This window comes from Xyrauchen texanus, chromosome 27 (assembly GCF_025860055.1).
Source record: "Xyrauchen texanus isolate HMW12.3.18 chromosome 27, RBS_HiC_50CHRs, whole genome shotgun sequence".
Taxonomy (NCBI): domain Eukaryota; kingdom Metazoa; phylum Chordata; class Actinopteri; order Cypriniformes; family Catostomidae; genus Xyrauchen; species Xyrauchen texanus.
In genome coordinates, this window is record NC_068302.1 from 37,114,167 (window position 1) to 37,402,524 (window position 288,358).

At 37.3% G+C, this 288,358-nt stretch overlaps 7 protein-coding genes across 36 annotated transcripts; 1 reads left to right on the forward strand and 6 right to left on the reverse strand.

Moving 5' to 3' along the window:
- Window positions 1-28,432: 28,432 nt before the first annotated feature.
- Window positions 28,433-54,321, reverse strand: LOC127621265 (ATP-binding cassette sub-family D member 1-like). 2 transcript variants are annotated; one of them, XM_052094784.1, is made up of 11 exons: window positions 52,323-54,321; window positions 50,216-50,396; window positions 49,002-49,144; window positions 48,051-48,222; window positions 46,186-46,280; window positions 42,147-42,292; window positions 36,588-36,733; window positions 35,726-35,810; window positions 34,713-34,838; window positions 33,995-34,290; window positions 28,433-30,765 (listed from the first exon to the last, which is right to left on the reverse strand). In XM_052094784.1, the coding sequence occupies exons 1-10, from the start codon at window positions 53,244-53,246 to the stop codon at window positions 34,029-34,031; spliced, it is 2,280 nt and encodes a 759-aa protein (XP_051950744.1). In that variant the 5' UTR covers window positions 53,247-54,321; the 3' UTR covers window positions 28,433-30,765; window positions 33,995-34,028. The 2 variants fall into 2 exon arrangements, with proteins under 2 accessions (XP_051950744.1, XP_051950743.1); XM_052094783.1 differs by having other exon boundaries at window positions 28,433-30,768.
- A 3,768-nt stretch (window positions 54,322-58,089) lies between these two features.
- On the reverse strand, window positions 58,090-135,523 carry LOC127621466 (coiled-coil domain-containing protein 120-like). Of its 23 annotated transcripts, XM_052095066.1 has the most exons (19): window positions 135,484-135,523; window positions 80,376-80,518; window positions 80,185-80,266; window positions 78,645-78,775; window positions 77,897-78,013; window positions 77,678-77,801; window positions 73,766-73,822; window positions 70,991-71,123; window positions 70,511-70,612; window positions 66,698-67,419; window positions 65,388-65,736; window positions 63,621-65,001; window positions 62,648-62,881; window positions 62,338-62,610; window positions 62,065-62,298; window positions 61,563-61,991; window positions 61,446-61,523; window positions 61,212-61,367; window positions 58,090-61,134 (listed from the first exon to the last, which is right to left on the reverse strand). In XM_052095066.1, exons 3-12 carry the CDS (start codon window positions 80,216-80,218, stop codon window positions 64,896-64,898), a joined length of 1,875 nt encoding a protein of 624 aa, XP_051951026.1. In that variant the 5' UTR covers window positions 80,219-80,266; window positions 80,376-80,518; window positions 135,484-135,523; the 3' UTR covers window positions 58,090-61,134; window positions 61,212-61,367; window positions 61,446-61,523; window positions 61,563-61,991; window positions 62,065-62,298; window positions 62,338-62,610; window positions 62,648-62,881; window positions 63,621-64,895. The 23 variants fall into 23 exon arrangements, with proteins under 23 accessions (XP_051951026.1, XP_051951048.1, XP_051951042.1 ...); XM_052095088.1 differs by having other exon boundaries at window positions 61,212-61,640; window positions 61,875-61,913; window positions 62,065-62,103; window positions 62,455-62,610; XM_052095082.1 differs by having other exon boundaries at window positions 61,212-61,718; window positions 62,104-62,142; window positions 62,182-62,220; window positions 62,416-62,610.
- Window positions 135,524-138,804: 3,281 nt separating this feature from the next.
- On the reverse strand, window positions 138,805-161,629 carry LOC127621463 (uncharacterized). 4 transcript variants are annotated; one of them, XM_052095062.1, is made up of 15 exons: window positions 161,579-161,629; window positions 156,170-156,918; window positions 155,504-155,591; window positions 151,063-151,577; window positions 150,891-150,961; window positions 150,745-150,785; window positions 147,472-147,528; window positions 147,251-147,292; window positions 147,032-147,082; window positions 145,292-145,477; window positions 144,850-145,149; window positions 144,441-144,497; window positions 144,204-144,302; window positions 142,892-143,068; window positions 138,805-140,990 (listed from the first exon to the last, which is right to left on the reverse strand). In XM_052095062.1, exons 2-15 carry the CDS (start codon window positions 156,661-156,663, stop codon window positions 140,535-140,537), a joined length of 2,634 nt encoding a protein of 877 aa, XP_051951022.1. In that variant the 5' UTR covers window positions 156,664-156,918; window positions 161,579-161,629; the 3' UTR covers window positions 138,805-140,534. The 4 variants fall into 4 exon arrangements, with proteins under 4 accessions (XP_051951022.1, XP_051951021.1, XP_051951024.1 ...); XM_052095061.1 differs by having other exon boundaries at window positions 144,423-144,497; XM_052095064.1 differs by lacking the exon at window positions 147,472-147,528 and having other exon boundaries at window positions 144,423-144,497; window positions 150,745-150,782.
- A 1,394-nt stretch (window positions 161,630-163,023) lies between these two features.
- On the reverse strand, window positions 163,024-177,133 carry cxxc1a (CXXC finger protein 1a). Of its 2 annotated transcripts, XM_052095092.1 has the most exons (15): window positions 176,964-177,133; window positions 171,520-171,632; window positions 171,303-171,403; window positions 171,093-171,220; window positions 170,758-170,913; window positions 169,512-169,661; window positions 167,790-167,897; window positions 167,379-167,566; window positions 167,081-167,288; window positions 166,797-166,904; window positions 166,613-166,662; window positions 164,179-164,275; window positions 163,936-164,088; window positions 163,502-163,649; window positions 163,024-163,400 (listed from the first exon to the last, which is right to left on the reverse strand). In XM_052095092.1, the coding sequence occupies exons 1-14, from the start codon at window positions 176,964-176,966 to the stop codon at window positions 163,503-163,505; spliced, it is 1,710 nt and encodes a 569-aa protein (XP_051951052.1). In that variant the 5' UTR covers window positions 176,967-177,133; the 3' UTR covers window positions 163,024-163,400; window position 163,502. The 2 variants fall into 2 exon arrangements, with proteins under 2 accessions (XP_051951052.1, XP_051951053.1); XM_052095093.1 differs by lacking the exon at window positions 170,758-170,913.
- Window positions 177,134-178,116: 983 nt separating this feature from the next.
- On the forward strand, window positions 178,117-187,431 carry LOC127621470 (myoD family inhibitor-like). Of its 2 annotated transcripts, none has more exons than XM_052095094.1 (5): window positions 178,117-178,233; window positions 180,155-180,314; window positions 180,854-180,994; window positions 181,864-182,115; window positions 185,037-187,431. In XM_052095094.1, exons 2-5 carry the CDS (start codon window positions 180,176-180,178, stop codon window positions 185,294-185,296), a joined length of 792 nt encoding a protein of 263 aa, XP_051951054.1. In that variant the 5' UTR covers window positions 178,117-178,233; window positions 180,155-180,175; the 3' UTR covers window positions 185,297-187,431. The 2 variants fall into 2 exon arrangements, with proteins under 2 accessions (XP_051951054.1, XP_051951055.1); XM_052095095.1 differs by having other exon boundaries at window positions 180,857-180,994.
- A 12,190-nt stretch (window positions 187,432-199,621) lies between these two features.
- On the reverse strand, window positions 199,622-229,067 carry LOC127621468 (transcription factor E3-like). Of its 2 annotated transcripts, XM_052095090.1 has the most exons (11): window positions 228,636-229,067; window positions 220,380-220,493; window positions 214,796-215,024; window positions 214,361-214,585; window positions 212,684-212,779; window positions 209,401-209,518; window positions 207,996-208,112; window positions 206,485-206,541; window positions 206,212-206,287; window positions 204,937-205,084; window positions 199,622-203,354 (listed from the first exon to the last, which is right to left on the reverse strand). In XM_052095090.1, the coding sequence occupies exons 1-11, from the start codon at window positions 228,776-228,778 to the stop codon at window positions 202,932-202,934; spliced, it is 1,746 nt and encodes a 581-aa protein (XP_051951050.1). In that variant the 5' UTR covers window positions 228,779-229,067; the 3' UTR covers window positions 199,622-202,931. The 2 variants fall into 2 exon arrangements, with proteins under 2 accessions (XP_051951050.1, XP_051951051.1); XM_052095091.1 differs by lacking the exon at window positions 207,996-208,112.
- A 7,374-nt stretch (window positions 229,068-236,441) lies between these two features.
- On the reverse strand, window positions 236,442-276,307 carry fgd1 (FYVE, RhoGEF and PH domain containing 1). Its single transcript, XM_052095060.1, has 17 exons — window positions 276,083-276,307; window positions 261,996-262,154; window positions 259,273-259,459; window positions 254,930-255,608; window positions 253,312-253,550; window positions 252,187-252,343; window positions 247,246-247,384; window positions 246,971-247,029; window positions 245,650-245,796; window positions 243,820-243,912; window positions 243,651-243,730; window positions 243,415-243,445; window positions 243,190-243,291; window positions 241,572-241,700; window positions 241,339-241,497; window positions 237,705-237,851; window positions 236,442-237,149 (listed from the first exon to the last, which is right to left on the reverse strand). The coding sequence occupies exons 1-17, from the start codon at window positions 276,138-276,140 to the stop codon at window positions 236,880-236,882; spliced, it is 2,835 nt and encodes a 944-aa protein (XP_051951020.1). The 5' UTR covers window positions 276,141-276,307; the 3' UTR covers window positions 236,442-236,879.
- Between the last annotated feature and the right edge of the window lie 12,051 nt (window positions 276,308-288,358).

The window sequence follows — 288,358 nt, forward strand, 5'->3', positions numbered from 1 at the left end:
TGATAATGCATTGCTCACATAAATAGCTTCACAAGAGTTGGAAAGTAGCACATAATTTATAAGGGCAACTTTTTGAAGCTTGACAGACATGGTCACTGTCCTTTCATGGAAAAGAGTTGTGTCTTCTTCAAAAATTCTCCCTTAGTGTTTCACAAGTAAAATAGTAGAATACGAGTTTGGAACGACATCAATGTGAGTGAACAATAACAGGATGTTTTGGGTGCATTAATCCTTTAAGAGCTTTAGTGTATTAGAAATCTAAAAATAAATATAGAGAAATACAAAAATATTTTTAGAGAAAGACAACAGGATGAGAACAGTTTTGTCCAGACATGCATCTTTACAGTAGCTAAACAAAAAAGATGCATCAGCGAGTTTTGAACCTTGTGGTTTGCCTGGTGATGACATACGACAATAGCATTTCAACAATCACACCTCTACACTTTGCAGAACACCCACATTTAAAAGCAATGTTTCACACGCTTCATCACACAGGAGTAGCACAAGTGCTAAACAGTATAGCCTTTTTACGATATAACTTTAAACATTATACTGTATATTTCTCAGAGGATCCATCATCTCAACCAAACAGCCATGTAAGCCAAGTAGATTCAAAATGCATTAATTTATGTAAGAAGTAAAATACAGTAAATATCTAGTTCTCAATATAATCGAGGCATGTTTTCCACACTGTTTCTCACTAAATGAACATGAGGAAGAATATTTATATAAATTTAATCATGCACCAATAAAATAATATATAAGTAATAGCAATAATTACTTATATATAGCCTATTTCAGTGGTTCTTTTTTGTTATTACCAATTTTATTGATTCATATAATATATTGTAACAGGGCGGAGGGCGGGTCCGTGTCGTGATGCTACACATCCAGCCCCTAATCAGGGTAATCAAGCCTCAGAGAGTGATAAAGGCCAACTGGAGACTGCAGTGGGACAGAGAGAGATTTACGGGAAGCTGTCCGACACCTTTGTGTGTTTGTCTTTTTGTTTCAGTGCAAAGGTATTAATGGAAAGGAGGAGGAGAGAACCGGCTAGACAATATAAATAATATTTTAATGAAGAAAGTATCACGACCCTCCCCCATCCTCCGCCCTGTCACACATATATATAAAAAAAAGAAATATTTGGAATCACATTATATAATTTACAACCCTTCCACCTGAACATTATACACATTTTATATATATATATATATATATTTCTAAATATATTGGTTGGACCCTCAACCAGAATTCTTGTATCTTAACACACACCAAAAAACATGGGCTGTGTCCCCATCTTCTGGCATTGCCAGCAGGTGGTGTGTCTTTAAGACCCAGCCTTTACAATCTAGGGGGTCCAATAGAATCTATGTAAAATCTTAAATTGCATAAGGTGCACCCTTGCATGTCTCCCTCCACTGCCCCTCCCCGAGAGCCTTCTTAAAAGGCTAAATAGCTGCCCCATTTCTTAATAAACAAATCTATGCTGCCTAGCCTTCTATATGACAACTCTTCAAATGCTGCCACCCTGCCCATCTCCCCCTATCACTCACGAAACGAGGGCGCTCCAGTCGACTTCCATCCTCTACGGATAACCTGTCTGCCAATCATAACACCAGCCAGGATCCAATTCTTCATGTACTTATACCCTACATCAATGACCGCCCCATCACCTAAAACACAAAGTCTGGGGTAAAATGACATTTGAGTGCCCAATACATCACCCATAAAACTCTGGTCCCTCAACCAGAATTCTTGTATCAAGAATTCCAAAAAACATGGTCTGTGTCCCATCTTCTGATGGTGGTGTGTCTTTAAGACCCAGCCTTTACAATCTAGAGGGGGTCCAATAGAATCTATGTAAAATCTTAAATTGCATAAGGTGCACACTTGCATTTCTAGACGTAGACTTGATGTTTTATAGAATCCACACTCCCTCCTCCAATACCAACTTTAGATCTTTCTCCCATAATCTCTAGAGCGAAGTTGAAGGTCCGTCCCCAGACTCTGGATTAGCAGGGAATAATACACCAATGCTTCATGACCTTTTCCAAACACAGCAATCACCTCTCCTAAAGTATCTGCTGCTTTAGGGGGGGTGTAAACTACAGAGCAGTTTGAGCAGCTGTAAATACCAAAGATCTGGGAATCCCAAAATGTTGAACCAAATTTTCAAAAGATCTCAACACTCCTCTCTCATATAAGTCACCGAGAGTAGTAACCCTCCTCACAATCCACTCTGACTAGCAGAAAGGGGATTTATTACTACATCATTTTGGATTCTGCCATATGCTTGAGGCAACATTTAAATAAAATGTCTGAATTAAACACTCTTGATACTTTTGTCCATACCAAGATGATTGACAGGTGAAGGGTGGTTCTTCACTACTGCTGAGACGCACGCATACAGGAAGGCAATGCGTTTACACCTCAGATGTGATCACATGCATTTTTAACCACATTCTTGTGGGGTTTTTGTAATCCGATCACAACATGTTTTAGACCCCGTTTAGACCTGTATTTAGATGAAGAAAAGGGTGAAAAAGAAAGAAACAGAATGCAATTATGCCACTCTGTGCCACTGCATGCCAGGCAGTGCCCAAAGAGTCTCTCTAACAATCGAGGGCATCCAAAATTCACTCCACATTCCTTCTCGCTCTCTCTCCATTTGAATTTTCCATCATCCCCTCTCTCCGACAGAATAGTCCAGCCATGGAAAGCTGCTTAAATGTGCAAACCGCATGCCTATTATAATATCAAAGCGGGACTTGATAAAGATGACAGTGTGTATGTTAACGGAAGCGCCGTGACCTCCCTGCGTGTTGGACGGCTCTCGTCATGGTATGAATGGGCGCTACTGTGGCTGGACATGACCGATGACCTCTTTCTGCTGCAGAGTTTCCTTTATACATGACGAGCCAAATATCTAGCCCTCTCACTCCACTCTGAGTGGAATAATAAGTCATCGCTGGATTTCTGAGGACGTTTACTCTCAGTTTGTATTTCCTATTCAGAAGCCCCTGAGGCTACAGCAGAGGAGAAATATGTTTCTCTGCACCTCACATACAATATTAGCAGTTGGGATATGTTAATTGACTGTGAATTGAAAATATGTATAATTGCTGTTTTGTAACAAATTTGAACAGTGGAAGAAAAACAGCAGTAAATAGGACTAAAAATGACTAAATTTGTCCACTGTATGAAGCCTGAAACACAATAAACAATAGAAGCTAGATTAGGACACCTATGATTTAATGTGATGTAAAGTAGCGATGCACCAATGTATCGGCTAATTGGGCTAACAGAAGATAAAAGCAATTTTCTTCACTTATGATAATCAGCCGATTGTTTAAAAACAGCCGAAGTTTAAGGCTGATTATGTCTTATCATTAAAAAGAGGGCAGAAAAACACAGCGGACAATTAGCCTACCACTAGTGCTGTGTGGTGGGAAAAATTCATCTTGTGTGGAATTACTTTGAATTGGTGGACAATCACAGAAAAGTTGCAATTTGTAAGCTTTGCTCTGCTAGACTTTCACAAGGTGAAACTACCGTTAAAACTTTTAACAAAACTCATCTTAAAGCTCGACACAGCAAGGAATATGACGAGTTTTTAAAAGCTTAAGCGGAGGCTGCTTATCAAGCTTCATCATCATTCATCAATTCAGTTAATAAGTTAAGAACATATCAAGATCAAGAATTTTACCAATGTAATGTGCACATATCAAAAGGCTATTCAGAATTCAGTTAATGTGAGTTAAGATTGTTAATGTGAGATAATAATGTGCTTTTAATTTTTATTGTTTTGTTTATAACAGAGACTTGTTACTCTGAAACGTAGAAGACACGTAGAGACACAGAGAATAAAGAACACCACAAATCACAACCACAAAACTCACGCTTTTTTACTATCGATCTCCAATTTCACTTTTACTTTTACATTTTTCTTCTTCCGTTTTTGGCTATTCACATTTTCGTGCATATCGCCACCTACCAGTAGTGAAAAAAGGACTTATTTTATAGATCTGTTTCTCCCACACACCTATCATATCACTTCAGAATACATGGATTTAACCACTGGAGTTGTATGGATTACGTTTATGCTGCCTTTATGTGCTTTATGGAGCTTCAAAATGTTGGTACCTATTCACTTGCATTGTGAGCTGAAATATTCTTCAAAAATCTTCATTTGTGTTACCTCTGGTTATTTACAATTTTGGCGAACTATCCCTTTAGATTTGGTTAACGTTTCCAAATTGACCCTTCGCTAAGCCTCGCCTTCAAAGTATTTCTGACCAATCCTATCTTAGCAAATGTTGCCAGTCGCCATTTCTCTGGTAAGTGCTTGCTTTTTTGCAACAAGCCTCTAAGGGAATCATGTTTGTTTGAGTAGTTTTATGACTAATTTTATAGAAATAATCCAAACAATGTAAAAAAATAAATAAATGTTGCTTGCTGGGTCACTTTTAATAGTCAAAGCCGTTTTTATTTGTATAGCACCTTTCACAACACACATCGTTTCAAAGCAGCTTTGAAGAAGATCACTAAATAAGATTGTGAATTGTGTTTAAAAATAAGTAATGAAATAATAATTGTATTTATAACACCAGTGAGCAAGCCGAAGATGACTGTGGCAAGGAACACAAAACTCCATAAGATGTTGGTTAATGGAGAAAAATAACCTTGGGAGAAACCAGACTCACTGTGGGGGCCAGTTCCCCTCTGGCTAACATCATGAATATAATGCCAATAATACTTATGTATAGTGCAAGTCATGGTTTAAAATTATTAAACTAATTGTTAAGGGCCAGTGTTTAAACACTGTAAGATTAATGACTAATGTCTTTGAAATCCATCCTGGATAAAGCTAATAGCTAAACAAGGTACCTAGAGAGGCTAGGGAGGACTTTTTCTTTCTTTTATGAAATTCTCATGTAGAGCATGTTATGGATAAAACTGCATAGGCCCTTATTCCCAAATGAACATGTTTAACATCAGCAAGGACACTTACATTTGCTCCACGGTAAATAAAAGCTAATAACGTAATGTTAATTAATTCATGTATTGATTCAGGTCTTAGTGATGGTGATAGTAAATAAAGAGTTCACAGTATCATAGTGATGTGTTATGAGACGTTACAAGCAGTTCTGTTCACTACACTAATGTTATCAGGTGTAATCGCCATCAAATGACACTTTTCTCTTTTCAAGCCGCTCCAAAAAATGTCCAGTTCATTGCGATCTCCCATTCATTCCTATGGGAAGTTCTGCAAAGCTTGACAGAGCGAGGAATGGTAACTTAAGGGGGTGGAGCTTAGTGAAGGGTCAATTTTAGCTGGCATCTAGTGGTTTCAAATGTTATGACAACAACCACAGCAGATTGAAAATGTCAAAAGAGCAAAAAAAATGGTCACAGATTATCCTTAATTCACCCTATTCAGGGTTAGTGGTTTAAATCCCTAACCCCAAGTAAGAGCAATTGTAATAGTGATGCTTGCCTTAGCACGCCATTAGTGAATTTCATGTTGGTTATTTGTGTTTCTCTTTATCCAAAAGAGCCTTCACTTGAGCTCAACTGTGTCAGATGTAGCCCTGGAGGACAGACCCAAACAAACTCTTATGTTATTATCTTGCTAGAGTTATGGTCAGGGAGGGAAAGACGATGGCGGACATTTGAAAAAAGGATTCCCAAACCTTGTATTGTTCACTAGGACCCTCAGTACAGCAGCCAAACGCCCGAGGCAAGACAGTGAAAGAACTGGCAATTGAGAGAGTGAGAGAAGGGGGGTGCATCATGGACAGCTCACCTCAACCCTATCAACGTGGCAAAACAGGTTTGACAACAAAGGCAAACAACATAGCAGCAGAACAAGAGAACATATATTTGATCCCTGAAAAACTCTCAATTACTTGAAAACGGATGTTATTGCACCACCATGCCCCCCCCAATAAAATCTTCTTTTATTACCACTACATACAGTATGCCATGAGACCCTGGCAGCTTTGTCATAAATCTAAAGATATTAAATAACAGAAAGCACATCGCAACACAATCATATCAAAACAGCAAAATGGAAGCAAATGACAATTTTTTGGCTTTACTCAGGAAGAATAAGCAATCACTCATCTCAACATGAGGTGATCAAGATAGAGGGAAAGAGACATTCATTTACACATAGCTACTTCTAGACGACATCCGTCCCCATTTACATGCAATAGAGGTACGTTTTGGTTCTACAGTACTTCTCAATTTTCAACTCAATCTGCAAAGAATTAGCATGCTAGCAAGTTATCATCCCATAGAATATCAAAATAGCCAAAGTACCTCTGCTGGTTTAAAGGAATATTCTGTGTTAAAGGAATATTACTTTACGACAAATGAAAATTCTGTAATCATTTACTCCAAACCCATAAGACTTTCTTCCGTGGAACACTAAAGATGTTAAGAATGTTCATGTTGTTCTTTTCCAAACAATGAAAGAATACTATGACCTAGGGCTGTCAAAGGGCTCCGAAACACCATAAAAGTATGGTAAAAGAAGTCTATAAAACTTGTGCGGTATATTCCAAGATTTCTGAAGCAGCATGATAGCTTATGCGAGTGGAATAGACCAACATTTTAGACGTTATTTGCAGAAAATCATCCAAAAGTTACATATGCACACATTCAAACGTGCTGAGTCAAGAGATGTCATGCCAGGTTGAACGTCGTTGACAAAAGACATTGGTTCGTGTGTGACTCATAACCGATTGTGATGCGTCCGTTTGCTGTAGTGCAAATGAGATTTGTGTTGTGCATTCTTAATAATAGTGCATTTTTGTGCTCTCGAACATGGATATTTTTACATTATTGTTTTTATGTGCATAAATAAAGGCACATTTCCTGTTGACATTATTTTACTTCCCAACTTTGTTTGTTGCACAACTAAAAACAGCTTCATACCATGTGACCAACATTTGGTTTTCGACTGTGGAAAACAAGTCAAATTTATGGATGGAGCCACATTGAGAGCCCCATATCTGTGATTTTACCATGTAGGGTCATAAATATGAGGACACCAAAAGAAGAGTTTGTTCTGAACCAGAATCTAAAAATATCTTTAATACTTCATGAGTTACAATGTTAACAGTTAGCAGTTCAACTTTGGAAAAACACCATTGGCATATAATGCAACAAAGGGTGCTGAAGTCAGCTGATTTTAGAAACAGACCTATCTATGTTTGTGTAAAAATAATGATGCTGCTACCTTTCTAGGGTTATTTTCTTGTCCTGTGGATTTGCTCCAAAATCATAGGCCAACATTTTCATTTTGACCCCCAATAATGGATCACTCCATGATACTTCATATTTTGGCTTTCATCTTCATTTACATCGATTTTTCAACAGTTTAAAAACGATCAAACACTATAGTTTTTAGTTAAGAGTTCTCTCAAACCCTTACAGTGTGATAGTTGCATATTTTCAACATTTATTTACTTATGCTTCCATTGCAAGTGCAGTTTTTACAACCTGAATAACAAGATTAAATTGTGGTAGTAAACCGCATACCACAAATGCTGTCCATACATAGCACTGAAGTTGTAATTAACCCAGAATATTCCAGTAAGATTTCAGTGACACTATATCTTGGATTCTTACACTTAAGAAAAATCAATAATACAAAAGGATGCACCAGATACTGTGACGGGTTTAACGGCTCGGCGAGTCGTATGTATGTGCGTGAAACAGATGCTGCTGTGCTCAGACAGCTGTGGAGTAAAGGCACCAATTACAGTGGAAACGTTGCCTCTCACACACACTATTACACACTCTATAATCTACCCTGCAAATCTCACTCCCACACAGTGTCAAAGGGGAGCAAGAGAACGAGAAACGGAGAGAAAAACAGGCTGGGAGAGAGACACACAAGGGTTAGAGACATGCCGAGAGCAAATGAGAGAATGATGGATGGATTGAAGAGGGCTGAAGGACAGGAGAATGAGGACAAACATATGGGCTGTGTCCGAAACCTGAAAAATGTTGCCCTTGCAGGCATTATACTGAGGTTGAAAGTCAACAAGGCACATCCGATTCTAATATGTATCATTCTGTCTGCAAAGGTGACTTCATCGGTTACATTTTTTAAGGAAGAATTGATGTCTGCACAAAACACACAATCAATCATATTTTCACTTTTGTGTAATTTGGCAAAATTATAGCTTGAATTGTAATGACGCCCAATAAAAATATACTGCTCACAAGTAATATTTACCTTGAATCACATGTCTCATATTTCATCTAAAAAATGCACTTCACTAAGAATTATGTCGACCTTTTTAACAAGTACACTTAATATTGAAAAACCATTATAAAGGGCAAAATTGTTTGGTGTGGTGGAAATTATGCCACAACTGCACACAAGGTACTTTTTAAGGTATAAAGCCGTCACTGGGGTGGTAACCTTGTTCCCAGAGGAACAAAACATATAAATGCAACTTTTATAGGTACACAATAGGTCCTTGGGGTACAATTATCAACACAAAAGGAATTATACATTTTAACTAGAGGTACAAGAAAGGTCCCCTCAAGGGTACCACAACAGTGATGGACCTTGCACCCTAAACGTTACAATTGTTTCTGAGTAATAATTTTTACACAATAAATATTGAAATTGTCTATGTTTATTTCACTCTTTGCTTAGATTATTGTAGTTTTAAGCATGTAATAAATCATATTTTTATAATGGATTTTCATAGTTTAATATTGAAAATCTGAGTCTTATAAAACAGAAAAGGCTAAAACAGTAAAAATATGTACTGAGGGGGAGCATGGGTATTTCAGCGAGTATTGACGCTGACTACCACACCCCTGGAGTCGCGAGTTCAAATCCAGGATGTGCTGAGTGACTCCAGCCAGGTCTCCTAAGCAACCAAATTGACCCGGTTGCTAGGGAGGGTAGAGTCACATGCGGTAACCTCCTCGTGGTCGCGATTAGTAGTTCTCGCTCTCAATGGGGCACGTGGTAATTTGTGCGTGGATCGCGGTGGGTAGCATGAGCCTCCACATGCTGGGAGTCTTCATGGTGTCATGCACAACGAGCCACGTGATAAGATGCACGGATTGACGGTCTCAGAAGCGGAGGCAACTGAGACTTGTTCTCCACCACCCAGATTGATGTGAGTAACCGCACCACCACGAGGACCTAGTAAGTAGTGGGAATTGGGAATTCCAAATTGGTGAGAGAAGGGGATAATAAATGTACATATGACATTATTGTGCCTTGGAAATCTGTCTGAAACCAGTTCCTTTAAAAGGTGTTAATGCAATAGTTGAAAACTGAATAGATGAAAATTCTGTCATAATTTACTCATCTTCATGTTTCTTCCATGGAACACAATAGGAGTATTTAGGCTGAAAAAAAAAAGTATTTAGACTTTTATTTCCATACAATGAAAATGAATTATGACGAGACTGAAAATATGCCTAACATCTCTTTTTGTGTTCAGCAGACGAAAGACATTCGGGTTTGGAATAACATAAGGGTGAGTAAATGATGACAGAATTTTCATTTTTGGGTGAACTATCACTTTAAGTCTTTGACTGACTGACTAAGACAACTACCTATGGTTTCAGACACTTATGCAAACAGACAAACAGGAAGGTAAGCACAGCAAACAGGAAGTAGAGAAAGAAATGAAAGAGAAAAGTAGAAAGTAGCCAACAACTTTTGAGAGAGCGACAGAAAGGAAGAGGGTGTTAACGGAGATAGTAGCATGTGGAAAGGTCAATTCTGGCTTAAATAACCACATTTGTCTAAGCGTCCCCCTTGGCAGAAATCACTGTCATTTAAGTGCTACATGAGATGATGTTCAGGATGTGTGCACAGAGGACTGGAAAGTGAGAGAGAATGGGCTCCATATCCTCCCAAAACCAGCCGGGAAAACCGTTTGCTGTAAACAGACCCCAACAAGGATCCACTCACAAACTAGCTTCAATGAGCACTCATTCGCCAACAAGCCGCAGGCATGCCTCCTCATTATTAGCTAGAAGATTAAATCAACGGAGAAAGACTAGAACTCTCCAGGGAGAAAAGAGAGAGAGAGAGCGCGAGCACTGTCGTGGGTGCTAATTTTACATTCTAAATGACTGTCTACATGCTAACTGTTTTTAGCTCTGTTCCAAAACCTAGTGAGCTGCCTACTTAGACAGTATTTTATGCATTTCATGCATAATTATGTTTCTAAGGCCAGAAACTTACTTTATGTAAAAACGCGTATGCAAATTCAAGAGCTTGGCCAATGCGCAGCCTGGCAGAAAATACAAAATGTGTGTTCTTGCGTTACTGTGGTGGTAACAAAACCTCAGTACTCAAGTGGTCGATACAGTTACCTTTAAAGGTCTTTGCCATTAAATTGGATGTTATTATTCAGGTAAGTAGCAATATACTGTTATTGTATTTAGTGACTTTGACTAACTTGTTCAACAATATTCTTGTCAAACTGTTGCTCCACCATGACAGAAGTTGACATGAAAGAAAAAAAAAACTCAAATCTGAAGCAGACAGTTCAAACTAATGCCCACTTTAGTGCCACTTGTGGCAACATTAAGACTGCAACACGTAATTAGGGGTAGAAGTCTGCACGGGCCTTAAAATGAAACCCGACCTGTACCAGAGACCGTGTAGCCCGACTCTTCTGGCCCAAACGATAACATCAGATTTTAAGCCTGAACTAGACCCGAACCGTAATTTCCTCTCCTGGCAAGTACTGTTGCAATAGGCTATATTTGATGAAAGCATATAGGCAACATTCGTTACAGTACTGAAACAGTAAACATACACAGTTTTAACAAGGCACAGCAGCCCCTTAGTACGCTAGAGAAGAAGGGAAAAAAGCATTGCTTTACCGTTTATTTGCTGAAACTTCACTTGGTGCAGAACAAGCTGGAATAAAATGAAACAATGCAATAGTCCCCTCTATGCAGCCTGAACTTGTTTAGAATGTTGAATCTTTGTGACAACTGCACTGAAAACAATATAGACGCAGCGCAATTTAACCACTGGAGTCGTATGGATTCTTTTTATGTTTCCTTTATGTGCTTTTTAGAGCTACAAAAGGCCTGATCACCATTTACTTGGATTGTATGGACCTACAGAGCTTAAATATTCTTCTAAAAATCTTTATTTGTGTTCTGCAGAAGAAAGAAAGTCATACACATCTGGGATGGCATGAGGGTGAGTATATTATGAAAATGAGGGGTGACTATCCCTTAAACCCTTCAAAGTAAGTCAAAACAAAAGGTTTTGAAAAAGTAGATTTACATATCACAAGTGTATCACAAAAAAATTAAAAATAAAATTTTAGTGCCCAAATGCAAATTTGCAGCCTGATGCCTACATGGTTTCTTACAAGTTTCGCTGAAGTTCCAAGGTGCAATGTCCACTATGTGGCGCTAAAATTTTTAAACCTTAAACCTAAAACAAACCGTTACGGCTATAAAAAGTAAATGTGAGATGAAAAATGTAATTGCTGAAGCAACCACATTATTTTGTGGCGCTTCTATGACATTTTTGGCTCACATGACGACTCGCATGCTCTTCAGGACCCGTACCAGGACACCTTTACAACGCAAGTGCAACACTCTATCAGTTTAGCTACTGCGCAATTTGATCATGCGCAAACAAGCTTGTAAATAGTTGGTTATGTAATGCAAATGTTAAAATGTACTGTGTTTCAAGTGAATGCACTATAGTTAATGTGTTCAGATGTCATAAGACAGCATTGTGTGGGGAACACAGTGAAAAGTAAGTATTTATGAACTGATAATCTGCCGTGTGATTTGTGTGAAAGTGAATAAAAGTCTAGCTCTACTGTTCATTTCACCAGGAAACAGCTGCGATACATACAACAACCCACGTAAAAATGATTTTGCAAAATGTAGGTATAGTAACATCATTCCATCAACATCAAGAGACCAGGTTGCAATATGCAGTTACGAATTAAGTTATGTAGAACATTTAAAATCAGTCATTTAAGAGGTTTAATTTCAGTCAGGATGCTGCCTTACAACATAGCTGCCTATGCAGGCGTAATAGGTGTCCCTAATATTCTGATTATTGGTTGACCATTATGGGTTTTTCAATAGTTGATCCTTAAATTATTACATTTGGTCCCCCAATCAAAGGTAAATGGTTAATCTATGTTTGCAGGCTATAGATGGCAAACTAGCTCACTGGGTTCTGAAACAGAGCTGTTAAGTTGTTAAAGAGGATCACTTGAACATTTTGGATGGAAAAACAAAAGACAAATTGGCTTTGCAACCTCATGTTTGGTGGTTAAAAAGCCAAATTTCATGTTGCATCTCAGAGACAAACAGACTCAAGTGACCACATGCACTGAACATTAGCATGGGGAAAAATTGGGGCTAGACAATTGCAGGAAACTAACTCGGAGGCCTGGAGAGGAAGAGACCAGCAGAAAACAACAGACATACAAAGAGAGAGAGACAGTATGACGAAGAACAGAGTTTTGCGTGGCACACACACCCAGCCGAAGACCTTTCCCGAATTACACAGTTGTTTCATTGTAAAGTGCTTATATGGCCGGCGTAACCCAAACAAACACAAACACTTCAAAACAGCAGCAAAATCTGTTCGCCAGAGTCAGTGTTCATAAACAGTGGCTAAATGAGTGAGGGAGATTATGGGCGTGAGGAATCAAATGCATCTCAGTGTGTTAAAAACAGCTCAGGGATGAGACGGCCTTGCCGTTATGGGAGATGGAGCTTTGTTAAACAATCAGGGTGGAAAAGGCCTGCCTCGCCATCAGATAATAAAGTGGGCTGGAAAGAGCAAGAAAAAGCAAGAAAGTATGGAGAACAAGCCAAGGAGAGAGTGATTAAGAGAGAGAGAGAGCGAGAGAGTGAGTGCAAACAATCATAACATTACATGTTGAGTGTTAATATAAGTGTGAAATCTCAAGCGGCTTGATCTTATTGAGTCGTCACCCAGAGGACTCTTTTATTGCTCAGAGGTTACTGTTTTACAGCTTGAGAGACTTAATTGAGTTCTGTTATGCTTCACTTCAAGTCAACATGAAACCGTATTCTGCACCCATTTTCATTTCACAATGTGATGCATTTCCAAATGTCACACCAAAACCGGACAATGAAGGGGGAAAAAAAAACCCGCAAGTTTGATTTAATTTTTTTTCATTGGAAGCGAATTGGTATTGGTCATATTTACGTTTTTATTGTAAGAGTAAGCTGTACTATTTAGTCAGTGTGCTTCTGACCTCCTAAGACGATAGGGAGGGAATTTCTTTTCAGAAATAGTTTTGCATGCCCTCATAATAGTTTCATTCCCTTGTAATACATTTAGCATTCTTTCGCAATACCTTTATCCATCCCGAATGGAAATTGACCAGGGTTTTACTACATTAACCATAGTTGAACTATGGTGTTTGTAGTAAAACTATGGTAACCACAAAATGTGCCATACCCTTCACCACAATAGTAAAATTAACCATGTTTTTGTTTTGTTTTTGTTTGACAGAATGATTATAATTTGTATTGCCATAGTTTTGGTTTTCCTATATTTTTAGTAAAAACATTGGTAAATTTGTGTCAAAACTATTTTAGAAAATTAATTCTCTCCCTGTCCGACTAAGGGGCTCCGTAATAAATGCATTATGTGTACTGAAAAATGTAAGTAATACAGTACTACTCATTTTACCGGATGCAAACAGGGGACTTCCCCCGGATTTTTGCCAACGTCCGCTTAGGGCTGCATATGGTTAATTTAGTAATTTTCGACGTTCCCAGGGCATTTTGGACATTCGCTACATGTCCCATTTTCATCCAGGCAAAACTTTCCGAAAACCATGTTCATTGGAAGTTTGCAAACATCCTTGTTTCATCCCATTAACAGCTCATCGTCTTTGGTCCCTCAACTAACATTTTCACAACATTTAGTGATCTTGCATTGCAAGAATGCTTTTAAAGGGATGGTTCACCTAAACATTTTAATTCTCTCATCATTTACCCTCATGCCATTCCAGATGTGTGGGACTTTCTTCAGCTCCACACAATGTGAATGGTGACCAGACCTTTCAAGCTCCAAAAGTCACATAAAGGCAGCATGTATGTAATCTATAAGACTCCAGAAGTTGAATCTATGTCTTTAGAAGTGATATAATAGTGTGGGTGAGAAACAGATCAATGTATTAATCCTTTTTACTTGAAATCTCCACTTTCACATTCTAAAATTGAAAGTGGAGATTTAAAGTAAAAAAGGATTGAAATATAGATCTGTTTCTTAACCAAAATGATGAGTCATATTGATTACTTTTATGGGATTTTTGGAGCTTGAAATGTCTGGTCACATTCACATGCATCGTATGAACCTACAGAGCTGAAATATTCTTCTAAAAATCTTTGTTTGTGTTCTGCGGAAGAAAGAAACTCACACATCTTGGATGGTATGAAGGTGAGTAAATGATGAGAGAATTTTCATTTTGAAGCGAATTAACCCTTTAATTATAGGGATGCATTTTACAGATAAGGGTGTATTTACTTTACCTCCAAACATTTGCAAAACGTATCTGTCCATATCCATGTGTTGCCTTCTCTGGTCAGACCTACTGACACCTTGTTACTTTTTCAACAACTTTGATTTACCACAAACAACAAAACAGCATTTTAATATCTCAGGCTTTTAAAAGATGTGGTCAGTTTAATGTGTGCCACAATATGCCCACAGAGTACACATAGTTTTATTCTGCAACACTGCAATGGAAACAGATGCCATTGTTAAGCTGTTTATTTTAAGTGTCAGTGTCAATATTACAAATGCCCATATGTCTCAGTGTTGACAAGCCTGAGGTTCTTTTTAAAGTACAATGAAAAGGGCAAAGCTTAAAGTCTTGCAAACATCACCCTGAACATCCTTTTAACGTTTAAAGAACTGTACACGAAGACATTCAGGGGACGTTCTAAAAACCTTTTTTTGTTAGCTGGGTATGAGGCGAAAGGCTTGCATGACTAAACAACAGTTCTCGTAATTCTCTGTGACAGCACGAGACAAATCAACTACACATAAAGCATAATTTCCCCCGAATGCTCTTCATGTTGTTGCACTGGCACTAAAAAAAGCTTCTGTTTATCTGAGTGTGAAAAAGAGAGAAAGAAATATGATATTACCCAACATGTCTATTTTATTCTAACCAAAATCACTTGAACACACTCCATATCGTAATTATGACTTCCAAACTCATAAGTAGGAAGTACCCAGGAGGACTCGAAGGCAGCAATAGCTCATGACCGGAAACCGAGAAACTAGCTAACCACTTATGGAGAAAAATGCACTGCATGATTGTGTCTCAATGTTTTCAATGAGTCAATGAGTGTAAACAAAGAGCCACAGTCGATAATGTGATGCTACAGCAGGACTGGAGAGCGTTTTAGAGGGGTTTAAGTTTGAAGAGCTATTTTCATGTGAAGAGCACAGCCTGCTACATTTCAAAAGCACACACACACAGAGAGAGAGAGAGAGCGAGAGAGAGCCAGCATAAGCAACCACCTACTCAAGCTTCAGCTGTAACCACACCACGCTCCTAAATCATCCAGTCGCGCTTTCATTGCAGCTATTTTGGCGACAGTTGGGAAACACTGCCTAGCGCTGGAACCCAACGGGGGGCTAAGTACCTCGTGTTCGCCTATATGTGCTCTAGATTATTCCTCGCTAAACCCTCAAACTGTGTGGTATCTCAAATCCTCAGATGGAAGAGGGATTTGGGAAACAGAATCCACTGGCCAGTACAAACGTTTCTTATATCAAAGGAATATTCCAAGTTCAATACAAGTTAAGTTCAATCGACAGCATCTGTGGCATAATGTTGATTGCCACAAAAAAATATTTTTGGACTTGTCCCTCACTTATATATATAACTTTTCACAGACAAGGTTTATAAGTGATTTTATTACACTAAAATCATTGTAAAAAGTGTAATGTTTACATGCTGTGGCTATACTTTAGAGACAGTGTATATTTTAATGTTTATGGTATGGCCCCATTCACTTCCATTGTAAGTGCATTACTGTGCTTTTTTTTTAATAAACGAGGGACAAGTCGAAATACTTTTTTGGGTAATCAACATTATGCCACAAATGCTATCATAAAGCATATCATGTAGTGAACTCGGAATATTCCTTTAAGTAAAAAAAAAAATAAATGCACGGGATATCAAAAAAGTCATACATTTTTAATGACACCTTGAGCACAGGCAGTTGGGAGAGAAACTGCAGTTGGCGTGATCCAAGAGCTTTATTTTACGCACATACACAAGTACACACACACACACCATCACCACACTTTACAAGATCTATGTCTGAGCCGGGAGCTTCCTAATCTGTCTGCACCCAGCGAGGAGGCCCAGTCTTCTGCCTCAATCTCCCATGAGCTGCTGCTACTGCTGCGAGGGGAAAATCCTGCTGCCCCCACCCCACCTTTAATGCACCTCTAACCACAGAGCCGCCCGACACACACGCTGTGCTTTGATCACTTCTAATACATGCCACAGTTGATCCGTGAAGATACCAAATGACCCATTATGACATCACAAAACTGGTTGCAAAGCAAACAAAGATCCAAGGCTGGCCTGAAGTGATCTTATCAGGGAGCGGTCTGTAAATATGATTCACGTTGTTATTCATCTGAAATTCATGAGCCGTCTAGTGCCGACTAATCCATAGGGGCGTTTTTGTTTGTTGTCTGGACAATGACACTGAGAGAATTCCCATTACATGAATAAATACATTTAAAGGGATAGTTGTTCCAAAAATGAAAATTCTGTACGTGATGTTTTTTATTACCCCAAGGAACACAAAAGGAGTTATTTGGCAAAATGTCCAGGCTGCTCTTTTTTTATACAACAGAAGTGAATGGTGACTGACCATTAGAGGTTGACAAATAGTGGATTTTGACGATACAATAACTAAGGTGGCAGAATAGTTCGAAAACCAACGAATCAGCCGATAGTTTGTAAAATTGATTTATAGAATGACTTGCTACAATGGGTAGAGTGACATAGATGTGACAATTTTCCTTTTCATGTTATGAGTGTCCAACATTAATTATCCCAGTTGCAGTTTATTGTGCAACCAAAATCTCAATAATAACCAGAAAAAAATTAAGATTTGACACATGTGGGCCTTTTAACTTTAAAGAAGACCAAAATTAATCTGGGACTCTTATTTTGAAATGACAGAGACTTGGCTCCATCACAATATTCTATTTTTAAGTTTTTAACAAATTAATCTTTTTATAGCCTATATATTCACCAGATGAAGGATTTTATATATATATATATATATATATATATATATATATATATATATATATATATATATATATATATATATACACACACATACATACACACACACACACATTGGCAGCCAAAAGTTTGGAATAATGTGCAGACTTTGCTTTATGGAAAGATATTGGTACTTTAATTCACCATAAGTAGATATTGGTACTTTAATTTCAATTCAATTGGCATTCAATTGATCACAATGTATTGTCAGGATATTAATGACGTGAAAAATTACTATTACAATTTTTGTTTTAATTCAGAACTTCTTAAACTACTTTAAAGTGTTCTTATCAAAAAATCCTCCATGTGCAGCAATGACAGCTTAGCAGATCCTTGACATTCTAGCTGTCATTTTGTCCAGATACTCAGGTGACATTTCATCTCTTTTTTTTTTTGTTGGCAATTTCACGCATATTGTATTGTATATATATATATATATATATATACACATACACTCACCTAAAGGATTATTAGGAACACCATACTAATACTGTGTTTGACCCCCTTTCGCCTTCAGAACTGCCTTAATTCTACGTGGCATTGATTCAACAAGGTGCTGAAAGCATTCTTTAGAAATGTTGGCCCATATTGATAGGATAGCATCTTGCAGTTGATGGAGATTTGTGGGATGCACATCCAGGGCATGAAGCTCCCGTTCCACCACATCCCAAAGATGCTCTATTGGGTTGAGATCTGGTGACTGTGGGGGCCATTTTAGTTCAGTGAACTCATTGTCATGTTCCAGAAACCAATTTGAAATGATTCGAGCTTTGTGACATGGTGCATTATCCTGCTGGAAGTAGCCATCAGAGGATGGGTACATGGTGGCCATAAAGGGATGGACATGGTCAGAAACAATTCTCAGGTAGGCCGTGGCATTTAAACGATGCCCAATTGGCACTAAGGGGCCTAAAGTGTGCCAAGAAAACATCCCCCACACCATTACACCACCACCACCAGCCTGCACAGTGGTAACAAGGCATGATGGATCCATGTTCTCATTCTGTTTACGCCAAATTCTGACTCTACCATCTGAATGTCTCAACAGAAATCGAGACTCATCAGACCAGGCAACATTTTTCCAGTCTTCAGCTGTCCAATTTTGGTGAGCTCTTGCAAATTGTAGCCTCTTTTTCCTATTTGTAGTGGAGATGAGTGGTACCCGGTAGGGTCTTCTGCTGTTGTAGCCCATCCGCCTCAAGGTTGTGCATGTTGTGGCTTCACAAATGCTTTGCTGCATACCTCGGTTGTAACGAGTGATTATTTCAGGCAAAGTTGCTCTTCTATCAGCTTGAATCAGTCGGTCCATTCTCCTCTGACCTCTAGCATCAACAAGGCATTTTCACCCACAGGACTGCCGCATACTGGATGTTTTTCCCTTTTCACACCATTCTTTGTAAACCCTAGAAATGGTTGTGTGTGAAAATCCCAGTAACTGAGCAGATTGTGAAATACTCAGACCGACGCGTCTGGCACCAACAACCATGCCATGCTCAAAATTGCTTAAATCACCTTTCTTTCCCATTCTGACATTCAGTTTGGAGTTCAGGAGATTGTCTTGACCAGGACCACACCCCTAAATGCATTGAAGCATCTGCCATGTGATTGGTTGATTAGATAATTGCATTAATGAGAAATTGAACAGGTGTTCCTAATAATCCTTTAGGTGAGTGTATGTATATATATATATATATATATATATATATATATATATATATATATATATATATATATACACACACACACACACACACTGATCAGCCACAACATTAAAACCACCTGCCTAATATTGTGTAGGTCCCCCTTGTGCCACCAAAACAGTGCCAACTCGCATCTCAGATTAGCATTCTGAGATGCAAATGTACAGAGCGGTTATCTGAGTTACCGTAGACTTTGTCAGTTCTAACCATTCTGGCCATTCTCTGTTGACCTCTCTCATCAACAAGGTGTTTCCATCCACAGAACTGACACTCACTGGATGTTTCTTGTTTTTGGCACCATTCAGAGTAAATTCTAGAGACTGTTGTGTGTGACAATCACAGAAGATCAGCAGTTACAGAAATACTCAAACCAGCCCGTCTGGCACCAACAATCATGCCACGCTCTAAATCACTGAGATCACAATCTTTCCCCATTCTGATGGTTGGTGTGAACATTAACTGAAGCTTCTGACCCATATCTGCATGATTTTATGCACTACTGCCACACGATTGGCTGGTTAGATAATCACATGTATGATTGATACTGCATATTCAAACAAGTTGATTATCTGATGCAAGCTTTAAAGGTTATTGCCTTACAAATCATGTGCTGTTGTAAAAAGGTTTATATGTCATAAGATAGCATTGTGAGAGGAAAAGGGCGAAAAGTAAGTGTTTATGAACTGATAATCTGCCGTTTTACTCGTGATTTGTGTAAAAGTGAATGAAAGTCAATGTGGTTTTAGCACCTCTATTGTTTATTTCACTAGGAAAGTGCAGCGATATGTACAAGCTACGTAAAAATAATTTTGAAAAACATTGTGTATAGTAACATGATTCTGAGACAGTTTGTTTTTGAGCAACATGCAGGTGAGAAAATTATGACAATAATTGACAATGACAATCATTTTCATTATTGGGTGAACTGTCATTTGAATTCACAATGCTCTAACTGATGAAAACTTCAAAACAAACTCCTTCAATGCCCAATACTGGAATGAAAAGGAGTTTAAATTCCCATCTAAATTCTGGAAGAAGCTTTTTGCTATTGTGCGCACACACACAGTTATCAGTAGCGCTAATCTCCCAACAGATAAAAAAACCCCAAACAAAACAAAACAGATCACATATTCTTGCATGTTTCCAGGGATAAGACACTAAATAGCGAGGGTAAGATAATCTTGATCTGGAGCAGGTGTATGCACACAAATGTGGTAAAATCTGCCTTCCCCTCCCTCCCTTTTGCCCTTAGGCCGCTTGCTGAGTCTCTCCCCTGCGTTTTCTCTTGCGTTTGTTGCACGGGTCCCCCTCCCCCTCTGCTGGTTGTCATTCTTGTCCTCTCCTAACGTACCCCACACACACACACACACACACACACACACACACACATTTGCATACATAAACACTGACAACACAGACCCCAGTTTGACTGGACAGACCTGTATGCCCACTTCCAGTACTTATTTTCATGGTTTATAATCGCAAAGATATTTTACATACTTGTGTGGATGTGTATTCTCTACAAACGGACCCAAACACCACAATAGTAACCATCAACCGTTAAAACCAGCTAGCAACACAAAATCAAAACCATGTCATTTAAAGGCTCTCAAGAAAACTGACACACTGGAAAACTTTATCCAGTACTTTAAGGACTAGTTCACCCAAAAATGAAAATTGTGTCACTATTTACTCACCCTTATGTTGTACCAAACCAGCATGACTTTATTTCTTCCGTGGAACACAAAAAGAGTAAAGCCACAGTCACCATTCACTTTCATTGTAAGGAAAACGATGCAATGACACTGAATGGTGACTTACGCTAGCATTCTGTCTAGTATCTCCTTTTGTGTTCCAACAAAGAAAACAGGTTTGGAACGACATGAAGAGGGGTAAATGATAACAGAAATGCCAATTATGAGTGAATTAACCCTTTAGAAACAGATTAGCAACACAAAAACTTAAAATTGACTCATCGGAAAATAGACTATATCTAATAGACACCCCATATCAAAAGGGTGCTCCTTAATTTAATTTCACGGAGTCAATTTATGTGCTCTGTGGAGCAACTGTGATCCTCGGGATAACCCTGAATCCATACATGACTGATTAACAATGCACTAACAGATGTCTCCTTTGTGCAACATGTGTATGTATATGTGTTTGAGTGGGGGTTGGTAGGTAGGCTATTGTATGTATATGTGTGTGTGTGTGTGTGTGTGTGTGTGTCTCATCCTTTTGAAAGGAAATCCCATTATAATCCAGATTGAGTACGGAGGGCAGTCAATGTCAAAGTCGTAACCTCTTCAGCATCTTTAAGCACTTTGAATGAAAGTAAAATCAGTGGATGGAGACCTGAAGATGGGTTTCTTCCCGGCTAACCAAGATTAACTACACTGCACTGCTTAACACTGGCTTAATCAGATGTAGTTTAAATATATCACACTCTGTATGAGAGTAATTCATTTAGCCTATCATAATCACCAATTTTGTATGTAAATCGTCGCACTGATTTGCCCATAATTAGCTAAATTAAATTTCAAGTCTATTCTTTCTCTGGCGTATCTTGTTACGACTTTCTAGATCAATAAATTTGGTTAGGGCGTACCATAGATACACAACACTCAACCAAAATGCAAGTTTATCTTTTCTGTGCTTACAGTACGAGAATCTGACATGCAACTTTTAGGGAAGTTGGCATGACATAATATAATACTTCTAAAACTATTTTAAACCGCATTTCCCTAGTTTCTTTTTATATATATATATAGTTATGTATAATGCAGGCATCTTTGTACCTCAATACCTCATATTCAGACTAGACTTAAAGATGATTAAAAAAAATTTATAACCTAAGATATACTTTAATATAGACCTATGATTTACACATATTTCCCATATATGCATTTACATTTTTAAACTAAAATCTTGTTGTTCATAAAGCAAGTCCACGGACACGTTTTGCATTAACTAGCCATATGCGTACAAGTAAGAACTCAATCAAATATTCAAGATAGAGCAAATGTGTTAAGAGATGCACGCTGTACTGGCCAAACATCGTACTGGCCAATAAAAGCACTATTGGACACTGGCCAATTGTTTAAAAACAGATGATGGTCAGGATCGATTCATTCAGAATGTGCTTTTTGTTTCAGTGACTGAACTGAGACTAGTAACTCTGAAACATGGAAGGCATGCACAAAGAATAAAGTTATAATTAAAATTAATTATATAATTGTTAATTAATTATCAGTGATTTGAAACGCTGATCAGCTGTCCTTTTCTGCATATCGCGGCAACATTTTGTGGTCCGTTCTGCATAATGTGGCGGCTCATTTTTGCTTATCGCGGCCCATTCGGCACGTTCTCGGAAGCACCACTGGCCCGCTCGGTTCTCCCGCTGGCCAGTCCACCCATGATCGGCCCCAAAGTGCGTCGGCCCACTGGGAAAATGCCCGGTATGCCAGATTGCCAGTCCTGGTTTAGAACGAGTACACAAACAACATTATATATGATGATTTACTCAAAGAGCAATTACTTCTTGGCATTTAGCATGTTAATGTAAGCTATTGCTAGCTAAAAGTTAGCAAACCTTATAACATAAATCTGTAATGTGAACAAAAATATGATGTTAAACTGAAGAAATAAATCATGTTAGGGACACATATAAAATCACTTTGAGACTGTGTAGCTGGATCACTTAAAATAACTTTATTTCATTATGTTGAAATTCTGAGAACACATTATGTTTCTTGGCAAAGAATTAATGAGGTAGAGGAAAAAATATGTTGATGCAACTTAATTGATTCATGTGGAACTGAAGTACATGATTAAATCATGTACAGTACATTGAAATGAGCATCACTAACATTCATTTAAGAATCAACCATTGAAAAACCAGTATCGGTCTGTCTCTAATCTGAATATTAAGGGGACAATATTGCCAATTTAATTCTTACTGGTTACTGTCCTGCATGCAAGAATAACAAACGTTCTGGTGATTGTTTATAATCTTTCCTGCAAAATGTGGGAATTTTCTATTTCTTTGGTATTGATTAAAGGACAAGTAATACCACAAGCAACCAGCGTAATCCATCAGTGCGGACACGTGGGAGTTTCTAGCTGCAGGATGGGGCACACAAAAGGATTGGGATGCTTATGTAACACCACATATGGACCTGAGCTATGATCGAATGAGCATGGAATAAAAAAAAGATTGCATGTAATCAAATCTCCCCTGCGTAATGCAGGAGAATTACACTTTAGATGTGTTTATAAAACAGCTTTTGGAGATTAAAATGAATTTTTATGTCACTGCACCAATGCAGAGCAAGTTTTACTGGGAAAAGCAAATTCAGAGTATTCAAACGAAACATTTTAAAGGGGTCATGACATGGTTTTTTTTATTGTATTATTATGTTCCCTTAGGTGCAATTATAGTATTAATATTTTTTTTTTTTAAGAAAAACTTTTAAAATCTAGTGATTTATGACCTTTTCCCACCCTGTTTCTCATCCTCTGATTCAAACAGTCTGTTTTGGGGGCGTTTTCCATTTAAGACTTCAGTGTTAACGCCCACTGTTATGATTGGCTAACGTCAGTGCCTATGTATCAATTATTGACGCCCCCAGCCAGAACAATATGCAAGTAAACTAAGTAAAAACACTGTGATTATTCATAATGAATGAAACTGCGCTTTAAAAAGTAGTTTAAAGTTTAAAATAGATTACTTACGTCGTCGTTGTTCCCAGAATAGTCGGCACGGACTTATCTTTGAGCAACAGTTTTCTGGCAAAGCCAGCATCATATTGAGATTTGTTCTCAAAACAGTCATCCTTAAAATGTACAGAACAAACGCTTAAGTTAACACTGCCGTGACTGGGACGTCCGCAAAAAATAAACTGCATCCATTTTTCCCTGACGTCTGGATCTTTCGGCAGCTTATTCAGAGGTTTTGTTTGACCACAGCCAGGAACAGCACATCTGTGTGGCATCGTAATTTTCCTGTGCACAAGTAGTCTCTGTCAGAGCTCGCTGTCCATCGACTGAACACTTGTGAGGCGCACGGCGATACGAAATGAGCGTAGTTGTCTTGCGCTTAAATCGTAGTTATCTTGTGCTGGAGGCGGTCATATGCAAACGCTGTTACGTCACTTCTAACCGACACGTCACTTCTAACCATGAATCCAGAACGAGCTGTATTTTGAGCTTGATTAAATAAATGATTCGTTTAGAATGGGGAGGACGTCTTAAAATATTAAACTTGCAGGACGTTTTAATGATACAAAGACCTCTTATATACCAAAAGATCAAGGCAAATTTGGTTTCTCATGTCATGACCCCTTTAATGCTTTAAAAGCAGCGATTCTCTACTGGTGGGTTACAGTCCAAAAACGGGTCACAGGATTGTTCTGAACCAATGCTAAGTGCAAATAATAAAATCCAACTAACCATATAATTGTGCAAATATATGATTACACGATAAATAGGCTTATCAACTTTTAAAAAGGAAGGAGAAAACACTTCCCATTTCTTTTGTTCAAAAGAAAATCAAATCAAACTCTCTGATATTTTGGCGCAAATTCATTTGCCACTTGGTAATATGGTTAAATGTATGACATTTTTGTTTACTTTTTGTGCAATAATCAATTTTGGTACTATGTTGAGTGGCCACTTGATGTCCAATGTAAAAATGTGGGTTCTGAAGCAAAACTAGTTCAAAAACCTGGTCTAAATGCTTGGAATAGTTCAGCGGTCTCGGGAAACACCTTCTCAGTCTGGAACGAAAGGAGTGTTTTCAGAAAAAATATCCAGTATATTTAGAGCATAGGACCTGATGGCCTCATTACTCAGTCTTGCAGTACTAAGCACGTGAGAGAGCGGCAGAGGGACATAGATTAGAGATTATTAACACAAAATGGTCTAATCACTTCAGCAGAAAATCCCCTGAACAACAAGCAGAGGAACATAGGAAATGGGAGAGAGAGAATGAGAGAATGTGAGGAATTAATCACAGAGAGAGAAAACAGCAATATGCAGCTACTCTTCCAGTTATAAGGACAAAAACAAGGAAATCTGATTCTCAGATCATGAGTTACATTCTGCTGACAACACTACTTTTGGAAAACATTAACAAAAAGAAAGAATAAAAGAAAAAAACAAGCAGCAAGGAAGATATTAAGAGAACGAGAGACTAATTTTGGTAGAGCAAAACAGCAATTATTCTGTTGTTGTTACCCCTCCCGTTAGAATCCATATAAATTTGACAGTTTTCATCGGCAGTCATGTGTAGATGCATAATGTGAGGGAAAAGAAAATATGCAAAAGAGAGAGAAAGAAAGCGAACAAAAGAGTTTCTGGCATTGATGAACACTTCCAGTGTTTATGCACACTGATAGAGTGTGAAGGACCGACCATGGTGTTGATTTGGTGAAAATGAGCCAAAATGCTTGCAGACATCACTGCATGATACAGCAGCACATCTGCTCTGTGATCATTACACTGATATTAAGCCTGGGTAAACCAATTTTGAGTCTGCTTCACAAAGACACTATCATAAATGTATTTAACCCAAGTTGAAGAATAAACCCTCACAGATCAGAGGCAACTACTAACTAACAAGTCATTTGAGACAGTACACTTATTACAAGGTTTAGTCCCCCACATAGTATGCGCACTTTGTCTCCCTTACAAAAGAAAGTACTGTGTCGGTACTGGTACTGTACATTGATGGAATCATTTTATATGTGTTAATACCATGGTACTATGATATACACTATGATATTTGTACAAAACCCTAAATGCAAGTAAGAACTACATTTTGGCGCAGAACAGATTCTGCACCGTTTGTCCCATGTGATCTGTAGGTCCATACAATGAAAGTGAACTTTGAAGCACCAAAAAGCACTTGAAGGTACCATAGAAGTAATCCATATGACTCCAGTGGTTTAATACATGTCTTCAGAAGCAAATTATAGGTGAGGGTGAGAAACAGATCAATATTTAAGTCCTTTTTTTACAATAAATGTCACCAGCCCTACTAAGCACACTACTCTTCTAGGAGTTCTTCTTCTTTTGTTTTTGGCGATTTGCATTCATCCTGCATATCGCCACCTACTGGGCAGGGAGAACAATTTATAATAAAAAATGACATCAATATTGCTCTGTTTCTCCCATACACCTATCATAATACTTTGGAAGATATGGATTTAACCACTGGAGTTGTATTACTTTTATGCTGCCTTTGTTTGCGGTTTGGAGCTTCAAAGCTCTGGTTACTATTCACTTGCATAGAATGGACCAACAGAGCTGAGATTTTCTTTTAAAAATCTTTGTGTTCAGCAGAAGAAAGAAAGTCATACCCATCTTGGATGGCATGAAGGTGAGTAAATAATGAGAGAATTTTCATTTTTGGGTGAACTAGCCCTTTAAGTTTTGTCTAGCTTGTAGCTTGTAAGGCCACAGCTTCAAAGTAGCTTTCCCAACACTGCTTAGCAACCACCCAGAACACCCTAGCAACAATTTTGCTACAGTCTCACCTTATAGCAGCGATTTTGAGAGAAAAAAAAAAAAAAAAAAAGAGCTTGATAGTGTTGTTTCTATTTATGAACAGAGTTCACACCAGTGTGACTTTTGCATGCACTCCTCATTCTGACAAATCCATTTGCTTTATTCTCCCTGGACTAAATGACTCACTCCATGAAGGGAATTAACTTTCTTCTAACTTGAGAAACAGGCATCTGCTGCAAACAAGACAACAGGTGGAGAAAGTTATAAACAGTTGACATACCCAGAACTCACGTCTGGCTGAACTTTATTCTGAGGTTAAAAAAAAAAAAAAAAAAAAAAACAAGACCTCAGTGTGGCTTTGATGCTGACTAATTACTTCCGAGAGAAATAACATTTTATCACGAATGAATGGACCAGAGCTTGATAAAACACTTCAAGCCACCGGGCGTGTAAGAATTCAAACTATTCCCAAAGCAAAAGCATCAGAGTTGATCAAGCATGGCATAGGCTATTCAATAGAGCTCTTCATCTGAGAGGTTTTGTATAGGATGAATAAGTATCTTGTTAGTTGACAAAAAGCAAGGACTTTTGTAGACGCTTAAATTAGAGTTCTTTCAAGTTGTTCACCATTTTAAATAATATTTAGCTGTTCTTGAGTGAAAAAGTACATTTTTAAAATGCAAATATTCACGAATTCTCTCAGATTATAAACAGCATGCATAATTATAGATGAACTACAGTATAATGTTTTAGATATAGAAATATTCCCCATTGAATACAGCTAACATGTAAACTACCCATCAGCAGATTTAAAGAGAAATGTGTATTTAGCTGTCCAATCACAATCCATACAGTGAGCAAGCAACTCCAAATGCATGCAATGTTTATATCTGTCCAAACTACATCCTAAATGACTAGTCTGGTGTGTTTCCTTTTCTATAGCTGGTCAGTTTGCAATAGAAATGAATGCGCTGCATCGTGAAGCCATTTAATTGTGAACTTGCTGAAGAACGTAACAACTGTAACAAATGTAACATTTTCTCAAGGTATCGTTGTGACGTCACACAAACGTATGTATCTTACCTTTCGCGGCGTTCCTTCGAGCTACCTGCTTAGAAATTATTCAACACAATCTGTCGGTTAATGTGTGTAAAACATGGAAAAGTCTGGTCCGCTCGCAGTTCCTCCAACGACTCTGATGTGTGTGCTATTATTATCGAAGCCTCTGAACTTTGCGGTGAACCGACAGGACGCGAGACATTCAACGCAACACGTGGATGACAGACATACGCACTGACACATGAAAAGCGCTCTGAAACTGGAATCTGAGTCTATTCTCACATGCTTGAAGCTGAAGGCAGGGAGCGGTGCTGTAACAGTATTTACAGAGCAGCAGCGACACCCTTCGGTCAGGTCAGAGATCACTCACTCTCACAGGGACATTAGTGTGGTAATGAGTGTACAGGTTTGGTTATACGTGTGAGGGACACATTTTTGAAAATGTCCTAACTATTATGGTGGAGAACACCATCTACCTATCTCTGTACACTATCCATCCATCCTTTTGTCTGTGTCATCCATCTATCCATCCATATTTCTGTCTCTGTACACTATCTGTCCGTCCTTTTGTCTGTCCGTCATCTATCGATCCGTCCATCTCTGTACACTATCAGTCAATCTTTCTGTACACCATCCATCTTTCTGTATACCATCTCTATCTGTCCATCCGTCCATCTTTTCAAAAATCAATTTGGCACAAGAGTGCATTTGACAAAATTATAAATGTCAACATGCCCTGAACGAATTTCCAAACTATATGATTTCTTTATTACATATTTAAAAGGCAGCAAATGAATGTAGAGATGTATTCAAGAGGAAATGTTTTATTAAATTGCAAGTATACAGATTTTGAAAATGTTTTCGGCAATGTGCAAAGACCTCATTTTGAGTCAATTACATTGCAACCACTTGTATCATACTTAAAGAAAACAATACATTTGTGTGAGAAAAGTAATATGTTAGATTGAAGTGTCTTACACTAATCAATGCAATGAAAAGATTATACATTTGTGGTTCAAGATACAAAATTCTGTGCATTACTTGTGCAAAATATCACAAAATATTATATATTATTGTACAGATATTATAAAATTCAATGCCATACAAATATTGGACATTTTTTATTTGAAAGTTAAATTCTTTTAAAGCAGTCAATTATCATCAAACATTTTTCAAGAGATTAACCTCTAACTCAGGATTTCAAATCTTCTAAGACAACTTGTCTCTTGTTGTGTGCCAAGGACACTTTAAAGAAATGTCTCGGCTGGCCTAATATTTAGGTTTACTATAGTGGTAATCCCCCTAAAACAAACAAATACCTAAATGTTTCACACTGCATAACCTTGCTAAATCAGAACAGATTTAAATTATGATGTCATTGTGGGCGCTCCTTCAATGTGCTCTGACAGAATCTACCCTCAGGCTTTTTGTAGAAAATTAGGACATAATTTTAATTATTAGAAAAACATCTCTAATTGTCATAATTAGAAATTGGAGTTCAACTGATGTCTATCTTTTAAAGAGTCCATATTCTGCTCATTTACAGGTTCAGAATTTAATTTTGGGGGTCTACTGGAAGAGGATTACATGCTTTAAATGTAAAAAAATAAAAAATAAAAATAATTCCCATTCTGTACATTGCTGCAGCACCTCTTTTCACCCTCTATCTGAAACGCTTCGTTTTTGCTTGTCTCTTTAAAACCCCCCTTTCCAAAAAGCCCAGTCTGCCGTATCTGTGGTGATTGGTCAACCGCTTTGAGCTTGTGGCAGAAATGTAACGCTCACCATAAACGAGTTTCACCTTAAAGCAGCCCTTAGGCGGGCATTATGCAAACGCATTACATAGTGACATAGCCAAGTTATGGAAGTAATCGCTGGACTGCAAACCAGATGTTTCAAGCAGTTCAGCAGCAGAGTTTTCTGTGGGAGAAATTAACTACCTTTGGTATGGATTTTCTGCTTTGTAACTTTGCAGACATTTTATATGCACAAACAGCTAAATTACACACTAACGGGAAGGTAAAACTCCCAAAAAGCTAAATAGGGCCACTTTAAAAGTAAAACAAGAGAAACTGAATTTTACTGGAAATGTTTCATTGCAAGGTGCTTCAATGATCATTTACAATATCACACACACAAAAAACACAATTAAAAAAAAAAATATATATATATTGGTGACCATATTTACATGCACATGTCCATATTTTGGTAAAGCTTTCATTCCAAATGACTTTGACTTGCTTCAAATCTATTGGAAACATATTCCAAATAAACTAAAACAGGCATGTTCTTTCCTTTCCATAACTTGTGTCTAAATACAGTTAAATTCATTTTTAGTAATTCTGCACAGTCATCTGATTAATTCTCACTTATGTCCTTGACAATAGCATACAAGAATGCAAATACAAAATGTAGGTCAATCTGTATACTGATTTATGGTCATTTCTGTTATTGTATATAAAATAAATAAAAACTGTCCCATCCTTGCTCCAAAGAGTTGTTTAGGGAGCTTGAATTCTCTCAACTGCCTGTCTTGCAGCAATCATAACTTTAATTTTGACATGCAGAGATACAAGTTAATATTCTGATACAGTGGATATTCTGAATAAGGCGTTTACGTGACACAGAATTCCAATAAATACAGGCACTTTACAGCAGTCTTATTCACACTTCTATTAAACAGAATATTGACGAATAGGAACACTAATATTAATAATCAGGTTGGCAATTGGCTTAACACATTTCCACGATACAAACATTTGAAAATTATAAAATTCTAATATTCATGTGCATGCAAACATGGTCATTGTCCAAATTATCATTTAGTAAAAGGTGGCACGAATTTAATCCACAACATTCATGGTGACTCCTTAAAAGTTTAAAAATACCATCACTGAACAGCAAAATATGACAAAACAGCAGAGCCCAAAAATGACTCTCACCCTTTCCGTAAAGACACACAAACGCTTACATACACACACAAACGTATTGCCTGGGTTGTGCAGATTTCCAGAGAATTCTTCAGAGAACGGCGATAACCAGCGAGTGTAACAGCTTTCATAGGTGCTTTCATCATCATCCGCACCTGGTCGAGTTGGCAGCTGTCTCATCCCCCCCCTTCAAAACACACCCTGTCTGGAGTACTACTATCAAACACACACAAAACAAACACAATTGCATTATCTTTGTACAGCTAACAAAAGCTCTAGAAGAGTTCACTGCTGTGCATTTTCTGTTTCGAAACGCGTTATAAACTCAACATTTGTGTGCAGAAACAGTCAGACTACAGCGGAGTGATAAATATATACATCTGATAATCATGATATATAGTGCAGCCGGAAAGTATTCACATTTTGTTATGGTACAGCCTTATTCCAAAATGGATTAAATTAATTATTTTCCTCAATTCTACAAACAACATGTACATAAGTATTCACTGCCTTTGCCATGACACTCAATTGAGCTCAGGTGCATCCCGTTTCCACTGATCATCCTTGATGTTTCTACAACTTGATTGGAGTCCACCTGTAGTAAATTCAGTTGATTGGACATGATTTGGAAAGGCACACACCTGTCTATATAAGGTCCCACAGTTACCAGTGCATGTCAGAGCACAAACCAAACCAAGCCATGAAGTCCAAGGAATTGTCTGTAGACCTCCGAGACAGGATTGTATTGAGGCACAGATCTGGGGAAGGGTATTGAAAAATTTCTGCAGCATTGAAGGTCCCAATGAGCACAGTGACATCCATCATCCGTAAATGGAAATTTGAAACCACCTTCTCTTCCAAGAGCTGGCTGCCCTGCCAAACTGAGCGATCGAGGGAGAGGGGCCTTGGTCAGGGTGGTGACGAAGAACCCGATGGTCACTCTGACAGAGCTCCAGTGTTTCCTTGTGGAGAGAGGAGAAACTTCCAGAAGAACAACCATCTCTGCAGCACTCCACCAATCAGGCCTGTATGGTAGAGTGGCCAGACAGAAGCCACTCCTCAGAAAAAGACACATGACAGCCCGCCTGGAGTTTGCCAAAAGGCACCTGAAGGACTCTGACCATGAGAAACAATTCTCTGGTCTGATGAAACAAAGTTTGAACTCTTTGGCCTGATTGGCAAGTGTCATGTCTGGAGGAAACAAGGCACCACTCATCACCTGGCCAATACCATCCCTACAGTGAAGCATGGTGGTGGCAGCATCATGCTGTGGGGATGTTTTTCAGCGGCAGGAACTGGGGGACTAGTCAGGATCGAGGGAAAGATGAATGCAGCAATGTACAGAGACATCCTTGATGAAAACCTGCTCCAGAGCGCTCTGGACCTCAGACTGGGGCAAAGGTTCATCTTCCAACAGGACAACTACCCTAAGCATCACCGCCAAAATAACAAAGGAGTGGCTACGGGACAACTCTGTGAATGTCCTTGAGTGGCCCAGCCAGAGCACAGACTTGAACATCTCTGGGAGATCTGAAAATGGCTGTGCACCGACGTTCCCCATCCAACCTGATGTGTGCCAAGCTTCTAGCATCATACACAAAAAGACTTGAGGCTGTAATTGGTGCCAAAGGTGTTTCAACAAAGTATTATTTTTTTTTAATACATTTGCAAAGATTTCAAACAAACTTTCACGTCATTATGGGGTATTGTTTGTAGAATTGAGAAATAATGAATGATCCATTTTGGAATAAGGCTGTAACATAACAAAATGTGGAAAAAGTGAAGCGCTGTGAATACTTTCCAGATGCACTGTATATGTGATTTAATAGTTGCCTTTTTCAGCCATCAAGTTTCCTGTATGACAGCAGTAAAACAAGTTTACAAAAAGGTTCAGAGAAGCTATTATAACAAGTTCAAAAGCAACTTTGAACGGATTTGCTGAAATTAAATCTAACTTGGCATATTACCGTTGAAGTGAATTGATTCAACAACTCATAACTATTCTTGTGGGTTATCGCTCTAGTCTTCTGCATGGCATTTGTCATGGATTTAAATGCTTTAGTAAAAATGTAGCTAATTATTACTTTGAATCATTTATTTATATTCACAAATACATAGCAAATAAATTAAGTTTCATTTTTCCTTCTGGTCACTTAGGGATAACAGTGGGGAAAACATATCTTTTTATTATTTTACTTTAATAAATTCAATACATGCACACTAGGGATGATGATATTTTGAATATTCATCATATACAGTAAGTGCAATGGTTTTGCTTTTGATGCAAAATTAAGTCATGTTGCAAATATTTCTATGCAGTTAATGAACTTTAATCAGCCATCCAGTTTCTGCAATCGTCATAAGAGCATCAACTCTTTTAATAGTCCCTTACCTCTATGTAAACTTAACCCTTTAAGCTCTGAAGGTGTTTTTAAAGATTTCCTGTTTCAGTGGCATGCCCTAAGTTTAAAGACTTCTAACTATAAAATAATACCAAACAATTGACCCTCTTGAGGTTTTTTTTGTAAAAGAAAACTTTTCACATGTACTTATGATATAGATGATAAACGGAGACTCTCAGCCCAAGAGACTCTTGAGCCAAAACATTCTTATTATTCTGATTTTGCATTTAATATCTCGGTGTAATTAATGTTGTTCCCAATCATGCCACCTGTAACAGAGTAAAATGTTGTGTTGATAGAAAGCAATCAAAAGCTATTGCATTACAAAAATTATTTATTCAAGTGTCTCCCCACAAAAAGAAAAAAAAAAAAAATGTTTAGTGTTGGTCATAATGCCTACATGCATTGTAAAATACAGCCTTTAAGCTTTAAAACACCTATTTTGTTGGTCAAGACTGTACAGTAGTTATTAATGTTTATCCCCGGCAGCCCATCCAAGCTTAAAGGGTTAAGTATAAAAAAAAAAACGTTGTTAAGTTTTATTTACATCCGTGAATCAGTTCAAAACAACGTTCACAGAAGTTTCCACATGGCGTTTTTAATGTGTTAAAATGCTTTAGTGTGAATATACAATATATAAGTAAATATTACCGTTTGTGACGTTATATTTGTGAATATAAATGAAAATAATTCAGCATCATTCTTCTTTGTTGTCACCTGGTATAACGGTCTGGAAAACATGCCTTTTTATTATATTTTTTTAAACTAGTTACTTTAACTTTTTATATTAAGCAATTTCCATCTAGTAGGCAACAATCAATGAGCGTTTAGTTGAAATTATGGTTCCTCGGACTAAATATAATATAATAAATTACGCAATTTCAGAGCAAATACTGTATATCTAATATCTATCTATCTATCTGACAGTCTTTCCATCTATCCATCCATCTATATAGAAAATCGTCAATAGGCTGTAAATTATAGAGAGTTATTTCTCATTTTATAGCTATAAATCGCCCAGCCCTTACACACAAACACACCTGGCCTTGAACACATCTGTAATCTGTCTCCAAATCAGTCCAGAAGATTTTTGTCTTTTCCAGCAGACATCACATTTCTCTCCTTCTCCTGGCCCTCCCCTGGGTTCGGCAGGCTGCTGTCCTCCCCCAGAATGTGGCACAGCTCTGCCAGGCGCTGTTGCATCTTTGGAATTCCTGAGAGCTGGGTCTCGAGTCGGAGCTTCTCATCTTGCAGGGAGAGCCGTGTGGAGGCGTCCAGCTTCTCAAAGTGCCAGCCACCCTCGCCGTCAAACTGCAGCAAGTGGGAGTGGTACTTCCTGTGAGCAGAGGAAGTTCAGTTCAAGATGTGCCATTTTCTTTCAAGTAACGCAGATGCATGAAACTGCTGGACTAATCTACCATGCAGTGTGTATGTTAATATAATGTAAACATGGGTGGTCATATGTTATTGTGCTCATGGTGACGTCATGAGTATTTCTGAACGACCCATTGTTGCAGCTTCGTTTTAATACATTTTATGCAGGGACACAATTGCATGGAAACATTTACATTTTTCAAATACGAGTTGTAAGAGTATTAAATGTTCAGAGCAAGAAGAGCAGTTTTCTATGATATAGGCAGGACTCATTGCTCTTTATTTTAGAAAGACAGCTTGGTTCCTGAGGAAACAAATATGCTTTGTTTTTTCCTGTTAGCAATAAAGGAGATGCTCTTCATTTACATATGATTGAAAACCTACCAGAGAGACGGACGATGTGTAATAGAGAGAAGCGCAATCCCAGCATCCTTCGCTGCTTCAAAGATTTTGCCCTCCACATCAATACTCACAGCACTAGTGCACTCATCCAGCAGGGCGTATTTAGGTCTATTAGAGATAAACCAGAGATTTATCAGCTGTAACAATTTTTGTTGGGGACTCTTTAAACAGACAAAAGTAGTTCGCAATAGTATAGTTTTATTATTCTTGTTTTTTTCTACCTCATTAATAAAAGACAGGAGTGGCACTACCATAATCTTGCCCAAAGCAGCTGCTCACTTCAAATGCAAAATATAAGTTGTCAAGATTCCAGCAACATGCACCGAATCCACAAGACATAGTTAAATGCTAATAACTTAAAGCCATTGAAGTGATAAATATTCAATTACTTGAAGGAAACCATGAGCAGTTTTTTCTTTCTATTAAGTATCTTGAAATAATTATTTTATTTCAGGGAATAAAGTCACAAGAAAATTGGATTCATTCCAACAATTGTCAAGTTTACTGAAAGTTTGTTACTGGGAAAATAGGGCAATATCCTTGATTCTGGAATAATAACCATAACTATTCAAATGTTAACCCACTGTCATTTTTAACTCTGGTCTGAGTAAATCTGGTTTAATTTTGCACATTTTAGAGTTAATTATTCACATTGCAAACCTTTGGAAACTTTAGAAAAAGTGGTGCTAACACTTATAAAAATTACAAGTTATAAATTGCATAACCCAGGTTTAAAAGTTGCCTTAACCCCGGGTTAAATAGATCTTAACACAGGGTTAACTGTAGAGTATAAGCCTATAAGAAGATCTATAGTATTAACATAATATAGAGTATGTCCCTGTACAAGTGTACGCATCATAGAAACTGTTGAATACATCTGGATTGGATGGGAAACAGAATTGTTTACAAATGACATTTCACAAGTAAAAGGACTTTGTATATTATCCAATCGGGATGTATAAAGTGTTGAAATGTGAATGCTATCTGTGACGTACTTGTGGTAAAACATCCTGGCCATTCCCATCCTCTGCTTTTCTCCTCCAGACAACACGTCCTTCCAATCACTCAATGCATCCCATCCTGACAATAAATTACAAACCAAATGCTCTTTTCCAACAATTATCAATCCAATTAATAATAAAGTTGTGCTAGGCTCACAAGGAATCTGAACCCACAAATGTCTGCAGAATTCGAACACTGCCAATCACAAAATGTTTTTCACATTATGTCAAAATTGAGTTATGCCTAAAATGGTGTACCTTAGACCAGTGATTCTTATCCAGGAGGCCAGTGCCCACTAGGGGGCCTCTGCAAACTTATTAGGGAGCCGCAACTCACGAAAGACTTAAAATGATTTAAAATAAGATAACCTAAAATAATCCAACTTATTTAAAATACTACAACATCTAAAATCAAGATGTAGGCCTACAACATTGACTCTAAAATACACCAGTGAGAGATCGTTGACAATTCTTTTTAACTACAGCAGAGGTGTGTGTGACCTTTGAATATTTTCTGACAATTGGGGCCTAAAACTAGATGTTAGACTATGATCTGTCCTGTGACAGACAAGTTTGACTAAACTATGCTCAGATTTGTAGATAAGTGTGTAGAAATTGTAGTAACTACAAAATCAGCTACCAATAAGTAAACATTTCTCTGTTTCAGTGTTGCTGTAGATACGGCGTTTTGCTTTGGTAGGGCAGTTATTAGTCCGTTTCATTTAACACCTTTGACCATTTTCAAAAAATCCATTCGGCACGTTTATCATTTTCCACAGAATTCTGTGTTTCCAAGTGGGACAGTTATGCATTTAGACGGCATACAATCTGAACCCATTGCTGTGATGTCACTCACCTCCCTCTCTCTCCAGGATGTAGCAGAGGTTCACAGTTTTAAGGATGTCCTCCAGTTGCTGGTCAGTGACATTTTTCTCCTGTATGTCTTGAACAGAGTGAGGATAGATCACCTGATCTCGCAGTGTTCCTACCGACATGTATGGCCTGCATGGTCACCACCAATGGGGAAAAAGAAAATATCCTGAATTTTAATAATTTTTCCACAAGAGAGTTCAAAGAACTTCTTGAATCCGTAGTGTTCTTATGGATAAAATTTTAGCGGACACTTATCAAAAGCGACTAACAAAATTAGGAAGGATAGGACAGTAGCAAGAAAATTGCTGCATTACAAAGTTTCAGTTGCATCAAAAAAGTACTAAGCTGGATTAGTTTGCCAAAGACACATCACTGCTGGATAAAGTCTCGGTTCCGTACGTAACCTCAGTTCCCTGAGATGAAGGGAATGAGACATTGCATGCTAACGCATATGGGGAGAGTCCATCCACACGATCTAGTTGAAACCGCTCTACAATAACTCCAATATTGTAATATTGGCTATGGCGTTTCAACCCTGCCTTTTTAGGTGCGAAGCTGTCTGCTATAAAAGCAGGTGCACAAACACCATTCCTCAGAATTTTCTGACTGAGGGACAAGGAGCGCATCGCTCACACCTCAGAAGAACTCAGTCTTGTAGTGCGTCCAGTGTTTGCAATGTCTCATTCCCCTAGTCTCAGGGAACTAAGGTTACGTACATAACAGATGTTCCCTTACGACTCAGTACACTTGGCATTGCATGCTTACCCATATGGGGAACAGAATCCAATCACGTCGCACCACATGACAAAACCTTCCAGAGAGGAAACATGACGCCGCAGTCCTGCGAGACGGCGACCAAAATGAGTATGCCGCAATTGAGTGACCCTCATGTTGGCCAGGAGGGGAGCACTCAGTTCCCACTATACGACTATTGTTCATACATTTATTCTAACCCCTTCACAAACCCAGTCGGGAAGGGTTTTTTTATATTGAAAGTGCTTGTAACTTTATGGTAAATTACAACGGCCTGAATTTAAGCAGTTGTGTAAAATGATGGGAGATCCCATACTTAAGGGAGGGGCACGAGTATATGTTTGGCAAACTAAATAGCAAGCGCTCTAAACAGCGAGGACTTGGAGAGCGTTACGTCTAGGTGTGCTTTAAAACCATTTGGGCAAATCTTAATCCTGCGGCTCGTAAGCCAGGGCAACTGCATCAACGATCCAGTGAGAGTCTTTGCTTGGAGATGGACATTCCTTTCATGAGTCCTCCATAGAACAAAAAGAGCCAATCAGACGGGCTAAACGGGCAGGTGTGCACAACGTATGCCTGTAGCGCCTGCCAAGGGCATAAGAAATGTAAGGATTGTACCTCATCCAAATTAAATGGAGGGAAGCTAGAAGTTGAACCACCCGCGCTCTGAAGGGGCCAAACACCAGACATGAACTGTCAACTGACCAGTTTTACTGAGGCCAAAGCCAGCAGTAGTGCGGTCTTAATGGAAAGCATGCACAAATCAACAGAGTCCAAAGGCTCGAACGGGGGTACTGCGAGCACATTTAGGACCAAAGATAGGTTCAAGTCGGGACTGTAGCCAGCCGAGGTGGATTTAATCATCTTGCTCCTCTAAGAAACTTTGATTAAATCACGTTTGCCTATAATGGCAATGGCTTCAGGTGCGTGATATGCAGATATAGTCACCACATAAACTATGAGCGTTGGAGTAAGTCCTGTGTCTAGTTGCTCGAAGAAATATAAGAATTTCATGTATGGGACAGTTAACTGGGACTTTGCATTAAAATGGAATGTGTTCACCGATTGGCGTCTTTCACATGGCACAGGAGGCATCATCGTGGATGGTGCTCTGAATTGTAAAATGGAGTTCATGACTGAATGTGTCAGTTCTGGTGCATTTAGCATGCTCCGATCAAAGGCCACATGTGTAGGTGTCGCAGTGTTTGAGAGAGAGAACATCTTTCTTCAGCGGTATCTCCCATGGAGGCCCGTCCAGTATTTCTACTATCTCCAGAAACCAGGACTGATTGGGCCATTTTGGCGCAATTAACAGAACTGCTTCCATGTCCACTCTGACTTCACGGATGCGGCGCAACGGGGGAAGCGCATACTTGTTTCGCCGGCCATACATAGGCCAGCGCGACATATATGCCACTACTGTTGTGTTGCCAGACGAATCAGAATGTGGCGATTCATAATATCGAATTAAAAGCTCGCAAAGCTAGAAAGACTGCCAGTAGCTCTTGGCGGTTGTCATGCCACAACTGTTTCGAAACCTGTTTCCAGGTGTCGAAAGTTGGGCATCCATTACACACCGTGCCCCAACCTGTGTTGCATGTATTTGTGGTCAGCACTTTCTGAAACTTGACCCAGCATAACACCCTGTTGGTAGAAGGCTGGAGCCGTTCATGGTGCTAGAGCAGCCAGACATTGGCGAGTTACAGCAATGCACATGAAATGACTTCAGTGGTAATGTTTTTTTCAGTTTGAACTGAAACAGACACCAAAAGTTTGGTCTGTATGCTGACATTACATTAGACCAGATTTTCCATATGGCAAAGCAGCAAGATTGTGTGTGCACTCAGTAGTGCTTCTGATTGGCTAGTAATAACCAAATTCCTGAGGAATTTCAAAACGCACACCATTAATTTTCAAATGGGAAGAGCACTGCATCGATGCAGTTCTTGGAAAACTTGGAGCACCACCATCATGTGCAGTGCTGAACCAGTTTGGCCTGCCGCAGAGTATGCTCTTCCAGCCAATGCAGATGTTAGTCGACGCGGCTTAGAAAGATGAACAGGCTGTGAGTTCCATGCCCTGCTACTCGCTGGGCATGACCATTTTCTTCCCCATGGTCCATATTAGGGAGGATGTAATTGATCTGTGTGCCAGGATTTTGAAAGTTTGTTATAAACTTCAGAGAAGAATGGGGTAGATCTACGGTATGCAGACGCTTAACTGTGTCCGGACAGAATTAATCACAGCGAGACTGTGTAGGTTCCTTTTGAGGATAACACTCAATATAGAGCTCTTCGGCTACCCTAGAATGGACGCGAAGCAACTCCTTGTCAGTGGGGCGTACACGCTCCTAGCACTCGCTGGGAGGAGAGGCAGTAGCATCATCTACAGACCACTTGCCTGATGCAGTGAGAGACAAGATATCATCATCATCATCATCCCCAGCGTCAGAACCACCGAACAAGATAAGGCTGTGTGCTCCTGCAGAGGGCTGGAGCTTGTCACACATATAATGTATCGGCATAGACTCATTGCATGGAGATTGGGGGCTCGTGGTGAGTGCATGTGCCGGCACAAGGTCTTCCTCAAATTCATCCTGCTCGTCCTCGTGGCCCTGCCTTTGCTCATGTGACCCCTCGGGTATCGAAGAGGCAGGTAGGAGGGCGTGGGAGGCTGAATCTTCCCTCAGAACAAGGGCAACTTGAGAGCGCATAGTCTTGACTCGTGCCCTCACAGTGAGGGCAGTCGGTCTCCACGAGAGTGGCTACGTGGCCCAGACCGAGAATGCAGTTCTGCTGCTTATCTGACAGCAGGATGTGCCCCTCACACAAGGAACAATTACAGAACGATCTTTAAAAAGATGCGAACACGTAAGGGACTCATTTACACACACACACACACACACACACACACGGTGGAGTGATGTTTGCCGGAAGTCTTCTCGTTGCTGTGAAGATTCCGCCCGCTGTCTCGTGTAGTCAATGGAGAAACAGTATAGGGCTTCTAGACAAGAGATTAATCACTATCTTGAAGAAAATTCAGAGGAATGGTGTTTGTACACCTGCTTTTTATAGCAGACAGCTTTGCACCTAAAAAGGCAGGGCTCAAACACTATAGCCAATATTAGAATATTGACTAGGTCGTGTGGAAGGACACTCTCCCATATGCATTAGCACACACTATCAAGTGCACGGAGTCGTAAGGGAACTCCACATTTCTCACAGTGTATGCCATTTTAGCCTCACTGCATGATCGGTCTCCATCCTGTGCTTACGCATGTATTTGTGTAATAACTTGCATGAAACTAAAGCCAAAACTGCTGAAATAAGTGTTAAAAAAATTTAGTCTGCTCAAGATTATCATGCATGAAGCACATTCTATAAAATGAAGTTCAAAGCTGGGTTGGCCCTTATTCAGAACGGTTTCATTTATGTTTTTAAATACTGGAATCAAATTATTTTCAAGACATTTCAACCGTTAACGATACTGCTGCCGATAGCTTTTTGAGTGGAATCTGGAATCCATAAATTATTTTTGATAATCACTTCCATTTCAAATTCTTACTCAATTCTTTCTTTTAACAGTCTTGTTCATTGAACTGCAAGTGGGCCAAATGACAAGCAACTGCTGGTTTTAAATTATGTTGGACACGTCCCATCGTGTGATCATGCACAGGAAGTGATGGCATTGTACTCCTGTTGGGTTGTAATGAAGCAGACATGCAAACAGTCACAAGAGCACCATATGTGCTGACTGCTTTTGGATTGTGCCATCCCATTTAATCTGCAATTTCATCAGTGCTAATTAACCTGGCACGGTGTGGGAAATGGAAATAAACACTTGCGTGCACACCCACGTCTCTGCCTTCTAATTATTCTTAATTCTAAAACAAAATCCAGCAGACTGTGTCTCAGTATTGGGCCCCGAACAGTCACAAAGAAGCTTCTGCCTTCCACGCCAATTTCTATTTGCATAATACATACTAAATGGTATTTGCATAACCTTTACTAAATAGTATGGAATAGTATTGGAAATGGCTGAGCAATATATTGGTTTTACTCTATCTGGGATTGTATTCATTTTGGACCTTTTTTGCCCATCACAGTAAGTAAAGACTAAGATTTTATTTTTTAAACTTTCAATAAATTGGTTATCTGCCCTTTTCTACCAGCTTAATTATCAGTATCTGCAAAATCCACTATGGTCAACCTCTACTATTAAATAATCAAGATTAAGATTAGTTTGTCCCAAATCATGCTGTAAAAGTCAGTTGTAAAAAAATGGTGAGGAATGCAAGGCAGAGACTGCTACAACAGTTTTTAAATGTATAAACCTGAATGTTAAGTAATAAAAGGATTTTAAGGTTACAAATGTAGCTATGTTTACCTTTACATGCCAATACAAGCAGTACACAACAGAGTTCTGTGGTTTGAAGATGCAATTTTATCACATTTTTGTTTTCAATACTGCAATGGTGTCTAAATAGAATTTAGATTGTAATTGAATGGTTCTGGTTCAGATTCCGATGCTACTTAACGAATAACAGTGAAGGAAAGTGGTTTTTTTTTATTTTGTTCGATCGATAGAAGAATGTAGTCGTTCAAGAATCAATAATGGAACCGAAAGTAACAATAATTCAGATCTGGTATTTTTAAAAAAATAAGCGTTCTTATTGGATTTACTCAAGGAGTGGTTCTCGGTTTCCAACCCATTAAGTACATACTTTAACATGACAGTACTTTTAACGCATACAGCAGACACAGCATGCAGTCAATGTGTGGAGCAGTACCGTTGAGGTATATAAAACATGTGCTCAGGTGAAGGCTTGTAGAGAACTCCGCTGTAGACAGGCCACAGACCGCTCAGGATTCTGAACAGAGAGCTTTTTCCACAACCGTTTGGTCCTGTGATGAGCAGATGCATTCCTTCATCAACCTGCGAACAACAAACCCCCCCCACATATGCATGTTTACAAGAGACACATATCATACACACATCACACCATGTTCTTAAGTGTAAATGATGAGGATGGAGGCTTTCCTTTTTTTTTTTTTTCCTCTTACACCTTTCTTTTATTTTTGTCTCCAGACAAGTAACTTTATTCATACAAGTGAATGATCAATTTTCTTGCCTGAAGGACAAGCACATGACAAAGCTTAATATCGAGCACCGTTATTGGTATGGTGTTGAAATTGAGAAGTGACATTTCACTGGATTTGATACCAGAAACTGAAATGTTGGTATTGTGACCACTCTACATGCCTGTTAATATAGGCCAGGATTAACATGCAATGCTCAATTTTATACAATATATAACAAGGGGTCCCTGATAAATCTCTCCATCCACCAAGGAGTCCTTGGCCTGAAAAATGATCAGAGACCCCAGCCATCACACATCCAGACAGCAAGAGAGTGAGAGATACGAGAGACAAACCACAGGAAATGGCTAAATGTGTTTATAAATTCAGCAAAACCACAGGGTTAAAAGGAGCCTCTGATGGGAAAGGCTTGATGCTTTTCAAAGTCCTCTCTGTACAGCACAACATACAGAGAACAGATCGCTCCCTCTCTGTACCCTATCATTATCTTAAAGCCATTCACCAGACACACAAACACATCAGTGCTGCATCCTGCAATAGCGTCAATTACTATTAAAAGACCTTCAGCACAACAGCAAACCAATGTGAATCATCTCAACTCACGTCATGTGGAAGGGGTGATGTTAATGATAATTGTAAGTATAGACACAGGCTGGCTGTTTGATATTAGCTTGTTTTGATGCTTGTCTGGCAGCTATGTTGGAAGTTTTTCCAAAAATGAAAATGCTGTCATTTACTCACTCTCATGTCATACTAAGACCAAATTACTTTTTTCTGTGGTACACAAAAGGGGACAGGTGCTGTCGAGCTCCAAAAATGACTAAAAAGCTCTATAAAAGTAGGAGTGCTTTATTACAATGTGTCATCTGAAGCCATTACAATAGCTTTTTGTGAGGAACAGACTGGAATTTAAGTCTTCGGGCTCCATTTTCATGACCACGAGTCTAATGTGAGTGCTAATCACAATGACCATGCTCCACGTTTAATCCAATTTCCGTAAGAGCAGAATTCCGTGGCAGCGTAAAGCCCAAGTGAGCGTTAGTCTGCACTATCTGTGGGTGTATGCACCCAAACTGTTGGTTTATTTTATGTTAATGAAGTGCCGCAAAGTGCTATTTACCATTTTCCTGATACAGTAAATAGGTTTGAGAACCACATCTAATCTTGGTGCAAAGTCTCAAATCTAGGGATGTCCCGAAATGTATTTGAGTGCGAGTACAGATACAGTCTTTGACACTCGCCGATACCCATTTGTTTATTTCTGAACTCCATAATCAACACATTATTTCAGTTTTAGCATCAAAATGTTACAATAAATTAATTAAAACATCAAATGAAAATCCAAAAATTCAGGGCTTAAATACAGAGCCTCACAGCACAATCCAAAATACAGCATTGGTAAAGTGCTGCATAACAATGTATTAGTAGCTGAATATTACATATTACAATAGTGATATTTCTGTCATACTTTTCTCATTTAAATTAAGCTTTTATTTTGACTGAGGTTTTATTTTAGTGGTTCTGTATGACGGCAGCTTTTCAGTCTGAAAAAGCCAGGTGCTACTTGACTCAATTACATAGCAGACTTTTGCAGTTTGATAATCACTTTATGCATGTACTCTGTATGTGCCACATGCTACAAAGTATTTGCACTCCATTCGCTGTCATCTGCTACAAACAGAGCGCTCTATGCTCTTGACGGTGTTTTCCCAGTATGAGCCAAGGGGGAGCTTTAAAAGATACGTGCGGAACAGCCGGCGTTGACAACACTGCCTTGACATATTAATTAGTGCTCTGCTCACATTTGAAGCGCACTGCACATGCAAAGTAAACTTCTCTTATTAAATTGCAGCTTTTGCTGTTAAAATCGACTCACTAAGACATAACGTGATTAGAATTTGTGCGCCGATTGTTTACGTAATGACATTCGTACGTCAAATGGTATTAGTTTTTGGTATCGGAGCATTTTTATGAGCACATTAATGTGGTATCAGATTTCATTAAATGGAAAAGAATGATGCAAAAATTCAGCCCATCATCTCATTTTGTGTTCCACACAAGAAATCTAATTTTATAGTAACCCTTTAACAGAAATTTTATCCATGACCTGGTCTTCCTTGCTTTCTTCCTGTTTGCGAGAGGTGGCCTGCTTCTGGCTGTGCTGCTGGGTTTAGGGAACTCTGAGGGCATTTCGGGTAATATGCATTGTGTCATGAGCACACCACATGACTGCGGCATCAAGGCTATGAAAGGGTATTAGCACCATACCGCCCCTGCAAATCGAGACGCTGTCTTGGAAACTTTAAGAGCACACCAACACACGACTGGAATATAATCAGCACATTGTCTGGGATAGACCAGTGGGAGGGGTCACAACGGTACTCATGACATATTTCTAAGAATTTAGCAAGAAACATGAATTAATCATAAGGGAGCAAACCCTCAAACAAGACTCAGGACATGTGCCCTAAAGATGTCCAGTACATATGCATCCATATTGCGAAGTCACTAGTGCATTTCAGACTTGTTTTGTGAGCTTATATTCATCTAAAAATCAAAGTGAGTGTCATTTATTTTTATTAATATAAAAAAAAATACATCAGTATTTTTATCCTTCGAGTTTTAATTTGTTTAATAATTGTCTATTAAGTCTCATGAGCTTTGAAAGAGCAATCTATATCAGTAGTATGCATCAGCTCAGCAGGTAAATATTAAAAATGTGCATAATAATCAGCAATTGTAAGGACAGATCAAAGGTAAATCTGTGGTACTGTCGACTTATTTTGCTGCACTTGTCTTGCTAGCTTTAGAGTTTGTTTCAAGTCGTGCCAACATGCAGGGAGTAGTACAGAGTGATTGGCTTGATTTCTAAACAGTACAAAACAAATCAGTACATTCCAAAAACAAGCAAATTATAGCAATAATACTGTCTAACAGGTAATGCAAGCAATAGACTCAAGAGAGAGGGAGCTAAATACATCCCATTATCCCATGTCCTTTTTTGTTGACAAAGTTTGTGCGCCCAATACCACTTAGTGGTATTTTTTGCTTGGTATTAGGACTAGTACTATTAAAATATTTGGCCAAGCCTTTCTGTAATATTGGTAAATCCCACTTTTGTTATGGTTTATGCAGTTAAAATGTGTCAGTGTACTCCATTTAGGATATATCATGTTTATACTTTGTTGGGTCCAAGTAGTTTGACAATATAATGTAAATAAATGTTTATGGATTTTAATATGTTGGATTTTTTTGTTTACTTTCATACTTGATGTCCAATGTCAAATCTGGGTTCTAAAGCAAAACCAGTTGAGAACCACTGCTTTAAAAGGTGGTAATATCTTTACCAAACCATATTTTAAACCATCAATGGTCAGACACAAAAGCACAAAGCAAAACCTGATATATTTTACTCTTTGTATTATCAGTGTAGTACTCGTAGAACTGGGCCAAAGAAATCGGAACAGACAAGAGAAACTCATTGACAGATTCATATGAATCATGCAAACAACAGCCTGTTGCATCAGACCATTGACTCGTTTACTCTACATGAGTACAAAATATCGCACCATATGGTTACAAATAATTTAATATACCATCCCGATTGCTGAAAAGTGGAGAACAGTTTTAGTAGTTTGGAACAACTATGCAAAAGCACGCAACAGCCATTTAGCAGTTTTACTCTGGGTAAAAGTAGATCATGAATTATAATTACTCTGGATCTTTTACCTGGATGTTTAGACAGGAAACCACCACGTCACCAGTAGGGGTTATAATGGGCAGATTCTCACATTTGATGCCCTGTTCCACATCAATCACTTGACCTAAACGCACACAAAAACAAAAAACATTTATTCAAATGTAATAGGCTTTATGTTTAGGATTTTAGGAATAGGATACAGACAAACTATATCAATACTGAGCAGTATGTATTGTATACTGCATGGTTTATAAAAAATTTAAAAAAGTATGCAAAACAGTATACATGATAAAGGTTTTAAATGTTAGTACAGTGCTGTGAAAAAGTATTTGCCCAATTCAGTTTTTGTGTGCATCTCATACTAAATGGTTTCATAAATAAGAGTAAACACAAAATACAGTTTTTAAACGATAAATGTTATTTATTGAAGCAAAAAAGATATCCAATACCAACTGGGTCTGTGTGAAAAACTATTTTCCCCCTTAGTTATTAAATCCCCAAATCTATGAAACTGCATTCATAATGGGGTTCAGCTGGACTAGACACCCCAGACCTGATTACTGCCAGCCTCGTTCACTCAAATCATCACCTAAATAGAATGTTTTCTGCAGCATGAAGCTGGTCTCATCCTGTAGCACACTATGCCAAGGTTGAAAGAATTTCTAGAAATGAGGAAAAATACATCAGTCTGGAAAGGTTTACAAAGCTATTTCAAAGGATCTGGGACTCCAAAGAACCACAGTGAGATCAAAGCTTTTGGGAGAATGTTCTGTGAACTGATGAGTCAAAAGTGGAACTGTTTGTAAGACAGGAGTCCCATTACATCTGGAGTAAATCCAACACAGAATTCCACAAAAAGAACATAATGCCTACAGTCAAGAATGGTGGTGGTTGTAGTGTAATGTGTGGGGATGCTTGGCTGCTTCAGGGCCAGGCCATTTTTAATTGATAATTGAAGGAAGCATGAAGTCTGCTCTCTACCAGAAACTCTTAAAGGAGATCATCCGGTCATCAGTCCGTGAGTTGAAGCTCAAGCGCAACTGGATTATGCAGCAAGACAATGATCCAAAGCATAGGAGTAAGTCCACCTCTAAATGGCAAAAGAAGAAACATTTTGTGGTTTGAGTGACCAAGTCAAAGTCCCGACTTGAACCCAATTGAGATGCTGTGGCAGGACCTTAAACGGGCAGTTCATGCTTGAAAACCCTCCAATGTGGCTGAACTTAAGCAGTTCAGGAAAGAGTGGGCCAAAATTCCACCACAGCATTGTGAAAGACTGCTCTCCAGTTATTGGAAATATTTGGTTGCAGTTGTTGCTGCTACTAAAGGTGGCAGAACCAGCTATTAAGTTTAAAGGGGCAGTTAGTTTTTCACGTGGGTAATATAGGTCTTGGATAACTTTTATTACTTCAATAATATATCTTTTATATATATATATATATATATATATATATATATATATTTGACAAAAGTATGTTGTGTTGCCTTAGTTTTAGATTTTCAAATGAGATCTAACAAAACAATTTCGTATAAAAAAATAAAAAAAAAGAAATCAGGAAGGGGGCACATACATTTTGACACCACTGTGCTGTCACAAGACCTCACTATGTTTCCATATCAAGTCATCATGTTCTCATTTTGGAAATAAGGGTTATTTGGCATTTTTATCACATTTTTTTATTTAATTCTTAATTCTTAGCAGTCCAATCAAATAATGAGACAAGGAGACGATGTTTATATATGCAATAGTATATGCATACAAACATACTATATTTGTATGGTAATCTGTCATTCTGAACATACCTATAGTGCTGTCTCCATGGGACTACATTATAAATATACTGTACATAGCTTCCCTTTGAAGATATGAAAAAGGGGACTCAAACTATCGCACCTCTGATCTGGAGCGGTCCTTCCACTCTCATGCCATGTTGCACCTCCTGAGCCGCCCCAGTCACCTCCGGATTCACCCCAATAGCGGAGCGGCGGTACACCCCGACACGCACATCCTCAAACACCTCGAACATCTCGTAGACACGGGCCGTATATCCAGCCAGTTCTGTGACCTGCAGAGGGATTCAAGTTGAGATAAGTGATTTTAAGAAGTGATAGCCAAACGGTTATTAACAGTTACTTTCATGCAGCACAACCAGTAAAACGGTGAAACTTTTCAGATAAAGCTACAAATTTATTCACATAGCTTGAAATAAATGGCAGGGCATGATTTATCTAAAGCTGAATCCACAATGTCTGCAATGTTGTTTATTTTTCTAAATTTTCTTGACAAATGTTAGATGGATTTAGCCCTTCAGAACATTGTGATTGACTTAAAGAGTCTGCTTTCAAAGAGTTTGAGAGAGTCTCCTAATGACATATGGGTAGCATCTATAAATGGATTTGAGATTTAGCTGGTTAAGGTAGCCCCTGCTGGTAGATGCCGTAACTACACCATTCTGGTGGCAAAAAAAAAAAAAAAAGCATATTTTAAAAGCATATTGCAAGCAACATATAAATTGCAAATATTTCAGTATATTGTATTAGATGTTTTACCAATGGCTGATTTATTTGGCGGGATAAAGGGGAATGCTAACGGATAGCTCTCTCCAGGTCTTAAAGATGTAACTGGCATAAACAAAACTATTCTGCAATTTATCAACTCCATAAGTTGACAAATTGATGATTTGACTATTTCGACAACTGGTAATATTCACATGTGACCTTCACAAATATGCTGTAAAAACTGAGGCGAAGGCAGTTTGTGAGAAAGTAACTTTTCAAAAGTCAGAAGGTAAAAAAGGTACAAATTGACCCTTTTTTGAACATGTGGTGTGAGAAAGCATCTCACCTCTTTGTAGGAGCTCATGATTCTCTCCACTGCATCAGCTCCAGCGTTCAGAAGGTTTCGGGCCGTGGTGAAGGCCTGTGTGCGTTCACTCACCAAGTCCTCCTCTTTCATCACCAAGGCTGCTTGCTTCACATCCTCTGAATCTTGATTGGACGTCACAACAACAAGTGTGAAAAATCATGCAAGTAGGGCTGCACGATTATAGCAAAAATCATAATTGTCGATTATTTCTCTTGATATTGAAATCACGTTTAAAATATTAAATTACCATGACATCACAATGCAAGCAACCGTGTGGTTCTTCAGAGTAGCAGATTACAATGGTGGATATGAGCTACGCTCCAGTTTCTTTTAAGCATCTTTAAGCATTTTATTATTATATTGTATATTGTAATAATGTTTGTTAAGGTAAGGCAAATAAAATAATATTTTATATGGATATCTATGGTATAGAATAAATGTAATTATTTTGTGACGTCACAGTAATTTAATATTTTAAAATCAACATAAATAATCGCGATATCAAGGGTGATAATCGACAATTCTGATATTTGCAATAATCGTGCAGGCCTAATACCCAGCCTTATCAACAACAAAAATCTTCAGCCAATAACTAACAATTCTTTTGATATTTCATATAAATGTTAATAATTTCATAAAATAATTGGGTAAAAATGGCCACAATTTTTAAAAGAGGTTGTTTACTTATAGATGTCTTAAGGCTGAAACATACAAGCAAAGCCATGGGAAGCAGGGGTGCTGAGGAACCACTGTCAGCTTTTGGTGAATTGAGCTGAACATCAATCAACTGTCTAAAATGGAAAATTAATAACAGTCCCTAAAACGATTAACACCACCATGACTTCTTAAAAGATCATGCTAATACTTTATACTCTTTAAATGCTATTATTTCAGGAGCACATGTTTTCACAAGGGTTTTCAAATGTTAGGAAATATATTTTATGATCAGTAATCCAAATCTGTTCTTAGAAATATTTAAATAAATGTATTTAAGCGGTTTTATAGCGTTATAGGGTATTATAGTGCAAATTTTATTTTAGATGTCCAGATCAAAATATGAGGTCCAGCAGGAGTATGTATGAGGTCCATGTATCAACAGGAGTACTAGAATGTTTTGGACTTTACAGAACCAAACAGCCTGGAGCCACAGACAGAGCAAAAAGAACTACAGATAATCATCATTAAATCCATACCATATTTAGAGTATCCGGTGGCAGTGATGATGGGCACAGCAACCATGACTAGGCCTGATGCGCTCCAGAGATATTTCATCAGGAACTGCTCCAGCATGACATACCACAACCTCTTGAACAGGATCAGGTTAATTTGCTCGGACAGCGAGCTGTAGCTCCGTTGCAGCTGCAGCATCTCGATCTGCGCAGGGCACACACGCAGGCACGCACACATGCACGGAGACACGCATACACGCAGATACACAGGCAACCAGACAGCATCAAGGTGAGGAATACACAAGTGTACTTGCACACCGATTTGTTTCCGATAAAATTCCAGCAGGCTGTTCTTGGCCAATTAATTCATAATGACTTCCTTTCATTCATATTATTTGTAATAAGTTATTCACATTTTTTAAAAGTGACAGAGCACTTTAAAATCATACTGCATGTTAAGAGCTGCTAAATGCAGTGGGTGCGAACATATGCTTTGGTCAAAGAGACCACACAGACTCTTTGTTCAAACACGTCACATGACCTTAGCACTGTGAACATTTTCTCTGACCATATGACTGCACAGTTCAGGAACATGTTTTTAGGGGGGGCAATTGTTTTAATCACGGTCACACGTGCATATGGCACAATGAACCCACGTGCTTTGCTTGTCTTGTAATTCAAACATACATTTTTGATTTGGTCAATACATGTTTTTACTTACAGGAAAGACTGGGGACAGTAGTAACAAGGGCTACATAATTTCTCAACTAAAAGATGAGTCAAAAGTACACATAAAAATGTTTGTTTTTGTTTTATCAGCGGTTTGTATGTTAGTTCAAACACCTGCCTTAAATAGAATAAATACCAATATCATATCTTTTGAACAGCTGTTGGGTAAACTTGTGAACACAACTAAACCACAATGGGATCAAGGGTCAACTATATAATATTAATTTCAATTTAAACTGAAAGGATGATCTGTGACTTTTCTCAGGAAAAGGGTATATTTTAGGGGCTGGAAAAAAATATATATTTTAAACAACGTTTTAAACAAACTAAATCGATTCTTATTGATCTTTAACTCAATGCGCAGCCCTCCACTACAATGAGAGTGAATCACTCGCATTTGCAAACCACTTACGTGACTAAACATGACTAAAATGCATATTGACAACTGTCTGGTAAATGTTTCGATTTCAGTTTTCAATGATTGTGTAGTATAGTGATGGAGTATTCAGCAGTTTTATTTACTGCATATTGGGAGTAAAAGTTGTTCTGTGTGTGTCCAAAGACGAGATCCACGTGATCCATTTGTCATTGTATAATGTCTCTTTTGATACTTTTGATACATTTCTGTGCTCTACTGTCAGCTGTTGATCAAAACCAACAAAAAAGAAATATGTAATTCTAATCACGTGTAGGACAGATGAGATAGTCGTTCGAGTCGATCTCGTTAACATGAATTAATATAAAGATGCCGTTTACAGAAATGCCGGATATCCTTAAAGAGACAGTACTGGTTTTTAACATGTGTCCAACAAATCAATGTAAAAACCTTTAAATAGTACAAATTATGCAATTAAACAATAAAAATTAAACAAAATATAATATTATACAATTTATGCAAAATAATAACATATTTATTGATTGAATGCATGGATTTGTTCATTTTTAAAAAGCCCAAAATGTGACCAAAATAATGAACAACATAATATAATTGGTAAAATGTATATTTTCAAAATGTACCTAGTTAGAAGATCCCCTGTATAATTAACAGCATTAGCTGAGAAAGTTTCTTTCAGATGTAAGAAAATAAACACCTATATTAAATATAAAAGTTATTTGATGTTAAACACCTATATGTTATAGACATCTACATTTATGCATAAATATAAAATGTCACAGGTGCTACATATTTTAAATGAGCTGTCTAGTTATTTTTTTCCTAGGCAATAACATTGGGAATCAATTGTTTTAACAGATTTTCTAATAGATGGCGAAGACTTTAAGCTACTGTATGTGTATACAGAGAAATTAACTTTCAAAAATAACCCCACCTTTGTCTACTGACTGGAGTGAAAACGGTGATAACTAGCCCCAGCTTCCCCAATTTAAGAGACCATTCGCTTACCTTATGTCCCCCATAGAAGGCGATCTCTTCTGAATTGGCGATAATACGTGAATGCATGTATCTCAGGTCCCCTTTCCTCCTGGCCTCCTCAGCCACCAGTTTACCAAAGCGTGGTGAGAATGCTCTCAGTACCTTGGCAGTAAGTGCCACCACGATGCCAGCTATTATGGAGGGCCATGTAGTGTCGGCACCTTTGGACTCAGCAGCTTTTATGAGCGTGTAACAGGTGACCACCACGTCGAGAATTGGTTTGGTTAGGTTTGAGTACAGATGAGCCACAGAGCCAGCAAACATGACCATATCTTCTGTCAAGGACTGGTCAGGGTTTGACAACCTACCATCCATGTTGCTGACACGATAGTACGTCTGGTCACTGAAATATAGCATGTAGGCATGGGTGACCAGCCTGGTGCGGAAGGCAAGGGAGAGCTGACCTTCCAGGTAACGGATGACACTGTTCACAAACGTGGCTGGAATGGCAATGAGCAGCCACTTAGTTAACTCCACCACAAACGCCATGGGGTCTTTCTTCACAATGGTTTTCACAATTTTCCCATCCAAGTTGGCCACGTAAATGGACAGAAAGGTGCGTGAAATGAGGGCGAGGGAGTGGAAGCCAAGAAGGCAGATTTCTTTGCAGAGAAAACGAGGAAAGAGGATTTTCAAGAGATGGCTCAATCTCTCCAAGAATTCACGGTTCACAGCTGGAGAGTTTTTCTTTTTTCTGCTCTCTGCAACATCTTGGGATTCTCCTTTGGAGTTATTCGGGTCAGTGTCATTAACCGGTTTACTATTCCTTCCTTTAAGCCTGCCATATACATAAGGGTAAAGTTTCTTCACCCCGTATAGAGTGACAAGGAGGAGAACAGTCTTTCTCGCAAGGGGTTTCTTGAGCTGGGAGGGCAATTTTGAGTACACAGACATTTTGATTGCAGCTTATTGATACTGATAAAAGTTATTGGAAAGTAGATATCTCTAATGTACGCAGCTATATTAACACGTATTCATGTTAACTCATTGAAAAGGCCTTTAAACAGTTTCAATTACAATTTATGCAAACTGACCATGTCAAACAAAACTTTTATCGTGTTGGTCAATTCATAGAGACAGCAGAGTAATCTCCTGAGTAATCCCACACAGGTCTTCTCTAGTGTTTCAGTAGAGGTCTCAACAATGTCCCAAACTGTTCTCAGATTTGCAAAGATAACAAAAGTATGCTATGAATAGTCAGAACTCAATATAAATCGTTCCTCAAATTCTTCCAAGAACAAATGATCTGAGATATGCAATCCACATTAATTTTACAGCTTTACACTATTTCCATAGGTCAATAATGGTCCGATACATTTTTGTTCCTGCTCAGGTATTTTAAGAGAAACATCTGAGAGAAAGTTAACACTGAAATGACATAACTGAGAAGTCCTTTATGTCTCCCGAGCAATGACAGACAGAGCAACCTCTGAGCAAACCCTTTAGATGATTCAAATTAAAGGCAAAGAGCAAGATGACGTTAATATTTTGTGCGTAAACTAACGTAAAACACGCTATGGTAAACAATTACGCAAACGTTCGTCCCTGACAGAAGAGGTAGTTCAAAATAACAGCTAGCAAATGTCAAGCTAATAAACTCACTTAAGTAAACAAACAAACTGTGCGACCCAAAAACTCAGTACAAGTAGCTATAAACACTATTTACACCTTTACATATCCACTATAGTGAATTAAACAGCATGTAAAGATCAAATAAGTGTCGTTTGAGCTGAGCTAGCGCTGTTGGCTAACATGGACTTCAGTTCAACTTCCTCGGTCTGAACTTTTGCTCAGTTCCTCTGATCTACAGATCAAGACAGATGTGAAGCATGACAGACCCCCATCATGATGAGCACATGCAGTCTTTATCACTTATCCCCCACAAACGGTCCAAATGCAGAATGAAAGCCGCCGGTGTATTTGATTGAGTCCATGCGGGAATCGCTGTCAGCTGCACCGGGTTTTACTGTTCAGAAACTGCGCCGATAGGTGGAGTGAACAGCACGCTCTCTTATTCATGTACACATTTTAAAAAGTGACACCTGTTGTCATAATCACCTGGGGCGTGTTTACGATTTCTGAGGCTCCAAGCAACCGACCAACCCGGGACCCATTTCGAAAATGTTACTACATAAAATTGATTTGAAATAATAATGTTAAATTCATCCCATCAGCCGTTGTAGCCAATTACATAAAAAAATAAAAAAATTCAATACAATTCTAGTTCAAGATATTTTATGCATTTTTTACAGTGAAAAAAAAAGAGCCATATTTACCAACATATATGTTTACAAAACACCTTTTTTATGAACAGGGTGTGCAACACCTACTACTAAACTCACTAACATTTTGGAATTCAGTTGTTATTTATTATTATTATTATAATAACCAAACAATTATTAATTGTTGTCCAGTTTTTCAGAATGATACAGTATTATTATTATTATTATTACTTTGATGATTTGTTGTATAAAATATTCATATATTTCTGTCTTGTTTACTTTCAACTGGATCTTATTTTCTGACGCTGCAGTGAATTGTTCACCATGTTGCACAAGGCTGTATTTTATGTAAGCATTGTAGGCAACATTCATAACAGTAAACAGCCCCAGTAAACATACAAGGCACAGCAGCACCCCCAGCACATAGCAGAAGGGGGGTTTGCAAATACATAAATTGTATTTGACCCCTTTTAGTGTCTAAAAATGTGCCGGTCCTGCGTGAGATACTAAAGAAACAGCGAGACGCGATGCAGCAGACAATGACGTTCGTCCAGCGCGTGCTTACATAGAAAAACAATGGAAAATCAGAGCAAACGCACGCAAAAATTCGGAAGTCCGGTATATTTTTTCATAAATTACGACGTCCGGGGCCCCACGCAATTGCGTGATTTGCGTAGTGGTTAAAACCGCTACTGATAATCGCGGGCATCTTTCCAGAGCGTTCGATAACAAACTTTTATTTATGCTCTTTCTTTCGTTTGTTTGTCGATCTATCTCTGTGTGTGTGTGTGTGTGTGTATCTCTGTCAGTTGTCTCTATCTGTATGGAGGCCCAAACCTGCATAAATAATAAATAAATAAATGTAATAATAAAAATAAATAAATAAAGGAACAAATGTCTTGATAAAACAAATATAATTAGTTTTTAATTAAATTTATTCCTGAATTTATTATTGTATGACTTTATTATTTTCTATATTTATTTTTAACTTTATTTTTATTCTTTTTAACTTTTAATTATTTATTCATTTATTTTGCATATTTTTTTTATTTATGTGTTAATTAATTTTTTATATTTATTTATTCCAACATATATTTATTTCCATATTTAAATATTCCCATATACATTTATTTATTTATACATGTATTTATTTTTACTTTTCTGTGTGCAACATGGAAATGAGGGAGACGGTCCTTGCATAGCTCCAGTGCATCATTGGATGAGAGCTCAATAGTACTTATAGGAAGCAGATGGACGTCCCACCTTAGCACCCCCTGACTAGCACAGATTTAGAATATGCAGGGAACGTTTTGCAGAGAGTTTAACAATCCAGGATGTGCTTCGACATTCATACCAGCCTACAGCTCTCCTAAAACATCAATAAGCACCTCTACTCTAAATGAAACATAGTCATTTGATGCGTTGTTATCGACTTTATTCGCAAGTTGCGCAACTCTCTAGATATATGTGAAGCATCAGCTATAGTTTTTTTTTTATTTTTATTTTTTTATTGCAGAACTTATATATACATACATAAACGATTGGGGAAATGAAGCATGGTTGTATCTTTTACAATGAACAATCATAACAACAGAAATCAATATTATGGATTTGCGGACATCAAAATATGTAAGTTATATACACAGAAAAAATAGAGAAAAGGATAAGGTTAAATCATATCATTTATGAAACTTGCTCATTTTGTGGATTTGTTGAAGAAACAGCTCCCCATTTATTTTGTGATTGTAGTATAACCAATAAATACTGGATTGACTTAAGCTCTTATGTTTTTAGCCCCACAAATAGCTATAGTTTACGCGATATGGCTATGACCTGACGTCACTTCAAAACAAGTCGAGAGTAATCGAGCACACGCTTCAATCTACAATAAGCCAATGGTAAGCAGGACCCGCCCACATAATTATCATACAAGAGACAGAAATGGATGAATAAATACACAAATAAATAAATGTGGGAATATTTAAATATAGAAATAAATACATGTGGGAATAAATAAATAAATATATAAAATAAATGAATGCATAAAAAATAATAATAAAAAAAATAACAAATGAAAGAATAAAAAAAGTTTTAAAGAATAAAAATAAAAAGAGAAAATAATAAATAAAAAGAGAAAATAATAAAGGAAAAAAGTAATACAAAAATAAATTCAGGAATAACTTTCATTAAAAACTAATTATATTTGTTTTATCAAGACATTTATTCCTTTATTTATTTTCTTGTTATTACATTTATTTATGTATTTATTATATTTGCACGTTTTGTCCTCCATATATCTGTCTGTCTATCTATTATTGTGTTTATCTCTGTCTGTTGTCTCTCTATCTGTCTGTCTATCTATTATTGTGTTTATCTCTGTCTGTTGTCTCTCTATCTGTCTGTCTATCTATTGTGTTTATCTCTGTCTGTTGTCTCTCTCTATCTGTCTGTCTGTCTATTATTGTGTTTATCTCTGTCTGTTGTCTCTCTATCTGTCTGTCTGTCTATTATTGTGTTTATCTCTGTCTGTTGTCTCTCTCTATCTGTCTGTCTGTCTGTCATTATTGTGTTTATCTCTGTCTGTTGTCTCTCTATCTGTCTGTCTGTCTATTATTGTGTTTATCTCTGTCTGTTGTCTCTCTATCTGTCTGTCTGTCTATTATTGTGTTTATCTCTGTCTGTTGTCTCTCTATCTGTCTGTCTGTCTATTATTGTGTTTATCTCTGTCTGTTGTCTCTCTATCTGTCTGTCTGTCTATTATTGTGTTTATCTCTGTCTGTTGTCTCTCTATCTGTCTGTCTGTCTATTATTGTGTTTATCTCTGTCTGTTGTCTCTCTATCTGTCTGTCTGTCTATTATTGTGTTTATCTCTGTCTGTTGTCCTCTCTATCTGTCTGTCTGTCTATTATTGTGTTTATCTCTGTCTGTTGTCTCTCTATCTGTCTGTCTGTCTATTATTGTGTTTATCTCTGTCTGTTGTCTCTCTATCTGTCTGTCTGTCTATTATTGTGTCTCATCTGTCTATTGTGTTTATCTCTGTCTGTTGTCTCTCTATCTGTCTGTCTGTCTATTATTGTGTTTATCTCTGTCTGTTGTCTCTCTATCTGTCTGTCTATCTATTATTGTGTTTATCTCTGTCTGTTGTCTCTCTATCTGTCTGTCTGTCTATTATTGTGTTTATCTCTGTCTGTTGTCTCTCTATCTGTCTGTCTATCTATTATTGTGTTTATCTCTGTCTGTTGTCTCTCTATCTGTCTATCTATATATCTATCTATCCATCCTCTCTATCTAGCTGTCTCTCTCTCATTCATATATCTATATGTATATGTCTATCTATCTATTTATTGCTTCTTTATCTGTCTGTTTCTCTCTATCTAGCTGTCTGTCTGCCTACCTGTCTATCCATATACATAATGTAGGCTGTTTGAATGACACAAAATACTGTATTTGAACAAAAACACTATTAAAAACAAACTTAAATCACGCTTCCATTTCATTTAATTTGATTTCTTTATTTCAATGAATATATAAAATGTTGAAAACAAAAGGGAAAAACAAATTTGATACAATTTGGAAAAGGTTCTTTCAAAAATAATAAAACATAGTAGCAGGAAAACAGCAGTTAAAGAACAAGGAAGTTAAACAATTTTTAACAGAGCTTAGATAAGGAACTTTTAAATGAAACCTGGGAAATACAATCTCCAAAAGTATCCAAAGCATGGAGGGAACATATTTAAACAGTCATAGCATTTGGTACCATGATGTAGAATCAAAATAGATATTACAAACTTTATTAGTTTTAATTGCCTTCAGTGTTATAATTTTAAATCATCAATTATTATCAAGTTATTTATCTTTAATCAAAAATAAATGTATTTTATACTTCCTATCATATCCATCATTTATTAGATCATTTTCTGAGTTTGTTATCAATGTAAATAATCATATTTCACATATTATCTTCAAAAATGACAATGTTTTGACAAAGATGACTTAAAATTTCTAAACATTCATAAACCTTCTCACAGGTCAGTTGTGTTAAAAACTATCAGTGACACTCCCATGCATTAGTGGTGTTGATTTTAAAATGGACAGACCTCAATCAAAGCAGCTTTCAGTGTAGTCCTGAGACAAGCATCATTTTGGTGACAAAGTTAGAGCTCTATGCCCAACATCTGAGAAAGTTTAGATTGCTTCGGTCAGTTCAACTGTCAGCGCAGTATTACAGTATATTCATGGTGAAGGCATCTGACATGTAGAAGCTTTTCAAAACATACACCAAGTTGCCTACAATGCAGTACATGATTCAATGACAATATAACAATATGAAATTATTGGACAACATTAGGTGATTCTTAGAAGGAATAAAGTAGAATTAACAGATACCCGCATGCACTGGTATAGCAAGGCTTTTACAAAAGATAGCACTAACATTTTAAAAAACAAATGACTTTTTGTAGAGTGGATTAGCCAGCAATCCAAACCCTTGGTTGTCTATTTTGTTGTGTTTAAAGGAGCAGTGTTTGCAGAAATGTAATTTATTATTATTATTATTTATTCACCCGTATGTTGTTCCAAACCCATTTTACTTAATTTCTTCCATGGACAACAGGAGATGTGAACGTTAGTCTTAGTTACCTTTCACTTGCATCTTTTCTTCCATTCTATGAAAGTGAATGGTGACTGAGGCTGCCGAACATGTCCTTTAGTGTTCCTCAGAAGAGAAAAAGTCACAAGCATTTGAAAAAACATGAGGGCGAGTAAACAATAATAGAATTTTCATTTTCAAATGCACTGTGCCTTTAAAACTATCAAACTATGCTTGTTTGGTTAGAACTTGATGCAGGAGCCTAATTCTATATTTAAACTGGCTGTGATAAAAGCACATTGTGATAAATCACTATTTTTCAATGTCTTCACTGGCGTTTGCATTTGCTAGGCACGATGGTCAAAGGTTGGCATCCTGGCATTGGTAAGCTACGACACATTCTGAGTATCTTATATATATTATATTAGATTCTAAATGGGGCTGCAGGAAAACTGCTAGTCTTGGCAAAGTCCCAATTCGGCTAATTAGTCCTTTTCATTTCATTCAATCTAATTACAGAGCAATACAGTAAATATTGACATCTGCAGTCAATCCGATAAGGAAAACAATGCACAGTTGCAATTAAGACTGTAAAAACAATAAGCTGGTTATTCTTGTGACAAGCACAGCACCTGGGCAGGCCGTTTTGCATACATCTGCAGTGGGTATTGCTGTTGATTTGTAAGGATCCAGAACCCATAGAAAACAGATGACGGGGCTCCTCCTAGTGGTTGTTGTTATACATAATACCTAAAATAAGTCTAAAGTCATTTATAATTTAAGCTATATATTCTTTGTCAATGTGTAAAGTAATACTGGCATATACAGTAACAGCCTGAGGATAAAGAAAATCCTAAATATGAGATTACGCCGTTTGAGCCGCACAGCGACCTTTGTGCCATTCATCTTAATCAACCTGAATAATCACATTTAAGCTTTTCCACATCATTCAAATTTAGTAATAAAATACTTACTGGATTAAGTCATTAACTCTATAACAGTCCATCAAAGTTCAACATTTAGCTTGGTTTTCTTTTTAAACTACAACTCTGTATTTCAGAAACAATTTATCTCTTTTGTCATAAGAGTAATTTTGAATGTAATTTGCATAGAAATTATTACTATTATTTTTAAAAGCATCCTGATTTTTTCAAAGGGTCTTAGAGGGACAGTGCACCACATAACATTTAATATGACTTGTGTTCTTCCATGGAACACAAAAGGAGATGGTAGGCCAGAGATGATTTACTGTAGCCTAAGACGAAGGCAGTTTTTTTGTTTTAGTCATAGTTTTAGTCTTTTGACGAAAATGTTCTTTAAAAGTAGTCAATATTTCATCATTTCATATTCATTCATTTTAGTCAGTTTTACACTCAATATAATGTCATGTAATTTTTGTCAATGAACATAGTTGATGATAATGTGCAAAATGACAAAAATGTACAAGACCAAATTTTTATCAAATATTCAAGCATTTAGAAAAAACAAATCTTAATTTAAATGTGCATCAAACATATAAAAGATAGGCTGCATATAAAACACTGTACAATTGCCTTTGTTGTGAAAACATGAGCTCCTGAAATAATAGCATATAATGAGTACACTGAAATATTAGATACTCTTTAGAAGTTAGCCTAACTCTGAAGACTGATAATGCATATTATGACTAGGCGTGAAATTTAGTTCAAGTTCACCTGTTCATTCACTTCATTTTCTGTAATGTAAGTATGTTGTGGATATAGATATTAATCTCATGTATAAATAGTATGTGTTTGAGTGAGGTAATTAACCAATTTTAAAGCTGTTTATTTTGCTGGTGTTCAGGGGCGGACTGGCCATCGGGAGGACCGGGACTTTTCCTGATGTGCCGGTGTTGTATTGAAGTCTGTTCCCCTATGTTTCCCCTTAGGTCAGTGTTCCCTATAGCGCCGTTAAACATTAAACATAGCGGGTAACAGACTTCAACACTAACCTAAGGGGAAACATAGGGGAACAGACTTCGACCCTAACATAAGAGGAAACATAGGAGGAACAAACTTTGATCCTAACCTAAGGGGAAACATAGGGGGAACAGACTTCGACCCTAACATAAGAGGAAACATAGGAGGAACAGACTTTGACCCTAACCTAAGGGGAAACATAGGAGGAACAGACTTTGACCCTAACATAAGGGGAAACATAGGGGGAACAGACTTCGACCCTAACCTAAGGGGAAACATAGGGGGAACAGACTTTGACCCTAACATAAGGGGAAACATAGGGGGAACAGACTTTGACCCTAACCTAAGGGGAAACATAGGAGGAACAGACTTCGACCCTAACCTAAGGGGAAACATAGGAGGAACAGACTTCGACCCTAACCTAAGGGGAAACATAGGAGGAACAGACTTTGACCCTAACCTAAGGGGAAACATAGGGGGAACAGACTTTGACCCTAACCTAAGGGGGAACATAGGGGGAACAAACTTTGACCCTAACCTAAGGGGAAACATAGGGGGAACAGACTTCGACCCTAACATAAGAGGAAACATAGGAGGAACAAACTTTGATCCTAACCTAAGGGGAAACATAGGGGGAACAGACTTCGACCCTAACATAAGAGGAAACATAGGAGGAACAGACTTTGACCCTAACCTAAGGGGAAACATAGGAGGAACAGACTTTGACCCTAACATAAGGGGAAACATAGGGGGAACAGACTTTGACCCTAACCTAAGGGGAAACATAGGAGGAACAGACTTCGACCCTAACCTAAGGGGAAACATAGGGGGAACAGACTTTGACCCTAACATAAGGGGAAACATAGGGGGAACAGACTTTGACCCTAACCTAAGGGGAAACATAGGAGGAACAGACTTGACCTAACCTAAGGAAACATAGGAGGAACAGACTTGACCCTAACCTAAGGGGAAACATAGGAGGAACAGACTTCGACCCTAACCTAAGGGGAAACATAGGGGGAACAGACTTTGACCCTAACCTAAGGGGGAACATAGGGGGAACAAACTTTGACCCTAACCTAAGGGGAAACATAGGAGGAACAGACTTCGACCCTAACCTAAGGGGAAACATAGGAGGAACAGACTTCGACCCTAACCTAAGGGGAAACATAGGAGGAACAGACTTCGACCCTAACCTAAGGGAAAACATAGGGGGAACAGACTTTGACCCTAACCTAAGGGGAAACATAGGAGGAACAGACTTCGACCCTAACCTAAGGGGAAACATAGGAGGAACAGACTTCAACCCTAACCTAAGGGGAAACATAGGGGGAACAGACTTTGACCCTAACCTAAGGGGAAACATAGGAGGAACAGACTTCGACCCTAACCTAAGGGGAAACATAGGAGGAACAGACTTCGACCCTAACCTAAGGGGAAACATAGGGGGAACAGACTTTGACCCTAACCTAAGGGGAAACATAGGAGGAACAGACTTCGACCCTAACCTAAGGGAAACATAGGGGAACAGACTTTGACCCTAACCTAAGGGGAAACATAGGAGGAACAGACTTCGACCCTAACCTAAGGGGAAACATAGGAGGAACAGACTTCGACCCTAACCTAAGGGGAAACATAGTGGGAACAGACTTTGACCCTAACATAAGGGGAAACATAGGGGGAACAAACTTTGACCCTAACATAAGGGGAAACATAGGAGGAATAAACTTTGACCCTAACATAAGGGGAAACATAGGGGGAATAAACTTTGACCCTAACCTAAGGGGAAACATGGGGGAACAAACTTTGACCCTAACATAAGGGGAAACATAGGGGGAACAAACTTTGACCCTAACATAACGGGAAACATAGGAGGAATAAACTTTGACCCTAACCTAAGGGGAAACATAGGAGGAACAGACTTCGACCCTAACCTAAGGGGAAACATAGGAGGAACAGACTTCGAACCTAACCTAAGGGGAAACATAGGGGGAACAGACTTCAACCCTAACCTAAGGGGAAACATAGGGGAACAGACTTCGACCCTAACCTAAGGGGAAACATAGGAGGAACAGACTTCGAACCTAACCTAAGGGGAAACATAGGGGGAACAGACTTCAACCCTAACCTAAGGGGAAACATAGGAGGAACAGACTTTGACCCTAACATAAGGGGAAACATAGGAGGAATAAACTTTGACCCTAACATAAGGGGAAACATAGGGGGAACAAACTTTGACCCTAACATAAGGGGAAACATAGGAGGAATAAACTTTGACCCTAACATAAGGGGAAACATAGGGGGAACAAACTTTGACCCTAACATAAGGGGAAACATAGGGGGAATAAACTTTGACCCTAACCTAAGGGGAATAATAGGAGGAACAGACTTCGACCCTAACCTAAGGGGAAACATAGGAGGAACAGACTTCGAACCTAACCTAAGGGGAAACATAGGGGGAACAGACTTCAACCCTAACCTAAGGGGAAACATAGGAGGAATAAACTTTGACCCTAACCTCTAAGATGAATAGAGCTGTTTAGACGTGATGTCAATTGTAGGTGAACCCGGAAGTCTAATTCGTCAAGGGTTCCTTCGTGATTTTCCAATGGGTTATTATAATGGGGTTTTTGGACTTATGTGTAAAATAAGGCAAAACATTGGCAAACATTATTTGACGATATGATATGTTTCCAACATATATAACACACCTCAAACATGAATTTTGAAGCCACCATGTGTATTTTAAAAAATGTATATAATTCAATACAGCTTCAAAATTCACGTTTGATGTTTGAGTGTTTCATTTATGTTGTAGAACAAAACGTCCATATATCATCATGTAATGTTTAACACAGACCTTATTTGTCCCATAGGAAAATCCAGAGGGAACCCATGGCAAATACTCTTCTGGGTTTCTGGACTACAAGCTGAACAGCTCTATATGGGGGATGTAGAAAAGGAAGTCCCGCCTTCCAGGTGAAAGAGCCAAACACATTTTAGATACAGACCTGTCAGTTAACTCAAAAACACAAACATTAGCTGGACCTATCTGAAATTACTATTATTATTTTATTATTACTATACAGATATGACTTCTGATTTGATAATAATCTTCAACTGTTTTTAAGATTTTTGGTCTTTCTTCATTCAAGTAGATATGACAGCGTCAGTCACCATTCATTTTCATTGCATCATTTTACAATAGACCCTAACATCTTTTGTGTTCCATAGAAGAAATAATGTCATATGGGTTTGGAATGACATGAGGGTGAGTAAATGATTACTTTTTTGAGGGGTGAACTATCCCTTTAAGTGTCTAATGTTTCTTTTGGAAGGTCTTTCTGACCACAAATGGAAAAAACATGAGCTCTTTGTATATATTTTTTGTGACAAATTAAAGGAAATAGAGCCTTAGAATACAGCAGACCATGAAAATAACTCTTACTAATGGGAAAATTCTGCCATAATGTGTGTGGTTTTTTTTTCTGGCAAATCTCTGCCATAGCTTGCGTGTACTTTTATTGATAAGAAAGGTAATTTACTGAATTATATAAAATGTTAGTGTGCCAACAGGAATCCAGAGATGGACTAGACTTCATGCCGAAAAAGCATCTTGACCACAAGTGTCTCAATTCTTAGCATAAGAATGCTGGAGTGTATTCTGTCTAAATTATTTCATTGTGACTGTTGAATTTATGTGAAAGGAATCATGGAATTCAGTCTGTCATTTGCTTTAGTCTCTTTGTGTTTGCATGAGATGTACGCAAGAGTGAGTTTGTTTGTTTGCATGTCAGACCAGCGTGCCTGGTGTGGGTCTGTCATTACTGGTCTCTTTAATTGTCATATCCTGCATTTTAGACGAAAAGTTGTCATGGTACGAAGAGAGCTCCACCGACCTATTTGGAACATAAAAAAGAAAATGGGTCAAAATCAATATATCTTATACACAAACCAATTAATAAGGTCAGTAACTGTTTTTCCATTCATTTTGGGATACTGCATAAAAAAGCTGGATGAAAACGCCAAGATGCGAAGGAAATCTACAAAAAGTGCATAAAAAACGTAGACGCTCGCTTGAGGTGAATAGCAAAGCATCTCAAATGTTGCTCTGGAGCTAAAGTATGTCCAAAAATGTAAAAATGTGTCTATTTCAAGGTTTAAATTTGATTTAAAATACTAAATTTACAGTTTTGGAAATCACGGTTTTCCATGACAACAAGGACATCTTATATACAGCGATATATTTATTACCTGTTACAAATGTATATTCTAATTCAATTACCTTCCGTGTAGAGGATGACCATGAAGCATGGCCGACTGGGGCAGCTGTGGATAGGGTGTGTCTCCTTGAAAGGACTGTGGCTGGTGTTTGAGGGGCGGGTGTGGGTGCGAGTTGTGCAGAGAGGACGTTGTACGCCTGCGTTGAGTCTGTGTCCCCTCTTTGCACTTCGCTCCATTGACCGTCTGCCCCACTGCGTTGCGCAGATACCAGTCTCTCAACCCCTCAAGCGCTAGGGCCTTGTGCAGGCTGCGTGTGGGGTCATCAGGGGTCGTGGGGGCGGATGACTCGAAGGGATAGTGGGGCGGTCTATGGGGGTTGTCTGTCGGCTGGTAATGCACTGCATTATTGGCTGTAGAAAAAAGAAAACAGACAACAAAACAACGAATTATTCAACTAGACAACACAATCTCTAATTTCTCTCACACACATCTCTATCCTGACCTATTTCATGAGATTTCTGGAGTTTAAAGGCATAGTTCACCCCAAAAAGAAAATTCTCTCATAATCACCCTCACTCCATCCCAGATGTGTGTGTCTTTCTTTCTTTTGCTGAACACAACCGAAAATGTTAGTATATTTAAGCTCTGTAGATCCATACAATTCAACTGAATGGTAACCAGAACTTTGAAACTCCAAAAAGCACATAAAGGCAGCATAAAAGTACAACATTAAATTCCATTGGTTAAATCTAGATCTTTAGGAGCAATATGATAAGTGTGGGTGAGAAACTTTAAAAGCCGAAAAGTTATGTTTCACTATAAATCTTTACTTTCACTTTCACTTCCACCTTTTGTTTTTAAGATTTGCATTCTTTGTGCATATTTCATAGTATAAAATGTCTTAAATATTGATCCGTTTCTCACCCACACCTATCATATCACTTCTGAAGACATTAAAGATTTAACCCTGGAGTCATATGGATTACGTTTATGCTGCTTTTATATGCTCCTGTACCTTTAAAAATGTGGTCACCATTCACTTGCATAGTATGGACCTTTGTACAGCCCTGAAATACACTGTCTGTCATACACATCTGGGATGGCATTAGGTTGAGTATTCAATTAAATTATTGTTATTTTATCTCTTTAAACTACTCCCCTATTCTACACTTCTAAACTCTATATTAATATATTATTATATTAATTTTTAAGTCTGTCGATTTAATGCTTTGTTTCAATGTGATTAATTCTATAAGAATGTTTTTTTTAATTAAATACACAGTTAATCTTGATCTATGTTCAGGGGGACCATACTTAAATTCTGTAATAAGGAATTGATTACTTTTATTTGTAATTGAAATGTAACTGTACCATTGGACGTGTTGTTCTCCGTATATGCAGAGAGTACGATAGACTCTTGCTGGTGCTGTTGTGTGGGCACAAACGGGCCACAGGACTTTGTGCGAGTCACTTTGACCCTCCGTGGCTCTCCAGGTTTGCCTCTCAGCATCAGGGGGCTGTATGCCGGAGGTCCAGTGCCCAGGATAAGCTGCTGTGAATGTGGAAATCCATTCTTGTAGGGTGGGGGCGGAGCATTGGAACACTCGGTCCACGGACACGTTTTTGCACCGTTCTGGACATGCAGTCTTTGTTGTTGCTGCACCTGCATCTTCTGTTGCTTTCCCCAGACATAATCCATGAGAATCTCACTGTAACCGACACCTCCATTGGTGCCTCGACCTACCACACCCGAGCGAACGCGACTCAGTTCGGTGTGGCCGTTTACTTGGCGGTCAGGGCTGCTCCACTGAGCCTGTTTTAAAGTCGTGTCCATTATTGCTTCCGAGCTTTTGTATGGTCCGTTGCGTACGGGCATACCTGATCTTTGAATTCCCTCCTCCGCTATGGTGGCGTTACGGTCGAGTAGAGTCTCAGAACTGTTGCTGCGTCGTGTATGAGAGCTGTGAGGGCCACCTCCCTGCTCGTAGGACCCTGAGGATGAACCCTCCTGAGACTGTAAAGATACCAGATGTGGTGCCTCGGGATTGTCTGACCACAGCTTCACAGCAGCAGTGCCGCCTGATGATTCTGACCTACACAAATAATACAAATTACAAATTAATAAATGCCAAAAAATAGGGCTGGTTGGGTCAGAAATTAACAGTTATTATGGGCCAATTTTTGCACCCTGGATCAGATTTTTAGGGGCATTTTTACTTTAATGATGGCGTTTAAAAAGTGTGTCATAATTTTATACTTGAATTTAATAAAGATATTAATATAAATTCCAAATTAATTCAGAAAGGCTGTTACCAAAACATTTAAATCTCATATTTTGTGATTATATGTATTAGGAAAATATATCAGATGTTTCAAATAAAGAGGAGAAAATTCATTTAAGGTCATTTTGTGCCCCAAAACTTTAAATATTAGGGGCATTTTTGTCGCTTTCAGGTGGCATTTATGCAACAAACCCCCAATAATTTATGACCCCTACACTATTTCATATCTATGTTTTCCACTAAATGAACACAAGAGATATGTTTGTCATATTTATCATTGAATTGGACAGTTCGAAATTGAAAAAAGAAGCACTTTTAAAATATCTTAATATAGCCAAAAATATGTATCATTATTTTATTTTACAACATTTCATTTGTACCTCAATATTGATGTATACCACTCTAAAGTGGCTAAAAATATTATTATTATTTTTTTCACTCAAAGAAACCATCATTTCAACCAAACAGCAATTGTTGCCAAATAGGCTATATTAACTATAAACATAAGGACTTAAATTTAGTAAAAATCTACACCTGTCTTTCACCTAATGAACACAAGAAAGAAAGCTGATTTTTTTATACTTATGTACTGTTTATATACAGTACCAGGGTCAAAAATTAAGGGGGATTTGGGGGCAAAAATGTGACGGAAAGTGACAAAAATGCCCTCATAATTTATAATGTTGGGGAAAAATAATGGTTTTTTTATTTGTTACATCTGATTTAGGTCCTAATATTCTATTCCAGACCTAGTTATGCATTTTTTTTCCCTCTTGTTAATGTTAATGAGCTGGTTAAATTTAAGCATTTAACCAAAAAGGATGACTCACACTATATTTTTATATAATTATAAAACACTGCCCTAATGAAAGTACTGTAAAAAATGCCCCTCAGAATCAAATGCAAGGGGGGAAATATTGCCCCATCATTGTAAAGTTAATTTCTGACACTGATATCTACCAATATAACAATGCACAGTAATGAACAACAACATTTAGTGGATTTTTTTTTTTTTTACGAAAACATTTTACGACACAAAATGTCAAACAGGGATTTTTATTGGTGAGCAATTAAATGACTGAATCAGTGTTTTGAAATGATTCATTGAATTGAACCGTTCAAAACTGACTGACAGAAATCCACCAGACTACCCAAGTATATCAAATATGATGTTTAAACAAAGAAGCACATTAAAATGTCTGTCTTAACGCTCTCATACTCACAAGTTACAAAAGTATCCCAAAGACACAGATGTAAGAAAACTTCAATTAACAAATTAAACAAAAAATGACCAATGATAGATCACAGCGACATTCACTATGTTACTTAATTGTATATGAGTTGTAGCCATATTTGTACAAGTTGTTTTATGAAGTATTAGTGTCTTAACAACTTTATGCTTATGTCCACCGTTGAAAGTGCCTACAATAGGCACGCGAGTGTCAGAACTGGACTATAGAGAAGTGGAAGAATGACGCCTGGTCCGATGAGTTCTGTTTTCTTTTACATCACGTGGACGGCCGTGCATGTGTGCACCGTTTACCTGGGGAAGTGATTGCACGAGGACACACTGTGGTAGGACGACAAGCCGGTGGAGGGAGTGCGATGCTCTGGGCAATGTTCTGCTGGAAATCCCTGGGTCTGGCCTTTCATGTGGACGTCAATTTGACACGTGCCACCTACCTAAACATTGTTGCAGACCAGGTACACCCCTTCATGGCAATGGCATTCCCATTTAGCAGGATAATGCGCCCTGCCACACTGCACACATTGTTTGGGAATGGTTTGAGGAATATGATGCTGGACCAACATGTCCAATCCATGGTGATTCCACCTCGCAACTTACAAGAACACAGGACACCTTCAGGGGTCTTGCAGAGTCCATGCCTCGGCGAGTCGGCGCTGTTTTGGCGGCAAGCGAGGACCAACAGCATATAAGGCAGGTGGTCATAATGTTCTGGCTCATCGGTGTATGTTTTGTTGCATTGTATTCACATTTAGCGTACCTGCATTTAATTATATCTGTAGTTACACTGTTAACCTTAGCCCTTACCCGAAACCCTAACCCTTTCTGTACCTCAAACTCAGTGGCAGCAAATGTGAATCCTATGAGAATTTTGCAGAACAACAAATAGTTACACAATAAATACATTGTATTGAATGTAATTTAATGTTAGTACGTAGTAGTTAAAGACACCTAATATACAGTGGGACCGTATTTGATATGTGCCTTTGATTATGAGGCATTTTTAAGATGATGTTGTCATGTGATTTCTTAACTGGTGCTCATTGGTTAATATGGGTGTGCTTATATGAAGAGTCTGATAAAGAGCTTGTAGCTCAAAATGTCACATTTCTGTCTCTTGGTGAGCTTATTAAAGTGATTTGGGAGCAACAGAGTGCTGACTTTTGTGTGTTTTGATAGCTTAATTTTATTCTGCCAACAAAATCGTTATGAATATATCATAAATATTCAATATATACTGCCCAGCCCTAAACAACTTTATAAAAGCATTATTAGAGTGACAACAAAGGGAAAAACCCTGTTTAAGTGAACCTCTCCTTTAAGGAATCAAACACAGTTCATAAGTCTCTATGCTGTTTGCCATGTCTCTGTGGCACAACAGTTTACTCTGTACGTGTAATTGGATTGAGTAGAGAATAATGGGTGTTTAGGCTCAACATCCAAGCGCATCCATTACTTCATTATGTTATTGCAAATAAGTAATTTAATCAAAATGTTTGCGCCATTATCAATTCAGGGCTTTTTAACTGTAATATAAACCGTTAGCTAAGTGTCTCTTTGGCTCTGATAACAATGAACAGTGCCCGAGTCAGCATGCGAGCTGATTTGAGTGGTATTTCATAGTGTGCTTGTTTGCGCATGCATGTGTTTAAAAACCTGATGTGGAGTCCTGTTATTCCATTCCGGGACAGGAGTGGAGTTGCCGGTACACTTCTACCTTCCAAATTGGACACACTCCTTGTAAGAGTGTGATTCGGGCTGAGAGAGAAATAAAAGTGTAGTTAAGTCTTCTTGTTGTGAATCAAGCACAACTTCAACAAACACTCTCACTGTTGTGTCGGTATTTTGCATAATATAATTTATTAAAACACATAGTTTGGTTCTGGGTGCTGATTGGTTAACGTTCACAATATAGCACAGTCTCTCATACCTGCTTAAATATCATTGAGTAGCAAAGCGCCTCTATTCTTGAATCGGCTTTTAAATACAAACCACATCATCTTCTTTTCCATCTAAATGACTTAACTGTAGCCCAGCTAATGAATGCTGATTCATCTTTGGATCTAAAAATGGTGAAAAAAACAGCTGTTTCCACTTTCACACGCTGAGCATGAGAGGAAATTCTGCTGCGTGTACCTGGCTGAGCTGGTCACAGAGTTGCGGCGCGTTTTAATCTCGTAGTAGATCTCCACGGGGGAGAGTTTGCGAGAAAACCTGTTGTCTGGACTCCCCAAGACCAGCCGGGGCGACAGACTGTCAGAGGCTTCTTCTTCTGAGAGAGAGAGAGAGAGAGAGAGAGAGAGAGAGAGAGAGACAGAGAGTGTCGATTAAACATCTTGTAGCACTTGTTAACACAGACTTTTAGAGGAAATTGAAAACTGTGCATGATAAAGACAAATGACATTTTCCTGAGTTACTTAGAGAACATTTGCTGAAAAAGAGATCTGCAGGTGCTGTGCGAAGTTTATTGGCTAAAACGGGATCTATTGAACAACCAATTCCAAGTTATCAAAAATACTAAGAACAATTCCAATTGCTGAGAAAGCTAAAAAAAAAAAACTGTTTAATGTGTCCTTGATCATTTCTCAGTAACAATAAGGTTGTATTATTAATTATATATGTACATGAATCAATGCAATAGTTAATGAACTAATAGTGAACAATGCTTTTATGGCAGATTCATGTTTAAGGGATAGTTCACGCAAAAATGAAAATTCTGTCATTATTTACTCACCCTCATGCCATCCCAGATGTGTATGACTTTATTTATTCTGCTGAACACAAAGGAAGATTTTTAGAAGAATATCTCAGTTATGTAGGTCCATACAATACAAGTTAATGGTTTTCAGGCTTTTGAAGCTCCAAAAAGCACATAAAGGCAGCAAAAAGATAATCTATAGGACTCCAGTGGTTTAATCCATGTCTTCTGAAGCGATCCAGTTGATTTTGGATGAGAACAGAGCAAAATATATCTCCTTTTTCACTGTACATTTTGCCATTTCAGTCTCTAGGCACCATCATGACTTCAAGCTCGATTACACTTCCTAGCGCTCTACACATACGCAGAATTATAGGTGGCGGTATAGGAAGTGTAATCGAGCTTGAAACCATCATCGAAAAGGAGACTGAAGAAGTCAAGATTTATAGTGAAAAGAAGTTATATTTCGGTCTGTTTTCACCCAAAACTGATTGGATCACTTAAATGGAATAAAACACTGGAGTCTTTTGTGTTCCCTTCATGTCCTTTTGGAGCTTTCAAATTTTGTTCACCATTCAATTGCATTGTATGAACCTAAAAACCTGAGATATTCTTCTAAAAATCATTGTTTGTGTTCTGCAAAAGAAATAAAGTCATACACATCTAGGATGGCATGACGGTGAGTAAATGATGAGATAACTTTCATTTTGGGGTGAAATAACCCTTTAATATCTACATATACCAATACATTTTTTTTTACATTAAAAGTTGCATGTTATTATCAAGGTTGGGATGGTTACTTTTGAAATGTATTCCACTACAGATTACAGATTACATGTTGTAAAATGTCATTTGTAACATATTCCGTTAGAATTCTCAAAGTCAGTAAAGTATTCTAAATACTTTGGATTACTTCTTCAGCACTGGTAGATTTTTTCACTTGTTTTGACTATAAAAACTCTGTCAGTACAGAAATCAAAATACACATGTTAAAAATACATTATCTGAAAAACCTAAATATCTTATGCAGTGTTGTTTCTAAAACAAGATTAATCAAATGGACTCGGGACTCCTATCCTGAGGTCACCAGAACCGGCTGGATCCAGCTCCATTCCTGCTTGGTGTTGGACTCCACTGCTACGCGTCACTGTGTGATGATGACTAAATGCAGCCGGTGCCAGCCAAACATCACTTCATTCTATTATGATGGACTTCAGAGGATGAACTGATGCCAACTCCAACCATAAGACATGGGATACTTCATATGCCATTGTCTGAACCTTGGACCCCACCAAACCTCACCGAAATTACCGTCCAGGTTGAACTGTGATGCACCTCACTGACCTCTGCCTGCATCACCTCGGTCTATTATTGGACTACACTCTTGAAATGGAATACATTGACTATCAATGAATTGCCAACAAATCCCTTCATCAGTCAACTAACAAAGGACAATTGCATCTATGTGAACTTCTGCAGTTAATCCAGGATGAACATCAAAGACATTAGTCATTAATCTCACAGTTCATACAAAATCTTTGTTTAAACACTGACCCTTAACACTTACTTAGTTTAATAATTTTAAACCATGACTTGCACTATACATAAGTAATATTTGTTAGCCAGAGGAGAACTGGGCCCCACAGTGAGTCTGGTTTCTCCCAAGGTTATTTTTCTCCATTAACCAACATCTTATGTACGATATATATTTATCAGAAATGTTTGCATTGGTTCCAATATTATACCTTCCCCTGTGCTGCAACTATAAGTGCGAAGCATCATCAGCGTGGGAGACCTGGGTTCAGATCCCGAGTAAAAACGAATATATTATTTAAATTTTCTTTATTTGTTTTTCATCATTTTGATCACATTTTAGCTTTCAGAAAACCTTATATTCCATCAATAAATATGATATATTGCATATAATTTGTTTTGTATTTTATATTATATGGTATGCAAAACAGTCATGCCAATGAAATTAAAAACTGAGAGAAATAGAATGTGAGGGAGCACGAGAGAGCAAGAGTGCCACAGGGAGAGGATTAGTTTAGTGAGTGTTAATAATGGGACTCTTGACTCTTTGATATGAAGACAGTAATGACCCCCGCTGGGACCCTCTGTCCACTAAACTCAGCCGATCATTGTAACAATGCTTCTTATCTCAGTGTCTCGCATTCATTATCGTGCTGATGACTCACTGATCCGTAACTTACCAGTGTCCTGGTTGGTTGAATCTGATGTGGAGCTGTTCTCTGACTTGACCGTATTATCTGTGGATATAAACAGTTGTGTGTTATGTAACTGAACCGATACACACACTACAGGAAGTTCATTCACAGAAACACAATGCTGTTGATGCTGTTGTTTATGTCTGCAGTTGCATTTTTGTTGAAATACTATATAGCTGTATATCTGAATAATAATAATAATATTATATATATATATATATATACACTCACCTAAAGGATTATTAGGAACACCTGTTCAATTTCTCATTAATGCAATTATCTAATCAACCAATCACATGGCAGTTGCTTCAATGCATTTAGGGGTGTGGTCCTGGTCAAGACAATCTCCTGAACTCCAAACTGAATGTCAGAATGGGAAAGAAAGGTGATTTAAGCAATTGTGAGCGTGGCATGGTTGTTGGTGCCAGACGGGCCGGTCTGAGTATTTCACAATCTGCTCAGTTACTGGGATTTTCACACACAACCATTTCTAGGGTTTACAAAGAATGGTGTGAAAAGGAAAAACATCCAGTATACGGCAGTCCTGTGGGCGAAAATGCCTTGTTGATGCTAGAGGTCAGAGGAGAATGGGCCGACTGATTCAAGCTGATAGAAGAGCAACTTTGACTGAAATAACCACTCGTTACAACCGAGGTATGCAGCAAAGCATTTGTGAAGCCACAACACGCACAACCTTGAGGCGGATGGGCTACAACAGCAGAAGACCCCACCGGGTACTACTCATCTCCACTACAAATAGGAAAAAGAGGCTACAATTTACAAGAGCTCACCAAAATTGGACAGTTGAAGACTGGAAAAATGTTGCCTGGTCTGATGAGTCTCAATTTCTGTTGAGACATTCAGATGGTAGAGTCAGAATTTGGCGTAAACAGAATGAGAACATGGATCCATCATGCCTTGTTACCACTGTGCAGGCTGGTGGTGGTGGTGTAATGGTGTGGGGGATGTTTTCTTGGCACACTTTAGGCCCCTTAGTGCCAATTGGGCATCGTTTAAATGCCACGGCCTACCTGAGCATTGTTTCTGACCATGTCCATCCCTTTATGGCCACCATGTACCCATCCTCTGATGGCTACTTCCAGCAGGATAATGCACTATGTCACAATGCTCGAATCATTTCAAATTGGTTTCTTGAACATGACAATGAGTTCACTGAACTAAAATGGCCCCCACAGTCACCAGATCTCAACCCAATAGAGCATCTTTGGGATGTGGTGGAACGGGAGCTTCGTGCCCTGGATGTGCATCCCACAAATCTCCATCAACTGCAAGATGCTATCCTATCAATATGGGCCAACATTTCTAAAGAATGCTTTCAGCACCTTGTTGAATCAGTGCCACGTAGAATTAAGGCAGTTCTGAAGGAGAAAGGGGGTCAAACACAGTATTAGTATGGTGTTCCTAATAATCCTTTAGGTGAGTGTATATACACACACACACACACACACACACATACATATTATATTCAGATTTACTCAATTCAGCTTGTTTTGGTGAGAGAAGAAAATCAGGACCTAATAAATGCATCTTTCGCTGTCTGGCAAGGCGATGCAAGACGACTTAAACTGTAATGTGTTTAAAAAAAAATGGATCCACTTTTCTCCTAATTTGGAATGCCCAATTCCCACTACTTAGTAGGTCCTCGTGGTGGCGCAGTTACTCAACTCAATCCGAGTGGCGGAGGACAAGTCTCAGTTGCCTCTGCTTCTGAGACCGTCAATCTGTGCATCTTATCACATGGCTCATTGTGCATGACACCGCTGAGACTCACAACATGTGGAGGCTCATGCTACCCTCCGCGATCCACGCACAATTTACCATGCACCCCATTGAGTGTGAGAACCCCTAATCGTGGCCACGAGGAGGTTACCCCATGTGACTCTACCCTCCCTAGCAACCGGGCCAATTTGGTGGCTTAGGAGACCTAGCTGGAGTCACTCAGCACACCCTGGATTCCAACTCGCGACTCCAGTGGTGGTAGTCAGCGTCAATACTCGCTGACCTACCCGTAATGTGTTGTTTAATGTTATGTTGCTTTGCTGAAGTGCCGCCTATAGCCACTAGAGGCATTGATGGATACTATATCATGTATCAGAGGTCAAAATCTGCAGTTTCAAGAGCATTTTGAATGGTTTCCCCCTTATCATACAGTAAGTGCTACTTTTATGGTCACAGCCACGTTTGTAACGTCGGCTTTCCACATTAATGTGAAAATGACAATGAATAAAAATTCAATAATAGATTTTCTCTGGACTGCCAAACCCTCTACGTTCTGTAGATATCATTATTTTGGGATTGTGCATTTAAATTCAACGTTTTGACCAAGTGTGTGGTCGCACTACTTTTTCTCTGTCTGAATAGGTGGAGCTGTAGATCTAATAACCCTTAGATATAATTAACCGTTATTTTTTGTTCTTCAAAAATCTATGACAGCTGTAAATAATCAATTCTGGTAAGTGACCATGGTATAAACGGGATGATCCACGGCTAGGTGTGCTCAAACAAAGTCTGTAGTCATATTCTTGGATTTTCTTTTAAAAAACAATAAAAGTCTATGATATGTATTCATTTAGATTAGCTACATAGACGTGTGTGTGCTTATTTTCTGAGCCAGAATCATCACTTTCTTAATGACGGAAGGAAACGTGCCAGTTTCTCAACACTTCCTGTCGCACAACACGTATTTCACGTGTCTCATCTAAGATGACTGTTTTTGCGAATGTATGTTGAATAACTTTCTCAAAACACACAAACACATTCAATTGTTCCCACGATTGAAAGCTAGCTCCCCAACCTGCGTGAGACTAAACCAGGACTGTGTCCTGTCTCTCACACTTCACTGCCAGTTCTGATCCTGTCATTTAGTAAAGACTAATTCACGTTAATATAATGCTGTCTGATCACTAATATCTTACAGTTGTTATCAGTCCATCATTGTTACCTACATGATCTCTGTAATGCAAGATAAAAGAGAGTAATCTTACTTCAGTTTTATCTGGTCTAACCTTGCACAGCACAACCTCTGTTAGCTCAGCATCGTTCAGTCTGACCTTTATCCATTCAGCTCAGCCTAATCTATAATTGTTAGGTCAGTTTGATCTTTGTTAGCACAGCTAGATCCCCTCACTTAGACCATGCATACAGTGGCCCCATAAGGTATTTGGGCACTTGAGCCACACCAACAAATGGATGAAATATCATTGCAGTAAACAACATATAATACAAAGTAGCATCTGCAGTGCAAACAAATGGTATTAGAGCCTTTTCTCGGAAATAACTTGACTTTTGGAGCCATTTTTGCTATAACTTTTAAACAAATGGTGTTGCATTTACATTTACATTACATTTATGCATTTGGCAGATGCTTTTATCCAAAGCGACTTACAGTGCACTTATTACAGGGACAATCCCCCCGGAGCAACCTGGAGTTAAGTGTCTTGCTCAAGGACACAATGGTGGTGACTGTGGGGATCGAACCAGTGACCTTCTGATTACCAGTGATGTGCTTTAGCCCACTACGCCACCACCCCTCCATTTCCCACAGATGTCCTACAAGAGTAACCAAGTGTATTTCAGCTCATTATGGACATACATTTTGCCTTAATTTTGAACAATTTATCCATTGTTTTAACGTTTAGAACTTCTTTTTTTGTGAAAGGTTATGCATTGGTTGTCTTGACAATAGATGCCATTTGGTATGACATTTTTAAGTGTAACTTAAGTATTCAAATAGACTTTGGGCCACTCTATGTACACATTTTAAACAAAAATGATGCCGGAAAAAAATGTGTGGCTATATTACTTGTCAACTACCTAAATACAAATGATGGGCATGAAATGGTTTGTTGGTCAATCTCTGTAGTTTTTAAAACCCACCTGTGTGGCATCCTCTATGAACTGTTCGTTTGCCATGTGGAGGATGCTGTTCTGAATCCACATGCCTGCGGAGGGCGCCACTGAACAGAGTTTTCTTTGTCTTGCGCTGAGAGGAGTCCTCTTCCTGAGCCAGTAAAAACATTGTGCAACACAGAATATTTATCTCTAACGTATCCAATACCCAATTAATGTCCTTTGCATCATCTCATATCCACACACCTCATTTTTCGTGTTATATTTGGAACCACTGCGGGACAAACCAACAATCCGGCGCACGAGAGGGGGCTTCTCTCCGGTTTCAAGGGGATATTCGTGAGGAACTTCTCCAGTCAGTTCCTGTCAAAGTATTGAAATCAAACATTAACAAGCATATTTTACAGCAGGCATATCATTTTTTGACACTATTCTTGCAGAATATTATAAATTAATTTAAAATGTATTATATCTATGTATAATATGCAGTTTATTTTATAAAATTAAAATGACTTGATATATGTTTTTGCCACAGTACCCATGAGTTTCTATCTGCCATAGAACACAAAAGGAAATGTCAGGGAGCATGACAGTCCGAGTCACCATTCACTTTCATTGTATGGAAAAAAAGATGCTATAAAAGTGAATGGTGACTGAGACTAACATACTGCCTTTTGTGTTGCATGACACAAAAGACAGTCATACAGGTTTGGAACAACATGAGGTTGAGTAAATAAGGACAGAATTTTCATTTTGGGGGAACTATCCTGAAAATGGCTCACGTGTTGTACAAAACTCCAGACAACAATTGAAAATAAATTTAAAAGGATGTCAAATGCAGAGCGATGATGCAGCCTGTTAAGATGCAAGTATGTGCAAAGATTATCTGGGCATGTGGCGGCATCTCTGCAAAGTCACATGATCTGGCAGCTCACCACATTGCTATTCGCCAATGAGAACAGACTGTGTGTGTGTGTGTGTGTGTGACACTGACCGCCTCCTGTAGACACACTTGTCTGAGTTCTGCTAATCGTGTGTTGAGCAGTGACTGCAGACTCCTGCGTCTATCCTGCAGCTGAACCATCCGCTCAGCACGCTGCTTACTGTCCAAACCAGCCTGCAGATCTGTAGACACACACACACATCATGTTTTATATCATAGCGGAGACCTCCCTTTGACTTCTATTGTTCTTAAAATGTACACTTCAGAGGATTTCTCGTTGAATTGTTCATTAGAAATGAACAAAATATTATTATTGAGCAAGTAAATAAAAGTTATATTAAGCAGTGCCGAAGCATAACTGATGTTTAAAATAAAACAATGTCACAAGAGAGCCCAGAATTTTGTAATGTACCTTTAAATCAGGGTTCCCACAGTCATGGAAAACCTATATACAATATCATGCAGTTTTAAAATGATGATTTCCAAGCCTGGAAAAGTCATAGAATTAATCAAATATATGAAAAAAGATTTCATTGGCTGAAAAAAGTTCTTTGTGGGTGTAATCTCACAAGGGGTCGCTTACATAAGACACATTTTTTTTTTTTTATTAATGCATAACGGATTAGAATAAAACGTGTAAAACAAGATGTGTTTTTAACACTTTACACAATATCTCAGAGATGCTGAAATTAACAGTAGCTGGGTTTCCATGCATGTATCTTTATGCAAATTTTGGGATATTGCATATCAATGCTATATGAAAACATGAAGATGCAAATAAAATCTTCAAAATGCAAATAAAAAAACTAGGGCTGTCGATTGAATGCATTAATTCAGTGTGATTAATTTTACAAAAAGTAACGCGTTAAACAATTTTACACAATTAATCGCAATGCCCCCAGACCGTAATAAGGAAGATTCCTGAGAAATGCAAGCTTGTAGTACCACCTGTTTACTCCAGAGGGCAGTAAGTGGTATTTCAGCTTTATGAGCAATGCACAGTTTACACAGTGAAGAAAACACTTCAGTAGGCAGAACAACACAAACATACGTTACGTTAAAACACTCGAAGGAGCGCAAATGCGGTCTAAGGGATCTCAAGATGTGTTTAAAGATTGAGTATTAAACTATATTTAACTTGACTCAGTGACGTAAACATTTTATGTTTATTTTGTGTATTCTGATAGTCCGGACTCAAATAAAAGAGCCACAGTGGTTCAACTTCCATTTTAATTTCTATTTCTATTACATGAGATGGAAATGCTGCTTTAATAGCAAATTGCTTTTGCGATATTCATATTTAACACATCAATTAAATTCGTAACCTGGATGGAATTGTGTGAACGGCCCCTTACCCTAAAATTTTCAGACACCTTTTATTATTTTTATTTAAAATAAGTGTATCATTTCGGTTTTCAAATATGTTTCTTAAAAACTCCCTCGTCTCCCATTGGTCCTTCAAACAGATAGTCCCATTCCAAACTCACTCACTTGATTAATAACTTATGGGTATATGTAGTTAAATTCTCATTTGTAAAAAGACATGTGCTTATCAACACTCAAAACCCACAACCATATAGGAGGTGCTCACCAGGGCCTGTTATCAGGTGACTTTTGACCTCCATGTCATATGTCTTGCGTGTCACCTCGCCACCTCTTGATTGTAAGTTTACCTACAGAGATAGAAAGAAAATAAACAAAACGTGACACTGACTAATCTAATCCACAGAAGATGCAGAGAATCAGCTAATGTAAAAAGTTCAGCTACAGTATGTCACTCACCTTCTTACCTTCTTGTAACAGTCATGTGTGGCCACGAAGTCAATTTTCTGCTGAGTGCAGCTTGGCAGCGCTGCAATACTGCAACTGGCCTGAGGGGGAGCCACTGTGCTGCTGCAGCTCAATGCTTTACAAACTCAATGCCCCTGAAACATAAAACAAACCATGAGGGCCATGACAGACAAATGTGCTTTGAAGATATTATTTCTCAGCGATGTTTCATCCATACTTTCATTATTTCACCTACAAGTCGTTAGGATAAATAAAAATAGACACAAATGAGACAATTGTTGACATACAGTAAGAGTAAAAAAATAAATAAAAATGTGGATGGCATAGCTCAGATCACAATTTGATGAGAAATTTTTGAGTTCATATTGAAATCTCTTGAGGCTTGATCGCATACGCTGGCATCTTGGCAAATCTGAGCACAGTTTGAGACTCTACAGGAGACACATGTATCGCAAGCACTTTTGACATTTAGTCACATGCTGGATATTAATTATTGATATCTAAAATACAATTTTAAATAGTGAAAATGCTAATTGTTGATATCAGTAAAGCAAATACATAGCACAAGTGAAATATGGGGGACCAAATGTGACAAAATTATATTTCTAAGTACACTTTTTCATTTTTTCTTTGCAAATATATTTATGTATATTTAATATATTGTCAAATTCAGTCCTCAACAGTAAAAACGTTAATTATAATTATAAAAAAAGCATTACTCTCTGAATTACCCTTTCTTGATTTCAAAAAATTGAATTTCAACAAGTAAAAACTATTATATAACTGCATTTTCAGTAGTTGTAATAATCACAATTATTCCTAGTCAAAACAGAGTTACAGATACAATAATGTTTCTTACATGCTGACATTCCAATTTTAAATATCAGCCATGTACTTTCTAACATAAATACTCATTCAAATATTCATTCCTGGTGAAACTAGTGAAAATGCAATTTTTTTTGATGTTTGTAAATGTATTGCAACATTTTAGATTTGGTATTTCAGATATCTGGAAATGGATTTAATATATCAATAAACTGAAGAGTAATTAAAGACATCTTCAAAGGCTTTTATTACTTATTTATTATTACTACTAATAATCATCTTACAGATATGTGAAATTACCATTGTCAGAAGTGAAAACCAAATTACATTTACAAAAATTGGCAGTTACTAGACATAATTCAAGTGTTGATATCAGGAAAATGCTTTGCACTAGTAACAATGTAACTATTGATTTAACAAAATTATAAATTTCACTAGAAATGAATACATTGAAATTTCAACTAGTTAGAAATAAATTATGGATATCTGTAATTGAGTTTTGAATGACAGATCATTTTGAAATTCAATTAGTGAAAATGTATTTACAGACGAGTTGAAATTCCATTTTTGATATCAAGAAAGGGCATTTCCATGAGTAATTATAACATTTTTAGATCAAGAATCAACACTTTTACTAGTGCAAACCTAACTGGTATAAAGAAGGAGCATTTTAACTAGTGAAAACTGAATTATAGATATCTATAGACCCAGTTCATATCCTGCCCATGATTAAATGGCGAAAGGGCTTGCAATACACATGTGGGTTTACTGTAGTTTTTTTCTCAGGAATTTTTTATTTTATTTATTTATTTTTTTTTAATCAAGAAACAATTGAGTTTTTAAAGAGATCTCATTGTGATTTTTCTTTCTTCTAGGATAGGTCAACTGTGTCATGGAGGATAACAAAATAGTAAAGCATTTTTAGGTGCACAAAGTTGAAGATATAAGATGTTATTATGGCTTTAAAGAGTAAGATGTTCAGACAGAGTGGCGATACGAAAATATGCATGACTAGCTTGCGTGGCTCATCAATTTGAGATTTCAGGGTCTCTCGTGTAACGCAATTATTTTCACTTTTCCAAGACCTTTGGTTGACCCAAGTCTGATTCGCATCTGATAGTTTAAAGTGCACTTCCCCCAATCATATTCACATGGCTTGGCCAATGGGAACTCTGGACAGGAAGTGGCTCATGAAGCAGGAAGTGAGTGTGGGAAACAGAAATGGGAGGCTCAGACTGACATACAACAACAATACAGAGAGAAACCCTCACACAAAAAAACTCTCTCAGGGCACGAGTCATTTCCTAGGACCAGCCATAAACAAGGAGCCGCATACAATGAGGAGAAAGGTCAAAAACCTCACAATTGCGTGTTTGAAAATGGCACCTAACGCCATTTCCTGCCACCAACGAAACAAACACCAAAACCACAAGAATTACAAATGTTTCCAGCTTCCAATGTAGTTATTTATGCTCAGAAAGTGGTGGCCCAACAAGTACTTATTATCTCTGCTGCGTGAGATGGATCGAGAGCAGCTCTGTCATTGAGATTGCGTGAATGATAGGTGTCTTACAAAAATGTACAAAAATAAAGAAAGATCAACAGTCCACCTTATAGTTCAATCTTTTATGGGACTAACTTAAAGGAATAGTTCACCCAAAAATGTCAGCCATCACTAACTCATCCTCATGTTTTTTTTGTCTGTGGAACACGAAAGAAGAATTTTAGAAGAATCTTAAGGCAGCTCTTGCCATTCAACAACAGTTCATAGTGATCACATCAATCAAGCTGCAAAAATAACAAAATTGTGTACTTTAAACTCATATGACTTTTGTGCTATATGTCAAGTCTTCTGAAGCCATATGATAGCTCAGTGTGAAGAACTAACCATAAATGTAAAACTTTATTCACTAATAATCTTGCCTTCCCCCGAAGCAAATCTAGCCAGCGTCCAGAATTTACAAATGAAAAAAATATTTTTTGGCATCAATGATGAAACATAACGGACCTTTTTTTTATATAGTTACAGATGTGGGCTATATACAAGCTTGAGGAGGTGAAGATTATTGGCTCTATTTTCGTGACAGAGCTTGGGTGTTTGCGCTATCGGTGGGTGTATGAGTGCAAACTGTGGGCTTAAATGTATATTAAGAAATGGCGCAAAAGCCAATTTTCCTGAGAAATAGATAATTGCGGCAATTCAGAGTATACACTACACGATTTTAAGCCCGATTTTTGCTCGCCGACAGTTTTGTGGAGATCACCGACAAAAGCATGAAATCGTAGACAAATCGGAGCTCGCTCCTGTGAGCGATGATCGCAATGTATGAACTATCAAAGACGCAATTTGAGAGAATCACCGACGCGTCGCCGATGTCAGAGAGATATCTAGAATGTTAAATATCTGGACCCGTCTGCGATTCCAAATCGTGCAATGTGAAATATGTTTTGACTGAATACAACTGCAGCGTTGACCTACAGCCAATGAGAGAGCAAGAAACGGGGCATGGGAAGTTTCAGTGGGAGGAGTCCTGATGTACCTGCAACAGAACATCAACTAGCATGTCTGCGATATCAAGAAAGTCTCATTGGACCGAAGAAATGGAGGAAAAATTTGTGGAACATTGGCATAAGCACCAGTGCATATTTGATGTTTTATCTGAACACACGACAACATAGTGTATTAAATCCACTACGTCATCAAAACTTTCAGAACACTGGACTGCCATGCATCTCCTGCCCAATTCAGCTCACCCTGTGTATGAGTGTGTGTATGTGAGGGAGATACAAGTTATATCGCCCTCTTGTGGTCTCCCAATGCTTTTATGCCAGACTGACAGACAGAGCCAATTGAGTGATTTGGAAAGCACGCAAATTGGGCTTCTAATTTAAATGTCGGCACATTTTTATATATCGATGCCTCAAAAATATATTGATAAAATAACGTGTAGATAAATAAATCGATATATCGATATTTTATGACATACCAACTTATTAGTCATTAATGGGGGAATAAACTTTATGATTCTTAATATAGGCTTTATTTTCTTGAAGTTCAGGTAAAATTTATTTTTTCTTCACGAGACTACTCTTACACCATTTCACAGCATTCACTGCAGATATCACCTAATTCTACAAATGTTTTGATCAAAACCTTTCTTAATATTTTTTCTTTCTATGTTGTCTGTAAAGTTATTTTTCATAACAGCAGAACATTATATGCTGATCTCATGCTTATACTGAACAGTTCAATGAATTTGGAGTATGTTTTTCTTTTTTTCATTATGATTTTGCAAGCCTGCATTAATTTGAAAATATAAATATACACCAGAAAAGCTCTGCATTGTGTGTGTGTTTGAGATTTACCAAATGTCAGGAGGTTTGCCAGCATTCCTCACTCTCATGTCAGAGCCTGCATTATCACTCCTGTTCAGATGTTCATGTAGAATCTGTCAATTTTTGTCTGAATTAATTCCTTAACCATCTCTCTTATTTACTCTTCAAGTGTTGCTTAATACGTGAAACTTAAAGGGACCATATGCACACTTTTGTAGCACACTTTTGATTTTTTCTCTGATGTCCAGTTATAATGTAAGGTTTCTTTTTACATGACCATTTCCAGGCTGTTTTTGCTACTGTACCTTTAAGACTTCTATATGTAAATGATCTCTGTTATGATTAGCATAACTCCTAGTCTTTAATGATAATGAGCATTTTGAACATTCTCTACATTATACACTCATTGAGCACTTTATTAGGAACACCTGTACTCCTACTTATTCATGCAATCATCTAATCAGCCAATTGTGTGGCAGCAGTTGAATACATACAGATACAGGACAGGAGCTTCGGTTAATGTTCACATCGACTATCAGAATTGGGAAAAAAATAGATCTCAGTGATTTCAACTTTGGCATGATTTGGTTGTAGCCAGACGGGCTGGTTTGAGTATTTCTGTAACTGCTGATCTCCTGGGATTTTCACGCACAACAGAGTCTAGTGCATGGGTCAGCAACCTTTTTGACATGGAGTGTCATTTTTTTTTATTTTCCAGGTCAATGGATGTGCCGACAAGTGTGCTTGCACGCACTACATGAGTTTGTTGGGTATACTGCAGTCTTGTCACATTTTAACTTTTTGTTTAGCCTCCCATTCAGCTCATTAAACATGGTGCGTGATCATATGGAAGGATTACATCAAGATGCAGTATAGAATCTCATATGAATAAAATCGTCTACTCCTCTCTTGCTGTTGCTGGCGTGCCAGTGATTACCCCTCCGCATGCCAGTGTTGGCACGTGTGCCTTAGGTTGCCGACCCCTGGTCTAGAGTTTAGTCAGAATGGTGCCAAAAACAAAATGCATCCAGTGAGTGGCAGTTCTGTGGACGTAAACGTCTTGTTAATGAGAGAGGTCAATAGAGAATGGCCAGACTGGTTCGAGCTGACAGAAAGTCTACAGTAACTCAGATAACCACTCTGTAGAATTGTGATGAGCAGAATAGCATCTCAGAATGCACAACACGTAGAACCTTGAGGCGGATGGGCTACAACAGCGGAAGACCATGTTGGCACGAAGACCTTAGTGTTCCTAATAAAGTGCTCAGCGAGTGTTTATCAACTGCTTTCATTTTAAAAGAGTAAGGAAATGCTGTTTGGCAAGATTAAAACCCTGGCTTTGTCATTCTGCATATTCTTACGTCAATCTTTCTCCTTTCCTCCTCCTGTTTACAGTTCCTCAGCGAAATTCTCTTGCCTGATGCTTGCAAGCATTTTAGTCTTGATATTTCACATAACATCAACAATTTCATATTGAGACAGAGCTGCATTTTTTCCCCTCATGACTACAGAATGGCCTCCTCTGGGGAGCACAATTTCTACTAAATCAATGAAGAGATGGTATCAGCAGATTTTTTTTGCTCCTTGGACTCGGTGTGACCTCTCATCCCGGCGGGATCTGACAGACGTGTGCTCCGCCATTCTGTGTCTCCGGTAATTAATCCTTCACTAATGAGGAAGTGTGGACACAGTGTATCCACATCACCGCTATGACACAGGCCGGATTCAAACCATGAGCCAAAAGCTCATATATTTGTAAGGACAGATTGCGTCATCTTTGACTGGCTACTTCATTTCGATTATTTTACACTATAAAGGTCACTGAAATGACAGCTATACTCAATTATTACAGGATAATGGATAATAGGATAATCATAACTAATAGCATGAACTTATATATTGTAAATACAAAATTAAACTAGTTTGATAACATAAAAAACCTAACTTAGCATTGTTGCCAACAATGCTAGGGTGTTTACTAGGGCTTTGCTATGCTGCTAAAGCATTATGAGTGGTTTTTAGCATGTTGAGAGGGTGTTTTGTGGTAAGGTTGGGTAAAAATATAAATTGCCTGATGCATCGCAATCTTCATGTAAACAATCGCTGATTCTTAAATCCCAAGATCAAGCTTTTACTCTACGTGCAACCCTTTACTACAAGGAAATCAAATCGCATTTGCAACCAAATTTCGCACTGTGACTAAAATGTATATATTTTTAACTGGATGGAAAATGTTTACATTTCACTCACCAGTAAATGTGTACTATAGTGGGGGAGTTTTCAGCAGCAAGATCCCTTCACTACGTGTTGAGAGTAAAAGTTTGGTTTGACTCATTAAGTGTAATGTGGGTCCAAAGAGGAGATCCACGTGACCCATTTGTCATTGAACAATGTCTCTTTTAATACCCTTTATTTTCTCTACAGTCAGTTGTTGATCAAAACTACAAATTAAACATCTATTCATCTTTTTCTATCCCCCTTTTCACCCCAATTTGACATTGTGCTCATATGCACTCAAATTCCTCGTGGTGGCGCAGTGACTTGCCTCGATTTAGGTGGTGGAGGTCAAATCTCAGTTGACCACGCATCTTATCACGAGGCTTGCGGAGCGTGTTACAGCGGAGACTTGGCGCATGTCTAGTCACTGCGACTTCCACGCACAACTCGCCATGTGCCCCATCGACAGCGAGAACCACCTTATAGCAACCACATGACCCTATCCACCCTAGCAATAGGGCCAGTTGGTTGCTTTGGAAGCCTGGCTGGAGTCACTCAGCACACCCTGGATTTGAACTTGCGATTCCAGGTGTAGTAGTCAGCGTCTTTGCTTGCTGAGCTACCTAGGCCCCCCAAAAAGGGATATTATAACTGAAATATACCCAATTTAATCGATATTAAATCTAATAAAATGCTTGTGAATCGGAATAAAATCAGGAAATCTGTATAAATACCCAGCCGTATTTTGTAGAGATGCTCCGATCAGGGTTTTTACAGCCAATACCGATTTTCTTGTCATCTGATTGGCAGACCCCGATCACTAAACTTTTATCAGGAGCTCTGTCATGCTCACAGTCACTGATAACTGAAATTTCCTGCTAGCATAGTTGTTCCCTAGATTTTGCTGGGAAAAATACTGTAGGTTGGTTAATTGATAATCAAATGATCAAATGATGAGTAAAATATTTCAAACTGAATAAAGACCATTTCACAGCATGCTCCAGTTTCCCATTTCCATGTCTCATGTGAAACGCCATATACTTTACACAAGCTTTTCATATCCGCCATACTTCTGACACTGCTTTGTTCCGAACTGCTTAATCAAGACTGTTGTCTTACAACATTCTGCCTGTTTTCCCCACACACCAGTGATAAAATGATGGTGATGCTGAAGTCTTAAAGTAGCCATCGGTGATCAGATTTTGCGATCAGCCAAATAGTGAGATTACCAATCAGAGTCATGGGAAGTAAATAGTGCCCGATCGATTGGAGCATCTCTAGTGTTTTAGGAGGTTGCCACTGCATTGCACAGTTTTTACTTAGTTTTGAGGTGGTTAATTACAGTACTGGCCCAAGTCAACAATTCAGTAAAAAACCACCTTGCAAAAACGAACATCACCCAACAACCCTCTTACAACACCCTGGCAATCACCCACAACACCATAAAAACCATATACTGTAGTAACTCACTATAAACCACCCACAGCACCCTAGCATCATTGTGGCCAGTTTTGTAAGGGCAAGCAGCACCACTTAGATTTTACTCAGTTGAAATAATCTACACTCACTGAGCACTTTATTAGGAACACTATGGTCCTAAAAAGTGCCCGTCATGGTCTTCTGCTGTTGTAGCCCAGCCACATCAAGGTTCGACCCGTTGTGTATTCTGAGATGCTATTCTGTTCACTACAATTGAACAGAGTGGTTATCTGAGTTACCGTAGACTTTGTCAGATTCTCCTCTCTCATCAGAAAGGCATTTCTGTCTGCAGAACTCCCACTCGCTGGATGTTTTTTGTTTTGGGCACCATTCTGAGTTTCCCTCACAGTCCAAAAAGACATGCAGGTTAAGTTAATCGGAGACCCTAAATTGCCCATAGGTGTGAATATGTATGTCTGTGTGTGTTGTCCTGTGATGCACTGGGCACCTGTCCAGGGTGTTTCCCTGCCTTCGGCCTGAGACAGCTGGGATAGGCTCCAGCCCTACCCATGACCCTACATTGGACAAGAGGCTTTAGAAGATTAATGTAAGGATGGACTGCAGGATGTCATTCTGTCTTACATCTCCTTTTGTGTTCCACAGAAGAAAGAAAGTAAAACATGTTTGGAATTACATGAAGGAGATTAAATGATTCAGAATTTTCATTTGTAGATGAACAATCCCTTTATAACAAGTTCAAATACACAAAGCAATGAGAACAAAATAGAATGGGGCAGAAATGGAAGTCTATGTTTACAACACATTCCTAGAGATTTTGAGGTTTCCACTACAACCAAAATGCCAAAACACCACTAAAATAACCAAAACAACCATTCCTCTTTTGAGAAAGACAATGTAAATCTGGTAAACCAAGTATGCTATTTAATGGTAGAGAATCAAGTAACTGCATAATGGATAACTTTTAAACCAAAGAGGATGTAATTCAAACAACAGGATTCTTTAAGCTTAAGCCTGTCATTTCTGCATCGCTGGCATCAGCAAATGGAATTGCAAAAATCATAATTGTTTTCAAAACAATTTTCCAAAACATTCCCACTGTCTGACAGACGCTCCTGCCTCAAACTTAAACTACTGGTTGGGACAATGTTGCCATGTCAGGCTGATTGGGGTGCTCAAACAAACATTAGTGTTTTGATTGAGGCTCTATGGCACTATGTTTACAATTTTCAGGGATTCAACCTCTTGATGGTTTGTCTCTGCATTTTGAGCAGGGATAGGAAGTATTTTAACATCAATAAAATTACATACTTTACATTTAAACAGGATGGAACCAATGAAATTCCAGTCTTTTTTCCATTGATGTACAGATTTAAACTGCACAACTTCAGAACAATGGAATCAAAAGCATAATGTGCCTCCTTCAAAATCTGCTTTCCTTTGGTTTTACTTCTGAGGACATGTGGTGTGTACACAGTAAATTGCTAGACACATTAGCTTGACTGCATGTTTCTATGTTTAACGAGCAGCAAGTCTCTTCGAAACTAGTTTCAAAGTACTAGCGACTACATTTCATCTCGAGAGACTGGGAGTGTCCACCACAATGAAGATGAAAAAGAACCATGAAAAGAAAGCAAAGTACCTTCCAAATCCCATGAGGTCTGCAGTCATTTATCTCTGCTTTACAGATAAATCAGGTCTTGGCCTTTATGTGCCAGTCAGGTTATGTCAATTAACCTTTCAGTCATACTGAACTTTTGGCACAGCTGATGAAGGAAACACAGGCCGATGAACGTTTTACTCTACACCACGCATCATGAGGTTACAACAGCTGATTTGCTTTTAAGGGATTCAGATGTTGCTCTTTCATCACACACAAGACCTAATGGAGTTCTCAGCTGGTTAATTGTTCATTTAAGTACCAATCTAGTCTCAAGTGATTCCGCTAATACATGTTAGGAGGAGAAATGAAAACAGACTGTAAATGAGTCAATGTTCGACCATGGAAGAATTTGATGAGTTCATATAGGACTTTTGACTTTGCTATATGGGCAAATCTGAGCACAGGTTGAGACAATTATTTTCTCTTACACAAGTTTGCTTCTCAAGTAAATGTATCTTGTTTTAAGGATGAATAGATAGTTTACAGTAAAGCAAGACAAAAAATACTAAGAAAATGATGTTGTTGTGCTGAAACTGTAAAGGAGACGTGAGATTACTGAGATCTCCGGAGACTGATCTGAGAAGCAGGAGACTTATAAGTCTCTATTTGCTCGACATTTAATGTTGTTACTGTCCAGGAAACACAAGTTCCAGACTGATCTCATAGAGCAGTGGGTTGACTTTTCTATAGCTAAAATCGCATGGTGTATGGGCACATATGAGCTCCATTTTCCAGGTGAAATGTCCACAGAGGTGCACCAAAAGAGAGTTGTGAAGCATGTTGCTTTTCAGCTCTTCAGGCTGTAGGAAAACAGTGAAGAGAAATGCACATTTTATAAATCGTACCCCCAACCCAAACCCCAAACCTAACCCTATCCATTAGTTGAGTACAAATGTAATGTTAAGGGGAAAATGCTTAACTTCTTAATTGCTCTCGTCCGATTATGTAAACGCAATTACCTGGAACTCCCACACTGCTGACGCAATTCGCTTCCGGGCATGTAAACACACTAGAGCAGATGCAAAAATGTCTAATGGGAGATGGAGGTCGTCAGTGAATCGGCATAATGTGGCCGTTCCTAGTATACTGGAACACTTTGAAACAACATGTTGACTTCCTGTGTGATCATGTTGCAAGTTCACACCTTGATGCTCTCTGCTATTCCTCGCAGTAACCCAAAGATCTGCTTTGCCTCCACCCTTGAATGTCTCGGCTCAGCAGTCTGGGTGGAGAACACAGTTCCTCTGACTGGCAGCAACAACAGCTCCAGCTGAGAGGAGTCAGAGCAGCTACAGACAGCAGATGGCCCCAACATATCACCCAGCTCCCACCATTTCATCATCTCCACCCAAACCAAATGCATGCATCACATTCACTCTTAACAGACTAGGAATAAGATGCTAAAAAGGCCGGAGGGTACTGTAGAGTTACAGAAGGTGACAAGTTACTTCGAGAACCTGAGCCCAGCGTTTGTTGGGCCAATTCTGCTGATCCAGAGCCATGTGCATCTGGGCACTGTAATATTCCCTTTGGATGCAGATATCATAATGCAGTTTATACTTTTGCATTAAAAGTGGACAAAAATGGCTGCCATTTATGCCTGAGGTTATATTCATATTCATCCTTTTAGTCAAATGTTTCAGTGAACTGCAAATTTGCCACAAATAATTTTAGTACGGTGTCGTTGATACACAACGCTATACACAGTCTAACAAATGCAACAAAATGTAGGTGTCATGAGATGCGTTTTTTTAAAGTTGACTTTTAAGTTGACAGTGTCGTAAAAACACTGCTCTCATGGCATGAGGCACTGAAAAAGCAGTAAGACAGTGAGGTTCATAACTATAAGATATCAACTACGTTTACATTGAAAAACAATTATAAAATGCCGTGTAGACAGACTAATAATACGTCTCTTGTGTGATCGGCCCGCAAGATAGGATATATATGTGGCAAATCCATCTACCAAGTGTGTTTTCCTCTTGGAAGATGTAACTTTTGGAGAGTTTCCTAATCTGCAATAAGTTGCTAAAATGTTGAATGTTAGAATATACAGAATGCCATTTAGTAGATCTTTTTACTAGAGGTCGATCGATATATCGGTTTTGCCTATTAATCTGCACTGATAACAGATCATGGAATTTAACACATCATCAACATAAAGCTATGTATACAGTACACGTCATTATTTAAAGTAATTAATTTGTTGACTAGATGCTGCATTAGTAGAGAACAGTAATATGTTTGCCAACAAGGCTGAGAAGACGCTAACATTAAAGCTAAAACGGTTAGAACGATGTGACAAAAATACATGCAAGTCTTAATCAAATGTTTAAATGTCACGATTGTTACCATCTATTACCATCTATTTGCATTAGATTATATCCAGCTGGTCACATTTATGCATTCGTTAGCCAGATAAGTTGCATATTTAAAGCTAGTGACGTGAGAAAGCAAATTCTACATGCAGTCCAGAGAAACGTATATATTTATACTGTGTATAAATGAACTATTCCTGTCTTTCTACCGTATTAATAACACTAAATACAGACTCAATTCAGTACCCATGAGCTGTCTTGTCAGCAGCTGCTTTCCAGCTCTCATGTGGCCTTTGTATACTCATGCAAGAAGAGAGCTTGCAGTACGTGATTGCGACTGTGTGTCTGCAGTAAGTAACAAATATTTAGATATATAACCCTGAAAACAAGGAGTAATAAATACAGATGTATTTAAAAAATTTGCCAGGACATTTGCGTGTTAGCAAAACTCTTAATTAAGACATGATGCAATAAACATAGCAAACATTAGGTGATCTAGATATAATTTTTCATCTCAAAGTGCCAATTTTGCTTGTTTACAACCTGCTTTCTTGTAAATTAACTTAAGCACCCGACGAATCAATGAATACAGTATACAGTCGTGCAGAATGTGTCAAGCTACGGAAAGTTGAGCGGGACAAAATAGTGGGGGTTTTTTTTATCGCGTTTTAGAGCATTGAGACTGTTAAAAGCATGCAATTTCTAATCTTCGAGCATATCTGAGGTAAAAGTTAGTGAGACTTTTTTAGTTTACTATATAAATGACATTTATAAAGATGTATTCAGGTTTTTATTATAAAGTGTTTTATATTCTGATATTTCATCAAAGGATGGCCCATATCCACAGAGGTCTGTGCTAAGCCACGAATGTCCACTGACCCTAGTACTGCCCCAGCCGGTTGGGTATTTCGTTGTCCGGAAAAATATATCACGTGTGTGAATACATTTGTTTTGTTCCATCCTTTATAATAGATATATATATATATATATCTATTATATCTCCAATTACATCAGCAACCCCCATGCTAAGGGATCTGTGAATATTCTTGCTTTAGTGAGTTTTGCATTAAAACTGTAATTCATTTATAAGTGATCAAAAAAATTATATATACAAGTAACCAACTTTCCATTTACCATCAGACAAGAATCTGTCTAATCATGCAGGTGGAAAATTACTTACACAAATGAAGACAAAAACAATTGTAAATGTAAAAAATTATAATTAAAATTATGATAATAAAAATCAATGAAAACTAAATCATGGTTCGAGGTGTTTTTGTATTATTTTATGCTTTAATCGCAGAGTTGTGTTCACAATGAACTGCACTGTGGAAATAAAGCGAACTGAACTCAAAAGCACCTCCTGAGCTGAGATGTCTGAGGTCTTCTGCAGCACTCATACATGATACTTTTCTTGCAAAAATATTTACATTTCAGAAGACAGAAACAAAGAAAGAGTGAGAACCTTTAACATGAAGACTGCATGCCTCCGTACAAACTTACATGCGCACAGACGGCTTTGTTGTCATCTGTTCTTAATAATATAATAGCATAATATAATAATATAAAGCATAAAATTATCATAATATGTTATCAGAGATTTAGGAAAAATGCTAAGTTGAAATACGGACTTCTCCGAAAACAATGCTACATCCAGAATATTCAACTTTTAAATGTCCGTTACAGGCCAGAATTTTTGTTTGTGTTTTGGCCCGTGTGATCACACCCACTGGCCATTTCCCAATAGTATTTCGACACCCTGTGTTGCCAAATTAGTAACAAGTTAACGGGCAAATACAGCATGCTGCAACCATGGAAGCAAGCAATACATCTAGCTAACATTAGCAGAGTCCACATGAGCCGGTTTATAATTTGCAAACAATAAAAACATTGCAAATATATACATTAGCTGATCGCTTGCCATTGTCAGTTTGCTTGTTCCTGTTGCGTGTCCTCAATCATGGCAACCCATGTGATCTTCATAGTCACCTTCAGGAGGATTTCTAAGATGTTGGATTTAGGAGCTACTTTTAGCATTAAAATGATTCATGAATTACCCTTAGATGAACATTTTAGGAGTCCTAAAATTAGGAGTGACCCGCCCCTATTTTTTAAGAATTGCTCCTAAATTTCTGTGTTAGAAGCTATTTTTAGCCTTATGATTTTTTGTGAATACGAGCCCAGAACAACAAAATATTCTACATCCGTTTACTTTCCAGATTATTATCCACCAGAGCAAGGAGTGTATTGTTTCAACATGCTTGTAAAGAAAACAACCACAAATGCACCATGTTAAAAACACCCCCGACTGATTTCACTGTGTACATAATCGCAAGCCTTTTGTTCACCCTACGGGCGATATGTGGCTCGTTTATCTCACATCCAAAAACCTTTCTTTACATGAAAGTCTTTTAAGTCAGGTACCGGTACATCTGGACAACATCTGCAGCTACAAAGGGCTGAGAGTGTGCAACATGAAACTACCGCGGCACGTTATAGCGATACCACAACACTGGAGACATCTTCAACAACAACAGCCCTGCAGTCTGATCCACATCGATTCAGAGCCAAGCATCATATTAAATAAACATTCAATATAACAACACAAGGATGATGGCCTTCAAAGAGTCGATTTAGGCAATTGTGGTAAATTGTTGTGAGCATTCATCTGCTGTGGTACTCAAAGACCACACAGGGATTCACAAATCGTTCTGAAACATCAATAGACTAATTCAGGTTTTCATAACAGTGGTTCAGAATGCAGAAGCTGCTTGAAATCAGATGGTGTGTGTATGGGCAAGATTTTTGTATGGTGTTCTGATGCCTGAAGAAAATGTATGACTTTCTTTTAGGCCTTTGAAGTCACTTCTGAACATCTAAGCGATTAATCAAAGTAGGTAGAAACAATATAGCAACAAGTAGCTTTAAAAGGAAACATAACATCACTGTAAAAGTGTTTCAAAAAATTAAATAAAACATATCTGAAGAAAACGTGTGATGCTAGATCGTGCTAAACTCGCCGCCCGCCACATGCTAGGGTGATATGGTTGCTTGCGGTGCTGTTGATTTGCGGTTGCTAAGGTGTTCAGTGGTTGCTAGGAAGTTACTTACTGGACCATGTCGCTATGATATGATAGTCCCTAAATATGGCTTAAGTCCTTCCTTCAAAGTAGGTCTATGGCATTTTTTATTCAACATGATCAAATGGGAAATCAACTTGTTGGTTCCGAAACTTCATGTGCTCTGAAATTAGCAGTGCAATAACTTATTTTCAAGACGTGTATTTTTGTCTTGTTTTCCATCAAAAATATTGAAACATTCTTAAAACGTGATTTATTTACTTGACAAGCAACTGGCATATTTTATAACTGGCGATTTTAAGTCTTGTTTTGAGATAAATCTAATCAAATTTAGTGAGATTTATGCTTAAAACAAGAAAAATATATTTGCCAAAGGGGAAGAAAAATCTACTTAATTCAAAAGAAAAACATTTTTTTTTTTTTTTTTTGTTTTGTTTTTTGCTTACTCCATTGGCATTTTTCTTTTTCGTTTTAAAGTTTCTAAAGTTCACAAACTTTTGTCTTAATCTTATCTTAAAACAAGACTTAATATCTTATCCCATTTTGCTTGCCAAGTAAATAAATCACGTTTTAAGATTGTTGAAATACTTTTGCAGGAAAACAAGACAAAAATACTTGTCTTGAAAATAGTTAATTTTCCAGTGAAACCCATTCAGCTGATTTACTACAAGCGCAATTCTCACAAATTTTTGCATCCATTAAAATTTGAATATATTTCCCTCTAGCACGTTACACAAGCAACCTCGAAGACACCGATTCTAGTCCTGTGAAAACCAGGAAGTAACATAGGTTGCATTTTTGCTCTAAAATTTAATTTTTACTCCACTGATGATTAGATTTAGAGTTGGGGTTTGGGTTAGAGGGTACAGTTAATAAAATATGGATTTTTGTTAACTGTATTATATAATTTGTAATGACAAAATCAACTAGCAACTCTGTGGACAAATTGACACATAAGTGCACATAATTTCAACAACACTTCCAGCTTTGGCCACTAGGGCAGTGATTCAAATTACGGTAGACACAGACCAATTTCAGCAACAACACAACATTACAATTGTACAGAGTGGTTATCTGAGTTACCGTAGTCTTTCTGTCAGCTTGAACCAGTCTGGCCATTCTCTGTTGACCTCTCTCATCAACAGGGTGTTTCCATCTACAGAACTGCCCCTCACTGGAACTCTAGAGACTCCCAGGAGATCAGCAGTTACAGAAATACTCAAACCAGCCCGTCTGGCACCAACATACATGCCATGGTCAGAATCACTGAGATCGCATTTTTTCCCTATTCTTATGGTTGATGTGAACATTTACTGAAGCTACTGACCCAAATCTGCATGATTTTATGCATTGCACTGCTGCCGCACAATTGGCTGATTAGATAATCACATGAATAAGTAGGTGTACAGGTGTTCCTTATATAGTGTTTAGTGAGTGTTTATTGAAAGCTTTAAAGAATATGACAGAGACATTTGAGAAGACTAGAATGTATCCAGAAGTGAATGAAAGGCATTGAACACACGGGATAATTAGGAGCCAGGCGTTAACCTCATAGAGACGCACACAAGCTTTAAAGAGAGTGAGCTCATTTAAACAGCACCAAGCAGCTGAAATCATACGGATGCAAATTTCAATCTGATTTAAATATTTAAAGCCAGCGGGAAGGATTTTGTATGTTTGTGTTTGTAGAAAAAAACAGCATACTCTGCAAACTGTGTCACAGAGGACCACATACAGAATAGACAGTGCTAAAAGCGAGTTGATTGTTCTTCCATACAGATGAGGTTTTTAAAAGTTAATGCTTTAAGTTTTTAATTTATATAAGCAACTACCCTAAATCTTAAACCTAAACCTAACAGATAGTTTCATAAAAAGTAAATGTGAAGAGGAAAAACTCAAAAGCAACCACTTTTTTTTAAAATATATTTTTTGGTCGACTTGTGTGCTCTTCGTGACTCACGGCCGTTTCACACATACTCCGTTTGCAGTGCGTATGCGGTGCGTATTTTTTTCCGTTCCCATGTTAACAGGTTAGAGCTTTTACACTGCACGCGGATGCAGTCCCTCGATCCGTTCCAGTTGCGGTGCGTATACAGCAGTGCAGCGATCGTTTACGGACCGAGTCTATTTTTGCTGTGCTGCACCGCAGTGAATTAAAGTGACAGCGCATTGTTCACATTAAAATAGACATATATTGTCAAGAAACTGTAATAATTTCATCATATACGCATAATTTCAGTTAATGTGTTCTACAGTTACTAAATTACAGGGTCAAGAAAAACAAAAAAGTATGATTATAGTCCCAAAAGTTGCAATATGGCATCATATATGATTCGATGGACGCACGATACGATGCGTTTGCTTGTGATTTGCCTTGTGATGTCTGCTCCCACCAGAGAAAGAACATTATCCATCTGTTCGGCACTCATCCGAAAGTACTTTAGGTGCCGGTCACTGTAAAGTCGAAGTTCTGAGACAAGCACCAAACTGTCTCCTGCCTCGTTTGACTGAGTGAACCCAAATGCATCTCGTTCTTCTCCTTCTTAGCAAAAGATGTAGCGCGATAGTTTTTCTTCTGTCAACAACTCGAACTACATGTAAAACAAAGAATCACAATGATTAAAATTTATTTTCATACTGTTTCAATGTCTTAAACAATGTCAAAGTTAACGTTTGGATTTAAAATCAAAATTATTAATACATTTTTGATTTTGTGGCACACAGAAACTGCGGATCAGTAGCGCACTGCAAACGCAGCATATGTGAAAGCACTATAGCACGTGCTGCTCCTGTACCGCATACTCACCGCATACGCAACGCATACGCACCGCAAACGGAGTATGTGTGAAACGGGCGTCATACGGCGATCCTTAGCTGTGCAAGTGCAAAGCTCTTTCAGTTGAGCTACCGTTCAATGTGATCATGGTGGAACAAGCTTGTAAAACGAGTTTTATGTAATGCAAACTTTAAGTCATACACTATAGTAAAAGTGTTTAGATTACATTGGATAGCATCGTGTGAGGAACAGGGTGGAAATTAAGTGTTTTTTTAATTTATAATCATCCGTTTTATTCGTGGTTTGTGTGGAAGTCAATAAAATTAATTGTTGTTGTAGCGCCTCTAGTGTTCATTTCACCAGGAAACTGCCACGTCATTTGAACTGTTATTATTTCATGGTTATATAACATCGAAAACATTTTCTGTTGAATATTATGCCAAAAATAACTATATTGTGATACAATATGTACTGAAACTGTGACATAAAATTACTCATACTGTGACTAATGATTTTAGTCATATCGCTCATCCTGATTCACACTAATTTTCTTCACAATAAGCTTGCAATCCTCTTTATTTGGGCGTGAAAACATTCTGACTGTGAATCATAGAGCCGGTTGGTTAATTTTGCACATTGTGATCTTTCTGGGTTGAGCTGGACTACGGCCATCAGCACTTTTGTTAAGCGCCGTACATACAGTACGCTACTCCACCCACCAAACACAAAACTACAGAGAAATTATTAATTAATTGAGATGTTGAATAGGTGCAAAGGTGGAAACGGCCCTGTCCAACAGTGCTGCTATACTGCAGTATATGATTGAACAGTCAACAATGTGGTAAATTACAGTAATCTAAAGAGGAAGTATATGCTGGGCCAGACGATGACCTCACGATTATAAGGACGGTCTGACAAGCAAATGTTTTGGTCAAAATTCAGAAAATGTGATTTTTGTGTTTTATCTGCATCCCAATCATGCATAAGACATCATTATATTTTACAATTTTGTCACACACTCAAAAAAATTATTTTCAAAGCTTGTACAATTTACTTAATATGAATTAAAAGCAACACAGTTCTAGAACATTTTGTCACTACATGATTTCATTGCGTTCTATCCAATTACATTTGTGAAATGGAAGCTTACTACCCATTTGAGTAGTGACTACGTGAATAACTTTTTTTGTGGCGTTGAAGTAGCATTGATGAAACTGGGCAGGGGATTTCAATTTCCCAGCACTTTGTATGGGACACAAGAGGGAGAGTAGACGTTAAAATTAAATGTTATTTTATGCATTTTTGTACAAGATGAATATAAAGGGGGATACTTGTTAGTGTTTAAAGTTTTGTTATGTTGGAATTTTAGAGGTTACCATTATGGAGAAGAGTGAAGCTTGAGCTAACAAAGAGGACATGTAGATATTGCACGATAAATGAAATGCTCGCTTCGTTGAGCAAATGCTGTGCTAACCAAAGCATAGATACTCAACTACACTCTGTAGTTCTTCCAACCAGAAGCCTGTATTTAGCATGCTAACATTCACTTTCACTAGTTATCACATAAATTAATAATAGAGATTTATTTGTGTTACATTCCGGTCATGGCATGTTTGTCTGCTGCTGCTCTCTGGCTTCTTTTTGTAAAAATCCATAATTTGGAATGCCCAATTCCCACTACTTAGTAGGTCCTCGTGGTGGTGTGGTTACTCACCTCAAATCCGGGTGGCGGAGGACAAGTCTCAGTTGCCTCTGCTTCTGAGACCGTCAATCTGCGCATCTTATCACGTGGCTCATTGTGCATGACACCGCAGAGACTCCCAGCATGTGGAGGCTCATGCTATTCTCCACAATCCACGCACAAATTACAACGCACCCCATTGAGAGCGAGAACCACTAATCGCGACCAGGAGGAGGTTACCCCATGTGACTCTACCCTCTCTAGCAACCGGGACAATTTGGTTGCTTAGGAGACCTGGCTGGAGTCACTCAGCACACCTTGGATTCGTACTCGCAACTCCAGGGGTGGTAGTCAGCGTAAATACTCTACAGTGTAAATGAGCTACCCAGGCCCCCACTCTGGCTTCTTTTGATGTTTTAAGATGCTTTTGTTTAGTGGCCTTTTGAAGGGGCAAACTCAAGTTTTATGCCTCTCTATTTTATGGATAATTTTATGGACTATTGACTTTTTTTAGTTTGTTTGGAATCTATTCTACAACTTCACCAGACCAACTCAAGCCCTTCTCTCTTCACTTTTATCCGCATGTCATCCTCTCGATTGTCTGGATTACCTCAAAGTAAAGAAACACTGCTGTACTCACCGATGGTCTTCGCAGGGACTGTTACATCCAGTCTTGAATGGGCTGCTTGATTGCTTGTCCATTAGTCCATGTTCAGTGGGGCTGGAGCATGTGGACTTTGAATTCGGGTTGTTTGGTGGATCATTGAGGATGTTCTGCTTTCTGTTGCCCATTTTGGCCTGCTGGAGTTTTGCTGTTGCTTCTACCCAGTCTCAGTGTGGAGCTCTCTGGGGTTATCTTTTTGGGGTTATTTTTCATCCGACATGGTTTTATACTATTCATCCCTGGATTTACAGCATTTTAATTAATTGGCCCGCATGTCAGCTGGAGTTTACAACTATTACACTGCTCTTGGAATTGCGCATCACCACCGATATGTCCATCGAGGGTCATGCCAACATCCCTGCAGATTGCCGGCTGATTCCCCAGAAACCACCACATACCAGCCATCTGGTCTTCACGCCGTCGCCCTCCAACTTGGACAAGTGATGTAAGCGAGGTGTCAATTTCGATAATCTCACCTTGCTGAAACACTTCTTTTATTTCACAGAAAAACGCAGATGTTGCCACTATTAAGATGGTCCTTATAAATGCACAAAAAATCTCTAGACTTTTTATTCATCACCGAGACCGGGCTGAATCCTGGTGAACAAATGACACTGGGGGATCTAACACCACCAGGCTACGACTTATTAAATTCTCCACGGACTTCATGGCGAGGAGGTGGGGTGGCCACTGTTTTTAGAAAATCTTTTAAATGCAGAACGCTACCTATGGAGATGTATTCCAGTTTTGAGGTCCAATTATTAAAGACTGACATCTTGGGAACTGCTTTCTGTGCACTTGTGTACAGATCTCCCAGATTTAATAGGGACTTCATCCAATAATTTTTGCCGTTCTTTCTGGACTGGTGTCTCGTGAGGATAGACTCCTGATTCTTGTGGATATTGATATTCAGGTATACTTCTAGTGAATTAATTTCTTTACCTCATGGAGTCTTTAAATTTTGTACGACACGTCACTGGTCCTACTCACAATATGGGTCATACACAGGAATGGGAAGTAACGGAATACATGTAACGGGAATACGTATTTAAAATACAAAATATTATTTAATTCAATTTAAATCATTGGTATTTAGAATAATTACATTCAAAAAGTATTTTGATTACTTTAGCATTTTGTTGTCATTTGTTTCATTTAATATTTAGTCTTTTCAGATGGAAAACATTTATACATATAAATGATGTGATTCAAAGTGCATTTGAACAGCGGTGAAACACTTTCTTATGATGTGCTACATTCATACAGAGAAGTGAGTTTGAAGTAAGTTTGGAGCAGAAATAGAAATAAACCTTGTGTAAATTGTCAGCTTTACGCTAAGCTAAAATGCTATTTCTAGCCATTTTACATGCACATGTTACCAGACACGATCATATTTTTTTTAAACAGGAAAATTCACATTGGATCATCATTTTTTCCTAGTAAGTCCTTTCATACTAGGGCAAAAATCATATTCTTGATAATATTTTTTTTTATTGTTTTCCTGTAAAAATATCTAAAAATCCTTAAAACAAGATCAATTTGATTGAACTTTTTTTTTTTAGAAATAACACTTCCCCATCCAGCTCCCTGACTCACTTCCAACCAGTTACGTCAGCACAGTTAGCTGACTTCTAAGATGAAGTGTTCCAGTAGCAAGCTGGATATTCTTTCTAAGTGCCTTCTTAAAGACGTTTTCTTAACTATGTTAACTATGTATGTGTTAACTAAGTTCTAGTGTGACAGCTATAATTAACAGCTTTTTAGCACGTGGAGTTGTTCCAAGTAGTTTTAAACATGCAATTCAACATCCTTTGTTAAAAAAAAGCCTTTTTGGGTCCAGCAATACACAACAATTATAGACCAATCTCCAAACCGCCCTTTATTTCCAAGATTTTGGAAAGTTATTTAATCTCAGCTCTACTCCTATCTAAAAACATTTAACATTTTAGACACATTTCAGTCTGGCTTCAGACACTTCCACAACACCAAATCTGCATTGCTGATGATAACCAATGATATTCAGGTTCACCTGTTGCCTAGTTTTATTAGACCTCAGTGTCACGTTTGACACTATCGCTCATAATATTCTTCTCAGTCGTCTTGAGTGTATGGTTGGCATCCAATATATAGTCCTCCAGTGGTTTGTCTCCTATCTAAAAGATAGGACGTTTTCTGTCAATTTTGTTTAAATTCGTTTTCATGAGGTGTCTCTCAAGGGTCGGTTTTAGGACCCTTACTATTTTCCCTGTATATGCTTCCTCTGAGCTCAATTTTTCAGAAGAACAGCATATCTTATCACTGTTATGCTGATGATTCTCAATGTTATTTCCCAGTAAGCGTAGACAAGTAGTGTTCATTTGAGAACACCCTAAATTGCTTCAAAGATTTGAAACATTGGCTGGCACACAATTGTTTACAATTAAATGAAAGCAATCCGAAGTTCTGATTTTTGTTTCCTCCATATCCTCATTTATTGGCCTGGTTGCCCAGCTAGGTCCTCTGTCGTCGAATGTACAAGATCATGTAACGAGTCTTGGGGTGATTTTAGACTCCTCATTTCAATAAGCAGATCAGAGATATTGTCATGGTTAGCTTTTTCCACCTGAGATCTATCGTTAAGTAAAATGCGGCAGCTAGGCTTTCAACAGGGTCAAGACAGAGGGATCACATATCCCCTGTTTTAGCTTGAAATTCAGGGCCGATTTTAAAATTGTTTGAAGAAAATTCAAGCAGTGCTTGGCAATACAAAAGTTGCAGCCATGACACTAGAGTGTTCTGAGTGTTTTTTAGAAGGTCACTATGTGGTTGCTAGAGCGTTCTGGCAGGTTACATACTGGCCTAGGTCAAGAAAGCCCCCAAGTCTCTATGATATTCTTTACACAACATATGGCTTAGATGCATCCTGTAATGCATGTTCGTAAAACAATTTTGCCAGTTGTTTTGACTTCCAAGTTAAAATCAATAAAGTCAGATCACCTAAACAGAAAATGTGCATTATCATTGGACAAATCAACAAAATGGGTAAGCTTATGGACCAATTCCAATAATCTAAGCAATGCAAAATATCAATAAAATCATAAACAAACATCATCACATATACAGCCATATAACAACAGCAAAAGAACTCAATAACTGGACAAAACCACCTCCTTTGGGCTTTCTTTGTGCGACTAATTTGGGCGGAACCATTTATGATGGAACCTTAAAACCATGAGAGCATGTCATTAAATCCATCAGTCGATTCAGTAGTGGACATGGTTGCTGGATTCAGGCCCATATGTGATGTCACTTATGTTTGTCACATTTGGTGGCGACCATGTGAACAGCTGATTATGATAGGTATGGAGCCTGAATCCAACACTGTTGTTGTGGCATTCTGACATATACTCATAAACCCCAGCTGAGGTGGGGATCACACAGCTGTTTTTGGAACACATGGTATCTTGACACATGTGCTGATGGGCTCAGAAAACATGGGGCAAAACTCAATATCAACAATATTAAGTTTAACTAGATTTTCACATTTTCCAACGTAGTCTAATAACAGCTCATAAAAATACTTATGAGATGGCTCTATTTATTCCCATAGAGACCAACCAATCAACAAAACAGAGTTTTAGATCAATACAATACAGCTAGTCTCTGGCCCAGCACTTTATTTTAACAGAAACATCTGTGAACAAATTTGGTCACTCATTCCATATGTATTTACTTATGCAACACTAATGACTGATGTATGTTCCAAACACTATTTTTGTCTTTCTTCTGTGGTACACAAAAGTTATTATCCTATTAAAATAAAAGTTAGGTTTAAGTTTGGTTTTGGGTTTAAACTTAGGAAAAATCATAATAACATCATCATGAGACAGAGTTTAATTTTTGAAGGTGTGTACATTCAGACACCGCTCACACCGCTGGAGGAGGCGTGTAGAGGAGCATTTAAATATGAGAAATCAAAAGTCTACATGTAAAACCTTAACCATTGTTACATTAAAATGTGTTATCAATGACTTCATGCCTTATTCTATGAGTAGAATTTGCATAAGATCAGTAAATAAGTTGTTTTAACCACTTGATGATGATTTAAAGTAATATATATGCAGCAGATAATGTGTAATTTGTCTTGTTTACATTTTTAATTCATGACCCTAATGCGCTAACACACTATACGTGACCATAAAATGCGTCGGTTACATTCTCTTATTATATTTTACGATGACACCGAATATATAATATATGAATGATGATAAGAGAGGCATATACAAATGGCTTTCGACTGTTGATGGCACATGAGTGAAGCAGCATAACAAACAAAATAGTGATTGGGCACTTTTGTATACTATTTAAACGACATGTTCCATGTTCTTGGAAAATGTCTCTACGCGAGTGATCGTACAGTTGTAGGTAAATTTGCACCAGCTTGCTAATAACTCGGTAATAACTCTGAGTGGTGGTGGCGTAGTGGGCTAAAGCACATAACTGTTAATCAGAACTGTTCAGAAGGTTGCTGGTTCGATCCCCATGGCCGCCACCATTGTGTCCTAGAGCAAGGCACTTAACACCAGGTTGCTCTGGGGGGATTGTCCCTGTAATAAGTGCACTGTAAGTCGCTTTGGATAAAAGCGTCTGCCAAATGCATAAATGTAAATGTAATAAGCCTGAAAAACATAACAAAATTAGCTGTCAACCCAAAGCAGGTGGAGCTTCATGTCACACCTACAGATGATGTGGACCAATGGTAGTAAGAAGGTGATTAGCAGCTGGTACAAAGTTCTTCTGAAAGTTCATGCTAGCAAGCTTTAACAAACCACTGAAAATAACTCAAAAACACCTTAATTTTGCCAGACTTTTTTTAAAATGCTTCACGCCCATTCAATGTTTGATTTCGGATGAAGCATGCCGGGACCTTTAGTCTCTATTCTAGTCTTTAGTTATGGCTCACGTACCTCCTTCAATGAAAATGGCATGACCAATCGCTTAGAAAGGTAATAGCACACCTCTTCTTAACAAGCCGAATGATTAGAGGTACTGTATCATTCATGTCTGTGGCACAAATGGTACAAGACGAGTTACGTGTCGAAGTTAGAGGGTTTGTTCCTACTGCAAAACAGAAGACAAAGATCCTCAAGGTGAATAACACCAACAACGACCCAGTCCAGTTGGACGGAGAGGCGTTAGAAGAAGTAAAGGCCTTCACCTACCTGGGCAGTGTCATCGACAATCAGGGCGGAACAGACGCTGACGTCAAGGCACGAATATGTAAAGCAAGAGCAGCCTTCCTACAGCTGAGGAACATCTGGAGCTCAAAGGAACTGGGCCTAAGGACAAAGGTCAGGCTGTTCAACACCAATGTCAAGGCGGTCCTTCTCTATGGTGCAGAGACACAGAGGACAACAGTGGCGACAATGAAGAAAGCTCAGACCTTCAACAACTCCTGTCTGCGAAGAATCCTCCAGATCCGCTGGCCAAACACCATCAGCAACCAGGACCTTTGGCAGAGAACCAATCAGCTTCCTGCAGAAGATGAGATCCTGAAACGATGCTGGAGATGGATTGGCCACACGCTCCGCAAGCCAGCTTCCAACATCACCAGGCAAGCGCTCACCTGGAATCCCCAAGGCAAAAGGAAGGCCAAGAAATACGTGGCGCCGAGATCTGGCAGCTGATACCAAAGAACTTGGATACACCTGGAGCCAACTGGAGAGAAAAGCCCAAGACAGGGATGCCTGGAGAGTTGGCGGCCTATGCCCCAGGAGGGGTAGCAGGCATAAGTAAGTAAGTAAGTAAGTCCTACTGCAAGTATGATCAACAGTAATAATGATGCTTGCTATTGGAGGCGTCACTAACAAATAAATAAACACAAAGTTTATCTGATGTGGCATGGTGTATTTAATCCAATGTTGACAGCATCGGATATTTTCTTAATCAGTTTTTAGGTTATGGGGTCAGATAAATCTTCTTGAGCTCATACTACATCACTGATTCAGTTGAACAACATTTGCCTAAAGTGAGGAAGTCAACAGGAAGTTTAATAGAACATAACCTTGTTCCTCTATATCATTACTTTCTCTGTTCATTAACCTGATTGATTATGATGACTTAAGGCATTGGATCAGGTTTATATATATATATATATATATATATATATATATATATATATATATATATATATATAAATATAAACAGGGTATTCCTTGACTCTAGAGGTTATAAGTTTGTTTGAGTGCATGCATGCATGTGTGTGTGTGTGTGTGTGTGTGTGTGTGTGTGTGTGTGTGTGTGTGTGTGTGTGTGTGTGTGTGTGTGTGTAGCGTGTATTTATCACATTGTGGGGACCAAATGTCCCCATAAGGATAGTAAAACCCAAAATTTTTGACCTTGTGGGGACATTTTGTCGGTCCCCATGAGGAAAACAGCTTATAAATCATACTAAATTATGTTTTTTTGAAAATGTAAAAATGCAGAAAGTTTTCTGTGAGGGTTAGGTTTAGGGGTAGGGTTAGGTTTAGGGGATAGAATATAAAGTTTGTACAGTATAAAAACCATTATGTCTATGGAAAGTCCCCATAAAACATGGAAACACAACGTGTGTGTGTGTGTGTGTGTGTGTGTGTGTGTGTGGGGAGTCAGGCTTGGAGGAGTGTGCCATAAATGGGGGCTGGTTTCTAGGTAGCTCTTTAAACACTTAATCTCCCTCGAAGGAACAATAAACTTGTCCAAGTGACCATCCAGGCAAACATACAGTGAATTCAAACTTCTAAGGTGGATTTTTTTGCGTGTGCCAAGAGTGATCCCTCATAGACAATTCTTAAGAAGTACATTTATTTCATAGAGCTTTGAACATCCTAAAGTAAAGCATAAACTGAGGGTAAAGTAATACTGTTTAACATAACCGACTAGTCTGTTGGAAGTCCTTTGTGACTTGATCTATAACAACCAAACTGTGCCATAATAGAACAAGACAATGCACTAACTATAACCCAACATGGAAGAAAACAATACGTGATTGTGATGTCATGTCAATGTTGCTCAATGTAAATGTCAATTTTCTTGCAAAATCAGCTTTTTGATAAGCATGTCACTTGATCAATATTCACAAAAGGCTGACAGTCTAATGTTTAACAGACTACTCATTCTTTTCCATAATAAACAGGAAAGGAAGTCCACCAGTTCACCAAAGTCAGGCTAACCAAACAGAGGCTTTCAGCATCAGAATCATCACTTTGAAAGCAAATGCTCACGTATTATGACTCAAAAATGGTCAATGTCCCATAAGGTCTTGTTGGTACTGGCTTGTATGTCCAACAGTTACGAAATACATTGAGTCTCCTCGCCATAACCTGTTAATGACCGGCCACCTGATAAATTAAATACTAAAACTGTCATCATATCCTGGATTTTGGGAAGTCTAGCATCCTAAAGAAGGAGGATTCTGCACAGATGTATCCGGACTGGAGCTAATGCCCGTGCAAACACTGTCATTAAACAGTACCTTAAAAACATACTAACCACTCTCTATGCTATAAAATGCAAGCACAGTGAGATTTGAGTGAGGAAAGCAGCTTTAATAAGTTCTGATGCACAATACAGTATAAGCGTTCCCTGGTCCCCTAACAAAAAGTACTTTGGTGGTACCATGTACAGTGATTTATCATTTTACATTTACATATAAGCAACTTGTGGAACATACCAACAAGAAAAGTCAGCAAGGCTTCCCTCAGTAGCTACATTATGTTACTGAATGATTACTATAATCATGTAACATGGTATTTACCTGTTACTCCAAAAATACCATTGTACTACTATGATAAATAATAAAAAACAAATTAAAAAAAAACTTTTTGTTAGGGTCATTCATCAGAGAGTATTCTAAGCAAGACATAAAATAACCTAATTGAGGTGAAATTAAATTCTTACCTGTAAAATAAAATGCTTAGTCCTATTGTCCTGTAGGACTTTAAATGGAAGTCACTCCTTGCGGTGTAGAACACATCAGTCTGGTAGTTCTCCTTATCAGAGCAGGTAAAGCAGGCAACAGCTTTGCTTAATTTCTTAGTGCAACACACACACAAAAAGTTGCTGACAATAATGAAATCATCGCAGTGACGAAATTAAATCGGAAAAAGTATTGCGTTTTGTACGATAAGCATGCGATGCCCTGTTGAGCCATTCAAAGTGAATTCACATCGCTGGTTTGCGCTCTAAAGCGGAACGAACCATATTCACACACAGGGGTGGAACGCATACGAATCCTACTATGCTGAAGGCCAGGTTCATGAATATTAATTAAGTAACGTGACCTTCGTCCGGTACACCTAAGTGATTGGCTGAAAGGCGTGCGTATGTAAATTGACGCTTGTCAGCGGACGAATCAGCGAATCTTACCGCTGAAAAGGCTGGGGTCATAAATAATTAATTAGATTACGTATTGGTACGCTCCAAGAATATTTATGAGGTAACAAAAAAAAAAACCTTCGCCGTAGTAAAAGTCGTAAGCAACTTTAGAGAGTTTATCTTGTTTGTTTTCACAGGTAAATGCATCATCAATTCTCATCCCTGGCTGAAGGTAGTATTAGTGTTGAGCATGCATTAAACATTTTTAGTGTTAACATTGCTGCAATTTAGGTATTAAAAATAAATAAATAAATAAAAACAGATAAATAAATAAAATTAAAAACACTGCAGTGATTTTGGATATTTGTAATAGTTTTTTTCATACTATGTTTGTATTACTCGAATGTAGCCTAGTTATGCTTATCACATACTTTTTGTCAACCAGTCATCACTAGCTCTTGAGATTTCAAAGATATTTAAAGGAAGGTAAGCAGCAGCCTCTTGATAATGTTTTGGCTACCTTCAGTTTCCCTGAGGGACAGAGCGGTGCCTTCATTTGCAAACCAATTGGGTTGAAACAGAGGATTTCTATTCACATGTAAAGGATGGCTCATATACCGATGCAATAAACAAATACTATCCAATCATGTTTTTTATGCATTCAAGAGAAAAGTAACATGATATTGTGCATTTATTTAATGTTATGACTTCAATATGCATTCACCATATGCACTGACCTTATTACATATTTGTAAAAACAGCCAAAACTCAGCACAGATCTGCTGTTAATGTTCCTTAATGATAATTAAGTAATGATAAGTAAGTGACAAATGGACATAATTGCAACATTAAAGAACCAATAGGCCGACTATAAGTTTGAATATGTATGGAAGCGCATGCTTTTAACACAATATAGTGCTTCGTGGCAATAGCAACCCCAAGGTCATGGGTTTAACTCCAATGGGAAGTCACTTTGGATAAAAGCGTCTGCTAAATGCATACATGTAAAGGCTTACTTGAGAAGAGAAGACCTTCATAGCAGATTCAATAGAGATTTTCTGCCTTTAATCAATTATTTAAATGGTTTGATCTTGTCCAGCTACTTTATTAAACTTGACTCAGTATGACCGTGTAATTAGATGTGATGTCAAGCAAGATTATAGATGACGTTGTTTCTAATGGTCACCATGGTTAGCGAGTGGAGATTTACCGTGGCGCTGCTGTACAGGAGTGCCAAGTCATCTGGGATTTACATCAGAGCACAGAACTGTGGTTTAATTTCAGCATGAGGATTTCAATGGAGGGAAGTTCAGCTGGGGATGAGAACAAAGTGCATCTCCTGCCCTTCCTGTAATTCTCTGCAGACGGTTCTCACACAGAGTCTCGGTGACGGAGAGAGAGAGTCAGAGGAACCCTGCTGGGACACGACCCCTCTGCTTCTTCATCAATCACTCGACAGGACAGATCAACAGTCCTCCTAATGAGACTGACAATACAGCACCAGTGTCTGCAGTGTTATGGTTCCTGGTTTGTGCTTATCCAATTAAGCATTACTGAAAAGCTCAAATCAGCATGACAGTTTACAGTCTGAATTCTGAAACTAATGTAGTATAGTAAACACTTCTTGGCACAATATGGAAAATAATTATCTTTTTATCAAGATCCATTCGTCATTGTAGGGTTCTTAAGTTGGCTATATGGTTCTTTGGAGATTTAAAAAGCTCTCGATCGGCATTGTTCATTCTAGGATTCTAGGTACAGTAAAGCCCTCCTGAGTTCTTTAAAGAATCACTATATACAGTGGGGGGCAAAAGTCCGAGACCACATTGAAATTCTGGATTTTTTCTTTCATATAAACTAAAAGTTTAAGGTGTTTAAAAATGTATAACAATGGTAAGTTATGACATGCAATGAAAACATTTTACAAGTGTAAATATAAGCAAATATGTGACATATTCCATTTTAAAAAATCTGATTTCTTGCTTTCACTGAAGCCCACAAGACAGGGTTTCTGCAGGTTTTATGAAGCTAAATTTAAGACTATTTAAGACCAACAAAAGAAAATGTAAGGAATCAATTGAAGGGACAATACGTCAATAGGTTCTCTAAATGTAGACGTCTAGGGACCACATGATGAGTCATATTTATAGCAACAATTCAATGTTTAAAAAGACAACATTTAATAGATCTTTATTACTTTTTAACCCATTGTTCAAAAAGTCTCTTAAGGCTTGAAAACTTCTGTTCCCAACCACCAGAATGTGGAAATAACTTTTACCTTCTGATCAGTCCCATTGTTTCAGCTATATTCCTCTTATGACACAGTTGTGTCACTTACTGACAGATGAAGCAGCACATACCAGCACCTATACTGGTCAATGAATATTTAATGATCTAATGTAAGCCGTGTGGTGCAGAAATTAGGCCTAGTCTTTGCTTTAAAATAACCTAAACAGGGTGACCAGATTTTCAGTGTCTCAAAATGGGTGGGACACTTGCATTATGTTTTTATTTAGTACTGTCCTGAAGAAGCTATTTGACGTAACAGATCCTCACACATATTCACAAGGCAAAATCAGAAGTTTACATTCCCTTGGTTTTTAATATGTTGTATTGCTATTTCGATTATCAATGACTGTTTGTGTAATAATTGTTCAAGTGTCTCTGCTTTGGTAAATGGTCAGCACTTATATAGCGCTTTTTTCTAACCTCAGAGGTTACCAAAGCGCTTTACACTGTGTCCCAATCACCCATTCACACACACACTCATACACCAATGGTGGCAGAGCTGCCATGCAAGGCACTGGGGTTCAGTGTCATGCCCAAGGACACTTCAGCATGTGGAGTCGTGTGGGCCGGGAATCCAACCCTACGATTAGCAGCCGACCTGCTCTACCACCTGAGCCATGCCACCCGCTTTGTCCTGAGCAGTGAAGCCATCCACATTTCTTAATGTTCTTAACGCTGCTTTCCTCACTCAAATCTCACTGTGCTTGCAAACTACTGTACATTCTTTGGTTTCCCAGCACCTTCTGCACATTTGAGTTCTTCAGTGGCTCTATGATGAGATCCGGCTTTCCACACTTATGACAATTAGGGACTCATACACAACTATAACAAAAGGTGCAAACTTTCACTGATGCTCAAGAAGGCAACACAAGAAGAACCAATGGGTGCAAACTTTTGAACAGGATGATTTGTGTAAATAAGAGTACATTTTGTGTTATGTAGCTATTGAAGGGCTTTAATACATACAATTATAATCTTTGATCTCTTATAGGCTATTTGTATACATTCTGAAAGGGTGGAAACTTATAAAAACAAAAGGGGTATGCAAAGTTCTCACTTAACTGTATTGGCAGATTTAGTTTTTTCACATTATAACCACATTTTAGATTTTTCTTTAATTTACAAATTCCATATGATGTCATATTGCATGTGTAATTATGAAATGACGTCATGTCAGATACACATTTTAACACAAAATTCACAACATTGTAACCTAAAATTCAACTCCTACATCTCAACATATATATCAAGCTAGATGGAGCTATAGGAAGTGTAATTGAGCTTGAAATCATGATCGTCACTACAGACAACAATGGCAAGATATATAGGTCTTAAAAAGGTCTTAAATATTTATCTGATTCTCACCCACACTTATTAAATCACTTAAGAAGATATGGATTACCTGGGTAGCTCAGCGAGTATTGACGCTGACTACCACCCCTGGAGTCGCGAGTTTGAATCCAGGATATGCTGAGTGACTCCTGCCAGGTCTCTTAAGTAACCAAATTGGCCCGGTTGCTAGGGAGGGTAGAGTCACATGGGGTAAACACCTCATGGTCACTATAATGTGTGGTTCTCGCTCTCTGTGGGGTGCGTGGTGAGATATGCGTGGATGCCGCAGAGAATAGTGTGGCCATCCACACGCGCTACGTCTCCACGGTTACACATTCAACAAGCCACGTGATAAAATGCACGGATTGACGGTCACTGAGATTCGTCCTCCGCCACCCGGATTGAGTCACTACACCACCACAAGGACTTAGAGCGCATTGGAAATTGGGCATTCCAGATTGGGGAGAAAAGTGGATAAAATCAAAAAAGAAAATAGAATAAACTACTGGAGTCTTATGGATTACTTTTATGGTGCCTTTAAATGCTTTTTGTAGCTCTGGTCACCATTTACTTGCATTGTATGGACTTACAGAGGTGAGATATTCTTCTAAATATCTTTTGTTTGAGTCCTGCAGAAGAAATAAAGTCATACACATCTGAGATAGCATGAAAGTGAGTAAATGATGAGAGAATTTTCCATTTTGAACCATCCCTTCAAGTACGGAGTCTCGTACCTTTGTCTGTTTGTGTGATTTTCAAATAATTATTTAGCTTAAAATCAAAGTTTGTGATGTTGTGATGCACTTGGTTGTTTTGAGTCATGGATTAGAACTCTTTTATGAAGTGCTTAATGAAATCACTTTGGAAAAAATGAATGGCTAAATACTATTGGAACCAAGACGTTTACTGTGCGCTCTATTGTAATACACCAATAGAAGTAAATACTCGAAACTTCACAGGGCTAATATAATAGTAGACTTACTGTTCCTAACATATCCTAACATATCTTGACAAATGGGACATAAGATCATTTAAATGTCCAGAACATCACAAGCAAAGAGAGCATACAACAAAGGAGGAGATGAGGTTCATTTAAAGAGGTTCAGACGATCTGGCACAGTCAGAATGAGCTATGGTGATGATTACTGCAGCCAAAGGGAGATGTTTGCCATCTGTTTAACAAATCGTGGCATACATGTTCACCACCCCCTCCCTGTTCTCACAGGTGTTTGCCATTAAACAAGGCCGCAAAGGCTGCCCAAAGGGAGTGACCCTAAACCAAACACTTGTGCATACAGAACCCCACAACTTTCAGCAGATCACTGGTCAAAGAATGATATCAACTCTAAACATGTGAAAACCACAGATTTGCTACTTAGTGCCCAGTCAGCAACGAAAAGGATAAAGGCTAAGAGAGATTTCCACTGGTACTGTGTTGGCATGGGATGAAACAAGCAATGTTCCCAAGCCTATGGGTGTTGCAGGCACAACTGCTTATTATAAAATCAAAATCCCAAACGGTAATGATGTGTAAAGGACTAATTATTCATACAGTGGTATACCACATTTTAAGAACAGCCTATATATATAGATGTGTGTATTCATACTGCATTTTTAGTGTATTTAAACATACACACCCACACCCCTTTGATGTCAGAGTTTCATAAGAATGCAAGAGATTTATGGAGTCCAAGACAAAAGCTCCAAAGCAGCCAAGCGTTGTAGGAGGGGGATCTCGAAGTAACAGCTGATTCTGACATATTTAATGCTGCTCTTTTAGCTTCACGCCAGTTGGCTCAGTCCTCTCTCCTTCTTTCTCTCTTTAAAACCTCTCCAGGAGTAATACGGTGAAAAAAGCTCTCAGATCCAAACTCTAAATGCTCCTCTACACTAATCCATAGCTTCAAACTCGCAGGGGGGGAGAGTGGTGGCCCCAGATATGTGGTCACAGCTCAGCAGTTGTGTCCCTTATTACTGTTGAAGGAATGTTCTGGGTTCAATACAAGTTAAGCTCAATCGACAGCATTTGTGGCATAATATTGATTACCACAAAAATGTATTTTGACTCTACCCAAAAATCTTGGTTCCAGTGAGCACTTATATGGAAGTGAATAATGGCCAATTTTTGAGCAACAAAATACTCACCGTTTCAAAAGTAACGCCACAAGACATAAAGGACATGCATGTAAAAATGTGATAAAATCAGTTACTAGCCATTTCTCTGTAAAGTTATAGCCAATTTTACAACTCTGTTACCATGACGATGTAATGTCAAGAAACCCTAATACGCAGTGTTGTAGTACTCGAGACCGAACTCAGTCTCGTGAGCAATTTGTCTCTGTCTTGACTCAGACTCGAACAAGTGTGGACTTGTTGAATGAATGAAATATAGTAGTGAAATTTAGGAAATTGTTAATTGATTGAATGTAAATGTTTATATTCACTTCCTGCATAAAAATAGTCAAAATCACAGCGATACGTAATGCAGTGGTCAAAGACATCCGTTTAGTTTGTTTACATAGAAAAACAACTGAAAAACAGCATGGATGATGCAATAACGGGTTTGGTGTGAACAGCCCCTTATTAACAAAACATGGAAAAGTTTTTCAAAGTTACCTTTCAAAAAAGCAGTATTTTGTTGACTGTAAGAATAGTAAATATCCACTTTATCCAACGTTTTGCTTGTTTTCAGTTTTCTAAAATATCCCGATGCCGAGTGAGAAGCTGTAAATATTCAGTGAGATAGCGTCTGAACGAACTGGATTGAATAGCCAATCGATTCAGACCTTTTTGCTAAGCTGTTTGGCCAATTCGCTGAAAACAACTGACCCAATAGAATGATTTATTTATGAATCGGGCATCACTAGTTCTGATTTTACACATCAGACTGAAATTCGGGACAAACGTCAAGATTCCTGATATTGTCAGTGAAAAATGTTTGTCAGATAAGACGAAGCTTTCACTGTATATTTATTTGAAAAGGGACTCGACTGGACTCAGGGTTAAGTCCGAGTCCACACTTGTTCAAGTCTGAGTCAAGACAGAGTCAAATTGCTCACAAGTCCATATCAAGACCAAGACCATGAAAATATAGTCTTGGACTCGGACTCGAGACCGGATTCGAGTACAACACATTTACTTCCAGTGCAAGTGCTTTACTGAAACACAGATTTGTGCTTTTTTAAAGAAAAGGATGGACAAGTCAAAATCATTTTTTGTGATTATCAATATTATGCAACAAATGCTGTCGATTGAGCTTAACTTGTATTGAACCCGGAATATTCCTTTAAGAGTACAGTGATCTACTTAACCCGGAATATTCCTTTAAGAGTATGGTGATCTACTTAACCCGGAATATTCCTTTAAGAGTACGGTGATCTACTTAACCCGGAATATTCCTTTAAGAGTATGGTGATCTACTTAACCCGGAATATTCCTTTAAGAGTACGGTGATCTACTTAACCCGGAATATTCCTTTAAGAGTACGGTGATCTACTTAACCCGGAATATTCCTTTAAGAGTACGGTGATCTACTTAACCCGGAATATTCCTTTAAGAGTACGGTGATCTACTTAACCCGGAATATTCCTTTAAGAGTACGGTGATCTACTTAACCCGGAATATTCCTTTAAGAGTACGGTGATTTACTTAACCCGGAATATTCCTTTAAGAGTACAGTGATCTACTTAAAGGGTAACTAAACACCTGCTCAGAGTCTGACTCCACCCACTAGAAATATTTGAAAATGCAGGAAAAGTGGGCAGACCCCGGCGGGGATAGAGGGAACGAACCGAGTGCGGGGCTGAGCGGGGGGGGGAACACCTGAGACTCGTAGTGACGGATTAATTGACAGCTGCTGTCAGACTCTATGTTATTATTATTCCTCACACGGTCGCAAGACGACATGTACATGAATCTGGCGTGGTGAGCTGGAACCTGCTTACGTCAGCTGTCACCGCTTACGTCACGAAGTACTGCAACAGCCAATAGGAAAATTCAACTGCAGTAGCCACCGTTCAACCTGAAGAGGGCAGCACTCAGATGTTTTTACACCATATATTGTAGAATTAAAACACTTTATACACAAATGTCAAAAAAATTACTTGAATCAATGACCAGTACTACTAAAGCCCCATGCTTACAGATCATTAACTAAAAAAAGTTGGTTTAGGGTTTAGTTACCCTTTAACCCGGAATATACCTTTAAGAGTACAGTGATCTACTTAACCCGGAATATTCCTTTAAGAGTACAGTGATCTACTTAACCCGGAATATTCCTTTAAGAGTACGGTGATCTACTTAACCCGGAATATTCCTTTAAGAGTACGGTGATCTACTTAACCCGGAATATTCCTTTAAGAGTACAGTGATCTACTTAACCCGGAATATTCCTTTAAGAGTACGGTGATCTACTTAACCCGGAATATTCCTTTAAGAGTACGGTGATCTACTTAACAGGTTCTCTGCCTCTTTAAACATTGTAAAAGTGAATGACCCCCAACATTTTTAAAGGTGAAGTTGTAAAAATAATTTCTTCTGTGTCCGTTTGTGCAGAAAATCTAAACCACTTGTAGGTTGATTTTTCCTCAAAAGTGCAAACACTCAGTACGTTTATATGCACAGTTCAAATCCAGCTACAGCGGGTTCATCTGTCCATCCAAGTCTTCATGATACAATGAGTAATCTAATATTTAAAGTAAGGACGCCTGCTGAGAAATTGTTAAAAATTGTTAAACACATCTGTCTTTCGAAGCATGTGCACAACACCAAGTCCAATTGTGGAACTGTTAATTTCATTCTCCACAAGTGAAAGTGTCTAATTATAGAGGAATACTGCAATAAAGCGAGCAATATTCGGCTGGTCATGTGATCTTAACATGGCGGCGCTCATGAATGTGCACCCAGAATGATATGTAGAAAAAAAAAATCAAAGACTAGACTACTTCTTTCTAAGGGTGGGTATTAATACAGACTTACCGTTTCAATTTGATTAAATTATGAATCATTTTACGTGTTGATTTATATGGGTTTATTTCAGATATAATGTCCATTTTGCTTCAATATGAAAGAAATTCTCTCTCTAATTCTGTTAATTATTTTTCATCTTATTGGTCACATTTTATGTTTTAAAAATGTATAAATCCATGTATTCAATCAAAAAACATGGCATCTTGACACTGCATATATTATGCATATTCTAAAAAAAAGGTACTGTTTCTTTAAGAATAGCAGCAGTTCAGTTCAGATTGTATCTGTGTTTGGTTGAGCGCACATTAGTGGACCCGAATGACTTCTTCATAGCATCTGTGCTATGCGTGAATAGAATGAAATGTTTTTATTTATTATTATTTTTATCAACAACTTATTGTAAAGAACAAGTGAAGTCCCTTTTATTTGTATAGCTCTTTAAACAACACATCATTTCAAAGCAGCTTTACCGAAAATTCTGAAACCTTATTGTAAAGTGTTGCCTCAAGAATTACTGAGTGTACCTTTAAAATGTTGCATTGGATTCTGAACAGTGAAATCCTGCAAATACTGTATGTTAAATACACTTCATCAATGCACAAGTCAAGCTATAAATCAAGACAGCTTGTGTCTCACAGTTCTGTGCAATTCTGTGTAAGTTGAAAGGTCAACAGCTCAGTTGAGTTTTAGGGTTGTGCTGTTGAAGATGAACATGCCCTCTCAACAGAATGTCACTCCACACAGGATGACAGACAAGCGTACGGTCATGTGAACATCCCTGGGCAAAGCTTCCTCTACTTCCTCTTAGAGTCGTAAACTGCCTTTCACGACACAACAATATCATGCACTACATCTACTAAGTCCAAAAAGCATAAAAGATGGTGAAAAAAGGGGGCAAAACTACGTTGCAGGGCTGTTCTGATAGGATGGTGAACAGCAGGAAATTACACATAAAAACTGATGCAAATTATGTGACATTTTTGCAAAAATAATATTATGGATCCTTACACGTATCATGCCAGTTCGGAGGTCAATTGTCGAATGTGTGGCACTAAAAGTGAGTTACTGTAAATGTTCTCCCAAACAGATGAGGTTTATGGTTATCTTATATCGAGTTAACATAACCTACCTCTCTATCCTAAACCTTAAACCTGACCGAAAGTGACATCAAAGAAAATGTGAGATGAAAAACGCAATTGCTGAAGCAACAATGTAATTTTGTGATGATTCTATGATACTTTCAGCTCACGTGTCGACTCATGCGCTCTTCAGGACTCGTACCCCGATCCTTTGTATCACTAGTGCAATGCTCTATCAGTTTACTGAGCAATTTGATTGCACTTAAACAAGCTTGTAAATGTAGTAAGTAGAGCTGTCAGAATTAACGCGTGAACACATGCGATTAATTAAAAATGTTTAAAGCGTAACATTATCTTAATCGCGATTAATACATTTACCGTTTATTCAGCATAAACACTGGTGTGAATGCAGAAATGTTGTTATGTTTCTGTCTGGATTCATTACATTGACGAACAAGCCGCAAACAGACACACAACAACGCTTTCCTGTCAGTGATAAAATGATGGAGAAAGGACGTCTAATGTTTTTTGATGTACAAAACAATCCCAGATGGCAAGTATTTTTCAACATATGTAAGTCTATGTGGCAGCGGGTGTGGTCGAGTCTTTGCCCGGAGAGACAGAAAGTGGTAAGTGTCCATACACCTGAGCCAGATTATGATTAACACCTGTTTCTAGTTGCAGTGAGCTTGGGGAGAGTGGTATAAAAGGACCACGCCAATGACAAGAAGGGGAGAGAGAGCCAGAGATCTAGAGTCCCGCTGAGCTATTGAGTAATTGTGAAGCTGTAAGCTCAGAAGAGTTGAGAATTAAAACGCATTACCTGAGACTGAAGGAACCCGGTTCCCTGTCTCCTCCTTCCCTTCCTGTGTGAAGTTTTGTTACAATTGTTAGTCACATTTTAATTACCACAGTGCTTTTCACGTGGAGTTCAAAGTGACGCTTGACGCTGGCGTTGCCATCCTGACGTGAATCATGAACGCGACTTGACAATTGCTGTAGAAAAGTGGATAGCCACAGTCTACCGGCAGATTAATATTGTGGAGGAGAGTTTAAGTGATTTAATGCCCATTGCGATGAAACGCAACCTATGTGAGGACTAGTTCTTTCAATTAGTTAACCTCCCAATTAGACTTTGGGAAATGTTTCATGTTACTTGGATTTGTGCTATTTGGCAGCAGCCATATCACCCTGCAGTTCTTGCCTGATTGCCCATTAAAGCTAAGCAGGGTTGAGCCTGGCCAGTACTTGGATGGGAAACCTCCTGGGGAAAACCAAGGTTGCTGCTGGAAGTGGTATTAGGGAGGATAGCAGGGGGTGCTCACCCTACGGTCTGTGTGGGTCCTAATGCCCCAGTATAGTGACGGGGACACTATACTGTAAAAAAAGGCACCGTCCTTCGGATGAGATGTTAAACCGAGGTCCTGACTCTCTGTGGTCATTAAAAATCCCGGGTGTAACCCTGGTGTCCTGGCCAAATTCCCCCCATTGGCCCCTATCTATCATGGCCTTGTATTAATCTCCATCCCTGAATTGGCTACATCACTCTACCATCTCCTCTCCACCAATAGCTGGTGTGTGGTGGGCGTTCTGGTGCACTATGGCTGCTGTTGCATCATCCAGGTGGATGCTGCACACTGGTGGTGGTTGAGGAGATTCCCCCAATGCATTTGACAGGAAAATGTATATGATCTGTCAAATTTTAGCATGTATATAATCTGCGATGAAGCGTGATTAATTACAGTCATTATGCAATTAATCGCGATTAAAGATGTAATCGACTGCAGTTAGTAATGTAGACTACTGTAAATGTTATCTATTGCCTTACAAGTGATGCGCTATCGTAGAAGTGTTTAAATGTCATCATATAACATCGTGTAAGAAAAGAGCAAATCAGAGTTTATGAACCGATTATCTGCTGTTTTACTTGTGATTTGTGTGAATGTGAAATCATTCTTTTAGCACTTCTAGTTTTCAGTTAAGAAGAAATCTGCCGCATTACGAGTTACGGAAACATAATTTTTCTCAAATATAGATATAGTAATGTGATTCGATGTGACCAGTTTGGAAAAACAATGCTAAATGCAAAAAATAAAACGTTCATCCTATGTTGTGCTAATATTTTTGCATATTGTTGGGCCTATGCATTTCAATTACTTGGTCATCACATGATGTCCAATGCAAAATCTGGGTCATGAGGCAAAACCAGATTGGAACCACTGCTATAGATAATTCCCGTAAATCCTGTTTTAACACAATAGAATCTTTAGACTTCAAACTGCTCGAATCAATCAATTTCCTATGACTAAAGCCTCTCTTGGCCACAGAATATATTTCATCTAAGTGTTGTGATTATTATTTCATGCCATGTCCCACTGCCCTGGACGAATTCCACACTCTGACTCTCGGTAGTTGCGAGCACGATCCTTTCAGGAGTCGGTGTAGACTTGTGAGCAGAGCTTCAAACAGCATGCATTCCCCGATTCCCTTTGCTTTGATTCCAAGCGGGAGGGGTGCGAGTTGCCAAGCAGAAAAATCCAAACAGCGTGTACTCTTCTCACCCCCCAACCCATCACCACCCGCTGCGGCAGCGCCAACTTATCCAGCTCACATATCTAGACTACATAACACATGCACAGTTGGAGCATCATCATCACACAGGGTCTGTTCTAAAACAAAGTGAGATGCCTCACTGCCTTCAGCCTATATTGGCAGCAACCTTCTAAGGCAGCTCTGCTGGTGGAGCATGGTGCTAGCAACACCAATATCATGGGTTTGATTCCCAGGGAACACAAAAACTGATAAATTGTTTACCTCAAATGCACTCTAAATGGCTTTGGATAAAAGCATCTGCCAAATGCAGAATTGTAAATGTAAGACAATGTCCACACTAATCTGTTTAAGTTTCGTTTCCCAATGTATGCATTTTCGAAAGTGTCCATTTTCGGTGGAGGAAAAACGGTGTTTTAGTGTGGAAAAATTATTGCTTTTCAAACGAAAACGTATTAGTGTGGACGTGGCATATAAGGCAGCATCCTAACCAAAATTCATTAGCGACTGCTTTGGAACGTTCTAAATACACCGAGACAAGTGGTAACCTGCAATTGTTACCTTAAATGAATATTCCAGGTTCAATACAAGTTAAGCTCAATCAACATCATTTGTGGCATAGTGTTAATTACTACAAAATTAATTTAGAGTCATAAAAAGAGAAGAAGCTATAATCAGGGTTACATTGAGGCATTGGAAGTGAATGGGTCCAATATTTGGAGGGTTTAAAAGCCAAAATGTCAAGCTTCTAATTTGATAAAAGCACTTACATGAATTATTCTGTTCTATTTGAGCTGATAATTTGTTTAAATCACCATGTCTGCAGGATTACAGGGTTTACGGTGTTATGTTGTCATGGCAACAAAGTTATCAAATTGGATATAACTACACAGAAAACGTTAGAAAGCAATTTCATCACTAAAATCATGTTAACATGCATATTATTTATGTCTTGAGACTATACTTATGAAACAGTGAGTATTTTAATGTTAACAGATTGGCCCCATTCACTTCCATTGTAAGTGCCTCACTGTAACCCAGAGTTTTGCTTTTTTTTTTTTAAAGAAAAGTCGAAAACTTGACTATCAATAGATTTCAATACAGATGACAAAAGAGGAAACACGCAACACTCTAATGAGCATAAAAACACACAGCACACACAATTCAATTTTGGGGTTAAAAAGAGTCTGTTTTCTATTATTTTAACCTATTTTTATGGATACTTGAATGTATAACAATTATAATTAAAATATCTATTGCTTCTGCCATCTTGAATTTCTGTTTTCACAGAGTCATCACTACAGAACATTATGGGATTACCCTCTATGTAAAGAACATACTCGGTGCTGCTTTAGAATTTGGCCTAAAGGCAGTATAATTAAGATACCTAACTTTTGATACAACCTCTGTGTTGGGATGACTTAAAATGCTGACTCAGTAAGGAGCTCACTAGGTTTTGGAACAGTGCTATAGTATGTCTAATTTTTGCAATGACTTGAATATGAATTCATATAAATGCTTATTGAGGTGCTGAGGACATCTGGTCTTCATGATTCATCAGTGGACTATTAGTAGAAGACAGAGATGTCATATAAGCTGTCATATATTTCACAAGGACAGAGGGTATTGATGAGATGCAATGGCCAAACTCTGCTTTAATCTAAACTTGCTTGTGTTTGCTGATTCATGCAATTCATGGGGGAAGTAGGGGCTAAGATAACCTCTGAAAACATATCTAAACACAGTGTTCTTTTAACTTGTCGAGACCTGTAGATCAGTTCACAGTCAAAACTTCAGAAGAGCTCTCTAGGCCTCAGCATGGGAAATGTAGGCTAATATGGCTCCATATTAACACTTATTTTTTAAACAAGATTGCCATCTTTTACTGCACTAGCCTTTTTGTGAACTCAATTCAACAATGCACAGGTCATCTGTGACACCTCATTCTGCCTCATGGTTTACGCCACTATAGGAAGTCCAAAACACAAGGTAGGACAGATTCTAATGAAGAGGTGTAAAGAATGTTTTAAACTGTGATGGATCGGAATATCAATCTACCAAAAATGTACAGGGACAGTACACAATCTATGTCTTGAAATACAAACAGAGCATGAAATACTAAAGTCAGGATGATGGCTCAAGGTAGATCACAGAAAGATGAGGGCAAGAGGAAACTGGGCTAGGTTGTCACAGGGGCTATATCTCAGTTACTCTTTGATTTACAAATGTGTTTGTTCAAAACCCACTTAAATTAGGGTATTTTTTTTGTGAAAACTATCCTCAAAAAAAAAATTCCAATATCATATTTTTGTTACAGCTGTTAGATGAACAAGTAAATAAAACCACACTGGCATACATTAAGGCAAAATGCAATGATATAATGAATGCAGATTCTACTGGAGAGGTTGAATTTATTTCTCAGAATAAGGGTATTTTTCACAAATATCAGGTCAGGGCAGGTTGTCTTATTTTTATTGTGTAAGTTATCCTAGAATACTTTGTCAGTTCGATCCAGTCTGGCCATTCTCTGTTGACCTCTCTCATCAACAAGGCGTTCATGTCAACAGAACTGCCACTCAGGTTGGCACAATTTTGGCAGCACGAGGGGGACCAACACAATATTAAGCAGGTGGTTTTAATGTTGTGGCTGAACAGTGTATATATACATACACACACCCAAAAATGAAAATTCTCTCATCATTTACTCGCCCTTATGCCATCCCAAATGTGTTTGACTTTCTTCTGCTGAGCACATCCATTCAATGCATGACAACAGGGTCCAAAATTCTAGAGCTACAAAAAAAGCACATAAAGGCAGCATAATTGTAATCCATAAGACTTAATTTCAAGCTTGATTATACTTCCTAGTGCCATCTTGTGCTCTGGGCATGTGTCAAGCACTAGGAAGTGTAATTGAGCTTGAAATCATGATTGTGCCTAGAGACTGCAATGGCAAGATGTACAGTGAAAAAGTTATATTTTGGTCTGTTCTCACCCAAAACCAACAGAAGACATTGAGTAAAACACAGGAGTCATATGGATTACTTTTATGCTGCGTTTATGTGCTTTTTTGAGCTTCAAAGTTCTGGCCACCATTAACTTGCATTGAATGGACTAACAGAGCTGAAATATTCTTCTAAATATCTTTGTTTTGTGTTTAGCAGAAGAAAGAAAGTCATTCACACTTGGGATGGCATGAGGGTGAGTAAATGATGAAAGAATTTTCATTTTTGGGTGAACTATTCCTTTAAGTAGGTTTTCATGTACAACAAGTTTTTGAAGTACAAGTGTGCCCTCTATTTCAAAAAGATGCATTACAACAACCTGACTGCAGCACTTTAGAGGTGTGAACAATCTTGAAATGAGCACATGCTCAAAGAGGAGTTTTAAAAATAGATCACCACCTGTCTTCACTATAACTTTAATTCATGCAGCAACTATGAATCCTTGCAACATGAGAAAGGAGAAATTCATATATTTTACACTGACATGCCGTTATTAAATACTTAAATACATGAATATGTTATTATAATGAAAGGAAACTGACGTTGATTCTAGTGCAAAGAAAATCCTGTTTACATGCAAACACTCGTATCTACCAGCATAGATAACAGAAAAGACAAGCTCAAAACACCATTGCTATGAGAAACAACATTAAGTGCCAGTTTGGTTTCAAGATAAAGTCGTACTCCAGACACAAAAATATTCATGTTTGAACATCTGCAAAACAAGGATGCAAGGACGGTACTGTGTAAGTCACAGCATGTGATCGCAAACATAACTACATCTCTGTTTGTATTCTGAGGCCTAGAAAAACTTCCTGCACTTTGCTCAGTTTTGTTTTATGGTTTGCATTTTCTGTGGGGTTTTATAACAGCGCTCTTTACTTTTTTGCCCAGCAGTCCATCCTTGACACTACTGCAATGCTTTTGCAAGGTTTTTTGCCCTGCTACAGTCACACCCTCTTCGTCCTGCTCCTTCACTGGTTAACTGCGAAGGCTCCTCTACGAGAGAACCAACGGCGAGTTAGGAAACATCTTTAAAATGTGCATGCAGGAGTAGGTTTCAATGCCTCGTAGGCAGTCTCTCTCTCGTTGTCTGAGACTCTAGGTGTTGGCTTTATAGTATGACCTACATTTTCTGCTCGAGTGTAACTCAAAGATCCATCACAGTTCGATGAGTCCACTGCACCACAACACTCACCGAGCTAAACTGCACAATGAGCACAACACACTGAGCAGAGAGAGAGGATGGAAGACAGTCAGCAGGCAAAAGCCAACCGCTGCATGGCAACAACGCAAAAAATCCCTTGCTATAAATAGTGGCATATCACAGGCTGGCAGCTCTGACTGCGCAGCCAATAACCTTTCACCCCTGAGGTGCTGGCAAGGGGAAGGCGTATCTGGGCCGTCACCGTCGTGTTTGGGTGACTGACTCTCATCCAGATGTCTGCACACTGAACTGATGGGGTCAAATTCACGTACACCATGGCAACGAGTGCCTGGGCGGGCACAACGGCACAAAAATGCCAACCTTGCAAACCTAACTTACCCTCTATCTTTTGAGGGAGTGTGTTCAAACAATAAAGCAGCGTATAAGGATGTCCGTTAACAAAGTTTGTCACTTTTTAGAGTTCAGACAGGTCCCTTTAAATTCCCCTGAGCAGTCACAGACTTTGGTCACACTTTACGCCTGCTGCCTTCCAAACTGTCTCCTCGATTTTGCCACACTCAGCTGATTTCTTTGAACAGCATTCTTCTTGCAATCCCATGAGACTTTCAGGAAAGCTGTAGGAATTGGTTTGTGTCCAACACGGACATCAGTCAAAGGGTTCCTCTACAAGAGTCCTTTGAGTACAAAATACATGAATTAAAAAGACCATATTTCCAGCACATTGCATGCAAACGTGCACTCATTATTACTCATTATTACATTAAAGGATATTCCGGGTTCAATACAAGTTAAGCTCAATTTGTGGCATAAAGTTCAGACCCCCCCCATAACCCATACAGACCCATTAAGTGGCAAGCTTTTAAAGACCAACTCTGTCCTTCCAGGAGTTCATCCTCCAGAGGACGTGGGAAAAGCCTGTGAAAGCCACTAATCTTCTAAAGTCTATACCACACACATACATGAACTGATCTCCCTAAAACAGACAACAAAGCCTGCATCAGAGTCACAATCATATTTACCTGTAGTATTTTCACCAGATCATCGACTCCAACTCAGTTTGTTATAGCAGATTTTAAAGAGCAAATACCCTGCCCACAAATCTCGATGTAAACATTGTTCATTACTGTCCTAAAATCTAGAACACAATAAGACTCATATTGAACGGATCATTATTTCCCAAGGGTAAATGTTATTGCTCAGAGGTTGCTCTTTCATTGCTCAAGAGCTCACAGTTATGTTTTAAGTATCAACTTCATCACAGATGTTTCTCCTAAAATTCCTTATAAAATAAAATAGACATAAATTAGTCAAATGTTGACATACAGAGTACAGACCTATAATTAAGATGGAAAATACAGCAGCTAATTGAAAATGTTTGAGTTCATACTGCAAAATATGAGCAAAACTGAGCACAATCTGAGACATTGTTGAGACATCCTCTTAAACTCTAGTTTGAAATTACTGGGGTATTTTTCTTAGGAGAAAAAAAAAAGTTTCCATATGCTAATAGATGGGATATTAAAGGCTACAAAGAAAGCAATGTCCCCACTTACCAGCTAACAAGACTGAATATATATCTAAAGAATTCAAGGAAGGCGATTTAACGCCGAGTACAAAAATTACCTCATTAAAAATGTATCCCTGGCAGCATTGATATTTATGTATGTTACTGTAGTCTTCAAGAGGACCATATGTCTGTGTGAATCCGTTTCACTTTAAGAGGTGTCAAGTGTATCAGACTGGTTTAAAAGATTAAGATGAGATAAGTCAATACAGTGATTGTTTGCCAACACAGATTCACAGATGTTTAATCCGTTGACAGGGTTTTAGCTACTGTAAATATGAGAAACTTTAGCCAAAGTAGATGGTATGTTTAAAACGGCATCCTAAGGGACATACAGTTTGTTCAACATATTATACTGTCTTAAAGTCCCAATGAAAGCTAAATTAGAGTGGCTTTTGTCCATGTCAATTAGCTTTGAGGCTATCTACATGCTAGCGTATTCTAAAAATGTACTATTACAATTTTATCAGATGTATTTAACATAACAATCTTTCTCTTCTGGAAAAATTGAACAAAAAATGTAAGAATCTTGCATTTGGTCCCAAACTCACTCCATTGGTAGACCCAATGATGCTAGGATGCTAATGGTGCTAACAGAGAAATGTTTTGAAAGCACCACAGAGCCACAGTCATCATCCTAAAGATTGCTTGTCTTTGCATTTTAATCTAGGTAAGGAGATAAAGTGTTTTTGCAAACTTTATGTTGGTTTGAAAAAGCCTTGTCTGAAAGTTTTTTCTTTTAAAAAGCTTGAGGTTTGATAGATAGATAGATAGATAGATAGATAGATAGATAGATAGATAGATAGATAGATAGATAGATAGATAGATAGATAGATAGATAGATAGATAGATAGATAGATAGAGTTTTTCTGGCATGTTTTAGCATGGTGCTAACATGTTTCTAGCATGTTTTAACACTTAACTAGGTATTGTTAACATGTTTTAGAATGTTGTAAGCATGTTTTAGCACATAACTAGGTGTTTCTAGCATGTTTTATCACTTAGCATTTAGCTAGGCATTGCTAATATTTTTTAGCTCTTAGCTAGGCGTTGTTTGCATGTTTTAGCACTTAACTAGGTGATGTTAACATGTTTTAACATGTTTCTACATATGTTTATAGCATATTTCAGCAATTTGTTAGGTGTTGTCAGCATGTTTACGCACTTAGATAGGCATTACTAATATTTTTAGCTCTTAACTAGGCTCTGTTAATATGTGTAAGCATGTTGTTAGCATGTTATAGCACTTAGCTATGCATTGTTAGCATGTTTTAACCTGTTGCTAGCATGTTTTACAATATTGCTAGCATATTTTAACACTTTGTTAGATGTTGTTAACATGTTTTAACACTTAGCTTAGCATTGCTAATATGTTTTTAGTTCTTAGCTAGGCATTGTTAGCATGTTTTAACACTTAGCTAGGTGTTGCTAGCATGTGTTAACATGTTTTAGCACTTTGCTAGGTGTTGCTAGCATGTGTTATAATGTTGTTAGCATGTTTTATCACTTAGCTAGTTGTTTCTAGCATGTTTTATCACTTAGCTAGGTATTGTTAGCATGTAGATGGGTGTTGCTAGTATGTATTGCTAGTATGTCTATGATGTATTTTGTGCATGTAACTTGAAAGCATTAGCAGTAATGCAATTTTTGAATGTCTGACAATGGGAAATTGGGCCTGTTCGGAAGTCCGCTACGGGAATACCGTAATTCTGATCCATTAGAAAAGTCATAACAAGCCAAGTCTGAAGAGGTATAAAGTCTGTGCCAAGTTTGGTGGATGTAGCTTGAAAGCTCTAGGAGGAGATACAGTCAGAAATTTTGAGTGTAAAAAGAATAATAATAAGCTTTCTAAAGCCAACATAATAATGACACACATTCCCTTACAAAAATCAAGAGTTTTGGCAAATTTGCCACTCATTATTTTCACATGCAAATGAGCTTTGCGGCAAACTTTTCTTTGTCACCAAAGGTTTGCTGCAGGTTTAATAACTACCAGTGAAGATTTGTAAACTTCAGACAAACCTTTGCATCGAATCGCAAGATCATTTGCATGTGAAAATAATGAGTGAGAAATTTGTGGCAAGATTGCAGCAATTGTGTCAGAACAGAATTTTTGTAAGTGTCATCTTAAAAAAATAGAATGAAAGAATCCTGCACTGCCATGACAAGAACTGCTGTAGGAATTATAAGTAGCAAAGCAGATATCATCCATCTCTGACTGATAATCTCCTTTACGTACATGGTTACGTGGATCAGCATGACCTGTTTTCATACTGTCCAAATCCCTAGAGCTGTTTCAGATTACCATTCCCCCTCTCTCTCCCACTCTCATCCAAATGAAAGACCAAAGGTGTATTTATTGGTCTTTGGAAAGTATGGCAAATATTTATGTGATTCTCTCCATAACCGTCATGGGGCTTAGGTGTTCATTTCTTTTTAGATTTTCATAAGCCTTCATATTTCAATAACACAAGAAGAACAGTGCAGTCAGATCAGAATACGTTCAGCAAAAATTCCAGCGATCCTTCTGCTACGGGACTGCGCTCTCATGCAGTCTAACCCTCCAGGTTACAAGCATCCTTCTGACGTGAGAGCAGAACGATTACAAACTCATTAAACCCAGCCGAGAGCGAGAGACGCAGATTGAGTGTTGACCCAGTTTTGCCACTGACACCCTGGCACAAAGCAACAACACTGACAGCACACTAACATTGAGGCTCCATCGCACGCCCTTATCTCGCCAACACCTCTTCAGTAGGCACCACTGGGTAAATGTTACCGATCCCTCATGGCTTTGTCCGTAGGAAATAAAAAGCACGAATAAGAACCCTTTAACATCTCAATCTTTTCTCCTAGATAGCAGTGAGATTACATGGAGCCTTCTGCAGAAATCTTCTGCTTCTCAGATATTTCTCCTGAGAAACAGAGCCCAGTAATCGGACATGTGTCTCCTCTAGTTTTTAAAAGAGATCTTAACAATGTCACAAACTGTGCTCAGATTTGTTGCATTTTAGCTATAAAATTAAATTTTTATTCACTAATGGTTAGATTTAGGGTTTGTGTAAGGGAGTATGATTAGTGAAATATGCATTTCGTTTGAGTGTATTGCATCATTTACAACTAAAAATACAACTCTCTTTTGGCACCACCTTGTGGTCAGTTCACCCTGAAACTGGTCAACTGCACTCCCAGCTTCGACCACTGGGGACAGGGATTTGAATTTCGGTAAACACAATCCGATTTCATCTGAAGAATGTCTTGTCCCAGAATTCACATTCAGCAAGATTACAAAGTCAGCAATCGAAAGTCAGAGATCTCATTATGAACTGAAACATTTCACAGCAAATTCTTCCAACACTACATTATCTGAGCTATGCTATGCTATGCTATCCACGTTTATTTTATAGCTCTATACTCTTTTATGTAAACATTGACTTTTTTATTTCTCCAAAGACATTTTGGTTCAAAGTTGGTTCTTCAATGGAACAAAAATGAGAACTCCATTACATCTGCTGAGCTATGAAGAAGCAATGACTGAGCAGGACTTTTCCTACTGGAACTCAAGCTGTAGAGTTTGTTAAAAGTCCTTGTTCATGACCTTGTTGTACAACCCCCAAGGATTTCAAAAGCCATACGGCACAGTTTCTAAGTGCTAAGCTACGCACCTTCGCTCCAGGAAAACTAAACAGCCTCTTTATTATGCACAAAGCAACCCACATTCTTTCCTACAGCACATCCTGGCCCGTGTGTCGAAAAGGATGAGATGGGGATAGAAACGATTTTGATTTAGACTCGGTTTAAAATACACCCTAAGCCTCCTGTGGCATGGGCAACTCTACCCTGAATGTCTAATTAGTCAATCTTAGGCTAAAGACACACACTCCTTTTCTTTTGCAGATAATGTTTCTCTTATCTTCTTTTAGTAATGTTTGTTAAAGGAATAGTTCACCCAAAAGTGAAAATTATCTCAAAATGTTCTCACCCTCATGCAATCCCAGATGTGTATGACTTTCTTTCTTCTGCTGAAGACAAATGAAGACTTTTGAAAAATATCTTAGCTCTGATGATCCTCACAATGCAAGTGAATGGGTACCAAAATGCTGTAGCTCCTACAGCACATAAAGGCAGCATAAAAGTAAGCATAAGACTCTTTTTAATCTGGGAACACAAGGTTTAATCTGTTTTCAGAAGCGATATGATAGGTGTGGGTGAAAAACAGATAAACATTTGTTTTTGTTTTTGTTTTTTTTGTACAGCCAATCTCCACTTTCACATTCTTCTTCTTTTATTTTTGCCGATTTGCATTATTTGTGCATATCGCCATCAACAGGGCAGAAAGGATCATTTATAGTAAAAAGGACTTCATTTATCATATTGCTTCTGAAGATATGGATTTAAGCACTGGAGTATGGATTAGTTTTATGCTGCCTTTATGTGCTTTTTGGAGCTTCAAAAAGTTGGTATACATTCACTTGTATTGTGAGGATTTCCAGAGCTTAAATATTCTTCTAAAATCTTTGTTTGTGTTCAGCAAAAGAAAAACAATTTGTATATCTGGGATGGCATGAGGGTGAGTAAATGATGAGAGAATTAAAAATTTGGGTGAACTTTCTCTTTAAGACAAGCATCACTGTTGCTCTTAATATAAACAAACCTCTTAACCTAAGTATTAAACGTGAGCAATTTTTTTACATTGGGATATTATTTTAATTTGTTTGATTTTCATACAAATGGAGATGTTAGGCAGAGTGACAACCAAAATTTCCCACTGCCTTTCATTGTATGGAAAAAAGACATAATGAAAGTAAATGGTGACTGAGACTAACATGCTGCCTAATATCCCCTGTTCCAAAGATGAAAGAAAGTCATATGGGACAACAATAGGAGGGTGGGTAAATGAGGACAGGATTAAAATTTTGGGGCGAACTTTCCCTTAAAAGGCCGTTTTTATATGAGCCGGTTACTATATAAAAACATATACTGAACAATTCATCCTAATAACCACACTTTAAACCACATTGCAGCTAAAAACGAACCTCAAGACCTCTGCCAGTCCTCGCCCATGTATTTGGCCCACATATTCCATTTGCCAACCGCACAAATCCACACACACACCCTTTCATAAAGCCAGGCAGAGGCAGATTAAGAGCTCTCTTTTATAATATAGGTTAGCAAAATTATATTGAGGGAGACCTTTTCACCCCATACAGCAGCACAACCCAGTTTGCACATCTAGAACTGCTCTCTTTCAGCATAATCCTGTGATTACACTTATGATCTGTTAAGAGGATAATGGGCAAAGATTTTGGCTCCTTCTTCTAAACTCCCCAAGGAGTGAGTCATAATGTATTAGACATTAAGTGATATTTTTGTATTACCATGACTGTGTTAAAAAGGGACTTCAAATATTCATTATACTGTAAGTGAAAGAAAGCAGGTTTTGGTCTCAGTAATGTTAGGATTTGGAGTGTATTAATGTAATTATTACTACTCAAATGTTTCATTCGGATGAGGTTCGCACATGCCTTGTGCTTGCACAGTGTGTCATGCTAGGGTGTGCATGCGTTCAACTGTAGTTCCAGCTTCGACCACTGGGGCGGTTTGGATAATTGGAAAGCAGAGACTCATGTCGCCATGCCTATATCCGCCTCTGGCCCTCGCAATAGTTTTGCGTTCCATGCAAATACGTTTTGCATTCCCTCTCAATAGTTTTGCGTTCCCTAACAATAGTTTTGCGTACCCTTGCAATAGTTTTGCGTTGCCTCGTGTGGCAGATCTCACTGCCTTCCCTATCAAGGAGGAAGCAGGAATCGGTCTGTTGACTTTTCAGCCCAAAGCAGATTGCACATGTTAAGCAAGCTGTGTGCATCTCTCTCTCGCTCTCTTGTGGCATCCACGGCTCCTCTTTATCTCTCTCCTGCTGACTGTGTAACTCAGCACCAGGCGTCCACCCTGATGGCCCGGCCACACCCTCCTCCTCGTCACACCTCACAATAAGTTTTGCGTTCCCTAATAATAGTTTGTGTTCCCTCACAATAGGTTTTGTGTTCCCTCGCAAAACGTTTTGCGTTCGCCGCAATAGTTTGCATTCCCTCACAATAACTTTCATGTTCCCTCGCAATAAGTTTTGTGTTCCTTCGCAATAAGTTTTGTGTTCCTTCGCAATAGTTTGTGTTCCCTCACAATAACTTTTACGTTCCCTCGCAATACGTTTTGTGTTCCTTTGCAATAGTTTGTGTTCCCACGCAATAATTTGTTCCCACGCAATAAGTTTTGTGTTCCTTCGCAATAGTTTGTCCCCACGCAATAAGTTTTGTGTTCCCTCGCAATAGTTTGTTCCCACGCAATAAGTTTTGTGTTCCCTCGCAATAGTTTGTTCCCACGCAATAAGTTTTGTGTTCCCTCGCAATAGTTTGTTCCCACGCAATAAGTTTTGTGTTCCCTCGCAATAGTTTGTGTTCCCACGCAATAAGTTTTGTGTTCCTTCGCAATAGTTTGTGTTCCCACGCAATACGTTTTGTGTTCCTTCGCAATAGTTTGTTCCCACGCAATAAGTTTTGTGTTCCCTCGCAATAGTTTGTTCCCACGCAATAAGTTTTGTGTTCCCTCGCAATAGTTTGTTCCCACGCAATAAGTTTTGTGTTCCCTCGCAATAGTTTGTTCCCACACAATAAGTTTTGTGTTCCCTCGCAATAGTTTGTTCCCACGCAATAAGTTTTGTGTTCCTCATAATAGTTTGTTCCCACGCAATAAGTTTTGTGTTCCCTCGCAATAGTTTGTTCCCACACAATAAGTTTTGTGTTCCCTCGCAATAGTTTGTTCCCAAGCAATAAGTTTTGTGTTCCTTCGCAATAGTTTGTGTTCCCACGCAATAAGTTTTGTGTTCCCTCGCAATAGTTTGTGTTCCCACGCAATAAGTTTTGTGTTCCCTCGCAATAGTTTGTGTTCCCACGCAATAAGTTTTGTGTTCCCTCGCAATAGTTTGTTCCCACGCAATAAGTTTTGTGTTCCCTCGCAATAGTTTGTTCCCACGCAATAAGTTTTGTGTTCCCTCGCAATAGTTTGTGTTCCCACGCAATAAGTTTTGTGTTCCCTCGCAATAGTTTGTGTTCCCACGCAATAAGTTTTGTGTTCCCTCGCAATAGTTTGTTCCCACGCAATAAGTTTTGTGTTCCCTCGCAATAGTTTGTTCCCACGCAATAAGTTTTGTGTTCCTTCGCAATAGTTTGTTCCCACGCAATAAGTTTTGTGTTCCTTCGCAATAGTTTGTTCCCACGCAATAAGTTTTGTGTTCCCTCGCAATAGTTTGTTCCCACGCAATAAGTTTTGTGTTCCCTCGCAATAGTTTGTTCCCACGCAATAAGTTTTGTGTTCCCTCGCAATAGTTTGTGTCCCACGCAATAAGTTTTGTGTTCCCTCGCAATAGTTTGTTCCCACGCAATAAGTTTTGTGTTCCTTCGCAATAGTTTGTTCCCACGCAATAAGTTTTGTGTTCCTTCGCAATAGTTTGTGTTCCCACGCAATAGTTTTGCATGCCCTCGTAAATACATTTACCGTAGTTTTAATACAGTAACCATATTTTAACCATGATATAATTATGAACCATTTCATAATAGAGAAAATTAAAACTATGGTAATAAAAAACATAATTTTGTGGTTATTATGGTTGACCCTCCTTTTAATTTGAGTACACATTTTGCTTCCTTTCAGCTGTGCAGGAAAACAACAGACCAATCGCAGTTTGGAATACCAATAAATGCATTAAGAATACCAGTGGCAATTCGGTATGCAACTACTGATGCTAGCGATTTCTGGTGGTTACATTTTGAATAAACATTCTAATAATGTAAGTCAATGGGAGATTTTCATCTTAATGTCTTTTTAAAAGCATAAAGTAAAAAACATAAAATAAAAAACAGAAAGAGATTCCTCAACTAGACTGAAATTATCTACAAAACAAAGTCAAGCTAAATTAATTGCAGAAGTTAAATACTTGAGTTAGGGTTTTAAAGCAAACCAGCCAGAATGAGTGAGTAATATAAATACAATGCTGTCATGCAAAGTGATATAATAAACATGAATTGTGAGAAGAGTGACTGTCTGAATCATGAACACGCCCAAGACTCCAAACAAAAATGTCACAGAAGCAACAGAGCATTCCCATGTCCAAAGTGTCCTTGCATCAACTGTCACAATTATTACAAACAATTACGATTAATTAACACAACAAATGAACACATTGAAATAGGTGTGACGTGCAAATGTGACCCCATATTCTGTACCTGATCCTGAGCTTGAATCTGGGGGAGGACACTTACATCTCCAAACACTGTGCCAACCTCACTGAGATCTTTAGTAAGATCTAACAGCTTCATTTAAGAGAAATGAATCAACCATGTAGACTTCAAAAGTAATTATTTTGTATTTAAAATGGAAAGGCCACAAATTGAGGAACTGACAATTTTAGGACAAATGGAGGGAAAGCAATTTGTCGTTAACAAATTGACAACTCAACAGCAACAAAACGCAGTTATGCAAACCAGATAACAATGCGTACAAAAAAAATCATGTTTCAAACATTATTACATATAAGAGAAACATGTCTGAATAACACATTGGCTATGAATTCAAACCATGCACAGCATGCAAACACAGCGCACCTCTTTAGTCTCTCAAATGCACATTATTGACAACAGAATCACAACATTTGCACCTTTAAAATCGGATCAGTGCGGCTTTTTTAGATGAACTACCTTACACCAGAATCACAACAAATGCATTAGTATTCCCCGATTTTAAGTCAAGACAAATACCTCTGAGGATGCTGTACTCTCTGAAATCCACGTGCGTCTCACTGCATCATCTCACGAGCATTTTTTGTCCCTCATTGAGCTGCATGACCGAGTTCTGCTCATTGATACAAAAGCATCGCCTCTTCTTCAACACACATCTCTTGTGTTTACACTGTAGCCTACACAGCATGCTGTAAAGCCTGCCCGGCTGTATATGTTATCCTGCCTTGATCTACACACACGAACCAAACCGATCACATTTCATCCACGTTTGGTGTCTATAGTCTGCGTTAACCCTTTAAGTGCAGCAGCACTGAGCACAAATAATGCAATTCTTTATGATATGGAAATAAATAAATATAGCATAATTGCCAAGATATTGCTTTGCAAATATGTACACTCTTTTTGTAGCTAGTCATATAAAATGTAATTCAAAACACAACAATGAGGCTAACATAAATATGTCTCATCATCTGGAAAAAATACATACATTTTTTGTATATTTTTTTTTACAATTATTTTTCCTACCAAGGAGGTTTAACATGATATTAAACAATAATATTTTATTGTTGTTAGTAGTTACAAAAACAGTGTGTGTGTGTGTGTGTGTGTATATATATATATATATATTTATTTATTTATATATATTTTTTTAACTAGCCAAACAAGACAATGTATATCAAATCAATCAAAACACTAAAATGTTGCTACCATAAATATACCTTAACATCTGACAATGAAAAAAGTCTTGTTTTTATTTGCTTTGGTGCTATTTCAATTTTTAAATATTTCTATTTAGTCCTAATATTAGACCACCTGCCTAATATTATGTAGGTCCCCTCATGCCGCCAAAACAGCACCAACCCGCATCTCGTAACAGCATTCAGAGATGATATTCTTGTCACCACAATTGTAGAGAGCGGTTATCTGAGTTACTGTAGACTTTGTCATTGAACTAGTCTGGCCATTCTCTGTTGAACTCTCTCATCAACAAAGCATTTCCGTCCACAGAACTGCCGCTCACTGGATGTTTTTGTCACCATTTGGAGTAAATTCTAGAGACTGTTGTGTGTGAAATCCCAGGAGATCAGCAGTTACAGAAATACTCAAACCGTGGCATGATTGTTGGTGCCAGACGGGCTGGTTTGAGTATTTCTGTAACTGCTGATCTCCTGGGATTGTCACACACAACAGTCTCTAGAATTGACTCTGAATGGTGACAAAAACAAAATATCCAGTGAGCGGCAGTTCCGTGTACAGAAACATCTTGTTGATGAGAGAGGTCAACAGAGAATGGCCAGACAGGTTTAAACTGACAAAGTCTATGGTAACTCAGATAACCGCTCTGTACAACTGTGATGACAAGAATATCATCTCTGAATGCTGTTTGGTGCTGTTTTGGTGGCACGAGGGGGACTATATATATAGGTTCATATATCAGGTTCATATATATATATATATATATATATATATATATATATATATATATATATATATAAATATGTATTTATTGTTCCTATGAATGCTTTCTTTGATGCTTTGGAAGTATTGTATGTCACCTTTAACTTGCTCACTAGGGTTTCTAGGGCACAATCTTTGAAAAGCTTATGTAGTGTGAATGCAGGTTACTTTAAGATCATTTGTAATTGTTTGTCATTTGTTAAATAAGATGGAAATGGCCACATAAGTGTCCTACCACTATAGTTTTGGATGAACTTCGGGATGTTTTATTTTAGAAATGGAAGACTAAAATGACGAATGATTAACCGTAACTATCCCAAATTACCCGTATTCCCCTTACAGGTTTAAAAGCACTTTACACTATACTAGACAACTTTGGTCTGATATAAATCACTGTCCCTTATCTGGTATCTCAGGGGTTAAAAAAGCTGCAGTAATCTTTAAAGCTTTGTTGGAGATTATGAATCAGTGGGCAAATCACTGCTTCCCATTCAAACCATTCCTTGATGTTAAAAGAGCGGGATTGATTTGTTAATGGTTTCAATCCACAATACAGAACTGCCATTGAGATAATAATATATAAAATAACATAAAATCAGTAAGAACATAATGGTTACAACTGTACCATACATTAGAGGTTTAATATTATATTTTCAAAACATATATTATATTTTAATGAAAGAACAGGGATTTAACATAAGATTTAAGGTTTGGCTGGCTGGGAAAATGTTTTCTCTCCATGTATTATTACACTTATCTTTATCTGAAGAGAACTAGGTGCCAGATCTATTAAACAATATGAGCTAAAAAACAGTGATACTGAAGAAGACATGAATATCAATGTAAAACTGTTTCACTGAATGCAAAATACAGATATCAGACGGAAGCACATTCAGGGTGCTTTTCCGGAACTTCAGTATGGAAACAAAGCAGCTCATTCAGAATCAATGTTCCTTTGCTCCACTACTCAGGCGCAACACCATGAATGAATCTCTCTCTCTTCACCGTCTGTTAAACACATGGGAACTGAATGCAGGTGTCTCCAGGAGCCATTGCAAATGTTTTAAAACCACAAATTCTCAAAATTTCAACCTAAGTACTTCCAGCAAAGCAACTCATCCAGAGAATGTACTCTACTCTAAAGTAGTCATTAATATGCATCCATTCTTGAGCAAGACTGCTGCAAACGATTGTTCATGCAATCTAATAATTAGGAGAAGAAGGCCCCCTTTTGGATATTATAGAACTGCACCACTCAAGTTCAAGGAATGTGCCAGGTTCAACACAAGTTAGCTCAATAGACAGGATTTATGCCATAAAGTTGACTTATTTTTTTTTTTTACTTGTCCCTTGTTTATTACAGTTACAGTAAGGCACTTACAATGGAAGTGAATGGGGCCAGTAAATAAACATTAAAATACAGTTTCAATAGTATACATATTAGATGTAAACATTATGTGTTAACATGATTTTAGTGTGACAAAATCAGGGATTTACTAGATTTACCATGCTCAAAGTCAAGACAACAAAATTGTAATATTGGCTATAACTTCACACAGATAAAGTCTTGACTAAAGTCATGCTAACACATAATATTTGCAACTTGTTGAAACAGTGAGTATTGTTTATGGACTGGCCCCATTCACTTCTATTGTAAGTGCTTTACTGTAACTTACCGTAACGGCAAGTTATTTTATTTTTGTGGTAATCAACATTATGCCACAATTATACAGAATTTCCTTTAAAAACTAATAGCTTAGAGAATAGAGAAGCATTTGCAACATAGGCCAATAATATACACATAGAGAAGTCACTTTAGATGAAGAAAAGACCAAACTGTTTAAGTATATAAGAAACTTTTTTTAATGTTAACCACCCTTCATAAAAATATTACTTTACAGTATGTTCTAAAAATGGAACTTGGTGGTTAAACAGACCAAAATACCAAGATTTACATTACAGAAATGCTTTGAGAAACACCTCTAGCTTACATCCCTTATTTATAAATATTTTCAGACAAATATGTATTTTACAATTCATTTTTTTATACATCTTTCAGGGTAGGTTGAAAATTAGAATTCTGCTTCAAATCATTTCCAAATAAAACCATTCAAAAAATAAAAGAACTAAAAGAAATGTTGCCCTACACAAAAACATTCAGAAAATAACTGTAAATGCTGATTTCACTCCATTTTTAGGGAAAATGCATTAAGGAAATCATCGTAATAAACTACTTTTACTGGGTGTCCTTTAGCTGGATGTCTACCATAGGCTGGGATCTATACAGACAACAGCAAAACATACTGCAGTTTGCAGTGAGCAATTAGTACTTTATCATGCGTAACACAATTCAGTCACATGAAAGCAGGTTTGTGATTAACATCAGGCCAAAAAAAGACCAGAGTGCCTATTCTGTTCCTTAAAAAACGTCTTACGATGGAGAGGAATATTAATGTTCATATATGCACCCTACTAGAAACAGACATAAAGACATACATAATGGCGTAAAACATAAAGAGTTAGCGACAAAAAGCAGACAAAATTCCAGACAAAATCACTAGAGGTTGAAAGGTTTTGGTTTAAAATGTTTATCTTGGAACAGTCTATGCAATTTTAGGGTTGAATCGATGTACAACCCCAAATTAACTATGAGAAAGCCAGTGTCATCATTATTAAACAGTACAGAATAGCATTTTCACTACACTACATAAACACGTTCGACAACTGAACAGTTGCACTGAAGTGATAAATAAGGACACCTCAGAGGTGTTAAGGTTAATGTTGGTCCATTTAATCAAGAGGTAGTTAAATAAAAACAGAATGACTCCATGTCCTGTCCTCACATTTGGACTAACAGAAAGAATGTATTTCAGCGTAGTTTCCAAGTTTTTTTATTTTTAGCCGTCATTGACTTCCAATTGCCACATTTCCAAAAATAAAAAGGAAGCACCATTTTGGACGTTGCCTCGAGGTTGACGTGAGATTGTTAGAAGCTAGCGGTACTCTTGTCCATTTTCGCCACGTCAGTGATGTTCGATTGCCACTTTTCCAAAAATAAAATTAAATAAAAACGCAGAAGCACCATTTTGGATGTTGATTCAACACGAGACTGTTTGCAGGTGCTGCCCTTCTGCATAACAGGTTAAAGATTTGAAAATAAGCTTAAAAAGTGGTGGGAAATTCTTTCAAACTACTTCAAAGATTGTTTCAGAACTGTACAGTAAATAATTGTAGCATTCGCATCTGACCTTGAATAAATACAAGCTTTTTGAATTTTCACAACTAGTTGAAGAGTTCACATCTGACACACTACATGCCCAAAATATGTGGACACCCCCTTGTAACGAGACTGGGTATTCATTTATTTATTTATTTCTGTGCAGAAAAATTTGAATGCTACGAAAGCATTACTGCTTTTTTAACTCTCGTCAAACTGTTGCAACAAAGTTGGAAGCACCAGAGTTATTGATTGTCACTGTATGGTGTATCATATAGATTTGTTTTCACTAGAACATCCAAACATGATAATTAGAAGGAGGTGTCCACATAATTTTGGCCATACAGTGTATAACATCATCTATGTATCCCACTCAGTGGTCATTAGTGCGGTCTTATGTGGACAGCTCACATTTCTCACACTGATCCTCATCCTTAGGAATGAGCAAATCACACAGAGCTGATCGGACACACATCCTGGGCTCCCAGGGTGACCTCAACTCCAAGTTCTGGTAGCCCTGACACACGCTCAGTGCTTCCAAGTCCAACAACAGCGACACCACCTGGTCGACCGTGGTAAGGCAGGTGAAGTGACGCATGTAGATGGAGTGCATGAGCAGGAGAGGCTGGTTCTGAACACTGATCTGGTAGAAAAAGCTCTTATCGATCTGGACCACCGTGTCAGCCATGGTGGAGAGCTTGGAACACTGCAAGAGCTGGAGAACGGGGCCTTTGGCCATGACGCCCACCCAGTGCGCAGGGAGCACGGTCTGGCGAAGGGCAGTGAGAAGCTCCAAAAGGCCTGGATCTTGGTCAGAGTTGCTCTCTGCCAGACTGAAGATCTGAGTTATCTACAAAGCAAGCATGAAATGTTCCATTAGGTTGGCTGGTCACTGTGGAAAACTCAGAGAGCAGTGATATCATGCACAAGGCAACGTAATCATCCCATCTTGAGGGTTTCCAAATTTGGATTCCAAGTGGGCTCCTGTTATGCCTAAACCAGGAACTAAAGATCTCCATGTTTATTACAGATGTGGCATTACAGAAGGTTGAAGAATAATAATTTCGGTGATAATATTAACATACTTTATCAGTTTAAATTCAAAATTACTTATTTAAAAAAATAATTATTTAATTTATTGATTTAATTGTAATGTATTACATTACAAATTACTTTTTAAAAAGCCTATTAAAATATATTATAGAAGTGGCTGCTTATCCATCCATCCATCTTCAACCGCTTAGAGGCTGCTTATGATAAACCCAATGAAATAAACAATACTTACAGTATCTGCGAATTATAACATTACGTAGTTGAGCAGAGAAATTAAGAGCGAGTATCTCACCTGATGTTACAGTGGCCAATCTTACCAGTTTCCATGCTTTGGCTCTCCTTATGTCATAACTCTTTTTTTTTAATCCTTAAAATGTATTTACAGGTTCATAAGTTTTCATTTTTAAATGCCAAATACACTCACCTAAAGGATTATTAGGAACACCATACTAATACTGTGTTTGACCCCCTTTCGCCTTCAGAACTGCCTTAATTCTACGTGGCATTGATTCAACAAGGTGCTGAAAGCATTCTTTAGAAATGTTGGCCCATATTGATAGGATAGCATCTTGCAGTTGATGGAGATTTGTGGGATGCACATCCAGGGCACGAAGCTCCCGTTCCACCACATCCCAAAGATGCTCTATTGGGTTGAGATCTGGTGACTGTGGGGGCCATTTTAGTACAGTGAAGTCATTGTCATGTTCAAGAAACCAATTTGAAATGATTCGAGCTTTGTGACATAGTGCATTATCCTGCTGGAAGTAGCCATCAGAGGATGGGTACATGGTGGCCATAAAGGGATGGACATGGTCAGAAACAATGCTCAGGTAGGCCGTGGCATTTAAGCGATGCCCAATTGGCACTAAGGGGCCTAAAGTGTGCCAAGAAAACATCCCCCACACCATTACACCACCACCACCAGCCTGCACAGTGGTAACAAGGCATGATGGATCCATGTTCTCATTCTGTTTATGCCAAATTCTGACTCTACCATCTGAATGTCTCAACAGAAATCGAGACTCATCAGACCAGGCAACATTTTTCCAGTCTTCAACTGTCCAATTTTGGTGAGCTCTTGCAAATTGTAGCCTCTTTTTCCTATTTGTAGTGGAGATGAGTGGTACCCGGTGGGGTCTTCTGCTGTTGTAGCCCATCCGCCTCAAGGTTGTGCGTGTTGTGGCTTCACAAATGCTTTGCTGCATACCTCGGTTGTAACGAGTGGTTATTTCAGGCAAAGTTGCTCTTCTATCAGCTTGAATCAGTCGGCCCATTCTCCTCTGACCTCTAGCATCAACAAGGCATTTTCGCCCACAGGACTGCCGCATACTGGATGTTTTTCCCTTTTCACACCATTCTTTGTAAACCCTAGAAATGGTTGTGTGTGAAAATCCCAGTAACTGAGCAGATTGTGAAATACTCAGACCGGCCCGTCTGGCACCAACAACCATGCCACGCTCAAAATTGCTTAAATCACCTTTCTTTCCCATTCTGACATTCAGTTTGGAGTTCAGAAGATTGTCTTGACCAGGACCACAACCCTAAATGCATTGAACCAACTGCCATGTGATTGGTTGATTAGATAATTGCATTAATGAGAAATTGAACAGGTGTTCCTAATAATCCTTTAGGTGAGTGTATTTTATGAGGTCTCACTGTATACTGTATATCAATACCAAAGAAAACAGTGTGACTCACCACCGGTGTGGACTCTTCCTGCAGGGGTTCTGTCACGTGCTGTGCTGTGTTCTGTGGTTCATCTATATATTGTGACAGTGGAGACCCCACTCTAACCATCTCAATCTGCAGAAAGCCATTCTGATTGACATCTTCACCCAATGTCCCTGGCAGGCCAGGCATGGTGTAGTATAGGTTCTATAAAATACAAAATAAATACAAAAACAAAATTACACACTATGCAAAACTGCAGACCAGCTCAAAATAATTCAGTACTACATCTCAGATGTGTGCATCAGATTTTCTAAGTTGTTTATTATATACTTTATTTTTATCCACTAATTAAAAAAAAAAAATCAGTCTGCAATACAGATGAAAAATTTCCCTTTAATAATCTCAGTATTTTTCAGTGTTAACATATAACTTATGCATCTCCCATAAGGTTTTTGTGCACGTCTGCTATGTTTTCCATTGTTTTCCTAAATAAACACATGCACATAAGGATTTTCACAGCCGATACAGATCACGATCTTCTTGTCACCTGATTGGCCGGTACCGATCCTGACCATTTCACCTTTTATCAACATCTCTGTCATAACTGGCTATATGTAAGCTTTATGCACACTGTCACTATTAATAAAATGTTCCTCTCCCCATTAATATCACTTTGCCTGGTTTTTGCAAAAAAAAAAAAAGATAAAAAAGGCATATTAAAAATGCTTTTTTAAATAAGAATTAAAAACATATATAGGCTAACAAAATATTCTATGTATTAGAATAATATTATTATAATTAATTTTTTTTTTTAAATGAAGCTTAGTGTCAATCTGAAGACAAACTGATAACCCAAAGGTGCAATTAAACTTAATGTGACATTTTTTCAGAAATATGTCACAATACAGTAATAAAGTCGGTCATAACTTCAGTTTCATGGCGACTTTATTTGCCGAATTTCCGGTGAAGTACTAAACTACCCGCAATCCTTAAGCAAGATCCACCAATGAAATAAGTCACAACAAGCAGTTTCGTAGTAAGTGTTTGCAAGTAATGTGAACGTATATCCTACCAACATAATGTAAATTAATATGGGATTTTGTATCGTTAGAATATCAGAAAAAATCCAGACAGATTCAATCCTTTATGCTTTTTTGGAAGAATTAAGTAACTCAAAAGTACCCTGTCTGGTTTTGTCTTTTTGCCTCCAGTACAATGTTGTAAGTTATGTCATAGCTGATTGGTTTGGCTTAAGGCTTAGATTGAGGATTTAAAAAAATGTCTATGGAGAAAAACACCACTGAAAAAGTGGGCGGACACTGTTGCGGTGTCTACTCACCTGAGGTGGTTGGATGACACTGAATCCGTTGGAATTTTCAGTGCCATTGGCCACTACAATTTTCATAGTCTCATTCTGAACCAATGGGAAAGCATCAGACTGGAAACAGCAAATAAACAGAGATGAAGTTCACTGGGAGGAAGCTACAGGTGATACAGAAGTCAATCTAATGATGCATTATAACACATTTGAAAATTCATATTGCTCCAGAAAGCTTACCTGAGCATTGAGAATTACCTGAGAAATGTCATTAGATGTCACCGTCAACCTCTCATTTCTCAAAGTAATGGGAGCCTATATTAAAAAATAATGACATTTAAATTCACTATAGTTTTGTTTAAACAGGTTCATAAAAAAATCTAAAATTATAATAACAAAATTTAATAAATCATCCATTTCTCAAACTGTGCATAATATATATATATATATATATATATATATATATATATATATATATATTTAATAAATAATCTATTTGTCTGTTGATCAATCTATATATGTGTATCATCTTTTTGCCTTCACTAGGTAATTTAAAACATCCCGTGGTATGAAAGATGTCATAAAAGCAACATGTATAACAACTTTAGAGAAAGAAAAAAAAAATGCTGTTGACGTCAACTTTTTGCCGAAAACACAAAATAGTAACCTCCTCGTTGTCTGGTTCATCATCATCAACATCGTCAATCACGGCTTCAACAAACGTATCCTCTTCCTTAAAACTGTAATTCCATTTCCTTCTTCCTCTAGATCTTGAGCCATTCTTCTTCAAACGCTTGAACTCCACGTTGACATCTTCCTTATCAGTGATGACATCATCATCATCATCATCATCATTATCATCATCATAATCATTATCCCAGGGGTGACGTGAGTTTTTCCGTTTTTTAGATAGTCTCCCAGGCTTCTTGTACTTTCTTCTTCGTGGAAATGACGGACTCCGCTCAACCTACGTGATTGGAAATTAGGAAAGAGCATTACATTCAAACAGGAAATATCCTGCCAATATCAGTTTCAAGATGTATTTTGCAGGATATTTCCTGTTTGAATGTAAACCTCACTCTTAAGTGATGTCACTAGATTATACGTACACGTGAGCTTCGATATTGAAGCTTTGACTGAAACTGGCACTGACGCAAGCGACATTTCTGTCGTTTCTTGTTGTTGCCACCAAACTTGGGCTTGTCCTTGCAAAAGTCACACTCGCCACAGTCGTTGTCTCTGAGACACGCAACACACTGTTGGCACATTCTGCGATTCCTTTTTTTATTTCCACCCTAAAAGACACAGTAGACAAAGAGAGATGACTGTATAAGAAAGTCTTTTTGTTTGTTCCATTAATAAAGGACTTATGTCAGATTGAAGTATGTGGCAGGGCGGAGGGCGGGGCCGGGTCGTGATCCTACACACCCGGTCCCGTATTAGGCTAATCAAGCCTCTGAGGTATAAAGGTTGACTGCAGAGGATCGTGCGGGAGAGAGAGATCATTAACGGACATGTCAATCATGTGTGTGTTTATGTTGTCTTTTAAGTTTATCATTAAAACTATTATTTATATCGTCAAGCCGGTTCTCCGATATGCCGCAGCTTGTTCCTCGGCCCCTCCTCCACCCTCTATCGGACGATAGCCGCGCCTCTCCGGGTGGATCAGAGGCAGTCCTCCAGCCACTGGCGGACGGAACACCCCGCCGTGTTCTCGGGGAACAGAAGGGGTCTACCCCGCCCCTGGCAGCGGTTCTCTCGCTCCAGGCGGTCGGCAGTCAACCTTTACACCTCAGAGGCTTGATTAGCCTAATACAGTTAGGATCACGACCCGGCCCCGCCCTCTAGCCTGCCACATTGTAATATTTGAAAAAGGTGTTGTGGGAGTAATTCCCTGCCACTGGAATCACCGAATCAGAACTGAAAACATAAAAATGACTTTTTTCAAAAGGGTCTCCTTTTGTATCAGGTTCAATACAAGTCAAGCTCAATTGACAACATTTGTGAAAAAATACTGATACCAAATAATTTCAACTCGTCCCTCCTTTTCTCAAAAACAGTGAGGCACTTACATTGGAAGTGAATGCGGCCAATCCATAAACATTATAATTCTCACCATTTCAAAAGTATAGCCACAAGACTTACAATATGTGTTAACATGATTTTAGTGTGATAAAAATCACTTACTAGCCTTTTCTGTGTATAGTTACAGCAAATTGTACAACTTCGTTGCCATGACGAAGTAATGTCAACAAACCATAAAATTACTGTAAAAATTTACAGTTACATTTAAACAAATTTAGTGCTCCGATAATACACAAGTTTTAACATAAGAATTAATGTAAGTGCTTTTATACAATTATAAGCTTCACATTTCTGGCTTTAACCCCTCCAAAAATTGCTCCATTCACTTCCATTGTAAGTGCCTCACTGTAACCTCCATTTTTGCTTTTATTTTTATTTTCTTAAGAAAACAATGGTCGGGTCAAAATAATTTTTTGTGGTAATCAACATTATGCCAATAATGCTGTCGATTGATCTTAACTGGTATTGAACCAGAAATATTCCTTTAAGGGTTTGAAACAGCATGAGGGTGAGTAAATGATGACAGAATTTGCATTTTTGGGTGAACTGTCTTTTTAAAGGAAAATGTCAAGTAATTGCTTTAACCCAGACTATTACTTTTAGAATTGAATGCAGATGTTCAATATCTATATCATGCACAATCATTAGCAGAGTCTCTAAAAACTATAAAATACTCACTAGTGTTCGGTGCTACCATTAAGCATGATTTTACTATTGCCTTTAATAATGATCTATTAGATAGAGAATGGATGTGACTCACTCACCCCACATTCATCATCATCGTCGTCATCATCATCACCATCAGGGACAAAATCCTAAATAAACACATAGAACTGCCTGGGTCAGTAGTGTATTCACAGCACATGTATACAAACGTTATTTAATATCGGAAGAACAGCACACTTCAACATTAAATTGAACATTTTAATTTAAAAACTATTAGTATTTTGTTTTACCAAACTATATGAAACATAAACACTTACCTTTTTTAAAACTTTCTTTGGGACGTATCTGGGATATGATTTCTGCAGGAACAGGGTGACATTTTGATGTGGGTCTAAGTGTAAATTTAAGTTTAGCTACTGTTGCATTATTCAATGGTCTTTGGCAATGCTTTTGCGTATGCTATAGTTCTTGTTTCAGCCCATGCATGTCATGAATGACTAGATACTTCTGCGTCTACACGATATTATATGATTATTACCAGTATTTGTTTTTTTGATGGTTTTGTTTTCCCAACCGCCCACTGATCTTGCCCCACCTTCAAAACAAACAACATAAAAGAATAATACAAAACTCATAAAGCAAAATCAAAATAAGATAAACAGAAGTTTTACACTCAATGAAATCAGAAGGGAAAGAAAATTAATATTCAAGAACAGAAAAGAATCAAGACAGGAATACTTCTAGAGAAATTAAAAGATAATCTGTAAGCAAACATATCGCATTCAAGCTGCACAAGCTGTTATTTTAGACATTAAGACCCAAAAGTATCGCCAAAGTTCTACACCTAACTAACATGAACAGACACAGCGACACTGTAGCCATTCCAGAGCAGTGCAAATATCTACAAAAACAATTACAGAATAGTGCAGCACTGATTCTTGAGAAATGGGACCAAACAAGCCCCAAATCTGACTTGCCATTATGGTCAACTGACTGCCTGCTTGCCATTAGGTTTGAAAATAGCAACATATCCAGTTTGAAGTCAATCAAGAGATATATTATTTACTCTTTATTTTATTACAATTATAAAATTACCATTTGACATCATCACTGTGGGTGGTGGACAGGTCAGTGGCATGATCACTCACCACCCTTAAAGCTAGAGGTCGACCGACAGTGGATTTTGCCAATATGATAACTTAGGTGGTGGAAAAGGCTGATAGCAGAATAATCGGCGATAGCTTTTAAAATCAATTCATAGAATGTTAAAACATTTTCTTACTCAGCACAAAGAGGTCAGAGTCCAAAATGTATAAAATCCCAGATGTAGCTTATTTTTTTAACCAAAGTCCCAATAGTCCCAAAAAAAGAAGACTGGGTGCATAAAACTAAACAAACCTGAAACACACCAGGGACACTTATTTTATTAGTATTATTCACAAATTGCATTTTTCTTTGCATGCCCTCGCTTCAATTAAAAAAAACGTAATTTTCAGAGGATCATGGAAAAACTATTGGCAGCTATCGGCATAGATTTTTTGGAAATAAACAATCGTTCCATAGAGCAACTATCGGCACTGATTAATCGGTAAAACGGATATATCGGTCTACCTCTACTTAAAACCACCTGTCCTCATAGCATAAATCAATAATTCATATAGAATCATATAAATAAGAAAAACAGTTTATCAAAGATGAATGCTAGATTTGTCAACATTTATGATAAATATATTTGCAATAATTTTTTGCATCTGACAGAATTGACTAAGTGACAAAAAAAAGAAAAAGAGATTGCACCAAAAACCTCTACATACCTTTAAAGGTTTAACAGAATAATCTAAATAAGGTTGTCCGAGATGCTGAAAATGAATTAAAAAAAATACAAATATAGTGTAAAACACGCGCCAAGTTTATGTTGGTTTCATATATTTTCGAAAAACATTTAGCATTTAATTTTTTTTTACTAAATTAATTAATTTAAAAAGTGGTCTAACCATCAAGTAAAATGCATTCAAATACTTTCCTTGCTCCTTGAATATAAATGTATTTAAAAAAAGAAATACAAAAATATTTCTTACAAAAATCATAGTTTTGAGACACGAATATCAAGATGTTTTCTTAGGCTACGTCCACATTAATCCGGATACATTTGAAAACTGCGTTTTCGAAACGCTTTCCATCCACACTGCCGTTTTTTAGCATTTTCCAAAAGTTGCCCGTCTTACACTTAAATCTCATAACTGCACATGAGAAAAATCACCGTTCCATGTATGGGCTGAAACGCAACTGTCTTTGTGTTTCGTCACCGGACAGCAATTCAGAGTAAACTTTGCGTCGCCTATGCATTGTGAAGTTTGTACATAGTAACATTTATTTTTAATACTGCTCTTAAAGTGAATAACTGGCACAATAACAACACTACAATGTGGGCCACCGCTGTTTTGGGTTGAATGGATCACATGACTGTGACACATGACAACAAATACGTCATTGTTTTCATCTCGGTCTTCCCTGTCCACACTACAACGTGTTTTCAAATGTATTCACTTGGGAGAGCATTTTCGAAAAGCTTCGTTTTTAGGCCACATGCACACTAAAATGTTTTAGTTTAAAAATGCATCTTTTTCTCTAATTTTTGGCCTTCCGTCCACACTGAGACTGCGTTTTTTGACCAAAAAAACCTAAGCTTTTCAAAAACATCCTCCCAAGTGGACACATTTTAAAACGTCGTCATTGCGTTGTAGTGTGGACCATAGACGTCTACAGTATATGTAGATACCTTATTAGCAGCTGTTTCTAATGACCGCAATATGTTGGCATGTTCACCATATTGGATAGGCCAAGAGCTATGAATATATAAATGGCAAACATACTGAAAATTAGCTCCCAGTAAGTCAATTAATTACACAATGAACTGTTTCCAGACAAAATAAATGTATGCAACGGTCTGAGGCTTATTCTCCATATACTTGCATTCAAACAGCTCTCCGTTGACCATTCCAAGATGGCGCCGCAGTTGACATATCCGAACCAGCCGAATGAGGCATCTATGTATGTATGTATATCTATGGTGTTGGACGGGAAGACGTAGATATCTGAAAACAACGACATATTTTTTGTTGTGTGACACAGTCATGTGATCCATTCAACCCCCAAAAATCAAGATGGCGACCCATGTTGTTGCGCCATTATTGTGCCAGTTATTCACTTTGAGAGTGATGTTAAAGATAAATGTTACTTTGCACAACCGTAACAATGCATTCCTTCAAAGGCGACGTGAAGTTTACTCGGAATTGCTGTCGGGCAACAAAACATGAGGACAGTTGCGTTTTAGCCCGTATATGGAACATGGAATGTTTTGCATGTGCAGAAAGGGGATTTAAGTGTTTTCATACCTTTTGTGTGGACGAGCAACTTTGGGAAAACGCTTGATAACAGCAGTGAGGACTGAGAGCATTTTGAAAAGAAAACGCTGTGTTCAAATGTATCCTGATTAATGTTGATGTAGTCTTATGGTTACTCCATTTGACATCAACAAAATGTGCCTTAAAAAATATAAAATCAAGTCCCAGAGAAATATTAAATTGACTTTGAACACAGACATAGAAAACATCTTCATCTTCGTAGAGGTGTATTCAAGTAATTGTTTTGTGTGAATTGTGTTTTTAATGTATTTTATGAACTTTCATACAAAGAAATGAGGGTCAAGTCTGTTTTCTCCCAGTGCTCAAGAATCAGTGAGAGAAGGCAAGAAAAGGCAGTCTGACAGGTCATGGATACAATCATAGAAACATTGTCTATTAATACATACCTTCCTAAATACTATGCTTGGAGGAGACTGCTTCTTCTCTGCTGCAAAAATGAGAATTCTGACAAAGTTAGACTAGACTATACAAGGAGATGACATTAATTGGAAATATTGAACAGCATATTTGCTGAAAAGTAAAATTCACATACGTGTGCATCCAGGGCACAACATGTCTCCAGCTTTCTTAGCAAGAAATGGGCAGCCACAGTTAAAGCAGTCACTGAAGAAAGACAAACAACTTACTTTGCAAAGGTTCAGTGTGAAGCAGTCCATTTGAGAAAACGAGTATTTGAAATTGAGATAGATAAATATGGTATTCACCTGATCAGAGGAATGATTTCCTCCTTTACTGGCTTTCTTCCATTGTGTGCGGCCTCTGGAATATTTGGCGAGTCTATTGGTATGGTCTGATCTGAGAGTGTGTCCTGAGGTTTTTTAAGGCTAATGGGTTCCATAGACGGGTAAAGCCAGAGTCGAAGAGGTGGCTCGGTGCTGTCGTTCCCAGGTTTGTTAGAAGAGTTTGTTTTCTGTTGGGAAATGTTGGCTGCTTTCACAACAGGAGAGTGACAGGGATTTTGTGTCCCAGCAACACCTGGGTTAAGCTGGCAGACCCTTGTGAGGCGTGGAGAGCTGCGAAATTCTGTGTTGGCTGTCCGTGAGATGGTGCTGCCCTCTGCAGGTGAGTTGGGTGTGACTTGGGGTCCCTTGGGTGTGGACGTCTGGCTTTGCGAGGTGCTCTGGGGTGTTTTGGGTGAGACTTCAGGCGTTTGGGTCAGATGTGGGCGAGGAGTGGTAATTTTTGATGACCGGCTTGAGCGTGAGGGGGTCCCAAAACCCTGTTCATGCCAAGAACCCACAGAGAAAAAAGGAGTTTAGATTAAAAATGCATGTTACTAGGGATGCACAGATGTATCGGCCAATCATCGATATCAGCCGATAATAGCAATTATCTTCGCTATTAGACATCGGCCGATTGCTTGAAAACAGACGATGAACAGGGCTGATTATTTCCTGTCAATCAAAAGGGGGAGGAAAAACGTGTTGGACAATTGGGCTACAACTCGTGTTGTGTGTGGAAGAAAATGTCTCTTGTGTGGAATTACTTTGAATTGGTTGGCAACGCATCTTATCACGTGGCTTGCTGTGCATGACACCGCTGAGACTCACAGCATCTGGAGGCTCATGCTATTCTCCGCAATCAACGTGCATCTTACCATGTGCCCAATTGAGAGCGAGAACCACTGATCGCAACCGTGAGGAGGTTATCCCTTTTGTCTCTACCCTCCCAAGCAACCGGGCCAATTTGGTCGCTTAGGAGACCTGGCTGGAGTCACTCAGCATGCCCTGGATTCGAACTCGCGACTCCAGGGGTGCTTGACAGCGTCAATACTCGCTGAGCTACTCAGCCCCCTAACTGTGTGGAATCTTAACTATTTCTTATTATATCATACATGTTTCAAAATCACACAGAGGGGTATTTACTAGTATGCAATCAACAGCGAGAGAAGCAGCCTATTTTAGTTATATTAAGTTTTTCGCACCTGTATTCCAATCTTCATCTTGATGTTATCCTTCCTCATGTCACGCAGCGTGTTTTCATCAGCTGAATGGGAGCCTAAACACTATTAAAGTGTGACTGCATGTGCAAGCCATTTGCGCATCACAAACAGATCAACCATTTAGCCCTTTTTGATGAATCGCACCTACAACTTTATTTCCAGGTTTAATTTATATTTTGAATAGACTCACCACGATGTGGGTTAATATTTTCTCTTTTGATCAATTAATGAAATTTTGAGTGTGACCATGGTTGAAGGAGGGTGTACTTGTATGCTGGGTTGGACATTTCAAGGACTAAAAGTGATTTTTCCTTATTAAATGGCGTGTTGTTCTGAAGCCGACTCGTGCAATTGAGATGTGCGAATGGCTCGCACACGCTGCACGAGTCTGTTGGGTATACTGCAGTCTCGTCACATTTTAACTTTTTGTTTAGCCTCCCATTCAGCTCATGAAAACACATTGTGTGATCATGAATATTTGTCGACTAATATGCGGTTCTCATTGGCCAATGACGATATCCAGATAGCAGGGTGACTCATAAGGTAAAGGTAAACAGCGGTGAAAAAAGCAGCTTTGTATTAAAATGTCGGACTTGTAAGTATAAATGTAAGCTAATAGACCTGCTGCTGTCTTGTACGACTTTATAATAACCAAACAATAACAAGAAAACACTCACTGTTCTTGACTGGGTAACTTTAATGTATTATAATCCTACAGTGAAGACCAGTAGAAGTTTTATGTTGCATTTCATTCTGAAGGTTTTCTTAAATGCTTCATATCTTACTGCTGTTAAAAACGTTTAAAGCTGTTAAAAAAGCAATGAATTTTCTTAATTTGAATATTTAATCTATTTCTATTCATTGCTGTTTTTTATTGTTATTATCAACGGTTTTACTAGTCTTGAATAATTACTCAAGAACTTGAAACCATTCTTCCATAATGAACTAATTATTAGTTTCACAACAGACTACAGAAATGTTGGTACTGTTATAATGTATAGCCTTTATTTTACATGGTAGATCTTGCTGCAATAACATGATGAAAAAGTAGATCTGATTCATAGAAGTGTGAACACCCCTGCTGTAAATGATGGTGATGGAGACAATTCATTTGACTACCACACGTAACATAAAAACTATATGACAACATCCTCCTCCTCTACCCAGAGCAGTTTACATAAAAAAAAATGTTTTTAAAGTTCAATAAATGCATGATGCTTCCAAAGTCAATGAGTAATTGTGTTAAATAATCGTGATCTCAATATTGACCAAAATAATCGTGAATATGATTTTTGCCATAATCGAGCAGCCCTACAATGAAGTTGTCATTTTTTCACACTAAAATCATATTAACACACATATTGTTTATGTCTTGTCATGTATTTTCATGTTTACTGATCGGCCCCATTCACCTCCACTCTAAGTGCCTCACAGTTACCTCAATATTTGCTTTCTTCTTTTTAAAGAAAAGGAGGGACAATTTGAAATGATGTTTTGTGGTAATCAACATTATGCCACAAATGCGATCGACTGAGCTTAACTGGTATTGGACCTGGAATATTCCTTTAATGTGGTTTAAGTATGTTTATGTAAGTTCATAATATGTTCTTGTTTATAACTGAGACCAGTTCATTTGAAACATGGAAAACATGTGGAGACACAGAGGAAAAGTATTATTGAAATTTCATTTGAAGTTGTTTAACTAACAGAGTTGTTCAGATTGTTTTCCACAAACCCAGAAGAGAGTTTGCCATGGGTCACCTTAAGGATCTTCCAATGGTTTTTATAATGGGGATTTTAAACTTAGAAGTAAAATTAGGTCTGTGGTAAACATTACTTGACAATTTGTGGACATTTGTTCTACAACATAAATTACTTTAAAGCTGTCGTGTGTTTTAAAGAAAAAAAAAAGTATTTAATTCAATAGAGCTTAAAAATTCACATTTTCTGTTGAAAGAAACATCCATGTAACATCAAATATTTTTTACCACAGAACTTATTTTCCTCTTTAAGTTGAAAAACCCCATTATAAATAACATAGGAAAATCCAGAGGGAAGCTGTGGCAAATTAAACTTCCGGGTTCACCTGCAAATTGACATCACGGCTGAACAGCTCTCTTATCAATGACAGGAAGCATAAAAAAGCAGAACCAACAAACTATTGGTATTGGCAGATATTTTACTAAATAATCAGATATCTGTATTGGTACACAAATTTTGTATTAGTGCATCCCTAAATATTACAATAGCATAACTTTCAATTTATATGTTTATGTAAATCAAAAGCACATTCTAGCAGTGCTGTTCAGCACTATTTTACTTTGAGTTTCATTCAGTATCAATTTTAAAAACTATCGGTTGATTAATTGGTTATCGGCATGTACTGCCCAACTTAGTAAAATCCACTATCGGACGACCTCTAATTCCAATCCCTAGATTGTGTTTTTTACAGGGTTTGTGTCTCTCCTTCAATTTTAATTTCCAGTCAAAAACTGTAGTCTGATTGCTTAGAAAATTAACAGCACACCTTTCCTCAACAAACTGAAAGATATCTCAAACTCATATGAGGTATCATTCATGCCTTAGCAAGCACCACTAATTAAAGGGATAGTTCACCCAAACATTTTAATTCTCTCATCATTACTTACACTCATGCCATCACAGATGTGTATGACTTTCTTCTGCATCAATCCCAAGCCTGATATTTAAGTCAGTTTTACTATCAATCTCCACTTTCACTTTCACTTTCTTCTTCTTTTGTTTTTTGCAATTCGCATTCTTAATGCATATCGCCACCAACTGGGCAGGGAGGAGAGTTTATAGTAAAAAAGGACTTAAATATTGATCTGTGTCTCACCCACACCCATCATATCACTTCTGAAGACATGGATTTAACCAAAGGAGTCGTATGGATTATTTTTATTCTGCCTTTATGTGCTTTTTGTAGTATCAAATTTATGGTGCCCATTCACTTGCATTGTATGGACCGACAGAGCTGAAATATTCGTCTAAATATCTTTGTGCTCTGCAGAACGAAGAAAGTCATACACATCTGGGATGGCATGATTGTGATAAATGATGAGAAAACTCAAGAGCATTTTAAAGTTTAAAAAAAAAGAGAAATGCCAATAATTTATCTTTTTTCAAATCTACACAATGTTATTCTAACAATGCAAACAGAACACAGAAAAAGCTCGACATACCTTAGTTTTCATAAGGCCTTCCATTAGCAATCTTTTTCTGATATTTTTGGCACGAGGAGGTCTACCCCTGCGTCGTTTTACCTTTGGACTGCGAGCACATGAGAGAGATTAGCTTGATTTTCTTTAGCAGCTGTGATGTGAATATTTCAGCAGTTCCTAAAGCTCCAACATACTGACATTGAGACTGAATGTGATTTGTGCATTAAATTTATGTGATTTGGATCTATCATTAAAATTAAATATCAACTAAATTCATATAAGACAAAAACAAAACAAAGACATACAGTGGGGTCCAAAAATTTGAGAACGCTAATGACAATATTTCTATTTCACGTTTCTACTTTAATACAAATGTTTTAATCACAAATTATATACATTTATAAGGTCAGTTTTACTTTAAAACAGCACAAACTCAATCTGGGAAATTTGTGCAAAACCTGATTATCCCAGCAAGATTTCACAATGGTCTAAGAGAGCATTTCATGGGCTTCAATAGAAACAAATTTGCTTACCATTAGTAACCCAGAAGTAATGCAGAATCTTAAATATTTACTCTTCAGTTTACATCTTAAAATTTCATTCAAAAGTTCATTTCTAGGTTTAAATGTAGTTTCAAACGTGTGGACCCCACTGTATACCAAACAAAAATGAGGAAAAAGCACATACATGTCATTGGTCTTCTCCAACTCAACACCTTCATCAACATCATCCTCCTCCATTGGCTTCAACCAATCAGGAGGTAACTCAACAGTCACCTTGCTAGACAAGTCGTTATCCAATGTGTGTTCCACATGTGCAGTTACAGCGTTATCCAATGTGTGTTCCACATGTGCAGTTACAGCGTTATCCAATGTGTGTTCCACATGTGCAGTTACAGCGTTATCCAATGTGTGTTCCACATGTGCAGTTACAGCGTTGTTCGATGTGTGTTCCACATGTGCAGTTACAGCGTTGTTCGATGTGTGTTCCACATGTGCAGTTACAGCGTTATTCGATGTGTGTTCCACATGTGCAGTTACAGCGTTGTTCAATGTGTGTTCCACATTGGAAGGAACAACGTCTGCTCCAATCGGGAGCATATCATTTAAGATCACTGACACAATCTCCACTGGTTCCGTCTCATCATGTTCAGCCGATGTCCTGCTCAGCTCATCCGTCATGTTGAATCGGTACTTGTAGCCTTGAGGCGTCTATATTACTATCAGAATTGTGAGACCAATGATTTGAGTCATCCAAGGAACCGTCAGGCTATGGAATTAGTGGCTCACATTTTTTTAAATATAAGACAACTACTATATTTAGTCCATAAAAATAGGAGGCATTCTTTTCATCTAAACTTTTTCTGGATTGCTTGAAAGGTCAAAGTTCCAACATCTCATCCATGTCTTTATTGGTTATAGAACACTATAATTTACCTGTAAAGAGAATCCAGATATTAGTTATTAAATTAAACACTTAATTACAAAAAACCCATATCAATAGACCACTACTATTATTATTGGGGGGTCATGTCCCTCTCAATGTCTAGGTGGTTACAGACCTGCTTAAATATATTTTGCTAATTATTACGGCATGACCTATTTTTATATTCCTGCCAATACAGTAAATTTATCTGCTTATTTTTTTCTCCCAATTTGGAATGTCCAATTCCCAAGTCCTCATGGTTGCGTAGTGACTCGCCTCAATCCGGGTGGAGGAGGATGAATCTCAGTTGCCTCCGAACCTGAGACTGTCAACCCGCGCATCTTATCACGTGGCTTGTTGAGCACGATACCACAGAGACATAGTGCATGTGGAGGCCCACGCCATCCACCATAGCAATCTACGCATAACTCACCATGCGCCCCACAGAGAGCGAATCACAGTATAGCGATCATGAGGAGGTTGCCGCATGTGACTCTACCCTTCCTAGCAACTGGGCCAATTTGGTTGCTTAAGAGACCTGGCTGGAGTCACTCAGCATGCCCCTGGATTCTAAATCACGAACTCCAGGGGTGGTAGCCAGCGTGAGCTACCCAGGCCCCCATTTTCTGCTTTTTTAATTTCCAAGGACATATACACTGGCGGCCAAAGGTTTGGAATAATGTATAGATTTTGCTCTTATGGAAAGAAATTGGTACTTATATTCAGCAAAGAGGCATTCAACTGAAAAATGTACTATTACAATTTGAAAAAAATAATAATAATAATTAAACTACTTCAAAGAGTTCTCATTAAAATAATCCTTCACTTGCAGCAATGACAGTTTTGCAGATCCTTGGCATTCTAGCTGTCAGTTGTCCAAATACTCAGGTGACATTTCACCCCACACTTCCTGTAGCACTTGCCATAGATGTGGCTGTCTTGTTGGGCACTTCTCACGCACCTTACAGTCTAGCTGATCCCACAAAAGCTCAATGGGGTTAAGATCCATAACACTCTTTTCCAATTATCTGTTGTCCAATGTCTGTGTTTCTTTGCCCACTCTAACTTTTTCCTTTTGTTTTTCTGTTTCAAAAGTGTCTTTTTCTTTGCAGTTCTTCTCATAAGGTGGCACCTCTGAATCTTCTCTTTACTGTTGTACATGAAACTGGTGTTGAGCAGGTAGAATTCAATGAAGCTGTCAGCTGAGGACATGTGAGGTGTCTATTTCTCAATCTAGAGACTCTGATGTACTTATCCTCTTGTTTAGTTGTACATCTGGTCTTCCACATCTCTTTCGGTCCTTGTTATAGCCGGTTATCCTTAGTCTTTGAAGAGTGCAGTGTACACCTTTGGATGAAATCTTCAGTTTTTTGGCAAGTTCAAGCATTGTATAGCCTTCATTCCTCAAAACAATGATTGACTGATGAGTTTCTAGAGAATGCTGTTTCTTTTTTGCAATTTTTGACCTAATATTGACCTTAAGACATGCCAGTCTATTGCAACTCAAAAACAAACACTAAGACAATGTTAAGCTTCATTTAATGAACCAAATAGCTTTCAACTGTGTTTGATATAATGGCAAGTGATTTTCTAGTTCCATATTATCAATTTAGCATGATTACTCAAGATTTAAGGTGTTGGAGTGATGGCTGCTGGAATTGGGGCCTGTCTAGATTTGATCAAAAATGACTTTTTTCAAGTAGTGATGGTGCTGTTTTTTACATCAGTAATGTCCTGACTATACTTTGTGATCAGATGAATGCCACTTTGGTGAATTAAAGTACCAATTTCATTCCGAAACAGCAAAATATATACAATATTCCAAACGTTTGTCCGCTAATGTATTGAATTTCAATACACATAAATACTGACTCTGACTGCAAACAAATTACACAAACATATACATGAATGATCCAAGAAGCCCAGCAAAATGCCAGGGAGAAACATTAGATATTGTATTACAATCTGTATGCCAACTTACATTTTAATAAAATATTTCAGCAAAAGTGTTTGCCAATGCAACGTATCGAAAGCAAATAGAATCCTTGTATTACACTGTGCCGCTGGAATGACGCGAGCAAGAGGAAACACGATAGACTAGCGTGAAGGGGAGTATTTATAGAACGGGGCAGAAACGAGTGGTTGCCATGGTGATGAAATTGCAGCGAGCCCAGCAGTGACAGCAGGGAGGTTAATACAAATAGGCTGAGATTCGATACCTGCAATGCAGCGCAATTACTATGGCAATGAACTAAGCTACATTGCAGTAAATCATAGCTAGCAGACAACGTAAACAAGTGTTAAAATTTGTGCCCTTCTGAAACCCTAATTATATGTAATTGTAATTAATCAGCCACAATGTAATGTTAAATAAACAGGTTGACCAAGGTAATAAGCATCTTTACAGATTCCCAATAATGAAAATAACACAAACTTGCTAACAACAAAAAAGATGTAATCAACATCTAAATTGATAATTAAACTTGACTGTGGTCAAGGACCATATATGGACTGAGCAAGATTTACTTTAAGCTAAAAAGGTTTAAATTGGCCGATTGAGTGGGTGGATTACTTGTAGAGGTCCTTAAGGAACTAACTCAATCGAATCAGATTGTTTGTTTGTTTTTTCTTAACGTGCCAGCTTCTTTGGCCATTTTCATGCCGAAAACCAGGTTAAAAAGTAGGAAAAAAAACGAAAAACATTTTAAATGAGTCTGTTAAAACCTCTTCAGGGGTGTCAATGGAATAAACTAAACTCTGTAACTATTTTATTATTAAAAGTAAAATTACTGTAAGATGATGTTTGGTGGATTGATTGGTTACGAGTTACATTAAATTAACTATACATAAAATCCCAAATAGCCATCTTTATATAACCAGACAGTGGTTAAACAATGATATTTATATAATCTCATATATAAACAATAAGACGTAGATAGAAAAGATAAAGAATCTAAACATCAATCTACTTCTTATTGTCAATATATGAGATCTTAGAAAAAATTTAAATTTTTCGTCATATTCGTAGATATGATCCATTCAGATCATATCTACATTTACATTTAGCTGAAGCGTTTACCCAAAGTGACTTACAAATAGGAACATAAAAAATAGCTAGCCAAAAAAAACTACAATCGGGCGTTCCCACAATTCCCTGCATGACCCATCATATTTTATGAGAATAGTTATGTTTCTTCTTATTTTTAATATCAGGTATGTACATTGGGGTGTTCTGTTTTATATCCGAAGTAGTTTAATTAATGTTTACTGCATTTATTTATTTCACATGTGTTACCATGATGGTGTTTAGTGTTTGTGTGTTTGTCTGTTCATTGTCTCTTCATGTTTATTGGTCATTGCTCCAGGAATAGCCACTATTGATTAACTTCATGTCATCTTGTGCTCTTCTGTCATTTTTATGGTGATTAACAATACATTTTAAAGTAAAAAACATATTTTTACAGTTTCCGAAGGTTAAATTTTTACTGTAAATTTAAGTTGTTTTTTTATCAGTGCCAGCGTTGGTCATGTAAATTACAACAGATTTAAACTGTACAATGTACAGGTTATTCTGTAAAGTATTTTACTGAATTTTTTTTCATAATTATTCTGACAACCACAGCTGATAGTTTTTATTTTTTTTTATAAAAACAAAAGGATTTATTTTTTATTTATTTTTACAGTTCAGTACATTCTCTGTGGATATAGTCACAACATGTACAGTTTGCGTTGCTATACAAATATAGTGCAGTAAAACCATCAAGAATGTAACTATTTTACTATTTTTCAACGAAAATGTATTCCCACCATACACGTTCAAATGTGAAGATATCAATATTGTGCATATTTAGGTGCCTTGCAAAATATCTATATTTTATGTTATTTATTATGTCACTTTTGTATTATATTGATAACAAGGAAAATTTGATGGATGTTACACCTGACAAGCATACAGTAAAGCTTATTTTTTAATTAATTGACACCATAATTGCAAGTTGATGTGCTCGTGCTCGTGCCCCTAATTCAGTTCGTACAGAAAGCGCGTGAAAACTAACTAAACACTGAACCGACTCGACTGTTTTAGTTCAAATAAACAAACTTAACTTCAAGCATTGAAACCTTGTTATGCGGTTTGTAACGTTGTCTAATTCCTAACATATATACCTTGTGATAACGTGATAAATGTAACCCGCGAGCTCAATAAAATCGAGTTTCGCTAGCCTCCATTTCAGACATCGCTGAACTGGAATGTTGTCCCGACAAAACCGCAAAAAAACAGCGGACACAACGTAACATTTAAAGACGTAGGCACCAAACGTCGCGCGCATAGACAGTATATTTCCTTTCCACTGCCCCTTGTCATTTGTGGTGGATAAGTTTATATTTGCACGGTTCTACAACGTCCATTTCGCAGTGCTGAACGAGCTCACACAGCCCCCCGTCACTGTTGACCCTCCCCTTCTACACTCCCCACTGCTGCTTACAGCGATGCAGTCTCGAAACAGACTTTCCGTACGCTTTCGGCTGCACGGAACCACGTCGATCTTTCGATTCTTTTACTAGAGCGAAATCTCGCAATTATTGCATTATCGGCGTTACATAAACATGTGTTTTTGAAATGCAAAAAAATTAAAATGGTATCGTATACTTGCATTATTGTGACATTCTTACCTCATCGCGTCTCGCGCGGTCGATCGTGCCGTTCGCCTAGTTTCAGCGATCTTCTGGGCATGCGCAGAAACGAGCATCGTGGGAAGTGGATTCCGACTGAGTTCGCGAACAATTGCATTTAGCGATAGAACAGTCCTTTACATTTACATGTATTCTTTTGAATGGATGAGTCGGCATATGTACCGTGCCACTGCCATACAATCACCTTTAAATGTATAAACATTGGCTGAAAACGACAATAAACAACGTCTATGTACATATAAGGTCCCTTGATTCTGGCTGGTCTCTTTAAAAATCGTCTCAGAATAAATAAAATAAAATATGATAGATACATATTTTAACATATATAGACTAACATCAATGTAATGTATATAACAGTTCCTATATAGCCCACAAAACAACGACGTGCTGTAGCCCTTTTGTTTACATAACTGTGTCGGCCTCTCTGTACCGAGTACGTTGGATTACCGTATGTATTTAAAATCCATTCTGTAATATTTGTGTTGTGTTTATATATAACGTATATCTACATACATTTACATTAACTTAGAATCTAAATCCAAGAAGGACGTTATTTTGAGAGGAGCGTGCCTTCATAACTGTAAAATATTATTTTTTTTTTATGTTCAAATATTTAGCATATCCCATCTTAATATGCAGAGACAAGTGTAAATAAGCTATTTGTAAGTTAATTTCACCAAATATATAACCGTGGCGCTATCAAACGTTCATGTTTGTATGACCAATTGTATGTGATTGGGGCGGGACTACGTGTTTGAACAGCCAATGGAAGACGAGGATAGTTTTAAGGTATCTGTTTGAAAACGAGTCACAGAACAGTGATTATTTTCGTAATATGGTGACACAGGTGTTGCATAATTGCACACTCCAACCATGTGGTTTTGAACTCAGCTTTCATTTTAAAATAAGATAAAATATCGGGGTCAATGTTCATGAATATATATATATTAATTACAACATATAATAAAATGGGTAAAATATAGAAAAGGCACATTTTAAATTGTAAAAAATAATCTTGCTAATGAGCCCTTCCGTTATTTTCTCACACGAAAACAAAAGACTGAAAAGTTAGAAGAAAACATAATTTGAGATACTACGTTATGTTTTTTCTCTTTAGTTATCGGCAACCTTATTAATTATTTCGTTATTATTAATCTGTTAGTTATCCCTCTTATTATTTTCATAAATGTTTATTTCAATTCTAGCGTGAATTGCTTCACCTTAGAAAATCACGCCATTCATCGCGCTGCTGCTATCATGTGCGCGATTGACAGAGAAAATCTTGGATTTTTTAATATTTCATGGACTTGTGAATATTATTAAATTATAAAAAGTATTGGTTTGTCATATGTTAACACATTTCCATTGTTGCAATAAGGTTCACAATCTTATTTTGATAGAAAAGCAATTTTTTTATCAACACAGTAAACCGCTGGAGAGCGCTCAATTACAATTCCTTTGTGTCCTGAAGAGGCACCAGAAATGAGCTCGTCATACAATAACAGACATTTCACAAAGCACTCAATAATATTTTTTAATCTTGCTTCGGTTTCATAGTTTACCTTTTTAATGAACTAGACAAACACATCGTTATGAGATTATATTAAAAATCTAAAAAAATTTAAGCACAGCAATTTAATGTTGTTACAGCACCATTCAAAGAGTGGAGGTAAGGGTCAAAGGATTGCAATACACAAACATAATGAGAGTAGCACATGTTTTATGCTTTCATTAAACAAACAACTGCTAGGATATATCTTCACAAAACTGATGGGACTTCAGCAGAAATCAACTGCTCACTCTGTAAAAAAAAAGAAAGATAAGTCAGGAGGGTTGCTTCACGGTTGAAAATCTTATGTGTGTACAAATTAAATAAAGTAGATGAAAGGGAAAGAAAATAACCTTATCTGTCCTTGCTGGTCCTCAGGTCTGTGGTAATCGGGTCATGTTGAATTGTCTGGTGCAGCATGAGGGCCATGAGACCTGCGCGATTTGTCATGGCGGTTCTTACATTGCGCTCCTGCTCAAACAATTCATCCAACTTGTACCACTGGAGGAGGAGATGAGATTATGAGAATATAGATTAACTGAAAGATTAAAATGAATGATAATGTCATCTTGAGAGATAAGATAGTGTTGTAGATAAATAGCAGCCATTCAGAAGTGTCGAAAGCAAAAGCTTCATAATCACTTTAACTTTTGAATTGCATGACAACAGTTTTCTTTGTTTCGACGTTAACGTTAAGTAAGGTTGATTACTTTTTCAATACCATTTGGTGACGCAAGTGGTGACTAAATTGCACACTTAACCTATTTTAGGTAACTAATGCACTGACCACTCTGACTCGTTCAAGGTCCACTTCAGCCCTTCGGAGTTTCTCCCAGCAGTAATGCTTGTTACATTTGCGTTTGGACACCCTACAGTACTCTCCGGTAGGCTCAAATACATCACGGACCAGTGGACATCCACACACCTCATCTGCAGGGACCTACACACACCACATTTACCATATATCAATAATATTCTTTAAATGACTTTTAATATCTACGCAAACAAGGTGTTAATGTATGAAATTAACCTTTGGGTCTCTGGAGTGCTCTGGACACAGAACCTGCAGCCTCTTACAGTAGGTTTTGCTTTGTGGATTGTAAACATCGCAGAAGAGTCGTGTAGCACTACAAAAAAGAAGACCAGAAATAATATGACACTTAAAGATTTTGCTCGGACACATTACTTGCTCTTCTCAAAATGCATTGCATGTCCTGAGCAATATGTAAAGAGAATGTTTTCTCTATTAACATTTTCTACTGATTCAAATAGTTGATAAAGAAAAACAAAACAAATATACACTGAATCAACATTTAACTCCCTCCATTACCCCTCCACAATCACCAACCCCACCCTGACCCCCAACGAACATCACCATGGTCACACATAAGTACACACACAAACAAAAAATTAATAAGAAAAAAGAATATAAGAATCATACACATCAAAACCTATGCCTCTCCACAGCCCCTCCCCCAGAGTGCCCCAAAAAACTCAAAATAACGGCCCCATTTCCCAACAAATGACTCCCAGATCCCCATTATTATCCCAAGAATCAGAATGAGCTTTATTGCCAAGCATGCTTACACATACAAGGAATATGTCTTGATGACAGGAGCTTCCAGTGCACAACAATACAAAAACAATAACAAGACATAGATCATAATAATAAAAAATAATGTTATTATTATACACATACGTACATACACACACACACACCCACACACATACATGCATACATACATTCACACATACATAGTGCAAATCTAATACAAATCTGTAAACTGTTATGTACAGTGCAAAATACAAATCTGTTATGTACAGTGCAATTTAAAAAAAATAATTCCCCCAGAGGAATGAAATGGCTGTTGAATGAATGAAGAGGTTGGATGTGTTGGATAAATATAAAAAAGACTGAACTGTGTATTGCACATAGTTATTGCTCAATGGGGCAGTTTTAACTGTTCATGAGATGGATAGCCTGAGGGAAAAAAACTGTTCAAAATGACACCTCCACGAAAGCAGCCACCATCCCCACCTCCGCACAACACTCCCAAAATGAGGGCGCTCCAGCTGACTTCTATCCCTATAAAACAATCTGTCTTCCTGTCATCACACTGGACAGAACCCACATTTTTTATGTGTTTATCCCCTATTTTGATAAATGCCCGAAAGAGAATGTGAAGTCAACATGAAATCAAAGTAAGGTTGTATTAGTTAAAGGAATATTCCGGGTTAAATACAAGTTATGCTCGATCGGCAGCATTTGGGGCATAATGTACAGTGAGGCACTTACAATGGAAGTGAATGGGGCAATTTTTGGAGGGGTTAAAGCCAGAAATGTGAAGCTAAATTTTTTATAAAAGCACTAACATTAATTCTTCAGTTAAAACACATGCATTAGTTCAGCTTTGAAGTTCTTTAAATTGTAATTTTTACAGTAATTTTAGGGTTTGTTGACATTACATCGTAACGCCAATGAAGTTGTAAAATTGGCTATATCTTTACACAGATAAGGTTAATAAGTGATGCTATCACACTAAAATCATGTTTACACAAATATTGTTTGTCTTGTGGCTATACTTTTGAAACCGGGAGTATTTTAATGTTTACAGATTGGCCAAATTCACCTACACTGTAAGTGCCTCACTGTAACCTCCATTTTTGCTTTTTTTAAAGAAAAGGAGAAACGAGTCTAACTTATTTTTTGTGGTAATTAACTTGCATTTTTCCTTTAACATTAGTTAACATAAATGAACTATGAACAATAATTTACAGCATTTTTAACTCTTTGTTAATGTTAATTTCAACATAAACAAATATGTTTTTTTAATTAACTTGTAGAAATTAACATTAGTTTATGCATTATGAACTAACATGAGCAATTGTATATTCACAAATTAACATAAACCAAGATTGATAAATGTTTAAAAAAAAATATTATCCAAAGTTAGTTTATGATACTTAATGCATTCACTAATGTTAACAAATACAACCTTATTGTGAAGTATTCCACTTTCTTAATAAACATTCCTGGCCTTATTCTGCATGTTTTTTGGTGTACGTTATTCCAAAGGAGAAAAAAAAAACTCTCTTGGCAATCTTTATCTAAATGTAATAACTTCCTCATCATTTGAAACTGTTTTACTTCTCAGATAAAAAATCATGTCCCAACCTTGAACCATTTTCATCTCATTAAACATCCTGTTTTGCTCGTAAATACATCATATTACAGAACCAAAATGGGTTGCGTATGCCATTCCATGTTGACTTAGGACCCAACTTTGAAACATACAAACCTAATTTTAAAAATATCTCAGTTTGTTGGACAGTTGAGTAATACAGTTAAAAAAATTACACGAATGAGAATCATAACTAAAAAACAATGGGAACCATAAAAGAGGAGAGGGGGGGTAAATGTGCTTAAACCATTGATATCAATCAAAACAATTATGTTAACTTACCCCTCTATGCGTGTGGGATACATGGAGCCAAATGATGTCTGACTCTCATACTGGTTAAATGAAAACAAGACATCATTACAAAATACATTAACACTGCAGTTGTTACACATTATAGTGTTTAGCATAACAACTGATGTTTAAAGCATCACAACTCATAGAACTGATCAGCTCCAATTCAACACACCTTGGCGTAGCACCTTTCCATGTGACGGAGTGCTACCTTGGGGTTAACCGGGTGACTGCAGGACACACAGAAGATTTGGAGATCTGTGTCGTCGTCTCCCTCATTCACCTTTGGGCAATGGAAAAGCAGTGTTCATCACAGTGTAATAGCTCTGCAGTACAAATGTCACCCTTGACATTTTCTAATTAATCATGAACAACTATCTATCTGACTGTCTGATAATACAATGCTGCTTTGCCTCTAAAATCTGCATAATGCTGAAACACAAGCACTGGACTCTTTACCTCTTCATCATGCTGCACAACCTGTTGTTTGGCTTTAGCGATGATGCCCTCCAGCTCATGGAATCGTTTCTCCATTTCAGTGAGTCGCATTCGAGCCGACTGCTGCTCACGGCGAATGCGCTCTAGAAGTTTCTTACCCTGTTCCTCGGCGATACATGGGCTCTGCTGCCACTGCTGAATACGCTGGGGCAGGATCTCATAGAGTCGACTGACAAGACAAAGAGACAGTCCTAATCAGCTGTGTAATCAAAAACAGCTTTATAACGTGGTCTCTTTAAAACTGTCAGGTGAGCTTTACTTGGCTGCGAGCTTCATGCCGCAGTCATCAGAGCAGTATTTGGAGTTGGCACGTGCAGCTTCAACACATCCAGGTCCGAGGCACTGTCTGGCTCCTCCACTGTCTCGAACCTCTGCCCTCTCGCTGTGTCTCACCTTGTCCCGGTGCTTCTGTTTTGGCTTGTGCTTCCGAGGCTTATTCTCTTCTTTCTAATAAATACAAATAGGATAAATGTTCAGCTCAATGAATAACCTTGATCCAAAAACAGCTATGAAAATATTTCATAGCATCCCTTACTTTAAAGGGTGATTAAAGTAATGGGTGATGACAATGTCCTGGTCCAATTTTACTTTAAAATCAGAAGAACCAAGAAATTAGATTTTACATAAGAAATTTTCCTGACAGCTATTGTAAGAAGCACCCTTTTCTTACCATTTTTTCAGATCGCTTCTCTCTTCTTTTCACATGCTTGACCTTGACAGCTCTCTTTCTAATAGTTGAATCACCGTATGAACCATCGTCGTCATCACTGTTCCAACCCTAGTGAACAACACACCGAAAACAGACTCAGAGGCCACATTTAAGTAATAGCTCCATTACTAAAATGGTCGCAGAGAAAACAGACTTGCTTTACAAAACTTACAGTGGTAAGAAAAAGTATGTGAACCCTTTAAAATAAGCTGGTTTTTCTGCATTAAACGGTCATAAAATGCGATCTCGGGCTCTATTTTTGTGAGTGCGTAAAGTGCAGCGCAATGTCTTATCCAATTTTCGAGAGCGCTAATTCTAAAGACAATTTTGTGCTAGCACAAGGCGCAACTGGGTGTAGGAGGGAGTGTTTACGCTACTGTGGGTGTAGGTGCGCAAACTGTGTGTGTATTGTATGTAAATTAAGCGGCACAAAGCACAATTTGCTATTTTCCTCAGAATTAGGTCGTTGCGTTTAGATGTTTCAATACAACCTCTTAACTCAGCGCAAAGTCCAAATTCAGTTCTTGCATTTGCAGTTTGGAGATTCCACCAGCAGGTGGTTATAAAGTTCATGTCCAAATTCTGAAAGTTCAGGACATCAAATTATGTCCCTTTCAATTACTGTTGAAGCCGTTTGTTGAAACAAAATATTATGACATTTGTGTTAAACTTTCACGAGGTCATGGTTTATTTTTTTCAATTATTAATATTATTTTTATTATGTTTATATGTATTACTATTCTTGTATATTTACAATTGTATTTATGATTTAATTTTCACTAGTAATTTTCCACCAGTTGTCATAGAGTGATTTTTAAATCACTGCAAAAGGGGCCGATGGAAGTTGAAGAGGGTGAAATGTTTGGATTAAAAAAAAACATTTTTTTGACGACTTCATTATTTTTATTATGTTTTTGTTTCATTTGAAGTGTAATTTGAATTTAGAAATATTTTTGGTTTAATTTTTTCAGTTAATCAGTTCCAATGATTCCTTCAAGTCTTTATCTGTCACTCTATAGTTTTTTTTTTTAACTCATTGATCATTCTGTGGTGTGTCCTTTGAGTCATCTTGGCTGGACAGCCACTTCTAGGGAGAGTAGCCTCAGTAATAAATCATCTCCATTTATAGACAATTTGTCTAACTGTGCACAGATGAATATCTGAGCTCTTCTAGATAACTTTATAACCCTTTCCAGCTTTATGCAAAGCAACAATTCTTGACCGTAGGCCTTCTGAAATCTCTTTTTTGCAAGTCACGGCCCACGTCAGTAGATGCTTCTTGTGAATAGCAAACTCAAAATGTTTGAGTGCTTTTTATAAGTCAAAGTAGCTCTAACCCACACCTCCAATCTCGTTTCACTAATTGGATGCCAGGTTTGCTAACTCCTGACTCTAATTTGCATTTTGACGTCATTAGCCTAGAGGTTCACTAATTTTTCCACAGCATGAGTGTGAATGTGTAATGAGATGTGTTCAATAAAGACATGAAAGATTATAATTGTTTGTATGATGTTAGCTTAAGCACATTTTTGTTTGTCTATACTTGTGATTTTGATGAAGTTGAGATCACATTTTATGACAAATTATTGCTGAAAACCAGCTAATTCCAAAAGGTTTACATACGTTTCTTGCCACTGTATGTAGTGCTTAAGTGTGATGTCAGTATGAGTTTTAGGCTGGTACCGTGCTGTGGTCTCCATACTGCCCGGCGCAGTACTGCTGATACAACTCCATCTCATTATCACTGTAATCTTCAGACAGCAGGCCATCTTGAAAGTGGTGGTCGCTGCCTTTAGACATGGAGTATTCCTCATCCTTCACTCGCAACATTTTCTGCAAACATAAATCGTGTGGCAAAAGATAGTGGTAACTGAAAATTTGGAGGTTTGAACCCCACAAAAACCATGAATTATAACCAGTGTGTCCTTGAGCCAAGCACTTGTCCTCGGGTTACTCCAGGGGCACTGTTCAAATAAGTGCATGGTCTCTTTGGATACAAGAGTCTGGAAAATGACAACTTACTAACAACCAACATAAAAGGCATAAAAGCATAAGGACCGATTTCAGGACAAAACACACAAACACATCATATCATACACACCAGACATCCTATTTCACCTTGAAATATGTCTTATATGATGAAAAAGATGAAATAATGGCCAAAGTGAGTGAGATGTTTTAGAGGTTGACCGATAGTGGATTTTGCCGATACAGATATCAAAGGCGGTGAAAATGGCCGATAACCGAATAAAGGCCAACAGTTTTAAAACTGATTTACTGAACTTAAAAAAAAATCTTAGTCTTTCCTTAGGGTGATGGGCACAGACACAGAGGCTAAAAGAGTCCCAAATAAATAAAATCCCCAGATGCAGTTTATTATTCAACCAAAATCCCAAATAAAATGAACCAAAATAAAGATTTGTAGCATTACGAGGGACTATGAATAAGGCCGAAATACACTTACATATTTTAGAACTCTTATTTTGAAATGATGGACACATGGCTCCATCAAGTGCTCGAAATTCAAGTATTTACCAAATTAAGATTTTTATATCCTACATAATCACCAGATTAAGGATTTTGTATATGAGACATGATGTATGTGCTGACGAGGCACGTATCCATATAGTCCCATTTTTGTTTTAATACCCTCGCTTCAATTGAGAACACTTAATATAGATATTTCCAGTCAGTGATTGTTTTTATTTCACATCTAGAGGCCGCTGTTATACTGTAGAACCAAGTTGTTATAACTGTAACCCTACAGCGCCGGCCACAGAGGAACATGGAATAATATATATCTTTTAAACTATCGGCATACATTTTTGCCGATAACCGATTGTTCTAAAAAGCAACTCTAGGCACTGATTAATCAGTAAAAAAGATTTATCGGTCTACCTCAAGTCTGTTTTATGAAAGTGAAACTCACCCTCGCCCGCACTTCACACTGCCTCAGTCGACACTTCTGTCTGATCTTATTCGGGCCGCCGAACTTCTTCATGTCTTTACAGAAGTCACACTGTCCACAGTCTTCTGTGCGCATACAGGCTTCGCATTCTCCACACATGCGAGCGGAACGCTTGATCTGTGGCCAAAACCCAAATTCCCCACAGTCAGAAACAGCGTCCGCAGACCGTTTTGCTTCTGTTATGTGACGTATTTCCGAGTGAAACAGGTAAAAAAAGACTGTAAACAGGGTCGATTTTGATTTCGTGTTGACTAAAACTAATAAGAGCACAGTTTTTAGAAATCTCAATTTCTCACCCGTGCCCCGCGCCGTCCATCCATCTTGAAATCCGGCGTGTCAGGCTCTTTTTCTGTTCTGTCCGGCTCCATCTCTTTTCCACGACTCTTCTTGGGACGATATTTAATCTCTAAGGATCCATCTTTACCTAGATCACAAAACATACTGTACATATGAAAATGTATTTATTTGGAGAAAGAAAAAGTCATAAAAATATAACATTTCCTTACTTCGACACTTTTCACAGTACCATACGCGGATGGTTTTGGCAGTCTTCTCGGATATATTAATACAGTCTCCGTGAAACCACTCACTGCAACTGTCACAACCACTGGGTACACAGTGAAAATAAAAAGAATACATACAATTATTAATTCAGTTTATACATGGCAAAAGCATCTGCAACAATAAGTGTTGTGTGTTTCTCCAAAGAGAAACACATCTTACATCATGAAGCAGTTGATGTCCGGTTTGCGACAAAGACAATACACAGGTGCATTTCTCTGGTCCAGACACATCTCTGGTCTGCGACGTCGCTCAAAGTCTGATGCCTCGCTGTCCTGTGACATGAGAGAGGAACAAAAAAAAAAAGGATTTTCTTAATTAAACTGTAATTATTGATGTAATTACTGCAACATTTGATGTACAGCACACTCCCCATGTTCTATACTACCAAATAGAGATAGACTAAAATATTGGTTATACAGATTAATTGATGCTGATATTTGCTAATTGGATCTTTTGGTTATCGGCAAAAATCTATGTTTTTTTTATTATTTCCTCCATGTTCCTGTGTGCCCGGCACTGGAGGAGTCTAAAGTTTTTACACCTTGGTTCTACAGTACAAGTTCTACAGTGGCCTCTAGAGTTTAAACATAAACAATCACGGACACCTCATTGGGATTCGCTGTATATTAATCAATCATCATTGACAACATTAATCCATATTTTTATCCTCACTTCAATACATATTTTGTTATTTTGATTAGAAAATCAAGTGCTCCAATTTGAAGCGAGGGCATGCTTTTCTATCTGAGCCAGCTAAACAGCTTCTGTCCAAGCTTTTGTCATATCTAGACCGGACTACTGCAATGCTCTTCTGGCAGGACTTACTGAATGTACAGTTAAACCTCTGAAATTAATCCAGGACGAGGCGGTGCATTTGGTTTTCAATGAGCCCAGAAGAGAGCATGTCACGCACTTGCTGCCATTGGTTGCTCCCGAGCAGCTGATTCTCTAACTACATTCAAGAAACATCTAAAGACACACCTCTTTCGAGAGCACTTGACCCAATCATACTAAAGTCTTCTTTCTTCATAAAATAATCCATTCCATCAATCCAATTCTTCCACCACTCTCTCTGAGAAATATGAAACTTTGTATTGCAACACTTCTCGTTATTGCACCCTTATGATTAATCGCTTTTCCTGTATTTCTCATTTGCAAGTTGCTTTGGATAAAAGCATCTGTAGGCTTCCCACGATTATTAAATAACCGGCTAATCGATGTAATTTGCTCTAAACGCGGTTATCTCAATATATTGTGCACTTCAAATTCAGATCACATTTGGATGCCCAAATAAGGGAATTTTAAGCTACTATATAAATGCCATCAACGACGCATTTGTGTGTCATTTAGATAAACTCTGAGTGTAACTGAGGCGCACCACAGATGTCAACCAGAGCAGCTCTTGTCCAGAAGAGCGCGTTAAGCACTTCTCAGGTGTTCTGATACGTGCACTGTCAGCAGAGGCACACGCCAAACTTTCGTGAAAATATAAACAAACAAATATAAACTTTGATAGTGAATGCAAAGTGCTCCGGTTTCACTTTAAACTATCATGCAATGGAAAACATTCCTGGTCATAATGGGTTCATATACGCAGTGTTAATGACACAGAGGAGGAGACGTACGCTTTCCCTATTTCTGGGGAATGATAAAATGGTGAAAGAATATCTCATGAGAAATAAGGGCTCGGTGGGTTTAATCAAACAGCATTTTAAGAAAGCATGAAAGTGAAAACAATTATGACAGAAATATTTTACTATTGCATAATATAATATAAATACAATAAAAATACACTGGCGACCAAAAGTTTGGAATAATGTACAGATTTTGCTCTTATGGAAAGATATTGGTACTCAGCAAAGTGGCATACAATTGAAAAATGTACTATTACAAAAAAAATTTTTAATTCAGAACTTCTTAAACTGATTCAAAGAGTTCTCATCAAAATGTCCTCCAAGTGCAGCAATGACAGCTTTACAGATCCTTGACATTCTAGCTGTCAGTTTGTCCAAATACTCGCTTCCTGTGGCACTTGCCATAGATGTCGGTCTTGTTGGGCACTTCTCACGCACCTTACAGTCTAGCTGATCCCACAAAAGCTCAATGGGGTTAAGATCCATAACACTCTTTTCCAATTATCTGTTGTCCAATGTCTGTATTTCTTTGCCCACTCAAACTTTTACTTTTTCCTATTTCAAAAGTGTCTTTTCTTTGCAATTCTTCCCATAAGTCCTGCACCCCTGAGTCTTCTCTTTACTGTTGTACATGAAACTGGTGTTGAGCAGGTAGAATTCAATGAAGCTGTCAGCGGAGGACATGTGAGGCGTCTATTTCTCAATCTAGAGACTCTGATGTACTTATCCTCTTGTTTAGTTGTACATCTGGACTTCCACATCTCTTTCTGTCCTTATTAGAGCCAGTTGTCCTTTGTTTTTGAAGACTATAGTGCACACCTTTGTATGAAATATACAATTTTTTTAGGTTTCAAGCATTGTATAGCCTTCATTCCTCAAAGCAATGATTGACTGATGAGTTTCTAGAGAAAGCAGTTTCTTTTTTGCTATTTTTGACCTGATATTGACCTTAAGACATGCCAGTCTATTGCATACTGTGTCAACTCAAAATCAAACACAAAGACAATGTTAAGCTTCATTTAATGAACCAAATAGCTTTCAGCAGTGTTTGATATAATGGCAAGTGATTTTCTAGTTACAAATTATAAATTTAGCATGATTACTCAAGGATAAGGTGTTGGAGTGACGGCTGCTGGAAATAGGGCCTGTCTAGATTTGATCAAAAAAATACTTCTTTCAAATAGTGATGGTGCTGTTTTCTCAGACATTTGGCTCATTGGTCGCTTCCACCTGAGAGAGCCCCTCCCTGGTTTTGTATTGGACAGGAAGTTCTTGCCCCTATTTAGCCATTGCAAAGCCTTTCTATCAAACTAATCGGAGATGATAAGTTACATCCCGTTATCTCACATTTGCACGCGGTATGGACAAAAGTGTCCAGAGTATTTAATTCAGGCATTTATTTAAATGTTGCCTCAAGCATATGGCAGAATCCAAAATTATGTATTAGTAAGTCCCCTTTCTGCTTGTCAGAGTGCATTGTGAGAGGGGTTACTACACTTGGTGACATATATGAGAGTGAAGTGTTGAGATCTTTAGACAATTTGGTTCAACATTTTGGGATTCACAGATCTCAGTTCTATAGGTATTTACAGCTGTGCCACTTGCTCTGTATTGTTTTTGGAAGTAGCGTACACCCCTTAAAGCAGCAGATACTCTGGGAGAGGCAATCACTGCTTTTGGAAAAGGTCATGAGGCATCAGTGTATTATTCCCTGCTAATTCAGAGTCTTGGAGTCAGAGCTTTAACTTCTATCAAGAGATTATGGGAGAAAGATGTAAACTTGCTATTGGAGGAGGGAGTGTGGGCTAAGATTAAAAAAAAAAAGCATCAAGTCAAAGTGACAAATTTCACTTTGTCCCAGACTCTGTATTTTGGGAGATGGGGAGGTCATAAATTTGGGGGATAAACACATAACAAATTGGGTTCTGACCAGTATCATGATTGGCAGTAAAATTATTTTAAGCGGATGGAAGTCAGATGGAGCGCCCTATTTTCCGGAGTGGTGTGCAGAGATGGGGAGGGTGGCTGCTTTCGAGGAGGGGTCAAGCAGAAGGCTGGGGGTTCAGAATTAGTTTGATAGGAAATGGGGCAACTACTTCGTGTTTTTGGGGGACTCTCGGGAAGGGAGTAGTTTAGTTTTACTTTTTTAGTTATACATGATTATTATATTTTAGTTTTATTTTTATTGTGTGTATTCCTATTTGTGACCACAGGGGTGTTCGTTGGGGGAGGGGTAATAGTGGGGGTTGAATGTTAAATGTGATTTAATGTATATATGTTGTGTTTTTTTCTTAGTGATATGTCTATGAATCAATAAAAATGTTAATTGCAAAAACAAAAAGGTTCCATTTGTTAACGATAGTTAACTACATCAGTTAACAAGAACTAACAATGAACACTAGTTTTAAATAGTTTATTAATCTTGGTTAATGTTAATTACAACATACAGTGTATTAATACATTTTCATACATTAAAATAAAAACATTAGTTCATGCACTATGAACTAACATTGAACAATTGCATTTTATTTATAGTAACTAACATTATCGAAGATTTAGAAAAGCTGTAAAATATTGTTCATTGTTAGTTCATGACAGCTAATGCATTATCTAATGTTAATGAACCTTATTGTAAAGTGTGACCAAAAATTGTCATCATTACTCGCCTTTATATTTCTGTGCCCATCATATTAAGAAAAGACGAAGATTTTTTTTTAAATCATTCAATACATTTTAAATACTATATGCCAATTAATCTGTTAACAGCCTTTTCGCTACCTTAGCTATCAGTGTTGGAAAAATCCACCGGTTTTGCTCTACTTACAAAATTACAAAATATTCCTTTATACTACATATTTAAGGTTGACCAATAGTGATAACTAAGTTAGTGGAAACGGATGATAATTTATTAATAGGCCAATAGTTTTTAAAATCGATTTATAGAAGAATAAATACAAATAAATACATATTTGTCTTTCCTTACTTTTATGGGCACAGACACAAAGGCTACAAGAGTACAAAATGAATAAAATCCCTGATGCTGTTTATTGTGCAACCAAAATAACTGGAAAATATGAAGATTTGGTGCATAACGTGGGACTTCCTATAAAACAAAAAGCCTGAAATACACATACTTATTATTTTGAAATGAAGTATTTACCAAATCAAGCTTTTTATAGCCTATATATTTACCAGAGTGTGAGTGTGTGTGTGTGTGTGTGTGTGTGTGTAAATTATCAACTACTATTGTAACTGTTTTTTTTCCATTAACTGATAGTTCCAAAGATACTAACGGCACTGATTATTCAGTAAAATCAATATATCGGTTGACCTCTACTACATATAGAGTGCATGCACAGTAAAATGTGCTGAAAAATACAACATTTTATATACTGTATACTACACTTACCTTATGGTGCACAGACCTCACCATTCTTTACATTTGAACTACATGTTATGGATGTATCAAGCATCTTTCTCTTTTCTTTTTGCCCTATTTATTCTGTGTTTGCATGCTGCATTGCAGGTACAGTGACATTCAACAAATTCAATTTGAATAAAATGATTAAAAAAAAGTAATTTATCTTCCACACTGGATTATAATATAGAAGACCTATTGTAAGATACCTTGGCCATATAGGTGAAATAGAATATTTACAGTATAAAATAACATATGACATATATGTTATGGTGCAAGGGTTTCATGATACTCGGAGTGCCATTAACATTTCACACAATAACGATCAAAAAAGTACCATGACAATATGTGTTTGAACATATACCTTGGAAGAATCACTGTATTCTTTGAAGTAACTAGTAAATACGTTGTTGTTACATGGCATAATCATTCATGACCATGGATGCATCAAATTATCGTTGTATAACCATCTAAACTATAACTGCACCACTGTACCGCAGAGCCATTTTGTGAGGCTGAAAACGCCAGAACTGTAAAAATGTTTCACCTACCATTACTGGTTTACCCAATCAAACTCCAAACGGAAGGTATATCACGACAGTCATTCAAAACATATAAAGCACAATCAACTCATCAGATGTTATAATATATGTGCTGTTATGACTACAGTATTTCACTCCTTTTGTTTACCCATCGGAACACTGAGCAACATTTACTTCCGCTTTCATCCCTACAATTCTTCTAATACGGGTTATTTACAAATTATTGAGTGCTGCCACCTACTGGACACGTGTGGAGGTGACGCGCGCACCCAGAACTTCGTCAAACATCAGAAAAGCTGAAAGTCCAATGAAGAGAAAAGATCTGATGTGATTTGAGGGTTGAAAAGATAAAACGGATTTTCAATACGAGTCAGAAGTGAGGAGATAAATTGAAGAGATTTAGGTGACTGCCAGTGTTGGGTGTAATTGGATTACAAAGTAATTAGTTACTGTAATTTAATTACTTTTAGGCACAAAAGTAGTGTAGCACTTTACTTTTAAAATTATTGTAATCAGATTACAGTTACTGACTTTCGTGAAAGTAATTACTTTTAAGTACGTTATTTGGGTTACAAATATTAAAAAAAAAACATTAGTATTAAGTGTAATCAGGGTTGCGAGGGTTACTTTACACTACAGATTACAGAATACATAATTTAAAATGTAATTTGTAACATATTCCGATAGATTACTCAAGGTCAGTAATGTAATCTAAATACTTTGGATTACTTCTTCAGCACTGGTAGATTTTTTTCAGTTGTTTTGACTATAAAAACTCACAACATATACATGTTAAAAATACATTCTCTGAAAAACCTAAATATCTTATGCAGTGTTGTTTCTAAAACAAGATCAATCTAATTAATCATGTTTTAAGGATTTTTAGATATTTTTACAGGAAAACAATACAAAAATTATTATCAAAAGGCAAGTTTGTCTTTATGTAATGCATACAAACATACTGCAATGCATAAATACATATACATGTCATATACACAGTGGCAATTAAAATGTATTTAAACAGCTATAATAGACTACAGAATAGGCTAAAATAATAAAAAATAAAGGCATGTATATAATAGGTAAGCAAAGCAAACAAATTATAGCTTTATTAAATCTGTCAGTCTGTTGATTCCCTGCAGTCAGGGCAGGAAGAGATCAGAGCAGATGCAGCTCGCGCTCACAGAGGAACGTCAGACGCACACGAGCGCAACAGTTCATTCTGGATCAAAGCGAAATTAAACTCCCTCGGTCTAAGACTGGATTTATTCGAGTTAAGGTAAGACTTCAAATTAACCTGCTGTCATCAGTCTCTAGACATTTTGAGTGATTTCTTTTGAGTCAATCGCTAAATAGTTAAAACAGAAAAGGACTGTCACGCTCTCTGAAAGTTCCCGTCAGTTTACCTACAAGTGCAAGTGTGCAATTTATAGCTTGTGGTGACAATATTTTACATATTTTTTTTTTTGTGCAATTTTAATTGAATTAAGACAGTTATTGGCATTCTCACAAAACCTATTAATAAGTGCAAGTGTGCAATTTATAGCTTCTATTGTGGTGACACTATTTTACATATTTTTGTGCCATTTTAATTGAATTAAACCAGTTATTGGCATTCTCACAAAACCCATTACTTAGGCAAGTAACCATCAATATGTCCTTAAAGCAACATCTCGAGTTCAATTCAAGTTAAGCTCAATCGACAGCATGTGTGGCATAATATTAATTACCACAAAAATTAATTTTGACTCGTTTCTCCTTTTCTTTAAAAAAAAGCAAAAATCGAGGCAGTGAGGCACTTACAATGGAAGTAAATGGGGCCAATTTCTTTAACGTTAAAATACTCACTTTTTCAAAATTATAATCACATAACATAAACAATATGCGTGCAAACGTTATTTTAGTGTGATAAAATATAAACCATTTCTCTGTAAAGTTATATCCAATTTTACAACTTCGTTACCATGACGATGTAATGTCAACAAACCCTAAAACGACTGTAAAAATGACGATTTTAACAACTTTACTGCTTAAATAATACACAATTTTTAACAGAATAATTAATGTAAGTGCTTTTATACAATTAAAAGCGTCACATGTCTGTGTTTAAACCCTCCAAAAATTGGCCCCATTCACTTCCATTGTAAGTGTCTCACTGTAACCTCATTTTTGCTACTTTTTTTTTTATAAAAAAGGAGGAATGAGTCCAAATAATTGCTGTTGATTTAGCTTAACTTGTATTGAACCCGGAATATTCCTTTAACAAACATAATTGTATGGTTTACATCAATAGAAGCTGCACTTCGGCTACGCACATTCACATGCACAAGGAAAATTACATGGATTGAACAGGATACAACTTCACCAAAGGGAACACTAATCACCCTAACGGTGACTTTGCACAAAACAACTAATCACAACATCAATAATACTAAATAGAGCTAAAATCTCTATGAATACTTAATAGCAATTGATTAAATGACCCCAAAAAGTTCATTTTGACTAAACAGACATGCTTAAATTATTCAAACGCAAGGGATTCTGGGTATTCCCCACAAGCGCTTGATCGTTTGAGTTAGTAGTACATAAAATCCTAATTCTCAAAATTATTCTTTAACTTTATTTATAACTTTTAAGTTCACCTACACATTAATGCAAATTAAGTAAAGCTAAGAATGTTAGAAGCTATTTATTTTCATTTGTGATGGCTGTTGAGCCAATTATTCGTTTTTATTTTTCTTCAATGTAGGTACTGTATTATAAAAATAGAAAAACCTTTAAAGATAGATACAAATGTTGCAGATTAAGTGTCAGGTAATGGTGACCAACCTAGACTAGATATAAAGACTTATTATTATTATTATTATTACTATTATGTCTCCTGAACATTAGTTCAGGCCTTATGATATTTCAGATATATCTCTCTGACTTAACAGGATGTTCTGATTAATCACCTTCCTATCTGATTAGTCACTTTCCCAAATCAGTACAATTTAGTTCAGAGCTGCTCTTCTCAACTATAAATGCAGTAATAAATGAAACAGATGTTTTTCTTCCAGTTAAAGTCAAACTTTGATATGTTTACTGGAATAAAGATTTTGACACACACAATAGTGGCAGTATTGTGGTCATTGGTTATATATCCTTTCATGTGATGTAACAGTTCTAAACATTTGCTTTGATGTTTTCTGTCTTCTCAGAGTTAGTGTCAGGCGTCTCAAATGGAGACAGAAGCCGTGGATGTCCAACAGCAGGACGCAGGGCAGGACAGTGTCCCGGACATGGTCAAAACCCAGGAGAATCATGTCCATGTGCACACAACACAACCACAGGCCACTGGCAAACCCAAAGAAGTCACAGGTGAGGTAGATGTTTATGTCACAAATCACTTTATTTAAAAATGTGTAAGTGTAATAATCTTCACACAACATGTTTAATGGTCTGCACTTATATAGCACCTTTTTAAACTTAGTGGTTACCAAAGCACTTTACACTGTGTCCCATTCACACCATTCACACACACACTCACACTCATACACGAATGAGAGCTGCCATGCAAGGTGCTAGCCTGCCATTGGGAGCAACTTGGGGTTCAGTGTCTTGCCCAAGGACACTTCGGCATGTGGAGTCATTTGGTCCAGGAATTGAACCACCAACCCTGCGTTTAGTGGCCGACCCGCTCTACCACCTGAGACACAGCTGCCCGATTAAGCTTAATATAAACTGATAAAACAGTGTTTCAAATTAGATTTGCATTATAATTGCATTTATATAGCTACATTTTGATAATGAAAAGTGAAAACAGGTTCATTCATAAGGGCAGAAATAGTAACAACAACCTAATGTCGCACTAATAAGATTATGTTTATTGTTTTGTTTTCTTGTTTCTCATATCTCAGCAGAGATTGTGTGCACTGACAGTAACCCGGATCATAGCGGAAACAGCGAATCTTTGACAGACGCGGTCATAACCAGTGATGACGCTCTACTGCTACCTGACCATATAGCTACACTTTCACACAAAATAGAGAAAAGCAATGGTATTTACATTTTTTATTGCGGGGGTAGACCTCTCTATAATAATTTAATTTGCACAGAAATATACCATATAATTTACACTTGGATCACACATATTTGTATGAATATATTGTATGAATTATAATATATTAAAATGTGAATTTTAATAAATAGTGTACTGGTTATTCTTCAAATAAGATGAATAATGATAATTTTTTAAGATTTATGCATTTCAATTTCATAACAAAAGTCCATCAAATTACATTTACATTTACACATTTGGCAGACGCTTTTATCCAAAGCGACTTACAGAGCACTTATTACAGGGACAACCCCCCCGGAGCAACCTGGAGTTAAGTGCTGGTGGTGGCTGTGGGGTTCGAACCAGCAACCTTCTGATTAACAGCTCAGCTTTTTGTTAAAAAATTACTCAATTAAATGTGATGGAATTTTGTTATGAAATTGAAATGCGTAAATCTTTAAAAAAAAAAAAAAAAAAAAGGGTAAAATGTTTTTTATATTTTTTTTATTGTAGATGCCCTATAGTATCTTATAGGATGTTTTTAATGCATAAATAGGTTATAATAGCTTAAATGTTGTTTTTTTCCTTAGATCAAAAAAATATCTAAGAAGAGGTTTATTAGGTGTCATTTCCAAATGGTTATTAATTGAGAATATTAATCAATAAATGATTATTATTATTATGATTATTTCTAAATTTCAAGTTAATTGCCTACTAGCTAAATTGTGTTAGCAAGCCTTATCCAACTTTTTCCAAAAACTGAAAAATGTCATTACCACCAAACATCATTAACGAGCCCTTGCAAAGATCTTAATACCAGGAGAAGAACTTATATATCATAATATTTTTATGAATATTTATTTATTTCAGAGAAGTCAAGTCTTCCTAATGGATCTCCTTCAGGCATCATCACCAATGACTCTGCTGTCATCTGTACACCTCCTACTACTTCATCAGGAGGAAAGGCACCTCATGCTAAAACACCACAGAAATGCAACGGTCATCCAAAGTGTAACAGTCACAGACACCCTCACAAGGAACGTCCGACCTCGACCTTGACCTCCAAGAGCCAGCAGAGCTTCAAAGGCGATGCTTCACAGATACAGCGTGTGGCTGGAGACGGTAAGAAAGGCTTCTGCATGGTTAAGACACATATATAGCACAAACATAAATAAACAGTTTAGTCCACTATCAACCATTCTGTGTCAATATTTGTAAGTATTTTTAGATTAAACAGGGCACATTTGAAACAGACCTCCACCCACAAGGCTATTCGTAAATATAAGGCCTGGTCTTATCTTCAGTGACACTAGAACAGGCCTGTGGATTTATCTGCATGTGTTTAATAGTCCTTACATGTCAGTGTTTGATCATTCTTTCTGCTATGTCACACATCTCTGTTTCATGACTCACACCAGCTGATAAATATTCCTCAACATAAGCTATTAGTGACTTTAAATACTTAGACACATATTTTGATAATAACATGAGTTGGAATTTATATAATTTGTACATATAATATAATAAATTCTGGTTGCATCACTCGTTTTGGTGTCATTGCACTACATCACACTATCTAACTCAGGGGTGCCCAATACGTCGATCGAGATCTACCAGTCGATCGCAAAGGCAATGCTGGCAGATCGCACAAAATTTAATGTATTTCGTTAAATTTTAATACAAGTAAATATACTTTTTTTTCCTCCATATTTTAGTTTCTGTCTGACTTGGCACTTGACGAGTACATTTTGACCAGGCGAGATTTTTGTTTATTCAGTTGCCATGACAACTAGGTTCGCGCCTTACAAGGGCTTCTGAGAACAGAGCGCGAAATTGCGATGCTAGCAGTTTTTGAGGCTAGCTACCAGCAGCTAATGCCCGGATTATACAAAACTTTCTGATTCAATTCAGTGCAAGTCATCAGAATAAGGTAAATGCCCTGGCTATTTTTTTATATTGTGCTGTATGTGTTTTGGGTTTAGAGTTAAAATTGTATGATATCAACATTGAACATTATTATATATTTTGTTAATTAATTAGAAGATGAATTCCATGTAGGCATAAATGCAGTAGTCCCAACAAGCATTTTTTTTTTTTTTTTTAAACAAAACTGTTTTTTTAGTTGGTAGATCGTATTGAGTTGGTCATTTAAAAGTAGATCATCACGTAAAAAAGTGTGTGCACCCATGATCTAACTAATAAAATAACAGTAGCCCATTACAATCTCTTTCAAAACATGTTTAGTGCCAACCCTGTTAAATTACTTGGGTTTGAATGTTACAGGGTTGAAGGTCAGTGCAAAAATTGTTAATATTGACCTCAATTAGAAAAAAAAATACAATGCACCACACCACATTATTATTATTATTATTATTATGAGTTTCCCCCCATAACAGAGTTGAACCATTGAACTTGAATAGGCCGATATGAGGGTAATCATGATGGAATACTGATAAACACTGAAAGAAACAAAAAACTAAATGATTATGTCACTGCTTTAAAGGGATAGTTCACCAAAAAATTAAAATTCTCTCATCATTTACTCACCCTCGTGCCATCCCAGATGTATATGACTTTCTTTATAATGTGAACTCAAACGAAGATTTTTAGATGAATATCTCCGCTCTGTAGGTTCATACAATGCAAGTAAACAGGATCCAAAACTTTGAAGCACCAAAGAGCACATAATGCATCATTAAAGTAATCCATATGACTCCAGTGATTAAATCCATATGTTCAGAAGAGATATGATAGGTGTGCATGAGAAAAATATTAATATTTATGTCCTTTTTTACTATAAATTCTCCTCCCTGCACAGTAGGTGGCGATATGCATGAAGAATGCAAATCGCCAAAAACAAAATAAGGGCTTTTTGAAAGTGGAGATTTATAGTATAAAAAGGACTTATTATTGATCAGTTTCGCACCTACAGTACTGTGCAAAAGTGTTAGTCACTTAAGATGTTTCACAAAAACATTTGTCTTAAGATGGTTATTTATATCATCAGCTTTAGTGTGTCAGTAGGAAATATACATTTTAGACTCCCAAACATTCCTTTTGCCAATAGAAAAGATTAGAATAGAAGAACAGGGAGCCCTGCAACAGATAGCATGGCCCCCACAAAGCCCCCCACTGAACATTGAGTCAGTCTGGGATTACATAAAGAGACAGAAGCAATTGAGACAACCTAAATAGATTGAAGAATGGTGGTGAATTCTCCAAGAAGCTTGGAACATCCTATCTGCCATCAACCAAGAAACACTGTGTCCAGGTGTACCTAGGAGAATTGGGGCTGTTTTGAAAGCAAAGGTGGCCACACTAAATATTGATTTAGCTTTTTTACCTTTACTGGACTTTGTATGACATTAATTGATAATAGACAATGATTAAACCACTGGAGTCATATGGATTACTTTTATGCTGCCTTTATGTGCTTTTTGAGCCTTAAAGTTTGACTACCCTGTTGACTTGTGATCTATGGACCAACAAAGCTGAAACGTTCTACTAAAAATCTTCTTTTGTGTTCAGCATAAGCAAGAAAGTCACACATCTGGGATGGCATGAGGGTTAATAATGAGAAAATGCTCATTTTTTGGTGAACTATCCCTTTAAATATGATGTCAAAAAGACATGTCAGAATGAAAGGAAATATCAAAGCATAACAGGGTTGAACAAAAAAATCTCAAAACTACATAAACAGTGAAATAATATTTTAATTTTAGTAAAAGCAAAATTTAGATAGGTCTGACTGGAGTCAAACAAATATTCTAACTCATTAAAATGCAGTTGTGATGAATGTGCACATGAAAATTGTTTGATATTATATATAACAAATAAAATGAATGATTTATTTTACTTTCCACATTAAACAGTGTTAATGATTAAATAATGTTTCGTATACATATTTCAGTAGTATCTCATGAGTAGGTCAGATGTTTGTCCTGTACTGCTAAATAGCTCTGCACAGAATGTGATAAACATGTTGCTAGTACTTGCTCTTGAATGCTGTCATAGATACTTTGTGTCTTTCTCTCTCTTTGCAGACTGCTGTGTGCACTGTATACTAGCCTGCTTGTTCTGTGAGGTGTTGTCTTTGTGTTCAGTCATGGCTCAGTGTTTGGCCTGTGGTCTGGAGTGTGACGCTCTCTGCTGCTGTGGTGAAGCAGCCACCGGAGGACTGGCGTGCTGTGCTGAGAACACCTGCTCTGTCCTGCTGGACTGTGGACTACTGGAGGACTGCTGTCAGTCTTCAGACTGTCTGGAGATCTGTTTGGAATGCTGCTCTATCTGTTTCCCTGCATAGAACTAAAGCAGCCAATTGGAGTCTCAACAGAACGATATAGAGCGCAGCAGTCTGGTTTCGGAAGCAAAAATCTCATTCATGCTTTCCATAGGGAAACTGATTATAAATTATAATAAAAAAAACATAAAAGGCTGACTGAACTCCAAGGTTGTTTATCAATGGTATATGCCTCTGTTAAAGCCATCAATCCGTTATTTCAGCTTTTTGGTTATTTCAAATTATGTTTAAAATTGGAATTACTGGTAAAAACCTACACTATCCATAATCCTGAGGGGGGATATCCACCAATCACAGAATCGTGACAAACAAACCATGGCAAAGGAGACCAGTCTACTATTGATCAAACAAACAGAAAGTCCCCCCCACTCATGCCACCCGTTGATGTGTCAGTCTAGATGGGGCATACAAAACATACAGAGAAATTTTTATAACACCACAGAGACAGAGTGCTTAACTTTTGAGAAAATTAACCTACAAATGGCATACTTTCCATTGTCTCTGCATTTTAAGGTACAATAGAAGGAAGTATTTACCTTTATGCATTTGGCAGACGCTTTTATCCAAAGCGACTTACAGTGCACTTATTACAGGGACAATCCCCCCGAAGCAACCTGGAGTTAAGGACACAATGGTGGTGGCTGTGGGGATCAAACCAGCGACCTTCTGATTAACAGTTATGTGCTTTAGCCCACTATGCAACACCCACCTCGTTTCTTTTATGACAATCCTATTTAAAAAATGAATGGGAAAAAATACTTCCGGAACCAAGGCGGCTGAAAAAGTGGGCGGGCACTGCTGTGCTCTATTGAGTGCACAAAAGACTTTATAAAACATACAGAAAAGTATTCTGCAATGCATTTTGTATTTATTTAGTATAAATGCTTAGAGCAAAGTTTGTTCTATATGAGGCTTCGCAATGAATCAAACAGGGACTAATTCTGACAAGGACTTAAAGGTGCACTAAGTTTTTTTGGCTGGTTGATTTGACAGAGGTTGACAGTGGCTGGTTAGCATGGGCAGACTTCACTACACCATTATGTAGACAAACACCCTCTTTCTCCATTGACGGCCATTTAATAGTAGCGGTGTATTCTGACATATTTATTTTAATTTTGTGTGTGCAAAAATTCCATTGTATTATATTGGGAAAGTGTAAGACAAAAAAGGGTAACCAAGACATGACGGTCACCATAAGAGGGCACCACCCTTTATGTAGAATATGTCAGCTTTTAATTTCTTTATGGTGTAACTCTACATTTGTGCACCTTTAAGGAGCTTGTTTAAACGTTTTCTTCCAATAATTTTAAAGGAATATTCCAGGTTCAATGCAAGTTAAGCTCAATCAACAGCATTTGTTGCATAATGTTGATTACCACAGTAATGTTTTATACTCGTCCCTTGTTTATTTAAAAATTGCAGTTATAGTAGGGCACTTACAATGGAAGTGAATGGGGCCAATAAACATTCAAATTTTGGCTCTTTTATATATATATGATGAGATGAAAATATTTTTTGTGGTTATCAATATTGTGCCACAAATGCTGTCAATTGAGCTTAACTTGTATTGAACACAGAGCATTCATTTAAAGGTGTGGCAGTGATGCTTGCTGCCACTCTTGCTAGTTGTTTAAAGCATATATGTGACTCACATATGAGTATGCACATTACAATGCATGCAGTCAATGTGCACACTAGAAATGCCCTTTTACTGTATTAATAATCTTGATCCACTGTGATATTTTTATACTGCTTAGAATAAATCAAGAGATTCTTTTGTGTTTTGTTGAAATATTGGTTTGTTTTAGGAATGAGTTCCTGTAACACTATAACATCATAACAGTTGTGTTTGATTTGTGGTAGCTACAGGTTTTAGTTTTGCAATATTCTGTTAATCTGACCGTTTATTCAGAACACACAAATATATTTGTTCCCTTTCCATTCTCAGCACTCTTATCGAAAGTGCATTCATCAGGAAGCCTGGACCGATGTAAAAATAACCAGGATGACTACAAAGCACTCGCATATTTCTCTGGGCATGTTGAATTTCACAGCCGTTCTCCAGATGGCTCTGCCCATGGCCTGGCCCAGTGATTAGATAGTGGCCACTGCTCTAGAGAGAGCGCTGATGTTGAATCTGGCAGAGGGACAGAGATCAGCGTGTCCAGCAAAAGCAGCTGAACCTCTGTTGAGGTGACCTCCCTCCCTCCTGCTGTGGGTTAAGACATATACATTAGTTTAAAACAACTGCATGTCTGCCCGGCATCACTCGTGTATTTATTCCTTATACAGTATGTAAATATTGACAAAAACAACATTTTTGATCATTTGTTTGTGAACAATTAAACGTTTTGTTAAACCACAATTTTAGATATAGGATTTAATTTTTAATGTTTACCTTCTAATGTCCTATATATATTGTACAGAATTCTGCATACTGTACAGTGTTATTGTGTGACTGCTAATATATCCCAACTTCTATCTACAGTATCTAAATAAATCTTTAAGATATTAAATAAGATAGATAGATTATAGATAGATAGATAGACAGACATACAGATAGATAGATAGATAGATAGACAGACATACAGATAGATAGATAGATTGGTAGATTATACATAGATAGATAGATAGATCAGTAGATGATAGATAGATAGATAGATAGATAGATAGATAGATAGATAGATAGAAAGACTGTCAGATAGATAGATAGATAGATAGATAGACAGACATACAGATAGATAGATAGATTGGTAGATTATACATAGATAGATAGATAGATCAGTAGATGATAGATAGATAGATAGATAGATAGATAGATAGAAAGACTGTCACATAGATAGATAGATCAGTAGATTATAGAGAGATAGATAGATAGTTAGTTAGAAAGACTGTCAGATAGATAGATAGATAGAAAGACTGAGATAGATAGATAGATAGATAGATAGATAGATAGAAAGACTGTCAGATAGATAGATAGATAGATAGACAGACATACAGATAGATAGATAGATTGGTAGATTATACATAGATAGATAGATAGATCAGTAGATGATAGATAGATAGATAGATAGATAGATAGATAGATAGATAGATAGATAGATAGATAGAAAGACTGTCACATAGATAGATAGATCAGTAGATTATAGAGAGATAGATAGATAGTTAGTTAGAAAGACTGTCAGATAGATAGATAGTTAGAAAGACTGTAACATAGATAGTTAGAAAGACTCAGATAGATAGATAGTTAGAAAGACTGTCAGATAGATAGATAGAAAGACTGTCAGATAGATAGATAGATAGAAAGACTGAGATAGATAGATAGATAGTTAGAAAGACTGTCAGATAGATAGATAGTTAGAAAGACTGTCAGATAGATAGATAGTTAGAAAGACTGTCAGATAGATAGTTAGAAAGACTGTCAGATAGATAGATAGTTAGAAAGACTGTCAGATAGATAGATAGTTAGAAAGACTGTCAGATAGATAGATAGTTAGAAAGACTGAGATAGATAGATAGTTAGAAAGACTGTCAGATAGATAGATAGTTAGAAAGACTGTCAGATAGATAGATAGTTAGAAAGACTGTCAGATAGATAGATAGTTAGAAAGACTGTCAGATAGATAGATAGTTAGAAAGACTGTCAGATAGATAGATAGTTAGAAAGACTGTCAGATAGATAGATAGTTAGAAAGACTGTCAGATAGATAGATAGTTAGAAAGACTGTCAGATAGATAGATAGTTAGAAAGACTGAGATAGATAGATAGTTAGAAAGACTGTCAGATAGATAGTTAGTTAGAAAGACTGTCAGATAGATAGATAGTTAGAAAGACTGTCAGATAGATAGATAGTTAGAAAGACTGTCAGATAGATAGATAGTTAGAAAGACTGAGATAGATAGATAGTTAGAAAGACTGTCAGATAGATAGATAGTTAGAAAGACTGTCAGATAGATAGATAGTTAGAAAGACTGTCAGATAGATAGATAGATAGAAAGACTGTCACATAGATAGATAGATCAGTAGATTATAGAGAGATAGATAGATAGTTAGTTAGAAAGACTGTCAGATAGATAGATAGATAGAAAGACTGAGATAGATAGATAGATAGTTAGAAAGACTGTAACATAGATAGTTAGAAAGACTCAGATAGATAGATAGTTAGAAAGACTGTCAGATAGATAGATAGAAAGACTGTCAGATAGATAGATAGATAGATAGAAAGACTGTCAGATAGATAGATAGATAGATAGATAGATAGATAGATAGATAGATAGATAGATAGATAGATAGATAGATAGATAGATAGATAGAAAGACTGTCACATAGATAGATAGATCAGTAGATTATAGATAGATAGATAGATAGATAGATAGATAGATAGATAGATAGATAGATAGATAGATAGATAGATAGATAGATAGATAGATAGAAAGACTGTCACATAGATAGATAGATCAGTAGATTATAGAGAGATAGATAGATAGTTAGTTAGAAAGACTGTCAGATAGATAGATAGTTAGAAAGACTGTCAGATAGATAGATAGTTAGAAAGATTTTCAGATAGATAGATAGATAGAAAGACTGAGATAGATAGATAGTTAGAAAGACTGTCAGATAGATAGATAGTTAGAAAGACTGTCAGATAGATAGATAGATAGAAAGACTGTCAGATAGATAGATAGATAGAAAGACTGTCAGATAGATAGATAGATAGAAAGACTGTCACATAGATAGATAGATCAGTAGATTATAGAGAGATAGATAGATAGTTAGTTAGAAAGACTGTCAGATAGATAGATAGATAGAAAGACTGAGATAGATAGATAGATAGTTAGAAAGACTGTAACATAGATAGTTAGAAAGACTCAGATAGATAGATAGAAAGACTGTCAGATAGATAGATAGATAGAAAGACTGAGATAGATAGATAGATAGATAGATAGATAGATAGATAGATAGATAGATAGATAGATAGATAGATAGATAGATAGATAGATAGATAGATAGAAAGACTGTCACATAGATAGATAGATCAGTAGATTATAGATAGATAGATAGATAGATAGATAGATAGATAGATAGATAGATAGATAGATAGATAGATAGATAGATAGAAAGACTCACATAGATAGATAGATCAGTAGATTATAGAGAGATAGATAGATAGTTAGTTAGAAAGACTGTCAGATAGATAGATAGATAGAAAGACTGTCAGATAGATAGATAGAAAGACTGTCAGATAGATAGATAGATAGATAGAAAGACTGTCAGATAGATAGATAGTTAGTTAGAAAGACTGTCACATAGATAGATAGATAGATAGAAAGACTGTTAGATAGATAGATAGATAGATAGATAGATGGATGGATGGATGGATGGATGTGTATTATTTGTGTATTTGAGCTATACGGATTACAGGGTTTAGGGCTTTAAAGGGCTAGTTCTCCCAAAAATGTTAATTCTCTCATTATTTACTCACTCTCATGCTATCCCAGATTTGCATGACTTTCTTGCTTCTGCAGAACACAAACAATGATTTTCCCATACTATGCAAGTGAATGGGTACCAATAGTTTGAAGCTCTAAAAAAATAAAGGCAGCATAAGTGTAATGCACCCAACTCCAGTGGTTAAATCCATATGTTCAGAAAACATATGATAGGTGTGGGTGAGAAAAAGATCAATATTTAAGTCCTTTTTTACTATAAATTCTCCTCCCTGACCAATAGGTGGCGATATGCACAAAGAATGTGAATTAACAAAATAACATTTGAAGAATTTGAAAGTTAAAGTAGATATTGATAGTAAATAAGTACTTATATATTGTTCTGTTCCTCACCCACACCTATTACATCACTTCTGGATATATGGATTAAAACACTGGAGTCACATAGATTACTTTTATATTGTTTTTATGTGCTTTTTGAGCTTACAAATGTTGGTAGCCATTCACTTGCATTGTATGAACATACAGCACTGAAATATTGTTCTAAAATCTTAATTTATGTTCAGAAGATAGAAAGTCATATACATTTGGGATGTCATGAGGGTGAGTAAATAATGAGAAAATGTTCATTTCGGGGTGAACTGTTCCTTTACGTTATCATGACAACGAAGTTGTAAAATGTATATAACTTTACATATAAAAGGTTAGTAAGTGATTTTATCACGCTAAAATCATGTTGACATGCAGCTTGTTACTGTATTTTTGAAACATTGAGTATTTTAACATTAATGAATTGCCCCCGTTTACTTCCATTGTTAGTGTCTCACTGTAACCAAGATTCAATCTTTTTATTCTTTTTTTTTTTAATAAATGAGGAACGAGTCAAAATCTATTTGTGTGGTAATCAACATTTTGCCACAAATGATGTCAATTGAGCTAAACTTGAATTGAACCCAGAATATTCATTTAAGTTTATAAATCGCATACCATAAATGACTAATTTGCAACTTTACTTAATTTGCAGAGTAAATAAACTCATTATGAACTGTATAACCACCAATCACTAAGGTCTTTTTTAACCTTATAAAGACGGTCGTAAGACTGATTAAATGTGGAGATGAGTGTTACCTCTTGGACTGTTAGCTGCCGGGGGGCAGGAAGGCTGTGTTTATTGTACAGATGTGCCAAGTGGCGTCAACAGGAAGTAAAGGAAGTGACTGAAATGACAGCGCTGGGGCGACACAGCCCTCATCCATGCCTGGTTCTGACCCAACACTCCTGCCCACTGTGTTTCAAAGAGATGCCGGCACACTGAGTCTGCAGGGACAGGAAGCAGCTTTCCATCATCATGCCAATACAAAACACAAAACACAGTTTTACTACATTGAAGCTGAAAAGCTCGCCCAAGTCAGTAGGATAGTGGTTCTGTTCTATCCTTATCTTTGATTTCTGTTATACTGGTGCCTGAAATTAAACTGCACTGAAGTTTATATTAATGGTACATTTTTTAATTGAACATGCTTTAAATTTAGAGACTTACAAATGAAGAATGTTACAATCTGAATAGCAGTAACATTAAATAAATATTCCAGGTTTTATACAAGTTTAGCCCAATCAGCAGCATTTGTGGCATAATGTGGCATAACACAACATTATGCCACAAATGTTGTCGATTATTGATCATTTAAAGGAATATTCTGCAATTCAAAGTTTCAATGCTGGCCAGAATAGTTGGAGCTAATACAGAGTAATTGTTGGGAGAACAAAAGAGAAAAGGACAATAATACAAATTAGAATTATTATTATTTGTTATCTTTCACTCTCAGAAAAGAATAATCGTTTAAATCTAGTTTAAAGTACATACAAACAATATTGTACGGAGAATGTTTTCTCCGAACATGTTAGCTGTGTTCCAACAACGAACTATATACTATCTGCCACCATTGGTGTATGAGTGTGTGTGTGAATGGGTGATTGGGAAACAGTGTAAAGCGCTTTGGTAATCTCTAAGGTTAAAAAAAGCGCTATATAAGTCCAGACCATTTACCATTTACCATTTATTGAATCAGCAAAGTAGTGTTTGAATTTTTTGTGTAGTATCATCTCAAATGGCACACTAATATTTTTGATTTTATCCCATTTTATCCCAATTTGGAATGCCCAATTTCCAAATTTTCGTGGTGGTGCGGTTACTCACTTCAATCCGGGTGGCGGAGGACAAGTCTCAGTTGCCTCCGCTTCTGAGACAGTCAATCCACGCATCTTATCATGGCTCTCTGTGCACGACACTGCTGAGACTCACAGCGTGTGGAGACTCATGCTATTCTCCACAATCCATACACAACTTACCACATGCCCCATTGAGAGCGAGAACCACTAATCACAACCATGAGAAGGATACCCCAAGTGACTCTACCCTCCCTAGCAACCGGGCCAATTTGGTTGCTTAGGAGACCTGGCTGGAGTCACTCAGCATGCCTTGGATTCAAACTTGCGACTCCAGGGGTGGTAGCCAGCATCAATACTCGCTGAGCTACCCAGCACTAATGTTGTTTTTTAATTACATGGAAACATTCGCCATTTAACAGCTGACAGAAGTGACGTTTTAAACGTGTCACATGGTGTGTTGTGAAGTTGCAGGCTTTAGCGTGTTAGCCAAACTCAGTTCAACGCTTATATCTCAAATCATGTACATATTCACACTGCGTGGAGTGTGTAAGGGTGTACTTAAATATGTAAGTGTGCTGTCTTCACTGACGTTTTGCTAATGGCCACATTCACCATTAATAAGTGCAATGGAGTGGTGATGGTGTAGTGGTCTAAAGCACATAACTGGTAATCAGAAGGTCGCTGGTTCGATCCCCACAGTCACCACTATTGTGTTCTTGAGCAAGGCACTTAACTCCAGGTTGCTCCGGGGGGATTGTCCCTGTAATAAGTGCACTGTAAGTCGCTTTGGATAAAAGCATCTGCCAAATGCATAACTGTAAACGTACTTGTAGTACACTATTTTTGGTTTTGTTGCATTTTCAGTGTAAACATACTTCTCACACCACTTACTCCACAAAATGGCATAGGATAGTACAAGTGTGTGATTTGGGATGCGCCATGAGAACGTTTAATGAATACCGCTAATGTCATAAGGATGTTCCATAAAGTTTTTTTTTAACTTTGTTTGTTCCTAACAGACTGACTTTGTACATCGTGGTGTCTTTACCTCATGGGCCTGTTAGTGTTAGTTAGATGAGTCACCACAATCATCCTTTTGTTCATGCAAGGATTTGGAGAAGAAAGAGTGCTGCTGATGTCATGAAAACTTGCTACCATAAAGCACAATAAACTCTGCAGATTCTTCAAGGCCCAGGAGCACAAATACACATTACACAACTTCCTTTATTTGGCCTTTTAAGATGGAAAGCCACACCATCACACCATCAGTTTGATATTCCTGTTCTTTACTGTGTTAATGGAGTTTCTCAGACATCTTAGTGTACAGACAAACCAAATAAGCAACAAAATTGTATTATAAGTTAACATGAAAATGTTCAATTTTAAAATAGTTTATTTTAGTAGAACTGCAGTCTATCTCGGATTTTTAAATATCCAGACACAGCATGTCTAGTTGGATTGGAGTGGTGGTGGCGTAGTGGACTAAAGCACATAAATGGTAATCAGAAGGTTGCTGGTTTGATCCCCACAGCCACCACCATTGTGTCCTTGAGCAAGGCACTTAACTCCAGGTTGCTCCGGGGGGATTGTCCCTGTAATAAGTGCACTGTAAATCACTTTGGATAAAAGCATCTGCCAAATGCATCAATGTAATGTAAATGTCTAGTTATTAAATTAACATTTTAATACAAACGATATGTATTTATTATTTATTCATTTTGATTGTTATCATTTATTCATTTCACACTTAAATGCATGGGTTTTTCAGCAAACATTATTTCATACTAGGGTTTTTAAAGAAAAATGCAACAAATACAGAACAGGATTCTTTACTTCCACACTGAAATTTAAAGGTGCACTCAGTAACTTTTTTCTTTGTGTCATCTTGGACTTACACTGACACCTAGTGGCTTGGATGCAGCATCATTTAAAATCAATAGTTTTCAGTTTCAGATGACATTGTAAAAATGTAGAATTCACAGTCAGACATGATTCATTTAATCAAGGAGTGAAAGTGTCAAATAACAGCACGGTTACTGAGATTAAGCGAGTAGTATTCGGCTGGTCATGCGATTCTAACATGGCAGCCCCCATATGTGGACCCTCTCCATGTAGATTAAAACAGCTTTTATAAGGTTATGATATGACTGGAGTCTTCATTTTAATAAGAGTGCTCATGATTTCCTGCATATATTGCAAAATTACAATTCATGTCTTTAGGAATTAAAACATTTTTAATGAGAAAATAATTACTGAGTGCATCTTTAATGAGACGCATCTGGCTGTCAAACACATATTAAACATGACACATATGTTAGACTTATTTAGTCTAAATACAACATACATTATTTCGGTAGTAGACTCAAATGATAATAGTAATATACTGTTCATGTGTTACGCTTGCTATAGTTTACTTCCATGTTGTTTCTTCATCAAATAGCAAAGTCAAATGTACATCAAGTCAATCACTGAAACATCAGCGCCACCTTAAAAAAGAAATAGCATGAATATTATGTATGTGTACACTCATATGCAAAAATGATTGTTGTAGTTCCATTGTCAGAGAAAATCAATGCAATAAAGTATTTATTTATAGGAATATAGTACTCATTTGTCTTATAATAAACAAAGAAATATATATCATGCGATAGTAAACTTATATAGATATGAAATAAAATTAAAAAAAGACACTATTACATATATTGGGTCTTTAATGACCCTATATACTTTCGGTTATAAAACATATATTTTTTGCTATTTTTATTTAATTATTTTGTTACACTATTCAGAATAGAAAGGTTGAGGAATGCTAAAGAGGTGTGTGCATATTTTCCAAAAATGGAAGAGGTACAGGGGGAGGAATGAGGTCCTGGGTCACTAAAGACCAGATGTAAATATCAAAGGGTTCATATATATAGTTGTACATTTTTAATACATTTTATTACAGTTATGAAATCAATAATAACTCAGCTATGTGAACAAAACCATTTGCTTTGTTTGAAATAAATGTTGTTTGTATGTTGTCTCACCAAAAACATTTTCTCGGGACCCATGCATTTTAGCGATAGCCCTAAATACAATATAATTAATAAACAGCTTGGCCTTGATTTTGACACGGACCATTACTTTCATTATGATTTATGCTTCTATTATGCTATCCAGGGAATCTGATAAATTTTCACACTTGGAAAATGATTTTGGCGTGCCTCATAGTGCTAAATCTAATAAAAACAGCCCCATTGGCGTCTCATCTCAAAGCCAAAAGGAGGGCACTTCCCGTCCGAGTGCTTAATACCCTCTCTGTGATAAAACGACACTGCCTCTCCCTGATGAAGGATCAACTGAACTATTAAAACACACATTGTAGTCTACCCATGCGGACACTCTGCAGACGTGTGCTTCTGACCAGGCAGGTCTGTCTGTGTTACACTAACATTGGTCTGTTGGTGGTTATGAGGATGTGTCCAAAACTAACACTGTTAATATGGGGAAGTGAGATTTCAGAAGATAGACAACACATTTTATAGCAGGGAGGTGCACAGCTAAAATAACAATAATATGGTGTTTTATACTGATATCAGGCTAATGCCAGCACTTAAGTCATTTTATTGGAAATTAAATTTGGATTGATCTCACAGTATGGTTTTCTTGATTGTTCTCCCTTTGAAGTGCCCTCTGAAGATGGGTTAGTTGTTCATTTTTAAACTGAGGAAATGAAGTAGCTTTGAAAACAACTGAAACACACCGAATTGAGATGTTTCTGCCCTCTGTTGGATGTTTGCTGGAGCAACAATTTCAATAAGGAACTGCAAGCTGTTTTTTGCACACTAAAGTCCGAAACACACGCAAACGCAGACGCGCGCATGGCCAACGCGTGGTATATAATTAAATATATATTATATATGCGATAAAGTATATTATGATTAATATATAGAAATATATATAATATATGTAATTATTCCCATAATCCTATTTATGTTATTCCATAGTTTTTGATGAATTTACTATTATTCTAAAATGTGAAGGAAAAAAAAATTATAATAAAGAATGCGTGTGTTTCAAAACTTTTTTTTACTAATTCATGTTATTAAGGTTAATTTCACTCATTTCATTTGTTTTTTTATTGCTTGAATGAAAATACAATGAAGCCACAGTATACATAAAACTTAATACATTCCGTCAAAGCTAAATAGCAGCACAAAAAAAATAAAAAATAAATAAAATATGCAATACGTTTACACAATTTAAGGGCTTTTTTATTATGCATACATTTTAAGGATTTGAGGAACACCTTCTGGAAATGTATGAGGATGGGAGGATTCTTTAAATATCTAGATTTATGTATAAAGTAATTGGCCAAAACCACAATATTATTAACTAAAAATTCAACATCACCATTGAGAAAATAACCCCATATTTTGTGTTTCAAACCCGATATTGTTCATTTCGTGCTCTGTTGTGTTGCTCTGGCGGATACAAACCTTGGACCACAAGGGGGCGAAATAATTTTTAAGGCATGACCACGAAACCGGATGTGGTGGAGTCAACATGTTGACAGTGAGGAGTGTGCTTTTGTATTTGCTAAAAAGACGACTGAAAAATATTTTTGTACAAGCTTTTTTTTATTTTAATTTTATTTTTTGTATAAGCCAACTCTGCTCCGCCATGACCGTTGTTGATTGAAAAATCCGCTGTAGCGCCCCCTTGTGGCAACGCTGAGAATACAGGTCTTACGTTATGTTGCGTTAGAACGCAACGACGAGTGGAATCGAGCTTGCGTAGCAAGATGCGTCTGCGTTCGTGTGCTTACGTAGAGTAGGTTTGGGCCTTTAGTCTAAGAAACAACATCATCTTGCATTACTGCAATAGAAATAAGATTCAGAGTTGCGAACACAGACCTGAACACTCGGTGCACAAAACAGGTAATCATTTGATTATGAACAGGTAATTTTGAGTAGAAAATAAACTTCAGACAGCACAAAATAACAAAAGTTATCAAATGTGTCCAAAATCAAACAATAAAAACAGTGTAAATAAGCTTGCAAACAGTGAAGCCATGCAAGCTCATTCATGATTCAAGCCTAGTGCATGCTGGGAACACCAGCTTTGAAAAGTTAAATGTACTTATTTACCAGTGAATTTGACATACTATACACAAATATATCAAGGCTTTCTACTTTAGGATTGATAACTTATAATACATTGTAAAGATAAACAATCATAACTAAAGTGTACGTATAAACTAAAGCATACATTTGTACATGTTTGGATGTAGAATTTACTTAATAGTTTCAAGTTCACTCTTAAACTACACTTGAAAAAAATCTGAATACCAAAATAATGTGATTGAATTGTGCACATTGGTTCCACACAATGAAAATGAGTTTCTTTGGGATGAAATTTAATTATAGGCTCTACTCAAATTCTTTGTGTAGCAAAAACCTAAATTAATTGAGTTACCCTAACTTTAACTTGATCTGTTGTAATAACTCTATTGAACCTTGCAGCTTGTTAATACACTGAAAAAAGATAATGCAGCTCTATTGAAGATACTAAACCAGAACACTTGAGCTCAACTTAATACATTTGTTTGACATGAGAACAATTATATTGCGTTAAGTCCAAGAGATTTTCAACACAGTCATCAAAAATGATGTCACATTGAAATGTTTAAATGGATTCAGACTTTTAACGGATGGTGTTCACTCAACATTATTTTTACTGCTTGGTCAATTGACTTATTTAAAATAAGCTAATACAACACAATTCTTTGGTATTTGGTCTCAACTTGATTTTTATTGTGTACAAACCATCTATATTCACATAATCCAATTGTGTTGGGACTGTGTGAATAATGTTGCATCAATTTATTGCAGTTGATTTCTAGTTCCCAGCATGCTTGGCATGGGACTGATTATTTTAGAGACTTGTTTGTGTTTAATGTTCTGTTTTGTTGGGATTTAGAGGAGTTTCTGTCATGTTGATTTTTTTTTTTAGGTAACCATTGTGTAGAAGAGTGAGCTAATGGATCATCATTGGGTGGCACTGTCGCCTCACAGCTGGTCCTGGGTTCTAGTCCCGGCTCACCCAGGGACCTTTTTGTGTGGAGTTTGCACGTTCTCTCCGTGTTTGTGTGGATTTCCTCCGGATACATGCAGGTTATGTGAATTGGAGATTCACTAAATCGCCCCGTATGTGGGAGTGAGAGTAAATAATGTAGAAAAGATGAAGTACTTTCTACATTGAATAAATTTAAATTTTAAATCATCTGATTATTCTTAGTTTTTGACGTCAACACGTAAACAGGCATGTTTTTGCACTTTGTATAAGTGGTAAAGGTGTTCACATACGGAGTGAAATCTGCATAATGGGCAATATAGTGGCCCCAGAAAGTATTTAGACACTATTTGCCACACTTAAATTGTCTGAATTTCAATGCACAAATAATGAAACCACAACCAAAGTGGCATCTGCCAACAAATTATGGTAGAGACAGTTTTGAAATGACCTTGAACCAGGTGCTCTGAAGGTAATTTTTTGGGGGGAGGTATTAAGTAAATTCCCCTAAAGTTAACACAGGTGTCCTAACTGAGTAATCACAAGTGTAGTTTGTTACATTAAAGGTACAGTTCACCCAAAATCCAAAAATTCAGTCATCATTTACCCTCATGTTGTTCCAAACAGGAGTGGTGGCTCAAGAAACCCGCACAAAAAAAAAAAATGACTTAAAAATACAGATGTTTTACAACTTTATTTATACTTTCACCTAAAAGTAAAAAAGAAAACCAAACCAAATATTGAAGAGTACAAAAAGAATTCTGCATAACTATTGCTTGTTTCAAAGTTGTTAGGAAAATACAGGAATATATCGGAATAGAGAACAACATACAGCAAAACACATTCCCTTTGCTCAAGTCTGACTGGACATCTACAGGATATTCTCAAGTACATGTTCATGAGATGAATGTAAACATTGCCTAATTCTTCTCTATTGTTTTGGAGTACAGCTATACAGTGTTAAAAGTGTTTTGTTATTATTTTTCAGACGATGCTTTAGACATAACACTGACCACATAAACTAATGGCAAGTTTTAGGACATTTGAACAGGCAGAAACTGCAAAACAACATCCAAAACACACGAGAAAGGCTCGGATCCTGTTGCTGGGTGTCCAACAAAGAGGCTACAAAGTAATCATTTAGCTGGAAAGAGAGCCAAGAGAACGAAGCGATTTCCTGCGCTTTGGGACTGAATGTAGGGACATGCAATTCTGCATTATAACACCGTAAAGCTAAATGTGACAACACCGGGATCACACAAACACAAGCACAAGGGACTGGCATTGCATAGACCGAAACGTAATGAAATGTATTTGTTTTCTCTCATTTTAATAAGCTTGTATGGCTTGATATTTACACGTTCAATGATTATTCTAAAAGGCATTTTCTAAATATTGTTAACTACAAACGCATTTCCCCCTCTTTGCCAGCAAGGTACTAAAACTATCTATCATGGTGAATATTAATATCTTTGAAAACATATTTGATAATATATTGATCCACAGTAATGGCACTGTACATGTAAAAGACTAAAATAAAAATATCTTCTGTATGTTTGTTAGTTGTTGTGCTACATTGGCACGTCATTATTCAATATATTATTATTATTATTATTATATACATGTTTACCATTACACATCACCATATGGTATAGATTAAGTTGCATTGTAGCATAACTAGAGCAGTGTAAGGGATGTTTTCCATGTTGTTTTTACTACATACACATACGATAAACATAATTTGTCTTTTCTCAACTGGGTAAAGATTCATAATGCCAAAATATGATAATATATATATTTATCCGTTTCCAGCATTGTTATACTTTCCCATAAGTATACTAAAATCACATCTCATTCTACAGTTGAAAAAAATGAAGCGATTTCTTCTCGGATTTCCCTTCAATGTGGCTTTTGGCTCAAAAAACTGGTCTATAAAACAGGATATGACAATAAATGTATGACAACCATCGTTCAGGCAAAGCCAACCAGTTGGGTAAACAATATAGAATAGTCTTTGTTGGAATAAATCATCCAGCTGTCAGAACGTCGTCAGGAATGAAATACATAATTCGTGCAGTAATGCACATTAAAATAACAGTACAACGATTCAAATAATATTGTTCCTCTCAGGCAGAGAACAGGAACATTTTTGTGAGATCACATGTTCTTTTGAATGTCAATGCAAATGCAAATGTTATCAGATCACGAAAAACTTTGGTACTTCACCATGAAACTTCTTGCATATACAATCTAACTTCAGCACAAAACTATAATAAGTGATTAAACCAGAGAAATATGGAATTGTTGGGATTTCAATTTGATCAAATCAAAACTAATTCAAATCAAAATGTTGGCCTAAGAGGTATGTGGCCAAGATGCAGTGCAGCTCAATGGTACCTGTTTGGAATAGCTAAACACCTATTTAATACATTTTGAAATGTCTAGGTTTTAAATGTGCCAGCTCAGAGAAATTCGAGAAGGATATAGCTGCAGGCAGAGCTTCAAAAAGGGGTGGGTGCTCCAAACCACCATCAAAGATATAGGGAGCACCAAACCTAATTTTCCCTAAAAGCGATTGAAAGTGATGTACTCTTTTGGAGTTAGTGCAACCTCCTTTTGAGGTAACCCTTCCCCTTGTGGAGTAACACCGGCCTATTTTGAAGATCCCCAGCCTGCAGCTATACCCATCTGGGAAATTCTGGCGGCCCAGTTATTAGTATTTATTCATGCTGTTCACCTTTACATCTTTCAGAGCCTTAACATGTTTTCTCTATTTGAAACTGTTTTGACTCCATAATCAACAGCAGCTCCATAAAAGAGCAGAACATAGCAGGAAGTGAAGGTTGAACAGGATGTTCTTTATCTGTCTGTAAGGACATAAAGCGCATTTAAAAACAGGTTTACTACCGCCATGATTGAATGTGCGGATATGCGAGCACGTAGATACACATTCTCACACACATTAAAAAACTAAAAACACTACTGTCCCTTTCATATTTCATGAGCTACCTCAATATTGATGTCAAGTTCAAAATTCTGAGACCACAACTGAAAATGCCCCTATTATGCATTTTTCTCATTAAAATGTTTCTTTAAATGTATTATGTTATCAGCATAACAATCGGAGTCAAAGGTTTAATTTAAACATACATGAATTTCTGAATTTATTTGTATTTGGCATGTCTGCCTTTTGCTTAAATGACAGCATGCACTCAAGCTGGCATGAAAAGCGGATAATCGTGTCATCCAGAATGATTTAAGAAAGTTCAATCTTGTGTGCTTCAATTTAAGACACGAAGAGGTCTGACGTTTTGTACAAAGTAGTTCAAATGGTCAATGTCACAAATTTGCTTATATTTCATTAGTGGCCTAGAAATCGTAAATACCTTAAATATTTCTTCATTTTATATTTAACATTTCTTTGTTATTTATCAATATAATTTTTTTTACAGGTTTAAATGATTCAAAATTTTGAATGTGGTTACAACCTTTTGGACCCACTGTTTATGGCATATGAAGGTGAGGATTGAATCTAAAATAATGTTTTTGTCCCAACACATCTGATAAATCCAGGTGGCTTTTTGTCCACAAGTTCTTATCATAGTGCTTGCTAATTTTCATTCAACTGCATAATATAAACAAAATAGATGTTTAGCACTGAATCTACTCTACGTACATATATTTTCTGCTGTATTCATCAGAGGTCCAGATGATAAACAATGCTTTAAATATCAGCACCAGCTTCCCAATTCTTTGTGTCCTCTCTTGTATGGAACTTACCACTGTTTACAAGACTTACAGTACAGTACAATGATTAATAAATGACCTTGGGATTACACTTCCCTCTACTGGCCGTCAATGGAGCGCGCAAGCAGGAATGTCGAAGTTGGGTTGCAGAGCAGCTGTACCAACCTAAACGATAGTCCTTGTCGACCACGCCAAGCTATTGTCCGACATCAGGGTGTCACAAATCTTCCTCCATGCTAAAGCTGCTTCTCCGACTGCTTGTTTTGGAAGCTCCAGGGGACACAGAGGAGAGCAGGGGATCGGCACCACCGTCGTCCATCAGGATGTCCCCCAACCCTATATCTGCCATCAGGGCAGGGTTAAATATGGAGGAAGCAGGGTCATCTAACTCTCCAAAGGTGAGAGTCCCGAGGTCCAGTGGGCTGGTTACTGCCCCGCCCACTGAGGAGGTGGAAGAAGGCGGAGACAAGAAGGAAGAGGGTGTGGTCTGGTTGAGCCCCGCCCCGTTGAGCAATAAAAGGGTTTTAGAGAGGGCGTCATTGCTGGGGTGGGAATCCAGAGGTAATATCTGCTGCTGGGAGAATGTGGAGTCAGAATTCTGGGATGAGATGCCATGGACACGAGCCTGCATTTCCAGCTCCTGTAGATCCAACAGAGAGAACCATTCAAATTGTAGGATTTGAATACAAATATCCCAAACTCTTAGTCAGAAATTCTGATCGTTTGAGCAGCATTGAAAATTGTTGTATAATAGCTGATATATATGCACATCTGTTAGCAATCAATTTAATTCTATATATAAACTGTTAGTTAATAACTGATTTGACCGAATAAATACTGGACCTAGAGGCGCAGTGGAACTGTAATCATTCCTGAACTATTCATCATAAAAAAAAAATATACAAAAAAAGCAGGTTGATACTAACACCAATCAATTAATCAAAAAGTGAGGGAAACTGGATTGTTTTATTGAAGCAGAGGACAGAAAGGGGCAAGTAGTTTGCATAGGTGAAATCGGTGCTTTATTTTTCTTTTCTTGCATTGATTGGGCCTCTTTCATGAAACGTTTATAAATATACGAGTACATTCGTAGTCATTTGCACATAATATGGACCTTCCCGAAAACCTTCCACCAGACTCTCAAATGCTTGGTTCTTCCCAGATTTGTTAGTAAAACGTGAGTATGTTAGTGAATTGCAAACATTGGTAAAATAGGGAGCGAGTGCATGTTCATTCACAATTATCATGACCTACACCCATGAAAATGCCTGATGATGCTCTTTTGTGAATCAAACATTTTAAAATGTTTTTTTTTTACACTTTGTTTTTATGTGAAACATTTTTTTCAATTCAGGCAGGGATGAGGGTGTCCACCCCCATTAACCTTCTCTGGTTCTGTTGAGCACATCGCCAGCATGATTTGTGAATTTTCTCAGGTAAATCGTGATGGGAACTGGAAGACATTTTGAATTCAAATTATGAATCCTAAATTATAGAGCTCCTAATAAAAAATAAATAAATACATTTTTAAAAAAAATGTCAAAACGGTCATGTTAGAGGGCATTCATTTTTTGGGAGAAAAATCAAGCACTTCAGATGGAAAAACGATAAGCAGAATTGGGAAAAAATATATACTATGAAAAAATAAATGCAAGCAGCAAATGAACATTTCTAAATAAGTATAGGCTATGGTTTAAAAGAAATTTTTTTTTTTTACTAATTCATGTTATTTTTTAAGGTTAATTTCACTCATTTAATTTTTTAATTATTTAATTTCCCCACTATCAAACTGTAGTCATGGCAGTTTAACTGAAAGGACACAACACGCTCGGATGTCTTACACATGATTTACACATGGTCGGGAGCAGGTGTACGTTTTTGTCGTACCAAATAACATTTTGAAAACACGAAAACTTTAATAAATCCGAGAATTTGCATCAGAACGTATTTATGAATGATTAAACAAAAATGTATTCTGCTCGTGTTTCATGAATGAGACCCATTGTGTGGGAAAATATCTACGGATTTCTGTGGAATGGATTTGATTACGATAAAATGTGAGCTAAGAATACCACACTTTTATTCAAATCTAAAAACAATAGAAGATATAAAAAAAAAAAAATAAGCACTGAAGGAGCATTTTACTTGTAACTTGGTAGACAGGTGTTTGAATTCTACAGACGCATCTTCTGGTCAACGCTTTAGCGAGAGCTGAAACATACCTGAATGCGCAAGAGCAGACTGCGGTTGGCATGTTCGAGCTTCTTCTGTCTCATCTCCATCTCTTTGGATCTCTGCTGTTCCTTCTGTAGCTTCTGGATGTAGTCGACTGACGCCTTCAGGATGGTCCCCTTGTTCCAGCGCACCTCCCTGTTGATAGAACACAGAGCAGCTATTGTTAAAAATACTGAGCACATCACAGCAGCTTAATGCAAAAATATTATTGGAAATGCATTACATTGTGTACTGCATATAGTGATAGACCAATATATCACCAAGTATATTTGGATATTTTAAGATTACTGACATGTAACTTCACCATTTCCAAATAACAGAAGTACTTCAGAAAATGTTTGAGTACACTTTCATTTAATTTCAGTAATTTTCTTCTGTGTAATTGAATGTACATCTCATTTGCTTCTTTTAAAGTATTATATTTGAAATATATCGCCATTATTTAGTAAATTAGCCAATTTGTTCAGATATCGTCATAAGCATTGGCTATTGCAAAATAATTTCAGTCAAGCACTGTTAAAACACATTGATATAGATTTCTATTATGTATATACAGTATTGTTGTGACATTGCGGAGGGCGGGGCCGGGTTGTGATTCTACACACCTGGTCATTTATCAGACTAATCAAGCCTCCGAGAGGGATAAAGGCCGACTGCGGACAGTAGTGTGAGAGAGAGTACATTTACGGGCAGCTGACCGTTGTGTGTTTATGTCTATTTGGTTCAGTTTACCATTAAACTATTATTTATATTGTCAAGCCGGTTCTCGCTATTACTTTTTATTACTTCATTACATAAAAGGCATAAAACACTCATAAAAGCACATGAACTGAACTAAATCACTGTTAAAATTATTTAAAAACAAACAGAAAAATTTAAAATTTACAAAAAGTTTGTATTCATTAACATTAGGGGAATAGTTAACGTGTAACTAATAAGGAACAATAATTGTACCACATTTATTAATCTTAACAAATGTTAATTACTACATATACTAATACAATTTGAAATGAAATTTTCTTAATTAAAAAGTTAATATTAATGTATTATGAACTAACATCAACAAACAATGTTATTTTGATTGTTCAGTGTTAGTTCATGATACCTGATGCATTTACTAATGTTAACGAATAGAGCCTTACAGTAAAATGTTACCAAAGAAACATATTTAATACAAATAAACAAAAATCAATGCATTTACCACTGGTAACAATCACTGTTCAACACAATAGAGAAGTGAGAGTGATAGCAGAGATACTGACGGGTCAGAGGATTTTGGAATAAGCCCTCCCAGTTCCTTAATGCGGTCATTAATGTTGAACCGTCGTCTTCTCTCAACTGCACAAAACACACACCCACACACACACTCTGAATGGATTGGGAAAAACTAGGCAAGCAAGATTAACAGTAATTCACTTCCTTAAATTCCACAGACATCTGAGGACGTACATTATCAGACAGACTTCATGCTCATTTAGAGATCACACAGACTCAAAAATATTGTAGGTTACAATGGCAACAAATTAAAAACTTACTGAGGTTGTGGTTGTCTTTTTTCTGCCTCTCCTTCATAATAGCTTTTGCCTCAGCATCTACAAAAAACAACAATTATTTGTATTTAATTTTAACATGTTTAATGCAACTTTAATAAGACTAGCAATCTTCGATCTAAAACTATTTAAAAGAGCATTTTATAATCTTTATACATGAATCTTTGATGCCATCATATTAATTGAGAAACTACATATATTTGTACTTTTAAAAATTAATCTGGCACACTGCTGGATCATGCAAAACTATACAGTAAAAGGGAATATTTAATTAAAACATTTTGAAAAACAAAAGCAATAGTGACTAATTACAGGAGCTAAGATAAGCACTTTCCCTTTTACATTCATATACATTTGAAACTAAAATCTTGGTGTTGATAAACAAGTCCATTGACACGTTAGGGGCCGTTCAGACTGAACACATTCTTGCGCTAAACAAGCTAGACTCAGCGCTACGAATAGAACAGAATACAGACGAGATGTGCTTTTAAAGTACTTTTTAACTAGAGATGGCATCTAAAAAACATTGTGCTTACAGTATGTGCAAGGCACTGAGGAAAAAAAAAAGAGCAAGATGTGGCGGAATGGTTAAAGATATTTGTCTAGCGCACGTTTACACAGAAAAACAACTAAAAACAGCACAGTCAGATGCAAAAACTGTGTTAGGTGTGAACGGCACTAATGCAACCCATTTATCCTCATTCCATTCCAAGTGACGGCCTGTAAAAACGTTTATCATTTAATGTGACATTCTATACTTTTTAAATCAAGCCAAAAATTTCTACATTATGATTTCTACACTAATCACTTAGTCACTACTTCTGCAAAAACATAAATATGCACCATTGGCTTAAAGCTTGGATAAAATGGTGAATCACATGCAGCGATGATTTTATCTGAACTGGGAACTGCTGTGAAACTAGGAAATGGCAAATGTGGTGTCTAACTGCTCAGGGTTGGGCTGTAATGGACTACATGTAACTGCGTTCCGTATTTAGAATATAGAAATGAAGTTACCTAGTTACGTTTTCAAGCATCTGTATTCAGAACACAGATCCATTCTAACATTTTGTTACAATACTTTTAGAATACTTCTCTCATAATGCCCACAAAATAAGGCAGATGTGAAAGAAAAAAAGATCCTCTCGCTCTTTCTTGCCCGCTTGTGCAGTGTTGCACAGGTAAGGCCTTAAAAACAAATTTGGCTAATTTGAAATCACAATCGTGGGTTAAAACTACAGAATTACGGTTTAAGTTTTTGGGATTCTTAAAAATGGACAGTAGATAATAGATAATAAAAACACAACATCTTTTACATGTATAATGATTCTGATATTGAATATCTGGCAACCGCACTGGCACACCATTGTCTTAACAATCAGCTCACTGTAAGCTGTGCACGAGTATAAATACAGCCTACAAAATGTGTTTTAACAAAAACAACATTCAAGCGCATGATACATTGTTTTCCGCGATAGTAATTGCTGTGTAAATACATTTACGCTGCTGCTGCAGATGCGGCTTCTGTGCCGAGCTTTGCAGTGTAAAGACGGACGGCTCTCGATAAGCATTTGGTGAGTCACGTCCACATCGGAAACTTGCAGAATGAAGATCTGTTGAGAAATAGCAGTTATACACAACAATAACATAAATAGGTAAAATATGGAAGAAAGTACTGCAAGATTAAAAGAGGGAAAAGGACTTGAAGTAGATCAGAGGTGTTCCAAATGACGACAGAAAAACCTTATTTAAATAGCTACTGTAAAATTAGTGGATTATAGATGTAGAAAAAGTCGATTTTTTTTGGTGAAGTAAACATAGCAGAAAAGATTAAGTACTTTCTATATTGAATAAATTAGTTTAAGCATGAACTTGAATATATTAAGTAAATTCTACATTTGTACATTTGAGTTCAAACATGTAAAAAAGAATGATCTAGTAAGTTTACAAGTAAATATTACTTATAGTTTATTATTTTTACAATGCATCATCATGTATGTATATAAAGTAGAAAACCTTGTCATAATTATTTGCTAATTTTGAGTAAATTTCACAGGTAAATTAAGTAAATTCTACTCAACCTTTCAAAGTTGGTGTTCCCAGCATACAACAGGCTTGAATAATTAATGAGCTTGCATTGTTTCATGGTTTGAAAGTTGATTTACACAGTTTTTATTGTTGATTTTGTGGTTGCGTTTGGTCTGAAGTTAATTATGATTAAAAAATAAATATCTGTTGATTGTCACCACCAACATGTTTTGTTATGGTCTCGGAAATAAATGTGTGTAATTTGCATTTCTTACCTAATTTTGTGTCATAATGTATTAATCAGTACAATCAAATAATGGGTTAAAAATAAAAAAAAAATAATAATATCCTGAATATTCACAAACAACCCAGCTTAGTAGCTACAATGTCACAGCTATAGGGGCTTTTGGGTCTTGGAGGTACAGGCAGCATTTTTGTACATGCTGAAAGTGGACGAGATACTGTAGTTGACCACAAACTGCCTTATGTTTGCCTTCTGCCTTCTACTGAGAAAAACCTTAGTGTCCAACTCCATATGAAATTTAAAGAAACTAGCTATTCAGGTTCACTTGGATCTTAATAGTGGAGATGTACCGGTAATATTCAGACACGTAAATCTTCCAGTTGTGCCTTGCCTTTATAATATATACTCAAAGTATTCTGAATATGTAACTTTTTTGTGTGATGTATCGGAATACATTACTGACTACATTTAAGAGGGAGTATTTAGTATTCAGCCCAACCCTGTAACTGCTGATGTACTCAGACCGACTCGACTGAACAGTGAAGTACCAGAGAAATGAGGAAGAGGAAGCCTAGAGATAGATAGAGAGATGGAAGGACACAGATAGTCGTGTCTGAGAGTTCTTGTACCGGTCAGCTCTCTCTTGACGTTGTGCAGGTCTGCAGGGCAGGAGTTGCTGACCGTGATGGTGGGTGTTGTCATCCCCGGACTGCTGTACACATCCAGGAGGTTCCCTGAGACTGGTAGCTGCAGAAAACCAATTACAATGCATTAAACCGGGCCCCACCCAGTGCATTATCTGCTGAGAGAACCCCTCCCCCCCCATCACCACATGGTGTACCGTACGGATAACCTTTATACGACTTAGATAACCACAAACACAAACTAACCTGCATATCTGAAGGGCAACATATTTAACGGTTCTCAAGTGCACGTTTAATTGAAAGTGAAACAAACTACTCAAAAGACAAGGACAAATTTATGGAGAACGTGTGCAAAACTAAACAGATAAGAAAGGAATTTGTAAAAATACTTCAATCTGTTAATATGTACTGAAACCTCGGAGCACAGCTAACCACACATTTCTGTTCATTTTTATGTAAGTAGTTGAATGTGACACTTTAAGCAAGATTTTAAAAAAATAAAATAATAATATATATATATTTACACAGAAATGTGTTCTGTTCACATTTCACGAAGAAGTCTAACTGAACCAGTAGATGCATTGAGAGCACTGAAAACAAATGTATAAACTACTTACCTTAACATCAGTCATTTTTGGAATTCGGTCCTAGTTATGCAACTATCCATAAACATTTTTGATGTTTAAAACATGGAGGTTTACCAGAAACGCAGAAGTATTTGTTTCATTAATCTTGATAAACAGAGCAAGCCTGAAAGGTGACTTTTGATTTGCAAAGCCGAAGTGACAACAGTACAAAAATCAGTAATATATAAATCCCACTTACGTTCTGCAGGCCTGACTCTTTAAAGATGGCCTTAAATAAATCTCACCATCCATAAGACAATTTAAAACTTCACATAAAATGATTTAACCATTATTTAACCAACACAAACTTGCCAGTATTGGCAATGGAGCCAAGAGTAAAAATGTGTCAAATTTACCTCAATCTTGTCTTTTTTCTTTTCATTCTCTGGCAGTAAAACCAGAATCCTCATGTTCTTCACACACCCGTGAAGTGCTTCCTCTTTCTATGTAACTCTCCGTAAAAAGGGACGTTTAGAAATGGGGAAATATATTTTAGAGTACAAAAAAAAACCTTGCCACAGAATTCGATCAGCTTGTGCACACACGTTGAATGGCCAGAGTTTCTCTGTGTGTGTGGCAACTCCTCTGCGGCATGCCGACTCCACCCATTGTGAGCCATGTGTCAGAAGTTTTTATTTGCTCCCAGCGCAAAACTGTATTCCAGTGGTTCGAGTACACATTAAAATCAAATGGCCTGAACACAAACACTACACTGACTATTAATTGCATAAGCCTTCACAAAAAACTAACCTTTAATCAGAACTGGTTGCACAACCTACATGACTCAACTGAAAATTACTGATTTGAAAACCGAAATTGTATTTTTAAACCAATGGGTTAATATCGACATGTCAAAGCATGATTTGCTACAACCGGTGTTTTGCAATGACAGATTTTTTGCAAAAAACAGGTTGCATCTTGGAATTCTAATTTATTTCCCTGTAATTTACAAAGAAGTGGCAGTTTCATAATTGGACAAGGAGCGGTTTAAGAAAAAAACAACAACAATAAAACACTATTTATGTTCTGCTCCCAAAAGATCATAATGTCACTACAGGCCACACATTACATTGATTTTTACCAAAGACTAAACCCTCTAAACCATGGTAAAATTACTGTATTACACATGCTTGATTGGTTTATTTTCTTTTTAAATTACAGCAACAGCAGAATGTTCAATAAATAGTAACAGTAATTATTATTATTCCGGGTTCAATTCAAGTTAAGCTCAAATCAACAGCATTTGTGCCATAATGTTGATTACCCCAAATTATTTCAACTCCTGACCCATTTTCTTAAAAAAAGAAAAAAAAAAAGAAAGAAAAACCCAGGTCACTTAAAGTGGAAGTAAATGGGGCCAATTTTTGGAAGGTTTAAAAAAGCAAAAATGTTAAGCTTAATTAAAATAAATAAATAAATAAACACATTAATTATACTGTTTTTTCTGTTGTTGTTTTGTTTTCCTCTCTTTTTCTCCCAATTTGGACGCATCTGAGACAGTCAACCCGCGCATCTTATCACATAGTTTGTTGAGCATGTTACCGCGGAGATATAGCATGTGGAGGCTTTACGCCATCCACCGCGGCATCCACGCATAACTCACCACATGCCCAACCTAGAGCGAACCACATTATAGCAACCACGAGGAGGTTACCCCATGTGACTCTACCCTCCCTAGCAAACGGGCCAATTTGGTTGCTTAAGAGACCCGGCTGAAGTCACTCAGCACGCCCTGGTATTTGAACTAGCGGATTCCAGGGGTGGTAGCCAGCGTCTTTACCACTGAGCTACCCAGGCCCCACATTAATTCTACTGTTAAAACTTGTGTAATATTTGAGCTGTTATGTTAATTGTCGTTCTTATGGTTATTTTAGGGCAACAAAGTTGTAAAATTGGAAATAAATTTACACAGAAATGGTTAATAAGTGATTTTATCACACTAAAATCATGTTAACACACATATTGTTTACGTCTTGTAACAATAATTTTGAAACTTTTGAGTATTTTAATGTTTATTGACTGGCTCCATTCACCTCATTGTGAAATGACTTGTATTAAACCCGGAATTTTCATACTCTACGCAAGTACGTGAATGCAGACATTTCTAACTTTGCAAGCTAATTTTTTGGCATTTTTGTGTTCCACAATGTTACAGAAATAACAAATATCCATTGCATTCTTAACATTGCTGCAAGGGGCAGCACATTTATGTGAACTTAAAAGTGAACAAGTCAACTACTGTCATGGTGGAGTAACAGTTTGAAGACAATATTGCTAAGCAAATAGAACAAATAAAGTCAGTATTCTTAAAGCAATTTGCCTGAATAAAAGCAAATAAAATTTAATAGCACAGACTTTTGAAGGTAACCCCCCCCACTCTGTATTTTTTTTTGGAAAACTGTCTGTAACAGGACAAAACAAATTAGCAACTTGCCACATTCATACAAAATGTGCAGTCACTGGTGTGCGAACAGGCTATTTTACAATGCTTTGAACACACCTCATCTAATCAGAATTTAGTGTTACTAACTCCGTAAGTTCAGCAAGTAAATGTTGTGCAATTTGTTCTTTAGAAATGAGTTGAAAAACATCTCAAAATACACACAGGATAACAGTGAAAGTTACTAGGTGTTGCTACATACCGTGTTGGGAAGCTGCAAACCAGAGTCGATCAATGTCATAAATTCATCATTTAAACTTGACTCCAGGCTGATGATGTCATCGATCACGTCCTCAATCTGTTTAATGACAAAGAATAAAGAGCTTAACAGGACTTGTAGGTGATGCCAGTTCCTTGCAGCACAGACATCTGCTTTAAAGCAATATTTCCATGGTGAGTCATACATACAGTAGATCTTTAAATAACACACTACACTGCGATTTCCAGAGTGACACATTGGCCACATGAAGATGAGAAGTACGGACAGACATCCGATTAAAAAAGACAGCTATATGTTCCTCCCATTTGGCCATTTAAACTGTAAGTCTCGAACCTTAGATAGCCTGTATTTCATCGTGGGGCTTTCTAGGCTGTTGTTCCGTTTGTGAAGGGTCCTTCTGGAGAAAGACAGGGCTGAAAGTCTTTAATGGCCAAACCCACACAAAGTGCAAAGTGTGCTGGGGTCATTAGGCTGTGAGTGTGATATTTACCAGCACAATGTGGTACCAAATGCAAAGTGCCTGAAAGAGACTGACCGACTTCACACAGTCGCGACAAAGCAGTCCATTGAATTTAGTCAACGAAAGACGCATTCTTCAACAGGACCTTTACTTAATTAGTTGTCTAGCACACTCTGAATGGCTTAACATTTGAGATTATTATGACAATAATAAGAATGAGAAAACAGATCAATATTTAACTCCTTTTTTACCATGAATCTCCATTTTCGCTTTTGCATTCTTCTTTTGTTTTTTGGCAATTTGCATACTTCGTGCATAATGCTACCTACTGTTCAGGGCTGGTCAAAGGTGGAGATTTATAGAAAAAAAAAAAGGACTTAAATATTGATCTGTTTCTCACCCACACCTATCATATCACATCATAAGATATAGATTGAACAACTGGAGTCGTATGGATTACTTTAATGCTGCCTTTATGTGCTTTTTGAAATTTCACATTTCTGTTCACCATTCATTTGCATTGTATGGACCTATAGAGCTGAGATATTCTTCTAAAAATGTTGTATACTGCAGAAGAAAGAAAGTCAAACAAATCTGGGATGGCATGAGAATGTGTAAATTATTTTTGGGTGAACTATCAAGCGTTATGTCTGGGGATAAATAGAGTCTGGTATCCAATTCAATGTCATTCCTGTGGGTGGAGTAACCTCTTTGAAAACAGTACTTTATGGATGGTTAGGTCATGTCCCTTTCTGGTATATTTCTGTGTACTGTGCTACAAAGTTCCTGCATTTATTGGCTTTCCTTGGTCGAAAGTTGAAAGATTAGATATAACCTTGCAAAGACAATGTTAGGGTGCAATTGTATCACAATAGTGTCAAGTTAACATGTACAATCTTTTAAATCTTGTAACTAAACTTTCAATACAATGTTTATTCTGGTGCTGTCTTGTCCCATAGACTTTCATTGTGAATGCAATACTGTAAACAGAATTTTTGCTCATTTTTACAAAGTAAGAGATGAGATAAAATGATTGTCTGCACATAAAATATGCTGACCATAGAAGTTAACTTAGTATTTATTACAGAAGATTCCTTTAAGACAGTAACTCCATTTTAGAGCTAGCAGCATTACTGCCACAGTATGTGCCTTGTACAAGCTATATATTAGCTATACAAAGTTCTGAGTTCATTTCTAACCTCTTCTTTGTTTGATCCCAAGCTGAGCACAGCCAGCGGGCTGCTGGGAGTGCTGCTGGGAACAGGTGCCAACTCTGGGGCGGAGCCAGGCTTGGGCAAGGGTGATGTCACCATGGTCTGATTGGCTAATTTATTTCCCAGGGTGTGAGAGAGGTATTGCTTCACTTGCTGTCTCTGAGCCTGTTGGATGTGGTACTTTGTTGGGTTTTCCAAGTGAGTTTGAACCTGGAATTCAAAGACAGAACAATAGGCTTAAAATACTTTTGAATGATTGTTTGCAGGACAGCAACACACAAAAGTCTTATTGAAGGATTTCAAAATCAGTACAAGCTAATGCAGTAACAGATATGACAATGTTGATGGAACAATATTAGGGTGAGTAAATGATGCTGTAATTAACATCAATAATACATATATATATATATATATATATACCTTCAGCACTTCCACAGGCACCTGTGTGGGGGTGGCAGGCAGGGTGGAGGCCACTGTGATGGCAGGGGTGGCATCCGTGGCCCGCAACAGAGCGCTAGATGCCTGTTTCTGGGCCTCTCTTCTCTCCTGGTCTTCAGCCTGCTGTCGCATCAGCTCCTGTCTCATTAACACACGTGACGTCATCAAGGAGCCGGCTTGGGTCACGGGATCAGCAGAGGTTAGAGAGCCACTACAAGGGCAGGCAATGAGAAGGTAAATCAACTTAGAGCACCACACTACTCTCCCTTACTGTAATCACATTACAACAAGCTATTTCTGAAATACACGGCTAAGAATTCCCCATGTTAAAACAGCGTGAGAACAGGGCAACTGAAATATTTTTTCTTCCTAAAGAAATATATATTACTCAAAAGGCAAAAAATTCCTTTTCTTATTAAGATTTCTTTCCCCTCATAAACAGTTAAAACGGCCTCATTGAGCAATAATTATGAACAATACACAGCTTAGTCTATTTAAATTTAACCAACATATCCTACCTCTTCTGCCATTACATTCCCTTGCACTACACACATACATATATACATATAGATTTGTCTTATTGTGTATTTCTATATATACTTATATTTTCTATTCGCTTTTTATTTTTATTCAATTTTTTCATTATCTCTGTCTTGCTGTTGTATTGTGTTTGTGCACTAGAATCTTCTGTCACCAAGACAAATTCCTGTAAGCATACTTGGCAATAAAGCTCATTCTGATTCTGATAATATTCCAATAAAAATTTGGAATATTATGTGGTGTAGTGGTCTAAAGCACATAACTGTTAATCAGAAAGTTGCTGGTTCGATCCCCACAGCCACCACCATTGTGTCCTTGAGTAAGACACTTAACTCCAGGTTGCTCGGGGGGGATTGCCCCTGTAATAAGTGCACTGTAAGTCGCTTTGGATAAAACATCTGCCAAATGCATAAATGTAAGGTATGGAGCCCCTTAGAGAACAGGGCGGTAATTAATTTTCTGAAATATTTTTGCAAATATTTTCTGTACCCTCGCAATAGGTTCTGCGATCACTTCATTAGTTAACATGAACTTACAATGAATAATGCTTTTACAGAATTGATTAATCTTGGTAAAATGTTAATTATATAGGCTAACCTTTATTTTAATCTATTTATTTTTTGATGGAAACCATGTTTTTACTATAATAATATTATAGTAACTATGAAAAGTTATGTAATCATGTTTATTGGCAGAAACTATGGTTTTAATACTGTAAACTGTCTCCATATAGTAACCATGGTTTTACTATAGATTAACCATGGTTTATATTGTGGTTACTATAGTAGTATTTGTAGTAAAATCTAAATAACCACAAAATTATGATTTTAATTACCGTGGTTTTTGGTTTCCTGTATTAGTACTATGGTTTTACTATGAACATCAAGGTTGAAATATGGTTATTTTTGGTAAAACTATTGTAATTTCTTTGCAATTTTTTGGAAGGAATATTGAAAGTTTGAAGGGGTACGCCACTGTAAAAGTTTGGGAACCACTGCCTTAGAGAATTTGCTCAATTCTACTCAATTATGAAAACACTTGGGGCGGCTGTGGCTCAGATGGTAGAGCGGGTCGGCTGCTAATCTCAGGGTTGGCGGTTCGAATCCCGGCCCACACGACTCCACATGCCGGAGTGTCCTTGGGCAAAACACTGAACCCCAAGTTGCTCCCAATGGTAGGATAGCGCCTTGCATGGCAGCTCTGCCGCCATTGGTGTATGAATATGTGTGTGAATGGGTGACTGGGACACAGTGTAAAGTGCTTTGGTAACCTCTGAGTTTAGAAAAAAGCGCTATATAAGTGCAGACCATTTACCAAAAAAACACTAAAAATAACACGCTAAAATATAATTTGACTCTCAATTGATGTATTGTCATCATCTTCTAAAGCAAAGATCATATTTATTATATTTGATAGTAATTTGTCCTTTCAAAACCACATTTCCAGTGTATGTAGAACAGCATTCTTCCATCTCATAAACATTGCTAAGTTACGATACATGCTCTCTGTTTCCAATGCAGAAAAAACAATTCACGTGTTTACGACCTCATGACTAGATTATTGTTATGCATTACTGGGAGGATGTCCTGCTGGCTCCATAAATAAACTTAAGTTAGTTGAAAATGTAGCAGCTAGAGTGCTGACTAGAACAAAGAAATATTATCATATCATCCCAATCTTTTTGTAGTGTTGCTACATTGGCTTACTGTTAAATGTCATAACTACCTACATAGCCTTGAATGGTCTAGCTCCACATTACTTATGTGACCTTCTATCACACTATATTCCATCACATTCAATAAGATCACAAAATTCTGGCAAACTTTGTCACACTGCGCAACTTAAATGTGTAGCAAATGTTATTTCATATCATCACTTAAATTTAATCTATTTACTTTAATACATTTTCTGTGAAAGACACATATTTTTTTTTTTCCTCATTGAATATCCTATTTCACTAGGAAATAAGTCAGATTACGGCAGCCAAATGAGTTGTGAATGTCATTTTACGTTACATTAACTACAGTAGATTTAAGAAAATTACAACCATTTACATTTTAGATGTTTTCATTTAGCAGATACATTTATCCAAAGCGACTTACAAACAACACATATATGAGCAGAATACTGTATGTCTATCAAAATATATCAAAGAGCTTAAATTCACATCAGTTAAATAAACCTCTCTAATGTCAATTAACACAACAACACAGCAAAATAAATCAAATCTCCCTCCGCATTTCCTTAACAGACTCACTTTGTTTCCTGCTGAGTCATTCTGGGCTGAACCAGCTTAAAAAGAAAACAAGCAGCCAAGAACACAGCTGCCTCAAGCACTGTCTTAACAACAAGCAATTCCAAAGATCACTATGTCAGGTCGATTACTCTGTCAGATAAGAGACTATGGGAGAGAACAGCAAGTGATATTTGAAACACTTCTATAATTGCTTTATCTTGCAAAAAATTTGGTTACATAATGCTATGCTGTAATCAAACTATCTGACCTACCATCCTGAACATTTTACTCCATATTTAATATACAAGGCAGTTGATTGTAAGGAGAGGATTGGAAAGAGGAATTATGATTGATTAGGTTGTTTACAGTACTGCTGAATCACTGGGAAGTCCCTTAATTCAACACTAGGAAGCTCTGTAAAACCCAGTCTTTCACTTTCAGTACAACATGCCATGACAGGCCATCATCCAGGGCCGTTTCTGACCATTTTGGGGCCATAGGTGAGATCGTTTTTCACAATCAGACGGGCACAAAAAACAAATCCAGCATTGAAATTCTTGTTAATTACATAAGACATGAGAAACATGCAAATTAGTGATTTAATTAAATTTACAGAAATAAGATTAAGATTTCAAAATATCAACAATTCATAACAACAGTAGCCAAATTACCAGTACAATTCCACAGGTTAACATGATACAGTACGGCAATGTCACAGGTATGTGACAAGACGCATACCTAGAATGCATTTTTTGGGCACCCAAACCTAGTGTGTACCTAAATCAGAGGTGCCCAAACTAGGGTCTGTGATAACCTTTGATTTGGGCCACCTTGCCATAGTTGACAAAGGACATAAAATAAAATATGGCATTGATGCAGCTCTTCGTTTTTTAAAATGGAATGCCCAATTCCCACTACTTTAGTAGGTCCTCGTGGTGGCGCGGTTACTCACGTCAATCCAGGTAGCAGAGGACAAGTCTCAGTTGCCTCAGCTTCTGAGACAGTCAATCCACGCATCTTATCACGAGGCTCGTGCTCTTTATGTATATATCTACAAATGTATATGTGTACTTCAATGACCTTTAAATAAGTGCTGTCTGAATGTTCACTCCATTGGCCAAACCAGGTGCCATCCCAAAATCTGGATATCCTGAAATCCAGGACAATGTGTAGCCTAGGTCTATGATAAGAAATTTCTTTAATATCTTCTTTGTCAAAAAAACTAAACAATATCCTACTTGATAGTATTATGTCATGCCATTGCATCTTCATCTCTCCAAAACTGCACAGAACTACCGTGTGTTCAATGTGAGGAGATGTGCTGAGAGTAACCATGTTTTAATAGATGCTTACATTTAGACATTTAGCTGACATGTTATCCAAATCTTCTCACAACAGTTGTACAGAGCGGTTATCGGAGTTGTAGACTTTGTCATTGAACTATTCTGGCCATTCTCTGTTGACCGCTCACATCAACAAAGCATTTCCGTCCACAGAACTGCCACTCGCTGGATGTTTTTTGTTTTTGACACCATTTGGAGTAAATTCTAGAGACTGTTGTGTGTGTAAATCCCAGGAGATCAGCAGAACAGAAATACTCACACCAGCCCGTCTGGCACCAACAATCATCCATGCGATTATCTGATCAGCCAATCAAGTGGCAGCATTGCAGTGCATAAAATCATTCAGATACGGGTCAGGAGCTTAAGTTAATGTTCACATCAACCATCAGAATGGTGAAAAAAATGTGATCTCAGTGATTTGGATCGTGGCATGATTGTTGGTGCCAGACAGGCAGTTTCTTTTCCAGTCCCATTTTCAACCCAATTTGGAATGCCTAATTGCCTCCAAGTCCAAGTGGTGGTGTAGTGACTCGCCTAAATCTGGGTGGCAGAGGACGAATCTCAGTTGCCTCAGCGTCTGAGACCGTCAATCCGTGCATCATATCACATGGCTTGAGAAGTAGCGCGTGTGGAGGCCCACGAAATTCTCTGCGGTATCCACTCACAACTTACCACGTGCCCCACCGTGAGCGAGAACCACACATTCTAGTGACCACAAGGAGGTTACCCCATGTGACTCTACCCTCCCTAGCATCCGCGCCAATTTGGTTGCTTAGAAGACATGGCTGGAGTCACTCAGCATGCCCTGGATTTGCAGGGCATGCTGCAACCATTATTGCCCCAAACCTAGTGTGCCTGCCACCCACCTAGAATGCTTTTTTGGGCATCAGTGTCCAAAACCTAGTGAGCAGCCAACTTATACAGTATTTGTGGACATCCATTCCCAAATCCTAATAAGCATCAATGCCATAGCAGGCATCAAACCTAGTGTTCAGCCTACCTACACTGCAATTTTGGGCATCAATGGCCAAAACAAAGTGTGCTACCTAACTAGACAGCATTTTTGGACATCAGTTCCCAAAACCTAGTAGGCATCAATGCCCAAAACATAGTGTGCTACCTACCTAGACAGCATTTTTGGGCATCAATGACCAAACCCTAGTGAGGTATCTGCATACAGTAGACCAAATTTTTGAGCATTAATTTAATTGGTTTTACAGTGCAACAAACAAACATATATGCAGCAAGATGTGATCAAAAACTTCATGACATAATTATTTGCAGGAGTGTGCAGGAAGTAAAGCACATTAATTTGTGATTCTCATAAACATATTTGGCAAGCGGCTATTCTAAATGTGTAGGTGGGAGTACAGATAGAAAGAGGAAGTGCATTTAAATATGGATAATTCAGTGGTGACATATTTTGTTTGTGAGTTTCCAAACTCACCTTGGTGTAATGGGCTGACTCTTCAGCTCGTAGAAAGTGTCAGAATCGGTAGAGTAAATGCCGTCCACCTCAATATCTGCAACAATGCCAGACTCGGGCAGCAGGGGTTGAAGACTGAGAAGGGAAGAATGTGAATATGTCAAATACTGTCAAAATACTGTGAGAAGACAAACATCTCCAGTAATCGCCAACATGTTAATGCAGAGACCAGCTCCAATGGACTGTTATGGAAACAGGAAGGTGCTAAGTTTAAAATCCTGGTAATTATACATCGGAATGAATAAAGAAAGGCCTTCAGGTACTAAATGCAGTTCCTCATTCCCAAAACTGTAAAATTTCATAGATCACAGGCTCTGACGACAAAGAAACTATGCACATATACATTCCTTACAAAAATTAGCTAAATGTTTCAGTGTTATTGTCATACATTAAATATGCATGGCTTGATTTTAATTACATAAACGTATGCAAAACAACAACAACAACAATATTAAGCATTATTTTTCATAGTTCTGGCACGGATACACAGACCTATGATACTTTCTAACTAAATACTGGCTGTGACACAACCTAGTAAGCTGCCTAGTGCCTACCTTGACAGCATTTTTGGCCATCAATGCCCAAAACGGAGAGCAAGAGCGTCAATATCCAAAACCTAGTGAGCTACCTACCTAGACAGCATTTTTGGGCATCAATATGTAAAACAAAGTGTGCTGCCAACATAAACAGTATATTTGAACATCGAATCCCAAAACCTAGTGTGCTGCCAATCCAGAAAGCATTCTGGGTATCAACACCCTTAATCTAGCGAGCTCAGCTGCCTATCTAGACATCATTTAAGCGTCAATGTCCAAAACAGAGTGAGAGGTCTACCTAAAGAGTATTTTGGGGCATCAATGCTCAAATCCTAGTGAGCTGCCTACTAGAACTGAATACTCTTCTAGCCTCATTTGACTTGGAAAGACTACACACCACAGCAACTCACAGGTCGGGCAACCAGCTGGACCTCATTTTTACACGTAACTGTACCACCTCTAATATTCTTGTTACACCTTTACATGTCTCTGATCACTACTTTGTTCAATTCAACATGATTCTCCCATCCTTTGTAAAACCGACCCCACCTTTGGTTTCCTTTCGCCGTAAACTCCGTTCCCTCTCACCCTCTCGCCTTTCCACTGATGTCTCTGCCTCTCTTCCCACAATAAATATATTTTCCATGCTTGATGTAAACACTGCCACAGACACACTTAGCTCTACTTTAACAACCTGTCTAGACAACATCAGTCCTCTCTCCTCTAGACCAGCACGGACTACACCACCCAGCCCCTGGCTGTCTGATGTCCTTCGTGAGCATCGGACCGATCTCAGGGCGAGAGGAGATGGCGGAAATCTAAAGATCCAGCTGATCTAGGTAAATATCAGCTTCTGCTCGCAACTTTTTCAAATAACGTTAAAACTGCAAAAACTTCATATTACCAGACCAAGATCAACAGCACCACAGACACTCGTAGCTTGTTTAGAACATTTAACACACTTCTCTGCCCTCCCCCTCCACCACCTGACACATCACTGACAGCAGATATATTCGCCACATTTTTTACTGATAAGGTTACAGCCATCAGCAATACATTCACAGCACCACACCCTGTCAAACACCTGGCTTCTGTATGCAACCCTTCTTTCCCTATGTTCTCTCCTTTAACTGACACCGAGGTCTCTAAACTCCTCCTCTCCAACCACCCCACAACCTGTTCCCTTGACCCCATTCCATCACAACTTCTCCAGGCCATCTCTCCGTCCATCCTACCGGCACTTACACACATAATTAACACATCCCTTCTTGCAGGCACTTTTCCCACTACATTTAAGCAGGCTCGAGTAACCACAGTTTCGCCTTCCAAAACGGTCAGAAATCTAGGGGTAACCATTGATGATGAGCTAAATTTCACAGACCACATTTCAAAAACTGCAAGATCATGTAGATTTACACTCTACAATATCAGGAAGATAAGACCTTTCCTCCCTGTACATGCCACACAACTGCTCGTTCAGTCCCTTGTCATAACTAGACTGGACTACTGTAACGCTCTCATTGCAGGCCTTCCTGCATGTGCTATTAGACCTCTCCAAATGATCCAGAATGCAGCAGCACGTCTGGTCTTTAATGAACCTAAGAGAGCACATGTTACACCACTCTTTGTCTCTCTCCACTGGCTGCCGGTTCATGCACGTATTAAATTCAAGGCCCTGATGCTGGCATATAAAACAGTCACTGGGTCTGCTCCAGCATACCTAAAAACATTTATGCAGAGCTACGTTCCCACCAGAAGCCTGCGGTCGGCTAAGGAACGTCGCCTTGTCGTACCAAAACAAAGAGGCACCAAAACACTTTCCCGGACTTTCAGTTTCATCATACCACGGTGGTGGAATGACCTTCCCAACTCAATCCGGGAAGCTAACTCACTCTCTATCTTCAAAGAACGGCTAAAAACACATCTTTTCCAAAAGCACTTAACCGGTCACTAAAAAAAATAAAAAAATAAAAAATAATAATAATTTTTACATTTCTTGTTGCACTTAAATCTGTTTTGTATACTATTCTGATGACAGTGAAACTTTGTAATATGGCACTTTTTGTACCACTGTCTCCCTAAGATGATTCGCTGATGTTCTTCCTCTTTTGCAAGTCACTTTGGATGAAAGCGTCTGCCAAATGAATAAATGTAAATGTAATGTAGACAGCATTTTGGAGCATTGGTTACCATAAAATGCTGTCTAGATAGGCAGGTCACTAGGATTTGAAACACATCTTCCCAAGATACCAGACTTTACTATTACAGAAAAATGTGTCAAAAACTTCTCAATTCAACAAGACTATCATATCTTAGAAAGATGACATTATATAAACTAAGGGTTCCAAACGCATTTTAAGACTAAGCACATCAATCACATACCTACTGTTTGGGTTAGTGGGAATAACCCAAGTGATGTAATCAGATCACACGTTTTAAAACGATGGCATTCCGGTAAATTCGGTTTGTTGACCTCATCAAGTCCTTGTCTGTATCTGACTGATACGACCCTGTTACGCTGATTTAGATGGTCTAACGGCAATATTTACGCACAGAGCATCGCCGTTTCTCCTGTGTTGTGGTGATACGCGGTGGCCAAGATTAGCCACTCAAGACACACGAAGCTCCTCCGCCGTCCCTGAGACGTTACGAATCCTAATACGACGAAGGCAACACTCATGTATATTAAAGAGATCATGCCGATGTTGCTTTGTAAGCTTTCGAAGAACGTCCAGTCAAGGTACCTGATTAATATTCATGAGCCAAGCCTTCGCCTTTTAGAAGGATTCGCTGACTAGCGCCCACTCACCACGCCTTCCTTTCAGCCAATCCGTCAAGCTTTCTGTCCAAACGTAATTAATATTCATGAGCTAAGCCTTCACAGTAGTAGGGTATATATTCGATAAAGTGAGAGGCAGCGCAACTTTGGATAAATCATTCATTCGCAATAAATATATATATATATATATATATATATATATATATATATATATATATATATGCGCAAAATTTATATATTAGACACTTTCAAAGCGTCTTAGCTGAGAACGGCCCACCAAAAGACACCGTTAATAAAAATAAAGAGATGGAAAATAACAATATTAATAGTGACCGCCAGAGAGAGCCAATAAAAGCCCAAATCCAGTCTGTGCTTTTGTTAGTACAGCTCTAAATGTGTTTAAAGTCATTTTAACTATTGTATATTATTGTTAGCTATGGCTAGCTAAACAAAGAGAAAGAGAAGCTTATTTAGCTTTTACTGCTACAGTTTATTGTTCTGCTGTTGGCACAAATATATGACCTGCTCTTTCATTTTGATTCACTTTGACCATAAAACATAGTTTGAGTTGTATGCACTAAGTAAAAAGAAAAGTTTTAACATTTAAATTGCTATATTTATTGGTAATATAGGCTGCGGGTTGGACTTCAAACACAGTAGTTACTATAACATTAGAAAGCTGAGACTTTACCTTATAGTGCATACAACTCAAAATGTGTTTCTGGGTCAAAGACCCTAATGGAGAAGATCACATATTTCCTTTAAGCACTATGTAAATATACTGTATTTAATTCTGTATGTGTATAAATGTCTTTGTTCCATATCTGTGCAGTACTGAACACAATTACTACCAATTTGATTTTGAGCTTTGAACTTAAAACATTATGCAACAAGGGTTATGAAAAAGGTTCAAATGTCAACTTTCATGGTAAATGGGCTATAGAAAGAAATAGCAGTGGTCATGTCTTTCTCTGCTGATAGCAAATGAAAAACACATTCTTTTGGGGTACAAAAGGAGCAACATAGTTAATACTCAGCAAGCATTCAGTCAATGTAAGCAAGAACTTCAGAGGAAGTAGAGCAAAAACAAGGATAAGAAAAAAGTGAAAGGGAAAAATCTGTGTGGGTAGATTTGCTGAGTCATATCCCGTGAAATCAGAGACTCAGGACTTAAACTGAAAAACAAAAGGCTGCCGGTTAAACGGCTCTTGTGGGTCAAAGAGACAGACATTCCATAGGAATGTTTTGGGAGGGTGGATTGAAGTCTGTTTAAATAGATTAGGGACTTTTTTATTTGATTTAAGGACCGAGAATGTTTTTTTTTTTTTTTGTTGGTAAATCTTAAATATACATTTGAATTTTCAAGCATAAAATAATTTTCATAAAGAAAAAAACATTTTTTTTTTAGGAAAACAAAGATGTTATAGTAAAAAAATAAAAGTAGCATCATGTTTTTTAGGCCTTTTAACCTCATTGTTCCCCAGTGTCAATAATTAGCACATTTGCTTTGCCTAGATCAGATCCAAAAATCTGATAAGACTTATCAGAATGAGAAATAAGCTCTTAATAACTGACCTAACGAAACCCACCCATGACCTCAGAAAACAAAGTTAAGTTTATCTGTGAAGCAGATCTGACTTGCGCACCGATGAGTCTGTAGAACTAACTAGGCCATTCACAGACATATAAGCTGGGTTCCCATCCAAAATGTTTAGCATTTTTTATGCGCATTTCTGAATATTCGACTAAAGAAAATGTGAATCATTGCACGTTTCCATCCACTACATTATGTGCATTATCTTGAGGGAGCCCACCTTGCCATGATGCAGCCCGTTGCTTCGGAGAGAGTTATTTGTGGTGTTGGACATCGTTTTTAATTAAATGCTGCCAGGAGACGCTAAAGAAGAGTGTAATATCTCATATAATGAGGGCTGAAATGGCTGCTATGGCTATATGCCAGCTACTCCGTATATACATACAAGCACCCACACTCAAAACAACTAGATGTGAGTTTAAATTTCCGAATGTCAAGGGATATAGCTTAGAAGAATTGTGTGCCATGTCGGACCTTTAGTTGGGCTGGTCACATGAAGCTATCACACATCCATACCAACCGACGAGCATAATGCCATTGTGCCTTAATGCACAAGTTGTCAAAACACGTCATCAATATGCGAATAAACTGTTTCCATCACCTTAATATGCATTTTAACTAATGTGAAACTCTAGAAAATCCACCCCCTCCTAGCGCATTCAATTTCTATGTGAATTATGAGAGTTTATTTGCATATCAAGCGTTTCCATTCAGGATTTCTTATAACAAAATAGTTGGATGGGAACCCAGCTATAAAACAGCTCCACTGTCTATGCATCCAACAGCAAAACAAAACAGAATCATGAAAAGAACCAAACAAAGACCTTCTAACTAGGGATGCATCGACGAATCGGCTGCCGATATTTATCAGCCAATTATTGAGCAAATTAAACCATTGGCATATAGAAATAAGCATGAAAAAACAATGGTTTATATATAATTAATTAGTAACACACTTTGTAAAAACTCTGTGAATTCAAATGCACAAACCAGAAATAATAATAGCCACAATATGTAGAAGGGTTGGCAATTGGTGCTCACGTTGAGGAAAAAAAAAAAAAACATAAATGGACGTGACTGTTGTGAAATGAATAGGCTAAATTATGAGGGAAACCATCCAAAACACTTTGAAACCAGCAGACTTTGACTACTAAGATATTCATTAATACTGCATGATTTACTGTATTAAGACTGAATTTGCAATATGGCTTTTTGCGATTATTAAACCTTAACCCTCCTATTGCATTCGGGTCACTTTTGACTAGGGACAGTTTTTAGTACAGGAACCAAATTTTGGGACATTGTCAAGACTATCAAAATAATAATCTAAAAACAAATGTTTGTTTTTTTAATTTTTTTTAAATAAAATAGTTTAAGAGATAGCGATTAAAACAACGGTTTGCAGGTCAATTTTTATCCGAGCATTAATTGTGGCTTTACACATGATATTATGCAGATATTTTTGTATATCTTTTTTTTTTGGAGATTGTTTTGTACATAGAGCTTGAAAGAGAGAATCGATCCACATTTTTACTCTGCAGCCATCTGATGCCAAACCAACTTGCAGCATACTCACGCATCAATATTTGGCTCTTCATGCAAGTAAATAAAAACATACTACCGAAGTATATATATTTCATATAATCCTTACTTATTGTATTGCATATTGTGTATTCTATATTGTATTCTATATTGTGTGTATTGTATATAATTATCGTGTTGTGTAAGTATGTGTACATTTGATATGTAAATTGTGTTGTGTAAGTATGTGTACATTTGATATGTAAATTGTGTTGTGTAAGTATGTTGTTTACTGTAATTGGTATATGTCTCGTCACTGTCATGACTGCTATGTTGCTCGGAACTGCACACAAGAATTTCACCTACTGTTGCACTTGTGTACATGGTAGTGTGACAATAAAGTGATTTGATTTGATTTGATATTTTGATTATGTTTAGTTAGAAAAGAATAAGTTCATTTCAAATCTTTTGACCACCAAGTTGTATTGAGCAGTAATGAGTAATAGAAATTCATTTAAATTGCTAGTAATTCTCACATGAGATATTAATATAAATTATACATTGTTATATTTAGATTAAAATTCAAATTTTTCACATGTATCACACTGGGTTTGCTGTAAACTACATATTACGAAAAATGGCATATTAATGAATAACCTATTATTTGTCAGTAAACATGGCAAAAATATCAATATTTTTACACGTATGAATAGCCAAAATCCTATTAATTACATTATATAGATTTAGATGAAAACCATCGGGTTATAAATGATAAAAAAGCTTGAATTCCACTTGTTAAAAATTGATCCACGAATGAAAAAGGTGTGCAGATTCTATACAATATGAGGGTTAAAAGGCTGCTTTTAAACTTCAAAAACAGAAGAGTAAAAATGCTTTAGTTGTTTTAATGTTTTAGTTTAAATGTTACAAAATAAGCCTTTTTTACATCAATCACCATGTTATCATATTTAGTCATTGTTTTTAATATATTTTAAAATATTTGTTTCTTATAAGTATCTTTCACCATGGCTATCTTTACAATTTTGGTCTGTGTTCAACAGATCCAATGTTCAATGGCAATGATTAATTGTTAGAACAGTGAAAAAGCTTTTGTACCTCTTTGTAATGTTTTTAAGCATTCCTAAGTAAAACAGTGATCTGATAAACTGACTGATAAACTGATAACACTTACTGTTTTCAATGTTTTTTCTTTTGAAGTTTAAGCAAATGTAAGTAAATACTGCATAAAATAAGTGCTTGTTTCACTTAAGAAATTTTGTGTAAATCTGATTTGCTATTGTTACATTTTATAACGTATAACGGCATTTATATCGGCCATCCTCGTCTCTAGATATCTTATCGGCCATGGAAAAACCACATATCAGTCAGTCGATCACTAACACTCAGTAAAGAGGATTGCAATGAATGCATGTTTCTGATGAAACAACTACTCAAAAGCAGCCAGTTCCAGCATATTGTTTGTCAAGCTTCTACAAAGTTAAGTATATCTTTTAAGAGCGGTCAATATGTCAATGCACACAGTCCTTATCTGTAACTCTCAATCCTGTACCATAACACAAATAGCCTTAAGAAGTTTGACAAACAAACGAATCATTCATGTGCATGAATTAGTCTACTTCAGTCTCTAATCAGTTAACTGCCTGCAGGAGCCCAAGAATGTAACTATCAAAAGTTAGGTAACTGTTAGGACTACTTGATCAACTATTTGGTTGTTTAATTGATCTAGTCTAGAGTTTGTGCAATGTTGTGATATCTCGTGCTCAGACCTGATGAGATTGACAGATTTGGCTGAGTCCAGTATGACGTAGACGGTCTGAGGATGCTCGTGCGGCGCTTGACTGATGCTCTTGTGGGTAGAGGCCACTTCCGGTCTTCCCTTCTCAGGTATGACGGTAGGCAGGGTGGACATATCTCCAGAGGTAAAATGTTATTTAAACAACAAAACGAAAAAGTAAAAACAAACTATGGTAAGACAGGTTCCCCGTGGCTGCAATATCGACCAGGTGAATGAGCTGGCGAAATGAATATTCAGAAGAAAATTGCTAAAATATACAAACGTCGCACTTAACGATCCCTCAGCAAACTAGCGAGATGTTTACAGTACGACTGGTCTATTCGTTTCCTTAAAGTGGCGTGTCTAAGCGATATTTTTCTATCTAGACTAGTTTAGTTCTCTGGCTCTTTACTCCGCACACTGCGGCGAGTGAAACCTAACGGGAAACTTCAACATGACGCACCGTGATCAGCCGAGTGTGGACAGATGAGCACACCAATAGCTGTGCGCTAGGGGCGGGACTTCAGTGCCATCAGCCAATAGGTGGCCAAGAGGAGTACTTGTTTACTTCAGATGTTAGGTTAGCCTTTGATAACATAACCAAGTATTTCATCATCCTTTAGAAAATGACTTAATTGCCCTCTGTGATGTTTAATATACTTTAGTATCGTACTTGAGAATGTAATATTTGCATAGCCTATATAAAATATGGGAAGAAAAAAACATTATAGGATAAGGTTATAGTATGTGAAATAACGTGTAAATGGACATTTTTATTCTTTTTTATCAACATAAGATTTTAGGCTTGATTTTATATCAGTGTATAACAGAATGTGAAAAACCTTTTGCCTTTACTAGTTCATTTTAAATTGTCATGCAGTGTTACAAATGAATTTTAAACAGTAAAAACATTCCATGTTTTCTTTCAATTAATACGAAAGTCACAAGTATTACACAAATGCTGCTGAAAATAGATTTCACTCTAAGAAGCAACCTTTAACCTCTTCAACTTATCTGCATTTTTTTCACTCAAATTTAAAAGCTCACCATTTACACATACTGTGGACTAAATGCCATTTAAAAACGTTTAAAAAAAAACGTTTGCAAGATCTCGACCTTTGAGTGGACTAGAAGCTCAATCTATGTGTCATTAGAAAGCAAAGATCCTAAATGTATAACATTTGATCAATCACATATATTTCTGATGATTTGTTTAACATACTTTTCCTGCTGGACCGCATATTTTGTTCTTGACATCTAAGCTAGAACATTAGATTATTCACACAGTAAAAATTGATATTTTTTATTTTTTAGAAAACTGCCTAAGGTAAAAGTAGATATAGATTTTAGCTGTTTGGGGCTTACAGCAGCAGTGATCACGCATAAAAGAGATGTTTATATTATATTTGATGACTTACAGATATCATATTTCACTTTATGGCAACAAAATAAACTGCACAGTCGCATTCCCGAGAATGAGAGCTTTCATTTGATATATGACCTGTTACTTTTAGTGCTATATTAAAGACATTTATATGAATATTTATACTACATGACCTCTAGAATGCGCTCATTTACGACGTGACAGTTTTCAGGGATTATTTTGTTATTTTATGTAACATAAATGCAGAAGTCATTGTTATCTATGGAAAGTTCAGATTCTAAGCTTTTAAACAATACCCAATATGCCTGACTTATTTTCCTGACACTTGAATATTGTAAGTGTGAACTTTTTTCGCGACATAACGCCCTCTTTTGGACCCGCCAGCATATAGCATGCCACACTGCAGGATGCCAACCACCCATATGCATTTACATTAGAGATGAAAAGCGGTTTGTAAGTGAGTTCTGGTACATTATTAAAATGCACATTACAATGTTTGGATATAAGAAAATGAATCTGACACAGAGTTGTTCTTTTATTTATTTTAATTCATAAACATTTTCATGATCTTGCACAGATTTCATTGGGATATTAACATACAATTGTACCCAGTGGCCTGCCACTAATTTAATTAACAATAATAATTATAATAGTACTTGAAATAACAGTAAAACCCATTATGTTTACTACAAACCAGGTTTCATGAGGGAAAACAATAGTATAACTGTGCCATATAGTGTGATGTTTAGCTAATTGTTGAAAGAATCATATCGAAGCTCAAAATGCAGTCATTTCTTGTTCATCAGAGTGTTTCTGAAGAAAAGATGAAAAGTTCACCCTGGGCTATCTGGCAATGTTTTACAAACCCACTTTTGCTGATTCGTTGCAGACGTACATCACAAGAGGAGTCAGCATTAAAAACAGAAACAGGTCAGAGGTGTTCATTCCAGTACCTCGGGTTTGGCATGCTGTGACGATGCCAAAGAGGAGAGGAGATGGGATGGTAAATCATAACCAGGGTCACTGCAGGTAATCATTAAAATCTATCAGCAAAAGCACACGTTTACACTCAGAATTTGCACATTTCTTGTCCATATAAAAGAGACATAGAAACCTGCTAAACCAAACTGGTTGGTTTACAATAAATAAGTTTTGAGTTTGGATCGTATCAAAGTGAGTCCTAATGGCAGGATTGAATTTGGTTATAAAAATGAACAGATTATAGTACTATAACAATTAAAAAATCCAGCTGTAGGAACAGGTCATCATCAGACTGTGCTAATCATGGACTCTTTTGATAGCTACGAGCATACATTTGTAAAGCTAATATATACAAACAAACATTTAATTGTCTGCTCTGCACCATAGTTTCTCTCAAATGATTCTTGCTCAAAGTTTGCCAGACAGCCATGTAAAAAGGATAATTCTCAAAAGAGTACCACCATTGTGCCACTCCTGCATTCATTAGAAGCTTTGATTACCTATTAAGCCGGTTTATTTAGGTACAGCGATATGCAAGGAAACCGAGCTCCTGACCCCATCAGGATGTCATTGTGTTATTTATAAACACAAAGCTGTTCCCTTGATCAAACAAACAAAATAGCACCTCTATTTCAGAATCCTTCAATTCAACTTCAAATCAAAGCTGCTTACAAGATTGTTCACAATTTGGTGAAAATTAACTACAGTGTATTTCCTTGTTGTTTAAGCATGTAGTTAGTGCGATCTTTAAGAATTACCTTTAAATGCTTCAGTTATAAGAAGATCCCAATTAAAATCCCAATTGTTGTGGTACTAGAGAAACAGTACTTTTGTCTCTTTTTCCGGTAAAAATATCTAAAAAATTAATTGAGAAGCAGAAAGACAAGATATTAAGTCTTGTTTTCAGAGACATTCAAATGTTAGTGGTTTTATGCTTAAAACAAGAAGAAAATAAAAAACTATTGCTAAAGGGGTAGGAAAAATAAACTTGTTTTCCCTTTGAATCAAGTTTTTCTACTTTCCCCATTGGCAAATAGTTTTTTCTTCTTAAAAACATAAACATTAGAACATTTTTAATATTTCTATGAAAACAAGACAAAATATTGCAGCTCATTTTGCTTCTCGAGTAAATATATCCCGTTTCAAGAATGTTTAGATATTTTTACTGGAAAATAAGACAAAAATACTCCGTAAGAAAAGGGTGTTTTGTAGCGTGAGAGTGCACAGACACCATAACGTTTATTTCCCACAAAACTTTGTGTTTTGGTTGTTTAACTTCTGATATCACACATAGTTTCACTATCTTATAAAGTCTCTTTATAATTACCTCAAGGAGTAAAAAAAAAAACCAGACAATAAATACAGAAAATAACAAAAAAGAGAAAGAAAACAAACAAATAACCAGATAAAAAAATGTGATGATCACATACCAAACAAAACACACAGAAAAGGACATTTCAACCTCTAATACACCTCTTCTCCTGTATACTTTGGCAAAAAGCAACTGTAAAAAATGGCGTGTAGATAACCACAGGGTCGCAAAATATCGTAAGGCAGGATATCAAGAACAATAATACCGAGAGAAGCAGGAAGATGAGAATATGTAAGCGTGAGTGACAGCTAGGCTCAACTAAGGACCTGGGAATGACCAGTAAACTGATCGTAAACAAATTGTAAACATGTAATTTAACACACAGCCTTGTCCCGTATCCATCAACTCTCCAAAACCATGCTCTGCTGTAAACTGTCGGGAAGAAATAAATAGCTAAAGTTGCAGCTTTCTTGTATCATAAAGGAACAGTTCACCAAAAAACTCACCTCATGTTGTAATTTTTGGTTGGTCTATCCCTTATTATTAAAGCAGACAGGCTGGAGGCTGGTGGATTGGGGAAACAAACTGACTGGTTCACCTTTACTTTCAATCAAGCAATGTTTTTGTCAACAAAGAGCAAGATTAAAGCAATATCAAAACACAAAAACTTAAAGCAGTTCTGAATGAGCCACCAGGCATTCACATTGGCAAATACATTTTGGATTCAAAAGAGGAAATAAAATGAGCCTCTTTCTAAAACACTGAATAACACTGAATTATTCTGGAATAAGTGGTTAAAAAAAACAAGAGAGAGAGAGAACTTATACTAAGCTTTTCTTAGCCCGTAATGTACCACAATGCTCAGAAGTCCATTTAAAACGGCACATAACAAAGATCAAACAACAAGCTCGCCAACAATACCTAACCCACAAAACTGGGCTCTGAGGAATAAGTTATATTTACAAATTAAATTGGCTTTTAACCGTTTGCACTTTTCATACACACATACAACACAGTTGAAAACGTTTGATAGCCTCATCAAAACTTTTTTACCATGTTTTGTTTATTTATATATCCTCTATATTTATCAAAAACTCTCTAAATAAGGCAGGGATATCATTGGATTTACAATGATAAAACTAGCCCAATTCATACCTAAAATCTTCATATATCTGCAGTCTTATCAAATACCCCAAACAAACACCCTGTATTCATAAAACCGTTGTGCACAAATGCACATTCATGCACACTTAAACCAGGATAAAACCTCTCTTATATCCTGTGAGAACAGCCCTGTCTATTTCTTTGATTTAGACATTCCGATTACACATAAGATTTCATCCTTTTAATCATATATTACAGTTTGAGCAGACGGGACATTGTAGAATTAGCGTGCACAATGCCGAGTGCCCACTAGGTGGCAGAGCCAATTTGGTATTGTCTTGAAGTTGAAGGACAACGGATCAACAGGAAGCATCCCAGACAGCAGGAACCTTTGGGCTAATTGTGTAAGTTAGCTGTCACATCTGGCCTAGATCTGGCATGGCTAATCACATGTGGGCCAAACATTCACCATATATGTTTTGGCAAAGCTATAGAATAGGAGGGAATTTTCTCTTGGGTCACAACTGGCATTGAGGTATATGGCCCAGATGACAACACATAGCTGAGAGCCATGTGTGGCTTGGCTATGGCAAGCCATGGAGAATGTTAACTTGTGGTTAACATTTGGTTTATACAACACGTGTAGGCAGGTGTGGGAGCCTGTTAAACAATGCCATTGGTTGGCCTTGTTGTAGCATCTTCTTTCAATTCCTACTGGTGGATTGGTGAAACTGTCACTGCAGAAGCGTGAATGTAACTTAGGCTACATTCACACTGCAAGACTTAGTGCTCAATTCGGATTTATCGCTCAGGTCCGTTTTTTTTTTTGGCTGTTCTCTAAAACATTTTTAGCATAGGACCAAAAGTGTTATGTGTAGATGATGTGTGTAGTATTTTTCAGGTTATAAATCGTGTTCTTCTGGTTAAATTCTGGAAGGATACTGGCATTTATTCTATAAGCCACATAAGGGCCGACAGGCCTTAACAGAACTCAGCCACACAAGAATTACATTTAAAGCCAATGTATGGACCACAAAAGCTTTACTGATTTGGCTTTCTACTGGTGGAGTTATGGCACTGTTTTAGTTCTGTTCTGGCACAAACTATCTGAACCAAATTTGGGCCGTCATTCACTTTCTGAGCTGGGCCACATTTCAGTTGTTTATTTGGGCCAAAGCTGTGCCAAAGGAAATTTGCTGACTGGAATGTTTTATAAAGACAGATATTTCTGTTACGAGTGGTTCATAAAACATTTCGGCTATTTTCCAGCAACCCAGTTCCTGTGTTCCTTTCTGTGCTAAACACAGGCTTGCATAGCTGAACATAAATTCATGTGGCCAATACTTTAATAACTTGCTGTTTTTAATAGCCAATGTGTTTTATATGTAATGGAAATGTTAAATCCAGGATTTTATCCTCTTAACAAGGAATTATTGCCGTAAATATTGGCCGAATTCATAGTTCACCTAGTTTTCCTAAATTTAAATATAATAAAAACTCAATCATTCCTTCATAAATACATATCAGTCACTCTTTAAACTGCTTCTGATTATTTTAGCAGGGGGTTACTGGGTAAATCTCACAAAATCTTTCAAGAACATTGTCCCAATCATATTTCACCTCAAAATCAAAAGAACAAAACAAAGCCTATTTAAAGGGATAGTTCACACAAAAATAAAAATTCTCCCATCATTAACTCACCCCATGTCATCCCAGAAGTGTGCAGAACATTTTTAGAAGAATATCTCAGCTCTGTAGGTCCATACAATGCAAGTGAATGGTGACAAGCGCTCCAAATGCTCCAAAAAGGTGATAAGGTAAACTTAAAAGTAATCCAGAAGACTTCAGAGGTTTAATCCATGTCTTCTGAACCGATCCAGGCTGTTTTAGGTGAAAACAGTCCAAAATGTAACACATTTTCCCACAGAAAAATGTCACATCTGCAGTCTCCTTAGCAATCATCATTTCCTATAGCGCCATCTAGCTTTAATCGAGCTTGAAATCATGACTGCCTAGAGAATGCAATGGCAAGATGTAAAGTGAAAATGAGAGTTATATTTGGGCCTGTTTTGACCCAAAACTAATGGGATTGCTTCAAAAGTCGTGGATTAAACCACTGGAGTCTTTTTACTTTTATGTTGCCTTTATGTGCTTTTTAGAGCTTCAAAGTTTTCATTCACTTGCATTTTATGGACCCACAGAGCTGAGATATTCTTCTAAAAATCTTTGTTTGTGTTCAGCAGAAGAAAGTCATACACATCTGGGATGTTATGAGGGGATTAAATGATGAGAGAATTTACATTTTTAGGTGATCTGTTCCTTTAAAGTGGATGAGTGTAGTCATTTCTGCATCACCAAATAGAATTGCAAAAATAAGACAGCTCTCTGAATATACCTTGCATCTGCCATTAGGCGAAACAATAGATAGTCCTGCCACAAACTTACACCATTGGTTGAGCCAGTGTTGCTGTGGTGGGATAGAAGCCACTCATACAAACAAACCAATACTGAAAGTGGCACCACAGTGTTTACACTTTTTGGGGAAATTCCTTTAACATCTAAGGACTATTAAGATATTTTGCATTGTGAAAGGATTTTCATGGCAATTAAGCATATTTTCTGAGCAAAATCTAATTCTCATTATTGAATAAAAAAAATTGTATTATTTAAATTGTAAATAATGTATGCATCATGGCAGTATGTGGTGCTCTGTCTTTAGTTTATGCAGATTTTTTTTTTTTTTTTACAATATTACAGTAATGAGAATCTAATGAGAATCATCATTCAGAATAAGAATTACTCAAAAGTCTAGATGCATACAAAACAAAAATTGGTCTAAAATAGGCTTACTTTTATATGCAAATAATAATACATTTTATTTAGTTTGTTTTGTTTTGATTTTGGGGTAAAATGTGACCTGGACATGTTTCTGATGTATGCTGCTATTCCAGATTATTTGTATCACCTGTACTTTTCAAGAAACTAGACCAAACATTCAAGCACAGTCACTCCATCAGTCACCATACTAACATGAGTAAAACAGTCTCACTTTGCTAAAACAAAGCCCGCAGGTCTTCTTTTGCAGAGTTGGAAGCCTCAGTCGAGAAGCCACTTCACAACACCTCCACATTTGGCAGAAACAGTCGATTTAACACAGAAAATGCTAGCCGTCAAAAGAGCTGATACTCAATATGATGCACATAACCACGTGTCTTCTGATAAGTTGTCTTTAAAGTGTGCATACTTTTGTCCGATTTTTCCAAACACTGGTCACTCACACTAGTTGAGCAATACACATTGAAACGTACCTGTAGATTTTTCATGCAATTTACAACTGACAATTAACACAGATGTGTGTAAGAGAGAAGTTATATGTGTGTGTGTGTTCTTGTTTACTATATCCTGTTGCTGTGGTCACATTTGTACAGTTTGTGTGTTTCATATTTTTAAGCCAATCATGTGCTTTCTCCCACAAGCGCTAGCTCCTCCCCCTCTTCCTCGAGGGCCTCAGAAATCGGACCATTTGACTGCAACTCCTCCCCCCTCCCAGCTCTTGATAAAACCTCTATCCAGCGTCGCTGTAGCTCCTCACTGTCGGCACTGAAGTAAACGGTCAAATGACTCTGACTCATTTTGAAGGCGTAGCGACGTTCTAGACGGTCACTTGTTTCAGGTAGAGACACCTCAAATCCAATCAGGGGAATACTGCGCTGAGCTTTGACATCCTGTTGAGACAAAGAGAGAAAATGATCAATAGATCACTGGTAAACAATTAACCGATCACTGTGAACCCCATTAGCCATTCAGTGATTGCACGGTTAACTTAAAAGGATTAATCTTCTGCATTAATCAAACTGCCATTGTATGACATCTCTGTGCACAATTTTGCACAAGAAAAAGAAAGAAAGAAAGAAAGTCATATAGGGTTAAAACAACACGGGGTGAGTAAACAATGACTGAATTTCAATTTTTGGGTGAACTATCCCTTTAAGTGACGTGGAGAATCGGATTCCATAAAAATGCAGAAACATGTATATTACATCCATATTATACAGAAGAGACACCTTTTTAAAGTCAACATGAAATCAAAATACATTTTATGATCTAATCAAATCCCGTCCTACATTCTTTTGCAATGGATGTCAGTGTCACTCGACAATACGTCACATTACTGTAGTACAAAGGGTTGTGAATGCCATTTATTGCTGATTTTAATAGTGGTGTAGTATTATTTATAAACCCAGTGGATTAGTTAATGGCACCCTGTTTGATCATCGTACCTGTGGAGCACCATAGATATACAGCACCATTGGTTCATTTTCAGGGATGACAAACCAGGCCTTTTGCCATCCACGTCCACTTCCCTTCTCCATGAGATGCAGGAAACTACATAGCACACTGTTTTCAGCTGCCACAGAGGCCTGTTTCTGCACATCGGGAAAACATGTTACCATTTCTATCTTAGTATGCAAACTACAATTTTGTTTTACCATCTCATCAATTATAAAATTGTACATATTAAAGGAAAGCAGTAGTCCAGTTTATTTGCAATTAATGGACAGTATAGTATATTGTGGATTACCAGAGACAATAGCGACTCCCTTAGTTTGTAAAAAAGATTTTAAAAAGTGTTTACAGTAATACACTTACAATGAAAGCCAAGCAGACAAGCTGTTTTTTTTTTTTTTAGCACTTTGTCTATTGTCCTGTTCATTGTCAGAAATTTGTTGTACTGTCCCGTACTTTTTGCACATGTTTGCACGTGCACTTTATATAGGTAGTTTATATAGGTATTTTATTTCGTTGTGTAGTCTCATGTGGTCCTGTGTTGGTCCTTTGTTGTTTTTATGTAGCACCATGGTCCTGGAGGAACGTTGTCTCGTTTTGCTGTGTACTGTACTAACTGTATATGGTTGAAACGACAATAAAAACCACTTGACTTGACTTGACTTGGTTGGAGGGTTATGGGTTGTTCAGACTGAACACGTTCTTGCCCTAAAAGTAGGTAGATGCAGTGCAACTAATAGAACAGGAGGCAGCTGTCTCGAAACATGTTTCTTTTGAAGTTGAATTTGTTTTTTTACCTTACAATATGACGCGTATTGCGATATTTCACGGATATTTATTGGTTTGATTTCGCTTTTAATTTAAATGAATTTGGATATAGTTTAGTTATAATGCCCGTTTTGCTTGTATGCTTACATACTGTATGAAATAAATTATCTTTCAGCTAATGCTGTTAATCATTATACAGGGGACCTTCTAACATGTTAAATTACGGACATATACATTTTACACATTTTATTTTATCCTTAGTTTTTCATAATTTTGGTGACATTTACCTTTTCTTAAAAACAATGCAGTCCATGTATTACGTCAACAAATATGGTGTATTGCATGATTGCCTATATTATATTACATATATAAAATATATTGTTATATTTTTGTTATTTATATGCCTAATTTGTACCATTTAGAATTATTTACTATGTAGAACAAGTGCTAAAATGGTACCGTCTCTTTAAGACCTGTGGCAGGGTCTTTGACAGTAGTTTTTGTTTAGTTGAATGGCTTCTTTACAGCATTCATGCTATGTGTGATTAGAATTAAATGTTTCTTTTGATGCTTTTGATAAATAAGTTACTGTAGACAACAGAAAGGTTATTAAAAGAGACATTATTTAACAACAAATGGGTTTCTTGGATCTAGTATTTAGACTCAAATTACATCAAAAGATTTACTCTCAGCATGCAGTGAAAAGATCTTAGTCCTGAACCTCTTCGCCACTACACAACTCAAACAGTGGTGAGTGAAATCTACAAAAATTACCAGCCAATGGATAATGGAAATTTTTTGTAGCATATGGGAAGTATTTACGCACATATGATTGCTGGGGATTGCAGATAGAAAGAAAGAGCAATCTTGGCATTTTAAGAATTGATGTGGAGTTTATACAATTGAAGATTAAGTTGAAAATCAATATATTTGCCCGGACCTTGATCCAAACACGTGAGAGTGGTCCAGCATTGTCTGTGAGAGAAACGTGAATCCTGCAAGACCAGTTTAAGTCTCTTTTATGCCTCATAGAAGCATCTATATCATGATATATCACGATACAGTATTGTGAGAAATATTGATATTTGATTGCATCAACACAGCCCTATTTTTAACCTGACACAGCATCTATAAAAAAGCGGTGCTCCTGTGCAAGGTGCTAAAAAAAACAGCGAGATGCAGAGCAACGGTCAAAAGATGTCAGTCTAGCACAATTTTACATAGAAAAATTATGTGAACGGCCCCACATCTTTGCATTTTTGTTAAAGCATCTACATGTATTCTTCAGTACAACAAAATAAATTAATAAATAATTAAGTTGCAAAATTGTTGAAAGAATATTCCGGGTTCAATACAAGTTAAGCTCAATCAACAGCATTTGTGGCATAATATTGATTACCACAAAATATTGATTTTGACTCATTCCTCCTTTTTTTTTTTAAATAAATAAATCAAGGAGACAGTGAGGCACTTACAATGGAAGTGAATGGGGGCAATTTTTGTAGGGTTATAAGGCAGAAATGTAAAGCTTAAAATTTTATAGGAGCACTTACATTAATTCTTCTGTTAAACTGATGTAATATTTGAGATGTAAATTTGTTTAAATCATGATATTTACAGTCATTTTAGGGTTTGGGGTTTGTTGACATTACACAATTGGCTATAACTTTACACAGAAAAGGTTAGTAAGTGATTTTATCACACTAAAATCATGTTAACACATGTTTATGTCTTGTGGCCATACTTTTGAATTGTCCCAATTCACTTCCATTGTAAGTGCCTCACTGTAAACCAGATTTGTGCTTTTTTTATTAAGAAAAGGAGGGACGGGGGGCCTGGGTAGCTCAGCGAGTATTGATGCTGACTACCACCCCTGGAGTCGTGAGTTCGACTCCAGGTTGTGCTGAGTGACTCCAGGAAGGTCTCCTAAGCAACCAAATTGGCCCGGTTGCTAGGAAGGGTAGAGTCTCAAGGGGTAACCTCCTCATGGTCGCGATTAGGAGTTCTCGCTCTCAATGGGGCGTGTGGTAAGTTGTGTGTGGATCGCGGAATGTAGCATGAGCCTCCACATGTGGAGTCTCCGCAGTGTCATGCACAACAAGCCATGTGATAAGATTAGCAGACTGATGGTGTCAGAAGCGGAGGCAACTGAGACTTGTCCTTCGCCACCCAGATTGAGGTGAGTAACCGCACCACAACAAGGACCTACTGAGTAGTGGGAATTGGGCATTCCAAAATTGGGAGAAAAACGGGTTTAAAAAAAAAAGGAGGGACAAGTCGAAATTATTATTTGTGGTTATCAATATTATGCCAAAAAGCTGTCGATTGAGCTTAACTTGTTTTCAACCCAGAACATTCCTTTAACTTTTTTAGGTGGAGGAACCTGTTTTGCATTACTGTTATTTATGTGGTGGTGTTGCTCCATGTAAACAGTGCTTTAAAGATACATAAAGATAGAATTTTAATAGTCGATTGTCATAAAAATGAACAATCAGTTAATCAATTTCCAGTAATCACTAACGTAAATACTGCAAAACATGTAAAGGACTTCTATATACCATGTGCGCAATTTAAATACACGTCAGGAATGCGAGCATTGGTATTTAAATACATTTTCAGTTTGGTGTGTTTTAATGCATTTATGTTTATCAATTCAGTTTGTTTAATTAACCATAAATGTATTGGTAATAATAATATTTTTTAGAGATAATACAGACAAGACACTGTCTCTAATAAAACTGATTTAATATTTTACTTAAACTGAAAGATGAGTTAAAGTTATTGTCTGTGGTAATCGAAAGCTGTCCATCTGGGATATTCTTGTATCTAAAATGCAACCATCTCTGTATTCCACTTTACCTCTAGAATGGAGCGACGCCTTTGTGTGCTATTGGTCAGACTGGCCGGAGAGGGCGGCACTCCTACCAGCATTGTATAGCAGTCTATACACACTCGGTTGGCTCGGTTGTTATCGTACAACAGACGAGCGCGGAACTCCGAACACTTTCCACACACCACCTGAAATCAAGACAGACCACATCCAGCCAATTGCCTCAACATCATGAGCATTTTAATGAGGTTGTGTAACCTACATGTCCACAGGCTTTGCAGTGATGTCGTCGTTTGGTAATAGAGTTGAACGGCTCCTGACACTTCATACACAGTGTGACCTCTTTCTCTCGGATCGGAGTGGGCGCTCGCTTTCCAAGCTCTGTGCAATTCTGACCGGGTTAAAAAAAAGAATGGGAAGAGAATAATATTTTACTCATATCCTTTATTTTGTCCTTAGGACATAAAACAGTTAACTTGTATCACATTATATTGTTGAAAAAATTATTATTTCAAGGGCTCTCATAAACGTCTGTGGCTTCAAGCCATCAACAGATATGACTGAACTGAGGAGATTTCAACACAGCTTTTCAGCAAATATTTATATCGAACATTACTACAGGGATTTTGTTAACTCATATAAATATAATAATTCTATAGCTAAGAATATTTGTGTATTTATGATGGTGTTTTTGTGTTATACTTTGGTTTAATCGTCTAATCTGTCAAATCTAACACAACTTTTGGTTTGTTGAAGCGCTTAGTTACAAGCCAATAAAATGTTCATCAATCTATAAATTCTAAACACAAAGTCCAAACGTAACGAAACTTGGTAAACTTCGACAAGAAAACATACTGAAGAGGTACACCAAATTTCATCCAAATCTGCCCATGGGGGGCGCTATAACTATACAATCATCATATCTCTGCAACTGTTATAACTGGCATACAACTTCTTTGATTCAAGTGCTTACATATCCTTAAAATACTGATTGGTCAAATCTACAAAAATGGCTGCCAGCAGCTTATTTCAGTAGCTAATAACTTGCAAGGTGAATGCCCAATCATTATGAAATTTAGCATTCTCTTACAAGCTGCCAAAATGATGCTGCATACCAAACTATTACTTTAAAAATGTTATTTTTATCTGTATTAGAGTATAAAAATTACTATTACAATGGGCCTCATTCATGAAAGACAAGCAGAATGTATTTCTGTGTTAATCATTCTATTTTCTTAGGTAACTTGTCGCACCAAATTAAATGTGAAAATGTACTTTAGAGAATGTTTTTAGAAATTATTTGCACATAATTTCACTCTGCTCCTGTTTCATGAATAAGACCCAATGATTTTTTATTTAAACAAATACTACAACAATGTATACATACTTTACAATTTATATCAAATATAATACTTTTGCATGCATTACAGTAAAGAGAGTGAGATTGTTTTGAATTACAGTAAAACAAATTTAGTGGGGAAACGTGCTTAATTTTCTAAATAATACTTAATGACATTTACATTTTACATTTACATTTATGCATTTGGCAGACGCTTTTATCCAAAGCGACTTACAGTGCAATTAAACAGGGACAATCCCCCCGGAGCAACCTGGAGTTAAGTGCCTTGCTCAAGGACACAATGGTGGTGGCCGTGGGGTTAGAACCTGTGACCTAATGACATGTTTAATGTTGTCAAAATGCCAAAAAAATCGTAATTGTCCTACAAATAGCCTTATTTTCATTACGCAGATTTGTATTTATTTTTCTTTCTTTTGATTTTGGGGTGTAATGTAACCCGGACATAACCTTAAGAGGTTTCGTGAGATTCACCAAATGAGGTCCAGATGCCCCGAGTATGAGTGATGAGTTAATAACCAACCGGAGAGTTTGGAGGAGTGAAGTCCTCCTCACGAAACGAGCAGTTGATCATTCGGAAAGTTTCTAGCGTCTGTTCGTGTCTCTGTATAGTGGCCTGAATTGCCTGTGAAAAGAAAGAGAAAGACAGAAATGAGAACAGAATCCCCCACTGGTTGTGGATAAGCTGGATGAGATCAGGGAAAATATTAAAACCTGTAATATGACATGCTGGAAAAGAAAAGCTTACCTGAATCCAATCTCTCTTCTCTTCCTCCGTCCTGGCAAAAATAAAAACAGCAGTCATTTAAAATGCCAATAGCCACACATATTTATTATTGTTTTTTCAATAGCTCATATGCTCTTCCTGAGATTTCTCCCAAAGGCAAAAACAAAAAAGAACATTTCTGTGGTTGTCAATCAACCTCAGATTTAATTTTCAAGCATAAAACACAATCCCGCATATTTTTCAGCCATTAATTGCACCTTGCTTGCAGCTCTAGAGAACGTTGCTTTCCGGACACTAGGAACGTCCGTGATACATTCATGCTGTTGGTCTCTTTCAGCTGTGAAACAAAGCGAGTGAATCACCAGTTTGATGACAGCAGGTTTATTTTTTATATAACAATGTAAAGGAAATAAAAACGTGACAAACCTCCATGCCGTCAACGTCAATCCGTGCTCGGACACCAAATTTCTGTCCTATCAGCCTCAGTTTTGGGACACAGTACAACAACCTATCGTTGAACTTCAGTGAGAGAAAATAAAATGAGTTTAATGTGCATAATTTCCCATAAGACATTAAAGCTGCACTATGCAAGATTTTTTGGTAAAACATTTACAAATTGCCATTATTGATTGAGTACATTAGTGTTCAAAACAATGTTCTTACCTTACCCTGATTCACTACGGTAAGCCTATAAAAATTATTTGTATTTTGAGCTTTCGGGACCGATTTGGCGTGACATTGCTGGCTTATGACGTACATTCTTGTGTCATTACGTCATGTCCGTGAAAATAGGAAAGAAGAGCCGGCTGTCTTATTCCCATGTTAACAGTAGACGGCGGTTTAGTTTGCGAGTATCCGTTAAAAAGAAAAAAACTACAGTTCAGTCAGTCACACTAACATAGTTCAGGACAGCAATCTGGATCTGTTATCTATTTGGTAAAGTTATTTACCTGCTTTACCTGCTTGGATAAGTTGTCTGGTGGGATTGTTGAAACTAATACTGCTTGTCATGCTTGTATGAATCAAACAATACTCACGTGTTAACCGATCGCAACGTATCTACGTTGTCGGGGGGTGTTACTGTGACATGTTTACTAATATTTATGGCTTCTGAAATTGACTTCTTGTAACTGTTATATTGCATTTTAAAGCATATTATTTTCATGTTAAAGAAACTATATTTTATCCCCATCATTAATTAATCCTCCTTTTATGATTTTAGTTTACGGTGTTATTGTGTGTATTGCATAGACATAATATTGCATTATTATGTTTCACTTGCATTATAAACTGAAGTTGTACAATATAATATAACAATAATAAAGTCTTCTATTGAACTCGTATCAGCCATATCACGAGTATCACCTCTTAAATTGATATGTGTAGTACAATACAAAAATTAATAATAGATAAAACACTTGAAAATGTTTATTAAAATATACTGGTAGTGATTGAGTCCCCTGTTCTCTGTGTATGTAATAATATGTAATAATAATATTTCGGTCCCTGGGTAGCTCAACGAGTAAAGACGCTGACTACCACACATGGAGTTCACAAGTTCGAATCCCAGGGTGTGCTGAGTGACTCCAGTCAGGTCTCCTAAGCAACCAAATTGACCCGGTTGCTAGGGTGGGTAGAGTCACATGGGGTAACCTCCTCGTGGTCACTATAATGTGGTTTGTTCTCAGTGGGGCGCGTGGTGAGTTGTGTGTGGATGCCGCAGCGGATGGCGTGAATCCTCCACACGAACTATGTCTCCGCGGTAACGCGTTCAACAAGCCACGTGATAAGATGCGCGGGTTGACGGTCTCAGATGCGGAGGCAACTGATATTCATCCTCCGCCATCCGGATTGAGGCGAGTCACTACGCCACCACGAGGACTTAAGAGAACATTGGGAATTGGCCATTCCAAATTGGGGAGAAAAAGTGGAGAAAAAAAAAGGGCAAGTAATATTTCAGTTTTAAATGTTTCATTGTATACCATTAAATCAGCATGAAAATAGCATGTTATGACTCCGGCTATAAATATCTCAAGTCATTATCACACACAGACAAACCTCAAATAATTAGATTCATCTGCCAGAAGAGCAGTGCCAAAACACGATTCATGTAAAGTGTTCTTCCACAAATTGCTTGCAATTTTAAGTTTCACCCACAGATGTCGATTGAGAGCACAAAGTTACATAGTGCAGCTTTAAAAAAACAAGATTGTTGCTGATTTTTCTTGAGGAAAATGTGTTGCATGTTTCACCCACCAGAATGAGGTATCGATCCTGTGAAGTGCCATTCTTGGCCGACAGTTTTAGTATGTGTCCCTCTTTAATAAGTTCATTAGTCGGGTTAACGATGTCCTCTTCTCCACCGAGCAACTCGTAGACCTTTAACAGCTTCCTCATGCGCTCCTGAAGGACAAAAACATACACAAACACACTTGTAGAGATTGTAGACATTTTTAAAAAATGACACAAACAAATCATTCATTTATAGTTTGGAATCAATTAATTGAAATTAACAGTTTGAACTGTTCACAGAAATATACTGAACTTACCAACTCGAACGGCATTTTTGCTTTTGAAGTTTAATACAGTAGTTGCGAGTCGCAAGACAAAGGATCGCAAAACTAGTCTTAAGATAAGAAGGACTGTTCTGTGTTCAATACAAGTTAAGCTCAAGCGACTGCTTTTGTGGCATAATGTTGATTACCAGGTTTTTCATTCATTTTTAAAAAGAAGCAAAAAATGTGGTTACAGTGAGGCACTAACAATGATAAAGTGAATGAAGCCGGTCCATAAATGTTGTAAAATGTAAAGCCACAAGACATTAACATTATACGTGTTAACATGATTTTAGTGTGATAAAATCGCTTAATAACCTTTTTTAACAGGTATAAATGTAAGTTAAGTTTTGTGGCTATTCTTTGTAAACAAAGTGTATTTTAATGATTATAAACTGGCCCCATTCACTTCCATTGTAAGTGCCTTACTGTAACCACAATTTTTGCTTTTCTGTTTTTTTAAAGAAACATTATTTCTGTGGAAATCAACATTATGTCACAAATGCTGTTGATTAAGTTTACCGTGTATTGAGCTTAAAAAGTGCATTAAAATCATTGCAATATTCACACTGTTGCTAAATGTAAATATTTTAATATTTACATTTACATTTATATTTATGCATTTGGCAGACGCTTTTATCCAAAGCGATTTACAGTGCACTTATTACAGGGACAATCCCCCCCGGAGCAACCTGGAGTTAAGTGCCTTGCTCAAGGACACAATGGTGGTGGCTGTGGGGATAGAACCAGCAGCCTTCTGATTACCAGTTATGTGCTTTTACACCACCACCACACCATAGTTTGTGTCATTCGCCATATCGCCCAGCTTGCAAGAGAGTGTCTCAAAATGTATAAAATAAAAATATGCAATTAACAGCTCCAAATGAAAGACTTTCCAAACAGACTACATATTAAAAGGGCCAACCATGCTTAATTACAAAGGGATGCTAAGTGGCAGTATTGGTTTTTTCATGGTGTGTGGCGTGCATGCGGTGGCGTGGTTCTTCTTCAACTTCACTCACCATTTTTCTGATGGCAGCATTTGAATGTTCTGCCGCTGTGGCGATCAGCTCCAGAGATTCTGCAAAGGACAACAGCATGCATTCATGTTCATCCAACACGGGTCTTGATATTCATGACTGTCCTCTACCTTTTCTCTTGGCCCGTTAACCTCAAATGAAACGTCTCACTGAAATATTTCCAGACACATGCCTTTGAAATAAAACACAGAAATTGCACTGCCATGGCCAGTGAAGAAGTTAAGACCCATTTCAGCATTCCTCTGTGCTTCACTCACTCTGCGCATCTTTGAAGTCATCCGCGTCCTCTGGCAGACGGTGCAGATAGTCTTTGAGCAGCAGCTCGTAACGTGGGATTCGCTGCACGGGCTCCAACATGTGGTGCTGTAGGGTAAGATTCCCACACCTCTCCTCTTTCTGCAATACACAAACACACCCAAAATCACACTATGAGCTACAACACAACTGCATAATAATTTTCTTAATCAGTATTTTGTCTCGTTTTCCAGTAAAAATAAAATGATTAAAAAAAAATTACATTTAATTAATTAGTACTTTGTAAGATTAAAAAAAAAACATAAAAAATATATTTTTTTAATAAATACTAATTTCTTATCGCAGTGGCAAATTGTATTTATGTTTTTCTTGTTTTAAACATAAATGTAACAAAATTTAGGGAGGTTTATGGTTAAAACAAGAACCATATATGGGGTAAAAAATGACCTTTTTAATAATTGAAACATGAAATCACCCTTAGTTGAAGAAACCCTCACACACACACACACATATATATATATATATATATATATATATATATATATATATATATATATATATATATATATAAGGTTGTTAATTTATTAAAATTGTAATCGATTTAATTACATGGTATGCCGAGTAATTAATCGAATTAATCACACATATAAATATTTGCTAAGAAAGCCCCTCAAATAACAATAATTCAATATATAATGATAAAATATTTATAAATAATGATATTTAAATAATTATAAAAAAAATATATATATATATATATATATATATATATATATATATATATATATATATATATATATATATATATATAATTAAAATGCAATACATTATTGATAAGACAAAACAAAAAGTGGTTTCAGAAGGCAATATATTGTTTATTTCCATATTAATCAACATAAGCCTATTATTGGCCTACAGTTCACAGCAATTCAATTTGCAATTGAATTTATCAATATGTCAGAGGTAGACTTATTTAAGGACGCGTCAATGTACACCTGTTCTTTTGGAGAGTCTCACTTAGGGTTGCCACCCATCCCTTAAAATACGGGATTGTCCGTTATTTGAAGATGACATTATATGTCCCGTATCGAATCTTTAATTTTTAAGTAGATTGCATCATGGCAAAGTCATTCAAGATCGTTAATTTAACCTCGATTTTCATTGAAAATGTTGCCTACAGTGGTTAAGGGACCATCTGAAATGTCTAAACATTGTAATAAAACATGCTAAAAATTTTAGGGTGTAATAAGGGACCATCTAAAAACATCAGCCAGACCAACCCCCTGACACCTTTCTATCATGGCCAGAATTAAGTTTTCAGCAATTTGTGCTTCAGTAACTCTTCTGTGGGATCGGACCAGACGGACACCGTCAGGGTCTCAGTGTCATTGCCAAGACCCTGACACTGAGCTGCAGCACGGTGGCCAAGACAATACAGCGGTTTAACAGGACAGGTTCCACTCAGAACAGGCCTCGCCATGGTCGACCAAAGAAGTTGAGTGCACGTGCTCAGTATCATATCCAGAGGTTGTCTTTGGGAAATAGATGTAAGAGTGCTGCCAGCATTGCTGCAGAGTCTGAAGGGGTGGGGGGTCAGCCTGTCAGTGCTCAGACCAAACGCCGCACACTGCATCAAATTGGTCCCAGAAGGAAGCATCTTCTAAAGATGATGCACAAGAAATCCTGCAAACAGTTTGCTGAAGACAAGCAGACTAAGGACATGGATTACTGGAACCATGTCCTGTGGTCTGATGAGACCAAGATAAACTTATTTGGTTCAGTTGGTGTCAAGTGTGTGTGTGGCGGAAACCAGGTTAGGAGTACAAAGACAAGTTTGTCTTGCCTAAAGTCAAGCATGGTGGTGGGAGTGACATGGTCTGGAGCTGCATGAGTGCTGCCGGCACTGGGAGCTACAGTTCATTGAGGGAACCATGAATGCCAACATGTACTGTGACATACTGAAGCAGAGCATGATCCCCTCCCTTCGGAGACTGGGCCGCAGGGCAGTATTCCAGCACGATAACGACCCCAAGCACACCTCCAAGACGACCACTGCCTTGCTAAAGAAGCTGAGGGTGAAGGTGATGGACTGGCCAAAACCCTATTGAGCATCTATGGGGCATTCTCAAATGGAAGGCGGAGGAGCACAAGGTCTCTAACATCCACCAGCACCATGATGTCGTCATGGAGGAGTGGAAACCTGTGAAGCTCTGGTGAACTCCATGCCCAAGAGGGTTAAAGCAGTGCTGGAAAATAATGGTGGCCACACAAAATATTGACACTTTGGGCCCAATTTGGACATTTTCACTTAGGGGTGTACTCACTTTTGTTGCCAGCAGTTTAAACATTAATGGCTGTGTGTTGAGTTATTTTGAGGGGACAGCAAATTTACACTGTTATACAATCTGTACACTCACTACTTTACATTGTAGCAAAGTGTCATTTCTTCAGTGTTGTCACATGAAAAGATATAATCAAATATTTACAAAAATGTGAGGGGTGTACTCACTTTTGTGAGATACTGTGTATATATATATATATATATATATATATATATATATATATATATATATTGTCTCTGAAAATAAGGCAAACACACAAAGTGTCAAGATGATTCATTGGTAGTATAACCTTTGCGTGATTGAGTCTGTAACATGCTTGATCCCCTTACAGCAGTCTGTGATCTCAGGCACTGGGCTTCTCGCACTCTTAATATTCTTCACACAGTGGTTACCAGATATGTTTGAAGTGCAACACCAGGACTGATTGGGTCTAGCATTAGTATTCACCATAACCTACAACATCTCCAAAACACGCCTGCACCCACAGCGATTCACTCTTTCATCTGATGCACTCAATCACCACTGAGCCGTGGGAGCAGCCTTGTTATTTTAAACACGAACACTCTTGTTTCAGACTGTGAAGGTGAATTTTGTGGAGCACACCTGGTGGATGAGATTACTGTATGCATGACTAATACACACTCTGTCGGTTCATTTGATGGGTGTGAATTATGCAAGATTGCACGCAATTAGCACTCGTTATAAACCGCAAAGTGGGTTTTCACACATTTCAGCCGAGAGTGTGATCTTTCACACTCGACTTCCACTTGAAGTTCGAAGCAAATGATATCTGTCATTATATTGTCACGATTAGAATTTTACAGAGAACTATTATCTTTTATTGCAAATTTAACTCCTATCATGTTTTCAAACTTTTATACCTAGAAATCCATTCAGATACTAGGGCTCTTGTTCCAATCCAGAGAGACAGTTACTTAGCTAATCAGCACTTTAAGGCATCAAAGTTGTCGCTCCAGACACAAAGGCTGTCCCAAAAAGTAGGAAGGAAAACGATATACCTCTATTTGCAACATACATGCATTTACATGTGCAGTATTAATCAAATTACAGCAGATTTTGTAGTCAAGCTACAGTCTTCATCTGTCTGTCCAAGTATACTTGACACAATGCGTAATCGAAAATTTGTACAAAGGATGTCAGATTAGGAAGTGTTAAGATACATGCTGCACGTCACTCCAGTCTTTTGGATCATGCGCACAACATCGAGACGTTGTGTCCCGATTAACGTGTATACATGATGGACAAAGACGAGCTACAATCGCATTATCTAGCTCTGTTAGTCTCACTGTTAATTTAGTCTGGCTAAAATCTAATTTAGAAAAGTGCATGTACTGATAGTAACGTCAGACTAAACTTTTGTCGCTAGTCAAATCTGTTGCTGATTTCATGTGAGGAGCACTATTAGGGGCTGTTCACAAAGGTCTGTGTTATTTTTAAATTGTTTGTCAATGTATAAATTAGGGATGTCAAAAAATATAGATATATCGATTATTAATGTGTGTATCTTCCGATCATTCCATATCCATTTTGAAATGTCTTTTTATTTAGCAATTATTAGCATTGTACATTTTTCCTTTAAAAAAAAATGCATTATGCATTCGGAAAATTACATTTTAGAATAATGACCTTAATACTGACTTTGTAAATTCGATTTTCCAATTATCAGTAACTCATCTGTAGGCTGTTATTTCCCAAAATGTCCACAGAAGTTTGCGTAAAGGCTAAAGAAGGTTGACACTTTTAACCTACTTTATGTTCTGCTGTTCCTGTAAGGATCATAGAGGCTTGATCTTAGTTTTATGTGGCTGTTGTGTTTTTTGGACTAGTCCGTGTTTTATGCTGTCGAGTGTTTATTTAGCCATGAAGAATTGAGAAAAGTAGCTAGACAAGCAAATAATACTGTGACTTGCCCCCGCGTTTCAGAATATATTTAGCAGAGGGACAAATATAATGTGAACGGATTGTCCATATTTTTTTATTCAAGAGTGTAATGCAGGATTTCAGGCATGCTAATATCCCAAGTTATGTTGTATTTTGCCAGTAATTCCAATCAATTTCTTCTAATAATCCCTGATACAGTATATGATCATGTATAATGTTGTGGTGATGTGGGCGTGGCCGAGCGCTGGTTTGTGAATGGGGGGCGAGGCCAGGAGGAATGAATGGGAAGGACTCGCACCTGTGTGTCATTTATCTAACAGCTGTTCTGTGTTTCAGTGATCCCAAGCCTAGTATAAACGCACTAGATAGATACGTCTCACAACTAATACATCAGAACGCAGATGTCTTTAGACATGTTTTTTAAAGCGCTTTAACTTTACATGCCATCGTAAAATCTTGGTACTCCTGATCAGGACATAGTAAAAACAGCAGGCATGTGAAGGTGTTTGTCTAGCGCATGTTTACATAGAAAAACATAGTTGCAGAGCGATGCTAAAATGCGCTCGATGTGAGCGTCCCCTTAGAAGATAGCTCACTAGGGTTTGGAACAGCCGGTGTCTGGCTTTCACATCTTATTTAGGCCATCATAGAACATACCAGAAGTGGCTCAATGCAACGTATTTAATGGCAGTCTGGTACCTGGATGTTATGAATGATGGTTTTGAATTGAGAGGAGCGTTGCATCCAGGTGTTCACCAGCTCCATGGCTCTGTCAAAGTTTTTGACATACTCTCCGTACATCTTGAGGAAAGGTGCCAGCTTCTGCAGGATGTCCCCGATGCGGGGGTACAGGTCCCTGAGGGGAGAGGAGCAGAAGTCAATGTTCGTTCATTAGTCCACATTTTTTGACAAACTTTTTGAGAAGGTCAGCATTCCCTTTCCAAATTCTGCATATTATTTTAAAAACCGGAGGATTTCTTTTCTCTTTCCTTAATTTTTCTTTCTTTTCTTTCTTCCTTTTCTCTTTCCTTCTTTCTTTTCTATTTCCTTCTTTTTTCTTTGATTCCTTCTTTCCTTATTTTATATTTTCTTTCTTAAATTTTTCCTTCTCTTCTTTCTTCCTTTTCTCTGTCCTTCTTTCTTTCCTTTCTTTTCTCTCTTTTCACTTTCTTTCTTTTCTCTTATTTCTTTTCTATTTCCTTCTTTTTCTTTTATTTTCTCTTTCTTTCTTTCCTTATTTTTTCTTTCATTCTTTCTTTCTTAAAGCTTTCCTTCTTTTTTCTTTCTTATATCTTTCCTTCTTTTTCTCATTCTTTTCCCCTTTTCTTGTCCTTTCTTTTCTCTTTCCTTCTTAATTCTATTTCCTTATCTTTCTTTCTTAAATCTTTCCTTTTTCTTTCTATTTTTTCCTCTCTTTTCTTTTTCTTCTTTCATTCTTTTTCTCTCTGTCTTCCTTTACTGTATCTTTCCTTCTTTTTTCTTTTCTTTTTCTTTGTAATTTTTCTTGTTCTTTTCTCTTTCTTCTTCTTTCTTTATTTCTTTTCTTTCTTCATTTTCTCTTTCCTGCTTTCTTTCCATTCTTCCTTTTCGCTGTCCTTCTTTCCTTTCTTTTCTCTTTCTTTCTTCCTTTTCTCTGTCCTTCTTTCTTTCCTTTCTTTTCTCTTTCTTTCTTTTCTGTTTCTTCTTTCTTTTTCTTTTTCTCTCTGTCTTCCTTTCTTAATTAATTCTTTCCTTCTTTTTAATATTCCTTTTTTGTTTTCTCTTTTTCTTGTTCTTCCTTTTCACTTTCCTTCTTTTTTCTTTCTTTCTTTCTTTCTTTCTTACCACTCCTCCATGCGTTTCTCCAGTGCAGGCAGCAGGAACTGCTGGTGGAAGCAGTATATAGAGCAGATGTTGGAGAAGATGCCCATGACCATCTCAGAGGGGAAAGAGCTGCGGGTTCGAGCCTCCTCCATCAGCTGAGCGCAGAAAACCTGATCCAGGAGGTGCAGTCTGGACACATAAGCCTTCTCTGTATGCAGCAGCTCATTAGCAATGTTAAACACTCGCTGCTGGACTGACAGCTGGAAAACAAGACAACACTTCCTGAGTAATGACAGTTTGAATACACCTGCAACAACAAGTTGGAGGACTGAATTGTGTAGAATGAGATGCGTCATAATATATGACATACTTCATAAACTAAGTGAATATTTTTTACCAGAGCTGAGCCTAATTTCTCCAATCACTGTCTACTTGTAAAAAGTAATATAATTAAAATATATTAAAAAACAATTTAGATTTCTTTTCAAATGAATGGTATACTAAGTCATATTTTGTTTATAGTTTGCTGTGTCTTATTTTTCTACCTAAACTACTGATAAAAAAATTAGACTTGGACTTAAAAACTGACATCTATTGGTGTGAATCCAGCATTACACAAAAACAGGCGTTTTCAATTACAGATGCTATTGCAGAAATAACCTCTTTGCAAATGTTTTTGTCACCCATGATTAATTTATTCTGCAAATAAAAGTGTTCAGTAATAGAGGAGTTACTGGAAAGGGAGTAGTGTTTGGCTGGTCATGTGATCTGAACATGGCGTCATCCATGAGGGGAGACCACCGTTATGAATAGTTTTGGTCTACGGCACTAATATGACAAGAGACAAGTCTTAATTTCATGCGAATGTAAATATGAAACTTTCCTTTCACAAATACAACACTGCAAAAAATCCTTTTATTGCTCAGTATTTTTGTACTTGTATTTCGTTGAAAATATCTAAACATTGACAAGATAAGAAATCTTGTTTTCAGAGAAATATAACAAAATGCAGTGAGGTTGCTCTGAAAACAAGACTAAATATATCAATTGTTATTTTGCTTCAAAAGTACATTTATCTGGTTTTAAGGATGTTTAGTTATTTACTGGGAAACAAGACCTAAAAAATTAGGAAAACAATTTTGTGCAGTGTACCTTTAAACATTCATATTACACTGCAAATATTATTTTCCTAATTTGTTCTTGTGATCTGGTAAAATATCTAAAGCATACTTAAAAAAACATTACTTGAAAAGCAGAATTACATAAGATATTAAGTCTTGTTTACAGAGAAATCTAACAAAATCTAGTGGGGTTTTTGCTTTAAGGTGCATTCAGTCATTATTTCCTCATTAAAAAAGTTTAACTCCTAAAGGCATGAATAGCATTGCAATATACAGGTATGTTGGAAATCATGACTACTCACATTAAAATGAAGACTCCAGTCATATCAGTAACCTTATAAAAGCTGTTTTATTCTACATGGAGAGGGTCCGCACATGGGGGCTGCCATATTAGTCACATGACCAGCTGAATACTTAATCTCAGTGACCGTCCTGTTATGTGACACTTTCACTCATTGATTAAATTAATCATGGCTGACTGTGAATTCTACATTTCTACAATGTCACTTTAGTCTCACCTCTGTGGAGTCCTGTCTCTCAGCTTTAGGGAGAGGTTGTAGAGCCATCGGATTCATTTCACTTTCGTCCCCGCTGCCTTCCTCCATATCACTGTCCCCCTCTGAGTCTCTGCCTCCTTCTACACCACTGGCCCCCTCTCCTTCGGGCCCCTCCACATAGCCACAAGAGAGGCCGGGCCCTGGGCTGCAGGGACAAATGTCCCTCTCATGGCCGATGCGATCCTCGTCCCCAACAAAGCACAACTCCTCACTGTGCGAGGGCGAACTGATGCTGTCAATACCACTATCCCTATTGGCCAGCTTCCCATCCATCTGGGACGGTGGGAGGGACAAGCGGTCAGAAGGGATTTCTGATTGGTTGGCCGTAAGGTCCCTTATTTCCATAGTGTCCAGCAGTTTATCACAAGCACCGTAACCTGATTCCATAGAAAGTCGCTTTTCTGAGCAAGACGCTCCGAGTTCACTGTCGTCTTCTTCAGTTTCGTCCACCTCTGTTTCGTCCTTTTCTTCTTTCTCTGCTTCTGCCAGCGGCGCCTCTAGTGGTGCTTCAAGGGAGGTGCAAGGTAAGATGAACTCCAAGGGTGGGGGACTAACTGCCCCTGCAGCTGCCTGCGGTTCGGGGACTCGTGGGGTGCACATCACTCCTCCGGTGATATCTGGCACCACAATGATCTGCTCCCTGAACATAGGTGCAAAAATCCAACATTCATGTTATCAATAGCAACATCTGTAAATATATGGGTGTTTCTTTAACATTGGGCACTTTTTCATCCCAGGGGATGATTTTGATTTATTTTAAAGAAAATATCTAAACTTTTTTCTTTTTGTTATATGAAGGCCACATTAAAACTCCAAAATTGGAAACTTTTTACCAGGCCTTCATGATTTATTTTTGCTACTTTTCAAATGCATTTTATGTAAGGATTTGACTGTTTTAGCCTTGTCCCGGACACAGACATTCAATATTAAACTCTGAAAATCCATTATAAAAATACTAATTATTACATGTTTAAAACTATGATAATCTAAAAAAAGAGTTAAATAAAAATAAACCATTTCAGTATTTATTCATAATCAAATTTATTTTTATCAATACTAATATGAGACATTAGAGAAAAACAAAAACAAGAAGAAAAAAATAAATAAATAAAATCAAGGAAAATATCACTTGTGAGCAGAAACTTTGTATTAGTCGTCATTTCCAATCAAACTGTCATTTGGACAAATTATGCAAAAAGTGTGAGAATATTATTTGATTATGTGTATTTAGGATACATGATAAGTTAGATACAAAATTAGCCTTAGCAAGACAATGGAGTCAGCTAATTTATTTTAAAATATTAAAAATGTAATTTTCATCACCGTCATTTCCAGCACAGAATTCTATTAAACACAATAAAGAATTTGAGATGTGCTAGAAATGACACTATGGTGAAAAATGTTCATGTCTTTCAGAAAATAATAACAAAAATGCCATAAATCTCCTGTGATGCATGTACAGACTAGAGGTCGAACGATTAATCGGCCGATTTTTTGCATTTTTTACATAATCGGCATCGGCCAATATCCACGCATATCAAGCCGATAATTAGGCAGGCGCATCTGTGGGCAGCCTAGTGTTGTTGTGGAACACGTGTTCGACACACGCTGCCCCTAGAGTCATTTTCCAGCAGAGTGAACAGACCTCATCCAGTGCCTAAGGAAGGAGCTAAGTTCCTTGGAGAAAACAGTAAGGGTTAAATTTGTATAACTTCTTTAGATTTAATTAAAAACTTTTGATACGTTACTGCCAACTTCAAGAAAAAACGTGACAAACGCGATAGTTGACATGACGTTCGGCTACTTTGGATATTGATAGCGTAGTTGAAGTTGCATTATCACAGCAGAAGGGTTGCTATCATGTCACAATAACTAAGCAAGAATTTTGCAATTACAGACAGTGAATCTGAGACTTTTATTTGTTCTGTTTGTGTGTCTTATATTTGAGAGGGTTGTCACTCAATGCAGATAAATAAGTAATAAAAATATACCAACGCAGTATTGAAGGACTGGCTTTGGTAAGCTCGGACGTTACCGGTTCTGCTGTCGGTACTGGAGAAATTAAGAAAATACATTTATTATTGCTATAAAGAGAAAGTTATTTTATATCGCCAGCCATTTCTATGTATAATAATATGAAACCATTTGTCTGTGATGCAATTTAGCTATTCGGAGTCAGAGAGAGAGAGAGGGAGATCTCGCGCACAGCGTGCCACAGCGAGCACAAAACGAGCCCAACACGAGCCCAGCATAATGAGTGACAGAACTAAACATTCAAACATAGCCTGGTTTAGATATGTGATTATTAGTCTGATTTTATTTTAGATTTCGCCTTCCAAAGATTATAAAAATAATATTTATACATAAGCCGCATTCTGTCTAGCACAACTTCCTTCCCTTCACAGCGGTGCACTGACATTTCTCCTTAAAACTCAAACTTAACGTCAGAATCAGCACGATCGGTGATTGTTGTAAAATGCTACTGTTGCTAAATTGCGGGACGCGTTTAATAATAAAAAGAGCGCAAGATATACCGTTCCCAAGGCGGCGCGCGCTCCAACACAGACCACAACGAGACAAGCAAAGTATAGGCTACTTTGGGTTTCATGCGTCTAAACGATCAACTATACACAAAAATATGTCAAAACGACCGGCTTGGAGATTCACTTAAACACAGTTTATGTCTTAAATGGACGTAGTTATGGAAATAGTTGGGGAGAAAATATGCTGCATCAGGAGCTTATTAGATCTGAACTCGGTCTTAAAGGGGAAGCTGCAATTATTAAACGTGTGACGATTGAGCCACTGCGAATCAAACAACAAAAGACAAAGAGAAAATCACTCACAGCTCTTGAATGAATAACTTCTGCATTAATAAGCATTAATCTATCTATGATAAACTATGCAGTGTTATTTTACAATTGATTACTTTATTAGATTTCTTTTTAGACCACACCTGAACAGTAATGTTAGTAGACCTTCCTGAAATAAAATGTATATATATATAACAAAAAGAACCGTTAAGAATACCGTTAAAGTACCGGATCGATAAGCAGTATCGGTAAGATAGTAATACCATTAAAACCTTAACGATACCCATCCCTAGTTATGCCTGTGCTTCTCTTGGATGCTCTGAATATTGGATTACGTGTCTGGATTGCCCCTTAATTAAAGCTGCATTTGGATCTCAACCTTCTTGTCTCGGAGCAGTTCGTAACACCTGCTTTGTTTATTTAATATATTTTTTATACATTATTTATACAATATGTTTTTACATTATACATTTTTAATTTAAGTGTACAAGTGCAGATTGGTCAAGTGTTCAATAAATGTATTTGTTGAGAAATGTTGTCTATCTTAAGTAATTATGTGTGTTACATTTTATCTTTCAAATAAAAGGTTCAAATAAGAGGTTAAAAACAAGCACATATCGGCCAAAATAAATCGGCAGCATTAATCGGCCATCGGCCGACCCGGATTTCAAAAGATCGGCATCGGCCTGAAAAAAACAATATCAGTCGACCTCTAGTACAGACACTGTTGGACATTGTTAGTAGACAGATTAAAAAAAAAATTGAGTTCCAAAAATGTTTCTAGAAATCCACAGTGCTAAAAGTGCCCAAAATTGAAGAAACACCCTTCAATTTTACTTTAAATTCTGTTGTAATATTCCCAACAAAAACCCAGTTTCTTAAAGACATCATCCTCCAAGTGACATCATTTTAGTGGTAAAATAACAGTTTAAACATCAATAAGTTTTGCTATGGATTTCATGAATCCTGTTTTGAATTGACTCACTCTAAAACATCCCATACTGATTAAATAAAAGTATAAAAATCGGTTTTTTAAAAGTTAAAAAAAATTAATTAACTTTTGTAAACTGTCAATGCCTCATTAAGCAATGTGTAACTTTAGCTCTTTATTTCCATCCTGTTTGGCATCCTGTTCATTTTCAAGTTATAATTAATAAAGTTTAAGTGCCTTAGCTTGAGCCGAGCATATTTCTAAAAGTCTGGTATACACTTCTAAAGAAATACAACACAAGTATATTCGTTCAACGTTACAGAGTTCAAAATGCACTGCATAACAGTAATTACCCATTTATAGATATATCCAGTATTCCCATAATATCTAAAGCACATCACATTGTGGCATGTAACATGAATAGAAAGCTATAAGATGCTGTTTACCTGTGATTGACAAACAAACGCAGATACAGCAAATCAGTTTAAGTAATTTGAACTATGAATAATACAAATCTACCGTAATATAAATAAATGGTTCCAGCTTGTTTTCTCTCTCACCTCTCAAACTTCTCGATGAGCGAAAGGACACAAGTGGGGGAGGAGCTTCCATCTGCTCTTGGTAAAGTGGTGCGTGATTGGCGAGGGTCAGCGGGGAGTGGGCGGCAGGGTGGTGGGGGGAGGGGCTTGTCTGGGGTGCGTGGCCGTCGAGCGCACTGCTGCTGTAGATGTGGTGGTTTCGGGGGCACTGTGCGAGACAAAATCAATACGGCAATCAATAGAGTGAGACTGGTGTATGATCACATGACTGTACCACAGATGCATGAATGTTACATTGGAACAACTGGCAACAATAACAAGCACTTTTATTAAATGACATCATATTTACAGATCATATGTTATCTTAAAATATTCAAGAGATCACAGAGAATACAGGAAACATTAAAATCACTGTGACCTTATGAGATCTAGTTATGAGTCTTGCATATATGTATATACCCACAAAATACTAACAGTTGGCAACAATAAAAAGGGACGTTAAAGGGATAGTTTTTTTCATTATTTATTCAATCATTAGGACAATCCTTTAAATTATTTTCTTTCTTTCTTTCAAATATTCATGTATATATATGCAATATGTTATAATATATGTATAACAGCAGTCAAAGTTAATGCATTAACGCATGCAATCCTTTTTTCATGTGGAGATCAAAGCAGCACTCGACGTTGTTGTTGACACCCTGACACGAATTATGAATACAGCTTCATGATTGCTGAAACAAAGCGGATAGCCACAGTCTGCCAGCTGATTCATATTGTGGAGGATGAGAGTTTAAAAGATTTAATGCCCATTGCAATGAACATGTCACCTATGGGGGGACTAGTTATTTAAATTGGTGAAACACCCATTTAGACTTTGGGAAACATTTAATGTTACTTGAATTTGTGATATTTTAGTACATTTCTATCTTTATACTGTGGAAGGCTTTGTTAGTAAAATGTTAATAAATATTATAGTTACATATTGTTTTGTTTTCTTTCCTAAGAAGGAAATCAGTGCATTTTGATAGACTGAGAGCACTAATATACTGTATCTACCCTCACCTAAAGGATTATTAGGAACACCATACTAATACTGTGTTTGACCCCCTTTCGCCTTCAGAACTGCCTTAATTCTACGTGGCATTGATTCAACAAGGTGCTGAAAGCATTCTTTAGAAATATGGCCCATATTGATAGGATAGCATCTTGCAGTTGATGGAGATTTGTGGGATGCACAAAGCTCCCGTTCCACCACATCCCAAAGATGCTCTATTGGGTTGAGATCTGGTGACTGTGGGGGCCATTTTAGTACAGTGAAATCATTGTCATGTTCAAGAAACCAATTTGAAATGATTCGAGCTTTGTGACATGGTGCATTATCCTGCTGGAAGTAGCCATCAGAGGATGGGTACATGGTGGCCATAAAGGGATGGATATGGTCAGAAACAATGCTCAGGTAGGCCGTGGCATTTAAACGATGCCCAATTGGCACTAAGGGGCCTAAAGTGTGCCAAGAAAACATCCCCCACACCATTACACCACCACCAGCAGCCTGCACAGTGGTAACAAGGCATGATGGATCCATGTTCTCATTCTGTTTACGCCAAATTCTGACTCTACCATCTGAATGTCTCAACAGAAATCGAGACTCATCAGACCAGGCAACATTTTTCCAGTCTTCAACTGTCCAATTTTGGTGAGCTCTTGCAAATTGTAGCCTCTTTTTCCAATTTGTAGTGGAGATGAGTGGTACCCGGTGGGGTCTTCTGCTGTTGTAGCCCATCCGCCTCAAAGTTGTGCGTGTTGTGGCTTCACAAATGCTTTGCTGCATACCTCGGTTGTAACGAGTGGTTATTTCAGGCAAAGTTGCTCTTCTATCAGCTTGAATCAGTCGGCCCATTCTCCTCTGACCTCTAGCATCAACAAGGCATTTTCAGCCCACAGGACTGCCGCATACTGGATGTTTTTCCCTTTTCACACCATTCTTTGTAAACCCTAGAAATGGTTGTGCGTGAAAATCCCAGTAACTGAGCAGATTGTGAAATACTCAGACCGGCCCGTCTGGCACCAACAACCATGCCACGCTCAAAATTGCTTAAATCACCTTTCTTTCCCATTCTGACATTCAGTTTGGAGTTCAGGAGATTGTCTTGACCAGGACCACACCCCTAAATGCATTGAAGCAACTGCCATGTGATTGGTTGATTAGATAATTGCATTAATGAGAAATTGAACAGGTGTTCCTAATAATCCTTTAGGTGAGTGTATGTATATATATATATATATATATATATATATATATATATATATATATATATACATTATATGCAATTTAATATATTCAATTTCAAGACATCATATTTATTGATATAATACATGGATTTGTACAGTTTTAAAAGCTAAAATATGATCAAAAAGATGAAAAACTATTGATAAAATTACATTTTGTTTATATGCAAAATGTACATCTTAACTGAAATAAACCCATATGAATCAGAATCGAATCTAATAGAATCGAAATTAGAATCAAATCGAACCGAGAGATTCTGAATCGGAATCAAATCATACATTTGTTTTAATACCAAACACTGATGAAATGCATGGATAAGAGCAGCTTGGACATTTTTCAACATCTATTATTTTGTGTTGCACGGAAGAAAGAAAGACAGATTTGCAACAAGTAAACGATGACAGGATTTAAATGTTTGGGTGAAGTATACTTTTAAATGTACAGAACAAACCTTGAGGCTTTGGCCCAGGTAAAGGTGGGCGTGTTTTGGGGGGTGGAGGCGGGACATCCTGAGGTCCGCTGTCACTTGTGCCATTGCAGAGCTGTGAATCCAGGGGTCCAGGGTCAGAGCAGAGGTGCTGAGGGGTCTCGTGGGCTCCGAGACAGGGGCCTGGGTCAAGTGACAGACTCTTGGTTAGAAGCTGCGGACTGGATGCAGTGGGCCCTGACAGAAAGAGAGAGTTCACACTCGCTTTGATCTGGAGAATTTAAATTAAAAGTATCATGGCATTTTTGGGGGAATAAACCATGGTTCTTAAACCAATTATATTAGTCCAAATTTGAAGTTTTGTAATTGGTTTCATTTGAACTGAATGTTTTGGTCAAAATGGTGCCAATCTGAATCTGTTTTGTGATTCAAATTCAGATTCAACTTCAGTTTAAGTAAATATACAGTACACAACTCTCTCTTTCATAGCCAGAGCTTTGCAATGGAACTGCAGTGCATGTGTACACACAATTATCATTTTGTTTTCATTTGAAAAAAGGTTCATCATTGGCAGCAAGAGCATCTCAGACAGAAAACTCTTTTATAATCAACAAGAGAGCAGAATACATGAGGTAAATTCAATTCAGTCTAATTTAATGGAGCCGGCTGGGCGTAATGGATTACAGCTTGGGTGAGTGATACATCTGAAAGCCCAGAAAGCATAAATGTACAACAAGTTTGCCCGTAAATCACAGCTGAGTCAATAAACTATGTGTCCACATCCAGTGATCGCTACAAAGTATATACTTGTGTTAATCATGGGGTTAAATTACACATTGGTTTGTGCTGACAATCTTAACATGACATCAACCTGTGACTTCTGGGTAAAGCTGGAGAGCAGTAAAGCGCTCGGCCCACATGTTGGGCTGTTGTGTGTTAAGTAGGTCAGTGTGTTAAAGTGCCAGTCTCTACTGTGTTTATTTCCTGTCTGGCTCAATCAACGCAACATATCATGAATTGAATCTAGTGACATAACAATATTCAGGGCAGAAACACACTAATATCCTGCTGGAGGGAAAGAAGCCAGCTTAATTTTGATTTTAATATACAGTAGGGCTTTGATCTGGAAATTAACAAGGCAGGGCTCAACAATAACGATGGCTCTCTGACAAGAGGCCAATGTGAGAGAGTTTCGGGTCAGGTGACACTTGACAAGTTTTCACTTGCCCTAACACAGCACTGGCTTGATGATTGTTAATCATATGTATTTTTATGCGTTTTTTAAACGCAATCTTATTTCTTTCTGCTGATGTTCATCCCTTCTTAATCATCCATTGCCTTTCCATCCCTTATGAAAACTGACCATGGTTTTACTACAGTTACTATCGTTCAACTATGATATCTGAAGTAATACCGTAATGGTTTTTACTACAGAAACCATATTTTACCACATGTGTAGTAACGCCATAGTAATAAAACAGGAAAACCACTGAAGTACGTGACTTAATATGCAGCGACTGCCATATTTAAGCATTCATAGGTTAATTTTCTCAAAAATTGCACGACCCTCTCATGAGACACAATAATATTGACTCGACCAATGGTGTGAGTTGGGGCAGGACCATCAGTTTCTCTGACCAATGGCAGATGGAGGGCGTGTTGAAAACTTTTTGAAAACAATGTTTATTTTTGAAATTCTGTTTTGTTTTACTACAGTACAAATAGTAAAATATCGATAGTAAAATATCGTTTCATTTTCATAAGAGATGGATAAAGCTATTGCGAGGGGTAACCCAAAATAAGTGCGAGGGAACGCAAACTATTGCGAGAGAACTCAAAACTTGTGAGGAAACGCAAACTACTGCAAGGGAACGCAAAACTTATTGCAAGGGAACGCACAACTTGTGAGGGAACACAAAACGTTTTGCAAGGGAATGTACAAATTGTTGTAAGGGAATACAAAACTTATTGCAACAGAACGCACAACTAGTGAGGGAATGCAAAATTGATTGTGAGGGAACACAAACTATTGCAAGGGAACACAAAACTTATTCCAACAGAACGCAAAACTTATTGTGTAGGAATGCAAACGATTGCAAGGAATGCAAAACTTATTGCAAGGGAACACAAACTATTTCAAGGGAACACAAAACGTTTTGCAAGGGAACACAAACCTTATTGCAAGGGAATGCAAAACTTATTGTGAGGGAATGCAAAATTGATTGTGAGGGAATGCAAACGATTGCAAGAGAACGCAAAACTTATTGCAAGGGAACACAAAACTTATTGCAAGGGAACACAAAATTTATTGCAAGGGAACACAAAACTTATTGCAAGGGACTGCGAAACTTATTGCAAGGGAATGTACAAATTGTTGTAAGGGAACGCAAAACTTATTCCAACAGAACGCACAACTTACTGTGAGGGAATGCAAAATTGATTGTGAGGGAATGCAAACTATTGCAAGGGAACGCAAAACTTTTTGCAAGGTAATGTACAAATTGTTGTGAGGGAACGCAAAACTTATTGCAACAAAACGCACAACTTACTGTGAGGGAACGTACAGCTTGGGAGGGAATGCAAAATTGATTGTGAGAGAACACAAAACTTTTTGCAAGGGAACACAAACTATTGCAAGGGAACGCAAATGGAAACTCAACTTATTTTTCATGATGAAATGCAAACGTTTTTGTGAACGAACGCAAAACTTATTGTGAGGAAACGCTAAATATTGTGAGGGAGCATAAAAGTTTTTCAGAATATATCTTGCCTCCCTGTCCACTGAAGGGCTCCATGTGAAGTCTTGAATTGTGAGGTCTTGTTAAGTATGTTTCTCTCCGGGTACTCTGGCTTCCTCCCACCATCCAAAAGACATGCAGGCTAGGTTAATTGGTGTCTCCAAAAAAATTGCCCTAGGTGTGGATGTGGAGGTGAGTGTGAGTGTATGTCTGTCTATGTGTGGCCCTGCGATGGACTGGCGACCTGTCCAGGGTGTCCCCCGCCTTTCGCCCAATGTTAGCTGGGATAGGCTCCAGCCCCCCGCGACCCTGTACACAGGATAAGCGGTTGACGATGGATGGATGGATGGATGTTAAGTATGTACAAAAAATATGAAAAATATTTAAAACATCTGCCATATAAAAAATATATTAAACTACATAAATATGTGTGGTGGGACCAGTGAAAATATTGGCAGGGCAAGTAAAATTCTGAACTAGTTGCCTTACCTGGCCATCAAAATAATCCTAGAGTCCTAGCAAGGCAGAGAATAAATCTGGCCAGAATTTCTGAAAGTGGCACGGTCTAGATGACGTTACCATTTAAAAAAAGCTTGCCTGTACCCTCCAAAGAGCTATCTGGTTCCATGTGGTGACACTCATACCAACTAGAGCAGACAGGGGCTGAAATGACTTCCACATGCGCTACCAAAATTACTTAAAGGTGAAAAAAGGATAACGAGGGAGAAACCAAAATTATCCTGGCTATAAATTTTTATTCTCCGCATATGTTGTTTTTCCCATGTGTTCTGGAGTTTCTGTACAGGAAGGGAATGTGTACTTTGAATTACAAGCCCATTTGAGGTGGGGCGAATTAAATATGTATCAAAAGAACAGGCATATCTAAAGCATGTTACCTGAGGGGCATGTAAAGATGATAGATGCCTTTCAGTTGTTGTCAGAGTAATTCTCTTAGATTGTCGTATTGTAAAAAGCAGAACAATGCAAAACTATCTGCTTGCTAAGGTATTCTGGGTGATTGCTAGGGCATTGCTATGCAGTTACATACTTACATACCAAGTAAAAAGAGCATCTATAATACTTTCGCCCCTAGATATGGTTAGGGTCTCTCCTTCAATGTAAATATATGGGATTTTTCTGCCCTTTTATTGTCTGCCAAGTGAAATCATAAAGCTAATCTTAACTTACAGTACTACTCAGAAAGGCTCTAACTAATTTTTCCACATGTTCTTTGAGATAGTCTTGTTTTCCATGGTCAACAAAGAGCAGACAGTAGCAAGAAATCATTCCATTTTCAAGGCGCTAAGCCTGAAGTCAACTGAGGCATCTAAACAGATGGGGAAATTCCTCCTCTCTCCTTATTTCTCCAAAACGACTAATAGCATGCATTTAAATGGCAACTACAAATGTATGTTCAAGCGGTACTTTGAATGGCATCAAAAGTAATTCATTACAGAAATATGCCACACACAGCCGCTTCTCTTTTCAGAAGTTTTCTCCTGACTGACTGAAATTTTCATGCTCCATTTCTCCTGAAGACATAAAGTGCAGACGGGGGGCTTTTAGGGTCATAAAGATAAAGCAAAGACAGCCATACAACTGGAGTAAAAAATATGCTGTACTGCTCTTCTTTTCAGAGATTTACACCATTCTTAAAATTAATCCATCCAGTTTATTAAAGGAACAGTCCACCCAAAAATAAAAAATATGTTTACTCATGACTTTATTTCTTATGTGGAACGCTAAAGGAGATGCTACTGTAAGTAGAATGTCGATGCTGCTCTTTTACATCCGATGAAAATAATAGGGGGAAGGATGGTATGCTTGGGGTCATTGTCCATTTGGAAGACCCATTTGTGACCGAGCTTTAACTTTCTGGCTGATGTTGCTTCAATATATCCACATCGTTTTTCCTTCCTCATGATTTCATCTATTTTGTTAAGTGCACCAGTCCCTCCTACAGAGCACTCCCACAACATGATGGTGCCACCCCCCATGCTTCATGGCTGGGATGGAGTTCTTCGGCTTGCATCACCCTTTTTCCTACAAACATAACAATGGTCTTCAATTTTTGTTTCATTAGACCAGAGGACATTTCTCCAAAAAGTAAGATCTTTGTCCCCATGTGCACTTGCAAACTGTATTCTGGCTTTTTTATGGCAGTTTTGGAGCAGTGGCTTCTTCCTTACTGAGCAGCCTTTCAGGTTATCTCGATATAAGACTAGTTTTACTGTGGATATAGATACTTGTCTACCTGTTTCCTCCAGCATTTTCACAAGGTCCTTTGCTGTTGTTCAGGGATTCATTTGCACTTTTCACCCCAAAATACATTCATCTCTAGGAGACAGAATAAGTCTCCTTCCTGAGCGGTATGATAGCTGCGTGGTCTCATGGTGTTTATACTTGTGCACTATTGTTTGTACAGATGAATGTGGTAACTTCGGGCATTTGGAAATTGCTTCCAAGGATGAACCAGACTTGTTGTGGTCCACAATTGTTTTTCTGAGATCTTGGCTTATTTCATTCATTCAAAGAGGCACTGAGTTTGAAGGTAGGCCTTAAAATACATCCACATGTACACCTCCTATCAGAATATAATCGTCTAATTGTCTAAAGGCTTGACATAATTTTCTGGAATTTTCCAAGCTGCTTAAAGGGCACAGTTAAGTTAGTGTATGTAAACTTCTGACCCACCGGAATTGTGATATAGTCAAATAAATGTGAAACAATCTGTCTGTAAACAATTGTTGGAAAAATGACTTGTGTCATGCACAAAGTAGATGTCCTAAACTACTTGACAAAACTATAGTTTTCTAATATGAAATCTGTGAAGCAGTTAAAAAAATAGTTTTAACAACCTAAGTGTATGTAAACTTCTGACTTGAACTGTAGGTCTGTAAGCATATATTAATTACCCATGATTCAATAGCACATCTGCCTCACCACCTCCCTGACAAACAACTTTGAAGACATTCAGACCAGATTTCCTATCGACTATAGCAGCCTCCATTTCAATAACAAAACCTGTGGGTTTGAGCCACAAATTGATTGAAATGATTTCTAATAAAACCATATCGAAGGCAACAGTAAATGTATGCAAGTATTTGGCAATATGTTAATAAGCAATTAGAGAGCTATGGCAGATTTACTTTTACAATTGCACCCGAAAAAAGAACAAATCTGGCTAAAAGCAAAGGAAATGTTCTCCAAGGTCAAATGTTTGAGGATGAGAAAGCACATCGCACAAGCAAACCGGATATACCCTGAACCTGCATTGAAAAGAAGTCACCATAAAGAATATTCACACATTAGGACACAGTTTAAATTCTGCTACTAAATGGTGCCAAAAGAGCCATAAAAAATGAGCTGTGCTACAGTGAAGACAGATCGAGGAGGTACTACTGGGTAGCACTGAGGCACAGCGAACCACGTTTTTACAACGTCTGCAGAAATCTCAAACCAATGGGTATAGTCTCTCTCTCTCAGTCTCTCTCTCTCGGGATATTCAGATTGATAGCTACGCTAAGCCACAAAAACTACTCTTATTTAAAACTACTTACTTGCATTTCCACACAGGTGAAAAAACAAAACATTTTCAACATTTGAAACAATAACAAAATGTCTTCCAGCTCAGTCATTCATAAACTGTTGGTGCAGTTACTAAATAAAATCTATTCCCAATTAAGGACACTATAGACTTTCAAAAGACAAGGCTGATTAATATTCATCAGATTTTTGGACATTTTGGGATATTGGCAAAGGCAGATAACCAGAATGTGAATGTGAATTTTATGTCAATATTGTGTACAATAAGTGTTTAATTTCATTTCTGCACTGTTTACAATATTGATTGTTTATTTCTCATTTGCCAGCACTAACTTGTGTTAAATGTCAGGGATAATGTGGGCTTCCTCTTGGGCTCCCTCTTGTTACAATAACATGCCCAATCAGAATTCCCTGCACCCTGTCAGTCAACTTGAGATCAATAAGCCACTTTGAACAGCATCACTTTGATGACTCATCAATCTTATCTGACTTTCAATGAATATTTCATGAACTCACTGTCATAGAATGAGAACTAGCACCTCAGAAAATCCAGATGTCAGTTTTTGTGTCGAATATTATACTCATCCTAAAGCCTCAACATCAGACCGCCTGCCCACTGAACACCCACAGTTAGTAAACTGACCATCTGATGCATATTGCACACAAATATCGCAAGCACTGGCTGAAATGGCAAGCTCCAATCTAATTGGCTAGCTTTACACCACTTGGTTTTGTTTGTGGCACTTATAATCAACTCTCAACTTTTCTGAATCATGTCTGTGAAATAATGAGCCTGATCTTGTGCGAATTTGGCAAATGTAGGGCTGGGTGATGTCTTAAAAAATGATATCTCAATATTTTTCAGCCTATTGACGATATTCGATATATACTGTATATCGATAAGTATGTATTTGCTCCAAAATGTCTCAAAAGTGTTTGTTTTTATAATCAGATGAACCATCATTTCATCCAATCAGCCACTGTAGCCAAGTAGATTAAACATTTTAAAGACATTAAATAAAAATTGAATAATTCGTTTTCATTAAATAAACACAAGGGAGAATGAAATTCAATCATTTTCATTGATATGCACTTTATATTTATATTTCATACACAATGATACATAGTAGCTTAATAAAAAGCATTATTTACATTTAAATGTTTTTACTGTCCAAAGCTACTTCACTGACTTATTTTTGAAACCCCCATGAACATTGCAAAATACTAAATTATTACTGTGGGACACGTCAGGTTGATTATTATAATATAATGCTGAATTATCATTATTACTCTGATTATTAGATTTGCATATACAAAAGTAATATATTTCTGTCCTGTTTACTTCATCTTCACCTGGGGCTTTTACTTCGACACAGAAAAGGTAAGACATTTTACACACTCCAGGTAACACAGAAGTAAACAATTGCAGTGTAGAAAAGGTTTGCTAGGTTTATGCTGCTAAATAAAGCAAACGCATCATCACAGTCTGTGAAAAAGGTCTATGTGTATTTGACAGTTTACAATGTTCTGCATTTCATGAAATGCTGTAATTTCATCCTTTTCTGTTATTCTGTGCTGCATTTGCAGTTTAGTATAATAACTTGTAACTAGGGCTGTCAATCGAATACAATTTTTAATCGAATTAATTACACTGGTGTCCCGATTAATTAACCGTGATTAATCGCATATACAAATATTTTGTTGAGAAAGCCCCTCATATAACAATAATTCTATATATAATGATGAAATAATTACACATAGTTATCTTTAAATATTAAATATATATATATATATTAGGGCTGTCAATCGATTAAAATTTTTTATCTAATTAATTACATGGTGTCCCGATTAATTAATCACGATTAATCGCATATATAAATATTTGCTGAGAAACCCCCTCATATAAATATAATTCAATATATAATGATTATACATATTTATATAAATATATAATCATACATAGTTATCTTTAAATATTATATATATATATATTATATTCAGATAATTAAAATGAATTACATTCCTGTAGCAGAAGAGTTAATAATTGATAAGACAATATAAAAAGCAGCTTTAGAATACAATGTATTGTTTACTACCATATTATTGATCATAAGTCAATTATTGACACACAGTTCACAGCAATCCATTACACAAGTGAATTTGTCAATCAGTTCGAAATGTATTATGAGGGATTGTTTAAGGGCCCGTCAATTTACACCTACGTCAGACGTCTCAGGTGTGTTGCGTCATAAACATAAAATGTTTAAGTCACTGTGTCAAATTAAATATAGTTTAATACTTAATCTTTAAACACATCTTGAGATCCCTTAGCTCGCATTCGAGTGTTTTGAACAAAAGAACGTAACGCATGTTTGTGTTGTTCTGCCTACTGAAGTGTTTTCTTCACTGAATAAACTGGTCCGTGGGCATTGCGATTAAGTGCATACATTTTTTTTAACGTGTTATTTTTTGTAAAATGAATCGCACTGAATTAACGCATTAAATCGACAGCCCTAATATATATATATTCAGATAATTAAAATGCATTACATTCTTGTGGCAAAAGAGTTAATCATTGATAAGACAATACATAAAAGCGGCTTTAGAATACAATGTATTGTTTAATACCATATTATTGATCATAAGTCAATCATTGACACACAGTTCACAGCAATCCATTTCACAAGTGAATTTGTCAATCAGTTCGAAATGTATTATGAGGGCTTGTTTAAGAGCCCGTCAATTTCAACAAGCGTCAGACATGCTTGTGTAGCGTCTCGGGTGCGTTGCGTCATAACCAAACAATTTTTAGGTCACTGTGTCAAGTTAAATATAGTTTAATACTTAGAACACATCTTGAGATCTCTTAGTTCGAATTTGCGCTCCATCAAATGTTTTGAATGCAAGAACATACGAATGTCTGCTTTGTGCTGTCTGGTTGTTTTCTTCACTGTATAAACTGTGCGTTGCCACACGGCTGAAATTTCAATTACTGCCCTCTGGAGTAAACAGGTGGTACTACAAGCTTGCATTTCTCAGGAATCTTCCTTATTACAATCCGGGGGCTTTGCAATTAATTTTGTAAAATATTTGTATGCGTTATTTTTAATACAATTATTCACACTGAATTAACAAGTTAAATCGACAGCCCTACTTGTAACTGTTAATAATGTTTGGAAATGCACGAATGCTTGAACCTGCGTTCCTTTGATTTCACAAAACACGTGAACTGATCTATGAGCACTGCCATGCACGTTTGTTCTGAATCACATACAGACCGTTTATATGTCTTTAAATCACAGCCTTTTGTGGATTAATAATCACATATGACCAACTTGCCATTTTGATGTTATTTTGTTTAATTGTGCAGCCCTGAAGGATTGTGAACTGAGTCTACTGATGAGCTCTTTATGAAACTTAATGGCCAAAGCACATTAAAATGATCATGATTCCCACAATAATGGTTAATGTTACATCGTCAGCAAAATTATCTTGATTATATCATTCATCATAATTCATTATATATATTCTATATAGCACCCAGCCCTGCGTGACTGTGGCAACATTTTTGCAAAATTACATTACAAGTGGTTCATTACACGTATCACGGCACGTCTGAGGTGAAATGTCCAATCAGTGGAGTTAAAAGCGAGTTAAATGTTTTCCCAAAAAGATGAGGTTTCTATGGTCAACATTGAGTTTTAAATCAACTAAACCTCCCTACCCTAAACCTCGCAGTATAATCTATATCAGATAACTGCACCTCTAAATGGCCAGGTTTGGGAGGGTTACTTTTGAAATGTATTCCACTACAGATTACAGAATACATGCTGTAAAATGTAATTTGTAACATTCCATTAGATTACTCAAGGTCAGTAACATTAATTCTAAATACTTTGGATTACTTCTTCAGCACTGGTAGATTTTTTCACTTGTTTTGACTATAAAAACTCAAGACAAAATATACATGTTAAAAATACATTCTCTGAAAAACCTAAATATCTTATGCAGTGTTGTTTCTAAAACAAGATAAATCAAATTGATCTTGTTTTAAGGATTTTTAGATATTTTTAAAGGAAAACAATATTATTAAATTATTATCAAGAATATGATTTTTGCCCTAGTATGAAAGGTCTTACAAGAAAAAATTAATTATGATCTAACATGAATTTACTTGATAAAAAATATGATTGTGTCTGGTAACATGTGCATGTAAAATGGCTAGAAATAGCATTTTAGCTTAGCGTAAAGCTGACAATTTACACAAGGTTTATTTCTATTTCTTCTGCTCCAAACTTACTTCAAACGTACTTCTCTGTCTGCTCGTATGAATGTAACACATCATAAGAAAGTGTTTCACCGCTGTTCAAATGCACTTTGGATCACATCATTTATGTGTATAAATGTTTTCTGTCTGAAAGGACTAAATATTAAATTAAACAAATGACAATAAAATGCAAAGTAATCTCTTCAGTAATACAAAATACAAAATGTAACTGTATTCTAATTACCAATGATTTAAAATGTAACTGTAGTGGAATACAGTTACTTATATTTTGTATTTTAAAAACGTAATCCTGTTACATGTATTCCGTTACTCCCAAACCCTGTAAATGGCACATTAAACAAAACGCACTGTGGTTGGTCGCAGACAGTAAAACAACCTCTTCCTGTCTAATTACGTGGTTCTTGGCTAAAATAAGCTGCAATGTGGACTTTATGCCATTTAGTCAAAGGTCTACCTATGCAAAACTATAGTCATCCCAACATGTATATATTATAAAGGGTAAAAGGAAACATGAGGCTTCTGAGGCTATGGAAAAACACTCTTTGATAATATTTATTCTGCTGTGAGCCAAGGGATGTGTTGAAAACCAGGGGACTATTTTTATGCTCATCAGGAGCGTGTACACTGACAGGACAGTCACTGTCGCCACACAAGCTGAGTGCTTTCATCCAAACACAGCCAAGATTCAAGAGAAGATGACACTGCATAACAATGTATAGCTTGTGAAGTGGAAAAACAAGTCTGTATTACAGCACCAGAAAGGCTTTGTAAAAAATCTGCAAAGAAACTTTACAGGAATCTTCTGAAAAACGCTGCAAACACTATAATAATCTATTAGGTCAGTGGTTCCCAACTGGTTTTGCCCTGATTTAACATCAAATGTTGACCCGACACAGAATCAAACAACCCAGAATGTAGTCTAGGTTGTATTTTAATTTACCTTGCATGGTAATATTCATGATTTTTGAGGATGAGCAGTGCTGGACTGGTAATCTGGCATACCGGACATTTTCCTGGTGGGTCGATGCACTTTTGGGCTGTTCAGGGGTGGACTGGCCATCGGGATAACCGAGTGGGCCAGTGGGTTGGCCGCAAAATGGGTAGAATGGGCCGCGATAAGCTAAAATGTGCTGCCGTTATGCAGAACAAACAACAAAATGGTGCCACAATATGCAGAAAAGGACAACAAACAGGCCCCCGAATCCCGGGCCGATTTCTCATCCCAGTCCAGCCCTGAGGATGAGGGAATGTTTTTCAACCTGTTCACGTTTTCTTCTGCCTAAATTGGCTATAGCTTCAACTAAGTGACAGATGAACTTGTACTAAAATAGCATTGAGTTTGATTGAAAAGTCATACAGGTTTGGAATAAAATGAGGGTGAATACCTGATAGCAGAATTTTAATTTTTGGGTGGATTATCCCTTTAAGAACCAATATCTTATGCACTATATCTTATGTTCGGGAGTATATCAATTAAAGTAGCGACGTTACTAATTTAAAGCTGAATTATGTCATTCCTATGACACTAGCGCAACCGAATGGAATTGCAAAAATAAACATTGTTTTCAAAACAGCTTTCTGAATACGCCCCTCGTCTGCTGTTGTTCAAACAGTCAGACAGTCCCACCCCAACTCACGACATTGGTAGAGTAACTTTGTTGGGGGCGGGTATAAGTGGGTCGCTCTAAACAAACACAGGAATTTTTATGGTGCCACAGAGACACAGTGTGAACAGTTTTCAAGAAAATAATTATATGGATGGATTCAGTTAAATATATAATAAGTTATTTTCTAGTTTTCTAGTGTGTGTGTGTGTGTGTGTGTGTGTGTGTGTGTGTGTGTGTGTGTGTGTGTGTGTTCAATTCAGTTTATTTAAATTATTATAGTCTGTTTTTTTAAAGAAAGAAAAAACACTGTGTGCATCCTCACTGTACCTCATGTCACTTTTACAAATGACCCAGCAACAAAGTTTTTTAATTTTTTGGATCATTTCGATAAGATCATGCTTAATGACGGCAGGGCAACAGTTGCTAAGAAAGGATTGGTCAGAAACACTTTTAAGGTGGGGCTTAGCGAAGGGTCAAATACCATGGTTAAACAATTGTTTATGTAGTAATACCGGTAAATTATCATTAAGGGAATGTCACCCTAATTTAATATATATCTATCAGGTTATGTTATTGAATTCTGCAGTAGAACTGATTACAGAATTAAACAATATAATCCGATTAGACATCTGATTATATATCTAAAAATATTGTATTTTTTAAAATAGTTTCAATATATTAGTTACTTTTTGTAGTTTAGCTACTTTAAGTTATTAGAGGTTTGTAGCTTGGTATGCCACAGTTTCAAAGTAGCTTCCCCAACATTGATGATCTTATGTGACCTACTGAAGGTGGTCGATTATGTAGATTACACTTGTGGAGACATCTGTGCCTCTGAAGTCTGCATTAATGGGTCAAGCATGGGACTAAAACCAGCACAACACCACACAACACATCTGCTAGTCATTTTCCAAATGTAGATATGCAAATAAATCCAAGAGAAAATCGGTGTGGATGAGGACATATATTTTAAAATAAATATATGACAAATTACATTCCTAATGGAGCATTTTACCCTGTTTTACAGAAAAAGGTAGGAACAAACACCCTAGAAATTAGGATGCTTTTAGAGATGGCTACAATCATTCATTGCCAAAATGCAGCATTCCAATGGAACACATAGCTGAAATGGATACTGTAGTCAGACACACCCACTCGTTCATGGGTTGACAGATAACAGGCATTGTTTTGATGTATCATACATCATACAAGAGCAGTACATACAAGAGCATTTCCATAACAACAACAACATGAAACAACAACATGAAAACACAAACACATGCCTACAGCTCACATTCTTTAATTATGGCAGTAGTATGCTCTGTCAAATAACCTTTAAAAATCATGCATGCTGCAGTAGTAGTATCCTGTGGACTCGAATACACATACACACACTCACACACATTCTACATGTCAAGCTGCACTGCATATTTCCCTGCATCCGTGTGCAGCAGGCAGCAATGCACCAGCCTGCAATATGTAGGTGAAGCACCAGGAGCATTGCACAGACATCTAAATTTTGTACAGTTAAATATGTGCATGTAGATGTGATTTATCATGTCCATGACACATATGTTACAGGAGCATGTCATTAATTTTAGGCTACTGCATTTAAAGCCCCCACCCCCACTCCACCAAAGGGGGTCTGTATAAAAAGGCATCCAAAATTAATCCATGACCAAAATACACATTTTATGATAATGCATGCGAAACATAATCGAATGCCATCGCAAATTACTTATGAAAACATGCCATTTGAATTCTGCCCTTTACATACTGACACACTGAACTAGTGAACATGCATGTATAATATTCCGGGCATGGTGCTGAGCATTCAGTGAGCACAAATATACATTGCAGATTCCCAAACTATTTCGGTTTAATTACTATGTCGAAATACAACAGAACTGATGTGGAAAAAAAGGTTCTTACCCCGGAGCACACTGGTTTTATCCATGTACATCGCGCAGCAAAACACCAAACCAGTCATTAAAAGGCAGAACGGGAGACACAACTTCCCCCCAACCGCTCAAAGGACAAAATAAAGATCAAATGTACACATTTAATGCGAAATAAAACCGGCTGAACGACCTATGGCGCGAGAAGGATCTGCGCTCTCCACGCGAACGCGCATATCCAGCGGCACGAGACCAACGCTGGTTTACCACACAAACCGTCAAAAAAGCAAGCTAATGGGTCGGAAACAAAATCAAAACGAGTATATGAGGTGTTCTATAGCGGTGGCCCATGATGACACCGAAAATATAGAGAAAATATGGAAATAAAATCCACCCTCGCGCCCCCCATTCCTCTCCGCCTGCCCTGATAGCACAGACAGCAGCAGGCATCACAAACGATCAGACCCAGGTTCTCGCTCCACCCTTCTGCATCAGCCCTCCCATCCTCATCTCTGTTTCCTTGACAACAGTTTAGATGATTTACATTGGTCTGTGTGTGTGTGTGTTGTGATATAGCTAATATTGTAATTCAAAGCACAAATGTTACTGTCAGCCATTGAGCTATTTTCTGTAATTTGCCATGTATATTATGCATTTTTCATATTTTACTCCTTACAAAAAAGTACTGTGGTGATACTATGATATATTGATGGATGAAATGGTAATAACGAGGTACTGTGACATATATAGGCAACAGTGTTATCATATTACATTTACATCACATTTACTCATTTGGCAAATTCATTTATTTTCCCAAATGCGACATGCACATTCAAGGTCGCTGTATATTTTATTCATGTGTTCAGGTGGGAATCAAACCAATGACCTTGGCATTTCCAGCACCATGCTCTACCAGGAACACCACCACAGGATCAATTTATAATTTCCATATTCATATACCATGAAATTCCCATGATATTCTGAAGTACTTCAAAGAATACCATGGTAAAATCACCATGGCAGTGAAAAGAAAAAACAGTACTAACATGTCCAAACAAAACAAACAAACAAACAAACAAACAAAACATATAACTAATATATCTCTTAATATATGGTGGGCCAAAGCACTTTTTATTTGCATATTGTGTTTGTAATAATAAATGTATATAAATGATAATTATTATTACATGATTTTAAATATCATATTTATATAAATAATATTAATTATTACAAATAATAGATTTATATAAAATATATAATGCAATTATTATTAATTTATATTTTAAATGTTTCATATTACTAATTATTATTGGTTTATAATAAAAGTATATAAAAATATACATTACAAAACAAAAAACAAACATGCTACATGGTGACCACAAACACATGGCGATGTCATAATATGTTTTGGGTTATATTCTGTATTTCCTGTATATTTTTCTGTATATTCTAAATTCTACATATTAGGGTACAACAAGGCTAAGGGCGCACCATAAGGAACATTTGCATTTTTTCTGGTCACAAAATGAATCGAGATCGAAAAAAAAAAAAGATTTTTATTGAGTATTGATGGAGCAACATTGTGTGAAAATAAATAATAACAGAAGGTTGTTTTGATTAAAATTCCAAAAGGTGATAGGGAATATTTTACCCCACACTTGGGGTAAAAGGCCTCTGTGGGGGTTATAGTGATATAATGTAGATATAAGGACAATAGTTACAGTGCAAAATTTGTCAACTAATGCAAAGAATTTCCCAAATATTATCCTTACACTTTTGGACAGTTATTTATTTATTTATTTTTGATCCCCTTATTCCCCAGTTTGGAATGCCCACTACTTAGTAGGTCCTCGTGGTGGCGCGGTTACTCACCTCAATCCAGGTGGCAGAGGACAAGTCTTATTTGCCTCCACTTCTCAGACAATCTGCGCATCTTAATGGCTCCTTCACACTACACAACTTTCAAAGACATCGGATCATGGTACCGTGCATATTACAAAACTGTCTGTCTTGTCACTGAAGTCGTTGCGTTTTCAAATTACACGAGGAATCTGCGACAGGGGTGAACACATTACGCGACATTACACTATTGACGAATCCCCGACGACACTGCCTTGACTCCAAATGACGTTTCACAACAGACTACACGCGAGAAGTGATACAAGATATGAAAACAAATGCATGATCATATGTTATGCATTTCAGAATATGACGTGTATGTTTTTAATCATATATTTTATTGGTTGCGATATGGAAAAAGTACCTCCTACTGTCAAATCTACCTATTTGCTTGCCTGACTGTCCAAGAGAATTGGCAATTTCTCTCCAACTCTTCTCTTTCTCCACCCGGTTGTGGTACAGTTCAGAGGAAACATCAAATCTGGTGCTCCTGCAAATGTTCCACTAATTTTACCTCCATTTCTTCGGTCCAATTAGAGTTTCTTGATATCACAGCCGTGCTAGTTGATGTTCTGTTGCAGGTACATCAGGACTCCTCCCACTGAAACTTCCCGTGCCCCGTTTCTTGCTCTCTCATTGGCTGTAGTTCAATGCTGCAGTTGTATTCAGTCAAAACATATTTCATATTGCACGATTTGGAATCGCAGACAGGTCCAGATATTTAATATTCTAGATATCTCTCTGACATCGGCGACGCGTCGGTGATTCTCTCAAATCGCGTCTTTGATAGTTCATACATTGCGATCGTCACTCACAGGAGGGAGCTCCGATAAGCCTACGATTTCAGGCTTTTGTCGGCGATCTCCACAAAACTGCAGAGACATTTGTAGTTGCATAGGCTCCAACTTGACCAAAGGGGACACAGCTCACCCTTATGATGACAGCAAACGAAACAACTATTTGCAACAAAACAACATAAATACCACTACAAAAGAGCTAAAACCTCTATCTATGAAATCTATTTAAATTCCCATATGTTCCCTGTGACCACAGAAACATAATTTAATAACTCAAATGCAAGGCATTGTGGGTATTCCCCATAGCCTCAGTTTTGTACTTAATAGTTTGAGTTACTAACACTTAAAAAGACATTTCAGGTATTGTTTTATCAAGATAACTTGTTTTTTCCAGTAATGACAACATTAGGGTTTAAAATGTCAGTGTACTTGGTACCACATACAAGTATTTGCCGTGGAACTGTATAAGTACCATATTTATATATGCCATAGACTTTTACACGGTACTTAAAGGTATTTCAAAGAATACCATGGTATCAACATCATGGTAGTGTAAACAACATAGCATGTTTTTATTTGGCAGCCGCTGCAACTTTGAGTTCATTCAAGGTATACATTTTTAATCAGAATGTATGTTCCATGGGCATTGAACCCATGACCTCAGCATTGCTGATCTCATGTTTTACAAGATGAGCAATAGGGAATACTTTGTGCACACAATGTTAATATGCAACAAACAGTGTTTAACTATTTCTGTTACTGCAACACTGCAATTTTACTCTACTCTAAAACATGAATACGTTCATAACAAGTGCATTTTTCTCCATTATGACAGCATCGTGGATCTGATACACTTGAAATGAGTGCAGTTAATAAGGTTATGACTGATCTAGGGCCTGTGACTCATGGTATGACCATCTTTAGAGTTAAACCACACAGACATGGTGCCGTGCAATTAGATTCTCTTTAAAACAGGCATCACAAACATCAGATGGCTGACACTAATTTTTCATGCACCCTATTTGTGTCATGTTTAGATGTACAGACTTGAACCACGCATGTCAAAAACACATTCTAAGTGTAAAGATGTAGAATGGCATATTGGGGGTTTAAAATCTGAATCCACATTGATAAACTGAGATTTTCTATTTCATTTAAACCTGGAAATACACAGAAGGTTTTAGGACAAGAATGTGTAATGAATAAAGTTGTTTAAAGGGAGCTCAAATTGATGTTTTGTGAAATCTTGGATGCAGGACATCCAGAGAGGTAAATATGATTGAGGAAATGCTTCTCACTGTTGACATAAACCAATGCAAACTCATCCAGATGGGTTTCAAGCCGGATTAATGGTTCGTAGGACACAGAGTAGAGGCTGAAAACTGAATAACAACACAGAATATAAAAGTGTGTCACAACAGTTCCTCTGCAGGGGTGACATTAGGTAAAGGAGGTGCTTGCCTGACCTCTGAGGTGTGACCTCACACGTAGCTTCCCTCAAGACATGACACTTCATCATGCCATCATATGCATTCTAGGCTCATTTGTGATGGGTGCATGTCCCTTTTGTCAAAGGTCTGAATAATCCTCTCTCAGAGAAATTTGGGATTACATGGCACCAGGGCAGTGTATCATTTTTGCCACATTTCTCGCTCTCTATCTGGCTCCTTTCTGCCTTGGTCCTTACACACCCAGTATCTGTAAATGTAATAAAGAGTAAAAATCTCCTGATGTGTTCCATGGAATAAAAAAGTCACATGGGATTGTGAGGGTGAGTAAATCATTTTGGGTGAACTATCAGGTGACTGAATCATACTCTGTCTCTTTCTCTTTCAATTTCCTCACCCATGCTGGGTCCACAGTGCTGTTGCCCTCTCAGGCCTTGGCGCAGGTTGTAGGCTTTAAATGGAGAGATTTACCCCCCTGATTTCCCCAGAGAGAAGACCATCTGCCTACTGTCACCCTGCCCATTACTGCGACTTCTATTCAACGCGCATGCTCGCTGACAACAGCACATGTCTTAATGCCTGAGGCCATTGACTCATATACATGCATGTGTTCCTGTTCTTAGACACAGGCAGACAAACAACATTCATATTTATAAGTTTATTAAAAGCTTGCACTGACTTCCAAGAGCATTGTACGTGTATTCTAAACCATAATCATCTGAAATTAGATGTAAAACTATCAAGCTCCAATCAGAATTGAATTGAGAATGCCTTTTAAATTCAATTCCTGAATTTGAGTCGCACCACTAATAATAGCACAATAGAGTAAATTACTATGTATATACATTTATATATAAATACATTGATACAGTATATTTATCGATACCTTTATTAAATGATATTTAGGGTTTTAAATGTCCTCTTGTGTGTAGCTCAAGGCCATAAAATCCTAACAACAGCCCCTTTGGATGGAGATAAAAGGGTTGTAGAGGCGTTCAATGGTCTTTTGCTTGTGACCCGGAAGGGTGAACTAAGAGTTAATGGGGTTGACCTTCCCTCTCTGCATTCATTGCACTTTTATTAGCCTCTCGACAAAAACAATAATATCACCTTAGAGTATCCATACATGGAGCTTCTGCAGAGTGAATTTAAACCGCTTCACAATTCATTATTTCATCTGACTATTGGATTTAAAATGGCTGCAGGCAACTTCTGGTAAAATATTATTTGAAGCAAGGTTAGAAGCATGATAATTTAGCTACCATGTTGCCAGTAAACCTGCTACATTTGGAATAGCATACTACCACCCTACTTGAATAATTACTGCTGTACGCAGGGTTTATACTGTGTGGATTATGCAAATTATCTGTCTGGATTAGCAAACCAACATGTCACTTGTAGTATTTGTGCAGGAAGAAAAATGTATACTGTGTATAGTATGCAAATGTTCTGCTCAGAATAGCATACTACCATACCACTTGTATTATTTCTGCAGTGCACAGGATACAATATATACTACGTGTAGTATGCACATTTTAATTGACAAAACGTACTACCAATCACCTTGTCTTATTTCTCCAAGTGCGCATGATGTATACTGTATGTAGTATGCAAATGTTCTGTTCAGACTAGCGTACTACCATACCACTTGTTTTATTTCTGAAGTACGGAGGATGTATAATGTGTGTAGTATGCAAATATTCTGTTCGGAATAGCATACTACCATACTACTTGTATTATTTCTGTAGTATGCATAATAGAATACTACCATACTACTTGTATTATTTCTGTAGTACACATAATAGAATACTACCATACTACTTGTATTATTTCTGTAGTACGCATAATAGAATACTACCATACTACTTGTATTATTTCTGTAGTGTGCATAATAGAATACTACCGTACTAGTATTATTTCTGTAGTACGCATAATAGAATACTACCATACTACTTGTATTATTTCTGTAGTACGCATAATAGAATACTACCATACTACTTGTATTATTTCTGTAGTACGCATAATAGAATACTACCATACTACTTGTATTATTTCTGTAGTACGCATAATAGAATACTACCATACTACTTGTATTATTTCTGTAGTATGCATAATAGAATACTACCGTACTAGTATTATTTCTGTAGTATGCATAATAGAATACTACAGTACCAGTATTATTTATGTAGTATGCATAATAGAATACTACCATACTACTTGTATTATTTCTGTAGTATGCATAATAGAATACTACCATACTACTTGTATTATTTCTGTAGTACGCATAATAGAATACTACCATACTACTTGTATTATTTCTGTAGTATGCATAATAGAATACTACCATACTACTTGTATTATTTCTGTAGTACGCATAATAGAATACTACCATACTACTTGTATTATTTCTGTAGTATGCATAATAGAATACTACCGTACTAGTATTATTTCTGTAGTATGCATAATAGAATACTACTGTACTAGTATTATTTCTGTAGTATGCATAATAGAATACTACCATACTACTTGTATTATTTCTGTAGTCATAATGAATATACCATACTACTTGTATTATTTCTGTAGCATAATAGAATACTACCATACTACTTGTATTATTTCTGTAGTATGCATAATAGAATACTACCGTACTAGTATTATTTCTGTAGTATGCATAATAGAATACTACAGTACCAGTATTATTTATGTATTATGCATAATAGAATACTACCATACTACTTGTATTATTTCTGTAGTATGCATAATAGAATACTACCATACTACTTGTATTATTTCTGTAGTACGCATAATAGAATACTACCATACTACTTGTATTATTTCTGTAGTACGCATAATAGAATACTACCATACTACTTGTATTATTTCTGTAGTATGCATAATAGAATACTACCATACTACTTGTATTATTTCTGTAGTATGCATAATAGAATACTACAGTACCAGTATTATTTATGTATTATGCATAATAGAATACTACCATACTACTTGTATTATTTCTGTAGTATGCATAATAGAATACTACCATACTACTTGTATTATTTCTGTAGTACGCATAATAGAATACTACCATACTACTTGTATTATTTCTGTAGTACGCATAATAGAATACTACCATACTACTTGTATTATTTCTGTAGTATGCATAATAGAATACTACCGTACTAGTATTATTTCTGTAGTATGCATAATAGAATACTACAGTACCAGTATTATTTATGTAGTATGCATAATAGAATACTACCATACTACTTGTATTATTTCTGTAGTATGCATAATAGAATACTACCATACTACTTGTATTTTTCTGCAGTATGCATAATAGAATACTACCATACTACTTGTATTATTTCTGTAGTATGCATAATAGAATACTACCATACTACTTGTATTATTTCTGTAGTATGCATAATAGAATACTACCATACTACTTGTTTTATTTCTGTAGTATGCATAATAGAATACTACCATACTACTTGTATTTTTCTGCAGTATGCAGGATATATACTGTGTTTAGTATGCAAATTTTCTGTTTGGAATAGCATAGCATACATTTGATAAAAACACCAGACGTAATTCTCCCTCCGCTAAGCCCCGCCTTAAAAGCATTTCTGACCAATCCTGACCAATCTCCACCATTACTCTGTCAAGCGCTTGCTTTTTTACAATGAGAGTCTACAGGAGTAATGTGTGTTTGAGCAATTTTAAGCGGGATTTTATTTATATGATCCAAAAGATTTAAAAAACTTTGTTGCTGGGTCACTTGTAATAGTGACACTAGGTACCCAGTGATTATGCACACAGTGTTTTTTCTTTCTTTCTTTAATAAAACAAAACTATAATAATTTAAATAAACATTGAGAAGAGCATGCTATGGATTAAAGTGTGTCAGTCCTCATTCCCATATGAACATGTTTAACATCAGTGAGGACACCCTACATTTTCTCCAAGGTAAATTAAAGCTAATAATTTAATATTAATTCATTTAGGTGTTGATTCAGCTCTTAGTAAATATGACAGTAAATAATGAGCTCACAGCATCAAAATGAGTGTGTGATGAGACGTTATAAGCAGTTCTGCTCACTTACACTAATGTTATGAGGTTTGTAATCGCAATCAAATGATGCTTCTCTCTTTTCAAGTGACTGTGGTAATCGTTCACCTCAATTCTGATTTACAGTCTGCAGTTTTCAATCAAATTACTGTATAATTGAACAATTTCTTAAAAATAAAAAAAATCAGATAAATATGCTTTACAATGTCACTCTTCATTCCAGCTCACTTAAGAATATTATCCATTCCGTTTATGAGAATATTTTGCCAAAAACTGCCGTTCATGGCAATCTCCCATTCATTCTTATGGGAAGTTCTGCAGTGCTTGTCAGAGTGAGCAACTGTAAACAAGGGAGGCGGAGCTTAGCGAAAGGTCCGTTACAGACACTATTTTAAATGCCTACTCCTTGACTTATTATTTAATCGGACTCCCAGGTGTTAACAATTTTTACGTATATATTATAATATACGTATATATTAACAAAATATCTAAAAATATCTTTTTTTCAAACACGGAATAATCACACTTTTGAATCCATCACTTGGTGAGGTCATGTAACAACAATGTAGCATACTAAAATTGAAATGTTGATCACTACAGTATGTCAAATGCAAACGTTGCATAGTAGGCAGTATGCAGTATATACTACAAAGTGTGCAGTAAGTATACTAGAATTCCATTCTAAACATTCTAAGCCAAGTTTAAACCATAGACTGTAAAAAAAGATGGACGACGCCCCTTCGCTCTTTTCCATTGGTGAGAACTGAAGCCGCCAGTGTCCCGATATGGCGCTGACATCTTGGGACTTGAGTCTGCGCAGTTGCGATTTCGGGACCAGACCTGCGCAGTAGTGATCAGGAAGTAAAGCCGCGAAATCAAGGCCCCGCCCTCACTCTCGCTGAATCAATCGCAAGCACACACCCCTGCACTTTTGACTTATGACAGTGTGAAATAATTAATTATAGAAATTTAGTTATTAAATTTAAAGCTCCAATCTCCTCAGTCCTCCGAAGATACCGAAAAAAAGTCAGTTGGTGCTTCAGTGACTACTTCGCTCAGAGAACCTGTCAATCACAGCTGTCAATCATAATGTCACAGCACCTTTTTATAGCATCAAATAACTAAAAACAAACTTATTTTGAAAACAAACACTTGAAATTACATCAACGTGATAGAAACTACAGTAAATGACAGAAACTATCTTTGGAAAAAAGATATGTGAAGTGTAATTTAAGTGTTTACTTGGTCTCACATCCCGTTGAATAACATGGGGAGGCGGGGTTTATGACCTATACAATGACCAGTCACCGGGGGGGGGGCGATCGAGACGTTTTGGCTTCACTTTTGAGGGCTTTTGCGGCACACTTGGTTTAAACACAGCAAACAATACTTTTTATGCAGTACTGCAGTTTTGCATTATTTTATCTAAGAAATCATCTAGACTAATAAAAATCATTACAGAGTTCATGTGTCTCGTGGTGGTGGTGGGTGGGTTTGGGTGGTTTGCGAGGACATTTATTTAAGTTACAAACGGGTAATTACAAGGGTATTATGCTATAAATGTGGTTTATGAGGACATATCTAAACAATGTTTTTTGGAAAATTAAAAATGCAGAAAGTGTTTGTGAGGGTTAGGTTTAGGGGATAGAATCTGTAGTTCGCACAGTATAAAAATCATCATGTGTATGGAGAGTCCTCTTAAGGATAGCTGCACAAACTTGTGTGTACAGAAAGTGATGTGTGTGTGTGTATCAGTAGAATAGAGCTGGCTGTTGTTGAGCTGGAGTGTGTAGTGTGTGTAATGTAGCTGGTGTGAGTGGTGCAGGGCTGAATGAGACCTTGAGAGTCTCAGCTGTTTGCTTGCTGACATGTTGAACTCGCTCCCAGAGGGCTGGATTTGTTACGCCTCCTTTACCAGATGTCTAACAACACTCTCAGATAGAGGGGCTGCTTGTCTGCTGACTTGTGAGAATACTTTTAAAAAACATGATTAATGATATCCGGTCCTTTTTTAAACAAGCCTCATCTGACTTTCAAGTGACTGTGAACACAATTTGCCATCAGCATTTAAAGTATCGTTCAGTTTTAAATCATCCTGACCACAACATGGTCTCATAGAATATCGATACTACTATACCTAAATATTAGCAAAATGACTTTTACACGGCTCATTGAATGTATCACAGGGCTCTCCTGGTGAAAAAACAAAGACTTTTGTTGACTTTTGCACAAATCACAAGTAAAACGGCACATTAAAAGGTCTTTTACGCATACTTTTCGCCCTGTTCAACACATAATGCTATTTTATGACACCTAAACATTTTGCACGGTGTAACATTGTAATGCATGTATTACATAACCAACTACATTTACAAGCATTTTCAACCATGATAAAATTGTGCAGTACCTCAACTGACAGAGCTTTGCACTTGCAAATCGAAGGATCGGGGTACGAGTCTGGAAAAGCACGCGATTCGACATGTGAGCCGAAAGTGTCAAGCACCACGAATTGGTTGCATTAGCAATTGTGTTTTCCATCTTACATTTGCTTTTATGACACTATCAGTTAAGTTTAGGTTTAAGTTTTAGGGTAGGGAGGTTGGTTTGGTGATTTAAAACCTCATCTGAGTAACAAGCATAAATACACAAATCGAGTACAGTAAGACCAGGAATGTGTAATAAGAAAGTAAACAGGTCCATTTTGATTTGAATGCAGACTTTGAAGAACATAAAACGAGCCGGCTCAAAGAATCTTTCTCTGGGAGCGAACAAGGTTGCAGATATTTAAGGCAGACCTTCGCTAGCAGTGCATGAGGGGTGAAAGATTTATGATATCATTGATTTTTACTCCGAGTAGCTTCACTTATCTCTAGCTCAGTAAATCCATCTTCCTTTGTTCTCAGCATTCCTCTCTTTTATTTCAGTTCTGATACTATTGTATGTTTAGATGGGTGCTTTTCTGCACATTCTGTAACCAGACAACATTGTTCACCTCAGACAGGGAGGAATGCGAGATCAGTGATCTTTGACTTTGGCATTTCAATGTCTGAAACAGCTATTATAATGTCTTAAAGGGATAGTTTACTCAAAAATGAAAATTCTGTCATCATTTACTCAACCTCATGTTGTTTCAAGCCTGTATGACGTTCATTCTTCCATGGAACACAAAAGATGTTTGTCTCAGTTACCATTGGTGATGTGCAAAATTAACAGTTTTCATAATCGACTACTCAGTCGTTTTTTGAACGACTAGTCAGTGTTTAGAAAAGTAATGTATAAATAGACTATGTTTAAGCGACCCCAATCAGATGCTTTTTAGAGGAATATACAGACGCTAAACCCAGCACTTCAACATGGTGACTAACAGATAATTTTGTGGGTGCACATATATTTCAAGACATCAGACAGTTTAAACCTTTTTAAAGAAGCAGTTTAAACATTTTGAAAGTGAAAGTGGAGATTTTTGGTAAAAAAGGACTTGAATATCTGTTTCTCACCCACACCTATCATATTACTTCTGAAGACATGGATTAAACCCCTGGAGTCTTATGGATTACTTTTATACTGTCTTTATGTGCTTTTTGGAGCTTCAAACTTCTGGTCTCCATTCACTTGCATTGTAAGGACCTACAGAGCTGAGATATTCTTTTAAAAATCTTTATTTGATTTAATTCAGCAGAAGAAAGAAAGTCATACACATCTGGAAGAGAATTTTAATTTTTGGGTGAACTATCCCTTTAATTAATTTGAGACATGCTTCTCCCATTAAAACCACCACCACTAAAAATATTAATGTTTGTAGTTGACCCCACTAATCGACTAGTCAGTTGTTGAAAGGCTACTTACCATTCACTTTCATTGCATCGTTTAACCATACAAAGCAAGTGAATGGTGACTAAACATTCTATCTATTATTTCCTTTTGTGTTTCACGAAAAGGAAAAGTCATACAGGTTTGGAACAACAAGAGGGTGAGTAAATGATGGCAGTTTTAAAAATGTTTGGGTCAAACTACCTCTGTAAAGTCATGGAGCCATGAGGGCTCAGTTTTGTAAACATTAGGTCCGACACAATCATATTTGTTACTATTAAATGTGA

Bases quoted from the DNA above. Each gene is read 5' to 3' on its own strand.
- cxxc1a (XM_052095092.1), bottom strand. The intron at 170,914-171,092 runs GTGAGAAATTGA...TTTTGGCCACAG, and splicing joins ATGGACGGCGCGGGGCACGG to ATCAAGCGTTCCGCTCGCAT. The intron at 163,650-163,935 runs GTCAGTGCATTA...CTCCTCCTCCAG, and splicing joins ACCTTGAACGAGTCAGAGTG to TGGTACAAGTTGGATGAATT.
- LOC127621470 (XM_052095094.1), top strand. From the start codon at position 180,176: ATGGAGACAGAAGCCGTGGATGTCCAACAGCAGGACGCAGGGCAGGAC. The intron at 180,995-181,863 runs GTATTTACATTT...TATTTATTTCAG, and splicing joins CAAAATAGAGAAAAGCAATG to AGAAGTCAAGTCTTCCTAAT. The intron at 182,116-185,036 runs GTAAGAAAGGCT...CTCTCTTTGCAG, and splicing joins ACAGCGTGTGGCTGGAGACG to ACTGCTGTGTGCACTGTATA.
- fgd1 (XM_052095060.1), bottom strand. From the start codon at position 276,140: ATGACTGGTTTGGTGTTTTGCTGCGCGATGTACATGGATAAAACCAGT. The intron at 253,551-254,929 runs GTGAGACTAAAG...CTTGTTTTCCAG, and splicing joins AGAGACAGGACTCCACAGAG to CTGTCAGTCCAGCAGCGAGT. The intron at 243,913-245,649 runs GTGGGTGAAACA...CTCTCACTGAAG, and splicing joins AGGATCGATACCTCATTCTG to TTCAACGATAGGTTGTTGTA.
- LOC127621463 (XM_052095061.1), bottom strand. From the start codon at position 156,663: ATGACGGATGAGCTGAGCAGGACATCGGCTGAACATGATGAGACGGAA. The intron at 144,303-144,422 runs GTAAGCTTTCTG...TGCTGTTTCCAG, and splicing joins AGGTAATTCTCAATGCTCAG to TCTGATGCTTTCCCATTGGT. The intron at 143,069-144,203 runs GTGAGTAGACAC...TGTATTTTATAG, and splicing joins GTGTCATCCAACCACCTCAG to AACCTATACTACACCATGCC.
- LOC127621466 (XM_052095072.1), bottom strand. From the start codon at position 80,218: ATGGAGGTCAAAAGTCACCTGATAACAGGCCCTG. The intron at 77,802-77,896 runs GTGTGTGGATAT...TTACTGGCTCAG, and splicing joins AATATAACACGAAAAATGAG to GAAGAGGACTCCTCTCAGCG. The intron at 67,420-70,510 runs GTTTTTAAACAC...TTATTTGTGTAG, and splicing joins ATAACAGGACTCCACATCAG to GTCAGAATCATCAGGCGGCA.
- LOC127621265 (XM_052094784.1), bottom strand. From the start codon at position 53,246: ATGTCTGTGTACTCAAAATTGCCCTCCCAGCTCAAGAAACCCCTTGCG. The intron at 36,734-42,146 runs GTACTGCTCCAC...GTGACCATGCAG, and splicing joins ATGTTTTATATACCTCAACG to GCCATACATGTCGGTAGGAA. The intron at 35,811-36,587 runs GTGAGTGACATC...ATTTATTGTCAG, and splicing joins CATCCTGGAGAGAGAGGGAG to GATGGGATGCATTGAGTGAT.
- LOC127621468 (XM_052095090.1), bottom strand. From the start codon at position 228,778: ATGTCCACCCTGCCTACCGTCATACCTGAGAAGGGAAGACCGGAAGTG. The intron at 214,586-214,795 runs GTATATATATAT...TTTGAATTCCAG, and splicing joins TGCCTGTGGAAGTGCTGAAG to GTTCAAACTCACTTGGAAAA. The intron at 209,519-212,683 runs GTATGTAGCAAC...GGTTTTCTGCAG, and splicing joins GTTTGCAGCTTCCCAACACG to CTACCAGTCTCAGGGAACCT.